The 286,314-nt window shown below is 38.5% G+C and overlaps 2 protein-coding genes and 1 long non-coding RNA gene across 3 annotated transcripts; 1 reads left to right on the top strand and 2 right to left on the bottom strand.

Moving 5' to 3' along the window:
* Window positions 1-64,884: 64,884 nt before the first annotated feature.
* LOC123601531 (ADP ribosylation factor like GTPase 14 effector protein) lies at window positions 64,885-81,976 on the bottom strand. Its single transcript, XM_045484840.1, has 4 exons — window positions 81,854-81,976; window positions 71,546-72,045; window positions 69,802-69,929; window positions 64,885-68,725 (listed from the first exon to the last, which is right to left on the bottom strand). Exons 2-4 carry the CDS (start codon window positions 71,966-71,968, stop codon window positions 68,497-68,499), a joined length of 780 nt encoding a protein of 259 aa, XP_045340796.1. The 5' UTR covers window positions 71,969-72,045; window positions 81,854-81,976; the 3' UTR covers window positions 64,885-68,496.
* A 6-nt stretch (window positions 81,977-81,982) lies between these two features.
* On the top strand, window positions 81,983-282,826 carry LOC123601533. The gene is made up of 5 exons (XR_006714151.1): window positions 81,983-82,090; window positions 83,935-83,979; window positions 271,041-271,184; window positions 279,375-279,511; window positions 280,204-282,826. It is a non-coding gene; the product is annotated as an uncharacterized LOC123601533 (long non-coding RNA).
* On the bottom strand, window positions 154,899-157,487 carry FSHB (follicle stimulating hormone subunit beta). The gene is made up of 2 exons (XM_045484841.1): window positions 157,055-157,487; window positions 154,899-155,129 (listed from the first exon to the last, which is right to left on the bottom strand). The coding sequence occupies exons 1-2, from the start codon at window positions 157,211-157,213 to the stop codon at window positions 154,899-154,901; spliced, it is 390 nt and encodes a 129-aa protein (XP_045340797.1). The 5' UTR covers window positions 157,214-157,487.
* Window positions 282,827-286,314: the final 3,488 nt, after the last annotated feature.

The following is a 286,314-nucleotide window of genomic DNA, read 5'->3' as shown; positions in this document are numbered from 1 at the left end:
TTTCTGCTTGAGGCACACAGCATGGTGCAGTGGATGGGAGCACAGAGCCCGGAGTCCGTGTGCCTGCCCAAGCCCCAACCCCTCCTCCAGCTGTCTCTGATGCCTTTGCCTGGGTACTTAGCATCACTGTAAAGTAGGGCTGATGATGAAGTTGTTGTAAGTTGTGATACGGAGATCACCGCCTGGCATCCAGTTTGTTAAATAAGGTCCCCCATGCTGCCTTGAGATTCTCCAGGTAGGACCTGTCTATTGCCTCCTCACCCTTGAGAGCCCCAGTAGCATTATTTCCAAGAGAGTGTATTTGTTTGCATTCCTTGGAAACTATAATGCACCTCTCTTTGTAAACTATGAAGAACCCCAAGGGCATTTGTGAGAGGCAGATAAGGGGGCCTGACTTTTCAGTTTGGGGATCATATTTTGCAAATCCCTTCTAATCTCAGGAGAGGAAGGGGTCTGTACTCTTCGGAGTTGCTTTAAATGCCACCCGTTGATCTTAGCATCTTTCTCCCTGTGGAGTCTTTACATTCCATGTCATCATCTCCTTCAAGCTCAATTACTGAATTTTTTCTCTACATTTTCTCCCAATCCCCTTTTGTCTTATATAGATGATGGGGGGTTGCTGAAATCCCCTTAAGAGGCAGGTCACTGTTATTCTGACAGGTGGCCAGCGTTAAGCCTGCCTTCATCTCCATCACTTAAGTAAATAAATACTGTGACCCAGGTCTTAAGTAGGGAGAAACAGAAGCTGGGAGGATTTGGGATTTGTCACTTGCAGATAAAACACTTGCTGTGCCCAGAATAATGCCCCCCTCCCCCAACCCTCTGCCAGCAAGGATGTGCTGCTCCAGTGGAGTGAACATCCATCTTTTATTTTGGTTTCCCAGTATCTTTTTGTGCCCTGTTCCCACTTTCCTAAAAGTTTTAAGTACATTTTGTTTAATTATTAAACCAAAGTGAATTAAGGTCTACTTTGTTTTGAGAATTTGGCTGTAAGCTGAGGCATTTGGAAACACTGCTGGGCATGGAACAGGAGGCAATGGGATGTGGGGAGGGTTCCAGGACTGGACATTCTTAATGGGTGGTTTTAGAGAAGGTATCCAACCCACTTCTGGATGTCAGCTTCCTAATGCAAAATGTTTTTTCTTTTACTTTGTGATAAAGTAGCAAGATTGCTGCCTGTGTCCACTCTGACAAGGCTCTTCCAGAAGTTTAGAGCTGTTTTCTCTTCCTTTTCAAGATGTCACCTCTACCATTTTGTTCCTATCCTGCCTTTCCATGGAAGAGATAACCATACTGATTCAAAAACCTCTCTGATAAATCTTCCTCTTCCCTGGTGCCCATTGTAAAGTCAGCCTCTACAACTCACAAGAAGTTCAGAGAGGGTCAGTAGCACCACCATGGTCACAGAAAATCAAGAGATAGCCCCACATTGGCATTTGGGCTCTTAACTTTGAGCATGAACTGCTTTTTCAGTTTGATATTCAGGAATAATCAAAGATGGAGAGATCGATTTGGCCAGACATAATGTGATTTTGTAGCAGAGAAAAACACGCCATCTGTGACTTATTATTATTAAACCAGATTATTTAAAAAACAAAACAAAACTTAAGAATCTGACCTCCAGGTGTTCCCAAGAAGATTCACTTTCTTTCCCCTCAACTAGTCCACATATAACAGTTCTGATGGGCACCCAATTCCTCCTCCCACAAGAGAGATGTTGCTCTTTGTCACATGTTTTGACACACATGTTTATGTCCAGTCTGGAAGACATTGGGTATCAGTAAGAACTCCTGACTTTGAAATTGGATGTGCTTGCCTTCAGATCTCACTGATGGCTATCTACCATCTGGGTAACCTTGGACATGCTACTCTACTTCCCTCAGGCTCAGACTCCACATCTGTATAATGGGGATAATTCCTACTTCATGATGGATTTGTCAGAGTTGATATGATAATATCACTAAGTTCCTGGGCCCAGGGAGCTATTTAATACACAGAAGATTTTATTATGCTGTCATTCATAGTTTCTTAAAGCAAAAGAAAAAAGCGGGGTGGGGGGGGGGCAAAAGGAAACATTTAGCTTCTTTTTCCAGGTTATTCAGAGCCCCTCACAAGAGAAAGTGAATTCCTTCAACTGAACCGAGTCAAGGTTGTAGAGCTACAAACTCAAGCCATACATAAAATTGAGCTTTTTAAATTCCTCCCTCTCTCTAAACTATAAGACAAAACATTTGTGGTAGGTTCTTCTTGACTCCTCCTCATTTCCTTCCTGAATTAAGGATGTCTTACGAGACAAAAATCTTGAGGTAAAAGGCCTTTCATATCTGAAAGCATCTCTATCTGGGTAATGGTGAGAGAGAGAAATGCATTTCCATTAGGAAGCATGGCCACAGTGGTACTAAAAGCACGAACAGACTAAACACGCGAAGGCAGAGAGCCTGCACCCATCAATCAGCTTTGATTTTTATGAAGCCACGGTTACCATGCGGTGCATCCGAGTGCTCTCAGAGCCCGCTTACCAGGGGAAGGGGCCTGTAATTTCATAGCCCATTTCTGTCCTGACCTTAGTGGCTGACCTTGAGAATAGGTTGAGTTTTTCAGTAGAAGCTTCTGAAATAGCAAATGACTTGGAACCCAAATGCTCCATGCTTGGGCTCACCAACATGCCCTTGCATACACTGGCTATAATGCTTAGGTACCAGCTACTTAATTCTTAGAAAGGACTCATATTTCCTGGAAGCCTTCCCTGAATCCCCCTACTCATACCCAGAACACTTCCTTTTGGTACTGCCATAGCCCCCACAAGCATTTCTACCTATACCATGTTCTAATTGTTGCTTGTCTGCCTGCAAGCTACATGAGGTCAGCGGCCAGGTCTTCTGTTACTGCATTCCCAGCATCTACGTCTGAAGAATGCTTTCTCAATGAATTAATCAATGTTTGGCAGACAATAGCCAGGTATGTGAGAAAGGTAGGAGAAACTAATCACAGATGAAATCCACAGACATCTGAACACTGTAGGGCCAGTGGTGTACTCGTAAGCTTCAGCTGCAAAACTCCATTCTTGTCACTAAAGGTCCTTGTACTTTGGTGAAGAAAACAAGATATTGCCACATGAAGCTAAATAGCAGTTAAGATTTAAATAATAGTTCAAAACAGCAATGAAAGGAAATCAGGGCCTGTGATAGTCAGGTTTGTCCAGTTCTGTGAGTAGCCATTGTTATGAGAAGTGCCAGCTGGGGATTTAAGTCTCAGACAAGGCACTGGCAGCTAACCCAGGAGAGGGAGTCTGAGTGATAATGATAATGTCAGTCCCACGCAGCTTCATTCCTGCAGGAGAAAAACCGGTCTGGCCAGTGGCAATTCCAAGTGTGTCACGTAGCTGGTTTGTTTTCTTAATTTACTCTATGAAATGGTTTTCTCTAATGGCATGCCATTGACGAAATGCACCATAATGTCTCCATCCATCACCTCCAAATGCTTTTGCATGCATCAGTTGTTGACTTGTTTTCTCCCGTTCAGCACATAAATGAGAGGAATGATTTATCCAAGGCCACCAGTTACTCTTATGTGGAATCTGAAATAGCTCTCTGGAGAAATACTGCACTAAGCACATGTTTCTTTATGCTGTTCTCAACTTGTGTTAGAGGGTGACTTTGGCCTGGGCTGTACTGCTGTCCTTCTGACCAGTGTTTCCCGGGTAGCTAGTCCAGGTGTCCTCTGTGGTCTGTGACTCTCAGATGTAAGAGCTTGTGTTCCTGTGGGTGTGACCACTAAGTTTGGATTATGGGATATGGCAGCCAACGCTTTGGCCTTTGAAGCTGTGTATGGGCATTTGAACAAGCAGTGATTCTTCCCCCCCACCCCCATGAGCTCTCTTGAAGTCACACTTACCAGGAAGAGAAAAGGTATTTCATGCATGAGTGCAGTTCCCCTTCCTTCTTTCAATTTGCCCCACTTCCTTGAACTCTCCATGCTGGAGACTTCTGGCCCCTAACCCCTCAGTTTTGCATAGATTGGGAGATCAGAAATAGAAGATAAACAGGAACATCAAGATAATTCTTATGTGCTGCAGGTTCCTTGAGTGGAGGCATAGTATGACATTCTCTAAATAAGGTCTTTAAGTACTAACTCGAACATGAGAAGGGGCACCTCCACAAAGTTTTTGTCTTATTAGATGATGGTGATAATGAAATTAACAGAAGTATCAAATAATACAGAGACCCTGAAATGTTAAACACAGTACTCCTATCTGTAGCATTAATAAATTGTGGCGAGATTTGAAATACTAGGTTTATCTTAATTCTTAACGTAAAAAGTTGAAAAATACAGCTTGGAGAGTTTCACCTGAGAAATTTGTTTAAATATATTTCGTAGAAATAAGAAATAAGAAAAATGATACTTTTCACTTCATATTAAAGTTTCTCTCCTGAAAGTGTGTGTGTGTGTGTGTGTGTGTGTGTGTGTCTACTTCAACAATATTATGCCCAATATATAACCAATTAACCTTTTTCCTTGACTGGCTATATTTCTGGTTACCAATGCAATTGAAATAAGATGTACAGAAGGGTAAGAACTTTCCTTATATTGTTTTCTAAAGGACTAAATAATGAAAATTAAAAATCTGGAGATAATCATAAGACCACTAGTTGCCATGGGAGTGATATGTTGGTTTCACATCATAAGAATGGAAGCTATGTGTTCTGCAAAGACTCAGAAACTAAGGTAGATGGGCGTGTATTTCTCCTGCATTTGCATTTAACAGGTCACCTTCCCGAGGAAAGGTGAGGTCTATGGGTTTCGCATCCAGGAATGGCAGTAAAATTATTTGAGTTTAGAGATTGCTCAGAGAAATTTACTCAATAAAAAAATAAAGTGCGGATGGAGGAGTGGGAGAAGGAAGGAGAGAAAGCAAGAGATCTGGATCCAAACCTGAATGAACCTTTTGACTTCCCAGGTTAAGAGGTGTGACCTGTGCATGTCGTTTGATCACTTTCTTTCTCTAAACTATGAATCGATAGATTTTTCCTCTCTGATGTTAGGACACCCTCGGACAAAGGGGGCAAGTGAGTTGCCTGGTGGTTTTATTAATAGGAGGTCTGCTGGCTTTTGTGGGGGAAAGGAGAGCCAGACCCCTCATCACAGTCTCTATGTGTTGGCTTTTTCCAACACAGTCAACACAATGGCACATGGGAACCTATTTGGTGAGGATGTTCCTCTTACAGAAGACTTTTCCTAAGAAATAAATTATGTATCTCTGGCGAAGTGACAATATGCAGGCTATTCCAGCTATACTTGTGGATTCAGCAGTATCCCATTTATTGATATGAATATTTATATCCACACCAGTAGTGCTGCGGTTGTTGGTAGTATTTGCAGTGAATGGCTTGGCTGGGATGCTGAAGACATCACCTACTGTTTGTAAAGCTCAGCATTCTCAAAGCTATTTAAAGAACCCCTTCATCCCTACCACTCTGGCCCAGTGTTAAAAGTAATTCAATAGAGGCATTCTCCTTTCATTACCACCCCACCCTCCCCCAAATAATTACTGCTGACCTATAGGCCTTCTGGAGGTAGATGTATGTTGGTCATTTTTGTTTTTTTATGCAGTTCCCTTTCGTCTGAAAATTTTGTAAAATTGTAATTGTCTTTCCCCAGTTGAATCTGTATACAGTTCTTCTGGTTTGCTACAAAAATGTTTCTACTACTTCCCTGAAGAGATTCTGTTTTAGTCCTTATTTTAATTTTTTTTAACGTTTATTTATTTTTGAGACAGAGAGAGACAGAGCGTGAATAGGGGAAGGGCAGAGAGAGAGGGAGACACAGAATCTGAAACAGGCTCCAGGCTCTGAGCTGTCAGCACAGAGCCCGACGCGGGGCTTGAACTCATGGACTGCGAGATCATGACCTGAGCCGAAGTCGGATGCTTAACCGACTGAGCCACCCAGGCGCCCCTAGTCCTTATTTTAGAAAGGAGGTTTGGAAGTGGGGTGGCACACCCAATAGATGTCTTTCAGGTGTTTTTAGTGGCCAGGAACATATAGCTGGGGGATATTAGATTGAGGCCAGGGAAGCAAATCTATATCTCTACATCCATGCACCAGATAACTAATATTTATCGTGTAGGCACTCTGTTTAGCATAAGTCCTCAGCCCAGAGTTGGGCCAAAGAGAGTCTGCAACCAAAGCTTTAACTACCTGGTCTAACCTGAATCAGAGCAAATGTACCTGTGTTCCTCCAAGTGACGTGTTTGAAAATCAGTGATGCTACTCCATTTTCTCCACCTGCTGTCCTGTAACACACAGGCTCAATCTCCTGTAGCGGCTTTTGCTGACCACAGCTTACATTTCATAACTTTCATTTTTGGGCCATGATGTGTGTAAACAGAAACTGTGTCAGTAAATTCATTTAAGAAGGTTTGATGACAAATATGTTTTATTGGAAAAAGAAATGAATACAAAGCAATTGGCCTTTGGATCATGTAGTTAGGAGTGCATGTCTATAAGCCAGAGAAGTCTGGCTAATGTTACATCTCAAAAGTTAAAGTTTTAGGCCTTTTGACGGTTTCAAAGTTTGGATGATATGTCTTAAAACAGATATGCACTCTCTATTCTTCAAGGATTTAGAACTTCACTGGCTAATACTAACATTGATATCAGCAAAGTATGTTGAAAGGGACACCCACATAATGAAGAATGGAATATAATTCCCATGGTTCTGGACCTTAACTACTTTAAAGCTTTGAGACAGTTGCTGAATTTTCCTAATGTTTTAGGATCCCTCCTTTTTCTCCCAAATAAATCAGTCACAAAACTCCTCTCCACAAATATGTCTCTCTAATTACAATTAAAGAATTAACTACAAACTCAAGACTTTACATATTTCTTCACAACAGTGCTAAATTTCAAGACTCTATTTGTGAGGCCGAGATATATATATTCTTTTTTTTTTCCAGAAATTTTCTCTCTTTTTTAAAAGTATCTTAAAGGTTAGAGATTATGGCCATAATTTGATTTCCACAATTTATAATCTTTAGCTGGTAGTTCAGCCTTTTTTTTTTTTTTTTTTTTTTTTTTTTGAGATTCTACTGAGGTCTTCATTGCAAATGAAGTCTCTCTAATCTTCACCATTGTCCATTTACACATGAGTAAATATGTTAAACTATTCGTAAAATGATAAAATAATTCTGAAGATAAATGCAAAATGACTTTTACGAAGACCCGAAACAGTACATTACATTCTACTCTGAGTAATGTCTGCCAACATTCCAGAGGCCGGGGATTTGATAAAACACCAATTTAAAGGATGGGGAGAAATGATTCTGTGAGTGAAGAATTCCAGTTCCTTGGGTTGGAAGTCTAATTCTAGAGGGAAGGCGAAACATACAATTTTTTCTTACCTTTGTAATTCAGCAATTCCTAAGCTAATAAATTAGAGTAAGTGGTTAGTCTGAGACATAGAGAAAATTGGATACAGCATGAAAAATTAACAGCAGTGTTAATGAGAAAATGGTTGGCTTATAAGTCCTATGCTTGAATTTAGTATGCAGAGTGATTAGGTCTTCATAAAGTTGTTTATTATTATTTAAAAAAAAAAAGTATTCGATCTCTTTTTAATGTTTCCAGATCCTACCAAGGTCAAAGAAGACAATCTCTGCTTTGTCACATTATGTTCTGGTATAAGGGTTGATAGTTTAATGAAATTGTTATAGAAGAGCCAGCAGCCAGTGTGCATCAGACTTGTGTGTGTCACTGGGAGAGCATCTTTCACAAACAATTAGCTCTTTATAAGACATATGATAGTCCTCACATTTATCATATATGTCCCATGCCTCCTGAATAAAAACACCATTTGCAACCAACCAAAATTAATCTGGGTCCAGTTGAAGAGAAGGAAGTCAACCCCTAGTTCCTTGTGGGGAGTTAACTCTTTCAAGTCTGATACATACCATTTTATGCTCTTTAGTTGGTAGATCTTTACCCATTTGTACTAGCAAAGGGCTATTTCTTATAGTAAAGGAAGTTTAATACATCTCTCTTGTCTAAGTGATACTGGATAGGAACCAAAATTCACTCTAATTCACTTTGAAAAAAGGTGGGGAGGGTCATTTAAAGGATACAGACATAATAAATGCAAGAAACAAGCAAGCCTAGCAAGAGAACAAACCAAGAATCTTGAGGCACTTCAGTAGTAGTTGTTCATGGATCTTTTATCTGATGCTTAATAAAAAATATTATCTGATCATCTTCTTCATAATCAAGGAATTGGTACCCCAGGTAATGTGTCCAGCCCTGATAGAATCAGCAGTAGAGTCACGTAAAACCTAGAGCCACCCCTTTGGGGAACGAGTGGAATAGGTTGGGTTTAGGTCAACAGTATACTAATGAGGACAAACATTACATATTCTTGTCCAAAGCCCCACACAATTTCATCCCTAGCACCTTCCCAATAACTCATTGGTGTGGCCATGAAGATTAGCTGAAAGAATATAAGTGATAGAGGTAAGTCTGTCTCTGCTACGGAAAGGGAAAAAGGCTACAATAATTCATAGCCCTTGATGTGGTCATAGGAATCATAGTACCCCATGTTTATTTATAAGGATAATGAGTTATTAAAAAATCCCCAGGCCAATTTTCCTTGTTTCCTACAAATTAGAGATAGATTAGTGAAACTCAAGGAATAAATCGTACCAGCCCAATCTATGAAGCATCTCTTGCAAGATGTTTTGCCCTGCCCATATTAAAGATCCATAATAGACAGATTTTTAGTCACATGGTTAAGCTAAGTCATACGGTATATGGTTGAAAAAATGAATCTGAGATGATAATGGTGGCGAATAGTTCACATTTTTAGTATCATGTTTGGAACACGGGATTTGGGGCCAGGAAAATTTGGTTCAGGACAGGATTCCATCACTCACTAGCTATGAGATTTTGATCAAGTTTTAATCTCTTTGAGCCTCAGTTCCCTCCTCGTTAAAATGAGTGATAACAATACTGATCTCATAAGATTATTGAAAGGAGTCAATGAGAAAATGGATGCAAAGAGCTTAGCATGGTGCCTGGCACATATGTGCTACCATTATCAAATCATTTATTAGACCTTTTTATATATTCCAATGGTTGATTTATGACTTATCTCCCTTGTCCTTTTCTACACTCTTTAAATTCACTCTGCATGTGCATGCATAACTTTTCTAAATAAGCAAACAAAAAAAAGAACATTTGATTAGTGATTGAGATGAAGATGATTGTGTATACTGGGCACTGAAATAGAAATGTGAACAAAGAAAGAATGGAAGCTGGTCAGATGTAGGAAGTTGTGACTCTGAGTTTGCAAGTAAACCTGAGATTTCCTTCAATAAATTTGGTTTCCTCCTCAGTCTCCTTGTTTTGTTAAGCTGAAATACAGAAAGAGAAGGCACTTGTTCAAGACCAGCTCTGAGAACCAAACCACCGGCCACTTGCAAAACTTAAATTTATAGCACCCATAAAATGTATAGTTATTATGTACAAGCATAAGGAATAAGCAGTCTCGAGGATAAGAAATTTAATAAAAATTGCAGATACAGCCAGCTGCTAAAGGCTGGAATGGGAATATTTTCAGCAGTGGATATGTGCCGCCATCAAATGCTTAAATCCATACGGAAGGGGCATTCAAAAGGCTGTTGAGGGGTCAAGTTGCTCCAAGTATTTTGCAAGGTTATATTGTCCATGAATGAATGATTTTACTCAGGGGAGTCAGAGGACAGAGTACTCTCTTAGTCCCCAAGGAGTCTTATCTGTTGTGACTAGCAAAAACCCCAAGTAGGAAGATGGGTCAGCGATCTGAAATCCAGGCCTTGCTGGAATGCGTTGATCCTTAGAAGTAAGCGTCTCAGTATGATAAATACGAACTCCTCAAGCCCGTTAGGGAATGGAAATTTAAGAACCGGTTAGGTCAAAGATCAGGAAATTTATGACGATTATCTGCGGTTACAGTGTAGAGTGTTTGAGGATGGTTTAAGCCAAAGAGTCCAGTGCCTGTAAATCTTGAGAGTGATATTAATACCTCTGTGAGCATGTGTGTACAACGTTTCTGAAAAGATTAATTGCAAAGGCCAGTTCCCAGGAAAGACAAGCAGGTAATTGGCATTTAATTAATGAGAATAAGTTATATTAAATTAAAGACTTAAAATCCTTGATTATTTATCTTCCTGTAGCCAGTGTGACAATCTACTCTTAGATTATTAACTCAGCACTGTTTTTCAAGAGGTCAAACTGAACCTTCTGTTCAGACTGTATAAATAAGAGTATGTTTGCATCTCAACCATGGGAACAAAATAACTTTTGGGGAAATCACAGAGGGCTTTTTTTTTTTAAATATAAATACTTTCTTGAAAATTAAATCTAGCTGAGGATTCAAGGTATTCCCAGGCATATCCCATACTTCTAGAATCAGAAGAGTTGACATGAACTATTGTGTAGTAGAAAGGTTGTGAGCTTGAGGGTCAGTCTGACCTGGGGGTAAGTCCTGGCTCAGCCTCATATTAATTACATAACCTTGGGCATATTATTAAAATTCTCTGAGGTTCACTTCTCTTATCTTGAGAAATGGGAAAATAATACCTACCTGAAATACATTGTTTGAAAAATTAAGTAGAATAAATTTCCATGGTCCAGTGTCTATATCACATAGATAGTTCTCAATAAAAGATTTTTCTCTTTACTTTCTCCTTCTTTTGTAGCACCAAATGACAGCAGTTAGAAAATTATTCCATAACAAAGTTGGAGAACTCATTCTATTTCAATTTAACAATTGTTATAATGATACATTACTCAAGACAGTGTGGTTTTGGTGAAGGGATAGATATATACTTGAATGGAATAGAATCGAAAGTCCAAAATAGTAGACCCATATAGTATGACCAATTCTTTTTTTTTTTTTTTTATAAAGGTGCAAAGGCAATTCAATGAAGAGAGGCAGGTCTTTTCAACAAATGATGTTAGAACAATTCAACTTGAAAAATAAATAAATGTGATTGTGCAAAAATAAGTAAACTTAGACCTAAACCTCATATCTTATACAAAAATTAACTCAAAATGAATCTTTGATTGAATTGTAAAGCATAAATCCATGAAACTTTTAGAAGAAAACATAAAAGGAAATATTCATAACTTGGAATTAGGCAGAGTTCTTAGAAATAACCCCAAAAGCATATTCTATAAAAGAAATAAAGGTAAGTTGTACTTCATTAAAATCAAAATCTTTTGCTCTGTCAGACACACTAGATATTGAAAAGACAAGCTACAGGCTAGGAAAAAGTATTTGCAAATCACATTACATCTTATAAGCTAGAATGTATTTTTAAAAGTCTAAAAAAATCACATTAAAAATGATAAAAGATTTAAATAGACACTTTACCAAGGAAGAGATATGGATGGCTGATAAGCCCAAGAAAAGATGTTAAACATCATTAGCCATTAAGAAAATGAGATGCCACTACTTGCAAATTAAAACCGTATGATACCACTGCATGCCTGTCAAATGGCTAAAAAAAAAAAAAAAAAAAAAAAAAAAAAAAAGTAAAAGAATGGGAGAAAAAAAAGAAAATTTGACAACACCAAGTGTTGATGAGAATACGGAACGACTAGAATTCTCATGCACTAATGATAGGAATGTAAAATGGTACAGAAACCTGAAAAATGACTTGTTTCTTATGAAATTAAATATACATCGATCATACGACCTAGCAAACCCACTCCTGGGTATTCACCTTAGAGAACTGATAACTTAGGTTTACACAAAATACCTGTACACAAATGTTTATACCAGCTCTTTTTTCAATCACCGGAAACTGGAAACAACTCAAATGTCTCAGTGGGTGAATGTTTAGACAAACTGTGTGACATCCATACAATGGAATACAACTTGGCAATGAAAAAGAATAGGCCATTAATACACACAACAACTTGAATGAATCTCAAGGAGATTATGCTGACTAAAGACCAAAAAGTTTATATTCTGTATGATTCCATTTATATGATAATGGCAAAATGGCAAAATTATAGCAATCAATGATTGCCAAGGATTAGAGTGGGGGTGATAAGTGACTTTAGTTGGGCAGCGTGGGGAAGTTTTGGGGTGTGGGGGGGGGGGCGGAAGGGTGATGGAACCATTTTGTACCCTGACTGTGATGGTAGAGGTTAACATAAATCTGTACATCTGTTAAAACTCAAAGAGCCACATTCTTCCCACCCTCAAAAAAGTCAAATTGACTATATATCAACTTTTTAATAAAGTAAAAGGAAAGAAAATTATTCCAGCAAGAAGTCATTTTGACTTCTGATAAATAAGACATAACACCCTAGAACTCTGGAACTCTTCTGTAAGTATAGTTTATTCATTTATTGGACAAATGTTTACTGAGCACTTTCTATATGTCCACATTATTTTAGGTGCAGGGGGTGAAGTACTAAATGAAAACCCATGGGACCATGAATCACCATAAATAATAACCATATAGTACATCAATATAAGTACTATGGTAAAAGTAATAGGATATTGGGGAAGGTAGGGTTGACATTTTATGTAACGTGGTTGTAGAGAACAATTGAACCATAGACACAAAGGAAGAGAAAGAACAAGTTATACAAATATCTTGGGATGAATGTGCAGGCACAAGGGGAAATCTTAGGGGCAACTCCTCCACTATGGTATACAACACTGATCAGAGTTAAACCACTCTAGTTGAAACGAAGTGAGAGATCCCTAGAGAATCCTTTGCAGAATTCTAGGGTTAGGATGAAGAATGCAATGCAAAACCACTAAACCAACCCAACCCTATAAAGAGTTTATTTGGTTTCAAGCAAAGAAGAAAGCTCTCCTAGGTAAGAAAAATCCCTGACCCAAGGACAAGATGAACTCTGAAAATCCTACCAGTTGGAGGCAGGCTTTAGGTCTAGGTGATAGAGCCAAAGTTACCTAAAGACCACAGAGACTATGTCCAGGGTGAGGTGGGGGCAGAAACCAGCTTATCCAATATCAAGGACATGGAGGGGAGGAGACTGGCCACTGGTATCTTTCAGTGATGCTATGGTTACCCACTAGGTGTGGTGGAGAAGCAAGACTAACCCAAATGATTCATAATGATTTGGGACAGGGGATCAACCGTGGATGGAAGGTGATCCCAGACTGGCTGCAAATTGTAGATTCCCAAATTCAAGGCATAGATTGTTAGAGAAGTAGTGGCTGGGAAAAACCCTAAGATTGACAGAGGCCAGCAGGAGGGACAATGGCTGATGAGAAACAAGTCGATGAAAGACTGGGACAATTGTAGAATGCAAAATATTGGATAATGTGACTGGAAAGAAGCTAGTGGACACATCAAAGCTGATTTGACTTGAGCCCTGACTGAGCACAGCTGAAAATATCCCCAGATACTGCTTCTTCCCTCCTCTAGCCTCAATGGCTGTTTCTTGAATTTGTCTTGAAGATGGACAGACCTTCAATGAAAAGCATGAAAACTCCCAACAGCTTGTCCATTACTATCCTACTCTCTTCTGAACTATAGCTCAGGAAAATCCAAAAGAACCCGTCCCCTTTAAGAACCAAGAGCTTGCAGGGACTGGCTCCCTGCCAGTGTGGAAATGTAGAACGGTAGACATTTAAAGCCCTGTTTGAAAACTGTCATTTTTCCAACAGCCTCAGATGGGGTGATTAATCAAGAAGCAATTCCAGAGAGAAGCCATCTTCTTTACCTACTTAAATCTCCCAGGTTAAGTTGTATTTTAAGCTCTGGCTTATTTTTAGACAAGTTTGTTGCTGTTGTCTAACCCTATGTTAAAGCAATTATTGTCTGTGAGGGTCATGCAGAGTTCAGTAGAACTGAAAAACTCACAGCCTTTAGCACTAATGGGGTGAGTAGCACATTCAGGGTCTTTTCCTTAAAGGGGCAGAGCAGAGAGAACTGTCAATAGGACAAAACATATTTAACATTTCAAGAGAGGAGAAGCTGCTTCTTTTTTGGCCTCTGGCAAAGACCCCAAAATCAAACAAAAAAAACTTCTGAAGTCAAGTCTGATCTTCTACATGCCAGCACTCAAAAAATATTGTTGAACTTGTTATTTGAACTCAAGTGGCAAATTAGAAATTCAAAAACTGGAGGGAAGAGAACTAGTATATTTTGAACACCTACTGTGTTCCAGTTGCTTTGCCTAAATTATCTGAACTCTCACATCTACTCCTTTGCTGTCATTGTATATTCTGTTATTAAGAGTACTTTGCAGGTGAGGAAATTGAGACTCAGAGAGGTAAGTATTTTGCTCAGGATTACACAGTGAGTAACTGGCAGAGGCAGCATTAGAACGCAGTTTGGTGGGGCGCCTGGGTGGCGCAGTCGGTTAAGCGTCCGACTTCAGCCAGGTCACGATCTCGCGGTCCGTGAGTTCGAGCCCCGCGTCGGGCTCTGGGCTGATGGCTCAGAGCCTGGAGCCTGATTCTGATTCTGTGTCTCCCTCTCTCTCTGCCCCTCCCCTGTTCATGCTCTGTCTCTCTCTGTCCCAAAAATAAATAAACGTTGAAAAAAAAAAATGAAAAAAAAAAAAGAACGCAGTTTGGTCCGACTATAATACGTGGACCCTTTTCACACTACTCCCTGGCCCACCTTCCAGCACAACAGTAGGGTTTTAAATGTCAGGGTAACTGGGGACGTTGAATTTTTCTTTGTTCTTTTAGATTCTGGAAATATATATTAAGATACTTATTTCAGACAACTCTCTGTAATTGGAATTCTGTCTCTTTGAGAAATAATGAGAAATAATACTTATGACTAAACAAATATCAGATATCGAAGCAAAATGACATTCCTCATTGAATCTACACAGAACACACATATACACATAATTAAAAATAAAAATAAAATATTCAATTATTGGGGCGCCTATGTGGCTCAGCCAGTTAAGCACCCTACTCTTGGATTCGGCTCCGGTTGTGAGCTCTTGGATTCATGAGTTTGAGCCCCACATCAAGCTCTGTGCTGGAAGCAGGGAGCCTGCTTGGGATTCTCTCTATCCTTCTCTCTCTGCCCCCCCCCCCATGCTGTCCCTGTCTCCCTCAAAATAAATAAATAAACTTAAAAAAAAAGATTCCGTTATCCCATTTTACAGAGAAAGAAGCTGAAGCCTAGAGAGTTTATGTCTCTTGTTTATATATGACAGCCAGTGCATGGTAGAGCCAGAATTCAAACCCAGCATTTTGATTGGAGAACCTACTCTTCTCTGCTGTTTCATTAGGTGCCATGGTACCTCCCCTGACAGATAAAGTGAAGCACCTATTCCACATTTCCTCGGTGAGGAACCTAAGGACTGATCTGCAGTCTTTCTGCAGGGTGCGGCAGCAGCTCAAGAAAAAGAATGGAATGCTTATTTGAGCAGGCTGTAGACATTCTCTCCCTAGCTTCTGGGACCTGCAGTCCTTGTGTGGCATGGCTGTGGTATGTTGCTTAATGGCTGCGAATTCCTTCCATTCCAGCGTCCGGGCCCCTTTGCCCTATAATTTTGCACCCTCCACTGTCCAGGAGGAGAGTCTATCTCTCCACCCCTTGATTCTGGACTGGGGTTGTGACTTACTGGGACCAATCCACTTCCACTGTCTTTGAATGCTGCCCAGAGGCCACCATACAGAGAAGCTGATCTAACCTACTGAAGATGAGGTGTCAAATGGGAGAGAAGTGAAGCATCCCAGCCAACAGCCAGCACCCACTGACACACATGCCAGGTGCACTACCGTCTTTATCTTTGAGCCCAGCTGGCCCTTTGGCCAAGTGCAGCTGCTTGAGTGAACCCAGGCAGAAACCTTGGAGCTAATTCACGGAATCATGAAAAATAATAAATCATTGTTTTAGCCACATTTTGGGGTGGTTTGTCACACAGCAAAGATTAACTGAAACAGTGTTCCTTTGAAGTTCAGAGCAATGGAAGGGTGCACCCTTGGTCAACACACTTCTCTGGAACGCTCCAAAGGTTGCCACTGTTCACTCAACGAAATGAAGCCCTCCAGAATCCTGCCTTCATTACCATAAGCTCCTCCAGGGAACAAAGGATGGTTTCAGGGCTCTTTTATCCTTTAGGCCACATAGGCACCCAGACTATTAGACTGACAGTGTTTGAGATCTGAAAAACATTGTTCATATATATATATATATATATATATATATATATATATGGTTTTGGTTTTTTTTTTTAGTGGAAATTCAGGGTGTCTGGATGGCTCAGTTGGCTGAGTGTCCAACTTTTGATATCTGCTCAGATCATGATCTCACAGTTCATGGGATCAAGCCCCAAGTTGGGCTCTGCACAGACAGCACAGAGCCTGCTCATGCTTTCTCTCTCTCTCTCAAAATAAATAAATAAACTTAAAAAATAATAATAATAATGTTTTTTAAGTGGAAAATTAAAACCAATAAATAGTTGAATATCTGAAAATGTAATAACATGCCAACTGGTTACTTGCATTTCAACACTCACAATGATACACAAAATATATTTAATGTGAACCATTGTACTTCAATAAATGACATAGGATGTTTCCCTAAAAGGTAGATGATCTGGGGCATAGGAAGATTTTTTAGTGGCTTGGGCATTTTGTGTGCTGATGGATCTGGGAGCTCTGTATATTTGGCCATTAAGGTTTACCCAATGCCCCAAACTTTCACTGGGCTATACTCTCCTACCTTTGGGAAGAAGATAATTTATGGAATTCCTAAAACTAAGGCACCCTATCTACCCATGTCAGTTACCAAAAAGCCAGCCACACCTGCCTTAGCCTCAGGTCACAGAAAAGCAGTATGTTTTTTTCTTTCTAGAGAAACAGAGGATTGTGGGGCAAAGTGCATCATGGGATACTTAAATGAAGCCATTAAAGATTCCTAAATTGTTCATTAGCTAATTGAGAATTATTTAAAATCTAAATCCCACCAGAGGAAAGGAAGCAAGGAATACCTGAATTTCTGTACATCATAACCACAGCCACACATTTGATGAGAACATAGAAGCAAAAGCTGGCATAGCAGTTTAGCAGGGGGACCAAAAGAACTCTACTGCCACATTAATCCACAAAGAATAGGTAATCTCCAGGATGCCATTTTCAAAGATGAGAATCTGCCATTTCCGCCTGAGTCGAGTTCTCAGTCTGGTTCTGCAAGTGACTACACATGCTATTTTTGTTCTGATATTCTATCTGTAGTATTTGGGAATATACCCATCCTTAATGAAGTTTCCTTAAATCCAGTCTATATAGCCCAGAGACTATGTTGCAAGGAGGGATCAGTATTATTAGAGGCCATTAGGATCATTAACTAAACTCATGAATCACTCCTACAAAGCAACTGCTTGGTGGAGAGGCCCTGTTAAAGGCCAAGATTGCTCTTAATTTAATCTAGTGCAGGCAGTCCCCTGGAGAGTTGCCAAAGGGCTGTTTATGGGGATGGGGAAGTAATCAATACACCATCAGAGATGGATTCAAATAACTTAGGTCATGTTCATCTGAGGGAGGGCAGACCTTCTAGAAAGGGCATCTGTAACTGTAGTTGAGGGACAGAGAGGAAGGGAGGTGGGAAGGAAAGGAGAAGCAAGAAAGAATATGTTCATCAGGGGAATTTGAACATTTTTGTCCTAATCAGAACAATTAGGAAAAGTTGACAGGTTTCTTTAAACATGTTTCCTGTCAGATCTATTATTTCTAAGAGGTTCCTCAAAGGCCAGTTTGGTTGTTTCCCATCCATAGTTGAACATTCTGGAGCAGGCATTGAGTTCCTGCATCAGGCCTTCCAAGCTTCTCATCCATAGCTTCCTAGCTCATTGATGGCAACTGACAATTCCTGTTCAGCCCAAAATGTTCATCTGCATTCAGGGAACTGAACAGGCTACACATGCCTTTGGGTAGACACATCCCACCGTTTAGATCATGTTTGGAAAATGAATAAGAGGAGTAACACAGACCTGAGCATGAACAGGTTGTTTGTGCATTCAGCAACTATCTTTCTACACGTGAGTCTATTTATTTTTGCTCTTTCAAAAAGGCAATATCCACATATGCTAAAAATTTCAGGTTTACAAGAGGGGCTAAAGGGTAAAATACGTCTCCCTTCTACTCATCTTGACCCTTTTCCATGTATACTTTCCAGAGACAACCATTATTATCATCATTATTATTTTTTAACATAAGATAACATTCTTGGCACTGTTTACATTTTGCATTATTTTCACTTGACAATGTGCTTTGAACCTCATTCCTTGTGAGTATGCTTAGATCTGCCTCATTATTTTCAGTGGCCATATAGGATTCACTTTATGTGCATTTAGGTTGCTTCTAGTCTTTTTTTTCCTTTTCTTTTTTCTTTTTCTTCATCTCTTTCCTCCCCCTCTCTTCTCCTTGTCCTCCTCGTCGTCCTCCTCCTCCTCCTCCTTCTTCTTTTTCCCTTTTTTTTTTGGATGCTTTCTGAACATCTCCAAAGATTCTGAGGACAAGATGAATCAGATATGATCCTTGCCTCCTTAAAGATGCCCTAGTGTAGTGGAAGAAACAGGAATAGAAGAAATTAATTGATTATTTGATTAATTGTTGTGTGGGATACAATGCTGAAGTGAATCAAGAATTAGAGAGACACATAGGGAGAAGACACACAATTCTCTTCGGTGGGGACACAGATGGCATCATGGAGGAGGAGACAGGGAAGCTCACCGCGTGGACATGTAGGGAAGGAGGCAGAAGATAACTCTGCCAGAAGAGGAAACAGCCTGTGCCAAGGTGGGCCTAAGGGGCAACTTCAAGAAGGAATTGCAGGAGGAAGAGAGAGACTGATCATCCACTGACCACAGAGGTTTGCAGACAGAGCTGGTTCCTTCTCTAAGCCTCAGCATCCCCAACAAAAAAATGCTCCTTCCTGCACCTTCTTTCTCAAGTGCCCAAACCGCTTAATACACAAGCCTCAGGGAGAACATTCTCAGGCCTAAGCCAGGCTTCCTGGGCACAGAGTATTTGCAGCCCTTCGTGGGAGCGCGACTGGCTCCCTCCACTGTCCCCCTTCCCTCCCTCCTGGAGCCCAGGCGGGAGCCGTGCACCTGCCCCTGAATTGTGTTCAAGGCAGTTGCCGCCCCCCCGGAGCTGAGTGACACAGCAGGTGTCTCCAGCCTGCAGACAATTCCATATTTCAATGGAGCGTCGCCACCAAAGCTTATTATCTAGGGCAATAAAGTTTGGGATTAGGGGGATTCGGAATGATTGTGTGATTCTCCACAAAGCTTATCTTCTAATAGACCAGCTGCTTTATTAGGCTGCCCCCGCCCGCACCAGGCCCTTCCTAAAGCATCCCGAGTCCCAGGCAGCCGAAGGGGGCCTTGAAGGCGGCAGTGGCAGACAGCTGGGGGTATCATATCACCCTCAGTCTCCATCTGTGAGTGTTAAATTACGGGCGGCTTCCAGCTGGGCACACCCCAGCTCCCACCTTCCTCCCACAAAGCCCTCCCCACCGTGTCAATGTCGGGCATCTGCCAAGGACACGACATGGCTGCCCCTCCCCCATTGGTCCCCAACTCTGAATTCTGAAGGGGCCAGATCTGGGCATTTGTTTGGAGTGAGGGCCATCACTGTCACAGAGTGAAGTGCAGTGGAGAGCTGGACAGGAGGGGGCACCGTGGAAATTTCGTTTGCAGATGGGGCTCTGCTAGAAGTGTTCACTATAAGAAAAAAGGGGATAGGGTTGTGCAGGCAGAATCTCAAAAAACCTGGCATGCTTATCATACTCTTGATTATTTCCCCCCAAACAGGAAATTAATTAACCCTTAGTTGTTATGGGGGTCACTCCCACACCCTGCTCCATCCCACTGCTCAGTTTCTTTTCTGGCTGGTACAGAGCATGAAGACAGTGCCTCTCCAGCCCCATGTGTGCCAGCAGCACTGAGGCCACCCTCATTTCCTATCCCTCCCCAAGACCCCAGTCCCTAACAGAATATCTGTTCAGAGTAGGAGTTTATTAATAAGCATTCCTGTGCATGTTGAGAGGAATGTGGGAGTCTGCAGATAGGTTTGAGACATAATGAATGCATACCCTTGCTTTCTATGCTGGAAAACATGGATTCTACACTTACTTTGTAGGGCTGTGGTGAGGATTAGAAATAATGTGAGGCAAGTGTTTCCAACATTTGGCATGAACTCAATGCATGTTGATAATAATAATAATAGTTATGATTATTATTGTTGCTTCTGTAGTCATTATATATGACGTGTAAACACATTTATTAATATGGACTCTATAATGATCCTACTGGTATGAGTGTGGGCAAGAATTATTGACTATAAATCTACCACAGTCAGAAGGGCTTGGCTGTTGTGAATGAGTTTGAGAGCGTAACATGCGCTTGAGCAGTGATGAGAGGTCCATGTTCATCTAATCTGTGAGCTCTTTATTCATTTACTCAACAACCGAATCCTGAGCTTCTATATGTGCTAGGCACTATCCTAGGCTTTTGGGGAAAACAACAGTAAATGAAAATCTAAAAGTCCTTGCCCCTGTGGAACTCCTATTCTTTGGGCAAAGAAAGAAAATAAAATGTAAATTTAAAAAATAATTTCAAATTGTGATAAATGCTATGAAGACAATAACCAAGTGATAGGATAGAAGATGACTGACAGGGTAGGGTGGATGGGTGACATTAAAGAGTCTCTGATGGGAAAACATTTGGGTGAAAACCTAAGCAATGAGAATGAGGCAGGCACGTGAAGATCTGGAAATGCTCAGGCAGAAGAAACAGCAAATGCAGAGCTTTGAGCTTCCAGTAAGAGAGAGGCAGAAAAAGAGGCCAGTGTGGCCGTAATTGGTGAGCAGAGGGCGAGGGACTGGGGCAAGAGCCAAATCACTCAAGTCCTTGCAGGCCCTGGTAAGAGTTCGAATTGTTTGTTTTTTTGTTTTTTGTTTTTTGTTTTTCAGCCTTATTGAGGTGTAACTGACAAATCAAACTGTAAGATATTTAAAGTGTATACTGCGGTGATTTAATACACATTTGCATTGTGAAAGGATTCCTCCCAACTAGTTAATTAAAACATCCATCATCACACATGTGCACACACGCACACACACACGTGCATGCGGGCGCACACACACACACACACACACACACACACATAGGTGAGAACATTTCAGTTCTACTCTCTTAGCAAATTTCAATTTAGGATTTCATTCTAATTGCTATAGGAAGACAGTGAAAGGTTTAAGTAGTCAAAGGACATGATTTCATTTATATGTCGGGAAGGTCCTTCTGGCTAGTACTAGTGCACTTGCATGAAGACCCTTCACAGCATCGTCAACACAAATGTCACCACTTATCATGAAAATTCAAACACCCAGGACAGTAGAAGGCCTGATCCACAAGTGACCTGGCTCTGGAAACTAATATAAGCAAGAAGCCCAAGAAAAGCCTGTGCTGAAGATTAGCTGTAAAGCTGTGTCGACATTGTGTTCTCTATGGGCTTGGTGCTTTGCTCCACCAAGCAAGTATCTAGAGCAACTATAAAAGCTTAAGATTTGAGAATAGCAAGAGATTATACCTGATTATCTTTTGAATTGGCTACTATGTCCTATTGCTGTTTTTTTTTTTTAATTTTTTTCAGTGGTTATTTATTTATTTTGAGAGAGAGAGGACATGAGTTGGGGGGCGGGGGTGGGCAAAGAGAGAGGAAAAAGAGAATCCCAAAGCAGGCTCAGTGCTAAAAGCTCGATCCCATGAACTATGAGATCATGACCTGAGCTGAAATTAAGAGTCAGACACTCAACCTACTGAGCCACCCAGGTGCCCCATTTAACAAATTCTTGTGAGTCTGTGGTCTGGTAGGAAGTCTATAGAATGAGTGATTAAGAAAGGTGAAGTTTGGTTCTGGCTCTGCTTCTAACAAGCAATAAAAGCTTAGACGAGATATTTATTCTTTCAGATTTCAGTTTCATTTCTGTTGTACGAGCATAGAGTAATACCTCTCTACAAAGAACCCAGGTCCCCTATACAAGATTGAAAATCAAATGCAATTAAAAAACAAAAACCCTTCCATAAGCATCAGGCTAGATCTTCTACAATCCACATACAAAATCTCCTAACAATACAAATTGGAGATACCTTATTTCTACCCTTGTTGTCTCATACTTTACACACATTGCTAATGCACTTGGTTTTCCGTTCCTAAATTTACCACATACATAGCATTACATAGCAGAAGCAAATACAAAATGAGAAGGATTCCTGTGTACTGACATCCAAGAACTATGATTACATGATATTGTGCCTTAGAACTGTATCTTTGTTTTTTTGTACTTATGATGAAATCTAGCATATTTTAGGTACTTGAGGTAGATGCTCGCTGAAATAAAATTGATATTATCAATTGTTACTGATTTTTTTAAAGTCAGAAAATTCATAAAGCCAAGCAGAATTAAATGAATGTCTAAGTCTCTTAGGGTAGAGGCAAAGGGCCCTAAAATCATGGTAGTATGATACATAACAAAGTAATTAACAATGATATAACAATGATCTGTACCTCTCCAAAATAGCTAAATTATGGACAATATGCTTCAGTTAAGAAGGTGAGAAAGCCTTTTATATATTTCAGCAATGAGTTCATTTACATTTTTAAAAACACAAACTCAATTATCCAGAAGATAGAGCTATTTCAAATAAATTATTTGTTGTTTATTTGTACACAAATATTTATTGACCACTTACTATATACCAGGGGGAAATAGTCCTGACATAGACAAACCAGGTCCCTTGCCCTCATGGAGCTTGCATTCTACTGAAAGAGCAAGAATATAATAAACACAGAGAAATACATAAGGAAGTTACCTCAGGAATCTTAGTGGCTGAGGGTCTTCTCTAATAAAATCTCATAGGTCCGTCTGAGGAAAAACTAAGAAATTAGATGTGAATGTGCTGTAAAAGTTAAATACACTCTAAAAATGGGAGAATTTAACAGTTATTAATGTTCATCTTATTACTATGTATTCAGATTTGAAATAAAGTAAGTGAAAAAAATTAAATTGCAGTATATATATAGTGTGATTCTACTCTTGATTATTCATTGAAAAGAAATTCTATTCTGGGATTTTCACTTTTTGAAAACACTTCTATAATGTTCGATTTTATTTTATAAGGGACTTATATGGTTGTTGTAATTTAAGGGTCTTTAATGCATAAATAGTCAATGGATGCTCATGGGCCTCTATAAATAGCCATGTGTGCATTCAAAAGAATCAGAATGTGTGTAAGATGGTTGCCATTAAACATGAAAAGTCTCTGCTGTATCTAGCTTGGGTAATGAGGTAGAGAATAAAATTCATCAAGATGAACTTGGAGATAATTCCTTTAGCACAGAAGGCAGAAACATTAATTGATGGATGTGATGCCCACACAGGACAACACATTTAGCTCCTGAACACGACAGCTTCAGTTGGCCAATGTAAAAATGAAATGAAATGAAATGAAATGAAATGAAATGAAATGAAATGAAATGAAATGAAAGACTCTTGACTTTGGGATGATAGGGGAGAAGAAGGATGACTTTAGTGGGCACCAAGTATCTACTTTTCACTGACACAAGGTCCAATTAGGAGAGCTCATCCTCATTATCCTTGGGTCAAAAAATCAGGACTGGACCTTTCTTCCTTTTTTCTTCCTTTCGTTTACCTGTCTTTCATTGTATCTTTTATTTTTTCCATTAAACAACTTCACTCAAGAGGAAATATAGAAATAAAGAAAAATGTTTTACTTTTCAAGAGAAACTATTCCCATTGGAAGACACCACACAAATCTATGCTGGTGTTTTCTTAGGTAGGTAGTTTGAGAAACACGGTCATAAGGATCATAATCAAGGTGAACCAAGATTACCTGAACTCACTCTGAACCTCATGTTACTACAGAAGAAAACAAATCTTCCTGATTCAGACAAATCTAAATTGAAGGCTGACTGCATAGACAAATCCCAGCTTATGGATCAGGCTGTTCCAGGGAAGCTAATTCCCAATGCCAGATCCCCTGTGCCCCAGCCTGCCTGGGATTCACTGCTCGCTCTTTTGCCTGACATTTCTTTCCTGCACATACATAGCTTGTTCAAATGGTGTAGCCATTGTAAACGAACAGACAACCCAAACAGTCAGAAAGAAAACAGGCAGAGGTGAGAAGGATGCCTCAAGTGTTTCTGAGCAAGATTCGAGATCCTCCCACTCTCAACAGACAATTTGCATTTACCTGAAGCAACACAGTAATCTCAGGGAAACAGAGGGAGGGAGAGGCTTGCATTTAGACAGAGCTGGGTTCAACTTTGGACTTGGCTATCTGCTAGCTGTGCAACCATGGGCAACTCACTTGATCTCTTGCACCTTCAGTGTTCTCTACTGTGCACTGGAGACAATGATACCTGCCTCAGGGGGTCACATGAGGATGAAATGAGAAAACACAAGTCGAGTGTTTGGCGTAGCCTATCACATAGTAAGCACTCTGTGTTTGAAAGTATTATTACGGAGAGAAAAGCAGTTAAATTGTGAGTTGAGGCTTAAGGGATTTGGTGTAATTGGCCAAGGACAATCCTTGAATATGGAACTCTTCCAGAATATCATGGGAAGGAATGCAAAAATGGGTAGTTTCGTCTGTGCTGCTAAATCACAGTTCCACAAATGTGTACTGAAAGCTTGGGGTGAATTATGTAATTTCTCTGAGTTCCAATATCCTTGTCTTTCAATGGGTAATATTTATACCCTAATGCAGATGAACTCACAGAGCATGTAGTTCTATCTCAGAGTAATGTCACATACTGATTTCAACAGCCCAAAAGTAGTTGAAAGGTTATTCCAGTGTTCGCTGGCTTTCCTCAGAAGATGTTATAGACAATTTAAATACTTGGTTCACAGCAGTATTTATTCATTTCTTATACTCTCCCACCCACTTAGTTTACTCCCACAGTTGCTCTAAGCCTCTCTCCTCATGTACTCCTGAAAATCTAACCCCACACCCCCCATCAGCAGCAAGGCATTCTTCTACCCTTCTATCAGTATTTTAATAATTATATCAGTATTTCGTCCCTTTACCAGCAAGAAAGAATCCTTCCTCTTTGGGAGGGAGGAATTGGGGGAAAATTGAGATGGAGATCACAGGTGTCTTTCTGTTAGGCTAGAAGTCTATGAACATTGAAAATGTGCCTTCGCTTACATCTGTCTCATAAGGTTGTTGTGAGAAGTAAATGACCTAATATACATAAAATATAAGCAAAGTGCCTGAACATAGCAAGTGTTCAATAAATTGTTATTTGCTATCACTATTACTTGTGGGCTGATGATGGTCCTTGCTCAGCAAATAGTATACCTTAGTATAAGAAACATCGCAAAATTAGAAGGCACAGACCAGAGTTCAACCTTGTTCACAGGCATAGATCTTACGACTCTTCTATTTGACATCTTGCCTGTTTAGACCTAGTGTACCTACTTGCCTCTCTTTAGCTGACTTCCTTGGAAATGACCCTCTGACCTTCCTAGGGAATCTACCAGGCATTTAATTTCCCTGGTCCTCCCTGCCAGAACGATTTAATTGTGACTGTCACCCTGGAATTCCACATTTTATACCACCATATGTTCAGCAGAGATCTCTCACCATGAGAGTTTTCTCATGGCATGGTAGTCTTTGGATTATCCAGCCACAAGAATAAGGAATATTTTCTACCCAGTCTTTTGGGGATACTTCTGTTGATCCAGACTTGTATTTTCTATTTTAAGCAAAGTGAGTAAATAGTGCAGAAAGGTCCAGGCTACCACAGTCTTTTTTTTTTTAAGTTTATTTTTATTTATTTTGAGATACAAAGAGCAAATGGAGGAAGGGCAAAGAGAGAAGGAGACAGAATTCCAAGCAGGCTCCACAGTATCATCCCAGAGCCCAGTGTGGGGCTTGAACTCATGAACCGTGAGATCATGACCTGAGCTGAAATCAAGAGTCTGAAGCCTAAGTGACTGAGCCACCCAGGCACCCCTCAGCTACTGCAGTCTTAAATGGCATGCCCAAGCAGTGATGTAGTCACATGCAAACAGACCTTAGAATAAATCAGTAGAATGTTTACTTATCTACCATGGTAATATTTTTAGGAATTGAGCATTTTCTGGTAATATTTTTAGGAATTGGTCACAAAGTAACAGATACAGTTGATTAGGGAACCTCCCTCCCCGTGCCTACACACATACTTTTAAAAATCAAGCTCTAGTTTTTGCAGAGGTTTATTAATATTTTCCAGCCCTGACAGCCCCAGTTCCACTACAGGACCTGTTAGGGGGTGAAATGGACTTAGTAATGCCTTTGACTTTCATTACTCAGCCAGATTGTGGAGTCTATCAATTATCCTAGCATTGACAGTCAGGTGAATTAATTGGTGCATTTGACAAGGACAGCTATTACCCTATGTTGTTCTGACAGCTGGTTTTGATATCAGGAATTTGTCAACCTCCCCTTCACAGGAGCGGTGGGAGGGATGGTTAAGTGAACCAAGAGAGGACATTTCAGAATTTTCTTCCTACTCTCAGCAGCTGCAGATTGTCCTCCTCCTAAATAGAATTGCTGACATTCTTAACCTGAGCATCCTGACATATGTCAGACTTTCACAGAACGACAATCGACACTGAATGGGGCTGACAAAATGAGAAAAAGACCCAGAAAAGTTGACGAAGTTATTAACACTGAACCGGGAACCCTTCGGTAATGATCTCGTGTGCCCTCGGAGAGCAGGTACACTCACTATGCTCCGCCCTCTGGGCTGCATTCATCTGACAGTAGTGGACTTCTATCCTGATCAGTAGATAAGGTGGCTTTGGCCACAGGTCATACATGCAGCAGGTTCTGTCACCTCTATTTGAGATGGAAAGATGCAAATAATAAATGACTTTTTAGGTCTTTTTCAAGTTCAAGATTCTGTGATTCTAAAGCTTTTGGTAGCTTCCACAACAAACTTTTGGAATTCTCCTAACCAAGTAACTTGGGCTAGTGGGGGAAAAGAAAGAACAGGAAAACCTACTGACTCTGTGTGATAACGCAGAAGTCACATCTTTCTCTGGAATCTTGCAACCTGCATGCAGGAACGGAAAAGTGGCCATCCTGCAGCTTTCAAATACGGTTTTCCAAGATAAGGCATCTAGTAAGATTGGGGTAAAAATCTGAACTCTTTGGAAGATAAGCACAGTTAACCCAAGCCATTGCTTGTACATTCCTCCTGGGTTTGTGCTGGGTGAAAAAGAAGAAGCAAAGTGCTGATTTCATTGGGATGCTCTAAGGCCAGGTGTTAATCACACTATGCTACGGTCATTTGGTATAACTAGTCTCAGACATTAATGCTGACCATGTGAGTTAACAACTCAGTAGGTCTGCGATTGTCCAGGGTTGAGCAAGAAGTGCTGAGCAGTAAATGTAATCCACAATCCATAAAATTAAGCCTGGTGGAGAAATGCAGTTCAAGGACATTTAAAACAGTTAAGCAAGAGGAAAAGCAAAACTGATGTTCAGTTACATTTTCTGGGTGGCATGTTGGGCTCATAGTGTGGAAGTGACCCTTTGAAAAGGTTAATGGCAAAGCAACTGCCTCCACCATTAGTGAGAAGCTGGGCCTTTCCCTTAGGACATGATTAGGTCTTCAGGGAGCTTGTAGAAGGTGTTTCTTGAAACTGTCTGCTGTGGATTCCCTCTCAACCGCTGAACATGCCACAGCATTAATCTCACTTCCGAGCCTTCCGATCCTCTTCATAAAAAGATTGTTGTGTTCCTTGTTTTCTGCCCTCATTACTCTCGCCTGTTTCACCACCTACCCTTCCCGAAGATTCTACTGTGAGAGCATTGTTGGGGATGCAAGGAGGGGGTCCAAAGGCATATCAAACAAGAAGAAGCAGAAGCTCTCAGCATCAAAGTATACCTAAAAGTTCATTATGCCCAAACAGCCTTCCAAGTGTGGGCCCACAGGACGATGGCCACTGCCAGATGATTGTGCAGCTTTTACTTAAATACATCTGCTGTCGTGAAACTCATTACTCCTCATAGCTTCCGTCTTCAGCTTTATAAGGCTCTGAATAATAAAATGCTTTTCTTAAATTGACCCGAAATCTTTCCTTCTGTAACTCCCACCATTAATTAAAGCTCTAGCTTTCTGGTACCGTATGAAATGAGCCATCTTTGCATATTAACACTTTGAAAATAGCTAACACAGGCCTCAGGAGCGGGGATGAGACCTGAAGCTTATACAATTTGAAAGGCCCTCTTTAAGGTAAATGATATAAAATTACTCATGAAAAGTTAGGTACAAAAATAAATATTTATTTTGAATAAGAAAATGAATTTCGACCAACTGTACATTAAAAAAAAGCTGACAATAATCCATGCTTCACAAATTCCAGAAAAAGAACATAACAATTTTATTACTAAATTGTCCAAAACACCACTGTGATATTGTGATTTATAATAAGAAAGGCATATTTGGTCTCATCCCCATTTCCTGCACAGAGGGCCTAAAATTCTTGGAATTCCTAAGTTAAGAGAACAATAAAGGTGTCTTGTTATATATTATGAGGTAATTTTTGGAATGCATCTAAGGAAGGGGGCTGGTTGCCAGAACCTATCTCGTGATTACAGGGTTAGAATATCAGTCTTACCTCCCTTGACTTCCAGGGAGGGGAGAAGGGCTGGAAGTTGAATTGAACCAATGGCCAATGATTTCATCAATCGTGTGTATAGAAAGAAGCCTCCATAAAACCCCAAAAGGATGAGTTTCAAAGAGCTTCCAGGTTGGTGGAAATTTGGAGGAAGTAGAGCCTGGAAAAGGCATGGAAGCCCCATATCCCATCCTCATACCTTGCCTTAGGCATCTCTTCCATCTGGCTGTTCCTGAGTTACATCCTTTCATAATAAATGAATAATCTAGTAGCTCAGGTCATAATCTCATGGTTCATGAGATTGAGCCCTGCATCAGGCTCTGTGCTGACAGCACGGAGCCTGTTTGGGATTCTCTCTCTCTCTCTCTCTCTCTCTCTCTCTCTGCCTCTTCCTTGAAATTGTACACTCTTATGCTCTCTCTCTCTCTCAAAATAAATAAATAAATAAATGTTCTTACAAAATCCGTATTTTGTTTGCTTATTTGAGAGAGAGCGCACACATGAGTGGAGGAGAGGGGCAGAGGGATAGAGAGAATCCCAAGCAGGCTCCATGCTCAGTGCAGACCCTGATGTGGGGCTCAATCCCACAACTCTAGGACCACAATCTGAGTTGAAATTAAGAGTCAGACCCTCAACCAACTGAGCCACCCAGGCACACCTTTGTATCAGTATTCTGAATAACTCTATTTGACAATTATTTTGTAATGTTATCTAAGGAAAAGAAGAGAAAGATAACTCAATCTTTCTTCTAATCTCAAAATGTGTCTTTTATTTTTGATAGAAGTATTTTTTTCAAACATGCTGGTTTCCAGTTGTGATGGGTAACATCAATAAATTTTTAGTATTGTCAAATTTGAGAAAGCCTATGTAATTTTCTTTTATATATGACCTCTAGGATTTGGAAGAATTTTCCACAGACCAACTTCTGGCTCTAAACATTTCATGCCTTGCTTCTCCACATTACCTATAAACATCTGATGCCAGGTACTGAGACTTTGGAAGTGCCATGAAACCCCAGCCTTTTATCTTTATGACATGCTCAGTGATGAAGGTTAGCCAGCATAATCAGTGAAAAGAATATTCTTGGAAGCCATTTTTGTCTCAGTACGGTTAGCCATACTTAACCATGTATAGAAATGAGTCATGTAACAATATATATTGAATCACTATGTTGTAAACCTGAAACTAATATGTTATATGTCAATAATAGATAGATAGATAGATAGATAGATAGATAGACAGATAATAGAGGAAAAGAAACACAATGATCTAGAAAAGAAAAGTAAATGTGAACCGCCAACATATATCCCACTACACCCAAACTAAATATATTCCCATCCCAAGTTCTTAGCTGGGACTGAAAATACACACTGTCACTCTAACACTGTCTTGACACAAAAGGGTGTGGGTGGGAGGGGTTGCCCTAATGGAAAGAAACAGTGGCTTTAACCAATTGTAGTTACAATATCTTACTTTAGTGAATGTTATTAAAGCTTGTGACCATGTGAAACATATTGGTGCCCCCTCCCAAATGAAGGTCCTGAATCTTAAGTTTCCTTAGCTTCACAGAAATCTGACTCTGCCTGTGAGTCTTCAAAGGTAAATAACTCCCATGGGGCCAAAGAGACAGCAGTTCCCTTAACACCGGTCCCAGAAAACCGATGGCAGCAGACAGGATCAGGAAGTGGGCCACTCATCTACCCTGTGGTTACTGTGGCTTTTGGATATGGCACCAAGCATGATACATTTACTGGCAACTTGACTGATCCTTGCTTTTTTGGGATGTGGTATTTTTTTTCCAGTAAAAGTCTGGATACCCCTAAGCATCAGCTATAGAAAAGTAAAACTGGCAGTAAGTTGTGTCTTATAAAGCCAGGATCAACCTCAGATACAGGAAAAAGCTTTACTTAGGAGGGAAAAAATTATCATCCCGCCACATGAAGTTTTCATTGAACATATAACCATTTAGCTTCTCATTCCTTGTCTATGGCATGAAAGGGCAAGGTTGTCTTGAAACTAGGCTGTGCATTTAGATGAATAAATCATGCTGCCCCTCTCCTTTTCCACTTAACGCATCCTCGACCATGTTGTTTGTTTATTTAAGTGAATGCATTCCTTCTTAACAACAAGTTTTTCATGCACTTAAAAATTATTTTTTGTATCCTCAGTATCTTTAGTATATATTATGTATAGCAGATTTCAAACAATATCAGTGAAAACCTCTTACATATATTTAGATTAGTCATCTGAGTTTAACAATTGAAATGAAAATTAGTTTTCATTTTTTTCTCCTCCATATTTTTGCCTCTCTCTTTTTTGCTTTCCCTATCTTCTTTCCTTAATTCATCCTTCTGTCCATTGTCCTTTTATTTCTGCTATATTTGGGCCTTTGGACCTAGAAAGAAACTGAATCCTGGCATGACTGACATTGGGCAAGAGACTTAGCTACTCTGATCTCCAATTCCTACATCTCTAAAATGGAGCTAATAAGCGATCTTCTCAAAATCATTGTAAGGAGTTGATAAAATAATACAGTGAGTCTCAACCCTCCTAGAACAAATGCGGTAGTTTTATTACAAATATTTTGCAATGCCTCCTTTACTATCCCGAAATAAAATTCATAAATAACATAATCTATATGCACACATAAAAAGTCCCAAATGCCCATATGTGATATAAAGAAGATATAAAAGGAAAGTAATTTATAATAAAATAACTTATAAATACTCAGGCACAATTCCACTAGACAATATGAAGCGGCCCAGTGTTTACACCTACATTTTTCACCATATATCTGTCAGGTACAAATGCAGACCAATACAAGTGTGTTATATTAGTAACTCAAGTACCATGGAGCACAAAATAAAATGCAGTCTTCCCTCAGTTTACGTAATAGTTGCAATTCTGGAAAGTTATATGTATATAAAAATATGCCAACATACTCTGTAAATCAAATGAAGTCAGGTTCTAGGCTCAGATAATTATAAACAGGTGTGCACTAGTGAGCCCCTTGAAGGCCATGTGGACTCTGGCACAATTCTTCCTTTTGCAGAACTGTTCCATGCACTGAAGGATGTCAAGCATGATTCATCTTTGGTCCCCACTTTTGTTGTTGTTTTCCAGTACCAACAACCAATTCTCCCAACACCAACTGGATATCCAGTTCTTTTCAATTGTGATGTTAACTATCTAGAGTCAGGGCAGATCCCACATTTAAGGGCTCATTCCCATAAGGCTTCCCCCACTTCAGACACTAGCTTCAAATGGAATGCCCAAGTCACCCACACTTTTGCCCTACCGACTACAGATGGGGAGTCACCACCATCTCCCCACCCCAGGTTCAATAATTTGGTGGAATGACTCACAGAACTCAGGAAAGTACTATACTTACCATTAAAAATTTGTTATAAAAGATACAATTTACGAATAGCCAAATGGAAGATATGCACATGGCAAGGTCTAGGGTAGAGGGAGGCACAGAGCTTCCCTGCCCTTTATGGTCATGCCACACTTTGGGGATGGAAATATGTTCACCAACTCGGAAGCTCTCTAAACCCCATTTGTTTAGGTGTTTTGTTTTTTTTTTTCTTTCTTTTCTTTGTGGAGGTTTTATTATGTAGACATAATTAGTTTAATCATTGGACTTTGGTGATTGACCTCATTATCCAGCCCCTCTCTCCTCCCCAGAGGTGGGGAGGGGAGGGGAGGGGCACAGAAAGTTTTAACCATATCATCGTGGCTGGTCTTTCTGGTGACCACCCCTCATCCTGAAGGTATCTAGGGCCCCCATAGCCTCCCCCATTCCTCATCTCTTTCCCTACTCCTTACCTAACAGCTATCTCATTAGAAGACAAGACACTCTTATCGCTCAGGAGATTCCAAGCATTTTAGGGGCTCTGTGCCAGAAAACTTGGGCAAGTGTTTATTTTTTTCATTCTACCACACTACTCCATAAATGTCAGTAGTATTCTTAAATTATTATGGCAACAAAAAATGGCTACACAAACTTTCCAAATGCCACTTGAAGGTTGTACCCCCTTGACTAAGGACCATTGAAATATATCTCTAAGTAGCTAATGTAGTGCCCATATTGTAGTAGATGTACAATCAAAGTTAGTTGCCTTTTATTTGTCTCTTCTATTCTCTTTTTCCTCTCTCAGTTGCATGAGTTCTGAGGCATTGAGGAATTATAAAAGGGTGGTGGAGGACTATGTCCAAATCACCCATTTGGGAATAAGACAATGGGAAAAACAAACATGACTGAAGTAGAAGAAAATCCATTCTCATCCATGGGGCCCTTTGACATTTTTTTCTTTTTCCTTCCGTCTCTGTCTCTTGCTCTCTCTTTCTCTCTTTTTGCCCTGCAAGACATCTGTACTCTATAAGGACACACGTCCACCTAATTAACTTATTGGTAGATGGGAACGTCATCATGTTCAAGTAATTTAGAGGCAGTTGCCAAAGGATTAGGGGAATAGTCTTGGTTGTGTTTGCTTTGAATGGTACTGAAAACAAAGGTGACATCAGACTTCCCTATGGGCATCTGTTTCATTTCACAGGGAAACTGAAAAGGAATTGCCTGTTAAGGCCAGAGCACATTTGGCAACAGGACTTCCAATGAGTACCTTTGTGGTGCTGACAATAAACAGTGTCAGCTGAAGATTCCTGGTTCTGCAGAACACGTGTCCTTTGGGAAAGCCCACAAAACTTTGAACTTGGATTGGGGGGCAGGAAAGAGCTTTGCAGAGATAAGGTGATAATAAATTGGGTTAATTAGGATCCTTTCTGGAACTCATTTTGATGCTCTTATCTGCCAGTTCAGTGTGTCCTATGGATATTAACTCTTTCATCCTCACTTTTTTTTTTCTGAATGCATTATAGAATAGAGACATGGTAGCATTTCAAAAAATAAAATATTTCAGAAAGTAAAGAGGAGAACAATTTTGATGAGCATGCAGGTAACTGGGTGAAAATCTCTTAGAGTCTTTGCTCTTATAGAAGTGATAGAGTCCTGGTCAGATAATGTTGGGAACAAAATATCAGATACATCTTTTGAGACTGTCATAAAATTATCACTTAGAATTAGTTGTAATATGAACAACAACAACAACAACAACAAATACTTCCTTAGTACAAAGCACTGAAATAAGCATTTCATATCCTTACAGCAGCGCCCTGTTGGTTTTACCATCCCATTTTATAGAAAAACTGAGCTCTGCAAGGTTAAATACTTTGCCAGAGTGCTTGCAGCTAAAAGACAAATGTGAACGAGGTGGGAAGAAAGTCCACCTGACTGCAGAGACCTTGAGTTTTCTACTTCCTTCCTCTCTCTCAGGTTTAAGATATCCCAGAATAAGCTCTTACTTTTCTTGGCACTGAAGTAGTGTCTAAGTCTTTCAGGTATAGAATAGGCACATGTTTAAAAATACGTAATAGGGGCGCCTGGGTGGCGCAGTCAGTTAAGCGTCCGACTTCAGCCAGGTCACCATCTCGCGGTCTGTGAGTTCGAGCCCCGCGTCGGGCTCTGGGCTGATGGCTCAGAGCCTGGAGGCTGCTTCCGATTCTGTGTCTCCCTCTCTCTCTGCCCCTCCCCCGTTCATGCTCTGTCTCTCTCTGTCCCAAAAATAAATAAACGTTGAAAAAAAAAATTTTAAAAAAATACGTAATAAAATTTAGAGGCAAAAAAGTTGATAAATTTGACTACATAAAATTAAGTAAAAATTTTGCAGGGCAGAAATACCTTTTTAAAAGGTCAAAAGTAATGAATGAACTGGGAAAAAATATTTATCATATATACCACAAAGGACTAATCCACTCAAGTTCTTTATGCTCTTAAAAATTGAGAGATAAATGACCAGAAGTATGATACAAAAATGAGAAAAAATGAACACAAAAAATATAAAATGGCTCTTAAACATATAAAAAAAATATTCGAACCCACCAGCCATTATCAGCAAAATGCAAATTGAACCAACAAACTATATGCTTTTTCTCACCAATTATATTGGTGAAAATTAACCAGTAGATAGCACATTCTGTTGTCAAGATGATGGAGGAACAAGTATTCCTTTTTTTCCAATGTGGGGCTCTAACTCACGACCCCAAAATCAAGAGTCACATGCTCTACAAACTGAACCAGGTAGGCTCCCTGAAACAAGCATTCTTATATATTGCTGATAAAAATGCAAATTTGCGTGACCATTTTTTAAATGTTTACTTTTGAGAGAGAGAGAGAGAAAGAAGGCGGAGGAGGGGCAGAAAGAGAGGGGGACAGAGGCTTTCATGCTCCATGATGAAAGCAGAGAGCCTGATGTGGGGCTTGAACTTGCAAACTGCAAGATCATGACCTGAGCCAAAGTCAGACGCTTAATCAACTGAGGCACCCAGGTGCCCCTGGCATGTCCGTTCTTGAGGATAATTTGGCAATGTCTAACAAAACTACAGATTCAATTACTTTTTGATGCAGCAGTTTCACTTCTAGGAATGTATATTGAAGATATATGTCCAGCAATATGTAAATACATTTGCACAAGTTTATTCATTTCAGCATTAGTTGTAATTGCAAAATATTAGAAAGAATTAAAATCCGCATACATAAGGAAGTGGCATAGTCACTCAATGAAGTGCTATGTAACTATAAAAAAAAAGAATTGGAGTGATTTTTGGGATATGCTGTTAAATGAAAAAAAAAAAAAAAAGAAAGCGAAGTGTAAAGGGTATTTGTAGCATGTTACCTCTTGTGTAAGAAAGAAGGAGATATAAGAAAATATATAGGTATCAGTCATTTGTGCAAAAGATATACAGACAGGAAACACTAGAAACTAATTGAATTATTTACTGAGAGGTGGTGGGTGAACAGGATGGAAAGAATGGGAGAACAGGACAGGGTAGTAGGGATCAGAGAGAGTGACACTTCTTTGAGTGTATTTTTAAAAAATATATAGCTCTCTTAGGTACATTTTGCACACTCCCAAAATAAATTTATGAAGTTTATAAAAAAAACAGGATACGAGGAGATCCCCAATGGAATACAAACAATAAAAATGAACCTAACTGTATGACAAATTAATTATATAACTACTCCAAAAGGAGAAAAGAAGAAAAGAACTAATATGAGTAACATTGAAGAGCAGTACTTGGATATGATTCAGCTAAAGACAAAAGTAATTATGTACAAAGACTATACTCCAGTTGGTAAGTTTATTTTTTTTTTCAGAGGGCATGTACTAGAAATTCTGAAACTCTTTATGTACATTCTAGGCTTGAACAAATAAATAAATGTACATAGTGAAAGGTCGCTCACTGTTGGAGAAAGGGGTTATAAATAAGAAAAGGGGGGATACTAAAATTAATGCTATAAAGTTTGACTAGAATCATAGGTATCGGCATGAAATCAGTGATAGATAGATGGGTAGATATAAAAATTAAGATATTTTTGCATGCATATGTGAGTACACTTTGTTTATTTCCAAGCTCTATCACTTGGGAGGGCTTAGAAACAATGATTCCCTGGTACCAATGGGAATATCTTGTGCCCATATCTTGGTTTCTCTTTGAGAAATGTTTGATGCCAGAGGTGAAGAGAGGAAAGCACAAGGTGATTCTAGAATATCTTGTATGCCAGAAAGTGAAGTACTGAAAAAAAGGACGGGGACATGTTAAAAGCACACAGGAATGAACTTAAAGGGGCTCTGATTGGCCAAATCTGGGGCAGTTTAAGAAACCAAAATCATTAATGATAACTCACGAATAAAATAAATAACTATTAGTTCACACGTACATAAAATTAGTTGAATAAATAAATAAATGGAAGCAAAGGGACAAGTCTTTCTTACAGTGGATTTCTAATAAATAAATGTGGAATAATATTAGGAAACAAAACAGTAATAATTTTGTTTTTATGTAGTTTGAAGAAGAGCAAATATGAAGGGGGGAGGGGCAGAGAGAGAGAATCCCAAGCCGGCTCCACTCTGAGTGTGGATTGAGCTCTGTTGCGGGGCTCAATCTCATGACTATGAGATCATGACCTTAGCCAAAATCAAGAGTTGGATGCTTAGCCGACTGACCCACCTAGGCACCCCAACAGTAATAACTTTTATAGATAAGAATCATTATGATACTAAAATTAGTAGGTGAAAGTATGATGATTTGCATAGTACAACATAGCTTTCCAAAAGATACTTATTAAGTGATCAAAATTAACAAAACCAGTAATAAAATATACTGACATCATGTAATTCCTCATATGATGCACTGAGAAGGGTACATCACAAATTCTGTGACCTTTTTGCAGAAATGTGAAAAATGCATGAAACTAGCCTGAGAACACCTCAGACAAATTCAAGTTGAAGAATATTCTACAAATAACTAGTTAGGACTCTTTAAAAGTATTGAGGTCATTAAAGATAAGAAAAAAAACCTGAGAAACTGTCACAGAATGTAGGAGACTAAGGAGACATGACATCTAAATACAATGTGGGAACCTGGATTGGATTTTGAACCTGCAAGAAGATATTAGTGGGGGCACTGGTGAGTTCAAATGAGTATTCCATCAGTGCTGATCTGATTTCAGCCTTATTTCTCATAGGTTCTGGAGGCTGAGAAAGCCAGGACAATTAGTAGATTTGGTAGCTGGTGAAAGCCCACTTCCTTGATTCATAGACAGCTATCTTTTTGCTATGTTCTCACATGGAAGAAGGGCTAATGATTTTCTTAGGGGTCTCTTCTATAAGGGCACTAATTTCATTTATAAGGGCTCTATTCTCATGACCCAATCACCATCCAAATATCATCACATTACATAACCAGCTTTTTCCCCCCAGTCAATGAGGCAGTGCTATGATGCAAGAATAACCACCCTGCAAATGCAGAAGCCAGGGTTTTCTTTGGTCTCTTTCACTAAGTTGACTTGTTAATTGGCTGTGTGATCTCAGGCAAATTCCTTAACTTCTCTGGGCCTCATATTATTCCATCTCAAACCAGGTCTTGGATTACTTCAATTGGCATATCCAGATTTTGACCAAAACTCAAAATTATTGCAGGGAAATATAGAACTTAATTTGAAATTACCACAAATGCTTTATGGAATATCCATGAGTCGGGCAGCAGTAGAGATCATTTAAGCTTTTCCAGGAGAGAACATATCAGATGCCACGTAGCTTTGTTTCTGACTTTCCAAACCACCAAGTTCTTTACAGCCTCAGGGCATTTGCACTTGCTACTGTAAAATGTTTCCTTTGACCCACAGCTAGTTCACATTTCTCTCATCTCAGATATAATCTCAGATAACATCTCCCCAAAGAGGCATTATCTGGCCACTTATCAATTACTCTGTATCCCATTATCATTCTATTTCAATTGCTTCATAACATTTGAAATGATCAGACTTGTAGATTTATTCAGATACCCATCATCTGTTTCCCTCCACAGATTGTAAGATCCACAAAAAAGAGTTATTGAGTCCTTGTTCAAACTGTGCCTAGAACATCACCCAGCATCAAAAATGCCTCAAGGCAGGAAAGAACTTAGTGGGCTGAAAATTAGAAAGGAGGCTGTGTAGCTGGAGCTTTTAGGGTGAGGAGAAAAGCTGTAAGAGGTGATTCAGAGAGGTAGGCAGGGCTTAGACCACATAGGTCTTATTGGCATAGTGAGAGGTGAGAATGATCCTGTCACAGGAGAGCCTTTGAAGCTCCTCAACCATACATACTTCCAAAAAATAAATCATTTGCAAATATCCACACTTTACCTATTGTTAGTGACCAACTACTTGAGACATGCTTCAGAGCTGATCATCATCATCCTGGGGTCATGACCTTATAGCTTTACATGATGAACTCAAAGGCAAGGGATCTTTCAGCCCTGGCTCTAGGGAGTTTGTGCGTCCTAGAAGTGGAATGAAGAATTTTGCTTATAAGTTTAAGCATGCCTGTGTGCTTCTGGGGAGAGTGTCCAGTGGCCTCAGCATATTCTCACTGGGGCTCTCTAAACCTCTAAATTTAAGAATTATTGATCCCCTCTCTTAGCTTTCTCTGAACACCTTGACTCTTAGAGTACCTTGTTCTAGGCTAGTTGAGTATGCTTGCTGTCTATTTAAAAAAAAAAAATCACAACTTAAATTTGTGAACTATACTTTTATCAATAAGGAAGCCGAGAAGTAAATATGGGAAACATTTACTTTTTACAAAGATCAATTAGCAAATGACAGCACATGAGAAATCAGTGCTCATGTATTAAGTAACCTGAGTGCAGGTGGCGAGGACTGATTTTCCTCCCAAATGACAGTGGTTGAAATATCCATATAAAATGATCTTTAAATATTTGACTGTTGCCTTAAAATAGCTATCCTGATTTTTTTTAAAAGAACATAATTTAAAAACCCTTAGCTTATTTTTAATTTATAGTCCTTGAAAAAAAAATAAGTGCCTGGCCCAATCATTTATATGCCTGGGCAAAAGCAATACATCTATATAAAAGTACAGTGATATATTTCTGTTGCTGGTTTAATGTGCTGCTCCTCGCCCTGTATGTTCTGATTCATTGGAGAGTAGCAATCATGTCGACAGGCTCTGTTCTTCAGTTCCCATCAGCGACAACTAAAGGCCAATTCAAGGTTGTGGTGGGGTCATGAATCTAACACAGTCGCTGATAGAACAATTTCCCTTCCGCACAGCATTGTCAATGGGACACACTGGGAATAGCCAGGGAGGCTGGCTGTGTGTATCTCTATCTTCTTGCTTTTCCTTTTGTTTCTGAGGCCATGTCTGTGGTGTGTACCAATCCAGTGCCATTAGGGAACAGAGGGCAAGTCCATGGAAAATTGATAAGGGAGAAAATTTCTAATGCCTCAAGAATTTGGGGGAAAAAAAATCCTGTGCAAACAAGTCATCTAACAATGCATTGCAGAAGGGCCAAGAGTGGAAAGAACAGGAGAGGTGGAAATAAAGACCTACTGGTTGGAAACAAGAGGAGGTCTCAGGGCTTTACAAAGAAAATGTTTTACCTTCCAGAGACTCTGTGGGTTAATTAAATAACTGAGTTGTCTGTTCTTTCTACCTCTGCAGTTGCTTTGTCTGTATTCCTTATTCATCCTAGGCTGCCACCTCGGGTGGACCAGAAAGCCAAGCCTTACCCTTGGCCATCCATGGGGTGAAGGTAGGTTTGAATTAAAGCAAAGTACGAAGGTAGTGCCTCTTTAATTAGGCTTTCATAGGTGGTGTCATGACTTTTGTGGGATAAGCCTAAAGTTTCCTTCCAATTAAAGACATCTGTAAAGTGGGGTGTAGGAAAAGGACGAGGCTGGTTGTGGCACAGGTTTTCTTCAGCAGATGGTCCCAAGTCACAGTATCCAAGGAGCATGGAGTGTATCAGACATTAACAGCATTTAGTGGAGGATTTAAACATAGGTTTGGAATCCAGAGAGGGCATAGAGGGGTTAAGAGCTGATTCAAAGACACATTGGTGAGTGTGAACCTGAATTTGAAGCAAGGCCTGTTGGAGTGCAGAGTCCACTCTTAGTCAGCAGACTCACGGCTCCTAGTTTTGGATGTCCATACAAAGGAGGTTAACCATGCACATGCCCTCCTTCTCGCATCCCTCAGGGTCCTGAACAGCAACTGTCTTGACAGCGGCCCTGATTCTAAGGGTGGGAATTCTTTGATCTAACCGGCTCAACTGTTTTTAAAACATTAAACAATTTAAGATGAGTAAGCAACGTGTTTTGGGGAGCTATCAATTGGCAAAGGTGGACCTAATTCCAGCTACCATGAAATAACTAACCATGCCTTTCTTCCTAGAACAAAGACAGCTACCTAGAAAGAATCATAATAAAAGCTAATAAACACAATAAATCCACATACAAGACAAATCCACCACAACAGGTCTGAAGTTCACATAAGGGACAGTTGTTCTATTTACCACTGTTTCTTCTTACAAAAGAAAAAAAGGCTTACTTTTTAAAAAATATTTTTCCATATTATAAAATGAATACGTTATTATTATAGAACATTTTGGAAGTACTGAAAGAGAAAAGAAGTAAATTAACCAGCCATTGTCCTACCACAATGTATTTATTATGTATTTATTTATGTATGTATACACAATGTATTAGTGTATTTCTGCTTCACCTCTTTTATATAATTTTATATAATATTTTTCAGATTTCAAATAGTCCTACTGAATACATAATTTTGAAAACTAATTTTTAAAATTTACCATTTCTATGTAAGCATTTTCCTATTTCCTTATAAACTGCTAATAAATATTTTAATGGCTGCTTAATGTTCCCACAAGTGGATATTCCAGAGTTTACTTAATGATTCCTTTACAAGACATTAGGTGATGTTTCAATTTTTTGCTATTACAAATAATGTCATGATAAATATTTGGGGACATTTGCTACATTTCAGATTACTTCCTGGGGCCAGATTTACAGAAGTATGATTTCAGGGTCAAAAGGTATGGAAACATGTGACACTCTTGAGAAACACTATCATCATATTGCTTTATGAAAGAGGTGATGCTGTTTTCACTGCCACTAGCAACTAATCGAGCAAAACTGCAAAGTGACTAAAAACAGTCTATGGGGTTAGACCAGGGTTTCTCAACCTCAGCACAATTGACCTTTTGGGCTGGATAATTCTTTACTGTAGAGGGCTGGTTTGTGTGGTGTGGGGTGTTTAGCAGCATCTCTCATATCCACCCACTAGATGCCAATAACAGCCTCCAGTTGTGACAATGACAAAGATCTCCAGACATTGCTAAATGTCCTGGGGAGGGAGTGTGCAAAAATCACCCTCGATTGAAACCTATGTGTTAGACAAACTTCAACTTCTAATTGATCTCAACCTCATACTAATATGCCAATGTGAGCAGGTTACTTGATCTCCTTGGCTCCTCATTTATTCATTGTAAACTAGAAACGATCACACTCAGCCCAAGGGTTGACAACACATGTAAGGCATTTCGCATAATGCTTGGCACATGGTAAGAGCTCATAGCCATTAATAATGAAGATTATCATGTTAATGCTTCTAGTATCCCATAAAAAGATCTGGCCTTTTTATGTCAATAAAGGAGAGATGTAAGTATCTCCCTTGGTAAATCATTGATATTCATTTATTCACTCAAAGTATTTATTGAGCCCTTACTACATACCAGGTATTGTTCTAGGCACTAAGGACACCACAGTGAATAAAAAAACTGTCCTTTCCACATGCAAGTTGGGACACAGACTAAATAAGATAGAAAAAGTGAATTGTATAGTATGTTTGGGAGATGGAGGAGGTTAAAGCTTTAGGTGCGATACCTCAGGAAAGCACTCTCGAGAAAGCAACATTCGAGTTAAGACCCAATTTCACCATGCATGCACTGTAGTAACAGCAACCCAGTCAGAGGGAACAGCAAGTGCAAAGGCCCTGAATCAGGAACATGCTGAGTGTGTAAGGACTAGCACACAGGCTAGTGTCCTGGAGGAGGCTGTAGAAGGAATGAAGATGGTGCGTGAGTGTTTGGTTGGTGGCTTGTTGATGAGGGACTTTGAGTGAGATGGGAAGCCATTAGATACAATTGTTTCATATCCTTTAAAATAACTTCTGATACAAAATCATGGAAGAAGAAATAGGCAATGGAAGAGTGTCCAAGGGATGTAGACCATATGCTAACAGTGGAAGAGTGGAAAAATCTGCTGCTGCTTGTTGACAGGGCTTATCCAGCCACCCTCCAGATCTTCCCAGTTTGGAAATTCCATCTTATCTCCACTGAAAGACCTAATTTGACTGAAGGTAACAGTTCAAGTTTAATGAAGATAGCTGATTGCAGGCATCTGGCATCATCATCATCCAAGGAGATGAGCTTGTTTTATTCTCGTGTGTGTGTGTGTGTGTGTGTGTGTGTGTGTGTGTGTGTGTGTTTGTGTGTGTGACTTCCATTGCCATGGACACAATTCTCTCCTAAGAATATGAAACTCAACCCTCTCTCTTCTCTCTGTACCAGCAACAAGTCTTCTAAAGCATCCATGGAGGGTATGTTTATTTCTCTTTCTTCTTGAAATGATTAGAAAATAAAGTATTGGAGTGAGAAACTGGGACAATAACTAAAAAGAACAAAGTCGTGTGGGGAGGGTTGAGGGCACTCCATTGTAGCTTGTTCTTATGGCTGTAGAGGGGGCAATCATTGAAACAAATTTCCGTCTCTTGGCAGATTTGGAATGTCGACTTTCTTGGTAAGACTGTATCAGTGATATGCTTTTCTCTATTATGACTCAGATTTAAGGTGTATCCTTTACCCGTGTCAACAAGTATAAACACATGTTTGAATGTCTTTTTTTTCCATAGTCCAAGTTGATATTAATCAGAATTCATTTCAGATAAAAATCTTAACAAGCACTTGAATTCAAAGGTGAGAGTGCATTCCATTCCATTCTCATTTTATGGAGTAACTTTCTTGCCAGCTCCAGGTTGGCACCTTGACTCTCTTGCAAAAGACAGTTCTCAGGAGTGCCTACAGAGTAGGGAACATCTCTGACCACCCCCCCACCACTTTGAAGGCAAGAGGGATTGATTCCTTGGTGTTGCCTAAGGTTTGCAGCATTGGAGGCAATTCTGTGAATTTTGAACTTTTAAAACATCTCTTTATATTTTGAAAAGTGAAATAGTTTAGTTCAATTCTCCCTTTTGCTATTCATTTCAAGATTGTCACAGCAGGGTTTGCTAAAGGACCAAAGACAACTGTGAACCCCTTAAAAGGCAGTTTTCCTCTATAAATGTTACATAGGCAGATTGCTTGGGACTGCATTTATTCATTTCCCAACATTCATTACCATACTTCATCTTAGATTAATTTCTTGACAATGCTGACTGATCACTTTGTGAGCACCATCCCAAAATGGGAATTGAATCACTTCCTCTGGCCCAGAGGGCAGCCTTCATCTACTTGGGATGACAAAGATCTACGGTCCCTTGATCCAGTCATCTGTTCCTTAGTCAGCGTCCCTTTAGCTGAGGCACCTGAGCTATTGGGTGCCCCCAGCCTGTCTGATGACTTTTAAGTCTTTTCGTCACTAATCAACCTGCCTTATCAAAATCTTTAACCTTGAATGTGAAGAAAACCTGGCTGTTTGTGTGGCCACAAGTGCCTCCTCACAACAGAACATTTCCCACCCTTGTATTAGGAAGGTATAAACTGGTACTCTTTGTTTCAGTGCTGTTCTGTGAAGTGGGACAGGAAAGCAGGTGATGTCAGTGGCTTCAGGAAGCATCCACAACAGTAGTGGATCATTCTTTGGTTTCATAGGGTAGGGTCTAGTTTGTGATCATCTGCAATGGCAGACACAGACCTCAGGACCAGGGAGAGCGCTGTGGCAAGTGGTGTAAAAGGATCTCTGTGACAGGAATATGCAGACATGGGTTTAGCTGGCTCTCGCCTCATTAGATAGATCCACCTTCTTGGTTGCAGAGAGACTTGAACCAACTAACAACTACCTATATTATCTGTATAATATTATGCAATTAGACAATCTCTGCTATTAATATAGAGCAAAAAAAAAATAATCTATTCTTATTTGCTGAATCCTGGGGAAAAATGGGATTGAAATATTTTCTACTGTTTTCTACTATTTTCTACTAATAATGACCCAATATTTCCTACTAATAATGACCCAAATCATTATCATCACTAAACCTACCCACACTGGCGAACACACACTCTGCGAAGGGAGAGAGGGTGCAGGAGGGTTGAATCAGTGAATGAATGAGGACCTGCTAGTAAAAATAAGGACCAAAGGATATAAAAGGAATATCAAATCATTCTGTGCAGTAAACCCAACTGAAGCAAAATGATATCAATCCTCCTTTTTCAATCAAAGACTAAGCATTCTGGTAAATAAAATGAAATGATTTGGGGAAATGTAATTTACTTTAGTAGAAATACAATATTCCAATTTAAGAGTAACTTACATACAATCAAGTACATGAGAGACAGTGGGGTTCAAAATGTCCTTTTAATCTGTAATAAGCCAAGCATTGTAATGAGAGTAGTATCTAAACGGCTTTCCCCTTCTTGTGGTCTACACCAAAGAAGATGATTAGCCTGGCTTAGCTACAGAGAAGCAGCCTCCTAAGCAGGGGGGTGAATGTGTCCTTCCTCTGGGAAAATGCTGGGAACCAAGAGGGCTTGTAAACATCAAGGGACAGGTGTATCCTTTTTTTGCTCTTCACAGTTGAGGATCTGGAACATTCCAGGCTGCCTCCAAAATTGGCAGCAAAAAAAGGTTAACCATCTGTAAAAGAATGGAAAAGGTATATCTAAAGGGGCAAACTCTTTCATGCCCTAGGGATGCTTTGGCCTCTTGTAAGAGATTCTGTCCACCTCAGTCTCTCCTTGCCTGAGGGAGGGCTGAAGCTAGCCAACCTGGGGCTTAGAAGTAGGTCCATAGCTGCTTCATGGCTTGTTTTCTAAACACGTCCAAATCAGAGACAGATCAAGACCAAGCTCAAATAGAGGATTTTTAGGCACGGGGTAAACTCGAATTTTTTGATTAGAGAAATGAGAGCTGAGGCAAGAGAGTGCTAATGAAAGATTCCAGGCAAAAACGTCAGGGCCAGCTGCCAGCTCACAGACTGAGCTTGGCAGACAGACAGTGGAGCTCTGACAGGGAGTTTCTCTGTGCATTTTAGAAGAAAGCAAAATGGATCTAAATGCAGCGGACCTATTGATTTATTCTCTTTGTACTGGACATGGCTTTTTATTAAAGAAAGCAGATATTCAATAGTGTTAACTAGTAATGGGGATTGACTTTTCACTAATTGCACAGACCTTGGCATTAATACACTTTAATGGAACCTGGGCTCTGCGTCCCTCAGATCAATCCTGAAGTTTTTCTCTAACTCTTTCTGGTCAAAGGACATGAATAGCATTGTAACTGAGGGAGACCTTTTTTAATCTTTCTTTCTTTCTTTTAATTCATGGAATGAATAGTCTGAGGAACTTTCTTTTATTCCACAGGACCAGAGAGAGGGATAGTTTGTACAGAAAGTCTGTGGTCTGAACTGACTGTGGAGTTTGGTGTCGGCTGTTTAGAATTCAGTAATGAATGCTGGAAAAGAGTTTGGCTCCCCATGCACCTGGCTGGGTCCTACCCGTGCTGGATTCTCTGAGGCGGAAGACTCATCACTCATTCATCACTCATTGTTGGATTTATTAAAAGTAAGTAGGATCCCTGACAGACGCTGAGCTCACACACAGACCTGGAACCAGCGATGTGAGAATACATATTGCTCTCACGAACCCCTAATAGAATCTGATCTCACCCAAAGGCAAAACACCATGGAATACCAGATCCTGCCAGGAAGGAGGACATTCCTGAAATTCCCAGGATGGCAAATGTTCCATCTCCTGTTCTCTAGATTCTTCCCCTGGCCCAGCAGGGCAAAGATGACCTTCTCAGACATAATGTTTCAAATCCAAACCATGAGACTGTGAGGTTTTCAAAAAGGATGTTTGTGTCTTATTCATCTTTGAATACAATGCCCAGAGTCAGAGTGGCAAACTGCATTTAATTCATGACTTTAACCTCTTTCTAGCTGTGTGGCACTGAGTGAGCCAGGCGCTTTGGGCTGCTATGTCTTTACCTAAAAGAAAATAAAAAGGGCACAAGAAACATACGCTTTGCAGAGTTGTTTGGGGATTAAGTTAAGATACTGCAAAGCTTTTACTCATTACACTCAAAGCTTTTTAGCTCATTGAGGGCACATAGTAAACTCCAGAGAAGGACAGTTAGGAGTTCATCATCTTGTAATCTTTTGAGCTTAGACATTGGGCATTTGGTAAATGGAGTTCAGTGAATGGGTTCATTCTTTGCTTCAGCTATTTTTATGCCTGCTATGTGCCAGCCATGGTTCTGCAGGGTACAGGCAGACACATCCCCTGACCTCATGGAGTTTACAGTTTGGTGAGGACATAGGCAATAAGTAAATGAGGAATGAATGACTAAACTATCTGAAATGTGATTTAGGATAGTGATAAGTGCTGTGAAAGAAATTAAACAAGATAAAGGAATAGGAAGTAACTGTGTCTGTGAGAGAAGAGAGCAGGGTGGGGGAGGCAGAGAGCGAGGGGCTGTCGGGGAGACAAGTGAATAAATAACTGGACAGAAATTCTTCAAGTACCCATCATGCACCTCCCCCAGCTTGTTTCAATTCCCCTGACCATGTGCTAACTCAGTAACTTCTCTTTTTACCTAAGGATTTTCGTGCTACAGAGTTTGTCACTATGTAGTGAGGTGACGTAACTCCCACTATCCAAACCTCCGTATGTCTTGCATCCTTTTTCCTAAAGTGTCCCCCACCCAAACCCAGGACTTCACCTCAAAAACGAACACTACAATCTGGGAATTTTTCAACAATATAATTTGCTCGAGGGAGTCAGGAAAATGCCTCTCCTTTTACATCTGACCTCTGTACCTCCAGCTTGCCTCTGGAAGGGGACAGCTATGGATTCAAGATGTCTTGGGCCTGGAAGGAGTCTTTGCTTTCTATCTGGCTCTGCAAAGTATAACAAAACTAGACTGCCATATTGAATTATTTTCAGCAGTAGAAATTCTTCGGTGCCCCATCTCAGACCAGGCTCTAATTTGAAAGTAATAACATTTGGGCAAAGCTCAGATGCACTAAGTTGCTGCCGAGGGCTTGGTGGGTTTTGAGGTAATTGGTTTTACTCAGTTGCTGATGCTTCACTTGGACAAATGAGAAATCAAACTACAGCTCAGTTTGCAGAAAAGCCCACGTCAGCAGTTTATTCTGACTACTATTTCAGAGCTTGTTATGTTATTGGCAATAAAATGCAACTAATATACTGTTAATTAATATTGCATCCTACAGCTAATTTATCACATTATTAATCAGAGTGATAAAACCAGGGAAAATGCGGCTCACCTTTACTGTCTTTTCATCTGTCTCAAACACTGGTATTTATGCACAAATACATGTTTTGGTCAACACTGCCAAGTGTTTGGTTGTTCCTGGATGAGTGTATTCTATTTTCAAACAGTAACTTGCCCCTCAGGAATATTTTATTTAGCAAGACAGGACTTCAAGTGAAAGGGTAACCATTTCTGATCGTAACCTTGGCTTTGTGCTTCTGGTAATTATCCTTTAATTGCATTACCCTATTTGAAATAGAGTTGTAATTGGAAAAAAACAATTTGACATTCCCTGATGCTTACTCTGACATGCACTATTTGCTTTTTATTCAAATGTAAATTCTCTCCATAATACTATCAAAGAAAGAAAAAAAATTAAGCAAAATTGAAATGTCAGTTGCAATTTCTGACGTGCAGGCAGTGTCATTCACTCGTGCTGTCTGGAAGGCAAGACTTTCGGTTCAGATGGAAAAAAAAATCAAGCTATGAAATTAGCATGCTCTGAGGAGAGGGAGAGATGGATGGCGGAATCACAGATCCATCCATACGTGTCCACTTTGCACAATGGCTCCAAAATATCAGACAAGCTGCCAGCTATAATTTTTGGATGAATAAGCCTTTCTGCGTTACTATAAAAAAAATGTTTTTGCTTAAAAAACCGAAGGATAATACACTTAACTCTAGAGTTATTTCACCTTAAGCTTCTTGAGGGTGTAATTTTAATTTGGAGCATGTGATATGTGATAGGCTCCAGCGATTTCAGCCTCCCGAGTCACACCCTTTTGTAATCTCTTCCCTTTGAGAGTGAGCTGGACCTTTTGACTTGCTTCTAATGAATAGAACATGGCAAAAGTAATGGGATGTCACTTCCAAGATTAGGTTACACAAAGTGCTGTGGCTTCTGCCTTGGGCTTCTCTGTTTTGCCCTCCCATGTGCTCACTCTGAGGGAAGCCAACTGCCATGTTGTGACCTGCCCTATGGAGAGGCCATGTAGTAACTGAGAGAGGTCTCTGGCTGACAGCCAGAAGGGAATGGAGGCCCTCATCCAAGAGCTCATGAGGAACCCAGTCCTGCCAACGGGATGGAAGTGAATCATTGCTCAGTTGAACTTTCAGATGAGCCTGCAGCCCCGGCCGACACCTGACTGCAACCTCCGGAGAGACTGTTAAGTCACAGGAACCCAGTTGAGTGGCACCTGGATTCTTGACTGATAGGAACTGTGAGGTAGTAAGTGTTCATTATTTTAAGCTGCTAAGTTTCAAGGTAATTTGTTATATGGCAATAGATAACTAATATATAGGGAAGGAGAAAATGGTTACTAAACAAGTAATTGTAGATGTTTGGTTTGCCATGGGATTTGATAGGGAAAAAAATGAACGGTGGTGGAGGAAAACAACAGCTATGCTACTCTCTCAGTAGGTTTCCTCAAATAAGTCACATAAACTTACTGTGCCTCAATTTTCTTATCTTTATCATAGGAATAATTTACTCACAAAATTTTTGAGTTGAAAATGAAATACCAAATGCAAAAGCACTTAGAAAATTTCTAAGTACCGTACATACATGAAATTATTGGTATTAAAAATTTCTAGTACTTTTTCGGCACTTGGGTGGCTCAGTCAGTTAAGTGTCCAACTCTTGGATTTGGCTCAGGTCATGATCTCATGGTTTGTGAGTTCAAGCCTTGCGTCAGGCTCTGCCCTGGCAGCACAAAGCCTGTTTGGGATTCTCTCTTTCTCTCTGCTCCCAACTCCTGCTCTTTCTCTCAAAAATAAATAAATACACACACACACACACACACACACACACACACACACAAATTTCTTGTACTTTGGACAATATCCCTCCAATGTAGGACCACAGTATGGTAGAATGAGCACTATGTCTCAGTAGACCTGGATTCGAATCTAGGCTTTTCCACTGCATGGCTGCATGACCTTAAAAAAGGACTTAGGCTCTATCACTTTCAATTTCCTGACACTGAGAAAAAGGGAAATAGGACAAGTAAGTTTTGATCAATAACAGCAGCCTAACAGCATGGGTATAGTAATTGGTCAAAAGTAATTGGTCACTCTGGTCAAAAGTCAGAGAAATCCAACCTGAAATAGATTATCTCTAGGATCTACTCTAGATTTTAAAATATGGATTTTTAGTATTTGTTTGGGTTTACTAGGTTCCCAAAGGAATGTGATTGTAATTTTCCTTCACCTAGGATATATGTGTGTCAGAACGAGTGAAAAAAATACATTTCTTGAGAGCATGGTTAGCTAAGTGAATCAATTATACATGCAAATCCTGAGCAAAGGTATTAGAGCAATGATGTCAAAATGCCAGGTATGACAGAGTTGACTACCGGTGACTGTTTCTGATCATCTGATTCTTCCACTCAACATACCTCCAAACACTTCCTTAGGTGTGGAAGTGGTGTTCTTATTCACATACCCCTGAAGTCTGAATTTTGCAGCTATGACCTTCATGATATCACAGGGCCAGGACAAGCCCTTGCATAACCATGAATATAGGTGTCTCCTACTGCCTCACCTGCTCACTTGCTACATCCTAGTCTTGGCCCAAGTATTATTTCTTTTGGTCCCCCCAAACACAAGCAATAGCACTACCCTTTTTCTTATAAGCAGAGTAGAAAGTTGCTTAACCAGAGAGTTCTGAAGATCCTATGAAGGTCCCCTTGACCACACCATCTTTCTCAATGGCTTTCATCAATATCCTTAAGTCTAAGCTTTAGGTCACTTCCTCAAGTTAGAAGGTATTTGGGAAAGTATACTAAATTTGGAAGCAGAAGATATGGGTTGAAATTCAGGTTCTGGCAGAATATAACTGGGGAAATTTAGGCAAAAATTGTGAGTCAGAAGTTAATTAATTAATCTGGGCCTGACTTTTCTCCTCTACAAAATGAGGAAGAGAATATCTGCCCTGTCTTTCTGCATGTTTTATGGATTAGGTGAAATAATGATTGAAGAATTATTTTGGAATTTAAAAAGTCCTGTGTGAGTGCTGTGATCCTTAAGGGCTAACACATTGTTCTTTATGTTAGCAGTGATGAGGTCATCTGTGCAATCCTTAAGACACTGAAAAGAAGGTGACAAGGCTGAGTAAGTTTTAATTGATGAGCACAGGGTGAGGGCATGGGTGCATGAATCAGGACCCTTAGATCAAAAGTGAAAGAAATCCAAGGCATCTGGATGGCTCAGTTGCTTAAGTGTTGGACTTCTGCTCAGGTCATGATTTCATGGCTCATGAGCTGGAGACGCGCATCAGGATCCTTGCTGCTTGGGATTCTCTCTCTCTCCCTCTCCCTCTCTCTCTGCCCTCCCACACTCTCTCTCTTTCTCTCAAAATAAACTTAAGTTGTTTTTTTTTTTTAATGTTTATTTATTTTTGAGAGAGAGAGAGACAGAGCAAGAGTGGGGGAGGGACAGAGATAAAGGGAGACACAGAATCCAAAGTGGGCTCCAGGCTCTGAGCTGTCAGCACAGAGCCTGACGCAGGACTTGAACCCATGAACCACGAGATCATGACCTGAGCCAAAGTCGGACACTCAGGTGCCTCCATCTCAAAATAAACTTTAAAAGTGAAAGAAGTCCAACTCAAAATAGTTTGGGAAAAAGAAGAAACTTTCTAAAAGAGCATTACACTTAACCTAGAGAAGAACAAGGGTGGAATTATTCCTCATGGAAAACTGGAAAAGGACTCAAATTCAACCTGGGAGAGGCCCCTTCTCTAGTATGTAGACTGTCTTTTTCCACGTATTGGGAACCTGGCTGATGGGTGCTCCCACCATTCAAATTCTGTTGCTCCCACCACCCAGAGGAGGTGAATCCTCTCCTTAGTTGAAGCTCTAAGTTTTCTAGGGAAGGATTTGGGTTGGCTTGGTAGAGGTGCCCACCAGTGAACCAACAGTGACCAGGAAGGCAGAATCCCCAGGGGAACACCTAGCAACTGCCTTTCCCAGAGGGGCGAAAATGCTTGGGAATGACCCTCCAAATGTCCTCCTCAATACGTGGCTGGGCTGCTACATACAGTCATCTAGGCTGCACAGCGCCCTGTACACAACAGCCCCATCTGCCCCGGGAGAAAACTAAATGCCAGGCAGCTGCATGAAAGCACTTCATTTCTTAAGGGAATATACCCCAAAAGGTGATAGCAAAAGAAATCATGTAAAATGTTTATCTTAATGAGAGGGGATGGGAAAAGTTTCCCCTGGGAGGAAGGATGTGCCCATGCCAGAGAAGCCTTCTCAATCCTCTGTCAGAGCCCACCAGTGCAAGGCCCTGGATGGAGATAGGTGATAATTCCATTCTGTTGTAGGGAGAACCCCTACACCTTTCATACTGATGGAATGGAAGGAGAAACTCCACTCAGCCTCTAATACGAATGGGAAAACTACAAAGTAGGAGTTCTCTCTTTTCACACATTAAAGAAATGATTGCTCTTCCCAATGTTGCTGGAGGCATATTCCAAATTGAGCTGTTAAGGTGGGAGGACTCCAGTCACCTTCGTTACCCTCTGCCAGGATTATTAAGTGGCACTGAACCCACTCCATCTCTCCTACTGAATGCAACCGGTTAATCTTCCTCAAGCCCACAGGCTCTAATCCTCTCCCCACTGCCTGCATTCCCTCACCCGGGCACCCAAAGCCCCCCGCACTATGGCTAAAATCTGCCTTTCCAGGCCCATTTCTCACTTTCTCTCTAGTCCATACATATAGACCTTATTCTCCAATATGTCCAACTGGGGCTCACCTCCAATTCTTCAGGTGAGCTCTTCCTCTGCCTGGAATGTGCTGCCTTTTGACATCTTCCCTGTTTGTCCTTTATGAAGCCTTTCCTGACTCCCCCAAGTAGACATGTCTTCTCTGACTCCCGGAACTGATGGTTTGTTCTTCCTTATGGCACTCACCACACTCTGTCTCAGGTAATATTTGTACTTGTTATATTTCATCCTTTCAGTGAAAAGATCCTTGAAAGAAAGTTAAAAAAAAAAATGGTGGTGGCAAATAGGTACATTTCCTATTATGTGCTGACACCACTACCCATTTTAAATTATTTAATCTTCAATACAGATGAAAAAAATTTACAGAGGAAAAACTGAGGCACGGAGAAGTTTAGTAACTTGCCCAGGCAGGGTCACATAGCTAAGTCGGGATTTGAACCCAGGTAGTGCTCCTCCCTGCACCTGTGCTTCTGACCATTATACCACTTCTCATGCAGGCAGAGGTGTGTTTACAGTGAAGCCCACAAAGTTCTTTCCAAGACAGTGTACTTAATTTTTACCTGTAATTTTGTATTCTTTCCTTAGAGAGGCCCTCAAGATTGTGTTAACTTCAGGTTGTATAAAACCGTCTTGCCCATCTTTGAATCCTCCTAAACCTTGATTAGTGACAATGATCATCAGAAGGGTGATGATGATGATTCCAAGCTTTACATAGAGCATTTACAAGGCATTCTCAGCCAGCATCTCACTGGATCCTTAAAACAACCTGGAAGTTAGGCCTGGTCATCGCCACATTTACAGATGGCAAGACTGACCTCAAAGACACTGATTGAGTTTGCCTAAGGCCGCCAAGCTAGTAAGTGATGGAGCTGGAGCTGAAATTCAGGGTTTCTGATCCCATACATCATGCTTCCTCTACTTAGGTATTTGCTGCCTGTGGGTTCTGAGAACCTTTCCAGCGCTTAGTGGATGGCACTCCTCGCCCCCGCCCTGTGCAGACCCATTTGAAGAGCACTCCATCACAGCCAACAATTATCTAAATTGAAGTTGTCCATCCTGCCTTTTAAGTTCTTCTCCAGATAATGAACCTTTTCAGCCAACACAGGGTGCTTGATGTTAATCACACAGAGAAATGCAAACTCAATCTATTCACCTTCGAAGGAGATAGAGCCTAAAAGGTATGGGAAGTGCATTTAACTTCCAAGCCCTAATCTTGATCATTTCTACGAGGGGGACTTCTTCATCTGCCCGTATTCCAGAGACTTTTCAAACACCTCACACAGTTGCTAAATGATAATAAAAATATGTTTGCCTGTATCTAGACATTTTTTGGTAAGTAGCCTACAATTTATCATTCTGCATTACAGAAAGCCTGGAGAATTATATTATATAGAAGGGTTCAGCTTTTACAGCTGATATGTAAATAGATTCCCAAAGCAGAGGAACCCTGGATCCTGTGAATAATGTCTAAACAATGACCCTGGAGAAATCACAGCGTCCAGTTATATCCAAGGACACGACAACTCTAAGTATCATGCAGGGAAGTGCCTCCACCAGCAGGCCCTTGTCTTCTTTCTCAGACTTAAGCGGTCAGTGGGAAAAAGGTAAACAGAGGCAGTAGTTAAGACCTCTGCCCATGGAGTTAGGCCAGCCCGGGTATGACTCCAGCTTCACCCCATAGCAGCAGTATGGCTTACGCGTACTGCTAAATACCATTAATTGATTCGACAAATATTTACTGAGGACTTATTAGAGGGCAGCCAGCGTGGTAGGTACTGAGACAAAGAAGAGAACAAAACAGAAACCACATCATCAAGTTTTCATTTGCAAAATGGAAATAATTGAAGCACCTGTCTTATATGGCTGTGTGAGGATTACAACATGGCAGGGAGCTAGCTCATACTTATCAGTACACAAAATAACAAAATAATCTTTTACTTGGATTTCAGATTTTAAAAACATCTCAGGATTGTTCATTTGTTTATATTTTGAGTCTCTCCAACCCCCGTTTTTCAGAAAATTTTTCAGGGGTTTCCCTTGATGGGGCCTGATATTAAGTTAAGTTTCTGGTGCTTCAGGCCACATGGGTGGGAACCATGGTAGGAGGTGGGACAGCAGGAGGGTGAGGTACATTCAGCAAATCCAGCCAAGGTCAGAATTTGCAAGGCAGCCTTGGCATAGATACTCCCGACAGAAGGGATTCTGCACATACTTTTTAACCTCTGGAGTTTCTGTCTGCCCAGAACACTATTAAAAGGTTTCAAATGAAGTGTTTAACCTAAATACCTGATGTTGTGGCTCACATTCGTTTCGTTTCCTCTTGCCCTCCAGGTCTCAGTGGTTGGGGGTTGAGTTGGATGGCCCAGCCAAGAGATGCTCACTTCTGCCGGGGTTTGGATACCTGTGCTCTCCCTTGGGCCTCTCTGTGATGCACCAGGACCCTAAGCCTGTGAGCCGACCCATCTCTCCCTGGTACACAGACACAAGCCCAGGACCACTCCATCTCTGATGGCCCAGCACCTGCTCTTCCCTCCCATTCCCAGAGAACCACACTTTTCTTCTTTCATCTTTTTATCACTAGGAATCAATTTCCCAGAAAGGCTTAGCATCCATCTCCTTGTCCCCCAGTTTTTGAGATGGGCTGAAACGAGAGGCAAAGTAAATATCTTACGAAATTGCCAATATAAACTATTTTTAACTGAGAGGAAGGAAAGAAGGAAGGCAGGCAAACTTGAAGAAACCAGGGTTGAATTTTGTAATGACTCCTCTGTTCTGCTCTTGAATAATAATTATTACAGTTGACTGAATGCTTCCTCTGTACCAAGCAATGAGCTGAGCAAAGTTTTACATATATCATCTCATTTAATGATCACAACTGAATGGAGTCCCTCTCCACTACCCCACCCCATTAAGTTATTCCCATTTTAAGGATGCAAAAACTGAGGGGCAGAGTTGTCAAGAGACTTGCCCAGCGTTCTTAAATATTTGACCACAAGAGCCATGCCTCATCTGCTATATGAGAAGGAGGGGATACAAACCATTAGCATCAACAACTTTCATCACCTTTTGGTAATGCTGTACTTTTGTGATTATTACAGTAATAGTATTCAGTACAGGAAATTTTTAAATTGTACAACATATGATAGAAAAAATATAAAAGGACTTCAGACCAAAGATAAATTCCCTTAACATTTTGGGGTCTCGCTGTTTTTCTGCTTTATTTTGTTTTTAAACAAATTTGGAGTTGTCCTGGTTCCCTCGTTTCATACTCCGTCATAAAAAAATAATTAACATCATGAGTATTGCCTCATGTCATTGAAATTTTTCCAAAAAACTTATTTGTTTGCATTATGTTGATACATAAATATTATATACCGTTAGTTATTCAACAGTTTTCCTCTTGTTGGAAAATTAGTTGGCAAATTTTGCTATTATAAGGGTGATGAGCATCATTGTACAAAATCTCTATTTTTAAGCCCTAGTGGCAACAATGTTTGTCATTTAGAGGCAATTTCCCCCCTACAAGAAGTCTCATCATTTACACCCTCTGGTTGTTTAGTCATGATGACCTTCGTGCCTGGATGGAGCTGATACATTGCACCTGCTGGGAACAGGCACAGCTGGGCCTGGGCTGTGAGTACCCAGACCAAAGGCCAACAACAGGCAAAGTGACAGCACCTGCAGCTACTCACCGCTTGCTGTTCTGGGCTCAGCTGGGTGAGGATCTCCCAGAAGAAGGAGGGATGAGCGGAGTGGAGAGAGCAACCAATGAGAGCCCGTATGTGACTGTGGACCTGCACATACCTCTCAGAGCTCACCACTGCCTGCCGCAGAGCCAGCTCACCTTCATGCCCACCTTTGGCACCTACAGCTGTTTCCTCCTGGGGCCCAGACTTGAGACACTGCACTTCCTGCAGCCCCCAAGCCTTTGCCTTCTCTGCATCAGATTCTTACCTACCAAAGATAAAACAGAGGACAGCAAGCAAAACACTTCCTTTTGTTTATTTTCCCCTTTATTTCCAAAACCTTATTCTTACTTGGTCAAACTCCCCTTCCTGACTCAAAGAAAGGAGGGGACTAACTTCTTTTACCGGGGGTAGGGAGAAGAAAGGAAAGGGAAGGAGGTAGAAATACACCTAGTAGACTACATTTCCAGTTTATTTCTGGCTTCCTGCTTTCCCTAAGGTGTAATGTTTTTATATTTGAAATATTTAGTCAACAAAATTTGTTGAACATGTAATATATGCCAAGAATTATGTTTAAAGCAACAGAGGATAGAAATGACCAAGGCTCATCTCAAAAGAAAATTTCACATAAGTTTGCTCTGATTAGCTGCTTTTCCAGATATGTAGAACATTGCCGTTTACTGAGCATCTGTATTAGGTTCTTAAGTTGGCCCATTTAATCCTCATAATATTGCTATCCTGTAGGTCCCACTGTTCACATTTTACATGTAAGGAAATCTCAGGCCTCTAGAAACCAAGTAACTTGTGTGAAGTCATAAAGCCAGGAATGAATAGCAACGATATTCAAATATTCAAATATTCAGGGTTTTCTAAAGCCCATGTTTATAAGAAACATTCCCCCACCAAAGCGTTTAAGCAAATGGTACTCAAGCAAATGGCACCCCCACTTAACCTTAAGAAATTTTGTTTCTAAATGTATATGCTTTGTCCAAAGCAGGTTGGAGAAAACTTCACTGGAAGTTTATAGTAAAACATCGCCCTCTTCTGGACATATGGGCATCGTACAATGGAGATGAATACAAAGGATTTAAACGGCAGAACAAAAGTACAGTTATGTGCCCAATGATACAATGGAAAGCTGTTGTTATCATTTATCAGGTGTATATCTTACTCTTCAAAGTAAGAAATGGAATGGAAGCAGAAAGACATTTTGGAACCAGCCAAGCAATAATTTTCCATCTATTTTTATGGAGGTGTCTCCTGGGGATAGAAGTAGGTAAAATCTTCAGCTATAGGACACACCTTAAGAAACCTATAATATTACCTAACTATATTAATAACTATAATAACAAGCCATAATAATACCAAGAACATCAGAATCAAATAGCTCCAATGAATCCTGAATAGGAAGAAGTTCACATTCATAACCTGGATGGAGAAAGGATACATATAGTGAATATAGGTCAGCCTTTGCACTTTAGAGTCAAATTACCTCACTTGATTCCTCTCTCTTTCATTTATAAGCTGTGACCTTATGCAAGTTATTAAATTATTTGAGCCTCAGTTTCTTCATTTGTTAAAACGTAATTATAAAAGTAGCTTCTTAAGTGATATAAGCCAGACAAAGACAAATATTGCATGTAACACTCACAGGTAGAATCAAACAAACAAACAAGAAGTCAAACTCTTAGGAACAGAGTGTGGAAAAGTGGTTTCTAGGGCCTGGCAGTGGGGGAGCAGTGTACAGGGGAAATATGGAGAGGTTGGTAAGAGGGTACAAACTTTCAGCTAGAAGATGAATAAGGTCTGAGAATCTAATATAAAACATGGTGACAGTAATTGTTAATATTGTAGTGTGTCACTGAAAAAGGAAAAGTAAGACAGGTGGGAAGAGGAAATGGGATAAAACCTAACAGAGGCAGTAACATTGTTAAGAGTTAGACTCAATATGTGTGAAATGGTACTTTATTATTAGGTCTGTCCCAATTATTAACTGTATAGAATCAGGTATTGCTTTTATAAAATTTTTTAAAGTTTATTTATTTATTTTGAGAGAGAGAGAGAGAGAGAGAGTGAGAGAGTATAAGCAGGGGAGGGCCAGAGAAAGAGGGAGAGAGAATCCCAAATAGGCCCCACAGTCAGTATGGAGCCCGGTGTGGGGCTTGAACTCACGAACTGTGAGATCATGACCTGAGCCAAAACCAAGAGTTGGACGCCACTGAGCCACCCAGGCGCCCTGGTTATATTAAATTTTGAACTACAAAAGCCAACAATGTAGAATTATAAAAACAGCATGTTTTCTTTTTTCCTGAAGTGTGTTTATTTTTTTTAATGTTTATTTCTTTTCAGAGTAGGGAAGGGGCAGAGAGAGAGAAGGTGAGAGAATTCCACGCAGGCTCCGTGCGGTCAGCACACAGCCTGATGCGGGGCTCAGACCCACGTGCAAGATCATGACCCGAGCTGAAATCAAGAGTTAGACGCTTTACTGATTGAGCCACAGTCATCCCTGAAGTGTGTTTATTTTTATCAATGTGTTGGCTAATATCAAAGGTTGAACAAACCAAATATTTCTCTAAATTATACAAGTTTTAGAGCTACGTACTTTTCCAAGGAAATCAATGATATCCCTACAAAGATGGTTTGGAACAAGAACCTCAGAAATCTGACAATCTGTGAAATTCACGGCAAAGATAATCTATAGTTTGTTTCATCTAATTTCAAAACTGAAACAAAGGTTTGAAAATGCATCAATATAGTGGAATATCAAAAAAGATGAATGTATCTAAATATCCCTATCATAAGTGATTTAGAATATCCAGCTTTCAGGGCACCTGGGTGGTCCAGTTGATTCAGAGTCCAACATCAGCTCAGGTCATGATCTTGGAGTTCATGGGTTTGATCCTCGTGTCGGGCTCTGTGCTGACAGCTCAGAGTCCGGAGCCTGCTTCAGATTCTGTGTTTTGCTCTCTATCTGCCCCTCCCCGACTCACACCCTGTCTCTCTCTGTCTCTCAAAAATGAATAAATGTTAAAAAAAATAAAAAAAAAATAATATCCAGCTTTCTAAAGTACCATCAAGTATCAGAGTCACTGTACTTCTAGTTTTTTTGGCACTATTGGCATCGGAAGTGACATACAGAAAATGTTGAACTGTGTGTGCCTGGTTCTCCTTTTCTGGTAGGAACCTTGTCTCACATTTTCTACTTCAACCATACAGAATTAAATGTCCTGTTAAGGGCAGAAGGGAAGAAGAACCAGAGCTGTTAATGCTTAAAATTCACTTTGCTAGCAATGTATTATAAATCACTAATTTAAGGCAATGATATACCTTTAATTGCCTGACAAGTTAATTAATTCAGATTCAGCTATTAAAAATTTCAGATCATTTAACCTAGGAATGAGTTCTATTAGATATAGGGTTACAGAGAAAATGCATTAGGTATTCAAACAAAAAATTTTAAAACATTCTAAGGCCTTTAAAAGCAAGTAATACGAACCAAAACACCAAACAGTGATATTTTAATTGTAAGTCTATTCTTTGTATTATAGAATTTCAAACCCTGGTGGCAAAGTACCACAGTCTGTGCTGCATTCATCCTTTAAAGTAGGTTGAGTTAAGGTCCATGAGAACTATAGAGAGGCTTCTGCAAGAATTTGGAGGAGGAAGAAATATGTGACTATAGGTCACAGCTGCTTGTGCTCCTTCTTTAAAATGTATACGTGTTCAGGGGCGCCCGGGTGGCTGTTGGTGAAGTGTCCCACTTTGGCTGAGGTCATAATCTCATGGTTCATTGGGCTCAAGCCCTGCATATTGGGCTCTGTGCTGACAGGTCAGAGCCTGGAGCCTCCTTTGTATTCTGTGTCTCCCTCTCTTTCTGCCCCTCCCCTGCTCATGCTCTGTCTCTCTAAAATAAATATTAAAAAAAAAAAAATGTTAAAAAATATATCTATGTTTCAAGGGCATGATTTTTAAACAGGCCATTTTACCTTTGAACTCTGGTGGTTTTTACCCTCGGATGAATAGAGTTAACTCTTCATCTGGTCAAGTCCTTGTATTCACTTAATAGTCAATCGTGGGGAAAAAGTGCAAATGACGGGCCCATGTTAACTGAAAAGTACAGGATTGACTTCAGATGTAACTGGATCCAGGTACCCAAATCCTGTCTGTCTGTCTTGGTCTGTGGCTTCTGCTTTTACCTATCCTGCTTTCATTCTAAGGCACATTCTTCTTGAGTGGTGTCCAGATTAACCACCAATAGGTCCAGTCCTAAATCTGTAAGATTAGAAACTGTCATTGAAAAATGAGTATCTCTTGTTCTCTAGTCCCAGCAAAGCTGATGTTTATTGGCTTTGATTGGCTCAGTTAGTCACTAACTGAAACAGTCACTAAATTTGGGGAGATGCTGCACTCTCAAAGGCCAGGACTTGGTGATGTGCCCACCCCTGGAACCACCAAGTGAGGTCAATGCCACCTAAACAACATGGGCTGAGAGTATAAAGGCGGTTATTCCAAGACAAATTTCAGTACTAACACCAAAAGGGGGAATTGATACTAAGCATGCAAAACACTATTGAGCTTTAACCAGGGTGGTGAAGACAAAATAAAAATGAACAGGGAAAAAAAAAAAAAAAATCAAAGCAGATTCAAGAATGTTCCAAGGAGGAACCAAATGGTTTTGACAATATGAATAGAAGAAAGGGGTAAAAAATGTGCCATATATTCATGGACTTACCTAAGGTAGGATACAGGAAAAAAAAAAAAAATCTAATGAAGGGATTATATTCTGATTTAGAGTCAGGGCCTTTCTGGGAAACAATTTGGAATAGACTTACTAGGTTATTGTATTAGCCAGGGTTCTCCAGAGAAATAAAAGAGGGTGTGTGTATAGAGACACACACACAAACACACGCACACACACAGATTTTTTAAGGAATTGGCTCACATGATTGCTGGGCTGGTAAACCCAAAATCTGTAGGTGATCTGGGCACCTAGAGAAGACATGATGATGCAGCTCAAGTCTGAAGGCAGTCCAGAGGCAGAATTTGTTCTTCTTTGAGGTTCATCAATCTTTTTAAGGCCTTCAATTGATTGGATGATGCCCACTCACATTATGGAAGGTCATCTGCTTAATTAAAAGTCTACTGATGTATATGTTAATCACATCTAAAAAACACCTTCTCAGTATCTAGAGTAATGTTTCACCAAAAACTGGATACCCTTGCCTGACCAAGTTGACACAGAAAATCAAACATCCCAGTCACCCACTTGAATTCTGAATGACCTCCATATTGAGCCAGAAGGGAGTTGGCCTCCCAATGGCTCAGGCCAAACCCCAGACCAATTAAATCAAATACTTGGGGCTGAGGCCAGGTAAGGTATTTTTTCTGATGTTCCACAGGTTGTTTCCATGTGCAACCAAGGTTCAGGACCATGCCCTGTAGAGCAGTGATTCTCCAAGCATGGCTTCCAGACTAGCCATTTCAACCTCATCTGCAAACTTGATAGAAATGCGAATTTGTTGTCCCTACTCCAGACCTACTAAATCATAAACTGTTGGTTCCACCCTGGGCCTGCAGACTGTGGTTTAACAAGCCCTCCAGGTGATCCTGATGCATGATCAAATTTGCACTGGTCTAGAGTTCCACAACACAATGCTAACAAGCACAGGACCCTAACACTATACCTTCACTCTCTTTTTTCTTAGTTAGCAGGGCAGGTCTGTTAGTAAGCCTCTTTGGGTGAAAGAACTCATTAAGGCTCATTAAGGTTTGCTTAAGTAATAGAGTATTTTTTGCAAGGATCTGTATGAATATAAAGGAATCAACTGTGTGGCCAGGTTTCATTGATAGTGGGTAATTTCAAGATACAACAGATGTACTAATCTGACAGCAGCTCTGGAGACTCAATGACAGCTTCAAGAGCTCTTGCCTCCCAAGTGTGTAGGTCTAGAACCCTAACGTGCCTTAGCTATTCTGCCATTTCAACTCTCTTTCTACAAACCTCTGAATTCTTTCTCCTGTATCTTGTCTAAATTTCTGAAATAGGAGCGCTGGGGTGGCTCAGTCAGTTAAGCGTCTGTTTTGGCTCAGGTCGTGATCTTGTAGTTTGTGGGTTTGAGCCCCGCGTCACGATCTGTGCTGACAGTTTAGAGCCTGGAGCCTGTTTCAGATTGTGTCTCCCTCTCCCTTTGCTCCTCCCCTGCTCACACTCTTTCTCTCAAAAGTAAATAAATATTAAAACAAATTTTATTTCTGAAATAATCTGATAGGCTCAGTTAATCTCTTTCATCGCTTGGTGATGTTTCCTTTAATATTTGCCCAACGCGTAAGCTTTGCTAGCCTAATTGGCTTTCCTTGGGTCAGGTCTCTTACGAAGCCCAACCAGTTGGGAACAGGGGAAAGCAAAATGCAGAGTAAGAATCTCCTAGGGCCATTTCTCTTAAAAGGTCTGAGGATCCTCCTAACATGAGTTTGTGGGTTATGTCACACAGTGGAAAGCTTGGTCTGTCAGGGATGTTTAGCTGTTCTCTCTTAAATCTATATGTAGTTCTTTGACAAAAAAAGGTATCAAGGACAAATTAAGCATTCAACTATAACTCTTTGGAGATGAGTTGGAAACTTTTACTGACAAACTTTGGGAATGTTTTCCTTTCAATATTTGCTATAGGGAAGTCTTTCTGTGACCAAATTTAGAAATGCCATGAGCCGTAGTATTTTGGAAAATAATCTTATTTGCACGCACCAGTTTGTAGGGCCTATATTTTATGCAGAAATGCTCTTTGCAGTCTCCTTCACTAAGGCATAAATGACTAAAGTTTATTGGTATTTTCTAAAACCTTATTTACCAAAAAGGAAAAAAAAAAAAAAAAAAAAAAAGCTCAAGTGATAGTTTTCTCCAGATCATCAGATTGGCCCTCCAGGTTCTCTTTTAATAACTGATCTGATTTCACTATACTAAGCTGAACTGAAATACAGGAAAGTCCAATCCAAAACGAAAGGCTTCCCCTTTGGGGTAGACATGAGTTTGTTATTTACAAACCTTAATGATGCCACAGTTCACTGAACGTCCCTGAATCATTTTACCTCTTAATGCCAAAATTAAATTTGTACTTCACCCAGATCTTTGTAGAACCCATTTACATGGTACTGGGATTGACACTATTACTTTAGCTTATGCCACCAAATAACAAATTGAATTAAAAAATTGTAATGTTTATTTTTTAAGAGAGCACGACAGAGCATGAGCAGGGGAGGAGCAGAGAGGGAGGGAAACACAGAATCTGAAGCAGGCTCCAGGCTCTGAGCTGTTAGCACAGAGCCTGACACAGGGATCAAACTCAATGAACCATGAGATCATGACCTGAGCCAAAGTCCGATGCTTAACCGACTGAGCCACCAGGCGTCCCACAAATTCAATTTTAAAAGTAACTGTAAGTAAATACTACTTTGAAGTCCAGATCATAAACTTGGGCTACCAGAATATAATTAAAACTAAAGTTTAATTTGGGTTGATCAAACTGATTGGTAACTGATTATTGGTAACAAAGGGATACTTAACAGAGATAGTATTTCTGTTTTGATTGTTTCAGGTCTCCTTTTATAGGCCATACTCTTCATGAAGTTCTCTCAAAAGGACAAAGATCCTGCAATTTGACCTGTGTCTAGTTTTTACACTATTTAAGAAAAATGTGCCCTCACCTCAAAATGTGTCTTTGAAAAGTATCATCCAAGTTTACAATGAAAATCATGAGCCAAACTTTTGTGTTTTCATGCATTATCTGTTGAAGTTGGGACTATTGGAAGGTTTTGGACATCCTAGCAATGTTTGTAAGCATTATACTTTTAGTATGCCCATTTATTTCAAAATTACAGATGGGGGAGCCTGGGTGGCTCAGTCGGTTAAGTGACCAACTTCAGCTCAGGTCATGATCTCATGGTTTGTGAGTTCGAGCCCCGCATCTGGCTCTGTGCTGACAGCTCAGAGCCTGGAGCCTGCTTCGGATTCTGTGTCTCCCTCTCTCTCTGCCCCTCTGCTGTTCACGCTCTATCTCCATCTCTCTCTCTCAAAAATAAACATTAAAAAAAAAACAAAAAAAAAACACAGATGAAGATTATGGCAACTCCTTAATAAAACATTTGTTTGCTTGTAGATTAATACGAAATGAGAAAATTGAAGTTTTTAAATCATTGTTTCACAAAGACATTTATCCCTCATGGTTTCAAGGGGAAAAAATTTAATATGGCTAGTTGTGCCACTGATAGGACTGTAATTAAATACTTTTAAATTGCACTTAAAGATGCAGTATTACTAACCCAACTCAGTTAATAATGTTTTACCAGGTAAATCTCCTTTATCTCCTAGAAGTTAGAGTATCTTGGTAAAACTAGTCAATCCTCACAACTGTGCCATTGCAAATAATCTATAAATTGGGGTATATATTCTACAGGAGTTTATTATGCTTTTCAAACTAAGTGTTCAGTGAAGCATTTGATGGTTTTTCAGTAAATAAAAACCATTATTTTCCCAAGTCTCTCCACTTTATAAAAATAAGTGAGGGGTGCCTGGCTGGCTCAGTCGGAAGAGCATTGTAACTCTTGATCTCAGGGTAGTGAGTTTGAGGCCCATACTGGGTGTAGAGATTACTTAAATAAACCTTAAATAAATAAATGAAACCCAGAAGTGCCTATGCATATTTTCATATCCTGACTCATATTCCTGAAAAAAGAAATCTGGTTGACTACTATTGGGTGAGACCTAAGAATGCTACAAAGAGAAACCATTCTACTCCCAGGGTTCTTTAAAATATTCCACTTTAGTGTAACTACCAGTGTTCACAGTTTAATTTAAAAGTGAAGAGATTAAGCATTTAGTAGCAGCAGAGTTTATTTACATCAAGATACCAGCAGATGTCAGCAAAAACTAAGGCAGTGCCATATGACTTTGTACAAGGGTATTCCTAATGTCGACAGAAAATCTCTAATTACCAAAGTGCAGTCCATTTAAGACCCCTTGGTTTCATACAGTGTTACGTGACCCAGGAGGGGTGGGGCTGAGAGGCCGCAGCAGAATCTGCCTTTTCAGGGCAGCAACAGCTCTTTCAAAGAACTGACTGCTCAGATTTTGTCCACCAAAACCCACCTATAACACTGTATAGCAAACTAAACCACGCTTCAGACAGCCATCCCCATTTAAAAAAAAAAAAAAAAAAAAAAGAAAACATGTTTTGGTTTACAGAACACTCATATTACCTAGGTTCTCTGATACAGATTCAGGGGTTCTGAACGTGGGAGTACTTGAGAGGACACAAATGCATTTCTCTGGAGAATTCTGTCAGATGGTAGAACAGCTTGTTATACAGACATAGATATAATATTAAAAAAATACAAGAATCTCATGAATAATATTTCAAAGGTAACTATTTTCTTATGCTTATAAAAGAAATAGAAAAAAGATTACATGGGATGCCATTTATTTCAAATATATAAATGCACTTTTTAACATTTGTGACCAACACTGTGTAAGACCAATGTTTATAGCCTTACATCAACTTCTTAAGCAGGACCCATATACAGCAGAAGTGTTCTTATCACTTTTATTTTTGCCTTTTAGACTAATAGTATTCTAAAATAATTTTAGCCACCATGAACCATACTTATGGAAAATATAAAAAGAATTCAGATTATTTCATTGTATTCTGTATTTCTGTAATTCTACAGTAAAAAATAGTAAGTGAACTCATGACGTAATTTTCCCAAAACACAGCTTTTATTGTAGCAGACTAAATTAGATATACCTCTCTCTGTAAACATTTTGCATGCTCACTAAAAGTCTGGTCTTCTACATAGGCATAATGAACAAATATAAGCAAAATTATTATAGAAATTTATCCCTGAAACAAGTTAAATATTAGCATCTTTGAAAAATAACACAGAAATAGTCTAAGGACGGTTGAAATATAAACAGTTTGAATTTTTAAGTCATTTATTCTGTTGAAAATATATTCCTGTTTTAAACAAAAAAAAAATCTAAGATTTATTTATTTATTAATGTTTGTTTATTTTTTGAGAGAGAGACAGAGCACAAGTAGGGGAGGAGCAGAGGGAAAAGGAAACAGAATCTGAAGCAGGCTCCAGGTGGGGCTGGAACCCACAAATGACCTGAGCTGAAGTCTGATGCTTAACCGACTGAGCCACCCAGGCGCCCCAGAAAAGCTTAAGCAATATAGTAAATCATACTTACTTAGAACCAAAAAAAAACCCAAACCAAAACAAAACAAAAAAAACCAACAAACAAAAAAACAAAACATTGGTAGCAATGCAATTAAGGTCTAATGAACCCAGAAGTTCAGATAAAATTAGAAGTCTCTGTATCCTCTATAACAAAATATTTCCTTAATTCAGAAAAACACCCAAAAAACTAGCATCTAATTTAAGTATATAAAGCCAAAATATTCTTTTTGCCAGTGCTCTGTTGAAATCTGAATTAAAGACTTGATACTGATTATACTTCTGATAACTAGGTCAGTGGACAATTATAACTTAATGACAATACCATGGTTCAAAATGGCATTCCATCAAAGTAAAACCTGTTAAACAGATACCAAAGTATACAGAAATAAAAAATAAACCTCCACTGGTCAATCCAATCAAATTGGCTGCATAAATTTCACTTAAATGACTTAAAATGTATCTGAAACTACTAAAAGCTTATCTAGTTAAACTAAAGTACTACAACTTAGGGAAAACAAAGCAAAAGCCTAGTTTAGTGGCAATGCCCTAGCTGATAAAGTATTTTAGACAGGGAGCTGCTTGAAAAAGGAGCAGAGAAGTTATCATCCACTCTCATTCTCCAAAGAGCACCCATACGAATTCCATACAGAACCAGTACATCAAGATTCAAGCAATTTCCAATTTAATTTATACTGTCTCTACCACTGTTTGTCCACTTTTTTTTCCTTTTCATTACTAACTGCCTTAAAGCCTTTTTTTTTTTTTTAGCCCTTTTGATCCTAATCACCACCTTATAAAACTTTAATAACATAGACACCATGTATCCCTGTTTCTGTATTGTATGAATATCCATGCTTTATACATAGTTAAGATCTTTGCCACCAGGAACAAATTTTCACCAAGAATGTACGGCTAAACAATGAAAGGTTTACAATGCTAAAACTTTTTTTTAAGGGTAAGTAGTGAGAAGACTTTTAGCACTTAGATATGTAGATTATTTCCAAAATAGTTTTAACACTCAACCACCTAGTTTTATTGAAATTAACTTTTCCTGAAGTAGGCACTGTTCTCAGCTACAGTCCTTGGCTTGCACAGTAGTGCTGGACCATAAAAATGACCATTCGTAGCAACCTTAATAATCAATGGGGAAAATGTTCTGTGACCTCCAAAAACCCATCAAAATATTAAAAACTCTTGTTAGAAATGTAAAGGAAAATGAAAACACTGTAAAAAAAAGGTATTTTAGTACACTGTAATTGAAAAACATTGGAAACACTGAGAATTAAAGCATTATTCCGTTGCAAAAAACTAATCAAGAGCGGTTTGAACAGTGCTTGCTTTTTTGCTAACTTAAGATACAAAGTAGGCTATACCATTGCAGATACTTAAGTTTGGATCTGCTTCTACCATTTTCTCATTTGTGCTTTCAATGTTGTAAAATTGCTGTAATTTCCTTTAACGTGAAGTTTTTTACTATCACTTCCTCTGGGATATATTCAAGCTTTTCATCACAGCCTATTTCCCTATTTACATTGCTCCCCCTAGCATCCCCCCCGCCCCCCGCAAGCTTCCTCTAGCTGCATACTGAGGCTCTAGAGAAACAGCAGCATCAACCTTCCCATAAGTGATTTCTTCTACAACTCCATCTACGTTCAATGCATATCTCACATCTAGCATGATCATTTTTCATTTCTTCACTGCTCTTTTATCTTTGGTGGCCAGTTATTTTGATGATCCACTTTTGGAAAATGTCACATGGGTGACAAGGAGACAGCACAACCACATGCTTTGCTGTCTAGGAGTGGACTGAATGACAGATGTGCGGTAACCAACCACTAGAGGGGTCTGAGTGAAGGTCACGGATGGACTGGTCACTGATGAGGAGGCACATCTGTTACATAATGACTTAGGGACAAAGAGCCAGCAGGGAAGTTTGTACTTCACATAACTACCCACGGTATATACCATGGAACTGAAATGTGAACTGTGCTAATGGAGGACTGCCTTTACCTACTTGTTGACATTGGCCTGGGCAGGCTTAAAGCTGACTGCTGAGTAAAAGCCCATATAAACTGACATCAAATAATAAATCTTAAAGCACCCTAACTGCAAAACTAATGCATAATGAGTGCATGCTGAGGTGGTTTTCAAATTGTCATCATTTGGCAGTCAACTTTAGAATGCATCTGAGAGTGACAGAGTTTTAGAAATAGAGATGGGATCTTTTCCCATAATTTGATACCACAAATTATCCAGCATGTTTGTTATGAATGATTTCCCCTCCTTCGATTTCGATTTGCTCATATAGCCACTTGCGGTCACAGCGGCATTCAGCTCCGCATTTGGTGGAACCACAGGCAGGACAAGCATAGAAACATCCTAAACAGTCTTCATCGAGGCAGTCACAGAGGTCCATTCCACTGAAAATCAGCAGGCCCTGGCTATCATAGACCTTACTCTTTGCTGGTATCACTTGTCTGTAAAAGAAAACACAAGATGAATGACACTTCACAAAGACATTATTTTTGAATAAATGAAAAAAAGGTAAAAAAAAAAAAAAAAAAAAAAAAGGAAGCAAGTAAAATATTTTGAATTAGGGATGAAGTCCTGCAAAACTGGTACATAACTTACCAGACTCAAGCCTACTCTATAATTACTAGTAATGAACTATGTGAGAAGAGACCTCATTCTAAAGTGTTGAGACAAATCCAAAGAGCCTGAAAATGCCTCTAGAAGTCCATTTAAAAGTCAACTCAGTAAAGGAATGGACCAGAACTATTTCCAAAAAAATATTATTTCTGTGAAAAATATTTTCCCCTTCCCTTAACAACAACAACAACAACAACAACAACAACAACAACAACAACAAAGAATGGCTGCTTAATAATGGTACATTTTGTTGGTTACCAATCTCTATTACCCTATTGGTTTTATACTGCAATTAATCTGTTTCTTGTTCTTTAACGGACTCGAGCAAATCTGGCCTAAAAACACTTAAATGACTCATTGGAAAATCTTAACAGATGGAATAAATGGCATAAGTAGAAAATAATTCTGAATGATTACACTAACATTTCTTTGTCAACCTGTGTTTTAGAAATGTTCAGTTTAAAAAGTCATATTCTAAACAATTTACTTTTTTCATTCGTTCTGTTGACTATACCATAACTGTTTCTATTTTAGACATGTAAAAAATAAAAAGCAACCTTGAATTTTCATAAGATTTACTTTTTAGCTGCCACCCATAGAAGGGTGATATACCAATTACATAATACCAATACTTTTCAAAAAACTGTTTTAAATATGTTTGAATTTTAGTTCTCATGCCAAAAATGTTAACCTGTTCACTTCATTGACACTTCCTTAGAAATAAATTTTTAGAGCTGAAAGAGACGCCTTCATTTTATATGCAGCCCTTGGAGATTCCTACTAATTGCAGATTATCCAGTTTAAAATATCTACCCCAAAAATTCAAAACTCCAGAGAAAGATGTGAAACAATAACAGACAGACGCAGCAAACTAACAAAGGTCTTCAGGGAACACACAGCCTACCTGTCAGAACCAGCGGTTGCATTTTTTGTGAGCCTTCTTTTTTCTCTTTTACCAGTTTCTGGAGCAAATTCAGTTTGTTTTCCTGGGTTTGCAAATTGCAATGACCTCAAAGCTTTAGCAGTTCTTCCCTGAATAAAGGTAAACAAATTATCAACTCAAATCTTGACAACAGACCATGAATACATTAATATTTAACTTAATGTTAACCCTGATTACTCCTTAACCTGAAGGACAGTCTGGAATTCACAAAAAAGAAGAAAAAGGTTTTAGAACCCAAGTGCAATGAAATTTACACAGCCCTAGACAATATTCAAAGTTTAACTTTGGTTAACTTATTTATAATATTTCCATTACCTAATTTTAGTCTCTGGCCTATTAGAAGGGGCGATAGGCCTGCTGAAAACTGCTATGGCTTCTGTCAATATGGGAGAAAAGGCAAAAAAAAAACCCCTGCTGTACAACCCAATGGGATAAAACTGAGTTTCCTGGGTGCCTGGCTGGCTTGGTTGGTGGAGCGAGCAACTATTGATTTCAGGTTGTGGGTTCAAGCCCACACTGGGTGTAGAGATTACTTTAAAAATGTAACAAAAAAGAAAAACAAAAACTGAGGCTCCTAATATCATCTTGAGTCCTTAAGAAAAGATTCTATTATTGTATACATAGTTAAAAGCAGAGAGATAATAATGGTTTCAAGTCCTGAAACAGTATTATCATCTTTTTAAAAAGCATTGGTAAAACAAAATTTTGATGGTTGAGGATTTAAGTTTGTTATCTGGGGAAAAAGCAATTTATGTGATATATTACACAGAGCAACAAATAAATGGAATGGAGAAGACATCTATAGTGACAGGTGCAAGTACCTAGTATGAACTGCAAGGTAACACTGGGTCCTGGAGATATGCCTTTGAGGGGAGAACAAAAGGGAAGTATTACATATAATTTAAAATTTTAATTATCTTTTAATTTGGTTTATTAATATAATGAAAAGAGGGAATTGAGAAAAATATCCCAGCAGCAAGAATTATAAATTGGTTATAAATAGAAATTTTGAGAAGTGCTCCTTTGATATACTTGTCTTTGTTCTACACCCAAAGATAGCTTTATGAAATCTCGGTTTTTTTTCTGATGTAGTTAAATAATCTGAATGTAGGCATATGAATAAGGGAGAGTTATAAATATTTAGTATTTACAATGTAAAAATGTATGCTTTTTGACCATAGGGAGCACTAAAATTAGCCTGATCATATCAAATAAGAATTCAGAGCTAAAAGCAAAAGAAATCCAAAGAACAGTATTAACGCCAAAGAAGAAAGAAAGGTTGAAGAAACAATTATTGGAAGTGATTTTTCTGGTGTTCGTTTTAAAGCAGTAATTTTCAAGGGGAATTCATTGTGCTATACAGATCCTCACTGGCTGGCATGTCCCATTGAGTTACTTTGGTATTAGAAAAGAAGCTAAGATAATAACTAGATTCTGGCTTTACCAGAATGTTCTAAAAGCCACTCCTGACATCTTAGCCCTAGGAGTTACAGCTTGAGTCTTGGGCATAGTATGTTATTCCTTTCTCAAGCCTGGTTTATCATCCAGTCTAGGTACATGGGAATATTTAGAAAATCATTTACTTTCACCTCCCCAACTTTAATTTACAATTAGTATCATAATAATATAAATGATTTCTTTATAGTTCAACAAAACCCCACACTGTAGAAGTAACACAGGAGACAAAAATGGCTGCCATACATACATCTGAATCAGGTTTTCTTCTCTGCCGATCTTCAGAATCAACATCCACACTTCCATTGATTATCTGTGTACATTTTGGACAAAGCTTCCACCCAGGTACAAGCTGTCTTCCAAATTTTGCACTCAGAAAAGTGGCATCATCTAAGTCAATTACATGCAAATTTTTTTTGGCTAGTTTTTTGTGTATGTTAAATGGGTCACAACATGACTTCTGCAAATCCTCAAATCTGTCAATGTAAATTTTCGCATGATGGAAGCAAATGGTATTGTTCCCAGAAAGTGTCATTCCAGTTCTAAGTTGAAGTAAAAGCATATCATTTGATGACAGTTCTTGCAAAGTCTTGAAACCCGTGTGACGAGTATAGTAGGTTTTATGGCACTCATTCGTGGTACGGAGTTGGACTCCAACTGAACATGGATCCATCACTCTTGATTCCAGCAAATTTCCCTTGTTAGATTTTGTCTACAGATCTCTCTCAAGTAGGTCATGTGCTGATTGCCCTAGAGAAAAAATTGAAGAGTCAGATTTGTGCTGCAAACTTTTTATCTGGGAAACTGAAAAAGCATTTGCTGAAATTCAACACCTATTTAAAAGAAAGAAACTCTTCATAAGTGAGGAATAGAATGGCATTTACCAAAAGCCTACAATAAACATCAGATATGCAGGACTTTTATGGAGAAAATTATGAAACAGACAAAAAAGTTATCCTAAATGAATGTAGAAATTAATCATGGGAACTCTGACCAAAGTATATAAATTCTCCAGGAATTTATCTATAAATTCAATACTATTCCAATAAAAATCCCAGTAGGTATTCCACTCATTCCACCTTGGAATTTAGCATTTGGTTTATTTGGAAGAGTAAAAATCCAAGACAGTCAAGATAGTCTTGAAGGAAAACAAAGTAATATATTTATTTGCTATAAAGCTATTATAATTAAATCTGTGGTAGCAGTACAGTATAGACAAATAGATCCAAGAAACGATAAGGGTTTGGTGTGACATATGACACATGATTTTATATAATCAGTGTTATAGGGTATTACACCTTAATGGGGAAAATATTAAAATATTAGGGATAACCAGATAACCACATGGAAATAGACTAAGATCTCTTTCTCACAAACAAAAATCAATTCCTGATGGATTAAATAATCAAACAAGAAAAGAAAAACTATACAAATGTTTAAAAGAAAACATAGACGGGGTGCCCGGATGGCTCAGTGGGTTAAGTGTCCAGCTCTCGGTTTTGGCTCAGGTAATGCTTTCATAATCTTGGGATTCTCCCTCTCCCTCTGTCTTTCCCCTCCCCTCCCCTCCTCACGTTCCCTGTCTCTCTCAAAAATAAATAAGTAAACATTTAAAGCAAGCAAGCAAGCATAGAAGACTTTGTGACATTGGGAGAAGAATTTCTCAAACAAGAAAGCACATACCAAAGGAAAAGATGGATATATCTGATTATACATCAAAATTAAACATTTCCTTATAACTCTAAAGGAGGAAAAACAGCCACACTTGAAAGGTATGGTTAGGATTATTATCCCAAATATACAAAAAAACAACAACATATCCTGACTTCTATAAATCAATTAGAAAATGACAAGGAACCCATTAGAAAACTAAAAAACATACAGATAGGCAATTCACAGAGGAAGAGAACAAAATAGCCAAGAAATGCATGCAAAGATGTACAGCCTTTACTGATGTCAAAAAAAAAAAAAAAAAAAAAAAAGCAAATTAAATACCATTTCTCAAACATTTGCATGGCAAAATTTTAAAATCTGATAACCTGGTGCTGGTTAAATTGTGGCCAACTCTTACATGCTCCTTATACACTGGTAGAAATGTAAATTGCAATGGCTTTAGAGCATTTTTGGCAATTTTTGGCAAAATTAAAGAAGTCCACATCCCAGGACCTTGCACTTTCAGCTCTAGATGTCCATGCCAGAAAAATCTATGTCCCACATGAGCACAAGGACTTTGTACATTACATATACAAGGACTTTGAGCATTTATTGTCTTTGACAGTGAAAAGTTGGAAAGAACCTAATTTTAGGAATGAGACACCGTGAGTTACTCAACAGGGACTCCTACAGGTCAGGTAAGATGACTAACCTACAGGAATTCTATGAATCAACATAGATAAATCTCAAGGACAATCTTAGGTGAAAAAGTTGTAAAAGGACACATACCATTTATTTAAAATTTTAAACACACAAAAAAGAGTGTACATGGTTTATGGATAAAAATATGAATCATGATAAAATATATATATCAGATTAAGAAATGCCAAATTTGGGGCACTTAGGTGGCTCAGTGGGTTAAACAACCTGCGACTCTTGATTTCAGCTCAGGTCTTGATCCAAAGTTCATGAGATGGAGCCCCACATTGGGCTCTGTGCTGATAGGGCAGAGCCTGCTTGGGATTCTCCCTCCTCCTCTCTCTCTCTGCCCTTCCCCTGGGCACACGTCCAAATGTGTGGGCTTTCTCTAAGTATAAAGAATTAAAAAAAAAAAAAAAAAAAGAAATACAAATTTGTGGTATACATACTTCTAAGGAGGAAGGAACCTTTTTAAAGATATTTATGGAATATAAAACTTGGTGGCATTTACACACGTTTCATTTTCTGTACTATTTGAAAATTTCATAAATATTTTTCAAAGCAAATACAAAACCTTAGTTGAATTCTTAAGAAAAATTTCAACAAATACAAGTCACTAGGAAAAATATATGTGAGGGGCGCCTGGGTGGCTTAGTCAATGGGGCATCTGACTTCAGCCTGGGTCATGATCTCAGAGTTGGTGAGTTGGAGTCCTGCATTGGGATCTGTGCTGACGGTGGAGACTGCTTCGGATCCTCTCTCTCCCTCTCTCTCTGCCCCTCTCCAGCTTGTGCACTCTTTTTCTCTCTCAAAAATAAATAATATTAAAAAAAGTAAAAACATTAAAAAATATATATGTGAATCACTGAAATCTGGATGGTGGCAGAGTGCTGAAAAATCTAGGATCCTGCAGTTTTGCAAGTGCTTTTATAAATTTTGCTCCAAAAAAAAAAATCGTTAGAAAGCTTACTTTGCCATGTTTTCTGTAGAGAAAAACCATATACAAAGAAACCATATGCAAAGAAAACACCATATACAAAGAGGACTCTGGTCTCATGTTAACAAAAAATGGTGACTATGCATCTGTTTTCAGTTAAAATACTAAATTTAAAAAGTTAAAAAATAGAATACAATTTAAAGTTCAAAATGTCACTGAACATTTTAACTTATGATGTTTTTAAAAGCTAGTTAATGGGGCGCCTGGGTGGCGCAGTCGGTTAAGCGTCTGACTTCAGCCAGGTCACGATCTCGCCGTCTGTGAGTTCGAGCCCCGCGTCAGGCTCTGGGCTGATGGCTCAGAGCCTGGAGCCTGTTTCCGATTCTGTATCTCCCTCTCTCTCTGCCCCTCCCCCATTCATGCTCTGTCTCTCTCTGTCCCAAAAAATAAAATAAACGTTGAAAAAAAAAAAAAAAAAAAGCTAGTTAAGGTGGAGCATATTTATATATTTTTTATCCTATTTTAACCAACTTTTAAAATTTAACTTCCAAGTAATGGTACCAATTATATCAGACAAAATGGCTTGTATTATACAAGCAGATTTCTTTTAACAGAAATGTGGATTAAAATAAATTAAGGAGTGGAAAAGAGGAAGCCAGAGATATGATTATAAAACTACAAACTAGGCTGTACTGTACTTTAAGAGATATGGGACACAAATCTGGCTCTGAACTTTCTTAACAGTCAACACAAAGAAAAAAACTTGACCCGCACATTATGGAAACTGCTATTGTTTAATGTCTTATTAATGCTCGATTCTTTATATCTGTAGGTACTATACCCAATCTGTAGCCACTAATCTGTGATTTTTCGAACATAAAATTATTTCTTAGCAAACACTTGCCTCACCCTAACCGTATTTGACAGGAAAAGCATCCTGTGACTTAGAAAATTCATTTTGGAAATTCTGTCTACAGAATTAATACATTTTTACCCACTAGGGAATTCTTTTCCTTGGCTACTGGGGCATCTGTTCCTTTACTTTCCTTTTATCTTGTCTAAATTACGACATGGTTCACTAGAGTTTATTAGCAAGACTGCTAGTTGTGCCAGCGTACTTATTTCTAAATGATCTCTCTCGGAAACTTGGAAATATGATTAACTCATATTAAACCACTTTTTAATGTTTATTATTCATTTTGAGAGAGAGACAGAGAGAGAGAATGCACAAGCAGGGCAGGAGCAGAGAGAGAGAGAGAGAGAGAGAGAGAGAGAAAGAAAGTGGGGGGGGAATCTGAAGCAGGCTCCATGCTGTCAGCGCAGAGCCTGACATGAGGCTCAAACTCACCAACCATGAGATCATGACCTGAGCCAAACAAAGAAGGATGCTTAATCCACCGAGTCACCCAGGCAGCCCCACCTTTTTCTAAGTATTTGCTTGGAAATTCCACAATACCATAAATTCTTTTATTAATCTTAAACTACTATGAACCTGAACTCTTAGTTGGAAAGCATAGACTTAAATGTGTTTTTAATTCAATGTAGCCATGACCCTCTCAGTCCTTGAAAACATCCTCTACTGGTAAACAGGTGCTTCCAACTATTTTGAGCTTTTGGCACACTTTTGAGTACTATAATTTTTGGAGGAACACTTGCAGGAATTACACTGCTGTGCAATACCATTTTCTAAGCAGCTATCCCTCTGGTGTCACTGTTAGGGTAGATTTACTATTAGACTGGCCAATTAAACATGAATTCTAGATAACATACATATATTTTAAGTATATCCCAAATATCGCTAAAAAGTAATTTGTTGTTTGTCTGAAATTCAAATTTAACTGGGCATGCTGTATTTTTATTTGTTAAATTTGGCAACCTCATTTTTTGCATCTTCCTGGAAGTAGAAATGTTTCTTTGGTACCAGCTTCACATTATGCACCACTTCTCACTTGTTGCTAAAAGAAAGATGAACTTCCCATGAACAAATTATAGGACATGCTCAGTTTAAAATTAAAACGTCCTATCAGATAGAAGATAAACTGCAACTCACGGTAAAAAAATAAATTTTACACACTGATTAAAACTCAATGGCACAACTGTACCACTCATTTAAAACTGTCATGGTAGGGGCACCTGGGTGACTCGGTTAGGTGTCCAACTTTGGCTCAGGTCATGATCTCATGGTTCATGAGTTTGAGCCCCACGTTGGGCTCTGTGCTGACAGCTCAGAGTCTGGAGGCTGCTTTGGATTCTGTGTCTCCCTCTCTCTCTGCCCCTCCCCTGCTCATGCTGTCTCTCTCTCTCTCTCAAAAAAATAAACATTAAAAAAAAAGTTAAAACTGTCAAGGTAAAAGTGTATATACCTGTGTCAGTAAAGTTTTACTGCTTGAAGTCTTACATAAGTTACCTTCCTGATCTACAATTAGGCAGTTTTTTCATGTGTTGCTAAAGAAAAGTCAGGCTAACTCAAGGAGCACAAAATTTCGGCCGTGACCTTAAGTGGTTATTGCCTGTCTTCTAAAAATTACAGCCTCTAGCTGGTCCTCCACTGTTGTAGTACCCGATGTCTTTATTTGTCTTTCCTCCCTAAGCTAAAATTCTGCTGTACAGCTCTTTGCATCTATTTCCCAGCAACTGTTTCTTTTGCTCGTTTTGGTCTATGTTGTGGCAATGTGGCCCACAAATCATATTTATTCTTTTCTTCCAGTGACAGTCCAGTAGTTCCATGTTGCTCCCTTTACCTACAGCATGATGTAATGTTCTCCAGTAACGATTAATCGAACACCTTCCTTAATTAACATAATCAGAAATGCACTACTATTTACTGTCTACGAACCGGTACTGGCATCAGCTGGGAATGAATTAGAAAAGAGGAATCTCAGTAAGGACCCTAGACCTACTGAATCAGAATCTATACTAAAACAAACAAACAAACAAACAAAACAACAAAAGACCCCCAGGTGACATGTAAGCATACTACTTTGAGATCCAGATCCACTGCTTCAGGTAATTCAATTAAGAGAATATTAACCAAGCATCTTCCATATTTATAAAGCATATTAAAAAAAAAAAAAAAAAAGGAAGATCCACACCCAAACATGAACTTATCTTTCAGGAAGTCTAACATTTAGGGAAGACTATGAGGGGAGTGGAGTCATAAATTTGATAAAACCGATATATATATGAGAAATATATGCATTATTGAAAGCACAGAGATCAGGGTTTTCACATTCTGTGTCTTCCACTGCCTTTCAGCTATTTTTCAACTGACAACTGTAGATAATGTATAATGGATAGCAATGCAAATCCAATTCTTGTCTATAGTCTTGTAAATTCTAATGGTGGCTCAATGGACTGCTTGGCCCACTGTGGAAGACCGTTTGCCTCCATTTGCTCATTTCAATAGTCCTGATCAATAAATATGTCTGTTCTTTTGTCATTTGAATTGGTTACAACATAGTTCCCTCATTAATAAGGTAAACAAAAATCATGTGTTTATAATTTTATAAATGTGTAACAGTCATGATTTTACTTCCACCCCCTTTTTTGGTGGAAAATTCTTTTAAACGTAGTGAGAGATTAATTACCTCCAATCATTTTAAACAGTATATCTACTATGCCTCTTGAAAGGAAAAAAAAAAGTCTTGCTTTTATTTTTCACTTTAATTTTTTTAAACTTTCTTTATTTTGAGAGAGAGAGAGAGAGAACACAACTGGGGGAGGGGCAGAGAGAGGGAGAGACAGAATTCCAAGTAGGCTCCTCACCATTAGCACAGAGCCCAGTGCGGGGCTCAAACCCATGAACGGTGAGATCATGACCTGAGCTGAAATCAAGAGTCCGATGCTTAACTGACTGAGCCACCTAGGTGCCCCAAAAAGTCCTGTTTTTAATCGGATAAGATGAAAGCCAAAAACAAACAAAAAACCCTAAATGTGTTCATTTAGGCCTGATTAATTCAGTTCTTTTCCCCTACCTTTTGGTAAGATTTCACTCTGATACAAACGAGATCCAGGTCTTCAAATACTTTTAAACTGTACTTTGTGATGTAGGTTTTACAAATACTAACAGTTAATTCCTGAAGGATCAATGGGTCTCCTAAGGCCTTCCTGTAGAGAGATTTGGATGAATTTTATTTGTACACTCATTTTCCATTTCAAATAGCCTTTTGAGAAGTTGAATTTTACCTGAGGCCTGTGTTTCTGGTTCTTCAAGAGTCATGGTTAAGGAAATCCTCCCACTACTCTCTTTATGGCTTCTATAAGACTCTGAGGATACACCCTTGTCTACCTGAGACTAGGACAAAGGTCGTCCAAACTCCTAATCTTTGCCTCATTTACAAATTTGTGAATCTTAACTGCATGTTAAAACTGACAGTTAGAACAAAAATGTTTGTTAGTCATATTTTAAGTTTCTCTTCTTCCCCCGGGTCCCTGAACTTTGGATCACGGAGATCTGTTGTAGCATCAGTTTACTCTTCCCTGGAGATGCTGGTAGATCTTTTGGTCGGAGAATTCTCTCTACTGCAATAGTTCCTTTCCCCTATTGTCATACCTTTCAAATAAAGTCTTTCCTTACTAACTCTGGATTTTTTTTATTTGAAAAATCCCCAAAAACTTTTTGCATTTTGGACTTTCTGTTGCTTTAGGGTTGCCAACACTTTATTCAGTGCCTAAATATAGTATGTTTTGTGATTCTAAAATTAACATTTAATATTCTTACAGCAATACTAGAAGAGTCAAGAAACAATGAAATAAGTGTAGAACAGATTAGACCCCTTCTACCACCTTAGGTAGTAAACAAAATTATTTTCTCCTTGTATGATCTTATGATTTGAACACTGCAAGCTCAAAAAACACGTTTTTTTTCTTAAATTGAGGTATAATTTACATATAACATTATTGGTTTCAGGTGTACAAGGTAAAGGTCTGATATTTTGCACATATTGTGAAAGATCACCACAGTAAGTCTAGTTAACATCTATCACCACACAGTTACACTTTTTTTCTTGTGAGAACTTTTAAGATTTACTTCCTAAGCAACTTTCCAATATGCAATACAGTGTTGTTAACTATAGGCACCATGCCGTACATCACATCCCCATTACTTATTTATTTATTTTATACCTGGAAGTTTGTACCTTTTGACCCCCTTCTCCCATTTTGCCGACCCCCTACCTCTGGCAACCACCAATCTATTGTTTATCTATGAGTTGATTTTTAAAAAAGATTTATTTAAAATTTATACATATATATATATTTAGATTCTATGGAACAAGCTTTTAAGCATTATCACTTGCTATCCATTACAAAACTCTACAATAGGCAGGTTAAACACAGCTGAGTGAGCTCACACAAGGAAATGACTCCAGCAAGCTTTCCTGAGTCTTAAGATTCAGGCCCAATAAAAAAAAAGATAAAGAGAAGTTAAAACCAAAATATAGTCAAAGTATCACTTAAAATATTTGGTGCCTGTAGTTACTAAGTGTGAGGTATAGCACCAAGCACAAACATCATCTTGTTTATCTTTACAACAGTGAGATAAATACTATCATCCCCATTTACAGGTGAAGAAACTGAGGCTTAGAGCTCCAGTTACCAAGCCTAGCACAGAGCCTGTAATAACATTCAAGTTCTTGCTAAATGAATAAAACCAAAAAAAACCCCACAAAAATTAATTTTACTTTTATATGAAGAATCTCTCTTAATTAGGTCCTAATGATTTATTCTAGGTTTATCTAACATCTTCCCCTCAGATTTTCTTATTGCTTTGTCTAGTATAGTTTCAGATCATTTTTGGAACAATTTAGCAAACCTTCAGGCTTCCAAACCCCATTCGCAATTTGTCTCTAGTCTTCTAGCCCTTAAAGGCCAAAGAAAACTGAAGTGGAATTTCAGCAATGGAGAGACTGCTTCTAGACCAAGAAGAGTAAATAAAGCTCTTGGTTCTACCTGATTCTGGATGTGGCCCAAATTGTCAAAAAATACTTAACACTCCAGTTGTTGAGTAGGTGATTGTGAAACCGAACTCTGAATCATTCTGTTGAAAATACTTTCATCTCTTCCTAGAAGATAAGAGTCTGGACTCTCTAGCATGGCATTACTTGTTCAAATGCCACATACTCCAGGCCAAACGACACTGCCTGCAAAGTTCTTTTACACTTTACGACTCCTGCGTGGAAAGCCAATGGCCCTTTCTGTGCCAGGCAATGCTAACTTATCCTTCAGGGCAGTACCAGTCTCTAAACCTATCTGGTGTGCCTTACCGAAGTACTATTATTATAGGTCCTTCTTCCTCTGTGTCTGCAGAGCAATCTCATGGTGCAATAAAACTTTTGCTCTATTCTCAGCTGTTGGAAGGCAGGAGCATTATGGTTTTATTTTCTGCATCACCCAAAGGCAAAAGAGGAACATCCGGGACTTCCCTTTTCATAGCACTCATCACAGGGTTTTTTTTTTTTTTTTTGGTTTTTTTTTTTGATGTTGTTGTTGTTAGTTTTTCAATAATATATTAAGCTCTGTGAGGACAAGGAATGAACCAGTTCCTGTTTACAGCTGTAGCTTCTTTAGCATAATACTGGCACTAAGTAATCACTTAACGTCTTTTGAATACATGTTCCCTGTTCAGAAACTGCCACATGTCACATCAAGAAGGATGGATCTCTCCAAATCAGGGTGACTAGGTCCCCAGGATGCTGCAATTATTCCCACTCCAACAGCATGATGGTCACATGCATAACGCCCCTAGGTGACAGTCACATCATGTGTCAAGCTACCAAATACATCCAATGAACACTTCCTATGTTCATGCTACTGGGATGGAAAAATGAATACTGATCGGCCTCCAGCCTCAATCAGCTAGGGCTGGGAGGATGCTCATTAAAAAATGAAAACGAACAGGCAGCGATACAGGATGTGGACGAGATTCAGGGCCATAATATCCCTCATGTACATAGTATAAGCCTAAATCATAGCTTTGAGGGCTCCAGGTCTCCCGAAAAGGGGCGACAACCCGCGGAGGAGACAGATGCACCGGAAACTATGCTGGGCCCTGACACAAGGGGCCGCAGAAGAACTGGGGGCGTCGGAGCCACAGCAGCGTAGCCGGCTGCAGGAGGCCCAAGCCGGAAGCTGAAATCCGTTTCATGTGCCGGGGTCTCCTCTCCCACCTCTCCTTAGGGACTTCCGTGAACCGGCCCGGGCCCCCCTCCCACCCAAGGACCCGTCTCCTCACTCCCGCCCTTCCCAGAGCCTCCCCCGGGCCCCTTCCACCTTAGCTCGAGCTCTCCCCGGCCGAGGTTGGGCTGGCACCCGCTTTCACGTAGAGCCGACTTGGCGGCCAGCTCTTCCTCTCTTCCCCGTCCTACCACTGAGAGGACGGCTGGCAAGGGCTAGAGAGGCTCAGCGCTACCATAAAGCGACGCCCGATAGAAGCCTAGAGCGGATCCGAGCCTGGCCCGCCTCCTGCGCGGAATGGGCTGGGCGGTGTTAATTGGCGGAATATGCAAGGTGAGGCAATGGTTGCTTCAGGAGTCCTCTCGGTTTTGCGTTTGTTTTGTGAGGTTAGGGAATTGGGAGCTCCCTGGGGCTATTTCTTGGGAGATACAGGTTCGGCTGACTTGGATTGTGTTCGCAAATTCCTATGCCTGTGCGTGAGGCCAAATTTTTGCACCCCATTCCTCTTAATCCCCGGAGAAGTGAATGAGTTACAAGAACGTTACGAACAGACCCTTTATTTATAGTCTCACGTTTTGTGTGATTTTTGTTCAAACGAAATATATTGCAAAATGCATCTTTTTAAATTACAAACAATAGAAATAGCTATGTTTATTACTTGGAGTAAAATGTAGTCTCCAGGAAGATGCTTGTAAATTTTCTGAGGGAAGAAAACAGTTTATTTCTTGTATCCCTATTGTCTGCCACAGTTTAGGCGCTCAGTTTTTGGAGTGGGTATTATTCATCTAGAATCTTTGAGAGATTGTGATCCCTTAGACTGAAGACTCAGCCTTCAACCATTTTCAGGTGGGGATAGGAGGGAGGAAAGCACCCAAACTATTGTTTTTTTGACCACCCAAGTGAAAAATGTGAGAACCGGGAAAGAAGATAAGGTCCACCAAGGCCCCAGCTTGTTTGTGATACAAAACACACCTGTAAATTGTTTTCTGCAGTGAGCCTATGGCCCTTCCTACCACTTTTTTTTTTTTTTTTTTTTTTTTTTTCCTGCTCTGCAACCAGGCTGGGTCAATCTTAGAACTAGGGAATGGGAGAAAGGCAAAAAGCAAGAGATAATCCCCTCAGCTGTGTCTGCAAGAGGTCGCATTCAATAGTTTTGTTACTTTGTGTTTGGTGCTTTGCTAAGGAATAATGAGACAAAAAGAATAAAATTTATCTCTACTTTGAAAGAACTCACAGCCTAGTGACAGAGGAGTAAACAGTTAATCACAGTGTGGTGTGATAAACACCATGATAGAAACACAAGGATATGAACAGGATATAATGAGATACATGAAAGCAGGGGCATTCAGTAGGGAGATTAATGCTTGAATTGAGCTGTTGTGTAGAAAACTAACTTGATGCACTCGTGACCTCCAAGTACACTACTAATTAAGCCATCCTAATGGTAATGAAACAGAAGGCTCACAGACCACATTAAGATACTTGAAAAATATGGTTTATTAAATCAACTTAAATACCCAGGCAGGGGAAAGAGTTGGAGTTGACACACTTAGGATGGGGTGTAAACATGTAGAAGGACGACATCACCTGAATCATGAGTTATGTGATGTTCGTATGTTCTATCTGCCACATCCGCCTTTTCCACTGATGATATGCTTATGAGGACTAGAGATGGGGTTATAGCAAGAAGGCCTACAGGCAGAAAGTGCTTTGGGCCAATGACACACGTCTACTCTGTTGGATAGATATAAGGAAACAGGCCTGGCCACAGCCAGAGCCTACTAATTAGCTTGATGAACAGGCGCTGGTTTTATTTGCATTTCTTGGATAGAGCACATATGAGACTATACTAGGTGTCACTTGTGGGTAGCTAATTTAGGGCTGACGAAGCTTTCGTCCCAGAGATGGCAGAGTTATTCACACCTTAGTTTTTCCATCCCTGTTTGACTATAAATGACCCTCTTCCATCATATTTTTTATTTAGCTTTGGCATGCCTTATAGTTTACTAACTTACTATGTATATTTAACACAATTCTGCCTGTGTTTCAGAAAGTACATAGTTACTCATATTCTATATATAAAACATCCTAGGAGGTTTGCATTTGTCTCATAAGCTACTAGTGTACTTAGCACTTCTTGTGACTAACACTTCTTATGACTTTCTTCCATCCTTAAGGAAACTGCAAGAAATTCAGTATAGTTGGAGTGAGAAGCTGGAGAGGTAAGTAGAGGACAGATAGTGCCCTTTTTATGACATATTAAAGATACTACATTTTATACTGAAGAAAAGTGTAAAACTATAAGGAGAGTGGAAAACAGGGAAGAGGTACAGGCCTGGGCAGGAGGGCCAGGTGGAATCTCTTGCCCTAATGCAGCTGATCAATAATGAGGGCCTCAATCAACCAAGGCAGTGGTTCTATGGAGTTAGAGGTGATCCCCCTGCCCCCAAATACATTTGGTAATATTTGGACACATTTTTCATTGTTCAAACTAGGGGTTTCTACTGATAAATACTGGGGTGAGGACAGGGAAACTTTTTTTTTTTTTTTTTTAATTTTTAAAAATATTTATTCTTAGAGCAAGCGAGAGCACAAGCAGGGGAGGGGCAGAGAGAGGGAGACACAGAATCCCAAGCAGGATCCAGGCTTTGAGCTGTCAGCACAGAGCCCAATGCGGGGCTCAAACTCATGCACCAGGAGATCATGACCTGAGCCGAAGTTGGAACCCTAACCAACTGAGCCACCCGGGTGCCCCAGGACAGGGAAACTTATAAACATCCTACAATGCACAAGACAATCTGTGCATCCTACAATGCACAAGACGGTCTGCGTTCCTTTCCCGAGAGCAAGGCGGGACGGCATCGCCTTTCCCGGCCAAGCCTCACAAACCACTTTTCTCCACCTTCTATTGGTTACAAGAAAATGTCAAGCTGGCAGAGATTTAAGGAGAGGCTACAGGCCCCGCCCAGGTGGGAGGGGCATCAAGGTCACACGGGAGAACGGGAGGCCGAGCAGGGGCTGCGGCTGCCTTTGGAAAATGTCCTCAGGCGCACCGCACTCTTTCCACTTCGCAGCAAATCTTAGACACCGTCTCCGTCAGTCACATCGGTTTATACTTCAGTACTTTGGGTGCAGCTCTTCGACTTCAGATGAAGGCCACTGTCGCTTGGCTGCCCCAAGCCAAGCGTTGTTTACAACAGAGAACTGTCTGGCTTAAAATATCAGTAGTCCCAAGACTGAGAAGTAAGGGATCCCCCTCAAGTAAGGGATTTAAGGAAGCATAGAGAGGATAGAGGTTAAGCAATTCAATTTAGTTGGATTTTATAACTGATTATATATAGATGTGAGGAAGAAAGAGAATGAGTAACTTGGTAACTAGGAGTAACTGAGCTTGGGTTACTGAGGAGGACAAAGGAGGACAAACTGAGGAGGACAAAGGGAAAAATAGGTTAGGGAAAATGGAGATAAAGAATTAAACATTGGCTATGTTAAGTTTGAGACATCCCCAAAATGTACAGTAAGCAGGTGGAAAAAGGAGAGGAGATGAGAAGAATTTGAGCTGGAAGATAAGAATTTCCCAATTTTTTAAATGTTTATTTTTGACAGAGAGAGAGAGGGAGAGAGAGAGAGAGAAAATGAATGAGTGGGGAGGTGCAGAGAGCGAGGGGAACAGAGGATCTGAAGTGGGTACTGTGCTGACAACAGGGAGCCTGATACAGGGCTCAAACTCATGAGATCATGACCTGAGCCAAAGTCAGACACTTAACCAACTGAGCCATCTGGGTGCCCCAGAATTTTCTTATCTTAATAAGAAATGTTTGTACCAGATTAAATTAGAGTCTGCAGGTGAACTCTAAGAATCTGCATTTCTGGCAAACAATTAGGTGATCTTGCAGCATGCCAGAATTTGAGAATGATAGTTTTTGGTCTCAGGAAAAGTAGGGAAGAGCAGAGTCCCAAAAACCATGGAAGGAGAGAATTGCAAGCAGGGGTGTTATTAGTACAAGAGGTTGCTATAAAGCAGTACTGGCCATTAGAAGTATAATGCAAGTCACGTAGATAATAATTTTTTGTTGTTGTTGCAGTAGTGAACAGGTAAAAAGAAATAGGTGAAATTAATTTTAGAAGTATATTTTGTTTAATCCATTATATCTAAAACATTTTAACATGTAATTAATATAAAATTAATGAGCCATGTTGCATCCTTTTTTTTCATGCAAAGTCCTAGAAATCTGGTATTCATTTTATACCTCCAGCACCTTTAATTTGAACTAGCCACAATTCCAGTACTCAGGAGCTACATGTGGCTAGTGGCTACCATATTGTATCTCACAGCTGTAGAAGGTCAAGTAAGAAAAGAACTAAATTATAAGCTTTAGCTATAGTAACAAGGGTGGTCATAGATCATGTGATGAGAGCTCTTTCAGTGAAGAAGCCAAAATATGCCTAGCTAAACAGTGGAAAGTTAGAGATAACAGCTACCACTGAGAACATTTTCAAAAATTTTTGCAATTAATAATATAGTATGAGGGGCTTTGTACTTTTGAGTATGAATTTAAGATCAGACAGCATAATTCAGCTTTTTATGTAAATTTTAAGTTATATTTGAATTTCTGCATTTGCAGAATTGTCCTCCCTGCAAAACAGTTAGAAAATTGGGCATAATATATGAAGTCACTGTTGTCAGACATTGGACAACAGGCAATACAGAATTGTGATACCTGAGAGAAGAGAAATAAGGGAAGTCCTACAATGACTCCAGCTTGCTGCCTGGAGGCAGTGTTCAGGACACAGAGCAGGGAGGAACCTAAACAGAAACCAGTGGTTTCATGAGTGAAAGAGACAGAGATGGAAATTGAAGGAAGCCAATGGGAAGATAGAAAAGTAAGAGACACAGAGAGAGAGTCTCCGAGGTCTGTCTGGTCAGGTGTGATTTCCCCTTGTTCTTTGGCTGAGTATTGATCTGCACAATGGAAGACTGAAACTTCATGAGACTTGGGAAAGGACCACCAAAAGCCACAGGCCCAACAATTTCTGATGCTTACACGGGGCTGGGAATAGTTTGTGTTCCATCAACCATAGTAGAGAAACCTTTTAACACCAATTGTAATACCAGTTGTTTCTACCAATTGAAATAAGACCAGGTGGAGCCTGGCCAGCTTGCTCGCTTTCTCTGTCTTTCAGGTCTCTCCATGTGGTCTCTGCTTAGGCTGGTTTGGTTTTCTTCACAGCATAGTAGCCATAGGGTGGCTGGATTTATTACATGGTGGTTCAGAGCTCCTGGTGCTTGTGTTCCAGCAAGCAAGGTGAAAATTGCTTTGCCTTTTATGACTTATCCCCTGGGGTCACACATATTGTCACTTCTACCTCATTCTGTTGGTTATGTGCAAGTCATTGAACTTGGTCCAGATTCAAGAGGTGGGAGCATGGCTTACACCTCTTGATGGGAGGAATATAAAAAAATTTGCAGATATGTTTAAAAAAATGCAAAAGATGGCATAGTCTAGGACCAAATCTAATAACTACCATAATTTCAAAGTAGTGATGAATATAAATGATATTTTGAGATATCTGTAACAACTTTAATTTGATACAAAAAATCTGTGATTTCTTTGGTGACTAAGTTTTAGGTAATGGAGACACAATTAATGCTGCAGCAGTACTAACAGATACACAAATTCTGTGACACCAGCTGGGAGATTGTGTGGGGTCCCACAGGTTAAGGGTTCGGTCCTAAAAGACCACCCCTTGCCTACTTCAGATGCTAATTATAAATCCAGCTTGTTAGCTGTGCTTCTAACCCACTGGCTATAAATCAGAGGTTCCCATCATTCTCTTCTTAGGTCAATTAATTTGCTAGAATAGCTCACAACTCAGGAAAACATTTTACTTAATAGATTATCAGTTTATCAGTTTATTAGAAAATGGTGTAGGGGTGCCTGGGGGGCTCAGTTGGTTAGGTGTCCAACTTTGGCTAAGGTCATGATCTAGCGGTTCATGAGTTTGAGCCCTGTGTTGGGCTCTGTGCTGACAGTTCAGAGCCTGGAGCCTCCTTCAGATTCTGTGTCTCCCTGTCCCTCTGCCCTTCCTCTGCTCATGCTCAGTCTCTCTCTCTCTCTCTCTCTCAAAAATAAGTATTAAAAAAAATTTTTTTTTTAAAGAAAATGGTGTAACAGGAACCACCAGTCTAAGAGATGCATAGGACAAATGTGGGAAGAGACACAGAGAACTTCTATGCCCTCTCTGGGGCACACCACTTTCTTAGAACCTTACAAGTGTTTACCAGCCCGGGAGATTTTCTGAACCTCATGCTTTCGGGCTTTTATGGAGGCATCATTAAGTAGGCATGATTGATTAAATCATTGGCCAGTGATGATTAAACTTAATCTCCAGTTCCATTTCCCTCCCAGAGGTAGAGAGAGTAACCACCCCCCCTCCCCAACCTTTGTGGCTTTTCAATAGTCCCTTTGTTAACATAAACTATGGTGTGGTTATAAGGGGCTTGTTATGAATCACAAAAGACACTTTAATCACACTTACCACTTAGGAAATTACAAGAGTTTTAAATTCCTGCCAGGAAAGGAGACCAAGACCAAATATAAATTTCTTGTTATGGATTACAATATCACAATACCCTTCACATACATATGTAATATCTCATTCATATATATATAGAAAGTGCCTAGCACACAGTAAGCTCTCAATAACTGGTAGCTATAATTATTCTTGTTACTATTTATGAACCTCCAAATGTATCTGGAAACACTGGAATGATCAGCTCACATATGTTCTGTCATTCATGGCATGCTATGTTCTAATCTTGAAAGATGGATATTAACCTGAGAAGTATTTGAACCTGTATCTCTTGACTTCCCTCTCACCACTTTGTACCCTCCTTCCTTACAACAATATTTAAGACTTGATTGATGTAAAGAAATGTGATATAGGGAATTTAATTACTGTCCAGTAGGACAGATTGAAGTTGCATTTTTAGCGTCTTCTGATTTTTCTCATTTGAAGCAAAGATTTCAGACTGTTGTGGGGGTGGCGTGGGGAAGGAAATGCAGATCTGTTCACAGCTGCTACTCAAAATACTAGCCATATAACCAGTAGAGAATTTGGCTCAAATTAAAATCCCTGGGCTCTTCATTGCCATCATAATCATTATTGTATCAATTAAGATTCGTTTGCATGTCCACAGTATTTGGCACTACATCAAGGAGGGAAGCTGATGATCACAGAATTGGTTTAGACCATTTTGCTTATGTCTGAAAATGACCCAACTGGTATAAAGAAAAAGCAGAAATAAATCATTGAAATTTTGTAATTCAACAGCACTTAGAATCATAAAATATTACAACTGGAAAAGGATCCAATAATTCTGTTGCACAGCTTCTTCATTTAGAGATTGATAAAACTCAGCTCCAGAAATAGTAGTATTATACAACCAATATATAAGTGACAATTAGTAAAGGTTACACAACCAGTAAGTAATAGGGGGAAAAAAGACTCATACCCATATCATCTAACTCAAAATTCACTGTTTTTTGTACTTTACCGGCCTACAACACAATCTATGAGTAAGGATCATATTCTTAGAAAACAAGAAAATATAATATTACATATAACTCTCCTTTGAATTACTCTCTTGGAAAATTAGGAGCCAAGTTATTAGAGTCTACATGTTTTGGCTTTTCTATATTAATCATTATTAGTGACGGGAGTAGGTACTGTTGGTTTTGATGGGGATGTTTTGGTGTGCCATAGGGCTTATTTAGGTGAACAATATGAACAGTTCTAAATATTTTCAGGGATTGCATGAGAGAACCCTCCTTAGGCCTTCGGGTGGATCTTTGTACAGCAATACTGCCTAGGAGCCAGCAGAGGGAGAGCAGAACATTGTTTTGCCAATTTTCACCAAGTTTCTCCTTACTGTTTTACCTCTTATTAATTTTTTTTACACATATTTGATCTATTCCTTGACAGTGCTGAGAAAAATATTACCTTTTCCTGCTTTTTGGGGCAGGATAGAGAATGCTTCTACCAATGAATTGGAATTCTACTGAACTTATTGGTCAATAGACTGTCAAATGAACTGGGTTTGGAAAGTCTTTAAGCATATTAGGAATTTGTGTGGCTTTCACATGCTTTTCCCCATAATATTGGGTAACTTAAGTGATTTTAAATATATGTAATCAAATATATATATTATCTTTTAATAACTACTTCAGAGAGAAACTAACAATGTAGTAAGATTTGGAATTATCTCATTAGTCACTTGATTTTGCTACGTAAGAGGATGAATAGATACTGAATCCAGAGAAAGTTTAAAATGATGACTTTTGATACAAAGAGTTTTAGAAATAAAATCCACATATCAGTTGAAGTAATCATCTCATTTTTCCAGAAATCTTTGGTGTTTAAACATTCATTATTGCTTTGTTTTTGTATCTTCAGAGTTTGGGGTATAATGTGATACACACTTATCCTCAAAGAGTTCATGAGAGATTGACACAGAAACAGATCACTGAAAAATCTAATGGCAGTATTAGACAATTAGGCATATGGGTTGGGGCAGTAAGAGTGCATGGAACACAAGCATTCAACCCAATAAGGGGATCTGGAGTGATTTCTGGAGGAGGGCCATCAGAGCTAAGTCATAAAGGAGTAGGAATGTATTCTATTCAATGTATTCTTTAATCTTCCCTCCCCTATTCACATGGTTATGTTGAGAGTGGCCATTCAGTACACTATTATACTGCATTCCTAAGCTACAAATTTTTGATCCACAAGTGGACATCTGAAATATGCTGGGTAGGGCACCTGGGCGGCTCAGTTGGTTAAGCGTCTGACTCTTGGTTTTGGCTCAGGTCATGATCTCACGGCTCGTGAGTTCAAGCCCAGCATGGGGCTGTGTGTTGACAGCATGGAGCCTTCTTGGGATTCTGTCTCCCTCTCTCTCTACCCCTACCCCCCCCCCCCCAAATAAATAAACATTTTTAAATAATATGAAAAAGGAAACATGCTGGGTCAATCAGTGTTCCTTACTAGGATTTTTCAATATGGGACCCAGTGAAACTGGAGAACTGTTAACTGCTTTGTTTTCTGCCTTTTGTCAGAGGAAAACAGCAATAATAACCTGAGTTACATTGACACACACAAATTGAAGCACAAACTGTAGAGAATGCATCCTCCCAGCATTCAAGCCTCTGGTTCTTTTGTCGCCCATGATATATGCGCAGCCACTTCCCTATTCTTTGGTTTCATGAGACAGCCCAGTATCTTTATAAGTCTCTTTTTTTCTCAAACTGGTATGAGTAGGCTTTCTTTCCTTTGCAGCCACAAGAATCCCAGCTGGTATAAAGAGTTACTGAGGCAGAGAGAGAGGGTGAAGCGCATTTTGGGGACTACAGGAGCAAAGACTTAGAAACATTAAAAAGCATGGCCTGTAGGAGAAATAGAAATAGTTTAATTTTGTTAAAACATAAAATAAGAGAGAGAAAGAGTGCTAACAAATGAGGTGAGAAATTTATCATTCTATGGAGTTTAACTTTACTCTGAAGGCAATGAAGAGCCATAGAATAGTTTGCACACTGACATAGATTTGTGGTTTAGATGGCTTACTCTGGCAGGAGTTTCTTCAACATTTCTTGCATCTCTGGGTTTATAATATGTTGTTCCATCACTTAGGACCCTGGAGTAAGGGAATGGGATATGGAAAATGTGTTCTGTCCCTAACCAAAACAAATCCTAGGGTCTTGACTTTTTATGACTTCATTTGATTACTGTCTAACAGCCTATCTTCCCCTTCATTCTGAAAGTGCCACTAGAACAGGGGCATGTCTACTTTGTTCATCGTGAATTTCCAAGGTAGTTAAATGAGGTAATTCCCATGCCTTCGTACCTGGAACACATGGTTATACAATAAAAATTTGCTATATCAATAAATGAGTGAGTAAATAAATAGTGATGAGATAGAGGGAATAAATTCATGATATATTTTGGAAATAGGGCTTGATGAGTTTGATAAAACTAGCTATATATATTGAGCACTTACATATTAAGCAGGAGAATGAATGTTTTGCATGCATTACCTTCTTTAATCTTCACAACAATTCTCTGTGTAATATGTATGATACTTCCCCCATTTTACAGATGGAGGAAAAAAAAGCTTAAAGAGACTGAGGACTAGATTGACCCATATAACATTGCCATCTAAAAACTTGCAATATAGGTAAGGCATTATGTGCAGAGACCTGTTTGGTGCTAGTTTCTAAATCACCAAGTTATACTGTACATGGATGTGCAGGGTGGAGGAGAGGGAGGAGTCAAGAATGATTCCCAGCTTTCTATCATAGGTGAATGATGGTGCCTCCAGTTGAAGCAGAGAATACAGAGCAGGGTACTTCTTCCAGTGGAGATGATGAATTTGATTTGGGATATATAGAGAATGAGGCCTGTGGGATGACCACAGGACAATGTCTGGCTGCAACTTAATATGAGTTTTAAAACTATTGTTGAATAATTGGATTCATGGGTCATTAAGTTTCAATTAAATGAAGGTAGTAACTGAGGTCTAACAAGGAAAGTATGCTGTTTGAGAGGAGTACTGGCTGGGTGCCAGCACCTTGGGAAATATTACATAGGAGAACTAGAGAGTACAGTGCAATGGGAGAAAAAGGAAATAGGGTATTTAAGAAGAAGGAAATAGTAAGGAAGGAATGATCTACAATGTGTTTTGCAGCAGAGAATTCCTTAAAATATATCCTGAAAACTGTCTGTTTTTTTTAATTTAAATAAAAACAGTATTAGTAAAATGGTTGCGTAGAAGCCAGACTGCAGGTGGTTGAAAAATGAAAGTACGATTGAATTGGAAAGTACAACCAAGAAGAATAAATGATACCTTCAGATGTTTTCAGTGAGGAGAAGAAAGAGGTCCAACATTAGTTAGATGAAGATTCTGGCAGAAAAGAGATTTTTTTTATTTTTAGGAAGAGAAAGATAATTGAGTATGTTTACCAGCTGTGGGAAAGAAGACAGTGGAAAGATTGAAGGTATCCAGGAGAGGATATTAGAGAAAATAACTCACAAAGGAGGGAGGGAATAAGATGAAGCTTACAGATTGAGGAGTTCACCTTCAGGAGTTGGGACACTGAAATTCTGAGCTTAAAAGAAAGTAAGAGATGTATGTGAATGTGTGTATGGAAGCAGAATATTGAGAGACATCATGTGATGAGCTTGATTCTCTTGATTTAACGGGAAGCTTTGAGTAGGAACTTTAGAAGAAAGTGTAGAGTAGTCATTATTGGATATGGGATTGTGGAGTGACTGAGGATGAGTAAAGGACTGAAACTCTAAATAAGAGTTCAGCCAAGGTGAGAGATCACATTTGATCAGGGTAACAATTAGTATGGTTTTGAGCTATTCTTCTCAGTGTTCAGCTTTCTAGTTGACTAAGGAGTGAAGACAGACCATCACATTGATCCAGTTTAAATTTTACTGGATCGATTGCAGTTGAGGAACAGTTGTACAAAAGAATGAAGAATGCTGATGTAACAACACTTTAAAGGATATTACTTCACAAGTTTGGATTAAAGTGTAAAGATATAGCTATTAGATATAGCTGTCAGATATAGCTATCTGATAACCATATTCAGATTCTCAAAAGAAAAACCAAAAATTAGTTTCATGGCTATTAATAAGAAAAGAAGAAACCCTCACTTACAGATATAAGAGGATCAAAATAAACTTGTGAGAATTAGTGAAGGAATTTTTTTGGATAAAGCTGCTTCTCTGCTCCCTTATATTTACAAGGTGGAGAGGTAGGTGATTCTTTGCTCTGCACTGGAAACCTATGTGGGTGAGTGTGCTCTCAAAAGATTATTTAGAGAGCTTAACAGAGTAAATAGTGAACTAATGCTTGACTTCTTCTTTGAAAATCTAGAAGGCATAAGAAGGCATGAGTCAAGCTGATAAGCTACTTTGGTGGCAGAGTACTTACCTTTTCTATTCATCACTGTATTGGAGGTTGTAACCACTGCAATAATGGAAAAAAATAAAAAGACATACAGATTGGAAAGGAGGAAGTTAAACTTTATTTTCAGGCCATATGTTTGTCTATGTAGAAAATCCTATAGATACTATAAAATCACTACAAGAATTAGTAAGTTGAACAAAGGTTCAAAGGGTCAATATAGAAAGTTAATTGCATTTCTATACTCTAGGAAAGAATTACTGGGAACCAAAACAAACAAAACCAAAAACAAAAAACTAGATAGGAATGCATACTATAATGAGGTTCTCTTTCTTCCTTAGGCAATTTATAAAAATGTAGATATGATTGGTATGAATAGAAATTTGTGTAAGCTAATGAAGCTTCTAGATCTGAGGGGGCACAGGAACAAGCTAACCTGAACAAATTTAGGAGTAGAAGCAGAGAGAGGAGAAAGCATAGTGTAGAAATCATGCAGGTAGTTCTGGGCTGAGTCAAAGCAGAGTTACTTATTTCCATTAACCAAGAAGAAATTGTGGATCAAAAAAAAACAAAACCAAAAAACCAAACTTTTTGTAATCTGATGTCACTGGGTTCAAGAAAAGGAAAGTTAAAGCTAGAGCAATAAACTAACCAAATGATGCTATGGTGTCTTAGGGGAGGGAGGCTGTTGACTGAATATAACACCCAGGAGCTAAAGGCTATAGTATCAAAGATTTCCTGGGGACAGAAAACAAAGCTTTGGCTTGTCTGAGGCAGAAAGTTAGAACTGAGGTCCCTTCATGAAAGGACCTTAGACCACTCTTTCTCAGTGAAAAGGGAATTAGAACAACTAAACACTAAAACTAAAAACTAACAAAAGTTCCCCTGATAAATCAAAGCTCCAAGATTTTTCCATATACAGATGTGAAGTCTCATTTGACATTCTTCCTAGGATTTTAATGTGAACACTCATCTTTCACACCACTAAACCCTAGGATGTCCAGCAGCAGTAAAGCTCTCTGTAGCAATACTTCCAACAGTCCAGGGCAATAAGAGACTCTCAAGAAGAGTTAGTGACTAAAACTTATAAATCATAGAAGAAAATAATTCACATGTGAGAATAGTTAGACATGGTGAAGAAGATTAGATCTTTAAGAACTTGAGAAAAAATACAAAAATCTGAAAGATCCTGTACAGTAACTATGCTTAACACTATTAAGTTGACAAAAGGAGGAGTAAAAATCAAAAGGAAAGAATAGGATATTGTGATATGAGAATGTGTGAATTGGAAAAATAATTGAAAAGAACTCTTAGACATGAAATCATTTAAATTAAGAATTTTATGGAAGGGTTAAACGATAGGTCATAGTAAAAATTAGAATTACTGACCTGGAAGAAAGAGTTGAGAAAACCAAAATGCAGCAAAGATAAATAAAATGAAAACTAGGGAAAAGACACAGAGGATAGAGGATTAAGACATAGAGGATAAACTGATGGGGTGAGCATATGTTTAGCAAAATGAGAATTCTAGAGGAAAAGAAGGAGTGGAGAGAGGTGGCATTTAAAGAACTTCCCGTAATTGAATGTGATTGTTGTAAAAGCGTATAGTAATCTTTTTCTGTGTGACAGTCTTTATTTTTCTATTAATGTATAGATACTTTTTGTAATAGTTATTGATATGCTGACTGCTATACTCTCTGTCTCATTTGTTCTATGTTGATTTTTTTCCTCCTTTGTTGGATTAATCAGATATTTTTATTATCCTTCTCTTTATCAACATTAGAATTATTGATTATATTAGTGGTTAAAGTTGTGCTGTCCAATAGAGTAATCATCAGATACATGTATCTGTTTAAATTTGAATGAGAATGTAGGGGTGCCTGGGTGACTCAGTCGGTTGAGCATCTGACTCTTGATTTCGGCTCAGGACGTGATCCCAGAGTCATGGGATCAAGCCCCATATTTGGCTCCATGCTGAGCATGGAGCCTGCTTGCGATTCTCTCTTTCACTCCATCTGCCCCTCTCCCCCCTGCTCACACTCTCTCTCTCTTTAAAAAAAAAGAATGAATATGAATATAAATAGGGAAAATAAAATTTTAAAATTTAAGTTCTTCAGGTAAGGCACCCAGTAGTTATATGTGTCCATCATTGCAGAAAGCTGTGTTGGATAGCACTGATCTAGATAATCCAAAGGTCTGTTTATATCATCTGGGTTTTCTGTTTATTTCTTGGTATGTCTTATCATCTTCCATTAAATGGTTTCCATTGTATATGAAAAATTGCAGAGGTTCCAGATGCTTTTATCTTCTCTTAGAAAGGTTTCACTCTCTTGTCTATTAGGAAGCTAGGGTGGGGGTCAGGTCATCTTAATTTGATCAACAACTGAGTTGCTATAAATCGTCTATATTGCAATTTTTATTAAGACTAATATACACTTGGGTTGTTACCACTCTTGGGGATATAGCCCTCAAAGGATTTTAACTGAGAGGTTGGGGTGTTCAATAGGACTCCTTCTTTTTGCTGAGTCATGTGGTCTTTTGTCTCCATGGCACTGTCAGACTATTGAAAATACCATACTTTTAAGTGGCATTCTACTTAGGTTCTGGACCTTTTGCTGTGTTTATCTTTAAAAAATTGACTGTGGGTCATGCTTGCTGTGTGCTTCCCCCTATTTTTGCTATGTCGGTGACTCTGGCCCTATTTTTTTGTCTTTTCTGTCCTGTGACACTACCAAAAATTTCTTCAGCTACTCTGCCTCTTAGCAACCGCTCCCTGACCAGATTCTTAGCCTTGCATCCAGCACTAAGAATTAGGAAATTCCCCAAGAGAAACTTACCCATTAACCTCTCTCTGCTTCACCTTTCTTTAGGATCTTGGCCTTTTAACTCCTGGCTGCCTCGGCAGTCCTCAGTGCTTTCAAACAGAGATTTATTTTTTCTTAGTTTTTCTTGATGTGGGAATACATTGCTTTGCTACAAGCTGCGCTACTATAGCTGGAAATAGAATCCCTCTCACTTTGCTTGCAGTCATGACTGATTCTGGTATAAGCTTTACTGATACTGACAGGAGAGTTACTTTATTATTACAATTTTTCCATATAGTTATGTCTCTTACTATGGTATCAAAATGACTGCTACTGTGCTTGTATCTGTAAGCTGCTAATGAAAATTTGGGGATGTATTGGAAAAACTCATATGATTTAATGAGGATTTAATTTTTTTGGCAAGCTTCTGAGAGCTATAACAAGTGCCATTTATCAACCCCTATCAAATGCCTTGTGTGTTAGATACATGTTTCTTCTACTTATTTTTTTAATGTTTATTTAGTTTTGAGAGATAGAGTGTGTGAGAGGGGAGGGGCAGAAAGAGAGGCAGACAGGGTCAGAAATGGGCTCTGTGCTGACAGCATAGAGTCTGATGTGGGGCTTGAACTCATGAATGGTGAGATCATGACCTGAGCTTAAGTCAGATGCTTAACCAACTGAGCCACCCAGGCGCCCCTGTTTCTTCTAATTATTAACAACAATTCTGCAACATATATATTATTGTTATACCTTTACTGATACGAGAACCAGGGCTTAGAATGGTTAAATAACTTCCTCTTGGCAAATCCAGGTCTGACTTTAAAGTCCCCAGTGTCATTTCCCACCTATTCTTGAGAATGTAGCAAAAACCTAGGAAGACTCTGTTCTTCACATTTCCTCACACTTTGCTACAGTCACTTGCTATTATTTAATTCAGCCTTTCTAGGTGATATCCCAAAGAAATAAAAATAGAATTAGTGACAACAGGTCATACTTATTGTACTGAGAGGCTCCAAAATCATTTTTAATGAGCTAAACCTACAAAGATTAGTAATAGTCTAGTAACCACCAGCCTGTTCTCTGTTTCAGGCAAAGTTTAGTTGGCTGGACATAGATGGGAAAGTCACAGATGAGGACTCTTTTTATCTAAATAAATTAGCAATGCCATGGCATTTATTATCTATTGTAGCTATTTTAAACTGGGAGTACCATGGAGAGCCAAGTAGAGGATGCTGGGGATTAACTTTTGTTTTACCTGCTGGCTTGGAGAAAGGTTCCATGACCCTGAAAAACAGGACCTGAAAACTCTTCTCCCCAGATCCTTGCTGAAGTGCAGATTCCATACTACTCATCACTTGTCTTCTTACTCCCTAGCCTCCTTCTACAGTACTCTTATTAATCCTATTCTTTGTAATGTTTTATTCTACTCTGAAATAGAATGATGGGAAATTAATTTATGGTCTATAGTTCCTAACTCAGATGTTAGCAATGTGATAGTTGAGGAATGATTCTAATTCATTGAGAACCAGAGGGCTTCTTTTAGACTGTAACTCTGTATTGGAAATGGATGAGTCTAGATATTACAAAAAAGAATCTAATCTTACAAATGGTTATTGCAAACATATTCATAGTTCAGAGAATGATGTAAAACATTTCTTTCCTGTTGCCATTGGGTTACCTTTTAATCTAAACAGAATAATCGTCAGATAAGCACGAAGAAATATCTTCTTTTTCAGTGTCTTGACCTCTGTCCTTTTATTACGTCTGTTCTCTCCCTTCTCCTTTATTATCTGCTGGGCTCTGGTGTATTTTGCTTCCCCAGGAAGGAAACCTATTTCAGACTCCATATTTGAATATCAGTGGTGAACTTTTATTTCCTTAAATGGACCACCTATAAAGCAAACAAAAATTTTTTTTGAATAATAAGTCAGTCATAGAGCATTAACGTTCATTTTTATGGGAGGGAGTCCTCCTCTGTGCATCAGGGATGAGAGTGGAAAGTGATGGGGTAAAGTTCACAGAGGCCCCTATGCTCCAGGATTATTAAAGAAAGTACATGTGGTATGACAAATGGGAGAAGATTTTAAGGAGTGTTCTTTTTTTAAATGTAACAAAGATGGATTGCTGTATAACTCTAGGGAAACGACACATCCATTTATTGTGTTTATTAATCATGTACTCTGTATGAGGGACTAGAGACAAAATGGTATGTATTTGGTAAATAAAAAATACGTGGTTCCTGCCTTGCTTAGCATACAACCTAGTTGAGAAGATAGAGAGCAAACATGTTAGAACAAACAAACAATGGGAAGTTCAAAGAAGAAAAAGTAGGAGATATGGTTATAGGGAATATGTTCAGTATAAGTGTGTGCATTTCCTAATTGGATATAGAAATAGAAGTCATCAGCATATAGATGGCATTTAAAGCTGTAGAAATCTAAGAGATAAACAAGGGAAAGAAGGTACAGGGATAAGGAAAATGATTCTTAGACTATGCCTTGGTGGACTTACTTTTTTGGGAGATGGGGGTCAAAATGAGGCTAACTCTGGTTCCATCTGTGAAGATTGCTTGAAAGTTCATTATCAGGCATTTTATTTCACAGATTTCTTTCCCTTGCTTGGCTTTTGCAAGAACGCTGGGGACTCACAAGGTCCTTAAAGGCCAGCATAACATTCTACTGAAGGTTAATGCTCCAGTGGGTGCTTCTTTTCCACGGCACCAAGTTTAACCAGAGAGACTCTCACTTAGACTCCCAGGAGTGTAACAATTCTTACCTAATCAGAGCCTTCTATTGTTCTTTTACTGTACAGGCATTTTAGGCAGATCAGTCCTGATACCCATCTATGGCAAATTTGCAATCCTAGAGAATCAACAACTATCAGCCTGCCAGATAATACTCCATAAAACCTCTATTCTGTTCTACTTTCCAAAGCTTCTTTCATTCTCTGAATGGACCCAGACCTTTGTAGCATAAAGCCCTTTTTAGGGGCTATCTTCTTGGTAGTGGATTCCTGTATGGTAACTCCTCGTTAGAGCTCTGACACACAATGTGATTGTTTATTCTTCTTTAGATCTGACCCAGTCCTGAGAAATCAAGGCCTGACCCCCTGACTGGATGTGGAAATGACATCCTTCCTTTCTTCCTAATGAGTGTAGCTGTAGAGTAGCCAGCAACAAAACAAAATTATTTCAATAGATTATTCTGCCACTTTAAATGGCAGAATACATTTTAAATAAGTTTAAGTTCAAAATACATGATTCACTGCTGGTTGGAATGGGCACTGGTTTAGTATTTCTGGAAATTAAATTAATAGTGTGGTTGTACCCTAAGAATCAGCAATCCCATTTCTGGGTATGTGTCACACAGAAATTTTTCTTTTTCTTTTTTCTTTTTTTTAATGTTTATTTATTGTGAGAGAGGGAGGGGGGAGGGGCAGAGAGAGAGTGAGGGAGAGGGAGAATACCAAGCAGGATCCACGCTGTCAGCACAGAACGCAACAGGAGGCACAATCTCGCAAACTGGGAGATCATGACTTGAGCTGAAACCAAGAGTTGGAGCCTTAGCCAACTGAGCCACCTAGGTGCCCCTATATCACACGGAAATTTTTCTACATGTGCATGTAAGGAAATTTATCACTGTTGTCATTCAGAGGCAACCGAAGTGGTCACCACTAGGGGAATGAAGAAGTAAAAGTGTGCAATTTTCTCTTTACATAATATTGTCATCTGTAACTAAAAACTATATATTTCTTTCATTGCAATTGTTTTCTTGATTAATTGTCCTGGCTAGAACATTTGTTGTTACAATGTTGACCTCATTTTTTTCTGATTTTAGTGGCATCATGTTTATTTATTCTCTATTAAGAATTATGTAGCAGTAGGGCTTTTTTTTTGGCGGGGGAGTAAATATGCTTTATCAGGATGGGTTTCTTTCTATTTCGAGTCTTCTGGGAGTTTTTATTATGAATGGATATTAATTTTTATTCAGTTCATCTAATTATTGAGTTCATTTAATTATTATATGCATTTATTGAGATGATCATATGAATATTCTAATTATGTTAATATGGTGAATTATATTGATTGATTTAAAAATGTTAAACCAACTTTCCATTCCGGGGGTAAACCTTATCTGTAACTTAACTTTTCCTATGTTGAGGTTATTCAATTTGTTAATATTTTGTTAACGACTTTTGCATCTATATTTTTGAGGGTTATTATCCTGTACTTTTCTTCTCTTGTAATATCTTCGGCAGGTTTTGGTTTTAGGGTTGTATTGGTCTCATGAGATGACTTGGGAAGTGTTCTGTCTTTTCCTATTTTCTAGGAGAGTTTGTAAGATTGGTGTTGCATCTTTCTTAAATGTTTAACGGAATTCTCCATCTGAGTGAAGCAGAAATGGACTTCCATTTTCTGTCTAGGAAGGTTTCTAATTACAATCGAAATTTTGTTAATTGATATCAGTCTATTTAAGATTTCTTTTCCTTTCTCTGTTGGTTTTGGAATTTGTTGCCATTCAAATAATTTATTCATGCTATCTAAGGGTAGATGAAACAATTTTGATGCTGAAGAAAGTTGCCTATTTCTCTGGGAGGAAAAAGTAAGACATGTCCTGCTATAATCAAGTTGGAAGGCTCTTTAGGGAACCTAAGAAAAATAGACTAAGGTGTGGCCTTTCTGGTGTCTCTATCGAATGTCTCAGGTGTTCATGAAGTTTCTACTGTGTTTGGTCATAACTCAGTGTTACTGGTAGACAAGTCAGTTTATAGCAACCTGATACTTGCTCTTTTCATTGTAGTTGCTCTTTGACCAGCTGTATGGGATCTTAGAATCAGCCAAGACTTGAGATCCTAATGCAGATTTCTGGCATTTTTTTCTCTGTTTAGTTCTATTCTCTTCTCTCTGGTTCTCTGCCTCACAAATTCTGCTTTTTGTCTCCCAGTTTTGTAGGCTAGCTTTCTTTGCATGGCTTATGCCTCCCTGCTTTGGCTTCCTAGGGAGCATTGTGCAAGGTGATGTTTTAACTATAGAATCACTAGCAAGCCAAAAAGAGATTGGAGTACTTCCTAGGCCAGAAGCCTTAAGAACTTTTCTCTTGTTTTCTTTCTTTTTCTTTCTTTTCTTTTCTTTTTCTTTCTTTTCTTTTCTTTTCTTTTCTTTTCTTTTCTTTTCTTTTCTTTCTTTCTTTCTTTCTTTCTTTCTTTCTTTCTCTTTCTTTCTTCTTTTTCCTGGTTAGTGTCATCTCTTAGGTAGCCAGGTCCTTTCTCTCTCAAACCCCACTTGAAGAGAAAGTGCTTTCATCTCTTTAGTGGAATGGCCATTTTCCTTATAGGAGACCATCCTTTTTAGCCTCTGTTAATAGCCTGCAGACTAAAACAACATAGTGCAGTGTCTTAGTTTATCTTCCTAGAGAAATAATCATTTCCTTAGTATCAGAAATGTCTTACCCTTTTTTTATTTGGGGCCATTGGTAAAAGAAGCCATTATAGCTTTGGACCTGTAGCAGACACTGTTTGTCTATAGAGCATCAATTCTTCTTTCTCCAAGTTTGAATTGTAGACTATGAATCGGCCCCAGTATCCACTATACTCTCATGCTACCTAGGAAATTTAGGGGAAGTTGACCTGATCTTCTTTCCATATAGTATGAGCTCAATAACTCTTTGTTGAATGAATTGCATTTATTCAGTTTTAACTTCTCATTTGATCTATTTCCTTTACTAGACTTAGGATTGTTTCCTTTACTAGGTGGTGATGGCATAATGTCTAAAGCCTGAAAGCTGGGCCTCGGAAAATGTAAAAGACCTGCAAAAAACAAAATGGGGCTTTGTACTAGTCAGCATTGGTTAGATTGCACTGTGTTAACAATTATTTCCCAGGTCTTAGTGTATTAATGCAGAGGACTTTATTTCTAGTTTATGCTACATGTTAATGACAAGAGAAAGGGCATTTTGGGGGCACCTGGGTGACTCAGTCAGGTAAGCATCTGACTCTTGATTTCAGCTCAGGTCATGATCTCATAGATTTGTGAGTTTGAGCCCTGTATTAGGCTCGGTGCTGGCAGTGCAGAGCCTTTGGGATTCTTTCTTTCTCTCCCTTTCTCTCTGCCCCTCCCCTGCTCGAGGTCTTTCTCTCTCTCTCAAATAAATAAACATTAAAAAAAAAAGGGAGAGAGAAAAAGGGCATTCTGGGCTTCCCAAAGTCCCTGAAGAACTGAGGCTGATAGAACTTCCACCATCTCTTAAATTGCATTATGTAGAAAACACAGCCTTCATGATTGTCAAGGTAGAATAAGAGAGCGCCTGAAGAGCTCAGCACAGGCTTTTCTCTGCCTCGTCACTCACCTTCCATTGGGCAGGACTAATTACGTGGCTTTGCTCAACTGTAGGGAATGAGAAGTATAGCTTTCTATTTATCCAGAAAAGAGGAGAGCCAGATATTGGTGAATACTATTCTTGTGTCTACCAAATTCAAAAATGGGAAAATAAAACTGAAAAATCTAAATTTATAAATTCAAATTAATAAAAAATCCAAAATTAAAAAAGAAAGAAAATCCAAATTAATAAATAATTAAATGTTGACTCCATTATTGAGTTGGCTATTCACAAACATTTCATTGCATTTGAGAAGTTTATTTCTTAATTTCAAAGTCCTCAAAGATATTTGCAAGTTTCATACTGGATAAAGGGTTAGTATTCAGAATATATAAAGAACTTACCGAGCTGAACACCCAAAAAACAAATAATCCAGTGAAGAAATGGGTAGAAGACATGAATAGACACTTTTCCAAAGAAGACATCCAGATGGCCAACAGACAACTAAAAAGATGCTCATTGCACCAAAAACCATAAAATACCTAGGAATAAATCTAACCAAGGAGGTGAAAAATCTACACACTGAAAACTATAGAAAGCTTATGAAAGAAATTGAAGAAACAAAAAAATGGAAAAAGATTCCATGCTCCTGGATAGGAAGAACAAATATTGTTAAAATGTCGATACTACCCAAAGAAATCTACATACTCAACGCAATCCCTATCAAAATAACACCAGCGTTCTTCACAGAGCTAGAACAAATAATCCTAAAATTTGTATGGAACCAGAAAAGACCCCAAATAGCCAAAGCAATCTTGAAAAAGAAAACCAAAGCAGGAGGCATCAGATTTCTGGACTTCAAGATGTATTACAAAGCTGTAATTATCAATACAGTATAGTACTGGCACAAGAACAGACACTCAGATCAATGGAACAGAATAGAGAACCCAGGAATGGACCCACAAACATATGGCCAACTAATCTTTGACAAAGCAGGAAAGAATATCCAACGGAATAAAGACAGTCTCTTCAGTAGGTGGTGCTGGGAAAACTGGACAGCAACATGCAGAAGAATGCACCTGGACCACTTTCTTACACCACACACAAAAATAAACTCAAAATGGATGAAAGACCTCAATATAAGACAGGAAGCCATCAAAATCCTCGAGGAGAAAGCAGGCGAAAACCTCTTTGATCTTGGCCACAGCAACTTCTTAGTCAACACATCTCCGGAGGCAAGGGAAACAAAAGCAAAAATGAACTATTGGGACCTCATCAAAATAAAAAGCTCCTGCACAGCAAAGGAAACAATCAGCAAAACTAAAAGGCAACTGACAGAATGGGAGAAGATATTTGCAAATGACATATCAGATAAAGGCTTAGTATTCAAAATCTATAAAGAACTTATCCAACTCAACACCCAAAAAACAAATAATCCAGTGAAGAAATTGGCAAAAGACATGAATAGACACTTCTCCAAAGAAGACATCCAGGTGGCCAACTGACACATAAAAAAATGCTCAACGTCACTCATCATCAGGAAAACACAAGTCAAAACCACCTCAAACCTGTCAGAAAGGCTAACATTAACAACTCAGGCAACAACAGATGTTGGCGAAGATGCGGAGAAAGAGAATCTCTTTTGCATTGTTGGTGGGAATGCAAGCCACTGGTGCAGCCACTCTGGAAAACAGTATGGAGGTTCCTCAAAAAACTAAAAATAGAACTACCCTTTGACCCAGCAATTGCACTACTAGGCATTTATCCAAGGGATACAGGTGTGCTGTTTCGAAGGGACACATGCACCCCCATGTTTATAGCAGCACTGTCATCAATAGCCAAAGTATGGAAAGAGCCCAAATGTCCATCGATGGATGAATGGATAAAGAACATATAGTATATATATATACAATGTATATATTACTTGGCAATCAAAAAGAATGAAATCTTGCCATTTGCAACTACGTGGATGGAACTGGAGGGTATTATGCTAAGTGAAATTAGTCAGTCAGAGAAAGACAAAAATCATATGACTTCACTCATATGAGGACTTTAAGAGACAAAACGGATGAACATAAGGGAAGGGAAAAAAATAATATAAAAACAGGGAGGGGGACAAAACAGAAGAGACTCATAAATATGGAGAACAAATTTAGGGTTACTGGAGGGGTTGTGGGAGGGGGGATGGGCTAAATGGGTAAGGGGCACTAAGGAATCTACTCCTGAAATCACTGTTGCACTATATGCTAACTAATTTTGATGTAAATTAAAAAAAAAATAAAATTAAAAAGAAGAAAGATGCTCAATGTCACTCATCATCAGGGAAATACAAATCAAAACCACACTGAGTTACCACCTCACACTGGTCAGTGTGGCTAAAATTAACAACTCAGGACACAACAGATGCTGACGAGGATGTGGAAAAACAGGAACCCTCTTGCATTGCTGGTAGGAATGCAAACTGGTGCAGCCGCTCTGGAAAACAGTGTGGAAGTTCCTCAAAAAATTAAAAATAGAACTACCCTATGACCCAGCAATAGCACTCCTAGGAATTTATCCAAAGGATACAGAAGTGGTGAGTCATAGGGGGTGCATGTACCCCAATGTTTATAGCAGAGCTTTCAATGATAGCCCAATTATGGAAAGAGCCTAAATGCCCATCAACTGATGAATGGATAAAGAAGATGTGGTTTATATATACAATGGGATACTACTTGGCAATGAGAAAGAATGAAATCATGCCATTTGCAGCAACGTGGATGGAACTGGAAGGTATTATGCTAAATGAAATAAGTCAGAGACAGAATATTATATGTTTCACTCATATGTGGAACTTGAGAAATTTAAGACCATGGGGGAAGAGAAGGGGGGGAAGTTACAGAGAGGGAGGGAGGCAAACCATAAGAGACTCTTAAATACAGAGAACAAACCGAGGCTGATAGGGGTGTGTGGGAGAAGGGAAAATGGGTGATGGGCATTGAGAAGGGCACTTGTTGGGATGAGCACTGGATGTTGTATATAAGCAATGGACCACAGGAATCTACTGCAAAAACCAAGGGCACACTTTACACACTGTATGTTAGCTAATTTGACAATAAATTATATTTTTAAAAAAGTCCTCAATAAGTATAATTGCCATAAAATCATAATAATTTATGAGTTACATGTACTACTTGTATCCAATAATGTTAACACAAATTTGTAAGACTACTTTCATAACTCTTACTGGCAGGTTTAAAAATGTTTGATATGATGTGTGATGTGGCCTTCCAAATTAAGAAATCCCAAGGAAGTCTTTTAATGACTGTTAGTAGACAGTAAATTCCATGAGGGCATGGCCTTTATTGCTTGTCATTTTATCCCTGGGGTCTAGCACAATCCCTGAAATAGTGGAGGAACTTGTAAATACTTGTTAAGCTACTGAACAAATAGATAAAATAATTGAGTCTTCACTTTTGAGGCAAGTGTAATCGTCATTAAAAAACTGACCTGTAAAAAAGCTGAACACATTTTTGTAAATGTAGTTAGAGTCCCAGTAGGAAGGAGTTGGAACACACAAAAATGGAATAATTTGAGAAAAATTTAATGAAGATATGGGCAGGTCTGAAGGTAAAAGGGAAGAAGCACTTGCTAGAGAGAGGGCCACCTACAGCAAAGGTGACTTTAGGTCAAGAGACTCAGCTAGCCTACAGGGACCTTTTCCAAGTTAAATGGAGAAGGTGAGTTGGAAAAGTCTATGCCAGGCAGAGAAAATAATATTTAACAAAGCAGAGAGGTGTGAAAAGGCCTAATGTGTAGAAATGAACATGGTGAGAGTGTGCAGCATGTCAGGAGTAGGCAGGACAGGAAAGGTCTGGGGTGGAGGTAGTTGAAACTAGAGAAGCTGATAGGAGTCACACTGTGAAGGGTCTCTGGAAATGGGATATTCCTTTGTTGACATGGCCCACTTGCTGATTAGGAAACCAAGCCCTACAGAACATTCTGAATAGAGATTATAAACTTCTCCCCAGGGGCTAATGCCAGAGAGATTTTATGGGTTAGCTTTTGTCATTGTCTTCAAAATACAACTCAAAAGCATTTTTTTTCAGGCAATTCCAAAAATCCCCTTTATATAAATTGAGAGATTAGGCCAAGAACATATTAGAACATGGCACCTGCTTTGTGGTAGCCAGAGAATATTTGGACTGAGGGTGGGTGACGAGGAATCTGGCCAGAGCAGTAAACAGGGGCGGAGGAGGAGGAAGTCTGAGAGCTAGATCTTGAGTCCCTGGACCCAACATTCTGGACCTAGAGCCATAGTTTCTCACATGTTCCAGCTGTTGCCAGAGCTGCCTTGGTATGAGGTGCTCTGGCTTGGTTTAAGGCTCTGAGTCAGCCACTGTACTTGTTCAGGATGGCCTTTCCGGAAATTGCTGCTGATTGGCTGTGGCCTCCACTCCAGCCAGGTGCAGACGATTTTGAGTTCCACCAGCAGGTGCAAGAAGCAATATAGGGAGTTTAAGAGTTTGCTGCACAGGATCCATCCAAAGGCCAGGAAGCAGGTTGCAGACATCCTAGATGTGGGTGGGTAACAGCAGGGTAGCTATGTAGATGAGCTTACTCACAGTTTCTCCTTTTAGTGCCTGCAGACTTCAGCTCCTGACCTTTTAGTCTTGCATTCCTGGACTGTCCACATGCCCATATATCTCTTTCAGGGCCTTTTTAGTTCTCCCGCATTCCTGTCTGCCTGCCTCATGGCTGATTTCCAGCCAGTTTACTCTTTAGCTCTGGGTATGATTACCACCTGGAAGTTTTCTTAGGTTCAGCTAAATTACCATAGGCCAGACTTAAAATAAGCTTCACTTATGGGGATAGTGGTCAGGAAAAATAGCATGCCAGCAAAGCAGTCAGATGTTTCTCTTCAGTGGGAGTAAGTAGTTCTGGAAACCATCTGCATTGTCATCCAGGAGCCAGTCTTTTTTGCACCTGCACCCAAGTTTTAGCTCAGGTGTGAGGAGAGGAGATTTAATTGGGTAAGTACATTATCCACTCAAGGCTTAGAAGCCTCATGTTCCAAATACGACCTGGTATCTCATAGTCTCGGAAATGGGAACATGTTCCTTCAAGGGACGTGTTTACTTACAAGAGTTAACACTTTCAGGGACATCCAACCTGAATTTATAGTTCATACACATAACTTTCAGTGCAGATGCTACTTAGCAATCAGGAGTTGTTTTTACAATAATCACAGTTCTTAGTACCATAGCTGTTCTTCCACCTTTATCAGATTTCTAGGGGACAGTGCTAAAATGTTAACCCAAGGGCAAATCTGTAGAAGAGGAGAAAGGGTATTGTTTCACTGAGAAGTTATCACTTGATCAAAGGATTGAAGGAGGTGAGGAAGTTAGCCATGTAGCTATCTGGTGAAAAGTTCTCCAGGCAGATGGAGCAGTCAGTACAGATACCCAAGTTGGAGGCATGTCTGGGACAAGTGAGGAACGTCAGGGATGTCAGTGCATCTGGAACAGAGTGGATGAGGATAAGGGTAGTAAGAACTGGCTGGAAGTGAATGATCAGGATGCAGCATTAGTGCCTCTTAGGCCATGTTAGAAGTCTGGATGTTTCTATGAGTAAAATAGGGAGTCAGAGAGTGATTAACTTGACTTTTATTTCAGAAAGTTCATTCTGGCTGTTGTTTTAGGAATAGACCGTAGGAAAGGGTGGAAGCACATGACTTGTTGGGAAGCTGTTGTAGTAATTCGGTGTGGATGGTAATTTGGGCTCCTGTAGTAGCAGTTGAAATGAGGGATACTAATCACATTCTTGATATAGACAGAGTATGCAGTTCATGTTTAGGTTTGCGTTCTCTATGAAGTATAACTTATTAAGCTTATTCAAATATCTATATACACGAATACAGAACATAAAGAACTATAGCAAGGTTTCCTGAGGAATTTGAAATATGGCTAGTAAATGTTTGGTCTTTGAGAATGAAGCAAAAAAAAAAAAAAAAAATTCGCATTGCTCAGACTGCTGTGTGAAAATCTCTGAAGGCTGCATTGCAGTATGAGAGGCCAATGCATGTTTCTAAGTGTCTGGGAAATTTAGTATCTTTCTATTCTGTAAATTATCAGGCATTTAATTTCCTGCTCCCCTTTGCTCAAATGCTACATTATTGGCCAGCCCTTCCTTGCCACCCTCTTTAAAACAGAAAACTACTTTCTCCTGGCTCCTCGTATCCCCAATCCCACTTCCCTACTTTATTTTTCTCCACAGCACTGATCACTGTCTGATATATAATTTTGTACTTATTTAGTATCTGTTTCCCACTAGAATGTAAGTTCCTTTATGGGCAAGTACTTTTGTCTGTTTTGTTCACTCTTCTATTCCCAGTCCTTGACAAATACTAGGCACACATATATTATTATTTTTTAATGAATAAATGATATATTTAATACAAGCCAGTTTGATTTCAACTAACCTATGTATTTTTTTCTCCTGATGTACTGCTGTTTTAATTGTTTGCTCCTGATATAAACCTGTTTTATCCCCCAGGCATGACTTCTCAATTATGGAAAATTGCAAGCATATCAAAGTAGAGAGAATGGTATTAAGCCCCAAATAACTATCACCCATCTTCAATGATTATCAAATTACCTGACTTATCATTTCCCCACCCTGGTTCACAAATTATTTTCAAGTGAATCCAAGGTATCTTATCATTTTAGTATGTCTTTAAGAGAGCAGGACTCTTAAGGTATACAGTTACATTACTATCATCATACTGCAAAAAAAGTGAATTACAACTCAGTGTCAGCATGGGAGAGAAAAAAGGGGAATATTTCCATAATGTCAGCAAATACTGTTAGGTTTCTCAGTTGACATATTTATTTTAACAGTTTGCTCAAATCAAAATGTAAGATCTCTATATTGCAATTTGGTGGATGTATCATTTATTCCTTCAGTAATGCTTTGTAACAAACCCCACAATACTTCTGAGGTAAAAACAAACAAGAAGTTATTGCTAATTGTTAAAAAAAAAATGCAACAGAGTAAATGTAAAGATCTTATTGGCTTTATTCGATTCATGAGTCAGGCAGCATCTCATCTAGCAAAAGAGAAGATCTGAGCGGTACAAAATTGAAGGATTTTACAGGCAAAAGGAGCATTGGAACAAGGAAGTTAGAAGAGTGGATTATTTCAGGCAAGGTTTCCTTTCCTAGGGGAAGTCAGGGGATCTTATCATGCATATTAACTCATTAGTGCTAATCAAGAAATACCAGACTGATTGGTTTAAAATTTCACTACTGGGGGAGGCTGAAACTGCAGTTAATTCAGGTATTAAATCTTGGTGGGCTTTAGCAAAAGTGTCTGTTTCTTTTTGGGATCTGTTTCTTTTTCTTTCTTTCTTTCTTTCTTTCTTTCTTTCTTTCTTTCTTTCTTTCTTTCTTTTTTTCTTTCTTTCTTTCTTTTTTCCTTCCTTCCTTCCTTCCTTCCTTCCTTCCTTCCTTCCTTCCTTCCTTCCTTCCTTCTTTCAAGTTTATTTATTTTGAGAGAGTGAGAGAGGGAACGAACAAACAAGTGGTGAAGGGGCAGAGAGAGAGGAGAGAGAATCCCAAGCACACTCCACTCTGTCAGAGCAGAGCCTATGTGGGGCTCAATCTTGTGAAGTGCGAGATCATGACCCGAGCAGAAATCAAGAGTTCGACTCTTAACTGACTGAGCCACTCAGGTGCCCCTTGGGTCTGTTTCTTTTTAACACAGTGTAGCTGGGTCAGTTTGGCAACTCTGTTGATCTTGGTTCATTTGAATATCTGGGTTTGGCTGGCTATTGGCTATGTGGATGGGCCATACCTGGGGTGATTTGCATGATTTGGCCCTAATCCATATGTCTGTCACCATGCAGTAAACTATTCCAGGCATGTTCTCATAGCAGTGGCAAAGGAGTGAGACAGTAATAGCATGCTAGTTTGGGCTTAGATGTGGCACAACATCACTTCTATCTCATTCTTTTGGCCAAAGCAAGTAACATTGCCAAGTTAGTGTCAGATTGGAAAGCACTACAAACTTAAATTGCATAGGGTAGACTGAAGAAGGGGACACCTTTTCTTAATCTGTTGCAGTGAATACATCATTTAAGTCTCTTTTGATCTATTGTTTTCCCCTCCATCTCTATTTTCCTTGTTGCAATTCATTTGTTAAAGAAAATGCCATTTTATTTATTTTTTTAATTTTTGCTCCACTTGACTTCAAGTACTTATTGTTCACTCTTCCTGTCTTGCAAGACTTTTCAGCCTAAACATAACTCACACAACTGCCTTTGTGCAGAGTTCTTTTTAGACTCTAGGGTTAGGACTTGCTTAGGTCTCAGTAGGATTTTTTGTTAAGGAAATTATCTAGGCAAACTCCTAGGTATATGATTATATTTTTCAGATATCCTAATTAGCAGAGGGTTAATTACTAGTTTCCTTATTAAGGAAAAAATCCTCTCTCTGTTCCTTTATTCCTCATGGTCAGAGGAACATAGGGACTGGAACATACGGTCGCATGTGTGACTAGATGGAGGTTTCCTAGCCTTATGTTGCTCAGTGGATGATTAATTGAGTTCCAAATAACTGATACAATATTTTAATATTAACTGAAATTGTTCATTTTTAAACATATGGTAAAATATATTTTAGGAAGTTGCCTGTATTGCTATGACATAAAAAATAAGGTTTGACCTGCTTATAGTAAACCCAGATAGTATAGAAAGATTCTAAATAACTTCTAGTCCTTCATCCACAGTCCTTCATCCATGCATTTACCAGCATATAGAAATTTTTCTGTGTTTTTACGCACAAAGGGATCATGCTTTATATACTATTCTGCACTTTCATAACTCAACAATATGGCTTAGCTATCTTTCCATTACCAGCTAATATAGATTTCTATCCTGTGTCATGGGCTGCATGGTGTTTCATAATCTGGGTATGTCATATTTTATTTAGTAAGAACTATAATGCTGAAACATGTGTTTCCGTTTTCAGCTTCAGTTAATAGTGTTTGTATATATATGTATATATCTTGTATATATATATGTGTGAGTGTATCTATATATACATATAAACATACATATATACATACATATATACACATATACATATATATATATATATATATATATATATATATATATATATATATATATATATATATCTTGGTTGGCTTTTGCAAGGGTGGCTGTAGATAAATTCCAATGGCTTGCTAGGTCCAAGAGTACATACACTTTAAATTTTAGAAGGTGTTGTCAAATTGCCTTCAAAATGTTGCATAAATTTACACTTCTACCAACAGTGTCAGTATTGGTCATGGTTAAACTTTAAAAATTTTTTGCTCATCTTATGGGTGGAAATAACATCTTGTTTTGGTTTGCATTTCTTGAATTATGAATTTTTTCCATGCCTATTGACCATTTGTTTTTATTTTTAAATTATATGTTCATATTCTTTGTTTATTTTTTATTAGATTACTTATCTTAATCTTGATTCCTATAACTTCTTTGTTAAGGAAATTATTCCTTTCATATATGTATTATAAAGATTTTCCCCAGTCTTGAGTATTATTTTTAAAATTTTTTGATGAATAATTTTTTAATGTAGTTGTATGACTTCTAAATTGTATCCTGTTTAGAAAGGCCTGCATTTATTGATTCCTTCTTCTAGAACACTCATGGGTTTGTTTATATTTTTTATTTTTATTCCAGTGTAGTTAACAATACAGTATTATATTAGTTTCAGATTTATAATATAGTGATTCAACAAGTCCTGGTATTACTCAGTGCTCATTAAGATAAGTGTACTTTTAATCCTCTTCACCTATTTCACCCATTCCCCCCACCCATCTCCCCTCTGGTAGCCATCTGTTTGTTCTGTATAGTTAAGTGTCTGTTATTTGGTTTGTCTCTCTCTCTCTCTCTCTCTTTTTTCCCTTTGTTTTTTTTCCTTAATTTCACATATAAGTGAAATCATATGATATTTGTCTTTCTTTGACTGGCTTATTTCGCTTAGCATAATACTCTCTAGATCCATCCATGTTGTTGCAAATGGCAAGATTTCATTCTTTTTTATGGCTGAATATGTATATACATACATACACATATATATGTATGTATATATACAACCCCTTCTTTATCCATTCATCTGTTGATGAATGAGCTGCTTCCATAATTTGGCTATGGTAAATAATGCTGCTATAAATATAGGGGTGTGTATATCCCTTCAAATTAATGTTTTTGTATTCTTTGGGTAAATATCCAGTAGTGCGATTACTGGATCATAGAGTAGTTCTATTCTTTTTAAGTTTATTTATTTATTGTGTGAGAGAGAGGGAGCACATGAGCGTGCAAGCAGGGAAGAACAGAGAGAGAGAGAGAGAGAGAGAGAGAGAGAGAGAGAGAGAGAATACCAAGCAGGTTCCATACTGTCAGCGCAGAGCCCAATGTGGGGCTTTAACTCATGGACCATGAGATCATGACCTGAGCCGAAATCAATAGTTGGATGCTCAACTGATTGAGCCACCCAGGTACCACAGGGTAATTCTCTTTTCAGTTTTTTTGAGGAACCTCCATACGGTTTTCCACAGGGGCTGCACCAGCTTAAGTTTCCACCAAAAGTGCACAAGTGTTCCTTTTACCCACATCCTTGCCATCACTTGTTGTTTCTTGTGTTTTTGATCTTCGCCATTCTGAGAGGCATGAGGTGATAGATATCTCAATGTAGTTTTGATTTGCATTTCCCAGATGATGAGTGACATTGAGCATCTTTTCATGGGTCTGTTCGCCATCTTGATAGCTTCTTTGGAGAAATATCTGTTCATGTGTTCTGCCCATTTTTAATTGCATTATTTGTTTTTTGGGTATTGAGCTGTATGAGTTCTTCATATATTTTGGATACTGAGCCTTTATCAGATATGTCATTTGCAGGTAACTTCTCCCATTCAGTAGGTTGTCTTTTAGTTTTGTTGGCTGTTTCCTTTGCTATGCAGAAGCTTTTATTTTGAAAAGGCTGTACTTTGAAAGACCTATACTCAGAAAACTATAAAACATTGATAAAATATATTGAAGACAACACAAACAAATGGAAAGACATTCTATGCTCATGAATTGGAAGAACAAATATTGTTAAAATGTCTATACTGCCCAAATTAATCTACAGATTCATTAATGGCAATCTCTATCAAAGTACCAAGATTGTTTTTCATAGAACTAGAACAAATAATACTAAAATTTGTATGGAACCACAAAAGACCCTGTAGACAAAGCAATATTGAAAAAGAAAAATGAAACTGGAGGTATCACAATTCCAGACTTAAGTTATATTACAAAGCTGTAGTAATCAAAACAGTATGGTACTGGCACAAAAATAGACACATAGATCAATAGAATAGAATAGAATAGAATAGGGAGCCCAGAAATAAACCAACAATTGTATGGCCAATTAATCTTCAATAGAGCAGGAAAGAATATGCAATGGGAAAAAGACACTCTCTTCAACAAAGGTGTTGGGAAACTGGACCACTTACTTACACCAAAATAAGTTCAAAATGGGTTAAAGATCTAAATGTGAGACCTGAAACCATAAAAATCCTAGAAGAGAGCATGCACAGTAATTTCTCTGACATCAGCCATGCCAACGTATTTCTAGATATATTCCTCAGGCAAGGGGAACAAAAGTAAAAATAAACTATTGGGGCTACATGGGTTTATTTTTAAGTGTTTAAATCTTATACCTTTCTGGAAATTATTTAATTGCTACAAACTAGATACAAATCTCTCCTTACTTTCTTAATTGGTTACCTAGTTGCCTCAACATGATGTATTGAATAATCTATTCTTTTTGACAATTTATTTGAAATACTCATTTATCAAATGGATTTACATCGATTTTGAATGATCTCTTCCATTCTATTGATCTATATGCTTTTTCTTCAGTACCAAACTAATTTAGCTTTTTACCATGTCTAATTATCAGGATGAGCTATCCTTTCTCATTTTCTTTTTCAGAATATTTCTGGCTTTTGGTATATGTTCCTTTTTCCAGTTGGATTTTAATTCATCTATACAGAGAGGAGGCTAAAGAAATCTTGTTCTCACCTGTGTTTCTTTACACATGAACATAGCTATATGTGTATTTATTTCAGCTGGGTACTAGATCATTGAGAATAACTGATTTGTAAACTCAAACATATGGTGGAAATCTGGACAATTCATTTTCCATATATTTGGCCCTAAATGAGAAATAACGAAATCTTCCAGGTAGAATTCTAGAGGCTTGGATGTTTGTGTGTAGGTTGTCAAAATCTTGTGATTCTTCTTTCTACAGTGATAAAACCAACCAATAAATATGAATAATAAGGAATCCAGTAAAAATATTTAAGAATAATCTTTGATTTATTGACTAGGCATTTTCCTACCTTCTTTCCCAACTCTCAAAGTTCACTTGGTGTAATCAAGTATCATTTTTAATTTTGTATGTTTTTTTTTTTTTTTTTTTGACATTTTACCAACCTTTTTTTGGTCTTTTCTGTGTTGGCACTAAACTTAGAACAATCTCCTTGGGAATCTGATGCCCTTTCAGTTCACTTCTTTCATGTTCTTAAATATTGACAACCATTAGTTAAACTCCTAAGATCCCATCTTTCCCCATGGATTTTATATTAGATTTGATTTCTTTTCTTATTTGCACTTGCCATTGTAGAGGAAGTGACAGCCAGCATGTTGCCCTAGATCCTTATACCCACCCCCTTTTTAATATAAGTTGATATTTTAGCAGCTGGATGCTCAGCCCAGGGAGATTTCCGAATCAATCAACAGTTTTTGGAATTTTATTAGAACTCTTAATCTTAGTAATGCTCTAAGGTATATATCATTATTCCCATTTAACAAAAGAGTAAACAAGCTAAAAGAAGCTAAGGGGAATGGAAAACAATAGTTATATTTACTGTGAACTTGTATGCTAAGAGCTGTTGGGTGTTTTACTCCATGAGGGCAGTGACCAAGTTTGTTTTGTTGATCAGTCCATCCTTAGTATCTAGCACACTGTCTAGGACTTAATGCCTGCTGAATATTAATTTTTGGAAGCTTGAATGAACATTCATTATGTAAGTCTGGATAAAAATGACTGATGAATAGGTGGCTGTTCTCCCTATGTTGATGAGTGTGTATGTGGGTATAGCCCTGTTTGTATACCCGTAAAAGAAAAAACTTTAATAAGCCTGGATTACTTTCATCTGTTTTTTCAGACCCATCTATCCTCAGTGGCTTTTGGAAACTCCAGCAGAATTTTAATTTTCCAACAGTTTCACCTTTACAATTTTTAGTCCATCTGTGTTAAGGTTGAGGAATATAGGAATGGGGGCTGTCCATAGAAACCTGTGCTTATTCTAGAAAGGGGTGTATCTGGAATGTATTTCTCTTTGTCAGATGTTGTCACTCTAACTCCTTTAACACTGCAAAGCATTATTCTTTTGAAGATAATGTTTGTGTTAAATTTTAGACCTATCCCCATGGGTAATAGTTCCATGGGAGGAAAATGTGTTTCAACATTATATCTTTGGGACAAAGTCAGGCTGGTTGTCATTTGGCATTTAATGATGTTTGTGTTATCCGTAACACTTCTTTCCATTAGCAGAATTAATTGAGGGTTGATTATACCTCCTCCACAAAGCCTCTTGGCTTTTCAGTGTTTCCATCTTCGTCACTTTATGTGCTTAAGACAGAGCTCATGATTAATCACTCATTTTAGATATTTTGAACAACAGGACTGCTGCCTTTCTCAACCCTGGAAAGCCTGGGGAAGGCTACCATCACTTACAGCACACATGAAGGGGTACATCACAATAGCCTCAGGGTCTCCTACAACTCAGAGGTAATTTTTCACAGAAATACATTTTAAAATTCAAGAGCAGTTGTATGCCTTTTCTTCTAAATTGCTGAGCGATTTAATGTCTTTTTAATGTGAGAACCTATTTGCATTGTCCTGAAGTGTTACAGCTTTTAAACCAATCACAAAATTGTACTAGGCTCCATTTGCTCCCAGATTTCAAGTGCTATAGTAACAGTGAAGGAAATATCAGACTCATTTCTCAAACGTTGTTGGCTGTTTCTGTTGCTACTAATGCAAAGGTTTGGTCTTTAATTTGTTGGTTTCTGCAAAACACAAATCACATTATTGGTTTTAAATGATGATAGATGCTGTTATTTTAGATATGTGAGAAAACAAAACAAGATTGTGGTGTGAAAATTCAATTTTAAATTGCTTGATTAATTTATTTTAGTGGCATATAGCAAAGAGTATTCTTTATTATGCTGAAATAAACCAATTTACTGTAAATCAGTCTAACAAATGAAATGCCTGGAGGTACCATATAAATTGCAGTACTGTTTTTGTTGTAGTGAATATAAATGAATCAAATGCAAATTCCTGAGACAGTTTGAAAATGTTTCTAGCAACATATGTATATAAATCATTAACCCAGCTTTCATAGTTGATTACATTCAGCTAAGATTTTGTTTGTTTACATCTTCTCGATTCTGACAGAAATATGAAATTGCCAACCATTTTGTTTTTTAATTTTTTTAAGTTTATTTATTTATTTTGACAGAGAGAGAGAGAGAGAACACATGTGTCAGTGGGGAGGGGCAGAGAGAGAGGGAGAGAGAATCCCAAGCAAGCTCTGTGCTGTCAGCCTAAAGCCTGATGCATGTAGGGCTTGATCTCAGGAACCATGAAATCATGACCTGAGCTGAAATCAAGAGTTGGATGCTTAACCAACTGAGCCACTCAAGTGCTCTGCCAAACATTTTGAGCTATAGGTTTTCTTTTATTTGGTTGGCAAGGAAGGTTCTAATGCTTTATTCTCACTGGCCATGCTATAGAGTGAATGTTTGTGACTCCCCAAATTCATAGTTGAAACCTGATCACCAATGTGCCAGTATTTGGAGTGGGGACTTTGGAAAGTGATTAGGTCAAGTGGGCAAAGCCATCATGAATGGATTAGTGCTTTGATAAAAGAGACTCCAGAGAAACCTTCCCCTTCCCTTTCACCTTCTGAAGACAGCAAAAAGACTGTTGTCAATGAAACAAGAAGGGGTTCTCACCAGAAAACAAAGCTACTGATGCGTTGATAGCCCCCAGAATTGTGAGAAATAAATTTCTGTGGTTTATAAGCCACCCAGGCTATGATATTCTTTTATCAGCCCGAACTAAGGCCAGAAGATAATGCAGAGCTTTCATAAAAATCTAAGTATACAATGGATTATTATGCAGCCAATGCAACATGAATTAATATACTTAGAAGACTTTCCATAGATTCCACTGAATGAGAAAAGCAAGATGTAGAATAGAGGATTGTTGTGCATATAGATGCGTTGAGTGTGTATATCTACATATCTCAATACTTAAAGATATACATGCAAACATACTGGTTGTTAACAAGGGTTTCCCAGGAAGTGAGGTAGGTGGGAATTAAGCCAATAAAAAAATTGAAAGAAAGTAAATAGTCACCAAAATGCAGGTATTGCGTTTATTAAAATGGGCATGTGCATACCAGTTGATTTTGTTTTCTTGGAGGGGATAGAAGTAAGGTACAGTGGAAAGCTTGTCTTCATTTACAGAGGAGTGAGCATATTAGATTTCTCTATACTTAACCAAGTTAAATATTGAATATTATATAAGGAAAACTGGAAATCTGACTGTTTAAAAGTGGAATATAATTTTTGTAATGTGGAATAATCAACCACCTTAATTATTAGTAAGCAAAAGCCCTAAAATGGATGACTAGTCATTATAGGGCTGTAGTCCTTTAGTCAACAATTATTTAGCACCTAATAGTGGGCCACATAGAAGTAAGATAGTGCAAACTTCAAGGAATCTATAGTGTAGCTGGAGAGACCAACAAGCAATTAATTTGTAATGTGTTTGCCAAGTGGAAAAGGGAAAGAAGGGAAAGCTTTCCAGGCAGAGAGAACCGTATGTCCAAAGCCCCAGATCTGAGAAAGAACATGGCATTGCAGGCACTGTGGAAGGAATGTGTTTAAGCAATATAGGGGAGGAAAGCTAATTGGAAAGAGGAGGGTTGGGAAATACCACGAGACAAAAGGTGAGTTTGGATGAGATTATATAGTGGCTTAGTGGGCATACTATGAAGAGCAGGGGTGCCCTGCCACAAGTAATGAGGGGATCTAGAAAGTATTAGTGTAGAAGTGACATGATGAGATATATATTTTTAGAAAGGTAACTCTAGCAGCAAGGTGGAAGATATAGTTGAGAAGTAAGAGATTTGAAGCAGTGAAACCATTTAGGAAACTTTTGCCAAAGGCAAATAGGAGAAGATAAGGGTAGTTCAGAAGAGGAAGGAGATGTTGTGGTAGATACTATAAAGTGGTTAATATTGTGAATTAATAGAGTGTAGTGATTATTGTGAAAGGTTGGCCAAGAAAGTCTGGAGTTAAATATGCCTCCAAAGTGTCTGAGAATAAAGTCAGTATAATAACTAATTCTCTCTCACTAATTTGATGAGAAGTGGAAGAGCTTACATTTAGAACATGCTTATAAACAGACCAGCTAGTAAACACAATATTAATTTTTACTGAATATTTATCATATATCAGGCTAAACATATTACATGCACTATTTCTTCACCAATATTCATTAAATAAATGTATATTGAGTGCCAACTATATGCCTGATAATGTTTTAGATAAAATAATAAAAATATTTATTTAATAGAACTATTATTATTATTTTTATTTTATGAATGAGGAAGCTTCAACTTCCCATGCCCATGATATCACAGCCAATAGATGGTGGAGTCAGGACTAGAATCCAGGTGTGTTCAATTCTCAAATATGCCTTTCAGAATCATGCTGTGTTGCCTTTTTGATATTATATGGATTTAGTAGGCCCAGTATTTCCCAGCAAAGCAAGACATACAACCTAGCTGGTTCCACATTTATTCTAGTGTCTCTAAATAACATTGTTTCATTGATACTTTTTCATTTTTCCAAGCTGTTGATTTCTCTCTTTGAAAAATAATCATATAATCCTTTCCTCTCTTTGCCCCACTAAATACATGTGACCTTTTTATTTCATTCTCAATACAGTGATGATCTAATTTTGGTTTAATATATTCACTATTCTTATATTAGGACTGTATTCCGTAATCACAGCTGAGCCCTGTATAGACATATCATTACCTTTTCTCTACTACACAATTTTAATATTTGTCCCCTTTTGTTTATTTGCTTAATTTTTAAGTACCTGTTATTAGTCTAGCCTCAGCCTCTTCTACAACTGTCTGGAATGCCTCTGAATGCATTCATTCACATTCAGGTTTCTATTTTGTCTTCCTGAAGAAGTCTCTCTTGTACTGCTCTTAGCTGTACCTGTCTGAATTGACTCCCTCTCTGATATATATTTGATCACCTTCTTGGGACCTTCTTTCATAATCATCCTGAGGTATTCTTTACCTCTTCTTTCTGTTTTGTAGCCTATTTCTGATTTTTCTTGTCTTTCTTATTTAATTCTTATAGAAAATAATTGTTTTGAAATTTTTTCATGTTTGAAAATATATTTTTTCCTTTATTTTTAAGTGGTAGTTTGGCTTGGTAATGAATTCTAAGTTGAAAATAATTTTTCATCAGAATTTTGAAAGAATTCACCATTGTCATCTCACTTACAGTATTAAGGTTAAGCCACTTTGAATCCCATTTTTCCTTTCTAGTAGGTTGACGGATATTCTCTTTGTTCCCAGTGATCAAAAAATGCCCAGTAGTTTTTCTTTTCTTTGTTTGTTTTGGTAAGGAGTGGGGTGATTCTTCTGCTACATAGTCTCTCTCTTTCATTCCTTCCTCTCCCTTTCTCCCCTCCTCCTGCATCTTTAGTTTAGAAGTATGGTATAAGAAATACATTTGTTCTTTTTTCCGATTTCTGGTACAAGAAATATATTTGGTCTTTTTCCCAGATTCTGATTCAAAGCTCCTCAAACCCTTGGAATTTCCTGAATGATAGGAGTGTCATTTGTCATTCATAAGGAGCCCCTTTTGAGCACATCTGAGCTTTAATGAGGTGACTTAGGATGGTGCCACTAGTCAGTCTCAGGATGGGCTGGTCACCAGAAAGACTAAGTAAGTAGAGGGTTGGAACTCTCAGCCCCACCCACCGACCTCTAGGCCGAGGGTTGAGGAAGGCTACAGATTAAACTGTATAAAACCTTTCCAACAGTAAGATTTTTTTTTTTTTTAATTTTTTTTTTTCAACGTTTATTTATTTTTGGGACAGAGAGAGACAGAGCATGAACGGGGGAGGGGCAGAGAGAGAGGGAGACACAGAATCGGAAACAGGCTCCAGGCTCTGAGCCATCAGCCCAGAGCCTGATGCGGGGCTCGAACTCACAGACAGCGAGATCGTGACCTGGCTGAAGTCGGACGCTTAACCGACTGCGCCACCCAGGCGCCCCTCCAACAGTAAGATTTGATAAGCTTCTAAATTGATAAACTTTCTATATACTGGGAGGGTGGTACACTCCAGTTCCACTGGGACAGAAACTCTTGCTCTAGGCACTCTTCTGGACCTCACCCTATGTACTTCTTCATCTGGCTGTTCATCTATATCCTTTATAATATCCTTTATATTATAGCTGGTAAACATGGGGTGCCAGGGTGGTTCAGTGAGTTAAGCATCTGACTCTTGATTTCAGCTCAGGTCATGATCTCGTGGTTTGTAGGTTTGAGCCCCATGTCTGGCTCTGCATTGAAGGCACAGAGCCTCCTTGGGATTCTCTCTCTCCCCCTCTGTCTCTGCCCTTTCCCTGTTTATGTTCTCTCTCTCTCTCTCTCTCTCAAAATAAATAAACTTAAAAAAAAAAAAAAAGCCAGTAAACATAAGCAAATGTTTCTCCGAGTTCTGTGAGCAGTTTTTGCAAATTAATTGAATCCAACCAGGGAGTTGTGGGAACCTCTGATTTATAGCCAGTTGGTTAAAAGCATAGCCTGGACTTGGGATTGGAGTAGAGCAGGGTAAGTCTTCTAGGACTGAATCCTTAACTTGTGGGATCTGATGCTATCTCCAGGTAGAAATTATCAAAATTGAGTTAAATTGTAGGATACCCAGTGACTGTTTCATAAGAACTGGAGAATTGCTTGGTGGTGTTAGAAAAAAACCACACCATTGGAAGAAGCTTTCCTTACATGCGTGTTGGTCTGTGGCTTTCTGTGTAGTTTTAAGAGGGAACTAAGAAGCTAACTGAAAATATGAAAACATGAATATGGCTTGTTGACTGAGCTCCCTTGCAGGCTGTTCTGTCAAGGTCTCTGAATGGGAACCTCTGACATTTATATCCTCCAGGGCTGGTGAGATTTTGCAGAGAATCTTCAGTCCCTTCCTGGGTGGTGAAGGCTAGCTGACAGCATGATGTGAGCCCAGTGGGGTAGAGATCTCCTCTGTTTTTAATAAGGTGTCTCTTAAGGTCAGCTGATGTCACAGTTGTCAGTGACATCAGTCCAGAAGGGAGGTGCCTCTATCTTACTTTTTTTTTTTTTTTATTTGTATCTTACATTAAAGCCAGGTCCTCCAATCTTTGCTGGAACAGAGCATTGCTAGTTTCCTGACTATTCATAGTAGGTTGGGGATTTGAGGCCTACTAGACTTTTAGATAATTTCCCTTTTTAAAGCCTTTATTCCTTTATTCACAGTTTCAGAAATGCCTGATACTGACAATTTCTGAGTCTTTTGCTACCAGCTGAGGATTCAGTTTTCTTAGGGCAGCTAAGTTCTTTCTTTCTTTTTCTTTTTCTTTGTATTCTCCTCCAATTTGTTTTTGTTTTTTCTCATGTTATCCATGTTTTTGTGGATTTGTACCTTTAAAAAAATCCCTTTACTATTTTAGTGGATATTTGATAGGTAGTGGAAGTTGGTATGTGTATTCAGTCTTCCAACTTTACCCAGAAGTCCAGAAAATGTCAAGATACTCTTTCTGGAGTCTGTTGTGATGTTGTGCTTCTGATTTTATTTATTAAAATGAATCTCCCTTGTGGCATCCTTTATGGAGATGAAGAATGAGTAGCCAAAATACTCTTGTGGAATGAACTGAACTGTTTTGTTGTTGTTGTTTGATTATTTGGTTTTGTCTCTGTAATCAACTGGCTCTGTGATTTGAGCCAAATCCCTTAAATTCTGCTCCTTAGTCTATGTCTCTACAAATAGAAATAAGATCCTGCACTCACAGGTTATTACGAAGATAACATCAGATAATCTAGCAGTGTTTTGTGAAAGGGTTTTAAAGTGTTGCATAAATGCAATCTAATCTACATGTGAAGTCACTTTAGTAGTTTTTCATAGTATAAACAACGTCAATTCATAAACCTTTTTCCCCACGGATTCTTTTTTTTTTTTTTTCATTGCCTGAATATTTTTGTTGCTTTCCCCTGAAACTTCTCTCTATTTTCTTAGAGAAGCCAACTGCTCTACCCTTTGCCAAGAGGAGCGAAATGATTATACTCCACTCTTTTATGTCAAACTTCTGCCAACACCTCCCATGGCATTTCTTCCCTAAGACAGAAACAATGAGGGAATAAATCCATCTTTCGTTCATTATGTCTTCTCTGTTTCTCCCGCCTTTGGGTATTCCATCTGGTTACCCTGGATGAGGCATTTTTCCCTTGCGCCATCACCAAAGTTGCAAACCAAATGACAGTACCTGTCAGCAGCTTATCCAACTGCCAAACTATGGAATATACTTGTTCCACTAGCTGAAGAAAGAGTTCTGACAAAAAAGGGCCTGAATTCAGTGACCTAAGCCAAAAATAGTTACAGGCAGGAAAAAAAAAAAAATCATTTGTGATTCTCTGCTGGCAGCAAAGAACTCCAAAATAGCTACTCTTCTCCTGAACTTTCTGTGAAAAATTAATTGTCTCCTGAATTCAGTTCAGGAGTATAGTGTGTCAGTTCCTGAAATTCATGTGCTAGAGATACAATTCACGTACACCTTTTGTAAGAAGTTTTCTTTGAGGCTGTTGATGGTTGGAAGCTCTACTTTTTGCAGTATAAAAAGAAAATGAGTTGGCTTTTGACGTCTGGGCTTGATGGAGAAGTTGGGACCAGCTGAGCCTTCTAACTTTAAACAAATAGAAAACTGGACAAAATATATAGAATGACATCTTTTAAGAACACTAGATAACAGGCATCCCACAACTCTGATCCCTGAGAAGGGAAACAAATAAGGTGAGTCCTAAAATCACTTTGGTTTCCTGCCAGAGGAACAGGGATGGGAGTCCCAGGATGAGCAGAATGAGCTCCTTGATTTCAGGAGAGAGATTCCAGTGTGGAAAAGAGATGAGATAGCTGGGATTTGCAGGCCAGAGTACAGGAGAGGTGAGAAAGCTATGCAGAAAGAGAGCTCCAGAAATCTGCACATGAGTCCCTGGGGTCTGATGCCAAATACAAATCTAGAGATTTGTAGATAGAAAACAGTGACGCCAGGGAAAGATATTAGCTGAGAATTCCCATAGTTCACACAGGGCTCGGAGATGTTAAAATTCTGACCAGATAGAGTGGAGAGTCCTCATTTAAAACCTAGGACATTTCCATAGAAACCCCAGAAAGGTCATAGTTTAGAAGTATGGCAAAACTGGCCCTAACATAAGCTACTCTAGACTTTTCATAACAAAGCCGAAAAGGAAACTTTGAAAAGATCAACATTATTGCAAGTAAATTAACTGCCTGGCAGAACAATGTGCAACACTATTTAAAAGCTGAAACAAATCTAGTGTTCGAGAATATAAAATTAACAATGACTGACATCCGATAAAAGATATTAAAGCAGTAAAGAACTTTAAAACAGCTATCATTCATATCTTTAAAGGTACTGGAAACATGAAAATAATGATAAGAGAATCATAAACTATAAAAAAGAACCAAATGGAACTTTTGGAGCAGAATAATACAATACCTAATACATTAACTGGATGAGATTAATAGCAGATTAGATAGTATAAAATAAAAACATCAGTGAACTTTAATATATATGAAATAGAGTCTATCCAAACTGAAACTCAGAGAAGAAAGTCTGAAAAAAATCAACAGAGCCTCAGTAACCTGTAGAAAATATCAATTTATTTGGAGTCCCCAGAAAAAAGATTATAGGACAGGAAAATACATGAAGAGATAGTGGCTGGAAAATATTCAAATTCAAACTTGATGAAAATTCTAAAACCCAGTCCCAAGAAGTTCAGTGAACCCCAAGTAGGTTAGACTCAAAACCATATGGAAGTTGTCCACCAAGAAAGAATTCACTGAAAATTTAAGCAAACAGGCATTTATTTGGGCAATTAGAGTAGCAATTTGGGAGACATAGATTCAGGTAGAAACTTGACCTGTGCTCTGAGGAAGACAAAGAGGGGGCAGAGTTATGAAGACAAAAGTTCATGAGTGCAGTTCTCTTTAAGGTACTTTATGCAAAACAGGGATTGAAACTAGGTTAGCTGAGATTGATTGCGTTAATATGCAAATGAGAGATTAAGATTTGTTAAACTGCATAGACTCCTTTGGAAGTGAAGAAAGCCAATGATTCAGGTGTCATGGTGAGGAGGTAGTTAAGTCCAGGCTGAGGATCTGTTCCTGGCAAAATGTTTGTATTTCTTCCTAGTAGTACATGCATACATTTCTCTTCCCTTCTGGCCCCTCAACCCTATTTTAAAAGGGACTCTCTTATCTAGGCTAGCTTGCTTCATTTTGAAATCTCCTTTTACAAGATACATCGTAATCAAATTGCTAAGATTAAGGTTCACTTAGGTAGGGAAAGATTAATTTGAAAATATATACGCACCCCTGTGTTTATTGCAACATTATTTCCAATAGCCAAGATATGGAAGCAAACTAAATGTCCATCAATAGACAAATGGATTAGAAATATGTGGGGGTACACACACACACACACACACACACACACACAATGCAATATTATGAGGCCATTAAAAAGGATGAGACTTTGCCATTGGAGGCAAGATGGATGGACTTAGAGGGTATTATGCTAAGTTAGTCAAACTGAGAAAGACAAATACCATATGATTTCACTCATGTGTGAGCCTAAGAATCAAAACAAATGAATAAACAAAAATCAGAAACTGACCCATAATACAGAGAACAAATTGATGGTTGCCAGAGGGGAGGGAGGTGTTGGGATGGGCAAAATGAGTAAAGGAAAGTGGGATATACAGGCCTCCAGCTATGGAATGAATAAGTCACAGGAATAAAAGGTAACAGCATATGGACTATGGTCAGTGGTATTGTACTAGTGTTGTATGGTGACAGATGGTAGCCATGCTTGGGTAGCAGGAACTATAGACTTGTGGAATCACTATGTTGTATGCTTGAAACTAGTGTAACATTGTGTATCAACTGTACTTCAATAAAAAAAGAATCTGACTTTAATCCAATGCTTTTCCATTTTCATCACATTATATTTACCTTCAAAAAGGAACAGACATAAAGGATTATTTTATTTAGGCAATTACTGATGGATTTATTTATTTTTCAAATGTGAGGTATTCTCCTCTCTCTCTCTCTCAGTACTAGTGAGAGCACCAAAAATCAAATGCTTTTTTTTCAACCTTGCTGCAATGCAAGGTTTAACTATATCTGTGGAGAGAAGATTGTTCAAGATTCTTAGGACAATCTACAGAAGCAGCAGCTTAAGGGGGAAGGAAGCAGGGCAGCATGGAAATGAAAGGTCTATATTATATAATTTTTTTAAACTCAGGATAAATAAAAACAATACTGAATAAAAGTGAAATAAAGTTGAATTAACTCAGATACTTTATGATGATGAAAGAGAAGAAATTACTAAGATGTCCTGTGTTTCAGGACTGAATAAATAAGTAACAGTGTATAATGACAATAGAATTTTGTGCATCTAATGACATGAGCTTACTCATGAGTTTTTAATATGAGAGAATATTTTTGACATAGTGATGACTGGAACACAGAAATATTCAGAATTATAAACTCTCAACTATATTTGAAAAGTATACGGAAAAAAGGTCAAAGGAAATTTTCTAAAATTATGCTACTATTTGCTTGAGGTGGAAGGATTGTAGGAAACCTTTTTTTTTTTTCATTTTATCTTGTTTAAACTTCCCAAATTTCCTTTATTTAAAAAAATTTTTTTATTCATTTTTGAGAGACAGAGACAGAGCATGAGTGGGGAAGGGGCAGAGAGAGGGAGATACAGAATCCGAATGAGGCTCCAGGCTCTGAGCTCTCAGCACAGAGTCCGACATGGGGCTTGAACTCACAAACTGTGAGATCATTACCTGAGCCGAAGTTGGACACTCAACTGACTGAGCCACCAGGCGCCCTTCCCAAATTTTCTTTAATGACCCTATTATGTTTATCATCAGAATTAAAATTGAAGAGAAAAAATTCTTGGTTTTAAGAAGTGATCTATAAATAGAATAGCTAAATAAAGACAAGGTGAAGTGTTTTTTTTTTTTTTCCCTAAAGAACATTTCAGCTACATCTTTTTCTCTTCATGAACTGCTTGCTGTTTTATAGTAGAATATTTGCAATAAAGCCTTAATGCCTGACTGACTTGGTGACTGGCAATTTTTAGGAGGTTCTTTTGTATAGAGAAGTAATTTTTTTTTCCTATGTGATATGCAGCAAATGAGGATGGAGTAAATATTTTCTTAAATGATTCTGGAATAGGTTTATCTCTTAAGATTTTTTTAATAATCGAGTTTCAAATGTTAATGCATACCACAAGAAGTCTCTTGGGTCTTAAGCAGATTCACAAAAAATGGCTGAATAAAACATTCCCTTCCTTAGAAGAAAACATGCTCCATACTTTCACAAATTCTCTCTCTCTTTTTTTTTTTTTTTTTTTTAAATTTTTTTTTCAACGTTTATTTATTTTTGGGGGACAGAGAGAGACAGAGCATGAACGGGGGAGGGGCAGAGAGAGAGGGAGACACAGAATCCGAAACAGGCTCCAGGCTCTGAGCCATCAGCCCAGAGCCCGACGCGGGGCTCGAACTCACGGACCGCGAGATCGTGACCTGGCTGAAGTCGGACGCTTAACCGACTGCGCCACCCAGGCACCCCATCTCTCTCTCTTTTTTTAATGTTTGTTTATTTTTGAGAGAGAGAGACAGAGAGAGAGACAGAACACAAGCAGGAGAGGGGCAGAGAGAGAGGGAGGCACAGAATCCAAAGCAGGTTCCAGGCTCTGAGTTGTCAGCACAGAACCTGACACGGGGCTTGAACTCATGAACCATGAGATCATGACCTGAGCCAAAGTCGGACGCTCAACCAATTGAGCCACCCAGGTGCCCCTCACATATTCTCTTTTAATTTTACAAATGGTCATGACCACTATGGAAGCATCTCTTTGCAGAATTATCCAGACATCTTTTTGTAGGTTAATAAACCTCTAGTCTTGATATTTGATTTTGATTCATTTTGTAGATATTGCTCAAAAGGTTGGAGCCAATGACTCCCATGTTTCATATTATGTGGCTTGTTGACATTTGAATTTTCAAAATATCAAGGATTTCTCTGACGTGACTCATTTGAGTCAAGTGCTTTTTTCTCTCCCTCTGAATGACGGGCTACTGATTCATAAATACATGATAAAATTTGAAATGCTAGCATTTCATTCAGTCTACTTTTAAAAATATGTTCTTTCACTTTTGGCTTATTAACTGCAACTAATTTGATTATTCAATTTGGTGCCGAGCTTTTATTTGTATTTTAATTTTATTTTTATGAACAAAATAACCTGAGGCTTACTGATAAAATTTGTATTGGAAAGGGCACCAGTCTGGGACTGTCGCTATCCAGGTGATAGTATTATCTCTATCACTAACTTCCTAGGTACCTGGGCTCTAGCCCCTTGGCTCTTAGTTTTATTAGCTAGGAGCTAATAAAAGAGACGTGTTGGACTGTGTATCAGGCAAGGTATGCTAAGTTATGCCACAGTAATAAAGAGCACCCACATCACAGGGCTTGAAACAATCAGAATTTATATCTTGCTCCCACTATATATAACCATCATGAGTCGACTGGGATCTCTGCTCCCAAGTCATCATCATCCTCACTTGGGGGCTCAGGCTGACAGAGCAGCCACTGCCTGAAACACTGGTATGGCCATGACAGAGGGAAAAAAAAAACATGGCAAATTTGGGCATGTATTGGCTCTTAAAACTTCTGCCCACAAGTGACACGTGTCACTTTTTTACATATTATGTTGACTAAAGCTAGCTTTTTTTTTTTTAAGTTTATTTATTTTGAGAGAGAGAGAAAGAGAGCAGGAGCAGGGGAGGGGCAGAGAAATAGGGAGAGGATCCAGCAGGTTCCACGCTGTCAGCGCAGAGCCCAACACGGGGCTCACACTTATGAACAGTGACCTGAGCCGAGATCAAGAATCAGATGCTTACCTGACTGAGCCACTCAGGTGCTCCTAGATCAAATCTAGGGCTAAGGCCAAATGTGACTTCAAGAAGGGGAATTAGATATTGGTAAAACTGAATGCAATCTATAAAGGCCCTGTAATTTCTGGGAGTTTAGTTTTCTAAAGTGCATTGAGAATGGTTATGACAAGCACTTGCCTGGAGAACAAACTTGTGCTTTGCAGCAATGACTGATAATATCTTTGGGGGAATTCTTATTGAGATAATTGTAGAATCACATGCAGGTATAAGAAATAATACAGAGCGCTCTTGGGTGCACTTTACCCAGATTCCCTGAATGCTAACATTTTACAAAACTATGGTATAATATCACAACCAGGATACTGACATTGAATACAATTTGCCTATTTTATTCAGATTTCCCATTTTCACTTGAATTCATATATTTGTGAATGTGTATTTAATTCTCTGCAGTTTTATTAAATGCATAGGTTTAGGTATTCTCACCCAGAGGTTTGGTAAATATTCTCTCTTCCTCCGTTTCTGGAATATATTGTGTAAAATTGGTGTTAATCCTTTAAATTTTTGCTAGAATTATCCAGTGAAATCATCTGGGCCTGGAGATTTGTTTTCTTGGGAGCTTTTAAATTACAAATTTAGTTTTTTATGGTTATAAGGTATTCATGATGCGTATTCCATCTTGGTTGAGTTTTGGTAGTTTGTGGCTTTCAAGGAATTGGTCAGTATCTTTTAATTTGTTGAATGTCTGAGCATAAAGCTGTTGTATTACCTTATCTTTTTAATCTCTGCTGAATGTATAGTGATAACCTCTGTTTAATTCCTAATATTGGTTATTTGTGTCTTTTTTTTAGACTTGGTAGAAGTTAATTTACTGAAAATTTCTTAAGAACTAGTTTTTTGTTTCATTGATTTTCTCTATTTTCCTATTTTTTAATGTATTGATTTTTACTCTGATATTTATTATTTCCTTTCTTGTCTTTAATTTCAGATTATTTGCTATCCTCTTCTTTTGAGATAAAAAATTTAGATTAGCGATTTAAGAATTTTGCCATTTCTAATGTAAGCATTAGTGATAAAAATAGCACTGCCTTAGTTGTATTCCACAAGTTTTGATATGTTCTACTTTTTCATTTTCATTCAGTCCAATGAATTTTTAACTTTTCTTGGGACTTCTCCTTTGATCCATTGATTATTTGGAAGTTTTCTGTTTAAGTTTCATATAAGAGATTTTCTTGTATTTAAAAAAAAATGATTTCTGGTTTTATTCCTTTATGTTTAGAGAACACACTCTGTGTGATTTCAATTATTTTAAATTTGCTGAGGTTTTCTTTATGGCTCAGGATATAGTCTTTCTTGGTGAATGTTCCACAAGCATTTGAGAAAAAAGGTGTATTCTGTTATTGGTGATGGAATGATTGTGTTGTTCAGACTTCTTAAATCCTTGATGCTTTTCTCTCTAGTACTTCTGTCAGATGCTGAGACGAGTTATTGAAGTATTCAGCTCTAATTGTGGATTTGTCATTATGCCACCGTCCTCTTTGTCTCTAAGTAATTTTCTTTGCTCTAAATCTATTTTATTACATATTAACATAGACACTCCTGCTTTAAAAAAATTAATTGACGTTTCCATGGCATACTATTTAGCATCCTTATACTTTAAAACTACCTATGTTGAATTTAAAATGAGTTTCTTGTGAGTAGGATGTAGTTGGGTCTTTTTAAACACATTCTTGAAGAGGGTGTGAGGGGTTGGTAGAAAGTAGAGATAAGTGCTTTTCTGGCCCCTTTTTGTTGTCAGACCTTCTGGTCAACCCGGTGGTTGGGTTGGGTTTGCCTGTTGTTGTCTAAGGGGCCCTAGCTGGATCATGGAGAGGAATGAGGCTGGGGGTTAGTAAATAGATCTGGGTTGCCTTCTTCTCTTAGTTGGAAGGATATAAGATGCCCTGCTGCAGTTGTCCCTCTAAATGAGATCCTACATAAGTTCACTTTCTTCTGAATACCTTTCAGAATTCTCCTTTGTTTGTGTTTTATGTTATTTCCAGGATTCATAGTTATGCTTAGCAGGAAGGAGGAGCAGGGAGAAATAGGTCTACACCATCTTGTCCCCACCAAGTCATTATATTTCGTATGTTACCTTACTAGATTATATAGAGTTACTGAGTGAAAGATCTGCCTTATACTTGGTGTCTTTCATAGTCCCTACTACAGTTTCTAGTATATTATATCTTTTCAATAAATATTTGCAATTTTTAGTGGGAATGTTTACAATTATGAACTTTTAGCTATTTCTAGACCAAATAACTATGGATTTAAATGCCCATTTATAATTGTTTTCAGATTGAATAGTAATCTTATTATTAAATGGATACTTTTACATCATTTTGGCAAAGTTTGAAGTGGTTGCCACCATCATTGTAACATTGCTTGTCCTGCACTTCTTTCAAGATTTCTCTATGTTGGTTGTAGGACCTTCAACTTGAAAGGATTTTTTAGGTTACTTACAGATCTTGTAACCCAGAATCTGTAAAAATTAAAGATCATAAAAGTAAACTATTAATATGAGAAAGGGACCCTGATAAACTAAATTTTACATTCTGAAATAGACAAAATATTTATTTAAAAGTCAGCTGCAAGAAGATAGAGGGAAAGATCTAGAGATTTTGTAAGTAGAACATGAGAGATTGGTTTTTAAAAACACTGTTTTCAACTAAAAGTAGATTAGCCATGTGGCTTGCTTTAACATTGTTGAATTCACTTGACTTGATCTCTGCTAGAGTTGAGATATACTGGTTTGTTTTTCTGGTCTTACCGTACACATTATATAGTGTTACATATAATTATCTTTCCCATAACAATTTCAGTTGTTTATTTGTCTGTCATGTTTCAGAGAACTTTGAGCCTTCAATTTATTTTTAAAAAAAATTTTTTTTTTTCAACGTTTATTTATTTTTGGGACAGAGAGAGACAGAGCATGAATGGGGGAGGGGCAGAGAGAGAGGGAGACACAGAATCGGAAACAGGCTCCAGGCTCTGAGCCATCAGCCCAGAGCCTGACGCGGGGCTCGAACTCACGGACCGCGAGATCGTGACCTGGCTGAAGCCGGACGCTTAACCGACTGCGCCACCCAGGCGCCCCTTCAATTTATTTTTTAAGTGGGCTAAAATTCTCCTCCACAATGCCATCCTGGTAGCTATTATATAATACATGATCAGTGGCTATGTATTCCAGTTAGCACATTTCTTTCACAAATATATTTCCTCTAAAAGGTTTAATTTTTTGATCTGCTGAAGTCATTGAGAGGCTGGCTCTGTTCCAAGTGAGTAGGATAAAAGGTTTATTCTCATGGGCTGTCATTTGGAAAGGGGACTAGGGGCTAGGTTTTTGCTTAATAAAAATCCCAGTTACTAAGCTGAGATAAGCGACTGTGAAGAGAGAAAATACATACAATCACTTGAAATTCAAGAAGTGAATGCAAAATATCTGAAGTGGATAGCTATTTCTCTTTTCTTCTGTAGCTTTCATCTTCTGTATTATGTATCCTAGCACTTTGACTGTATTTTGTTTTCTAGTGTTTGTTTTTTCCTCTGGTTTACATTATTTTACTTTTCCACTATATATAAGCTGCTTATGGATCAGAATGAAGTCTCATAATTTATCTGCTTTCTCCTGGGTCCTTTCAACTTTTTCTTTTGATTAGATGATCTTCTATTTAAGACTTTGTGACCAGTCTTAATTTAAAGTCGTTTACCTTGGCTCAGGCCATGATCTCAAAATCTTTACAAAATGGGATAAACCATCAACATTAGCCACAATTCTATGACTACAATGTATAAATCAGAGCCAACAAACTAGGTCTCATAATTGAAGTAATACCGTAATTCTTTGGCAAGATGAACTCTCTTAATATTTGCAAGGATATGTGATTTCTGCTCTAATTCCAGAGCTAGCAATAGATGGTCATATTTATATTGAAGGCAATGGCTAGAGGGATGTGTTTCAGACCAATTTTTGGTTCAGAAAATAAATTCATCTTATCTATAGTGCTAGTTTAGTCCCTGGTTAGATTATAATATATTAGAGGACAGAATATCAGATTATATTTATCACAGTTTCCATTGTTGCTAAAACTAAAACCTAGGGGAGAGAGAAGAAGAGAGATAATTTCACTCATAAAATATTTAAATCTATATTATAATGATTTATCTTAAAAAATAATGGTCATATCTGCTGACTTTAGGTGTGGGAAATGAATATCTCTAAAAGTGGATATGATAAAATCTGTTTTGTTCATGTTTATTTGAGAGCTATTTCAGATATATAACTGCAAATACATTTTAATCCTGTTTTTTCTTGGGTAAGCAAGTGACATTCTCTTATGAAACAATAAGCTGTCAGAAAAGAAAGGAATCATCGGGTTATTTAGTTTAATGATCTATATTTTTAATTTTTCAATTTTAGTAATGGAATAAGTTTTCAAACAACAGAGAGGATCCTGAGGACTTAGTGTGAGAACTACCCTGGACTTAGCACTACATGAAACTGGAACTATGGTGGCTATTCTTAATCATATTATTACAAACTCCCTCATTTGCTTGGGTTTCTAGTTCTTATAAACTAAGTGAAAAAAAATCCCTGACAAATATAATATATTTATTTACAATAAAATTGAGAATGAAAAATCATAAAGTATCTTTTTTTTAATGTTTATTTGAGAGAGAGAGAGAGAGAGAGAGCAAGAGATGGGGGGAGGGGTAGAGAGATAGAGATAGAAAATCCCAAGCAGCTTCCATGCTGCCAGCGCTGAGCCCAACGTGGGGCTCAATCCTATGACCATGAGATCAGGATCTGAGCCCAAATCAAGAGCCAGATGCTCAATCGACTGAGCCACCAGGCACTTCATAAAGTATCTTCAGGCTTCACCTTTCTCCTAAAATTTCAATCAGAGTCTGTGATGGTTACTTTAATAGTCAACAAATAATTATTCAGTGCCTATCATATGTCAAACACTGAGGTTCTAGGTTCTGAAGACTGAATTGAGAGGAAGAGGTAGTTCCTACCCTCAAGGAGTGCTTATAATCTAGAGGATTTAGCATCAGAAATAGACATTAAGTTATCTCCTCAAAGGATCCTGACTTTAGTCTTTACCTCCACCAGCCTGTTTGCTTTATAAGCTATTATGAAATTGTGTAGACATCTGATAAACTGTTCTGGTTGAGGCCCCATGTGTCTAGCCAATCCACCCAGAGTGTAGCTGGAGGCACATTGCACCTGTAACAGATTTCGGCTATGGATCTTGACTGGAAGAGCTTGACTCACTTTTTTGGGAGGTGGATGAGAGCTTTTTACAGCTATAGTAGTTTTCTATTGCTGCCATAACAAATAATCACGAACTTGGTGGCTTAAAATAACACAAATATATTACTTTATAGTTGTGTAGATTATAGGTCCAACATAGGTCTCACTGGGCTAAACTCAAGGTGTCAGCTAGACTGTGCTTTTCTTGAAGCTTTAAAGGAGAATCTGTTTCCTTGCCTTTTCCAGATTCTTGAGGCCATCTCACATTCCTTAGTTTATGGTCTCCTTCTTCCACCTCCAAAGCCAGCAATGGCAGGTCAAGTCCTTACATTGCATCATTCTGACCTTCCATAGTTACGTTTCTCCATGACTTTCCTCTTCTGCCTTCCTCTTCCATTTTTAAGAACCCTTGTAATGACATTGAAGTCACTTGGATAATCCAGGGTAATCACTCCATCTCAAGTTTCTTAATCACATGTGTAAAGTCCCTTTTCCTGTGTAACATAATATTTTCAGGTTCAAATATTTAAGGCACATGGACATTTGGCCTACCACAGTAGGTTTTATAAGCTTAGAGCATTCTAATGTGGCCTATGATTCACTAAAAGAAATTCATCACCTTGTAGCCTTTATATTTAGCCATTCCAACTGTAGAGGTTGCTGGTCTCTTTACAGCATGGGGCAAAATAATGTTAAATTGGCTGAAGATATAATCATTTTGTTTTGGACTGAATATTTGTGTTTCTGCCACATTCATATGTTGAAGTCCCAACCCTCAATGTGCCTGTATTTGGAAATGGGTAATTAAATTAGGCCACAAGGGTGGGGTCCTGATCAATAGGATTAGTGTCCTTTTGAGAAGAGATATGAGAACTTGCATGTTCTTTCTCTCTTTCTCTCTCTCTCTCCACCCCTCTCTCCCTCTCTCTCCCTCTCTGTATTCTACATGAGGATACAGCAAGAAGATAGCCATTAACAAGCCAGGAAGGGGAAACCGGGTGGCTTAACTGGTTAAGCATCTGATTCTCGATCTTGGCTCATATCATGATCTCATTGTTATTGAGTTGGAGCCCCATAACAAGCTCTGCACTACTGATAGTGCAGAACCTTCTTGGGATTCTCTCTCCCTCTCTCTGCCCCTCCTGTACTCTCTCTCTTGCTCTCTCTCTCTTTCTCTCAAAAAAGAAAGAGAGAAAGAAAGAAAGAAAGAAAGAAAGAAAGAAAGAAAGAAAGAAAGAAAAGAAAGAGTCAGGAAGAGAGTCCTTGCCAGGAACTGAATTGGCTGGTACCTTGATCTGGGATTTCTGGCTTTCAGAACTGGGAGAAAATAAACTTCTGTTGTTTAAGCTACCCACTCTGTGGTTTTGTGTTATGGTAGCCTGAGTGACTAAGACAGATTTTGGTACCAAGAAGTGGAGTCCTGCTTTAATAAATAACTAAAAATGTGGAAATAACTTTGGAACTGAGTGATATGTAGAGGCTGAAGGAGTTTTGAGGTACATGCTAGAAAAAGTCAAGTTGTCATGAAGTGACTGTTGGTAGGATTATGGATGTTAAAGGTGATTCTGGTGAGAGCTCAGAAAGAAAGGAGTGCTGGAGAGAAAGCTTCCATTTTATTAGAGAATATGTAAATAATCATCAGCAGAATGATGGATATAAAGGCCATTTTGGTGAGGTATCAGATGGAAATGAAGAACAGTTTGTTGGAAACTGAAGGAAATGTGGCTAAGAACTTGGCTGAATTGTCTTGTAGTGTTTTGTGAAACATAGAATCTGCAAACTGTGTAACTGAATATTTAGCAGAGGAGATTTATAAGCAAAGTATTGAAGGTACAGATTGGGTCCTCTTTACTGCTTATAGTAAAATGCTAGAGGAAAGAGATGAATTGAAGAAAGAATTGTGAAGCAAAAAGGAACTGGAACTTGAAGATTTGGACAATTCTCAGCCTATTCATAATGCAAAAATGAGAAGGCTTGTTCTTAAGAGAATATTAAATGTGTGGCTGAACAAACATTTGATAAAGAGATTATGGATACAATTCATAGATTTAATCAACCCTCTCAGCAGAAAACAGGAATAAAGATGAGATAATACCATCAAAGGCACTGCCAGTTTGAAATAAACTGGCAGATGATTACAGCTTTGTAGTAGAGGCTAAAGTCTGGGATTGTAATGCGTCCTGCTTTGGTTTTCTTCTTCAATATTACTTTGGCTGTTTGAGGTCTTTTGTGGTTCCATACAAATTTTAGAATTGCTTGTTCTAGCTTTGAGAAGAATGCTGGTGCAATTTTGATTGGTATTGCACTGAATGTGTAGACTGCTTTGGGCAGTGTTGATGTTTTAACAATATTTATTCTTCCAATCCATGAGCATGGAATGTTTTTCCATTTCTTTGTATCTTCTTCAATTTCCTTCATAAGCTTTCTATAGTTTTCAGCAGACAGATCATTTACATCTTTGGTTAGATTTATTCCTAGGTATTTTATGGTTCTTGGTACAATTGTGAATCGGATAAGTTTCATTATTTCTCTTTATGTTGCTTCATTATTGGTGTATAAAAATGCCACTGATTTCTGTTCATTAATTTGTATCCTGCAACTTTCATGAATTCATGTATCAGTTCTAGTAGACTTTATGGTATTGGCACAAAAACAGACACATAGACCAATGGAATAGAATAGAGACTCCAGAATTGGACCCACAAATGTATGACTAACTAATCTTTGACAAAGCAGGAAAGAATATCCAATGATACCAAAAAAAGACAGTCTGTAACAAATGCTGCTGGGAGAGCAACATGCAGAAGAATGAAACTAGACCACCTTCTTATACCATTCACAAAAATAAACTCAAAATGGATGAAAGACTTGAATGTGAGACAGGAAACCATCAAAACCCTAGAGGAGAAAGCAGGAAAAAAACCTCTCTGTCCCCAGCTGCAGCAGTTTCTTGCTTGACACATCTCCAAAGGCAAGGGAATGAAAAGCAAAAATGAACTATTGGGACCTCATCAAGATAAAAAGCTTCTGCACTGCAAAGGAAACAATCAACAAAACTAAAAGGCAAGCGATAGAATGGGAAAAGATATTTGCAAATGACATATCAGATAAAGGGCTAGTATCCAAAATCTATAAAGAACTCACCAAACTCCACATCCAAAAATCAAATAATCCAGTGAAGAAATGGTCAGAAGACGTGAATAGACAATTTTCTAAAGAAGACATCCAGATGGCCAACAGACACATGAAAAGATGCTCAACGTCACTCCTAATCAGGGAAATACAAATCAAAACCACACTGAGATACCACCTCATGCTGGTCAGAGTGGCTAAAATGGATAAATCAGGAGACTATAGATGCTGGCAAGGATGTGGAGAAACGGGAACCCTCTTGCACTGTTGGTGGGAATGCAAACTGGTGCAGCCGCTCTGGAAAACAGTGTGGAGGTTCCTCAAAAAATTAAAAATAGATCTACCCTATGATCCAGCAATAGCACTGCTAGGAATTTACCCATGGGATACGGGAGTGCTGATGCATAGGGGCACTTGTACCCCAATGTTATAGCAGCACTTTCAACAATAGCCAAATTAAGGAAAGAGCCTAAATGTCCATCAACTGACAACTGGATAAAGAAGATGTGGTTTATATATACAATGAAATACTACTTGGCAATGAGGAAGAATTAAATCTGGCCATTTGTAGCAATGTGGATGGAACTGGAGAGTATTATGCTATGGATGGAACTGGATAGTATTATGCTAAGTGAAATAAGTTAGGCAGAGAAAGACAGATACCATATGTTTTCACTCATATGTCGATCCTGAGAAACTTAACAGAAGACCATGGGGGAGGGAAAGGGGGCAAAAGTTACAGAGAGGGAAGGAGGCAAACCATAAGAGACTCTCAAATACTGAGAACAAACTGAGGGTTGATGGGGGGTGGGGGAGAGGGAAAGTGGGTGATGGGCGTTGAGGAGGGCACCTGTTGGGATGAGCACTGCGTGTTGTATGGAAACCAATTTGACAATAAATTATAAAAAAAAAGAAAAAAATAAAAAAAAAAAGAAATAAACTGGCAGAGAAAGTGGGTGGAATGAATTAAGGCTGTCTGACTTGTTGGATTCTGTAGGACCAGAGCACAGAGCTGTTTGCCTGTGAACATGTGCTATTCTTCAGGGAAGGGCAACAATGACCCAGAGGCTATTCAGAGATCATCGGGGCTGCCACTTTCACCAGGGGCCCAGGTAGCCAGGCTATTTTCTCCTCCCTGGTTTCAGAGTGCAGAGCCTCTGCAGACAGCCATGTGAGCAAGGGCTAGAGGGGCAAGGAGCTTAATGGGGAGGGGGAGAAGGTCACTACAGAGCTGTGGGGGGTGATGCTGCCACCCCAGTGACTTGGAAGACAGGATATAGAGGCAAAGGAGAGTAGTTTCAAGCCTTAAGACCTACTGGAATTTATCTTGCTAGGTTTGGGACTTGTCTGCGACTCATCACTACTTTTTTCTTTCCTATTTCTCCCTTTTGGATGGGAATGTTTATTCTCTGCCTGCCTTACTGTCTTATTTTGGAAGCACATAACTAGTTTTACAGGATCACAGCTGGAGAGGAATTTTGACTCAAGATGAATCACACCTTGAGTCTCACCCATATCTGACTTAGATGATATTTGGATGAGATTTTAGTCTTTAGAGTTGATGCTAGAATGAGTTAACACTTTGAGCGCTATTGGGTGGAATGAATGTGTTTTGCATATAAGAAGGGCATGAATTTTGGTCTGCCAGATATGGAATAATATTATAGACTCGTCTTCCCAAAATCCATATATTGAACCTCAAACCACGGTGTGACTATATTTGGAGATAGGGCCTTTATGCATGTAATTAAGATTAAATGAAATCATAAGGTCTGAGCCCTAATGTAATAGTGATAGAAATAGTGTTTGTATAAGAACATCCAGGACATATATAAAACAGAGGGGTGAGAAAGAAAAGAAAGGGAGGGAGGGAAAATGGGAGGAAGGGAAGAAAGAAGAAAAGAAAGAAGAGAAAGGAAAAAAATAAAAGAAAGTTTCCCTCTCCATTTTTAGTAGAATGTGTTTGAACTTAAATGTCTACCAAATTAATATAGACTCCTAATTACTTGTATATATTATGAATATATCAACTTCATGGTAACTACAAACTTCAAACCTATAACAGATACACAAATAATAAAGAGAAAGAAAGCCAAACATAACACTACAGTGATTTGTCAATCACAAAGAGAACAAGAGAGGGGCGCCTGGGTGGCTCAGTCGGTTAAGCGTCCGACTTCAGCTCAGGTCATGATCTCACGGTCCGTGAGTTCGAGCCCCGCATCGGGCTCTGTGCCGACTGCTCGGAGCCTGGAGCCTGCTTCAGATTCTGTGTCTCCCTCTCTCTCTGCCCCTCCCCTGCTCATGCTCTGTCTCTCTCTGTCTCAAAAAAAAATAAACATTTAAACAAACAAACAAACAAAAACAAAGAGAACAAGAGAAGAAAAGAATAGAGAACTACAGAAATAATCAGAAAACAAATAACAAAATGGCAATAAGTACATATCTATCAATAATTCTTGGAATTTAAATGGCCTAAATGCTCCAATCAAAACATAAAGTGGCAGAATGGATAAAAAAATTAAGACCCATCAATATGCTGCCTATAAGAGGCTCACCTCAGACCTAAAGATATATGCAGACTGAAGTGAAGGGATGGAAAAACATTTACTATGTAAATGGAAGAAAAAAAAAGTCAGGATAGTAATACTTATATCAGGAAAAATAGACTTTATTTATTTATTTAGGCTTCATGCCCAGCATGATGCCCAATATGGGGCTTGAACTCACAACCCTGAGATTGAGATCATAACCTGAGCTGAGATCAAGAGTTGGACACCTAACTGACTGAGCCACACAGGAGCCCCAGACAAAATGGACTTTAAAACAAAGACTGTAACAAGAGACAAATAAGGATATTATATAATGGTAAAGGGAACAATTCAGCATGAGGATATAACAATTGTAAATATATATGCACCCATTGTTAAGCACCTAAATATATAAAGCAAATATATAAAGCAAAGAGAGAAATTGATGGCAATACAATAATAGGGGACTTTAATCCCCCACTTACATCAATGAGGAAATAGTATCTATGAATGACATATTGGACCAGATGGATATAACAGATATATATAGAGCAGTCCATCCCAAACTAACATAATACACATTCTTTTCAAGTACATGTGAAACATTATCCAGAATAGATTATATATTAGGCCACAAGAAAAGCCTTGATAAATTTAAGATGACTGAAATCGTACTATGTATCTTTTCTGACCACAGTGTTATGAAACTAGGAATAAATGACAAGAAAACAGCTGGAATAAACACAAACGTGGAGGCTAAACAGCATGATACTAAATAACCAATGGGTGAATGAAGTAGTCACAGAAGAAATAAAAAAAATACGTGAAGACAAGTGAAAATAAAAACACAATGGACTAAAATCATTGGGATTTAGCAAAAGCAGTTCTACAAGAGAAATATATAGCAATATAGGCCACATCAGGAAACAAGGGAAAGCTCAAATAAACAATCTAACCTTACACTTAAGGAACTAGAAAAAGAAGAAAGCCCAAGGTGAGTCGAAGGAAGGAAATAATAAAGATCAGAGCATAAGTACATGACACAGAGATCATACACACACACACACACACACACACACACACACACACACACACACACAAATATATATAAATTAAACCGAGACCTGGTTGTAGATTCATCAAGAAAAAAAGAGAAAGTACCCAAATAAAATCAGAAACAAGGGAGAACTAACAACTGGAACCATAGAAATACAAAGGATTAGGGGTACCTGGATGGCTCAGTTTGTTAATCATTCAGCTCTTGATCTTGGTTCAGGTCATGATCTCGTGGTTCATGAGATCAAATCCCGTGTCATGCTCTGAGCTGTTAATGCAGAGCCTGCTTGGGATTTTCTCTTTTCCTCTCTCTCTGCTGCTCCCTGGCTTGCGTGCTCTCTCTTTATCTCTCAAAAATAAATAAAAATAAACTAAAAAAAAAAAAAAAAGAAATACAAAGGATTATAAGAAAATACTGTGAAAAATTATATGCCAACAAATTGGACAATCCAGAAGAAATGGGTAAATATCTAGAAACATACAGTCTTCCAAATGTGAACCAAGAAGAACTAGAAGATTGAACAGAATTATTATAACTAACAAAAATTGAATTGGTAATCAAAAAGTACCAAAAAGTAAAACTACCAGATGGATTCACAGGTGAATTCTACCAAACATTTAAAGAAGAGTTAATACTATTCTCCTCAAACTATTCCAAAAAACAGAAGAGGAAGGAAAGCTTACAGATACATCTTATGAGGCCTGATACCGTAACCAAAGAGACCCCCAAAAATCTACAGACCAATATCCTTATTAACATCGGTGCAAAAATTCTCAACAAAATAATAGCAAATAGCATACAATAGTACATTAAAAGATCATTCACCATGATTGGGGATTTATTCTCGTGATGCAAAGATGGCTCAATAGTTGTAAATCAATCAAATTGATATACCACATCAACAAAATGAAAGTTAAAAATCATATTATCACCTCAATAGATGCAGAACAAGCATTTGACAAAGTACAATATCCAGTCATGTTAAAAACTCTCATCAAAGTGGGCTTAGCCTTATATGAAAAGCCCACAACTGACATCATACTCAATGGTAAAAAACTGAAAGTGAAAGTTTTTCCTCTAAGGTCAGAAATAAGACAAGGACGTGCACTCTCACCACTTGTATTCAGTATAGTACTGGAAGTCCTAGCCATAGAAGTCAGACAGGAAAAAGGAATAAGAGGCAAGGCGCCTGGGTGGCTCAGTTGGTTGAGCTCTGGTCATGATCTCACAGTTTGTGGGTTCGCAGTTCGCGTTGGGCTCTGTGCTGACAGCTCAGAGCCTGGAGCCTGTTTTGGATCCTGTGTCTCCCTCTCTCTCTGCCCTCCCTGGTTGTTCCTTGTCTCTCAAAAATAAACATTAAATAAAAAAGAAATAGGAGACATCTATATTGGTAAAGAAAAGTTAAACTTTTCACTATTTGCATATGACATACATAGAACGTCTTAAAGACTCCATTAGAAAACTAGTGGAAATAATAAATTGTTTCACTAAAGTTGCAGGATACAAAATTAATACATAGAAATCATTAGTATTCCTACACAATAATAATTAAGTATTAGAAAGAAAAATTAAGGAAACAACTCCATTTACAACTGCTCTAAAGCGAAGAAGATACATAGGAATAAACTTAACCAAAGAGGTGTAAGGCTTGTAATCTGAAACCTATGAAACATTAATGAAAGAAGTTGTTGATGACATAAATAAATGGAAGGATACTCCTTGCTCATGGGTTAGAAGAATTAATATTATTAAAGTGTACATATTGGGGCGCCTGGGTGGCGCAGTCGGTTAAGCGTCCGACTTCAGCCAGGTCACGATCTCGCGGTCCGTGAGTTCGAGCCCCGCGTCGGGCTCTGTGCTGACTGCTCAGAGCCTGGAGCCTGTTTCCGATTCTGTGTCTCCCTCTCTCTCTGCCCCTCCCCCATTCATGCTCTGTCTCTCTCTGTCCCAAAAATAAATAAACGTTGAAAAAAAAATAAATAAAGTGTACATATTACCCAAAGCAACTTACAGATTCATAGCAATCCCTGTCAAAATACCAATAGCATTTTTCACATAACTGGAACAAATAATACTAAAATTTGTATGAAATCACAAAAGACCCTGAATTGCCAAAGATTGCCAAAGCAATCTTGAGAAAGAAAAACAAACCTGGAGTTATCACAATTCCAGATTTCAAGTTATATAGAAAGTTGTAGTAACCAAAACAGTATGGTACTGGCACAAAAATAGAAACATAGATCAATAGAACAGAATAGAGAGCCCAGAAATAAACCCACACTTATATGGTTATTTAATCTATGACAAAGGAGGCAAAAATACATAATGGGGAAAAGGTAATCTCTTCAATAAATGGTATTGGGAAAACTGGACAGCAACAAGTAAAAAAGAGTGAAACTGGACCACTTTCTAACACCATATACAAAAATAAGCTCAAAATGGAATCAAGACCTAATGTGAGACCTGAAACATGAACATCCCAGAAGAGAAAATAAGCAGTAATTTTACTGACTTTGGCCACAGAAACATTTTTCTAGACATGTCTCCTCAGGCAAGGGAAACAAAAGCAAAAATAAATTATTGGGACTGCATCAAAAGAAAAAACTTTCTCATGGCAAAGGAAACCATCAACAAAACAAAAAGATAACCTAGTAAATGGGAGAAGATATTTACAAATGATATATCCAATAAGGGGTTACCTATCCAAAATATATAAAGAACTTCTACAACTCAACACTGAAAAACAAACAACAATATGATTAAAAAATGGGAAAGGAACTAAATAGCCATTTTCCAAGAAGACATAAGATGACCAAAAGACACATGAAAAGATGCTCGGCATCACTAATCATCAGGGAAATGCAAATCCAAACCACAAGGAGATACCATCTTAGACCTCTCAGAATGGCTATAATCAAAAAGACAAGAAATAACAAGTGTTAGTAAAGATATGGGGGAAACGGAACTTGGTGGAAATGTAAATTGGTGCAGTTACTGTAGAAAAAACACTATGGAGGTTCCTAAAAATATTAAAAATAGCAATACCATATGAATCAGTAACTTCACTATTGGGCATTTTACCCCCCAAAAATGAAAACATGAATTTGAAATGATATATGAACCCCTATATGTATTGCAGCATTATTTATAATAGCCAAGATATGGAAGCAACCTAAGTGTCCCTCAGTAGACAAATGGGTAAGAAATATGTGGTACACACACACACACACACACACAGGAATACTGTGCAGCCATAAAAAGTATATCTTGCTATTTGAGACAACATGGATGGACCTAGAGGGTATTATGCTAAAGGAAGTAAGACCAAGAAAGATAAATACCATATGATTTTATTCATATGTGAATCTAAAAAATAAATGAGTAAATTTTAAAAAAGCAAATCAGGCTGGCCATTACAGAGAATAAACTTGTGGTTGCCAGAAGGGGGGGGAGTGGGAGAATGAGAAAAATGGGTGATGGGGGGTGAGAGATACACACCTCCAGTTATGAAATGAATAAACCATCGGAATAAAAGGCACAGCATAAGAATAGTCATTGATATTGTAATAGAGATGTATGGTGGCAGACGATAGCTACAGTTGTGAACATAACATATAGACTCATTATGAAATCACTGTGTTGCACACCTGAAACTAATGTAAGATTATGTGGCAGCCATACTCAAATAACTTAAAAAACAGAAGAAGAGACACAAAAATGCTCTCTTCCTCTTGCCTGTCTCCTCCCCTCCTCCCTCTCTCCCCAGCTCCTCCCCTCCTCTCCTCCTCTGTCTTCCCCCTTGCCCACTTCTCTCTTTTTCCTCCTTTCCTCACTTTCCTCCTTTCTTCACTTGTTCCCTTTCCTCCCCTTTCCTCCACCAAGTGAGGATGCAGTGAGAAGGTGGCCTTCCATAAGCCAGAAAGAATGCTCTTACTAGGAACTGAATTGTCTGGCACCTTGATATAGGATTTCTAACCTCCAGAATTTCTGTCATTTAAGTCATCCAGTCTGTGGTATTTTGTTATGGCAGCCTGAACTAAGACAATTCCTGAGACTGCTTTTTCCCCTCTTTCTTTTTCTTTCATTGGCCCATGTGTCCCCTTCCAACTTCTGCCCATTTGTCTTTGTTACAACTTTTATTTAAGAAAGTACAGAAGGACATAAAACATGTTCAAGGCTGGATGAGAATTTTACCCAGAAGAAAATTAAATTTTGAGACAGCATTCTGCAGGTGCATATTAACTGAACTTGAGGGGAAAATGGAATTTAGGAGATGGTAAAATTGCATTTGAGTGGAGATGTAGTTATCTCACAGTGCCTGTGTCTATCTAGAGATCATTTCCATTTCCGTTTCCTCCATGTATCAGTACTAGTACTCCCTACTGCATTTCTTTTGGTATCATCAAGAATAAATTACTTAAGAATGATTTGAAGGTAAGTGCATAGCTAAGGGTGGGTTCCTGCATCAGACTGAAGATAGGGAAAAATAAAAACTATGAGCATAATGTTTCTTTTTGATCAATTGATTTCTCACAATGTATTAGGCAGTATAACAGGATGTTAAAATGAAGGTTTCAAGACATTGAGATATAATAGGTTTCAGATATTAAAATAAACTGACCATCCCCTAGGAATTTCAGAGCAGACATCCAAAAAATTTTTAGAGAGCATCACTATCATTAAGGAATTAACTAAATGTTGATGGTTGGAAATAAGAGGGTCTTATGAAGATGAGTGCTTTGGAGGAGCTTGTATGAAATTCCCACTCTATTCCCTGTTGCAAAGTACAAAGGTACTCTCTCCTCATTTCTACTTCAAGGATGGGAGGCTTCAATGTGACCCCTTAGACAGCTTAATATACATTCTCTAGACTTGATGCATATACTGTATGACTGACACCTGAGTCATGCCTGAGAAAGCTAAACATTAAGAAACTGGCTAAAGCTTCCTGTGACTTCAGAGTAGAAGGTCAGGATCTGGAAAGTAACTTCTCTCCTCTCCGATATCGGACTAGTGACTCAAAAATTCTGGGTCTGTATGGGAAGGCCACTTTAGGAATGTCTGTCTAATCAAGGATACTGCTCAAGAGGTTGTGTCAGAGGCTGGAGATACAGTGTTGGATAAAGACGGTAAGGGCTCAGGACAGGCATGCCTATGGTGATGCACTACCCATGTCAGGGAATTGCAGTTGGAGAGTCCCAGCAGAGTCGCCTCTGGAGAACACAGACATATGCTCGGAGAGAGTCGGCTTCAAACAGTTGTCAGGTCCTAAAAGCATGCAGTTATCTTTTTTGTCCTTCTTTTCCCTACTCTGTAGTCCCATCCAGGGGTGCCAGCAACCTGCAGGAAATCTATATGGAGAGGGAGAGTTAAGGATCAACCACCCACTCCAGCAAGGATGGAAAAAGTTTAATAACAGCTCCTGTTTGAAGTTTTTGTTGTTAGCTGGGACTGGAGGTTTGGGGTTGCTATTGTGTTTGTGAAATGATAATGAAGATTTTTTATTACCCAAGAGTGACCTGTGATGCCATGTAACCTGATAAATTTTTATGCAGTGGCAGGGAAGGGACAGCTGCCTCTGAACAAATTCAAAGGGACAGTGGGAGAACAAATAAAATTGCTTTTAGGATCACACTCCACGAACCCTACTTTTTCAGTGTACTGATGACAATAGCCTATAATATTTATATGTTGGGGCCAATGTATAGAAAGTAGCCTGAAATCAGATCAATATGCCTATCTTGAACTCGATTAATTAATTCTTTTTTCAAGTGCAGAACAATTACTTAGGCTTTTCAAGTCCATTAAAATTGTTGGGTATGATTTCAGCAATATCTATTTGAGATCTGGCAGTCAATCTACCTGCCATGTTCAACTTCCCTTTTGAGATTATACTGGCTTTTTACCTCTGCCTTGCTCAAGAAAACAACATCAGGCTGCTCTTTGCTTATGGGAAGATACTGAAGGGACAAAGGTTATATTTTGCTTTCAAAGGCAGCCTGCTTTTAGGTAACTCAGAAGCCCACTGTTGGGGCATCTAGTGACCTTCATCATGGCCTGTGTGAAGAACTCTGCCCAAGTAGAGATGATACCATTTGAGTCAATCAAATCTTCTCTCTTGGGGATTTAAACTAAGAGACTTAAAGAGAAGTTGTGATGGATTTTGGGTGCTGTGCTGAAAGGGGTCTCTAATTAACAGCCACATCCATACTGAAGATATTGGAGCTATTGTGCAGAGAAAGAGATATGTTAGAAATGAACCTTGGGGACCTCTAAACAAGGATGCTGTCTTGATCCTTTTAAGTGTTTTAGTTCCAATTCCATGAGCATTCTTTTTTTTTTTTTTTCAACGTTTATTTATTTTTGGGACAGAGAGAGACAGAGCATGAACGGGGGAGGGGCAGAGAGAGAGGGAGACACAGAATCGGAAACAGGCTCCAGGCTCTGAGCCATCAGCCCAGAGCCCGACGCGGGGCTCGAACTCACGGACCGCGAGATCGTGACCTGGCTGAAGTCGGACGCCTAACCGACTGCGCCACCCAGGCGCCCCAGCATTCTTAAAGTAAAGTCATTCTTTACTATAAAGAAACGTGATGGGTGTCTGTCCTTTGACACCAAAAAAGGCCCTGTCTGGAGGAATGTGGTAAACTGGCACCAATTTCATTGCACACTTAACATAGCCACATCTTCAGGGCTCACCTGTCTGAGCTGCTATATGATGGACTTTTGTTTTCCTGCTTATTTTAAGGACAGCTGACTTCCTGAATGTAACATCTATTATTTCAGTTGGTTCTGAGTGGATATTTATTATTTTCATTGTTTAGTGTGAGCTGATTGTCTGTATATCCATGTCATCACATGGGCCAACAGACCATATTCTATGTATGGACTTTTAATATGATCATTATGTATATTGGTTCAAAGTGGCTCAGATTGTTTTGTTATTATTGATGTTATTTGGTGATCTTTTCAGGATCTGTATTGGAGCTTGAGAAAAAATGCTAAAGGAATAGACTATCTTGCTCTAGATGGAAATAAATGTATTCCACATATGGGAGCCTTTGAGGACTTATTGCTTAATAACTGAAATTCTTTGCCTAGTTCCTCTGTACTTTATCACTCTCACTGGACTTAATCTCTAGCATTTGGTCTAATCATTATTACCTCTCCCTCAGGGTCACCCTCTCTTTTCCCAGGTGAGGTGAGGCTTTGAAATAATTATATTCAATAGACAGCATCATATCTTAGTGTGATATGAATTCCTGGCTTCATTAAAATTTATCAGTGACCTGAGGTTGAATTTTAAGGCCTACTCAAATGTTGCCAGGTGGTCTACCTCTAAGTGGACCCTCAAATTACCCTCACAATGAAGCCTGTGGAGAAACAGTGGAGCATTACTGTGTACACACAGGCATGGAAATCATGGGAACTTCCTGACTCTTGGATTCCCCACTTAATATCTCTATGATCATAATGCCTTAGGAAAGAGACTTTACCAGGGAAACAGGAAGGAGGCACTAGCTTGCCTTTTTTGGGGAGGTCTTTTTACTGGTCATCAGGGCTCTTCAGTGTCATTCCCTGAATCTACTTTCAGACTGAAAGACAAAGGAAGTTTCATTTAGGGAAATTGTGCATGCGTGTGTACACACACACACACACACATCCAGGCTCAAAGTTAAAATACTAATTGACAAATTTTTCATTAGAAGCTAGTAATCTATGGGCATATATGTGAACAATATTAGATAACTGACTTTGTATTTGGTTCATGTGGATTGGTATTAAACATTAAGTTTCTTGAGAACTGTGGATCCCTAGATTAGTTAAGGTAACATTACCTGTTGTAAACCCTCAAGTTTCAGTGACTTAACACAAGAGAAGTTTATTCTTGATACTAAGTCCTCTCAGAGGGAACAGGTGTGTAGGGTTATGTGGATCCTCTGGTCATTCAGAGATAGGCTGATGGATGTTCTGCCATCTTCTATACATGACTTCCAAGATTGCTTTAAGCATAAAACTCAGCCAGAAAAGAGAGGAAGTATTATTCATTTATGGGAAGGATTTGTGAGCCAGACCTAGAATTAGCACACATCATTTATGATAACCTTCCATTGGTAGAACTTAGTCACATTATCAGACCTTTCTACAGGTAAGACTGAGAAAGGTAGACTAGTTATGGTCCCAAGAAGAAAAGAAAAAGGGTTCTGGTGAGCATATAACAATCTCTGTCACAGTCCAAATATCTAAGAACAATACAAGTTCATCCTTCTCCCTCATGTCAAACTACCTCCTTGCCTCTCCAAAGAGCTCATCCATACTTGAGTCCAGTTCCAGGTCACTACTTTCCAGATGATAAAGTTCTCACCATCATTCCACAAGTGGCTTCTTATGTGCTAGCAACCCATGAACTAAAAAGACAAGTTATCTTCCTTTTCCCTCTCCACCTAGTATTCAGTGATGAAGTAGTGGCACTTCTACACCATAATACTAATCACAATAACATTCCCATTCATAAAAGGGAAGACTAGGAGACACAGCTCATGGAATCAAGGATCAAATCCTACTGGACAAGCTTTATGAAATCCTTCTGCCTTGGCAGTTGACGAAATTCCTTAATTAGATGCTGATTCTTCTCTCTAGAGGAACATTTTTTTTTTTTCCATGTCCTTGTTCTCCATAGCTTCTGGCTCTATCATCACACTTGAAGTAGGGTATGGAAAGTGGCCCTCCTTGGAGTTGTACAAGTTTAGTAGAGTACTTTCTGCTCACCAACTTTTAGGACTCAAGGGTTGTTTGAATAATCAAAGGCATTTTTAGTCTAATCTTTTGGTTTTGTTGACAACTCTCTTAACTACTTTCATGTTGTTCCTGGCACCTATAAAAATATCTAAAGTTCTTTTCCTAAACATGATCCTAAATCCTGATTTATTTATTTTTTTTTGCTTCCTTACAACTTAGTGGTTCTATTGTGGATACTATCTGAGATAAAAGACCTAGGTGATAAGGCCACACCTTAAATCTGCCTACCTCAGGACTGAATCCTAATAGATCTTTGTTCCTCAAATCCATTTTATCTCTTACTATTTAGGGTCTAGAAGCAATAACCTTTTATTATAAACCTCAAGTCTTCAAATTCCTAGACTTTTTCCATTCCCTTTTATGTCTATTTGAAAACAAACCATAGCTTTAATAACTAGAGGGTAAAAGCCAATTCTGTTAACATTTGAACTCTTTGTAAACCTTTTGGCAAACTTTTTCTGTAAAGGTCTAAATTGTAAATTATTTTAGACTTTGTGGACCATAAACAGTTTTTGTCACAACTATTGAATTCTGTTGTAGTGCAAAAACAGCCATAGATAACTGGCTATGTACCAATAAACTTTTTTTTTTTTTTTTAAAAGTTGATGGGCCAGATTTGGGCCATAGGCCATAAATTTGCTAAAAGCTCAGTAAACATGTGATTGGCCTTTACGTTTTTACAGCGGAAAGTTTTACTCTGATTATCACTTTTTTTTTATCCTATTGTACAACCACTAAGCTAATGCCACATCTGCTAATTTTTTTGTTAATGCAGCACTCTACTTCCAGTGCCAATTTATATATTACTTAAAATAATGCAATTTTTCTTAATTGATAAACCCACAAATGCTAGTAGTTTAACCCAGTAGAAAATTTCTTCATTGATCTAAAGTCCATCCAGTCTGCTGTAAGGATTGTTGATGTTGGGGCATACTACTCCATGCAAGCATGCAGGAATCCAGGATGGCAGTGGCTCTGTTATCATCAACACAAAGCTTTCAAGGTCATCCTGGGTGTTGACATCTAGCTGATATAGGAAGAGAATGGGTGTTGACATCTAGCTTATGAGAGGATTTCAGGGGACAGATATGGAATATCTCCTAGTGCTTCCACTCACATTCTATTGACTGGAACACGGATATAACATGATTGCAAGGAAGGCTAGGAAATGGAGTTCAGCTTTATAGCCAGGAAGAAGTAAGCACAGATCTTGGTGAACATCCTAAATTCTGCCTCAATTCCTAAATGAATATTAATGACTGAGCCTTGCACACTAGCTGTGTGACTTTAGGCTCAGGGCCCATCTCAACTTTCTTATAATGGGCATAAATTCAGGATTAAATGTATAAAGCATATAAAGATGCTTTGTCACTTGTTAACTAGCAAACACTTTGTATGTATGAAAGAATATAATGAGTACCTGGATAGCTCTTCCCCAGATTATATATACGTTAACATTATACCATATTTGTGACTTTGATTTATGTTAAGATATAAACATTGTAAATCTAGTTTGAGGTTCCTTAAGTACTTTCCTCCAGTTCCATTCATCTTTATCCTTCCTCGCTATTGTGAACTTAGTATTTATTAATCTTGTATAATGATACCACATTTTTAATCACTTAAACTGGTCAGTAAGTCAGCACTACTGAATTCTACGATAGACGGCAAAATCTCTCATGGGAGGAAAGGCATGGTATTCTGGTTAAAGCATTCCACGGTGGAAGATACAAAATCATCCCTCAACCCTCGTAGATGGTCTCAGGTATAGCAGCCTCTTGGGAATGAGGGAATGGGGAGATAGGAAGTTGAGAGGTAGTCATAGGTCAGGCCATGATGAGCCTCATGTGTCAGCTAAATATTAAGATTTTATTTTGAAAAGAAAGAGGAATCCCATTCATTATTAGACATGATCAAAGTTGTGATTTGTGAGGAGTTGAGCCATGAGGACTTCTCAGATGTAGAAAGACCCTTGCTATAATGCTAAGGAGAGATAATATGGCTTCAACTAAAATAGTGGTCCATGGGGTTAGGCTCTCAAGCACTTGGAGAGCTCACAAATGTTCTTTCTTGCTGCTTCATAAAGGATTGTACTTCAGTTTGGCATGGGGGTGTCTCAGGTGGAAAATATTGCTCCTTCCTAGCATTTTCACCTTGATGTTCTAAGCTAAGTTGTAGAGATCTCTCTACATCAAGATTATAGTCCTTCTGCAGGACTCCTAAAGCACCTCACATTCATTATCTTTTTTAATCTTTACAGCAACCCTGTGGCATAGTTAACATCTTTACTCCATTTTAAAAGTGAGGAAAGTGATGCCCGGAGTAGTTAAATAGCTTGCCTAATATTACTAGAAAGAACCTAAGCTATATTATTGCTTTACTTAGGTCTGACTTACCATCTTGACACATCATCTCTTTTAAAGCATAACATCTGGTATTTATTGAGGAATGCTGTGTGCCAGGCACTGTTCTAAGCCCTTTACATGTGTTTTCCCATTTAATCATCTGTATAACCCTCTGAGGTAAATATTATTATCCTCATTTTACAGCTGAGGAAAAAGAGATCCAGAGAATTTAAGTAACTTGTTTAAGATGCTACATCTGGACAAGGTGATTAAGACAAGTTAACTCTGGAGCCATTGCCCTGTACTGTCTCTAACAAGAAGGCAATTATTTTGATTTCTAAAAGTATAGCGAGAAGGAAAATGTTGTTATAATTTAAAGCTTTTATTCAACTTTGCTTAATAAGCCCTAATTTCAGTGTGTCACAATATTGTAGAGAGTATAAATAAGACACGATCAGTACCAGATTTGAATGGGCATAGCTTGATTATCAATACATACAATTTTGCTTCAATCTTTGTCAAAATGACTTCTTAATATGGTAGAGTAGTCATAGGAGAGCTGGCTAAGAGCTAGGAGGCCAGGGTTCCTTTTATTTTCTTTTTAATTTTCGTTTTAGAGACATAGAGACAGTGTCTGTGCATGTGCAAGGCGGGGAGGTGTGTGTGGGGGGGGAGAGAGAGAGAGAGGGAGAGAATCTCAGGCAGGATCCATGCTCAGTGTCGAGCCTGATGTGGAGCTTGATCCTGCAACCCTGAGATCATGACCTGAGCCAAAATTAAGAATTGGATGTTCAACCAGCAGAGCCACCCAGGCCCCTACGATGCCAGAGTTCTAATCCTGGTTCTGCCATGAACTGTCTTTGTGATCTTGGGTGGGTCAATTAATATCCTTAGACTTCAGTTTTTCCATTTCAAAAATTCAAAAATGAACTAGAAAATCTCTAATGTCCCCACCCACTCTGTGATTCTTTGTCTCCCACTGCCCCCCCCCCCACTCCATCAGAAACTGAGTTCAAAAAATGATAGGAAATTTAAGTAAACACTTCTAGAAATGCAACAAAATTAATTTTAATGTTTTCAAAGGTGAGGACAATTAAATATTACAGAAGAACTAGGAATTATTTTTTAATATTCTTTCTCTTAATATTATAAAGATAAGACATATTTTAGTAATTTGCTTATACATGGAAAAATCTAAATCTAAGACTCTGTGGCTAGCATCTTTATTAAAAAAATAAGATTTAAATAAATTAAACAATATAAGTATGAAATAACTCCATGACTAAGAGAGGTAACACCTTGAAAAGAAATCAACTCATGAAATAGTTTTAATATTTATCCTCTTGAAAGAAGCAGATATGGGAGAACATGGATAGACAAAAGAAAAGATTGACATACAGAGGATTCTAGAAAACAGGTAGTTTTTCTTTTTCCTCCTAGCTCTTTCTAAAAAAGATATTTTTTTACACAAATGTGGTTGTAGATAGGATAAATGTACTTACTAAGTTGACAAAATTGCTTTCCAATCTACTTTCAAATCCACCTCTCTTCAAAGGAGTGGATCCTAGCCTGGAGCGCAGGGTGATGTAGTTTTTTTTTCTACTTCTCAAAGGGAATTTTGCAGGAGCCTGACAATATTTGTTCAATTTGTTTAAATGATGAAATAGATACGGGCTAATTTTCCCAGGCCCTCATTAACATTTCTTGCTTTTGCCCTTTAGCTGAAGGGTTTGGTAGTAATAGTTAGAAATCCTGAGCTCTGGTAACCCCCATATACACTAAGCAATTCATGCAAGATGCATCGTATCTCAGTACTTCATGTGACAGAGAAGGAGAGGTGAGGTGGGGTTAATGCCCCCACTTTCATGGACTGATTGGCATTGCTGAAGGCAATCTCATCAGCCAGAGTCAAACATGCTCTTAGAGTGTTTCCTATCCCTGCCTTTCAGATCTTACTTTCCTTAAGGAAGCCATTGTTGAATTTCTTACTAAATTTCAGGCATGGTGCTAGGCATTGAGACTATAATCATGAAGATGCTGGCCCTGCTTTTGAGGGCTCAAATGTCTAGAAGGCCACCTTTAGTACTCTGATCCATTCCCATCTTATTTCTGCCCTTTGGGCCTAAAATCCCTTCCTTTTAAGGAAAGGGGTTGCCTGAGAGGATTTCTAAGGCTATTAAATAGGAAAGCACCCACATGTCTATAAGTTAAGTAAGTCTGAATAAAATTTATGGAACCAGATATACAGGGTTGAGTGGTGACAGGCTCCTGGCCCCAGCATTCTTAATTCCTGGACCTCCTCTGCCTGGAGAACAGGGATCAGGGGTCTAATGATCCCCTGGTCCACAGTGGTTTGCAGCCTGGGCATATGGACACACACAGACTTCTTGGATATTTTGGTCCTTTAGGACAAGGATAGGTCACCTGAAATATCCATTGCTCTTTATTCTTTCATTTCACTGAAGGAGCAGTAGCTGGGCCCCAGGCCTTGTACGGTGCAGTCAGTACTGTCACTATCACACTTGCCACAGTGACATTCAGTGGCTACTGGATATGTATACAGGGAATCTGCCTGGTGAGCACAGCCGGGCACTTTCACTGTCTCGTACACCAGCTCTTTGAAGGTACATGTTTTCTGGTTGTTGGGCCTGGCTGGGTCCTTGTACACTAGATCCTGAGGAGTTTAGAAAGGAGAGGATTAGGTTAAAATATGCTGGAAGTTTCTATGTAGCATAATCAAAATGAGATGGAAACTTAATATTGCTTGTTCTAACTTTTACCCATTAAAGCTCACTTAAGGAATTCCTAACCAAGGAAATATGATCTTATAAATATCCTATTTCCTGGTTCTGGAAATCATACAGAAAAGATAAGTCATTCCTTTTCCTACTCCTTATGTCAATATCAAATCTTAAATATTTCTCAAACTGTAGAGAAATTTTAAATTTCAATATAGAAAAAGATGAAAAGTGAAATATAACAGAAATTTTAAGTTGATTTTTGTACTTAGTCAAAAGCTGTATTAATGACAACTTGAACCATAAAATACTGAAGTTTAATTTCTCAGAAAATGTTTCCAAATACATTGTCCCTTGGTGTTTATAAAAGGCCAAAAAAGACATAATAGGAAATGTTAATGCTTAGCTTAACATGACTATGAAAGCTCATGGAAAATTTTAAATATTTTACTGTTTTGTAGACATTTCCCTCCCTTAAGTGTTGTATATTTTGCAGGGCTTTCAGTTTCAAAACATACACGGTTTGTATATGAAAACATTTTTTTAAAGTTTATTTATTAATTTGAGAGAGAGAGAGAGAGATTGACTATGAAATGGGAGAGAGGTAGAGAGAGAATCCCAAGCAGGTTTCGCCCTGTCAGCACAGAGCCCAGCCCGAGGTGGGGCTTGATCCCAAAGTGAGATCATGACCTGAGCCAAGATCATGAGTCAGATGCTCAGCCGACTGAACCACCCAGTTGCCCCTGCATATGAGAACTTTTAATCCAGGCAGAATACGTTTGTTCTAATAGTTTCTAGAAAAATTGTTTGCATCACGAGAGGAAATTTGCAGTGCTGCTTAATTTGTTTCAGTATCATGCTACCAGGTCTATTGATCAAACTCATTTACTGCCCAATAAATATATTTCATTAAAAAGTTATTTTCAGTTTCAGTCTATAGAATGAAATTTTGCATAGATAACCAGGTATTATAGGAGAACAAAGTAAACAAAGTAGAAACTCTTTACTTGAGTTAATGCAAAGAAGCTGAGTGAATACAAACTAGTGCTTTAATGCTTCTGTGCTTTGTTTTTCTCAAAGACATGAAGAAGTGAGTAGGATTGCTGATTCATTTTGGTTCTAATAGTCTGTATGCATTGACTGTGTTCTCAGGCTACTTGTTGCCATTTCTAATCAGGTGGACCAATAAGGCAGTTTTTATAATATGGCTGTTTGTGGGGCACCTGGGTGCCTCAGTCTGTTCTTGATCAGGTCATAATCTCATGGTTCACCAGTTCAAGCCCCATGTTGGGCTCCATGCTGACAGTGCAGAGCCTGCTTGGCATTCTCTCTCCCTCTTGTCTGTCCCTCCCCCAGTCATGCTGTATCTCTTTCTCTCTTTCTTTCTCAAATAAATAAATAACTGTAAAAAATATGGCTGTTTATGTTTTTTATGTGGTGTAGAAACATATTTTGATACTATCTCTTGCAAAGATATGGCTTCAATTACAGAAAATGGCTTTTTGGGAATATTTTAGATCTATTATTAAATATATGCATGTTTACGTGTTTATCTCTCTATATGTAAAATCTACCATAGCACTACTTTTTTTTTCTTTTTTTTTTGGAAATGAAGAATTGGCATATTTCCAAGTTGATCAGATCAAATCTGAGGCTTCCCTAGATTTATCCTAATCAAATCCAATCCCAAACATCTAACTGATATCATGGCAATTAACCGCAATCGTAACACAGGCAGTATTGGCTAAAGGACTCATGGCTATTATTTTGAAAAGTTAAAATATTCATAAAGTGAGAATTAATGAAGCCAGCCTTGTATAGACCCTTACCACCCTCACTTCCAGCAAAGCAAAGTTCCTACCCGGGTGTAGCAGTAGCCTGCACACCAAGTGGCATTGATGCTTATGCAGAAGCGACATTCCTCTTTCTCCACTGTGATGGTGATGTTTGTCAGCTCACAGCTCTTGCAGCAGATTACTCTCCAGCAACAGAAAAGGAAGCAAAACTGGACTGACTTCATCCTGGTCTGTAAAGCAAACAATTAAGACTATGAGAAACAAACAAACAAAAAAACAAATAATTATAATCATTATGTAAGTTGGCCAAACCAAAAATAATTGATCTTCCCATCCTCCCCAGTCACATTTTGCTTCAGCAATTTTTTCCTTCCTTTTTCTTTCCTTCTTTGTTTCTTGAACAAACATTTCCTCTTATACTCCTTCTTGTTTTTTTTTTCTTTTTTTTTGTCAAAGTAAACCCATATTGCAGGTCAAAACTCCATTATAATGATTTAAGCAGAGCAATAATATAAAGATTAGAGTATTTAAGTGATTATTCTGAGGATGGTAATTTGTGATTGTCATATTTGTCCATTCATTACCATTTTAAAGACTATTTTTGTTTAAAAAGAAGAAATTTTATACTATAAAATTACCTCATCATTTTTAGCATCTCATAAATATCATCATTTGCTTTTGCTCACCTTTGTTTAAAATAAGACTATTTTAAGAAGCCAGGTGAATTGGTCTATGTAAAGTTCAATTGCTTGCTAAGAGTGACTACAGCATATTAACCATATTTAAGAATCAAGTTGACAAGCACAAATTGTCTACACAACATTAGTTGAAAAGGTCTTGATTTGTTCTCCAGATCCTGGAAAACCTATAATTTTAAAAGTAACCATCACCACTTGATAACTATAGATGTCAAGACTCACCTTTGGTTGGCTACCTAGTCTGGTGAAAGCTGTAGACTGAGTCATCTGAGTTCACCTTTTATACAAAATCATGTGCAACTAACACCTTGTGGATTTGTTGGGTATTAATAAGACCAATGTTACCCTGAAGCTTGCTGTAAGTGAATCAGTGTTTAGGTAGACAGGGAGATCAAGCCTTACTAAAGTAGTCTAAACGCAGTAGATCAGGAAAAATAATGTTACCAGAGATTATGATTTTGTACAAATTAAATTTGATATAGTAGCACACCCACTCCTTTACCTTGTCAAATTAAATGTGACTCTAGGTTTTTCTTTTGTATCTTTAACTCAGGGAAATCAGAATCCTTTCCAAGTATTATTGTTTTAGCCCTGTTGAGAGGGTGCATCAAAAAGATATGATTAATAAATTACTCTGAGAGCAGCTTGAAAGCTGTAAGGGAGGAAACAAACAAATGGAAAGTCTTTCATGATCTGACTCCTATCTAAAGTAAATTGTATTTGTCTTTACCTCCCACGTCCAGATCCTCTAATCTCAAATGTTATTCTTTAATTTATGCTTTACTTGTAATTCTCTAAATGTTCTGCTGATTCATTTCTCCAGATCTTTACATGTGTCGTGTTTGTCCTGCCTGAAATGTCTTTGCTTCCTACCTGTGTTCTCCAACATCATTCCCATCCCTGGTAAATTTCTCAACCTTCCACACTCACCTGCCAGAATTTAGGATGGGAAATGGAGGAGAGCTTTAATCACCACCTTCTGTTTTGGAATCATTAATATCTCTCTGTTTCTCCCAGTAGAGTATGAGCTCCTTGGAGACTGGGATTTATTTGTTTAACAAATATCTATTATTTAAGCAGTGTGGCTGGAACAAAAGAACAATGGTAGAAATATTAGGATATGATTTCAAAGATATAACAGAAGTCAAATCATGTAGAACCTTGGTTTTTACTGTCTGTGAGAGGGGATCAATTGTAGGATTTTGAGTAGAGGAGTGACATGTTCTGATTTGGTTCTAAAAGGATCCCTTGCTAAGGTAGGGGAAGAAAGGTAGAAACAGGAAGGCCTATTAGATGCTATTGCAGCAACCCAGGTGAGAAATATTTGTTCACAGTAGTGTGGTGGCAATGAAGGTAATGGGACATAATCTGATTCTGGATATATGTTGAAAGTAGAACCAACAGAATTTTCTGACAGATGAATGTTGAGTGTGAGAGAAAGAAAAGAGTCAAGGATGACTAGAGATTCTGGCCTGAGCAACTTTAAGGATAAACTTGCTATCAACTGAAATGGGAAGGCTGTCAATGTAGTAAGTTTTTAGCAAAGGTATAGAGTTCCATATGGACATGTTAAGCTTGAGATGTCTTTAAAACATCTAAATAGAATGCTGAATCTAGATTTTGGGAGACATATATTGGCTGAAGGTATACATTTGGGAGTTGTTGACGTGAGCCTAGAAAGAGATTACCAAGGGAGTGGGTACAATAGAGAAAAAAGAAAGACCAATAGTTGAGCCTGGTATACTCCAACGTTAAGAGGTCAGGGATAAGATGAAGGGTTTTTTTTTTCCTGCCCTTTTCTTTTTTTTTTTTTTTAATGTTTATTTCATTTTGAGAGAGAGAGAGAGAGCTAGTGGGGAAGGTACAGAGAGAGAGGGAGACACAGAATCCAAAGCAGGCTCCAGGCTCTGAGCCATCAGCACAGAGCCTGACATGGGACTTGAACTCACAGACCGTGAGATCATGACCTTAGCCGAAGTCAGACGCTTAGCTGACTGAGCCGCCCAGGTGCCCCTTTGCTGCTTTTTTTCTAAAGGAAACTCAGAAGGCCTGTTGAGGAAAGACAGGAATGGAGAGAATGTGGTGTCCCAGAAGCTAAGGAAGTGTATCAAGGAATGAGTGACAGCTGTGATAAATGGTATTGTCAGGTTAAGATGAGGACTGTGAATTGTACAGTACATGTGGCAATGTTAAGGTCACTAGTGTCCTTGGCTAGATAACTTTCTCTGGAGTGAGGGGGATAAAACCCTGATTGATGTGTATTTTAGTTATTGACAAGAGAAAAAAAAAGGTGAATATAGACAACTTTTTCCAGGAGTTTTGATACAATGATGACCAAAGAAGTAGGTGATTTGGTAAAGTGGAAATAGTGTAAAGATAATTTTCTTTTGATATCTTTGTTTTAAGATGGAAGGAATAACTGTGTGTTTGCATCATGATACAAATGATTGAGTAGAAAGAGAGAAATGACTATATTGGAAGAAGAGAGGAGAATTTCTGGAGTGTTCTTGAGTAGGTAAGAAGAAACTGACTTTAAAGCCTAAGTGGAGGGACTGGCTTTAGACAGGAGGATGGAGAGATTATTCCAGTATCAGGCAGGAGGCAGAGCTTGTGAGGGCAGGTGCTGGTGGGTGTGGAGATGTGGTGGGTGCAGAAGATGGGGAGTGGTAGGTGTGGTGAACGCCTCTGTGCAAGCTCTCCTGTGATTAATTCATTTTCTTAGTAAAGTATGAAGTAAGATCATCATCTGAGAATAAGGATGGTAGAGGAATTGCTGAGGGTTATGTAGAGAGAGGAAAATATTTGGGGAAGACCTCTGCAGGCTGTCTTTCCAAGCTCCATTGTCAGCAGGATTCACCTCTGTGGAGGGAGACTGGAGAGTGAAAAGAAAGAAGTCAGAGTATTTCTCTCCTTTACATTCTTCTTTTCTTGGCAGTAGCTGCATTTTCTCTCTGGGTCCAGGTCATATCAGACAGCTCCTCCCTCAGTGTTTCCGGCTTCTGTGAGGAAACTCCTCTTATGGCTTGAGCTTCTGCTGGGTGGTCTTACATTTTGGCTATGGAAACCCCACTTGTGTCTTCCAGTCCTGAGGGTAAGCGGATTTCTTGTGCTGTGCTGATTTTTGGGTTGCCTCATTTTCCCTGCCTGGGTTCTTAGCAATTCTAACACTTGGTAGTCAACTCTCTGGATTAAATTCCTGTTTAAAATTTCTGTTTTTTGTATTAGGGGTCATTGCTCTTTTCCTGGTTGGAAGCTGATAACACCCGCCTTTATTTCTAGCTCTATATTGTTTTTATTAATTCCATATTTGATGAAATATTGAACATTATTCAGGGAGACCCTATGTCAAATTCTTACTTTATTGAAGCACCTCCCCACTTCCCAATATACCATGTATTTTTTCCCTCTTCCTTGAAGGACAAAAGGTTCTGTTCCTTAGGCTAGATCTCCTTTTCATCTAAGCTACTCCTACAAGCACTACTATAAGACTTCATTTAGATGTAGCTTCTTTAGTGTGCATTCACTCCACCTTACACAGTAGTCATTATTCTCAGTCCAGTGCTTTCTGTTTTGTTTCATTAGTTCCCAGGACTTATCTCAATGTTAACACTCATCATATTCTATGTGTATGTGTTTATTTGTGTGTATGTATGTGTGTGTATATATATAGTTATTTTAAATATATATATTTTAGATATATATTTAAAATAAATATGTATATTTACATAATTAAATATGTGGGGGAGACTAGTGCAGAGCCCAATACAGGACTCGATCCCACAACCCTAGGATCGTGATCTGAGCCAAAATCAAGAGTTGGACACTCAACGACTGAGCCACCCCTTATCACATTATAATTTAAATGTGAAACAGACTTATCTTGTGAATTCTGGTGAACCAATGACCTCAACTGTCTAATATTCCTAGAATTTCTACCTGTACATATGCTCAATGACTCACATTCTTCTTTCATTTATAAAGAATTTTTAGAGGTACCTGGGTGGCTCAGTTGCTTAAGTGTCTGACTTCAGCTCAGGTCATGATCTTATAGTTCATGGGTTTAAGCCCCTCATTAGGCTATGTGCTGACAGCTCAGAGACTGGAGCCTGCTTTGGATTCTGTGTCTCCCTGTCTCTCTGCTCCTCCCCCACTTGCACTCTCTCTCTCTCTCTCTCAAAAATAACTTTTTTTTAATTATAAAAAAAGAATTTGTAAAGTCATTTTTAAATGTTTGAGTTTAAAAAACAGGAAATTAAGTACTCATGCTTGTATTTTGATAAACTACTTTTTCCTTCTATGGTATCCTTTTTCTCCTTTTCTTTGCCTATGTGAATTATGTTTCATTATGTAGATTTTTAAAAATGCTTAATGTATTTTAAATAATTTCTAATTCAAACGTGTCATTTTTAGTTATTCAAATTAGTCTTAGTTATTTAAATTTATTTCCTTTAGGGGTGCCTGGGTGGCTCAGTTAAGTATCCGACTTTGGCTCAGGTCATGATCTCATGGTTCATGGGTTCATGCTCCATGTCAGGCTCCGTGCTAACAGTTCAGAGACTGGAGTCTGCTTCAGATTCTCTTTCTCCCCGCTTTCACCCTCTGTCTCTCTCTTTGTTCAAAAAAATGTTAACAAAATAAAAAAAAATTCCTTTATTTAAATTACACAGTAATATATAATATATATTATGGGATATTTCCATGTTAAGTACTAAATTTTTATATTTTACCCTACCGAATTACCCAACAATAGTATGGAGCTGTTGTACTGTCCAGTATGGTAGGCACCACCCACTTGTGGCTATTAAACACTTGAAACACAGCTAGTCCAAACTAAGATGTACTATAAGTATAAAATACCCACTGGATTTCAAAGAAAGCATATAAATTATCTCAATGATTTTTCTATTGGTTACATTGAAATGACATTATTTTGGATATATTAGGCTAAATAAAATACTACTAAGTCAATCTCACTTATTCCTTTTACTCTAAAATTACTTTAAAATGTGGTTACTAGAATATTTTAAATCACATAAGTCGCTCATGCTATATTTTTATTGGACAGCACAAGTATAGAACATGTTGGCTAATGAGTAAATTTTCAGAAGTTATAAGACCTGTTTACTGGTCTAATGTCTGGCTCTGTGTATTACACATTGCCAGTCTAGGTCAACTGATAGAACTAAAAAATAATAAAGTGAAAATTCTATTGGTTGACATGTTTATTAACATGAAGATACAATAATGCACTTTATATTTTTCAGTGATGGGGTCAGGAGGGTCAGTCTTCATGTTAGCAGGTAAACTACTTGTTCTTATCCACTGGGGCAGTCAGATGGAACTTTAATTTATTTCATTCTTTGAGACAGTAGCATACTGTGAACAACGAAATGAAATCTAATGTTCATCTTTATTGCATTTTCTTTTCCTCAGAGCAAGATGGAATATAGTAGCATAGAGCTCTCCTGATAGAAAGTCTTTTAAAAGCAGTAATGGCACTCAGAATATTCCATGATAGTGTTCCAGTAAGAAGGCAGTACATTTGGTATCAGTCAACTGATAATGCATGAAGCTAAAAATATTTCCTAAGCTTTATAGCAATTGTGTTTTGCATAGAGTAAGCATTCAGTAAATACTTATGGATTTGATTTTTGTTTTGATGCTAGTTGGCAAATTTCTAGAAACTAAAGAATGAAGCACTAAGAATAGAATGGACATCTAAGTGCTAACAATATATCGATTCTTGATGTGGCCTATACTGAAAATAATGTGAAAAGATAATAATCAAATGTTGGAGTGGCAGTTACCCCATCATGAAATGCAGATTCCAGTTGTTTGTACATCTTTTGTTTTCGGAGGGAGCATCTCATATATATGTATACACACACATACACATGTAGACATACATAGAAAATGCTGACATAACCATTTATGGTGCTTTCACAGCTTCCTTAAGTTCATGTGTATCTTTTGAGAGTAGTATTATGGTCCTCATCTTACAGAATACAAATGTTTACTGAACACTTACTCTGTACTAGTCACTGTGGTAAATACTTACATACATGGAACCATTGAATGTTCCCAAAAGCCTTCTGAAGTACATATTACTAATATCTGTACGTTGTAAATAAAGAAATGAGGGTCGGAGCAGTGCATTAGGATGCCCAATGTCACAGTAAGTAAGTGGCAGAGCTTCAACACCAGACCATGCAAGAAGACTCCAGAGTCCCTGCTATTCTTTTGGGCTGAGCCAGTAGAAATCTCTTGCATGACTTCTGATGCTCTCTTCTTTCTGTGGGTACTGCAGAGTCTTCATCTTCCAGGCGGTGCAGCTGTAAGTTAGGAGAGACTCTGACAGCCTGTGTCCTTGGGTGAATGTGTAGAGCACAGTCGCCTGTGACTCATGTTAGATATGTAGTATAGGAAAGCAGTTAACCTTTATTGTGTTAAGTCATTGCGAATTTGAGGTTCTTTTGTTACTGCACCATTACCCAGCCTATTCTGACTAAGAGGCCTCTACCAGGTTCCCTGGAGGGCGTGTTAGTAGTCTGCTGGACACTATAGGATTCCAAACCACAAGGAGAGGAAGAAAAATACATTCAAAGCCTGGAATCTGTTCTAATATGATTTTCAGAATCACCCTCTGCGTTTCCAAAGCTTTCAATCATCACCACACCTTTTGCTCACTCTGTGTTCTCTTTCTTCCTCCAGCAGAGCATGGCAAAACATAGCATCAATACAAGTTACCTTTACCAAGACTCCCTTTGATTCATTCCCTCCCTTAAAGCAGTTTAGAATCACTAGGTGATTTCCAATCATTCCATCTTTCTAGTGCTTTTCAACAAACCACAGAAGAAGCAATAATAGTGGTAGCAAAACTAAACACTCCAGAAAGTTATAAAAGCTTGTTTTTTAGCTGTTCTGCTTGCCCTAAATGGCCAGGATAGCTTTCTCTGCAAAACACAGTTGCTAGAACTGTAATTATTAGAATTTTGCTTGAAAAACAATAACTTCTGTTATGAAGATCTAATCCTATATCTAATAATAATTAAATATAGGAAGTAGGTTGGAGAGACCATGTTGATAGTGTGATACTTCATAAATCTTGGCAATTTCTAGAGAATTTCCTTTTCTTTCTCTGATAGACCAGTGACCCTATCCGAATCACCTAGTATCAGACCACATACCTTTGTTTCTGGTCTTTTGCTGTATGCAAATAAATCTGCCACATTTTATTAAGAGACCTAAAAGGATAATGGAGATAATTTGAATGAGAGACATATGTTTAAAGGAGACAAAAGAGAATTTATTGCTCTAATTCTATTTTTCTTCAAGAGTTATTTATGTCATATTTCAAAAATTTCTTTCACCTTTATCATCTCAGTGTATTCCCAATCGAGTAAGGCAGAGTGTTAAACCACTGAGTGACTTCCCGACAGTTACATCAAATGCCAGAATTTTGACTTCTACTTCAACTTTTTCTAAGAATATGGAATTTAAAGCATTCTATTTTAGGTGACTCCAGAATTTATTATTAGCCCAGAAAAAGATAGTGAGTTGAGGAGCCCGAGTGACAGACATTGCTAGTTGTTTCCTGATATCCATTCTTTCTCCATTCTCCCATAGCAGTAGATTTTTTAGGTGGGCATATGGTTGCCTGGAAGAAAGAGTAAAATGTACCCACCTCCCTTGCAGCCAGGAATGGTTATGTTTGAAAAGATGTGATTAAAATGTTGTGTGACAGCTTTCAGGAACTTCAGGAGACAGGTGGCAAGCAACTTTATGCCCCTTTTTCTTCTTTTTCATTCTTCCTTCATCCTGTTCCTTGTAATATGGATATGTCATTTTGGGCTAGGAGGGTGAAGGCTGCACTGTAGAGCTGGTGTTACAGTGACCTGGGGAGCACATGAGGTGCGGAGGACTTTTCAGAGTAGAGCTTCCAGTCCAGACTCAATCTGCATAATTTTAGAATTTTGCATGAAGAGGAAAACAATTTCTATGTTGTTTAGGTCACTATTATTTTGGGTCTCTATTACTTGAAGCTGAATGAATTGAACTAATATGTATAGTCTCACAGCCATTATCTCAGGGTAGAGCTCCAATTCTTAGGTCAAATACATAGGATAACTAGGTTTTATAGAGTCTGGAGAGTAGGGAAAGCCTACGATACCTTGAGATGACCCCAAGAATGATTCTTGGCTCTAATACCTTGGAACATCAAAATGGGGAAATTGCCATTTAAAAAACTGCTTGTTTTTGTCTTCTAAAATATGAAGATTTTAATCATCTTTGGTGGAGAAACTTTTAGTTAGACAAAAATGCATGTGATGTGACGGATTTGTGTTTCCTTTACTCTGTTTTTTTCATTTTCTGCACTGGTAGTAAGGGGGATATTTTGATACAGTGCATTGACGTGATGTTACTAGAGATGAGGAAGGGATTTTTGACTACAGATGGTCAGCTGTGAAATATTTGAAAAACCAAGCTACAACTATAGAGGAGTGAGAAAGAAAGGTGTGCATGGCCTTGATCTAGGAGAGAACATGGACACCAGCAGGCCAGGAGCAAGAGGGTAGAAAAGAGAAGCTAGAGGGAGATCAGGAGAGAGATGTCCAGGTGTCCATCTGAGGCTGATTCAGTATGGATGAAAGTGATCAGGAAAAGTGGAGAGATACTTAGGTGTCTCTCTGTGGTGGGTATTCCTAAGAGACTAATAAGATGTTTTCTTTTTTTAATTTTTTTTAACATTTATTTATTTTTGAGACAGAGAGAGACAGAGCATGAACGGGGGAGGGGCAGAGAGAGAGGGAGACACAGAATCGGAAGCAGGCTCCAGGCTCTGAGCCATCAGCCCAGAGCCCAACGCAGGGCTCGAACTCACGGACCGCGAGATTGTGACCTGAGCTGAAGTCGGACCCTCAACCGACTGAGCCACCCAGGCGCCCCAAGATGTTTTCTAATATATTTACTCACCTTTATGTCTGCCCAGTGCTGTAGGTGATAGGAGAAGGGGTTATATAAATCTAAACATCTCTAATAAAATGGACATGTTTGTGGAGGCATTACTGGGGCACTGATTGGAAGGAAAATGCCCTGTTGGTTAAATGTGAACTTGGGGGAAATATATTTTCAATTGACTAGATTTAGACTAACCTGAGGAAGAACTGTTGCATGTTGTCAGAGAAAGATGTATGGATTCTTCTTTGGGGACTTGCTCCGGGAAGATGAAAGAAATGTTTTCTTTGGAGCCCAAGTGACAAAGTATGGCATAGGGTTAGAGAAGAAGAACATTCTCCTACCTCAACAGGAAAGCCAGTATCCCTCTTTCCCATTTTAGCACTTTCAGCAACATCCATGGCATGAACTTTGGGATCATGTGACTGGCATTCATCTGCAGTGGGGACTACTCTCAAATTCTAGACAGGGAAAGCCACAGCATGAGAGGAAACAGGGCAGACCCTGGGTAAAGAATGGGGTTGGATAACTGGTTTATGGGCACGGAAGCATCTTCTTGCAAACCTCCTAAAGAATTAGGGACGCTTGTGGGAGTTAGGGTTCTCCTTGAGATGGTTGGAAGGGGAAGGGGCTAATGGCCATCAAAATCTGAGCGTATGGTGAATCATAAGTGGTTGAATGAGGATTCCTCAAAACAGAGGACTTAACATTTTTCAAAAGGATGAGTGTGCAAAGCCCAGAGAAAATTGAGAGCTCGGTGCCTACTAAGAGCTCTGGTGTGAGTAGCTCCACCGGGTCATGTGGAGGCTTGACATAGTTGACAACTGTTTAGCAGAGACTGTGACTTCCTCTGGAGACCAGTGGATGTGCCAGCCTACCAGCCTAATGGATTAGCCCTAAGCTTCGTTTATACATCAGAATTCTGGGGAGACTAGGAAAGGGTTATTATTAAAAAAAAAAAAAAAAAAAAAAACAACTAGCTACGGTCCATAGCGAATCTTCTTATTTAGATTTTAAAATATAAGGTGAGTTTTTTATAGAAAAAAAATCTCCCTTTTTGGCAACATTGTGTTTTTATTCAGCATCAGTCCTTCTTTCCTTTCTCAGACCAGCAAATTTCCTCCAATATACTAATAAAAGCAGTTTCAGTTAAGTACTTCTTCCTCTGAGCAATTTCTTTTGATGTGACATTTCTGCAGACACTACTGTTTTAAAAGGCACAACCTGAAAGAGTAGTTTAAAAAAAAAGACAGTGCTTTTGTGTGGGTTGGCATATTTAAGGATAAAAAAAAATGGGTCATAGGGCTTTTGAAGTGGGTGGAGAGAATATATTATAGTCTTGTGTACCATTCTGGAAGATGACAGGCAGCTTAGTTTTAATAAAATAAGTTGACCCTAGCATGATGAAAGTCAGAAAAGCCCATTTGGATTTGTAACATAAGCAGAAAGGTCATAAGGTCATTAAGAGTGTTCATAGCATTGGAAACTGCCTGCTTTTTGTTCCCTTCTGCCTCTGTAATCAGGTATGCTAACACAACCCAGCTTTCACACACGAAGTTCTTTGAAAATCTTTATTGCTTCCCCAGAATATTTCCAGTTCCATACTGGAGAGATTTGTGCTTGATAACAAGTGGCTCTTACTAGGGACATAATAGTAATAGTAAATACCAGTTCTCAAAGAATTTTCTTGTGGTTGTTGCCAAAGTGGAAAAGGGCATAGTGGAAATAGAGAATAATCAATGAATATCCTCAAGCAGGGTATTCTGTATTCTCTATTCAGTGTTTTGTAGGGTATTATAAGGAAAACTTTATTGTAGTCTCTATCAGGGGTTGGCACATTTTTTTTGTAAATAGCCAGATAGTAAATACTTTCGGTTTCGTGTATATCTTAGTACATTTGTGCTGCTGTAACAAACTATGACAGACTAAGTAGCTTATAAACAACAGAAATTTATTTCTCAAAGTTCCGCAGGCTAAAAGCCTATGACCAAGGCTTTGGAAGATTCAGTCGTTGTTGGGATGCCTGGGAGACTCAGTCAGTTAAGCAACTGGCTCTTGGCTTCTGCTCAGGTCATGATCTCACAGTTTGTGAGTGGGAGCCTCGAGTCAGGCTCTGTGCTGACAGTGCAGAGCCTGCTTGGGATTCTTGTTCTCTGCTCCTCCCCCTGCTTGATCCCTCCCTCCCTCTCTCTTTCTCTCTCTCTCTCTCACACACAATAAATAAATTAACTTTATACCTTCAGTTTCTGTTGAGAACTTGCTTCTTGGTTCATGGATGGCCATCTTCTCGCTGCATCTTCACATGGCAGACAAGGTAAGGGAGCTCTTTGGGGTCCCTTTTGTAAAAGCGCTAATAACATTCATAATCCCACCCTCATGATCTGAGCATTAAGCAAATGCTCTGCCTCCTAATATCATCATTTTGGGGTTTCACCAAATGAATTTATATAGGGACTAATATGTGCCAGCTCACCAATCTAGTAGGTAAGCCCTAAACTAATCCACAAACATTCAGTCCATAGCAGCAGGGCATATCTTCTGCAGTGATTCAACTCTGCCTTTGTAGTGAGGAAGCAGCCACAGATGGTACATAAATAAATAGGTGTAGTTAGGTTCCCAAGTTCCAATAAAACTTTATGTGTGAAAACCGGCAGTGGGTCAGATTTGGCTTGTTGCCTATAGTGTGCAGACTCCTGGTCTATGTTTTCTGAATTGAGCTGTATAGTGATAGAGAGCAACTAACAGTGAAATTGTAAACCAACAGTTCTCAAAATGTGGTCTCAGGGCCAGCAGCATCAGTCTCATCTGGGAACTTGTTAGGAAGACAAATTGTTGTGCCTCACCCTTGAGCTACTAAATCAGGACCTGTAGGAGATGAAGCCAAGCAGTATTTTCAGAAGTCCTCCAGGTGATCCTGATGCACACTTGCTTGAGAATCGCCATTGTGGGCAAAGCTTTTTTGATCAAGAGAAACGGGAATCTGCACAAGCTAACTCAGATAAATGTCTTACTGAAAACCAGAGTAATTAACAGTAGCTGCTACAACAAGCAATTTCCAAAGTCTTGGTGCCTTGACTCAGAAGTTTATTTTTTGCTTGTGTCACAGTCTCTTGTGGGTTGGGTGGCCTCTGTGTTGTGGCCTTGCTGCCTGGAGTTCTTGGTCCCTGAGGTCACTGCAGTAGAGGAAGAGACAGCTGGAGGATTGGGTGTTGCACATTTCTAAGTGCTAGGGGTTGGAAGTGGTCTGATGAGTTCTTCCTGAACTTTAATGTGCAGTAGAATCATCCAGGATCTTGCTAACAGGAGGATTCTGACTCAGGAGGTTGCAGGTGGAGCCTGGAGTTCTGCATTTCTAACAAGCTTCAGTGTGATGCTGCTGCTGCTGTCTTGCAGACCACACGTTGAGAAAATAGTGCTTACTTCCCTTCTAAATACACCCTGTTAGTCTGAGTCCTTCTCTTGACCCCAACCCAACTGCAAAGAGATTGAGAAACTATGTGCCCAGGAAGAGGCATTATTTTTGTCCCATGAAACTGCAGTAAGCAGCAGTATGAAGTCAGGGTTGGAAATGATCTCTAAGGCTGAATGGTTCACCATGGTAGGCTAACAGGCCACCCCACCCACCCCAATTGTCCACATCCTAATTCTCTTAGCCAGCTACATTCCCTTACAGGAGAAAGGACTCTGGACGTTTGATTGAGGATCTTGAGATGGGAAGACTATCCTGTATGATCTGGATAGGTCCAATGTAATCATCTGGGCCCTTACAAAAGGGAGATGCATGAGGGTCATAATAGAGACATAATAGGGGAGACCATGTGACAACAGAAGAAGAGAAATTATGGTGATGGAAGCAGAGGTTGGAGTGATCCTATACCTGGAAGGGGGCCACAAGCCAAGGAATGCAGGTGGCCTCAAAGAATCTGGAAAAGGAAGCTTCCAGCTTCCAGAAGGAATGCAGCTCTACCAACACCATGATTTCAACACAGTGAGACCCATTTTGGACTTCTGACCTCTAGAATGATAAGATACTAAATAGTATTGTAAGATAAATCAATCTGTGTTGCTTTAAGTCACTGAACTTACAATAGTTTTTTTTTTTTTTTTTTTAATTTTTTTTTTTTTTCAACGTTTATTTATTTTTGGGACAGAGAGAGACAGAGCATGAACAGGGGAGGGGCAGAGAGAGAGGGAGACACAGAATCGGAAACAGGCTCCAGGCTCTGAGCCATCAGCCCAGAGCCTGACGCAGGGCTCGAACTCACGGACCGCGAGATCGTGACCTGGCTGAAGTCGGACGCCCAACCGACTGCGCCACCCAGGCACCCCTAATAGTTTTTTTGATAAGGTTGAATTTGCCTTTATTGGTGGCAAGTGCCACAGAGACCGTACTTATGGTCAAGTTGGAGTTCTGCCTTCACAGAGCCAGGGCAGCCAGAGGCTATTGTCTCTACCCACTGTCTGCCTGGATTGGTGGATAATGCAAAGCTCAGTTAGAGAGTGGATGCAGGGGCAGAAGTTACCAAGGCCAGTGGCTGAATGGAGAAGGAGAGTGGGGTGGCACCTGATTGGGATGCCTGTGTCAGCAAGGACGGCCTAGCCAGCATCCCCAGGACAAAAGAAAGGGTTGAGTCTTCCTGGGAGAGATTGGCAAGCGTACCCCAGGGTGGGGGTTCTACAGGCTTGAGGGGCCAGTGGGCCCACAGGGGAGGATAGCTCTACAGAAGCCCCTAGGTTCTGGGTTGATGCACCTGAGAAGCTTGTGGTAATTTGTTACAGCAGCTACAACAAACAGATACAATTAGTCTATTGATTCCTTTCTTTTCAATCTTTTTCCTCTTCTCTTTTAATGGGCTTTTGTTATTTATTCTATATATGACTGTGTAGCTATCAGTTTAACTCTATATGCTGATCTTTTAGCTCCACCTTCTTTCTTTTACTGGAATTTTGCCCTCTTATTATTTAGATTTTCAGGTAATAGATGTTTGAATTGAATTAAATCAGTTTATGGATGCGCCTCCTTTAAGGTCAGTTGACCTGGCCCCATCAACTATGTTCAAGGATTAGATTGATTTGGTTAATGTCTAATTAGCAGGAGCTGAGAGTGGGACAGGTAATTATAAATATATTTAATCCTATATGCAAGAAAAGGAAAAAAAATTAACATTTGTATTTACTAGTTACTGTATTAGACTCTTTACAACTATTATGCTAATTTTATAGTGAGAAAAATGAGGCTCAAAGCTGAAGTAATATCTCAAAAGTCTCATAGGTAATGTGTTTTGGAATTAAGACTTAAACCCATACCCTACTGGAGTACTTTCCTCTGCATCTAGCTCTCAGAGAACCCAGAAGTTGGTTAAACACTCAGAAAAGCAAATGGCTGTTTTTGAAGGTATAGACAAAGAAAAACTACATTTTTCTTGTTTTTTAACACTTTATTTTTGCTGTGGGAAAAACTCATAACATAAAATTTACCATCTTACCCATTTTTAGGCTTACAGTTCAGTAGTGTGCAACAGGTCTCCAGAACTTTTTCATCTTGTAAAACTGAAACTTTGTACCAAATACCCATTAACTCCCCATGTCTCCTCCCTTCAGCCCCCCAGAAACCACCATTCTATTTTCTCTCTGTGAATTTTATTGTTTTAGATATTTCCTATTAGAAGTATCATAAGGTATTTGTCTTTTTGTGACTGGCTTATTTCATTTTGTATAATGTCCTCAACGTTCATGTTGTAGCATGTGACAGGATAGGCTTCCTTTTTTTTTTTTAAGAGAATAACTGGATAATATCTATTCTATTTATTTTTAATTTTTTAGTTTTTATTTAAATTCCAGTTAGTTAACATACAGTGTTTATTAGTTTTAGGTGTACAATATAGTGATTCAGCACTTTTGTACACCATCTGGTGCTCATCACAACAAGTACATTCCTTAATTCCCATCACCTATTTAACCCATCCCCCCACCCACCACCCTTCTGGTAACCATCAGTTTGTTGTCTATAATTAAGAGTCTGTTTTTGGTTTCTCTCTCTCTCTCTCTTTTCCCCCTTTGCTCCTTTGTTTTGTTTCTTAAATTCCACATTTAGTGAAACCATATGGTATCTGTCTTTCCCTGACTTATTTTGCTTAACATCCATAATGCTAAGCATCCATGTTTTTGTAAATGGAAAGATTTCATTCTTTTTAATGGCTGAATAATATTCCAGTGTGTATGTGTGTATCACTTCCTCTTTATCCATTCATCGATCTATGGACACTGAGCTGCTTCTATATCTTGGCCATTCTAAATGATGCTGCTATAAACAGGGGTGCAAGTATCCCTTTGAATTAGTGGGGGGTTTTTTGTTTTTGTTTTTGTTTTTGTTTTTTTTTTTTTTTTTGTATTCTTTGGGTGAATACCCAGTAGTCTGATTGCTGGATCATAAGGTAATTCTATTTTTGACTTTTTAAGGAAACTCCATACTGTTTTCCACAGTGGCTGCACCAGTTTGCATTCCCACCAACAATGCAAGAGGGTTACTTTTTCTCTGCATCTTCACCAACATTTGTTATTAATTAGGTTGTTGATTTTAGCCATTCTTACAGGTTTGAGATGATATCACATTGTATTTCCCTGAAGATGAGTGATAATGAGCATCTTTTCATGTGTCTGTTGACCATGTGTATGTGTTTGGAGAAATATCTGTTCATGTCTTTTGCCCATTTTTTAATTGGACTATTTGGTTTTGGGCATTGAGTTTTAAAAGTTCTTTATTTATTTTGGATTCTAATCCTTTATCAGATATGTCATTTGCAAATATCTTCTCTCATTCCATAGATTGCCTTTCAAGTTTATTTTTATTGTTTCCCTCGCTGTGCAGGTTTTATTTTGATGTAGTCCCAGTAGTTTATTTTTGCTTTTGTTTCCCTTGCATCAGGGGATGTATCTAGAAAAAGTTGCTATGGCCAATGTCAGAGAAATTACTGCTGCCTGTGCTCTTTTCTAGGATTTTTATGTTTTCAGATTTCACATTTAGGTCTTTAATCCATTTTGAGTTTAATTTTGTGTATGGTATAAGGAAGTGTCCAGTTTTCTCCTTCCCTGCTCCCTTCCTCCCTTTTTTTCCTTCCTTCTTTTCTTCCTTCCTTCCTCTCTCTCTCTCTCTCTCTCTCTTTCATTCCATGTTGCTGACCAGTTTTCCCAATACCATTTGTTGAAGAGACTTTTTCCCATTGCATATTCTTTCCTGCTCTGTTGAAGATTAATTGAACATATAATTAAGGGTTTATTCTGGATTTTCTATTCTGTTTCATTGATCTGTGTGTCTTGTTTTTGCGCCAGTGCCATCCTGTTTTGATTACTTCAGCTTTGTAATATAACTTGAAGTCTGGAATTGTGATGCCTCCAGCTTTTCTTTTCTGTTTAAAAATTTTTTTTAATGTTTAATTTTGAGAGAGAGCGAGAGAGAGAGAGTGCACGCGTGTGTGAGCACACAAGAGGGGGAGGGGCAGACAGGAGGGAGACACAGAATCTGAAGCAGGCTCCAGGCTCTGAGCTGTCAGCACAGAGCCCGACGTGGGGCTCAAACCCACGAACTGTGAGATCATTACCTGAGCTGAAGTCCAACACTTAACCGACTGCACCATCCAGGCGGCCCCCAAGCTTTGCTTTTCTTTTTGAAGATTGCTTTGGCTATTCAGAATATTTTGTTGTTCCATACAAATTTTAGGATTCTTGTTCTAGTTTTGTGAAAAATGCTGTTGGTATTTTGATAGGGATTATATTGAATCTGTAGATTTCTTTGGGTAGTATGGACCTCTTTGGTTAGGTTTATTCCCAGTTATCTTATTATTTTTGGTGCCATCGTAAATTGGATTGTTTTCTTAATTTCTCTTTTTGCTGCTTCATTGTTGGTGTATAGAAATGCAACAGATTTCTGTACATTGATTTTGTATCCTGCAAATTTACTAAGTTCATTTATCAGTTCTAGCAATTTTTTGGTGGAGTCTTTAAGGTTTCATATATAAAGTATCATGTCCTCTGCAAATAGTGAATTTTACTTCTTCCTTACAATTTGGATGCCTTCTATTTCTTTTTGTTGTCTGATTGCTGTGGCTAGGACTTTCAGTACTATGTTGAATAAAAGTGGTGAGAGTGGACATCCTTGTCCTGTTCCTGACCTTAAGGGAAACTTTCTCAGTTTTTCTCCATTATGTATGATGTTAGCTGTGTTTTTTCATAAGTGGCCTTTATTATGTTGAGGTGTTTTCCTTCTAAACCTACTTTGTTGAGGGTTTTTCTCATGAATGGATGTTATACTTTGTCAAATACTTTTTCTGTATCTATTGAAATGATCATATAGTTCTTATCCTTTCTCTTACTGATGTGATATATCATGCTGATTGATTAGAGAATATTGACCTACCCTTGCAACTTAGAAATAAATCTCCTGTGATAGTAGTGAATGATTTTTAAAAAAAATTGTTGGATTTGGTTTGCTAGTACTTTGTTGAGGATTTTTGCATCTATGTTCATCAGGGACACTGGCCTGTAGTTCTCTTTTTTGTGTGATGTCTTTATCTGGTTTTGGTATCAGGGTAATGCTGGCCTCATAGAATGAATTTAGAAGTTTTCCTTCCTTTTCTGTTTTGTTTTTTGTTTTTGTTTTTTTTTTGGAATAGTTTGAGAAGAATAGGTACTGATTCTTCTTTAAATATTTGGTAGAATTTGCCTGTGAAGACATCTAGTCCTGGACTTTTGTGTGTTGGGAAGTTTTTAATTACTCATTCAATTTCTTTGCTGGTTATCAGTCTGTTCAAGTGTTCTCTTTGTTCCTGATTTAGTTTTGGTAGTTTATGTTTCTAGGAATTTATCCATTTCTTCTAGGTTGTCCAATTTGTTGGCATATAGTTTTTCATGATATTCTCTTAAAATTGTATTTCTATGGTGTTGGCTGTTATTTATCCTCTGTCATTTGTGATTTTATTTATTTTATTCCTTCCTCTTTTTTTTTTTATATATGTCTGGTTAGAGGTTTATCAGTTTTATTGATTTCTTTTTCAAAAAATGAGCTCCTTGGGGCACCTGGGTGGCTCAGTTGGTTGAGTGTCAGACTTTGGCTCAGGTTGTGCTCTCCCAGTTTGTGAGTTCTAGCCCCACATTGGGCTTGCCACTGTCAGCGTAGAGCCTACTTGGGATCATCTGTCTCCCTCTCTCTCCACCCCTCCCCTACTCACACTCTCTCTCTCAAAGATAAATAAACCTTAACAAAAATAGATTGAGTTCCTGTTTTCATTGATATGTTTTATTATTTCATGAGTTTCTATATCATTTATTTATGCTCTAATCTTATTATTTCCTTTCTTCTTCTGGTTTTAGGCTTCATTTATTGTTTTGTTGTTGTTGTTGTTGTTGTTTGTTTGTTTTTTAGCTCTGTTAGGTGTAAGGTTAAGTCATTTATTTGAGATTTTTTTTCTTTCCTTCTTGAGGTAGGCCTCTATTACTATAAACTTCTCTCTCAGAACCACTTTTGATGCATCCCAGAGGTTTTGGACTCTTGTGTTTTCATTTTCATTTGTTTCCATGTACTTTTTTATTTTGTCTTTGATTTGCTGTTGACCCATTCATTGTTTAGCATGTAATTTAACCTCCATGTATTTGTGGTCTTTCCAGATTTTTTTCTTGTGGTTGACTTCTAGTTTTATAGTGTTGTGGTCAGAAAAGATATATGGCATGAATACAATCTTTTTGAATTGGCTAAGCCTTGTTTTGTGGCCTAATATGTGATCTATTCTGGATAATGTTCCATGTGCACTTGAAAAGAATGTGTATTTTGCTGTTTTAGAATGGAATGTTCTGAATATATTGTTAAATCCATCTGGTCCAATGTATGGTTCAAAGCCATTGTTTCCTTGTTGATTTCCTGGTTAGATCTGTCTATTGATGTAAGTGAGGTGTTAAAGTCCCCTACCATTATTGTATTATTGTGGACAGTTCCTTTATGTTTATTATTAACTGTTTTATGTATTTGGGTACTCCCATGTTGGTTGGGTGCATAAATATTCACAATTGCTATATCTTCTTGTTGGATTGTCCCCTTTCTTATTATGTTGTTTCCTTCTTTGTCTCTTGTTACAGTCTTTGTTTTAAAGTCTATTTTGTCTGATATAAATTTTGCTGCTTCAGCTTTGGACATTCATTTGCCTGATAAATATTTTCCATCCCCTCACTTTCAATCTGCAGGTGTCTTTAGGTCTAAAATGAACCTCTTGTAGCAGCAATTAGCTAGGTCTAGTTGTTGTTGTTGTTTAATCCATTCTGTCTTCCTTTGCCTTTTGATTGGACTATTTAGTCCATTTACATTCAGAGTGATTATTGACATGTATTTATTGCCATTTTATTAATTTTGTGGCTGTTTCTGAAGATTTTCTCTGATTTTTTTCTTGCCTTTCTCTGTTTCATGATTTGCTGGGTTTTTTTGGTGATAATTTTGGATTTCTTTCTCTTTATTCTTTACATATTTATTAGTGGTTTTTGATTTGTGGTTACCATTAGGTTTGTATATAACATCTTCTGTACATAGCAGTCTATTTTGATTTGATGGTTGTTTATATTTTAACCCATCACTTAACTCCTTTCCTCTCCATGTTTTAGGTATATTATCATATTTTACATCCTTTTTATTTTGTGAGTTCCCTGACTGATATTTTACAAAAATATTCATTTTTATTGCTTTTATATTTCCTACATTCATACTGTCACTTTGGTCTTTCCTTCCCATTCAAAGAGTCCCCTATAATATTTCTTGCAGATCTGCTTTAGTGGTCATTAACTCCTCTAGTTTTTGTTTGTTTGGGAAACTCTCTCTCCTTCTATTCTGAATGATAGCCTTGCTGGGTTTGGGAAACTTTCTCCTCCTATTCTGAATGATAGCTTTGCTGGATAGAATATTCTTGGCTGCAAATTTTTCCTATTTAGTACTTTGAATATATCATTCCACTCTCTTCTGGCTTAGAAAATTTCTGTTGAAAAATCCCCTGATAACTTTATGGGATTTCCTCTTGTATGTAACTGTCTTCTTTGTCTTCCTTTGCCTTGATGCTTAAAATTATTTTCTTTATCGCTATAGTTTGCCATTGTCATTATAGTATGTCTTGGTGTGGATCTGCTTTTGTTGATTTTACTGGGGGTTCTCTGTGCCTCCAGAATCTGGATATCTGTTTCCTTCCCTAGATTAGGGAAGGTTTCAGTTATTTTCTCTTCAAATAGATTCTCTGCCCCCTTTTATCTCTCCTCTTCTGGGACTCCTATAATGGGAATGTTCTTAAATTTAGTGGAGTCACTGAGTTCCCTAAGTCTATTATCATTTTACATAATTCTTTTTTCTCTCTTTTGTTCTTCTTGATTACTTTCCATTACTCTGTCTTCTAGGTCATTAATTCATTCCTCTGCTTCATAGCATCAGGCATGTTTTTAATCTCATTTATTGTATTCTTTATCTGCGATTGGTTCTTTTTTATGTCTGTGCTCTATGTCTGTGTCAGTAATGTCTTTCACTCTTTTCTCAAGTCCAGTGAGTATCTTTATGATCACTGTTTTAAATACTACATCAGGCATGTTACTTATGTCTATTTTGCTTAGATCTCTGGCTGTTACTTTTCCAGCCGCTTCATTTGGGAAAATTTTCTCTGTCTTCTCACTTTGTCTAAGTGTTTTGCCTGTTTCTCTGTGTTAGGAAAATCAGCTACATCTTCTGTTCTTGAGGGTAATGGCCTTATGAAGAAGAGGTTCTGTAGTGCCCTGCAGTGTAGTGTCCCCTGTTCCCAGGGCCTGGTGCTTCCGAGAATGTCTCCATTGTGTTCTGCATGTGCTCTGGTGTTGTGTCCTGGCCACTTTATCCTTCAGGTCAGTCGTCTACAGAGGCTCTTTCTGCCTGTTGTGGCAGTGTTTGGTCCCTGGCTTGAATGTGATATGTTTTGACTAGGTGTTCTTTGATGTGCTTGTGAAATAAGGCCTGTTGCCTCTGCTGCTGGAACCAAGGCTCCACAGACTCCTGAGTCAGTAGATGTGGTGTTGACAGGGATTTAGGCTATTCTTCTGGGGTATAGGGCCCTCTGCACTGGGACTGAGGCAAGCATGACTAGGAAGGGTGATTCCACTGGAGCACAAGGTTGTAGGGGGCGGTGTAACAAATTAGGGAGCATTTGTCAGTCCTGTGCTGGTTCCCACAGGTGGTCCTGTGTTTATGCTGAGGGACAGGTGAGGGAAATGGTATCTTCCAGTTCTTTTGTTCCCAGAGGGGTCTCTCCAAGAATGCTGTCTCTCTGGAATGCATGAATAACCTCCCTTCTGTGTGTCCCAGGTGCTCTTTAGATTGCCATTTGTCCTTCCTTCTTGCCAAGAGCAGCCCTAATGCCTTTGGGCTCTCCCTGAGCCAAGCCTGCTGATCTTTAGAACACCAGGCTTTAAGCCCCATTGATTGCAAGAACTCATGAAATTTGGTCCCTCTTGCTTTCCAAGCCAATTGCTATGGGGATTTGTTTTCCCCATGCACTCCCAATGTGTCTGTCTCTTACCCTTCTCCATGACCATGGCTCCCTTCCCACCACAATGGCCACCATTCATTTCTCTCCCAAAGCACATCTTTGAACTACCTACCTTCTTCAATGTGGCCACTTCTATACCGTTAGTTGTTGAGTTTATGCTGCCATACTTCAGGTTGATTTCTGGGGTATTTAGGACATTTAATAGTTATCTAGTTGTATTTGTGGGATGAGTGAGCCTAGAGCTCTCCTCTGCTCCCACTCCCCCACTCAAGAGAAAATACTTTTGTGAGGGTAAGTTTGACTTCCTAAACTGCCAAATTGATACGCTATTCCCTTTTTAAACTTTGTCTTACATGACTTTTGTATAGCGTTTTTACTATTTTCCTCTTTAAAAAAATATTGGTATTTTTCCACTTAACATTTTTATCATGAGCTTTCATTCACGTCACTAAATATTCTTATAAAACTCATATTCAGTTGAATGAACTTTGGTTAATCTAACCACTTCCCAATGGTTAGACAAGCTGTTTTCACCACCCCCCCCCCAACTACTGCAAAGAACATTGCAAGCATATTATTTGTAATTCTGAATGTCTGATTTTTCCTTAGGTCAGATTCTTAGATGCAGGATTATTATTGTATCTCTACCTCTCTGTCTCTCTCATGCTCTCTGTCTCTCTCCCTTTCTCTATTTCTCTCTACGTGTGTGTGTGTGTGTGTGTGTTGGGGTTGTGGTGAGGGAGGCTTTCTGTGGACTGGCTCAGATTGACTTGAAATTCTAAATTCCATTGCTGTAAGCACATGGCTTGAAGAGACAGTTCTGTTCTTTCCTGCATTATGGCCCTTAGGGAGGGCCTGCATTATCACTCCTTAGGGAGTGAGGCCTTGATTCTTCTTCTGCAGAACACAGGTTTGGGTGCAGATGAGCTATAGTGGAAACCAGCCCCATGTTATTAGTACAGTGGGGAAATGGCTGATGTCACCTCTGTGGTACTGCCAATTATGTCTGTGATTAATTATTGGGATTCCTTGGAGCATGGTTAAATGCATCCATCTTGTCATAAAAACTGTTGGGCTTCCTATCTTTGTTTCCAACTTTCATCCAGGCCTGAGGCTGCTGACACTTGACTTAGAGGCCATTTATTTAGTGCAGAGTGCTCATCTGTATCTTAAGTGAAGCAGCAAGGTCTGAGGGTGTATCAGGGGGAAGGAATGGACACCAATACTGAGTGCCTGCAGCATCTACTATGACTTCCCTATTGAGACCTTGTAACCAAAATATTTAAAGAAACTGATTTTAAATGAAAATTAAAGGGCCAATATTCTCACACATGGGCAAAATACACACACACACACACACACACACACACACACACACACACACACTCTATGGTAACAAGGCCTCTCCTTACTCTCCTTAAACTGCTGGCAGTACATTGAAATTCTTAAAAAAGGGTATATGTATGTATGTGCGTGCGTGTGTTTCGCAGTAACTCAAAAAATTATAACTGTATTTTCTTAACTACTGGTAAGGTTGAATATTTTTATTTGTTTATTTGCATTTGGTGAATTGTTGGTTTCATCTAATTTGCTCATTTGTTAAATGAGTAAAAGGATATCTTTATTTTTATAAATCTTTAAATTTAGTATAGCCAAACATACCAATATTTTCCTTCATAATTTCCTTCTAATGCTTCAGTGCAAATCAGTTACATTTCAGCTAGTTTACTATGTGCTATGTTAAGATGGGTAGTACTTGGTCCCTGCATTTAGGGATCTTACAGTCTATCAAGGTGGACAAATATATGGATAACCAGCAATAATGCAATATAAGTTGGGCTACAGTATGTTCCAATAACATTACATAGAGGGGAACAACTAGTCCCCATTGGGGTCAGAGAAACCTTCTCAGATGTTCATAGATATTTTCTGATATGGGAGTATATGTCAGTGGAGAGTTGGAGTAATACTCAGAAGCATCATAGAGTAAAAAGGATGTCAAAAAATGAAGTTGGAAAGCCTTAAAAGCCCAATGTCCTGAGATCAAAATTTGCCCAAAGCTAACCTTGTGTATCTTTAGAAGGTTAAGAGCCGTGACTACAATTTTCATTTCTCCTAGTACTTGCCTATTTAGAAAACTCTGTCAGATAAATGAGAGAAGACAACCCCCACCTGTTTAGCCTGTGGAGCTCAGGTGCCCTCAAACCAGCTGCTGAGGATGAGTCACAGAGTATTCCCTGGTGCTTTTTGCCTGGAAGTGGGAAAGGTGCCCAAGCTATGGCTGTGGCATTTTGAAAGAATCCCATTAGAAGTCTAGTTGGAGCTCTCCCAAGGTTCACCTCTTGATCCTTTACATTCTTGACCTTAAGAATGAGTTGCAGTCTAAATTTCTGAGGTAAGCTGTGGGAAGCTCAAACCAGGGATTTTGATGGGTGTCCTTGTTGAGCTCAGCTGTTTTTATAAGGTGTTGGGAACAAAGGTCAGGGGCAAGTGTCCTAAAGGGCTCAAGAAGCAACGAGACGTTGATGACATGTAGGGAATTGAGGGTGGGGAGTAAGTGGGAGAAGAGTGATGATTCCATGATTTGGAACCCTAGAGAAGACGTTAGGGTGAACAGATAGTGGATAAGAGGTGTTGGTTTTTTTAAAAAAATTTTTCTTAATGTTTTTATTTATTTTTGAGACAGAGAAAGACAGAGCATGAGCAGGGAAGGGGCAGAGAGAGAGGGAGACACAGAATCGGAAGCAGGCTCCACGCTCTGAGCCATCAGCACCAGAGCCCGATGCGGGGCTCGAACTCACAAACTGTGAGATCATGACCTGAGTCGAAGTCGGACGCTCAACCAACTGAGCCACCGAGGCATCCCGAGAGGTGTTGGTTTTAAACTTAGTAAATCTGCATCATGAACTTCAAGGATAGAGGACAACTTTATCTTGTTATTTCTTGCAGAGTCAGCAAGCAGTTATGAAACTGAGAAGCCAGCTCCATTCTAGCACTGTTCATGACCACCAAAATGCTTCATAAAGACATATTTTTTAAAAATTTAAACATATTTGGAACTTTAAATTCAGGTATTAACATTAGGGGTTGTTTTAGTTCCTTTGTACAGTTGGAGTTTGGAGGTTTAAGACTTTAAAATTGCAATTGAGACTTCTAGTTTCTTCCTAGGAGATTTACCTCACTGCAGGTGGTTGCCACCAGGTGAGACCTGGAACTAGATTTTGCCATCAGCTGTTCAGCCTTCCTGCTCTCTGGCAGGTGCAGCTGAACACACACCCGCCATAGCCCGGATTCTCACTGTGCTTACCTATAAATGAAATACGGTGGACAGCAAAAATGAGCCCTATTACTAAATCACAGATCCCTCCTGCTGAAAGCACAGTTGCAAAACAACAAGAAAATACTTGAGTGCTAAATGATCCATTACCTGTTTGAGCTGATAACTCTGATTTTGTTCCCTGATAGCATTTTCCTCTTATCCAAAGTCTCTTTTCTGCAGAAACCTTCCCTGCAGTTGTACTCTGTCTATATTTTGTTAGTTTCTTGCACTAGCACATCATTAATTTAGATAAAAGTCTTTGTAAGATGAACTAGCCTAGTTATACTGTTTTTGAAGTTACACTGTTTTGAATACTTATATTTTGAAATAAGGTTGGGTGTAAATAATTAGTGGTGCTCTAACTCAAGCTGTCATTCTTCCAGAGCTGGCCTGACAGTCTGAATGCAACTGAAAAACTCTGGGCCTTAGATGAGGTTCTAAGAAGGACTCACAGTACCAAAGCTGGTGGTCAGGCCTTGAGCAATGATCAATGATTCTATAAATCTGGAGTTCTGGAGAGTTGGCAGCTTACCCCTTTCTTAGAAGAGCATGGTATAGGAGGGAGGAGGGAAGATGGCGGCATAGGAGGACGCTGGGCTCACCGCGCGTCCTGCTGATCACTTAGATTCCACCTGCACCTGCCTAAATAACCCAGAAAACCGCCAGAGGATTAGCAGAACGGAGTCGCCGGAGCCAAGCGCAGACAAGAGGCCCACGGAAGAGGGTAGGAAGGGCGGCGAGGCGGTGCGCGCTCCACGGACTGGCGGGAGGGAGCCGGGGCGGAGGGGCGGCTCGCCGGCCAAGCAGAGTCCCCGAGTCTGGCGGGCAAAAGCGGAGGGGCCTGACGGACTGTGTTCCCACAGCAAGCGCGACTTAGCGTCTGGGAGGTCATAAGTTAACAACTCTGCTCGGAAAGCGGGAAGGCTGGAGGACAAAGGGAGGGAGAGCTGCTGAGCCCCCGGACGACAGAGCTCAGTTTGGTGGGGAACAAAGGCGCTCACCAGCGCCATCTCCCCCGCCCATCCCCCAGCCAAAATCCCAAAGAGAACCAGTTCCTGCCAGGGAACTTCCTCGCTCCGCGCAAACACCCAACTCTGTGCTTCTGCAGAGGAGCCAAACCTCCGGCAGCGGATCTGACTCCCTCCCGCTGCCACAGGGCCCCTCCTGAAGTGGATCACCTAAGGAGAAGGGAGCTAAGCCTGCCCCTCCTGCCCCCGTGCACCTTGCCTACCCACCCCAGCTAATACGCCAGATCCCCAGCATCACAAGCCTGGCAGTGTGCAAGTAGCCCAGACGGGCCACGCCACCCCACAGTGAATCCCGCCCCTAGGAGAGGGGAAGAGAAGGCACACACCAGTCTGACTGTGGCCCCAGCGGTGGGCCGGGGGCAGACATCAGGTCTGACTGTGACTCCGCCCACCAACTCCAGTTATACACCACAGCACAGGGGAAGTGCCCTGCAGGTCCTCACCACGCCAGGGACTATCCAAAATGACCAAGCGGAAGAATTCCCCTCAGAAGAATCTCCAGGAAATAACAACAGCTAATGAGCTGATCAAAAAGGATTTAAATAATATAACAGAAAGTGAATTTAGAATAATAGTCATAAAATTAATCGCTGGGCTTGAAAACAGTATAGAGGACAGCAGAGAATCTCTTGCTACAGAGATCAAGGGACTAAGGAACAGTCACGAGGAGCTGAAAAACGCTTTAAATGAAATGCAAAACAAAATGGAAACCACCACGGCTCGGATTGAAGAGGCAGAGGAGAGAATAGGTGAACTAGAAGATAAAGTTATGGAAAAAGAGGAAGCTGAGAAAAAGAGAGATAAAAAAATCCAGGAGTATGAGGGGAAAATTAGAGAACTAAGTGATACACTAAAAAGAAATAATATACGCATAATTGGTATCCCAGAGGAGGAAGAGAGAGGGAAAGGTGCTGAAGGGGTACTTGAAGAAATAATAGCTGAGAACTTCCCTGAACTGGGGAAGGAAAAAGGCATTGAAATCCAAGAGGCACAGAGAACTCCCTTCAGACGTAACTTGAATCGATCTTCTGCACGACATATCATAGTGAAACTGGCAAAATACAAGGATAAAGAGAAAATTCTGAAAGCAGCAAGGGGTAAACGTGCCCTCACATATAAAGGGAGACCTATAAGATTCGTGACTGATCTCTCTTTTGAAACTTGGCAGGCCAGAAAGAATTGGCACGAGATTTTCAGTGTGCTAGACAGAAAAAATATGCAGCCGAGAATCCTTTATCCAGCAAGTCTGTCATTTAGAATAGAAGGAGAGATAAAGGTCTTCCCAAACAAACAAAAACTGAAGGAATTTGTCACCACTAAACCAGCCCTACAAGAGATCCTAAGGGGGACCCTGTGAGACAAAGTACCAGAGACAACACTACAAGCATAAAACATACAAACATCACAATGACTCTAAACCCATATCTTTCTATAATAACACTGAATGTAAATGGATTAAATGCGCCAACCAAAAGACACAGGGTATCAGAATGGATAAAAAAACAAGACCCATCTATTTGCTGTCTACAAGAGACTCATTTTAGACCTGAGGACACCTTTAGATTGAGAGTGAGGGGATGGAGAACTATTTATCATGCTACTGGAAGCCAAAAGAAAGCTGGAGTAGCCATACTTATATCAGACAAACTAGACTTTAAATTAAAGGCTGTAACAAGAGATGAAGAAGGACATTATATAATAGTTACAGGGTCTATTCATCAGGAAGAGCTAACAATTATAAATGTCTATGCGCCGAATACCGGAGCCCCCAAATATATAAAACAACTATTCATAAACATAAGCAACCTTATTGATAAGAATGTGGTAATTGCAGGGGACTTTAACACCCCACTTACAGAAATGGACAGATCATCTAGACACATGGTCAGTAAAGAAACAAGGGCCCTGAATGAGACATTGGATCAGATGGACTTGACAGACATATTTAGAACTCTGCATCCCAAAGCAACAGAATATACTTTCTTCTCGAGTGCACATTGAACATTCTCCAAGATAGATCATATACTGGGTCACAAAACAGCCCTTCATAAGTTTACCAGAATTGAAATTATACCATGCATACTTTCAGACCACAATGCTATGAAGCTTGAAATCAACCACAGAAAAAAGTCTGGAAAACCTCCAAAAGCATGGAGGTTAAGGAACACCCTACTAACGAATGAGTGGGTCAACCAGGCAATTAGAGAAGAAATTAAAAAATATATGGAAACAAACGAAAATGAAAATACAACAATCCAAACGCTTTGGGATGCAGCGAAGGCAGTCCTGAGAGGAAAATACATTGCAATCCAGGCCTATCTCAAGAAACAAGAAAAATCCCAAATACAAAATCTAACAGCACACCTAAAGGAAATAGAAGCAGAACATCAAAGACACCCCAAACCCAGCAGAAGAAGAGAAATAATAAAGATCAGAGCAGAAATAAACAATATAGAGTCTAAAAAAACTGTAGAGCAGATCAACGAAACCAAGAGTTGGTTTTTTGAAAAAATAAACAAAATCGACAAACCTCTAGCCAGGCTTCTCAAAAAGAAAAGGGAGATGACCCAAATAGATAAAATCATGAATGAAAATGGAATTATTACAACCAATCCCTCAGAGATACAAACAATTATCAGGGAATACTATGAAAAATTATATGCCAACAAATTGGACAACCTGGAAGAAATGGACAAATTCCTGAACACCCACACTCTTCCAAAACTCAATCAGGAGGAAATAGAAAGCTTGAACAGACCCATAACCAGCGAAGAAATTGAATCGGTTATCAAAAATCTCCCAACAAATAAGAGTCCAGGACCAGATGGCTTCCCAGGGGAGTTCTACCAGACGTTTAAAGCAGAGATAATACCTATCCTTCTCAAGCTATTCCAAGAAATAGAAAGGGAAGGAAAACTTCCAGACTCATTCTATGAAGCCAGTATTACTTTGATTCCTAAACCAGACAGAGACCCAGTAAAAAAAGAGAACTACCGGCCAATATCCCTGATGAATATGGATGCAAAAATTCTCAATAAGATACTAGCAAATCGAATTCAACGGCATATAAAAAGAATTATTCACCATGATCAAGTGGGATTCATTCCTGGGATGCAGGGCTGGTTCAACATTCGCAAATCAATCAACGTGATACATCACATTAACAAAAAAAGAGAGAAGAACCATATGATCCTGTCAATCGATGCAGAAAAGGCCTTTGACAAAATCCAGCACCCTTTCTTAATAAAAACCCTTGAGAAAGTCGGGATAGAAGGAACATACTTAAAGATCATAAAAGCCATTTATGAAAAGCCCACAGCTAACATCATCCTCAACGGGGAAAAACTGAGAGCTTTTTCCCTGAGATCAGGAACACGACAGGGATGCCCACTCTCACCGCTGTTGTTTAACATAGTGCTGGAAGTTCTAGCATCAGCAATCAGACAACAAAAGGAAATCAAAGGCATCAAAATTGGCAAAGATGAAATCAAGCTTTCGCTTTTTGCAGATGACATGATATTATACATGGAAAATCCGATAGACTCCACCAGAAGTCTGCTAGAATTGATACATGAATTCAGCAAAGTTGCAGGATACAAAATCAATGTACAGAAATCAGTTGCATTCTTATACACTAACAATGAAGCAACAGAAAGACAAAGAAACTGATCCCATTCACAATTGCACCAAGAAGCATAAAATACCTAGGAATATATCTAACCAAAGATGTAAAGGATCTGTATGCTGAAAACTATAGAAAGCTTATGAAGGAAATTGAAGAAGATTTAAAGAAATGGAAAGACATTCCTTGCTCATGGATTGGAAAAATAAATATTGTCAAAATGTCAATACTACCCAAAGCTATCTACACATTCAATGCAATCCCAATCAAAATTGCACCAGCATTCTTCTCGAAACTAGAACAAGCAATCCTAAAATTCATATGGAACCACAAAAGGCCCCGAATAGCCAAAGGAATTTTGAAGAAGAAGACCAAAGCAGGAGGCATCACAATCCCAGACTTTAGCCTCTACTACAAAGCTGTCATCATCAAGACAGCATGATATTGGCACAAAAACAGACACATAGACCAATGGAATAGAATAGAAACCCCAGAACTAGACCCACAAACGTATGGCCAACTCATCTTTGACAAAGCAGGAAAGAACATCCAATGGAAAAAAGACAGCCTCTTTAACAAATGGTGCTGGGAGAACTGGACAGCAACATGCAGAAGGTTGAAAGTAGACCACTTTCTCACACCATTCACCAAAATAAACTCAAAATGGATAAAGGACCTGAATGTGAGACAGGAAACCATCAAAACCTTAGAGGAGAAAGCAGGAAAAGACCTCTCTGACCTCAGCCATAGCAATCTCTTACTCGACACATCACCAAAGGCAAGGGAATTAAAAGCAAAAGTGAATTACTGGGACCTTATGAAGATAAAAAGCTTCTGCACAGCAAAGGAAACAACCAACAAAACTAAAAGGCAACCAACGGAATGGGAAAAGATATTTGCAAATGACATATCGGACAAAGGGCTAGTAACCAAAATCTATAAAGAGCTCACCAAACTCCACACCCGAAAAACAAATAACCCAGTGAAGAAATGGGCAGAAAACATGAATAGACACTTCTCTAAAGAAGACATCCGGATGGCCAACAGGCACATGAAAAGATGTTCAGCGTCGCTCCTTATCAGGGAAATACAAATCAAAACCACACTCAGGTATCACCTCACGCCAGTCAGAGTGGCCAAAATGAACAAATCAGGAGACTCTAGATGCTGGAGAGGATGTGGAGAAACGGGAACCCTCTTGCACTGTTGGTGGGAATGCAAATTGGTGCAGCCGCTCTGGAAAGCAGTGTGGAGGTTCCTCAGAAAATTAAAAATAGACCTACCCTATGATCCAGCAATAGCACTGCTAGGAATTTATCCAAGGGATACAGGAGTACTGATGCATAGGGGCACTTGTACCCCAATGTTCATAGCAGCACTCTCAACAATAGCCAAATTATGGAAAGAGCCTAAATGTCCATCAATTGATGAATGGATAAAGAAATTGTGGGTTATATACACAATGGAATACTACGTGGCAATGAGAAAAAATGAAATATGGCCTTTTGTAGCAACGTGGATGGAACTGGAGAGTGTGATGCTAAGTGAAATAAGCCATACAGAGAAAGACAGATACCATATGGTTTCACTCTTATGTGGATCCTGAGAAACTTAACAGGAACCCATGGGGGAGGGGGAGGAAAAAAAAGTTGGAGAGGGAGGGAGCCAAACCATAAGAGACTGTTAAAAACTGAGAACAAACTGAGGGTTGATGGGGGGGGTGGAAGGGAGGTGAGGGTGGGTGATGGGTATTGAGGAGGGCACCTTTCGGGATGAGCACTGGGTGTTGTATGGAAACCAATTTGACAATAAATTTCATATAATAAAAAAAAAAAAAAAGAAGAGCATGGTATATACTGCAGTATTTGGGGGGCAGTGGTGTTCTGGCATTATTTCCTGCCAGTCTTGGGGTCTCAGAGAAACTACTGCAGAAGGAATAAAGAACTGAGTTTTTCAGAGGTGGAGGAGCCTTTTGAAACAGTCTACTTGAGTAGGGCATATTTTTGGCAGGTGGGGACTCTCTTTGTTCAAGAACCATGGTTTACATCTTAATCTTGATGTCTCCATTTGCCTTTGCTCATTGAGTTCCAGCACTTCCTCATAATCCTTCTGAGCCAGAACCCCATACAGGCTGTTATGACCAACATGGAGATGTCTGCTCAAGTCTATTATTTTTAAATATTTTTAAAAAGTTTATTTTGAGAGAGAGAGAGAGAGAGAGAGAGAGAGCGAGAAGGGGAGGGCAGAGAGAGAGGAAGAGAGAGAATCCCAAGCAGGTTCAGCACAGAGCCCGATGCGGGGCTCTAACCCACAAACTGTGGGATCATGAACTGAGCTGAAATCAAAAGTCTGATGCTTAACTGACTGAGCCACCTACATGCTCCTCACATTTCCTTTTAGGAAAAGAATTGCTGCCCAGCTGCCAAGAGTATGATACTTCGGGGTCTCTCTGCTTTTGAGCTTAGATTGTACTCTTCTCTGGGTGGCTGCTTTTCAAGCCCTGAGCAGAGTTGTGGGCATAAGGGCCTGGCCATTTCTGCCCAATCTGAGACGACTTTAAGGGTCAGTCTGTGTTCCAGAGCTGTTAGATGGCCGCTATAGCTACCATGGCTAGCTGGCAAAGATAGCTCCTTTTGTTCAATCCTACTTCTCTATTTCCTTTCACAGATATTACTTCTTAATAAACCTTTTGCATCCCTGTATCACATCTGCATCCAAATAATCCCAGCCAGCATAACTACTAGCCAGCTTTGCAGGAAAAGACACACACTAACACTTATTGAGCACGTATCATGTGTCAGGAATTGTTCTAGATAATCAATATGTACTCTCTTTTTAAACATTCACATCCTCTCTTTTTAAATCTTCACATCATCTTATGTGCTAGAAGCTATTATTATCTTTATTTTTAAGATGGAGAAACTGTGGCACCGAAGACATAAATTACTTGCCCAAGGTCAAATAACCAGGCCATCTCGAGGATTTGAGTATCAACAGGCTGACACTAGTGCACCTAATTGTTCTCCTTGTTCTCCATATTTGACAGTCCTGGGCTAGTTGAAGCACTTTAGCCATCTTTTACTACCACCATGTAAGCAGGAAGATTTGCTCAGGTGGTAGACTGTTAGTTGGTATGTATGTGGGAGGAGACAGGTCCCGTCATTCTGATATTTCCAGCCCATAGTATGTTGCCTGACACATAAAAGAATCACAGTGAAGTTTTGATGATGAGTGAACAAAGGGGAACTGAACACCCTAACATCCTGGTTAGGTAAAGGAACACGGCACAAAAGATAGTGATTACTATGGGGAGGAGATAACGACAGTGTATGGAAAAGCTGTGTCATGGAAGGAGAGAATTTGTGGATTGTGAAAACTATGTGTGAGCTTTTATAATTTTGAGCTCACTCTAGTTTCAACATAGCTTTAGCCCCCATTAGTCTGGCTGGTGTGCTAATGTGGGAGAGAGCATAAAGCAGTTAACTCTGATCTACTTGCCCTTATCATGTGAATCTGTACTTTCCTTTAACCAAAACAGAACAGTGTCCTTTAAATTTTAATTGAGATATTGAAAGGTAAAAAGTATTTCTTTCTCTCTTTTTTTTAATTTTTTAACGTTTTATTTATACTTGAGAGAGAGAGAGAGCATGAGCGGGGAAGGGGCAGAGAAAGATGGAAACAGAATCGGAAGCAGTCTCCAGGATCCGAGCTGTCAGCACAGAGCTCGATGTGGGGCTTAAACTCACAAACCATGAGATCATAACCTGAGCTGAAGTTGGACGTTTAACGGACTGAGCTACCCAGGCGCCCCTCTCTTTTCTTTTTTGAAAGCTAACAAGTATTTCTGAAGGGAAGTTGATTTTGTGCTTCAATATGTTGTGTGGAGTCATCTACCTTCTTTCTCATTATTCTTCTCATCCTCAGCCTGAAAGTTCATACTAGATTAGGAACTCAGGAAGGACTGGTTAAGATTCAGGAACATCCCTAGAGATCAACTCTGGATGTATGCTTAGGGATTGGATCACTGGGGCCCTGCTAGTGAAGTTAAACGATGATGTGCTCATAGTTTGCATGCTTATAAATCTGCATGGTGTCATTGGTGCATCTTTGAAATTCAACCCCCTTTAAGAGTCTCTGCACCATTTTAGGTTGATAAGGAATAATACTTTTTTGTTATAAAGTTGTAGAAAGAGTAATTGATAGGATATACTTATATACTTGCCTCATAATAGGGATTTAATATTCATCTCTTTAATCTTTGATAGAAAATATTACCTTAAAACTTTTCTTTAATTGCATTCTTAATAACCAAAGAAGTGGTTTTCCCTTTTACAGAGCACACAAGAAATCCATTCTGTCTTTTGCTGTTGTGTTTTCATTTCCATTGGGTTGTCAGTTTCCATCAATGATATTGAAGCTTTTGTGTAAATGCTCTTCTCCTTACAATGCAAATAACAGAAAATGCTGCAACCAAATATAATGGGGGTTAACTAAAAAGGAGACTTTCTAATTTGAGACTTGACAGCAGTTTCACCTTAGCATAAGGTTTGGTAAATATTTAAATGGATTATATTTTTTGAAAGGACTTGTATTGAATTTTATAAAGAAAGATCAAAGCCTTGAGGTTTAAGTTCTGATTCTGCATACTTCCCTCTTAAAATATACTGAAATCCACTGAATATTTTTCTCGTGCAAGAAAGTTTTAATAAATCCTTGGTAAACCATTTCCACTAGAGATTTTGTCTTTATTACAGTGAGCAGACTAGATATTTTAATTCATGGTTGAATTCCTATTCCAGAGCATATAAATGCTCTGTCTTCTACAGCATGAATGGTCAATTGGCTAACTATATTTCATGACCCTGGTTTATATAAAATTCATATAGGGAAGACATTTAACTAGTTTATTTTTAATACTCATAGAACATAGTTCTAAAAGTACAAATATATCCTAGAATGTAATAACAATGATAACAGTAGCACAGCAACATTCATTATAGCGTCTAATTTTTATTGAGTGCTTAATATGCCCTAGGTACTTTGGTAAGAACTTTATATATACGTATTTATTACTATTACTATTATTATCCCCAAATTACAGATGAAAAAACTGAAATTCAGTAAAATTATATAACTTGCCTAAAGCTATATTATAATTGACCTACTTAGAATACTGTGATTCTGATTCACTTCAGATCACAGCTTCTTAACCATTAAGCGCTACAGCTAATAAAAAAATAGAGGTTGATATAGAAGGTCTATTGTAAAGAATATAATTGCCTGTGGACTCCTAGCTCTCAGAATTAGAAGACATATTAAAGGTCATTTAATCCAGTCACTAATTATTTGTGGAATGAGATTTATTTAGTTAAGGTCTTTGCAAGTTTGCCACATTAGGGAAAGAAGACCTGTTCCTGTTGCAGATCTGACAACTTGTTATATATCTTCTTAAATAATCTCTTTGTGTTTGAGTTTTTTAATGCATAAAATGGTCATAATAACATTAGCTAAACTATCCTAAAGCTCTGTTACATGAGTTTATACATATGGAAAAGTTTTGAAAAGCATCATGTTATATTACTATATTACAGTAATGAATGCTTTTACATCCTTACTTCACAGTAAAATTTCAATTTGACTTTGGTGAAGGTCTTGAAGGAAGCAGTACCCTACACTATCTGTACATTTATTTACAATAAAACACTGTAGAAAAATTTTTGTATACTGTACACACCTATAACCTAACATATATTATCTATATTATACTCAGAGGCTAATAACATGTTAAGATTCAAGTACTAACTAATAATTATCACATATTAATACACTTGGAAAGTATTTATAGCAGCAAAATTTTTTAAATTCATTCCTGAAGCTTCAAAAACCAGTGTGTGCTCAGTGTAACCCTCCTGCTAAGTGATTAGATTGAACACAAATAGAGAGGATGGTTATGTTTCTACTGACCCTGAAATAAATATCAAAGGACAGAGCAATATTAAATTCCAGACATAATAATCCGACTGTATGAAAATACCTGAATCCTGAGTAACTGTCTCTCCTTGTAAAAAGTGACCACATTAAAGAAGGATAAGGCATATCGGACAGATGTGAAAGTCACTGTTGTTAAAACTCATCCCTTCCCCCAAACAGGTGAGACAGTAGCATCGACATTTTCAAATGCCAGCTGCTAAATTCTTATTTTAATCTTCTTGGTACAAAACAACATTAGTTCATTTATTCAAAAAGCCATTTTTCGAGTACCTGCTATATACTAGGCACCATGGCAGGCTTCAAAGGGTGCCAGACATAAAAAATAGAGATTTTTCCTAAGGAGTCCACAGCCCAGTTCAACAGACAGACACAGAAATCAACTTCATACAGAGAAATTGTTAAGGATGGCATTGCCCTAGAAAGATGGTAGGTTCGGAATAAGGACAGTGAATGGAAAGGGCATTCCTGTGTAAGGAGGTAACATGTACCAAGGGACAGAGGTCACAGAACTTTGGGCAAGCATGTAAGAACAGTTCTGTGCTGCTAATTCTGAAGGATTTTGAAGGGCACGAAAGGGACATTGTTGACCACTCACATATCCTCATTCTCTTCTAATTGTCCTACTTCTTGGGTCACGCCTTCTTTCTGCCTCCCTTTGTCGTTGACTCCTGATGTTACTGGTTCTCCTAGGGTGAGCTCATTTATAGTTATACGTGAAAGATTCCCAAGTCTTTACCTCCAGGCCAGTGTGCTATGCTCAGCTGCAGAGCCATGTTTCTAGCATCCTCTGAAAATCTTCCCCTGGATGGATATATAATGGGCTAAATTGTGTCACTTCCTCAATATCCCCCCAAATTCAGATGTTGGAGTCATAACCTCCAGTACCTCTGAATGTGACTATATGTTTGGAGACACAGTCTTTAAAGAGGTAATTAAGTTAAAATGGGTTTACTAAGGTGGTCTTAATTCAAGATGTCTGGTGTTTTTGTAAGAAGAGATTAGGGTAGAGTATTGACAACAGAGGGAATACCTTGTGAAGATACAAGAGAAGATGGTGATTTACAAGCCAAGAAGCGAGGCCTAGAAGGATCTAACCCTGCTGACATCTTGATTTTGGGCTTTTAGCCTCCAAAATTGTGAGAAAATTAATTTTTGTTGCTTAAGCCACTCAGTCTGTGGTACTTTGCTATGGCTGTCCTAACTAATATAGATATCTCACACTTGACATATTTAAAATGAGAACTTACCTGGGGTGCCTGAGTGGGTCAGTTGGTTAAATGTCCAACTTCAGCTTGACTCAGGTCATGATCTCTTGGTTCATGAGTTTGAGCCCTGCATCATGCTCTGGGCTGACAGCTCAGAGCCTGGAGCCTGCTGTGGATTCCATGTCTCCCTCTCTGCCTCTACCCTCTCATGCTCTGTCTCTCTCTGTCTCTCTCTCAAAAATGAATAAACATTTTAAAAAATGAAAATAAACAAACAAACAAACCCATACCATTCTTTCCCTCCCAGGCGTTGAAAACCAGACACTTACAGGGGATGAAATCCAAAGTTAGTCTGAGAGCCAGTGGAACTCTTCCTAAAACATTTACTGGGACAGCCAGATATAGGAAGGGCATTTATGATTCCCTGGAAATAGTACTGGATTGGAAGTCAGGATTAATGTCTGGGCAATGAAAGAAAAATGAGAATATATAGATAAGCAACTAGAAAAAATAGTTACCACATAAAATCCCACCATATTCATATAAATGTTCCCCAACTTTCTGCCTGTGAATAATATGCATTTTTTGGGTAAACTGGGATATGTTGTTATCATGTTGTTTTTAAATATTTTTTTACTTAATTTTTTTTGATATATAGGATTTATCTCCAAGCCAATATTCTTGCTTGAATTATTTCTGTAGGCTATTAGCAAAATTTTCTATTTTTTTCTTGCTTTCTTGCATCATTGCCCATTTAGCAATCAGAGTACTATTTTTAAATGATAATAATATAATAATGTACTAGATCATCTTGCTTCCTTCCCTCAACCCTCTCCCTCAACCTTCCATCCATTGGCTGCCCATTGCACTTTAATAAAATGTATACTTCTTGCCATGACTGTAGTGCCCTCATGCCCACCATTTTGACCACATCTCCCACAGCATGGCTTGCTGTGCCTTAACAACACTGGGCTGCTCTTGGTTTTCAGAGTGTTGTAAGGCTTCAGAGCCTTTGCTTTGGGCGGGGTGGGGGAAATGAGGGGTGTTTTGCATTTTCTGATTGCTCTTTGTGGAGCACTCTTCTCCTTATTCTTTCATTGACTTTTTATAATTCATTTCTCAGACTGAAAGTCACCTCCTCACTGATGTTCCTCTTCCTGTCTACCCGAATGAGAAACAACATCTTCTGGGCCACTGTTTATCACATTCCTCCGTTTTATTCCTTCAGTACACTTAACACTCTCTGAAATGGCCTTGTCTGATTGTTGTCTGCTTTGTCTAAAATTTCACCTCCCTGAGGGCAGTGACTTTGTGGGTCTTGCTTATAGTGTCTGTAAGAGTGTATACCTGTTTTAATCCCTTTCCCTTTCCTTTTCAGAGGTAACCACTATTATGAAATTAGTCTTTGGTGACAGGTCAAGGGAATGCTTTTTCTTTTTTAGTAAGTAAGACTTATAAGTAGCCCTCAATTTCTGAAGAGTTCGAAATTATGTGAAATTTAATTTCTTGTAGCAGAAGAAATAATAGAGTTTCAGAGGTGAGTAGGCAAAAACTCCTATGCCTGTTTCCATGTGTTCCTTCCTTGTTCCTCAAAACTGGCCTTATCAGGTGACCTCATAGTAACAATAGCTTGGCTATCCTTTCAGATGGCCCTCTAGATAGATCTGGGAAGTTCCTAATGACCAGCATCTAACTAACACCAGTCACTCCTCTTTTACTCTTTTAATCAGGGAAAAGCAGAATGAGAATCTGAACTGGGACCTTTGTTCACCAAGTGAGTTTAGGCACACCACTTAACCTCTTTTAGCCCAAGAGATAGTTTCCTTACTCTTAAGTGAGAATAATGACTTTCACCCTGTATGCCCCCTTGAGAGTATTAATTCTTATGCATAATTTGTGTACTCTCGTGTCCTCCCTTTGCACATTTTTTTATGCCTCGATTAGGTGTATCTGGTTATAAGTGCCTTATTTGAGTTCTTAGGGCTTATAGAAATCAGTAGTTGTCCCAACACCCTGTGAATTGTAAGCTTTTACAATTCCTGCATCCTGGCCAGCTTGTTTCAGGACATCAATATGCCCAGCCCCAAGCATTGAATCACGACTTGGTTGATCTAGTCTGACAGTGCTCTTATTCTTTTCCAGATACTAGATTTTACACTTTTCCTAGCAACTAGGTATAGTTATATAATCCAGTTTAGGCTGATAAGACATACAGTAAAGACTGGTTGATAGAGGGGTGCCTCTGATAAGAGGGAAACTGATTCCTTCATGATCTCACGGAGCAAATGAACCACGCTGGCCCTGCTAACTCCAAACTTATTGTTATTGAGAACTACAAGCCCATATTTATTGAATCCATTCTTTTAATTTGTAGCTAAAAGTATTCTTACCCGAAATAAAGGTTTAGAGTAGAGATTGTTCCCCACAGTGCCCATATCAGTTTTCTATTGTTGCTGTAACAAAATACCACGATCTTAGAGGCTTATGCAACACAAACATATTATCTTACTGTTGTGGAAGTCAGTCTCTGGACTAAAAACAACGTGTTGGCAGGGTTGTGTTCCTTTCTGGATCTAGGGAAAAATACTTCCTTGTTTTCTCTTGCTTCCAGAAGCCACTCACATCCCTTGACTAGTGGTGCCCTTCCTCCATCTTCAATAAGTCAGCAACATTTCATCTCTCTGTGCCTTTCTTTTGTGGTGACATCTTCCTATGACTGACTCTCTTCTACTTTTAATGATTCTGTGATTACATTTGACTCACTTGGATAATCTAGGATAATCCTCCACCTCAAGGTCAATTGATTTGCAATTCTAATTCCAACTGCAACCTTAATTCCCCTTTGATGTAGAACATAACTTATTCAGTTTCCAGAGATTAAAATATGAAAATCTTTGGGGGAGAGGAGTATTATTCTGCCGGCCACAGTGTCCGACATGGTACTCTGTTTTTCAACAATGACAGCAGCAGCAGCAGCAGCAACAATGCACCTGCTGCCTTCTGTGGTGTTGCAGGGTAGTGGAAGAAGAGAAGGTCTGAGTTGAGTCCTGTTCCTGCTTGCACCACTAGCCTGAGCCACCTGCTTTCTGGGTTTCATTTTCTTCATCTCTTAAAGGAAAAAAAATTGTCCTAGACCAGCAATTTTTTATCTCTATTTTTTAGTAGCAACTTCCTTTTAAATAAAACAAAAAATACAAATTTTCATGACTTCAGTGATAGTGCAATTTATGCAGAAAGGGCCCGATTCCTCATCCTTCCCTGTATCCACATTCTTTCCCGTTGCACTGGGTTGAATAGTGTCTCCCCAAAATTCATGTCTACCTGAAGCTCTGTAGGTAACCTTATTTGGAAATAGCATCTTTGCCAATGTAGTTAGTTAAAATGAGGTCATAATGGATTAGAGTGGACCCTAAACCAATGACTGGTATCCTTACAAGAAGAGAAAGCAGAATAGACACACACAGGGAGAATACCATGTGGCAATGGAGACAGGAATTGGAGTAGTATCTCCACAAGCTGAGGAACATCAAGGATTGCCGAAACCACCGTAAGCTAGGAGAGAGACATGGAACAGGTTCTCCTTCAGAGTACCCAGAAAGAACCAACCTTGCTGATACCTTAGTATCAAGGCGTAATCTCCAGAACTGTGATAGAATAAATTTGTGTTGTTTTAAGCTATTCAGTTTATGGTACTTGTTACAGCAACCCTAGGAATCTAATACAACCATGAAACTTTGCAGTGCTCTACTCTGACACTGGACTGAGCCATGTGATTTGCTTCGGCCAATCAAATGTTGGCAGATGTGATGCAAGCAGAGTCTTGGAAAAAGTACTTGTGTGTAATTGGACTTTGCCTTTGCATTTGTGCTGCTTTTCTTGCTTAAACATGTGCCCGGGCTAGCCTGCTGGAGAATAAGGGAGCATGGAGTAGAATGCAGTTGCCTGGTCATCCTAGATGGCAGTCATACCTTTTTCAAACATGTGACTGAGCCCAGCCAAGATCAGTAGACTTCCTAGCCAAAAGCCAGTTTATTTGAGACACATGATCAACAAATGCTTACTTCTTATTCTAGTAGTGCTTTGTGATTATTTGTTACTCAGCATTATTGTGGTAGTAAATAATTGATACAGACAATGACAGCAGTAAGATGACAAGAACAAGTGAATCTCCTTTATGGAACCCATACTGCAAATCCCTGTGCTAGCAGGGTTTTGAATTCTCACCAGTTTTGACCTTCTTTTACTGCCCAGGATACTACAATGCAGTTTATATGGCATCCTCTTTTGAAGGTTGTGTTTTCAGGAGCCAGCTTTTGAATCCAAACAAATTTAGAATCATCCATCATTTACTGACTATAAATCGTGCACAAGAATCAGTGAGCTTTGATTCCCTTGTCCCTAAAATGGGGAGAAATATTATCTAAGTCATAGATCTATAGCAGGAACTAAAGAAGGTGGTGAATTAATACTTAGCCCAGTTCTTCATTACCCATGGTCCACACAGTAGACTGAAAAGCACATATTTTTTAAAAAAGGTGGTTTTTTCCCCCCTTGTCCTTGATACATTATAGATATGCTGCAAATCTCCATTTATTTATTGGCTGTGAAAGTGACAATAAAATGTATGTGTGTTTCACATATATATTTTATACATATGTTTATATATATACACAATATATGTTACCAATATTTATAATATACCTATAGTAAATAATATCTCCTAAATTTTAAATGAATAAATAGAGCCTCTGAGAGATACGGTGATTTACTCATAATCACTTCCTTTAAACTGCCGATCTAGTTCTGTTTAGATAAAGTCCAGATTTCTGCTATATGGTTGTTTCTTCTTGATTTCCAAATGGGAGATAATCTCAGTGTGCTAACTGATGGATATCTTTGAAATAAAGATGAAGATAAGATATTTTACTTTGTCTTTCTTGACCTAGAGAATTTCATTAATAGTTACAGCTATCTGGACTCCACTAAAATGTTGAGGAAGGAGAGTGTGCTTTAGGTGGGTAGCCACTAGGTGGCAGTGGCGCACACCCACAGCTCAAGTAATCGTGCTGAGAGCCAGCCACTTGGTTGGAGGTGATGGATAACCTTGTGGTCCACCTTGCCTCTCTCTCATCAGCATCAAATCACACCGAAAGAGCAAGGCTCTGGTATTTTGATGCAGAACATTAATAACATAAGTGGATGGAAAACCCGCGGACTGAAAATGCCACCTTAAGCCTCAAGCCCCAGGTATGAGACAGACTCACTGATTACAAGGCTCTTACCACATATGAACAACTAAGATTAACTGTTCTGGGCTGAGGGTCAGTTTTCCACTCTGGCTTGTGAATCTTTTTTATTTTGGAATAGAAAGAAGCCGTGCAGAAAAACAAGGGTTTTTTGCCGTTTGGGAACATAGTCTACCTTTGAGCAGGTGTCTCCCTCTTTTCCCATCTTTGAATGCATTCAGACCTGTCATTCTTTGCCAGGGACAGCTGTGTTCATGTTCATACAGCAGAAGCAAGGGCCTGCATGCTCTATACAGACTATACATGTATGGAGTCTTGTCAAATGCCTTCCCCTCCCCTCTCTCTGGAACTAATTTCCTATAGAAACTCCAAGGGAAGGTACAGTGTGCTAGCTGAACCTTCCAAATGCAACCGGACTATTTCTATTTCTTGCCTAAGGCCACACCTCCTGAATATAAAACTTTAACAAAATAAGACTCTCTTCCAACTGGCCAGTATTTGGGATTGCTTAATTTGGTGAGTTTAAATTAATGCAACCCCGTGTTTCAGACTCTTCTACAAATAGTAGTTGGGGGGGGGGAGGATGTTTTGGGTGTAATGACAAAAGGAGCCCAATGTCAAATATATTTGAGGAATGTTCTATTGACAATAGTAGGTGGTTTGTGTTGTTGCTTCTGGACTTATTAAAATCATTAGTTTTCTTGTATGCAATGGGAATCTTTAAGAAGGAGATATAGTATGAGCGACCACAGAACTACCATTTCCTCTCCCACCTTAATTTTTTTCTCAGAAAACTTAGTGATACCTCCAAGGTATTAGGATCTCTGTTAGAGTGGTATGAGAAATATTTGCCCAGCTGTTGTTTACTGTATCATTCTTTTATTGCTACATAATAAAACCACCCAAACTTAGTGGAATAAAGAACAATTAATTATATTACACTCAAGATTCTGTGGATCAGGAACTTGTAAAAGGCACAGTAGGGATAGGAGGGATGTCTGAATGGTCAGCTGGGAAGACCACAATGCTCAGGGTAACTTGAAGGCTGGAATCATTTGCAGCCTCTTTTAACATGTCTTGAGGGACTGGGACTTCTGCTACAGCTACTGGCAGGAACACTTGTACATGGCTCCGTGTGGTTGCTGGGTTTCCTCACAGCATGGTGGCCATGTTCCACGACTGAGCATCCCAAAAGTCCCAGGAAGAAGTTGTATCACCTTCTATGGTCTTGTTTTGGAAATCATATAGTGGCACTTTCTTCAAAGTCACAAGCCCACCCATATTCAAGAGGAAGGAACATGTCTCACTTCCAGTGGACAAAGAGTCAATGTCTCACTGCAAGAAGACTGTGGGGGATAGGAGATAATGTTGTGACAATTTTTGGAATATATGGCCAGACACAGAACAACACTTTATCTTCAGAAAGCCATTGATGACTGGGATTCATATCTCCATAATATCAAACATTCTCTATATGTAGTTATTTCTTGAAGGATATTATCTTATAGAATATTAGAACTAGAAGGGAGGTTATATAGTCCCACTCTCCATGGAGTAGAACCTTAATTTTTGAAAGGAGGCTGTGCAATAAGGACCTGAGGATATCAAAATATATAAAGTTTTAAACTTGTTTTTAAGGAGCTCACAGTCTATCAGGGAAAGCAGATTTGTAAAGAAAATAAATACAGGTACAGAAATAATACTTTGTAGTTGGGCAAAGAAGATTTCAAAGACATTGTGAAGTATGAACTGGGATTTGAAAAATAAAAGTAGTTCAAGAGGCAGCAGGAGCAGGAAAAGGCATTCCAGTCTGCAGAGACTGTGTGAAGGCAGGGGGCAGAGAGGGAATCGGCATGCTGTATTTCAGAAAATCGAAGTGATTTATATATAAAGAAAGTCTGAGGCACAGAGTAAAAGGAATAACTGAAGTGTGCTCATCCATTATCCCACTAAGGAATTTGAATTTTATCCTTAGCCCACAGAAAACCACGCAAATATTTTGAACAGAGAAGTGACAAGATCAGGTTTCTGTATTAGAAAGGTCCTTTATGTGGAGGATGGACCAGAAGCCTTGGGTGGCCAGAGCGAGAGACTCTTGATGAGGAGGGAGCGGTGATCCAGAGGAGAAATGAGCCCCTTCATTAGGAATCTGGCAGCAAAAATGGAGTTGAAGGAAAGAATTTAAATAATATTTAAGACCATGTATAATTTAATGTATATAAAGCACTCACGGTGAGGGCTAGTACATAGAAGCACTCAAAAAGCACAAGCTGCTATTATTAGTGTTTTTGTAAGAACTGGATTTTCTGAGGCGCCAATTGTAGGGATGAGGAAAAGAAAGTGTCTAAGATGACACCACTACATTCCTGATTTGCTAACCAGGAACAGTTGGAGCCATTTCTCAGCATAGGCAAACAAAGGAGAAGTCAGTTTGAGGAGATCAATAATGCATCTAGTTTTGGACATGTGAATTTTTAGGTGTTTCTGTAATCCTGCAGAGATAAGTTTTAATAGTTTGTTGGGAATATGAGTCTGGAGCACAGGAGCAAGGTCTTGGCTTGATTAAGGATTGGTGATGATTATTGAATGCCAGAAGAGTTGTAATGAAGCATATCTAATTAATTAAATGTTTTAAGACACTTGTCTAACTGCCCCCCCCCGGCCAATTCCTCATGTACTGCAAAGGCACTTTATTTTCTCAATATTCTTTTAAAAACATACTTTTAATATAGCTCTTAAAATATGATAATATTATTTAGAAGGTACCTTGGCATAATCTTAACCTTAATAGACTTGAACGTGAACCTTAACTTATTTTATAGAACCCTATTGTCCTCTGAAAAAGCAAAGCAGAACAAAACACCTATATTTCCTGTTGTGATTATTTATTTTGATTCTAGGTTCTGACGACTTTGATTACATTGCTTTGGTTTTAAAACAAATTTATTAAACTATTGCCTTTTCTTTGTTAACATAATTTGTGCTTTGTTAAAGAAATTTCTATCCTAACTGACCAATGAAATACCACAGGGCTAATGCTATGAATGAGTTGATTAGGTGGCAGCAAACCTAAGAGATTACAAAATTATTTTTGGCTCCAAATGTCTGCAAGGTTTGCCTCTGGATCAGGTGGAAAAGAATTTGTCTCTGTTTTGGGATGAGGTTGGATTGGCAAGTATGTGACATAATTACAACTCTTCCCTTCCTATTCCATGGCAGATATCATTTGGATCTCAGAGGGGGCTCCAAATCTTTCTTAAAGTATGCCCCTTGCAGCTACTAATAGACATTATGTACTTACAATAAAACCAGTTTTCCATCCCATCAAAGGTAATGTCTTCACAGGCTTCTATCAAAATACTTGGAAGAATATTTTATTTTAATATTTGTTTCCACCAACACATTAGTGAGAATTATTTTCAGCATTGATAGATATCACTAACAAATAGAAAACAATTCATATAAAACTTGTCCTATCCCTGAACCTATTTTCCTTGATATTTTTGCCAAATACTTAGTGAAAGACAATAAAATCAAGCTAATAAATTTTCTGGGAAACAACCTTGGAATGCATACTTGATCATAATATCCTCTCCAGATCTTGTTAAGCTAGAATAAAAGACTAAGCTAACAAGATAAGATAAAACTGATTAGAAAAAATGTAAAGTTCTGCCAAAAGTTTCAACAAATCAATACAAGCACAAGACAGGGGTGGGGGGATGAGGCTTAATAGATGCTTCTGAGGAAAAGTGCAGGTAATGGCTCATTTCACAAACTGATGTGAAATGAGTGTCTTTAAAGACTGTTCTGATAGGAGCACAGCATTGCCCAAAGTCTGTTCTACAGGAAGGACTATTCAGTGAAAAATGCCTGTATCAAATAATTTTGAAAAATGTTTGGTTAAAGTCAACAGGTTTCTCTATTGCAAGACTTCTCAGGAACTTAGGTGTGCTAATGAGTTTTCTAACTCTAAAATAGCAGCATGGGGATGAGGAATCCCTCAGGGGTGGGGACGTTACAACCCTGGTCACTGTAGGGCTAAGGGCAGTGGGGAACACACATTCTCTGCATATGGGCCACCTCCCAAGTAAAGGAAGAGACAAGGGGCAACGGTACAAATGTACAAATAGATACCTCTCTCTTCTTCTCTGGGGGACAAGTGATGGGGCAAAAGGAGTTCAGAGATGTTAAACTAGTGGAAATGCACAGAAATATCAGGAGTGGGAAGAATATTCTGTCCCCCCCCAAAAAAAAAGGAAATATCAAGAAGATTTAGGGTGGAGGGTGTGAGAAAGTTTCAAGATGTATTTCACAGAATGAATGAGGCCATGACCAAGGAACAACACAGTTTTAGCCAAATACAATTATTGAAAAATTAGTAGATTCCCTTCTTTCCCAAAGATTATCTATTATTTGTTTGAATTATATATTTTAACCTGCTCCTTAAAATAAGCAGAGATAGGGGAGCCTGAGTGGCTCAGTTCAGTCGGTTAAGCATCTGACTTCAGCTCAGGTCATGATCTCACAGTTCATGGGTTCGAACCCCACATCGGACTCTGTGCTGACAGCTCAGAGTCTGGAGCCTACTTCGGATTCTGTGTCTCCCCCTCTCTTTGCCTCTCCCCTGCTTTCACTCTGTCTCTCTTTCTGTCTCTCTCTCTAAAAAATAAATACACATTAAAAAAATTTTTTTTAAATAAGAGATAACCCCAAAATGTGAACTGGCAGTACATAAAACTCTGCCAAAGAAGTGGATAAGAGACCCAAATATAATAGCTATAACTATGAAATTTCTAGAAGAAAGTATAGAGGAAAACTTTTGTGACCTTGAGTTAAGCAAAGATAGGGCACAGAAGCAAGCCAGTTTAAAAAAGGTTAGGAAATTAGATTTCATCAAAATTAAATATGTTGTGGGTGCCTGGGTGGCTCAGTCGGTTAAGCATCTGGTTCTTGGTTTCAGCTCAGGACACGATCTCATGGCTCATGGGTTCGAGCCCCACACTGGGCTCTGCACTAATGGCGAGGAGCCTGTTTGGGATTCTCTCTCTGCCCCTCCCCTGCTACTGTGCACATTCTCTCTCTTTCTCTCTCTCTTGTTAATAAATAAACACTTAAAAAAATGTTTGTTCTTCAAAGGATTCCCTTAAGAAAATTAAAAAAAAAAGGCAAGCCACAGACTGGTAGAAAATATTTTCAAAACATTATTTGATAATGAACAAATTGAATTCTTATAACTTCATAATAATAAAAAATGGGCAAAAGATTTGAATAACTGCTTCTTCCAAGAAGCACATTAAAGCAAATTAGGATCTACATCATTAGTAAATAGGAAATGCAATTTATAGCCACAATGAAATACCACTGCATGCCTACTTGGAATGGCTAAAATGAAAAAACAGACAATACTAAGTGTTGGTGAGAGTGTAGAGAAGCTGGAGGTCTCATTTACTGCTGTAAAAATGTATAGTCACTTTGGGAAACAGGCTGATAGTTTCTTAAAAAGTTAAAAACAGAAGCCCTTTGGTGGCTCAGTCAGTTGAGCGTCTGACTCTTGAGTTCGGCTCTGGTCATGATCTCATGATTCATGGGTTCGAGCCCTGCATCAGGCGCTATACTGGCAGTGTGGAGCATGCTTGGGATTCTTTCTCTCTCTCCCTCTCTCTGCCCCTCCCACACTTGCTCTCTTTCTCTCTTTCAAAAACAAATAAACTTTAAAAAAAAAGGTTAAAAGCATACACAAACATAAGTATATGCTCATGTGGATATTTACCAAGGAGAAATCAAAATATATATCCACACAATGGCTTGTATGCAGATATTTGTTGCAGGATTACCAGGATTAACACCAAGCTGGAAACACTCCAAATGCCCGTCAACTGGTGAATGGATAAACAAAACGGGACTACACATATAATGGAACACTATCTAGGTATCAAAGGAATAAACTAGTAGTACACACAATAGTATGCATGAATCTCAAAAACATCATGCTTAAGTGAAGGAAGCCAGAGAAAAGACTGCACTGTGTATGACTGCTTTTATGTGAAATTGCTAGGAAAGGCAAAGCTATAGTTACATGAACTTTCATGGAAACAAGAGTTGCAATGATTGCTTTGGGCTGGGAGTGGAAGTGGAGTTTGACTGAAAATGGGAATTAGATAATGAACTTTATGGAGTGATATGAGTATGCTACAATTCTATTGTGGTATGGGTTGTGTGACTACATAAACTTACCAAACAGAAACCACTCAACTGTTCATCTAAAATGGGTGGGTTTTATGGTATCCTCAATAATGTTTTTGTTTTTGTTTTTAATGGTATTTTGGTGTTCCCTGTCCAGAATGCTAGGATTCGTTTACCCAGTTGTACTCTTGCGCTACTCTGGTCTGTCCTTTACACAGCATACACAGCAACCAGAATGGTATTTTTTTTTTTTTTAATATAGATTGGTTTGTATCAGTCCTTTGCTTAAAAAACTCTAGTGGTTTGTCATTGACTTAAGAGTCAGTCTAAACTCCTTACATGGTTTAGGAATCCCTCCAGGATCTAGCTTCTCTCTTCCTCTCTGACTCATTTTATCTCATTACATTGTAGCCATATCAGGCTTCTCATGGTTTCTCAACCCCACCAAGCTTATTCCTGTCTCAGGGATTTGCAGTTGCTATTTCTTCTGCCTGGAATGCTCTGCCGCCAGAGTCCCATGGCTAGTTCTGTCTTTTCACTCATTGCAAACACCTTCTCCTAAGACTTTCCCTGAACATCAGTTTAAATGATCTCTCCCACAAAATCTGTCTCTGTTTTAGCCATCTACTTCTGTGTAACCACTCACACTAAAATGTAATAGTCTAAAACAACACTTTATTATATGTGTTACTGGACTCAGCTGAGTGGTGCTTCTCTTCATTGTGTAGGCAGCTGCATTCAGTGAGAACTGCTCGGAGCATGGATGTCTCAGATGACCTCTTGTTTAGCAGGGCCTCCCTCCATGTGGCATCTCTCACTCTGGAATTTGGTCTGAGTTTCTTAACAGCCTGGCAGCTGGATTCCAAGAGAGAGACATGATTCTGTTAAGACCTGGCTGGAAAATCTTAGAATGCCATGTCTGCTGCATTCTGTTGGCCAAATTTAAGTCCTGTCCAGATTCAAGGGAGAAGAAAATAGATTCACTTCTTGTTCAGAGGAGCAATATGCATATACTTGGATGTGAGGGATTATTAGCCACTACATTTTCAATCAACCCAGTATAGTCTTTTTATCAAGCCTTTTTCCCCCATAATATCTGATATTATGTTGCATGTTTATGTGTTTAATGCTTTCTTGACATCTTCCACTGCATCTGGTAGCCACATATAAATCGCCTTATCACTCATAAATTTTAATGATCACCCATGTGAGCATTTAATTGTGTAGTATGACAATCCACAGTCTCTTGGTGAAAAACTCAATGTATTTTCTTTTCTTTTTTTTTTTTTCTTTCTATTCCTTGGCTTAACTCCTATAATACTGTATAAAAGCCAAAAGTTTAAAGATAAACCAACATACTATTCTCCTGTAAGTTCAGAACTTGGGCAGCTTGGCTCATTAAGGCTGGCTGACTTATTATTGCCCTGTTAGTCTCACAAAGATTGCTAAAGCTTCTTTATATGACTCATAAGGCTCTAGTGTTATAACCATGAAAATCAGTTACTTTTAATTCAGAAGGATATTTTGAAAACTGATTCACTCATCAATTTATTTAATCTTTGTAAAGTATTTCTCCACAAAAAGGAAAATAAAATAAGTTATGACTTTCTGGTTGGTTGGATACTGGGTGAATGGGAGTTTACAGTAGCTTTTTATTCTATTATTGCCATTTTATTTTTATTGTATATTTATTGCATTCCTATCTTATATTTACTATATTTATTATATTTTATTATATATTTATTATATTTTTCTTTTACCCTTCAGTGAATTCATTACCTCAGGCACACGTACTTTGAGTCCTTAATTCATATTAGAACTTCTTCTTTTCTAAATGCCAATCTATGAATATCAGAATAAGTATACACCTGCCTGCTTTATCTTATAATCTTGAGTGATGGCAAGGTGCATTTTAATCTGGTCAGCAAAGCACAAAGTTGGGAAACTTTATTCTATGGAGAAGAAAAGATGGGATTGCACTTATCTTTTTGGAGCTACTCTGAACTTTTTTGGTTTGGTTTAGGAATTTAGGAATGGGTTTGGCCAGAATTCTATAAAGGAACAGATAGTAAATATTTTCGTCTTTGTGGACAACCTGGTCTCTGTTGCAAGTATTTTCTTCTGTCATTTTTGCACAGAAGCATGTGTAGACAATACATAAACAAGTGAGCATAACTGTATTCCAGTAAGACTTTATTTACAAAGACAGACAGCAGGCCAGATTTGGTCTTTGGGCTATAGTTTTCTGACTCCTGGTTTTAGGATATTAGAGGTGTGATGGGAGATGCTTTCTGGTGTAATGGAAAGTACATGAGCAAACAGAGCCAAGTGACTTGGTTTTCAGTCCTGGCTCTGCCGGTTTTATTTAACTCAGTGAACATTACAGAGCATTTGTTGTAGGCATGGAAATACTGAGAATTGCACTGCTACTCTCCTCTCTCTTACCTATCAGTCAGCAGGCAACACTATTCAATCACAACATTTCTTCGTACAGAGTTCGGATGTACTCTTGAATCCTTCTAAACACAGTGTCGTAGGTAGCCACTGTCAGTGGATTAGAATTGCTGTGTGAGATGAAATAATTTGTCACTCCTGAAACACTGTGTGTCAGTTACTGTGCAAGGTGATAAGCATATTATGATTAGACTTAGTGCTTACCACTTACCCTTCAGGGGCCCAAAATCCTGAGCCATTTTCCTAACCTAAGTCAAATTATTCAACACCTTTGAAATCCATAAAATGGAATGCAGGATCCTACCCTGTCTTTTCCCACCACACAATTGTGAGGATTGAATGAGGCACTGTGAATGAAAACATTTTGTCATTGGCAAAATATTGAGTAACATGTCTTTACGTGCTTTCAATACTTATTTAAAAAGTGAAAGCACCAAACAGTTGTCTCTCAAGCCACACTTCGTTGCATAAAATTTGGGCAGCCTCTGAGATGAGGATTAAATCCCTACAGACTTTTAGGTTTACATGAAACCATTCTGCAACTGGGACATGAGAAATTTAACCATCCATAAAAATGACTTTATTTTGAGAAATTAGGCCAAACATTTCACTTTTGCAAAACTGATGTGTGAATTGTGTTGCCTAAGGTGTCCTCTGTTCCCAAGTCTTGTAGATGCCAGGTGCCAAATTCTTCTGAAATGGTTCCTAAAAGACAGGAATCCAAACACAGTAATAGTAGAAAACATTTTTAGTAGAGACAGCAGTGGGTGGGAGCCTTCAGGGGAAGCTCTTTGAGAGATCTCAGGGGACTATAATGCTTTTTCAATTTCAAGTAACAGAAACCAACTTGGTTGCACCTAAGGAAAGACAGGGAATTTACTTTAAAGAAACAGGGTTTTCTCTTGGAACTCAAAGGCAAAAATGCAGCCAAACCTCAGGAAGCGACTAGAGGCAGAAGTGTAAAAGCCATGAGGCTTCTCTGAATGTCACTTTGGTCTGTGTGTGACTGTTTCATGCCTAGCCTGTTCTCTCTTTGTGTAGTGCGATTTTCTCTACATCTCCAGATGTAAGAAAGAGTAAGATGGTCATGCTTTATTTTCCAAATTTCTACATTAGAGGCCTCAACTAACTACAATTTTTAATTATTTTAATTCCAAATGTCCAGGATGGAACTTTAGCTATCAAATGCCTACTGGCTCAGTTAAATGAAGTCAACGATTATGAAGATACTCCAAGAAGGCACTTCAGTGAGTTAGAAGGGGACTCATTTCCCAGAGAAAGGGAGTAGGGTCATTGCCTTAATGTGTAAGACAGACACTCCAAAAGATGTCTACTTCAGGGTTCCAATGAAAGGATGCCCTTCCTGCCTAATAGTTTATGGGCAAATAGTATTTGAGTATAAAGCTTGGTTTAGGAGAATAAAGTGGTCCTGGCCATGTCACCTCCAAGAATTTCATCTCAGAAATGTGTCCTTCTTCATATTCTTCATCCTAGGCCTGTGTTTTCAATTTTCCCCTAGATCTAATGAAAATCTTTCTAATGAAATGAGTTCTCAGAGTATTACACCTTCTATAAATTCTTGTCCTTTTCCAAATATATCATAAATCTTTGATACAGAAGAGAATATTTGTTCTTGTATATTTATTCCTCCCCTCTGTTCCTAGCACATGGCTGGGTACATGATAGCTGCCCCACAAATATCTGCTAAAGTGGCTTCTCTGATAGGAGGCCAAGATGATGGAATCATATGAAAGTGATCAGAGAGAGAATCCTTAAATACAAAAACTGGAACAGAAATTCATTTCTAAACTAATGTAGCAGGCTGGTTATTGATCCCACATAGGTCCACATCTTAATCTTGTGGCACTGTGAGTGTTACCTTTGTATGGCAAAAGGGAATTTTCAGATGTGATTAAGTTAAGGGTTTTGAGATAGATTATCCTGGATTAGCTGTGTGGGCTGAGGTAATCATAATAGTTCTTATAAGAGGGAGAAATACAGGAGCAGTCAGAGGCAGAAGAGAAGGCCATGTGGTGACAGAAGCAGAGTTGGAGAGGTGCAGTTTGGAGCTGGAACAAGGGTCCACAAGCCAAGGAAAGCAAGTGGCCACTGGACACTGAAAGAGGAGAGGAAATGCACTCTCTTCTCAGGGCCTCCAGAGGGAACCAGGCCTGCCGACACCTTGACTTTGCCCGGTGGAACTAATATAACTAGGGATCCCAAACTGAAAGACACAGGCCAACTCCAGTTAGGATATCTGTTTTATTTGGCCAGAGTAATATTTTAAGAAAGGAAAAGAAACAAGGCAGTATTTAAAAATTGGTGTGTTTTATGTAAAAATCTGGATTTCTAGTTTATCTGAAATGCAAAGACAAAAACAAAAACAAAACCCAGAGGTTTAGAAATACAGGTTCTGTATCCCTGTATAGCAGCTGTCCCCCTGAATCTGCCCTGCAGCTCCTGCCTGGGATTTGTACATGTTAACTCTAGTCTCCTCCATCCCTACTGTATCTCTTACTGAGGCAGAATTATCAAGATAAGATTGCATTTTGTTCTTCTTTAGTAGAGAAATATTTCTATGTACTCATTTCTGTAGATAGGCTGAGAGGGCTGTGTGTTTAGAAAAAGTAGTTGTGATAAATGTATGATACTAATATGAGATGCTAACAAAAAGGGAAACTGAGTATGGAATATATCGGGACTCTACTGTCTATAAATTTTTCTATAAATCTTAAACAATTCTAAAATTAAAAGTTTCCTAAATGGAATTGGCATATTTCTTTAGAAAAGTGGAGAATATTATGCATTACACATACAGGTGAAGAGTTTCTCTGTTGTGAGATGAATCCTTCGTCTGTTTCATCATTGCCTTATGCTCGGGGACTTTCTGAGCTTGCATTTGTGATATGCAGACATTTCCATTTTATAGATTAGAATCTGAGGCCCAGAGAAATAAAGTAACTTAAGTAATTTGCCCAGGGTCACAGAGCTAGTGTAGGAGGAGCTGTGGTTGGAACTCAGGCCTCCTGACTATCTTCTAGTCCAGTGTTCTCGGTTTTTGTTTTTGTTTTTTTTTACTTACTATTGTGGGGAGTAACATTAACATTCTAGCATACAGTGGGAATCTCACTTACCTATCTAGAATCCTCTGTTGGAGCAAAGAAGCAGCCTCATACTCAGAACAGCCTACTTGCTTGTCTCTTGCCTTTTTTTTTAACTTCCCGCATTTATATTTTATATGTGGTGCATAGGGAAAACATTTGACATTTGTCCAAATACCAAATGTACTTCGGATTTCATCACTTACGTATTAGCAAACTCCAGCTATGCATGAGAATGTTTCCTCTGAAAGAAGGAAACTCAGGGTTTGAGAAGGTCGGAGCAGAGGCCTCTTGATCAGAGCAGAGTGAGCTCAGGTCTTTGCTGATGTTGTTGGGTAGAGGCTGAGACAGGCATTCTGTGTGGGGTCCAGCTCTGTTAGGAGGTGGGGATTAAGGGATTAAGTGGATTTGGGAAGTTATGACTACTGCTAGAGCACCATGTGTTCACAACCTTGGTTCTAAAGAGCCTTTGGTGTGACTGATTCAGAGCTAGCCAGAAGGTCAAGGTCAGCTACTTGAAGACTAAACAGGCTTGGAAATGGGAAAGTCCCTGGCCTTCCTGGGGCCTTATCTCTGCAAGGCTATTTCCATGCTAGTAACTTTCTCTGGGATCTGAAGTGGTTGGGGTAACTGAGACATGTAGCTTTCCTACCCTTTAACTAAGGTTAAAGACTCTGGAGGTGTAAGGACAGAAGCAGAAAGGGAGAGTAAGTGATAATGATATCTGCAGTAGTATTGAGTGCTTTCTGTGCGCTCATGTAATTTATATATGCAAGCAAAGTGTCCCTCTAGGGAAAAGTATCATTCACTGAGTTACTCTTTGGGCATCTCTAAGCATGAATTCATGACTCCTGACATTTTTATATTACCAATGAGGATTCTGAGGCCCAGAGAGAGAGAGAGAGAGAGAGAGAGAGAGAGAGAGAGACTTGCACAGGGTCACAGAACTACTCAGGGAGGAGCTGTGAGTAAAACCCAGTCCTCCTGGCATCTAGCCTAATGTTCTTTTCTTTCACACTGCTAAGGGAAATGGTGGCCATAGGAAGAGAATATTCTGGAGTTCATACTTATGATACTATAAGCAGTATGGTACAATGGCTGTAAGCAGACACTCTGAAGCTGATTGCCTGGGTTTAAATTCCAAGTCCACCACCTAATAGTTGTGTGACTTGTTTAAAATTTTTAATCTTTCTGAACCTGTTCCTTCTTCTGTAAAATGCTGCTGGTAATAGTTCCCACCTCAAAGGACTATATGAGGATTAGATGAGTTAATAAATAGTACCTGGCTCATAGTAGCTGCCATATAAATGTTAGCTCTTATTGTGACATGGTTATAAATATTACCCTTATTTTGAAATTGAGGACACAAGCTCAGTGAGGTTACATAGCTTAACCAGCAGCACACAGAAAGGAGGCTAGCTGGGGTTTGGACTCACATCTTTTCTCTCAATCATCTATTATATTACCTTTTAGCAAATAGGTTTTTTTTTTTTTTCACACCAGTATTCCTTGGCCACTTCTCTGGGCAGCCCTTGGTATGTAAACAAAGTTGCGGTGTTCGTGTTGATAAAATGTCAGTATTTGTATAGATCTTAGATCTTACACGAATTCCTTTCAAGTTCTTGCCTTGAATATTTTTCCTGTTGTTCTTTGTTAAAAGAAATAGAAAGAATAAATGATGTAAAATCCAAACTGAATAAGTGGACTGAATGACATTTGTAGTAGTAACACTGAGTGTAAAAAAGAATACTTATCTTTGAAGTGGGAAAAAGCTTTGTCTTAATGGTTTCAGACTTCACTAAGTAAAAATAATTGAAATTGAAAAGAAATGGGATTTGACCACAGGCTTAACACATAGGTCAGTGGTGCTGAGAGAGCAGGAAGACAATGCTCTGATCAAGTCATTTAGACATTGCCACTAGAGCCTGGTGTGTGTAAGGCACTAAGCTGGGTGCTCTGAACATAATTATAATGCATTCATTGTCGTCAAAGACCTTTTGTGTGAATCTGATGTCTGCAGTTATTTAAAGCCCTCAGTCTGGGTCCATTCTGCCCTTTTTGAATCTCCGTACTTTCTATGAGCCCTTAACACACAGAGGAATATTGATCAGGATTGTGGGAAGGCATGTTTGAGCTCTGGATTATTCAAAGAATAGCTAAATGAACTGATCATCTTCAGGCTGGAAGTGAGAACCTAATTATTCTCCCTACTTGAGTGTGTTCAAGCAGAAAATAGATTAATCTTGTTTTGGATGGTTCCAGAAGACAAAACTAGATGGAAATTGCAGAAAAAGAAATTCTCAGTTCAGTTTGAATCAATCCAATTAAACCACTAATGGTACCTACTAAGTGCTAAGGGTTTACTCAGAAGTGAGTGAGGCAGGCAGAATCCCTGCATCAGCAGAGTCACTAAATTATTGTTATTTTGGTCACCAGAGTTTCAGTCTACTTAGGGCATTAAAAATATGGTAGAAAATATTGAAGTATGTGGTGGTCTACACTTTACAGATAGCCATATTTGAATGAGCTAGTTTGGTTGGCAAAGTGTTTTCATGGCATAGTGGAGATACTCCAAAGAGACACTAAAAATAAGGAATTGGGGTTCTAATTCTGATCCTATCATGGCCTATGTGGTCTCAGGCCTCAGTGTTAACATCCAGTAAATGGCAACATTGAACTAGATGGCCTTCAATCCTCTGTCCATTCCACAATTCTATTCAACTTTCATTTTGTCCTTATATCTTTGTACAGTCAAAAAATATTATCACATCTATTCTCGAAGTAGGCAGATAATTATTATGAGAGGCGCACAGATTTAATATGTATTCCGTATGAGAATTTCGAACTGGAAGAAAAAAGTCGTTTGGAAAAAATCATTCATTTTTTTCTTTAGGAATTTAATTTTAATGTTTTCTAGCTTTATTAAAGGTATAATTGACATACAGCATTTTTAAGGTATAAAATGTGATTATTTGATATATATGTATATTATGAAATGGTTATTGCAATAAGGTTAGTCAACATGTCCACTACTTCACATAGTTACCTTTTTATTTATTTTTTTGTGGTGACAACTCTTAAGATTTCTCTTAGCAACTTTCAAGTATGTGATACAGTATTGTTAGCTGTAGTAACCATGATGTACATTAGATCCCAGAACTTATTCATCTTGAAACTGAAAGTTTGTACCTTTTGACCAGCTTCACTCATTTCCCCCCCTCACCCCTGACCTTTGGCAACAGCCAAACTGTTCTCTGTTTCTATGAGTTCATTTTTGTTTTTATGTTTGTTTGTTATTTTTAGATTCCACAAATAGGATCATACAGTATTTGCCTTTCACTGTCTGACTCATTTTGGTTGATCAAGATTGATCTGTGTTGTCATAAACGGCAGGATTTCCTTTATTTTAAATGGCTGAATATTTCATTGTATAAATATACCACATTTTCTTTATCCATTAGTGCATTAACAGACAGACACATTGTTTCTGTATCTTGGCTATTGTAAGTAATGCTACAATGAACATTGAACACATCATGAACATAAACACATCTTCAAGATGTTGATTTTATTTCCTTCCCATATATACTCAGAAGTGAGATTGCTAGATCACATGGTAGTTCAATTTTATATTCTTGAGGAATTTTTATACTATTTTCTGTAGTGGTTGCACTAGTTTGTATTCCTACCAGCAGAACACAAGGGTTCCCTTTTCCATACATCCTTGCTGGCACTTACCTGTTATCTTTTTGATACTAGCCATTCTAAAAGGTGTGAGGAGATATCTCACTGTAGTTTTGATTTGCATTTCTCTGATGATTAGTGAGTTTCATCTTTTTATGCCAGTTAGACATTTGTATGTCTTGTTTGGAAAAATGTCTATGTAGGTCCTTTGCCCATTTTCAATCAGATAATTTGGGAGGGTTTGTTTTTTTTTTTTTTTGGTTTTGCTGTTGAGTTGTTGTGAGTATATTTTGGATATTAAGCCCTTATCAGATATTGGTTGGCAAATATCTTCTCTTCTCCCATAGGTTACCTCTGTTGATCATTCTTTTGCTGTGCAGAAGCTTTTTTGCTTGGTGTAGCCCTACTTATTTATTTATTTTTTTTAATTTTGTTCCTTGTACTTTAGGTGTTACATTAAAAAAATAATTGTCAAGACCAGTGTCAAGGACCAGACCTCATATTTTTTCTTCTAGGAATTTTAGGATTCAGGTCTTACATTTAAGCCTTTAACTCATTTTGTGTTAATTCTTATGAGTGGTGCAAAATACAAGTCCATTTTCATTCTTCTGCATGCGAATATCCCCATTAATATTCTTGTCTCCCTTGTTCTTTACTATATATGCATAGGTTTATTTCTGGGCTCTTGATTCTCTATCTGTTTTTATGCTAGTATCATACTATTTTAATTACTATAGCTTTTGTGGTATAGTTGAAATCAGGAAGTATGATGTGTCTAGCTTTATTTTTCTTTCCCTAGATTTCTTTGGCTGTTCGGGATCTTTTGTTGTTCCATATGAATTTCAGAGTTTTTTCCTTATTTTTATAAAAAAGTGCCATTGAATTTTGATAGGAGTTACATTGAATCTGTATATGACTTTGAATAGCATGGACATTTTAACATTAATTTTTCTGATCCATGAACATTGGGTATCTTTCCATTTATTTGTGTCATTAATTTCTTTCATCAATATCTTATAGTTTTCATTGTACAGGTGTTTCATTTCCTTGGTTAAATTTATTCATAAGTACTTTATCATTTTTGATGCTATTGTGAATGAGATTGTTTTCTTTGTTTCTTTTTCAGATAGTTTGTTTTTAGCATATAGAAATGCAACTGATTTTTGTATATTGATTTTGTATTATGAAATTTTACTAAATTTGTTTATTATTTCTAACAGTTTTAGGATGGAGTCTTTAGGACTTTCTATATAAAAGATCATGACATCTGCAAAGAGAGACAATTTTACTTCTTTATTCTGATTTATATGTTTTTTTTTTTTAATTTTAGATACAGTGTAATTAGCATTTGATTTGGATGATTTAAAATTTTTTTTCTTGCCTGATTTTTCTGGCCAGCACTTCTAGTACTATGTTTAATGGAAGTCATGAAAGTATGCATCCTTGCCTTGTTCCTGATATTAGAAAAAGAGCTTTAAGTCTTTCTCACTGAATATGATGTAAACTGTGGACTTGTCATATGACCCTTATTATGTTAATGTAAATTCCTTCTATACCCAATTCATTGAGAGTTTTTATCATGAAAGGTTGTTGAGTTTTGTCAATGTTTTTTCTGCATCTACTGTGAAAAATAATCCTTGATATCCATGTGCTGAAAAATATATTAGCTCTAGTACTTTATTATTATTATTATTATTATTATTATTATTATTATTTTAAATTGAAGTATAGTTGATACACAGTGTTATATTAGCTCCAGGTTATGAGTGCTAGTACTTAACTAGATTCCAAAGGTTATAAGGAAGACTTCCACTGAGCCTGAGCTGCAGAAAAATAAGTTAAGGGCTTTCTGAGAATAAGTCAGTTTTAATGTAGACAGGGGGTGGGAAGCAACAGAGATATTTTAAGAAAATGATGACTTATTTCTTAAAAAAGTTTCATTGAAGCAATTTTGGTAGATATATTTTAGGGAAAAAAGACCACAAAAATCCAGCAAAATTGTTATTGATATTTCCAAGGGAGCAATGAGTTCAGATTATATTTATAGACACATTTGATTCCTAATAATATTCCCATTAGTATTATGAAACTCTACATGAATGTGTCATGAATAAGTGGCTCAAGAATGTCAAAAAATCTAAAGTTGTACCTTTGGTAGATAACATTTAAAAATTTTTTCTGTATGCTTTAACATTCAGCTAATAAAAGTTAATATTTTTTAAAGTAATTTAAGTCATGAAGCATTTTCAGTGTGTACCCTTTTGAAAGATCATAGATTTGGGAGAACAGGTAGTCAAGTGATAAAGCAAATGTAGAGAGCCCAGAAAATATAGCTAATCTCTGTGGACTCCCAACTCTTTTGAAGGGAACTATTTCTCTGAACAGATAATTGGCAACTAAGTTACTAGCCTGTCAGCAATCTCTTTGACCTTGACCATAGCAACTTCTTACTAGACATGTCTCTGGAGGCAAGGGAAACAAAAGCTAAAATGAACTATTGGGACTTCATCAAAATAAAAACCTTCTGCACAGCAAAGGAAATAATCAACAAAACCAAATGGTAAACTTTTGGGATGGGAGAAGATATTTGCAAATGATGTATCTGATAAAGGGTTAGTATCCAAAATTTATAAAGAACTTAACAAACTCACCACCTAAAAAACAAATAATTCAGTTAAGAAATGGGCAGAAGACATGAATAGACATTTTCCAAAGAAGACATCCAGATGGCCAACAGATACATGAAAAGATGCTCAACATCACTCATCACCAAGGAAATACAAATCAAAACCACAATGAGATACCACCTCACACCTGTCAGAATGGCTAAAATTAACAACACAGGAAACAGCAGATGTTGGCAAAGATGTGGAGAAAGGAGAACCCTTTTACACTCTTGGTGTAAATGCAAACTAGTGCAGCCACTCTGGAAGACAGTATGGAGGTTCCTCAAAAAGTTAAAAATAGAACTATCCTATGATACAGCATTTGCACTTCTAGGTATTTACCCAAAGGATATAAAAATACTGATTCAAAGGGGCATATGTACCCTGTTGTTTATAGCTTCATTATCATTAATACCCAAATTATGGAAAGAGCACAAATGTCCATCTACCGATGAATGGAAAAAGAAGTGGTGTGTATACATACATACACATATATACATACATATGTATATATATGTATATACACATGTATATATACACATGTATATATACACATACACACACACACACACACATACACACACAATGGAATATTAGTCACCAAAAAGAATGAAATCTTGCCATTTGCAATGACATGTATAGAACTAGAGTGTATTGTGCTAAGTGAAATAAGTCAGTCAGAGAAAGACAAATGGCACATTTCACTCAAATGTGGAATTTAATAAATAAAATAGATGAACATAGTGGAGAAAAAAGAGAGAGGCAAACCATGAAACAGACTCTTAATGGTAGAGAACAAACTGAGGTTTGATAGAGGGAGGTGGGTGGGGGATGGGCTAAATGGATGATGGGTATTAAGGAGGGCACTTGTTGGGATGAGAACTGGGTATTGTATGTAAGTGATGAATCACTAATTTCTACTCCTGAAACTAATGTTACACTATATGTTAGCTAACTGGAATTTAAATAAAAAATTTGAAACAAACAAAAACTGTCAAGTTGCCTAAAGTGCTATCACATGTACTTCAGGGTTCCCATCCCACCAAGGAGGAGGATTCTGATCCAGATGACACAGCAACAAGCAACAGGTATGCGTCTTATTGCCCGAGAGGCAGTTTTGCAGGAGGCTGGAAGTTCTCAATCAAATTTTTTTTTTAAGTGGTAAAACACGTTTAGGGGAACAACTCAGGAAAATATATTCATTGGTTTTGTAATTGAATTTCTACAGATCCAAACTAATAGTTCTTGGTCTGGGTTAGTAATTCAAATTGGAAATAAAGATTTTTGGGGTGCCTGGGTGGCTCAGTTAAGTGTCCGACTGTTGGTTTAGGCTCAAGTCATAATCTCATGGTTCATGGGTTTGAGCCCCACATCGGGCTCTGTGCTGACAGTGCAGAGCCTGCTTTTGATTCTCCCTCCTCTCTCTGCCCTCCCCACTTTGCTCTGTCTTTGTGTCTCTCAAAATAAATAAATAAACTTAAAAAAAATTGTTAAGATGTGGTTTTTTAGGCTTCACATTCTGAATGCGTGGCCTGTTTCCCAGCACTACCTCCCTCTACTCTTCTCCTACCCTCACAGATCAGCAAAAACTTCTTTGCCAGAAAAACGCAGGCAAAGTGGAACTGATGTTACCACCTCCAAGGACCAGCGATGAAGTGGGCAGTCTTGGCTCAGTCTCCCTGTCTTCCTGACTCTCCCCTTAATATTTAAATGGTTAGGTACTGGCTTTAGGACACTGAAACAATACTGGCCCTGCCCTTGCACACTGTACATCTCATACGAGATTTAGTTTTCCTACCCAGTTATCTTGAGAGCTCTTTCTTCCAAGTCTAGGTTTTCTCATTTATAAAATCATAGAGTTTCTCTAGGGACCTCTAAATCCGTTGAATATGGGAAACAACTTAAAGCCCCGGAATTCAAGTGGAATGAAACTGACTGAACCCACACCTAAGAATACAGGGATGAGTGGTGCCAGGTACTCTCCAATCCTGGAGCTCCTCCTCTGCCTGGACAACAGGGATCAGGGGCCTGATGATCCCTTAGCCTGCAGTGGTTTTTTAGCCTGGGCACATGGACGTACACAGAGTTTGGGATATCTTGGTCCTTTAGGACAAGGGTAGGCTGTCCCAAATGTCTACTGCTCTTTATTCTTTCATTTCACTGAAGGAGCAGTAGTTGGGCCCCAGGTTTCACACGGTGTAGTCAGTGTTGGTGTCTCACTTGCCACAGTGATATGCAGTGGCTACTGGGTACATACACAGGGCGTCTACATGGCAAGCACAGCTAGGCACTCTAACCATGTCATACATCAGCTCCTTGGAGGTACATACTTTCTGAATGTTGGGCCTGCCTGGGTTCTTGTACACTAGAGCCTGAGGAGTTTAGGAAGGAGAGAGTTAGATTATAATTCTGGAAGTTTCCTTTTGGCTTAGTCAAAATGAGACAGGGATTTTGGGGTGCCTGGGTAACTCAGTCAGTTGAGCATTTAACTCTTGATTTTGGCTCAGGTCATGATCCCAGGGTCATGGGACTAAGCCCTGCATCTGCCTCCACACTGAGCTGAGTGTGGAGCCTGCTTGGGATTCTCTCTCTCTCTCTCTCTCTCTCTCTCTCTCTCTCTCAAAAAAAGAGGATTTAATACTGCTTATTCTAATATTTGTCCTCTGAAGACCAGGTTGTAGGATCCTTAAGCACAGGAAACATGACCTTATTTTAAAAAATGCATGTTATACCACTTTTCTAAACTGTCCTGGAAATGTTATAGAAAATATGACTGTTTCCTTCCTCCCTACTATGATAATACCCACATGTTTAATATTTGTAAAGTTCTATAAAACTTTAAATTTGTATGGCATAAAAGCATGTAGAGATAAAGGAATAAAGAAATACGACCTTGGAATATAAAGATTTTTCTTTTTGTACTTAGTAATCTGAAGCTATGTTAATGACAGATAAAAACATATAACACTTCAGTTTAATTGCTTATAAAGATATTTCCATCACTCTTTTCTATGTATATTTAAAAGAGGAATAAGAGTCATATGCTGAATTATTCATGCTTGCCTGAAATATGAGTGAAGTCTCATATTGGATTTTGGACCTTCTATTACTTTTTAAGTTTTTCCTTGCCACTGCCTTAAATTCTTTGTATTTGCATGGTTCTTAATCCAAAAGTAAATGACATAGTTTCAATATCAATACATTTAACTCAAGCCAAGTATGTTTCACTCTTCTACTTGCCCAATGAGAAAATAATTGGCTTTAAGGGAGAGAAGAGGTTGCTGGTTAATTTCTTTCCCAGGCTGGCCACAAGGTCTCTATCCCACCCAAAGTGCAGTGAGTTAAATTTCATTGATCAAATTTTTACTATCACATAAAGTATATTCATTAAAATTCAGCCACCTTGAATTTCAGTTTATTGAACCCCTGCACAGCCAGATGCAACAGAAAAATGGCAAAGAAGAAACATGTTCACTGAAAACTGGCCAATTGTGAAGAAGCTGTAGAGAATGTAGACAAATGGTCTAATGCCCTTATGCCTTGATTTCCTCACCAGCATAAAGGGAGTAGGTTTGCTGATTCCTTTTGGTTCTAATCTACAGGGATTGATTGTTTTCAGGCTGCTTGCTGGCATTTGTGTTAAAGGTAGACCAATAAAATGAATCTTCTAATTGGCTGCTTGTGTTTTTATTTGGCTTTAAAGGCATTTTGGTACTATACCTGTTACAAAGGTATGCCTTTTTTTATTGCATTTGGCTGTTTGAGAGTATTGATCATATTCCATGATCAAATATAGATATGTATTCATGCCCATGTTTATCTCTCAATAGGTAAAGCTAGCAGAAAAATACTCTTTTAAAATGCAGAATTGGTGCATTACTGAAGCATTCATTTACATCAATATGAGCTGTCCCAAATTTGTTTTACCCAAATAAATCCAAACCTAGACATTGAAATGATATCATGGTAATTAACCTTAATCACAATGCAGAGAAGTTGGCTAAGCGATTCATGGCTATTGTTGAGGAGAGACAAAATATTGATAAATTGGGAATTAATGAAGCCTGCCTTGTACAGATCCTCAGTACCCTCACTTCCAGCAGGAGTGAGTTCCTGCCCAGGTGTAGCAGTAGCCCACACACCAAGTGGCATTGGTGCTTATGCAGAAGGGGTATTCCTTTCTCCACTGTGATGGTGATATTCGTCAGCTCATAGCTCATGCAGCAGATTGCTCTCCAGCAATAGAAGAGAAAGCAAAACTGGACTGACTTCATCCTGGACTAGGAAGCAAACAATTAGAAACTCAAGGTATTTTCACCGTCATGAACTTTGACCCAGTCAGACTGAATGGAAATAAACCTGCTCCCCAAACTCCACAGTCACATTCAGTTTTAACAAGCATATTTTGACAAAAGAGAAACATGTTACAGATGAGAACTCCTCATAAAATTCTTTAAGTGGAGGTGTATTTTTTTTTTTTTTAGGGATTAAAATGCTTCAGGGGATTATCTTAAAATGAAAATGATTGCCTGGAACCAGGCAATTGTCATTGTTAAATGGCCCCTTCAGTCTCAGTTTTAATGACCATTTTGATTTTAATAAAGAAAATTTTGTGCCTGAGAATTCATTTTTTGATTTTTGAATTAACTAAATAAGGGCATATAATTTTGTTCACATTTGATTAGTAGGAAAATATTTCAAAGGTCAAGTTAATAGGTCTATAAAATTAGTTGCTATCCCTGTTTGTAATAGATACATAAATTTTGAGAAATTAAACTGGCATGTCTGGACTTCCTACATGACAGTAATAAAAACTTCTTTCCTGAGTGTCTCAATTTGTTTTTTAGATCCTGAGAATCAATAATTTAAAAAATAACTATCCCCAATTGATAACTACAGGAGCAGAAATCTGTAGTCTGTTGTCTTGGATGAGGAATGCCATAGACAGAGGCAAATCTCAAGTCTACCATTTATACAATAGCATATGTACCTACTTATGTGGTCAATTTCTTGGGTATTAAAATGTTCCAGGGCTTGACTAGCGCTTAAATTGAAGAAGTATTTCAATAGATAGAATGATCAAATATTGTTAAAACTGTCTAAACAATATATTAGGGAAAAGAATGCTAAAATAGATTACTTTTTCAGAACTAAATTCAATATAATAGCATATCTACTCCTTTATTTTGTTGGTTTATACATGACTATAGATTTTTCTTTGGCATCTTTAATTTCATGAATTCAGAATCTCCAAGTTTTGGTTTTGGCTATGATGAGAATGGTGGGTCAGAGAAATAAATAATACATTTCTGAAAAGTATATTGAAATTATATGACCTCCATCACTGGCCAGTGATGCGGTACGTGGGGCTCGAACTCACGGACCGCGAGATCGTGACCTGGCTGAAGTTGGACGCTTAACCGACTGCGCCACCCAGGCGCCCCTGTTTTATTTTATTTTTGAGAGAGAGACTGGTGCGAGTGGGGGAGGGGCAGAGAGAGAGGGAGACACAGGCTCTGAATCAGGCTCCAGGCTCTGAGCTGTTGGCACAGAGCCTGACACAGGGCTCGAACTCACAGACTGTGAGATAATGACCTGAGCCAAAGTCGGATGCTTAACCAGCTGAGTCACCCAGGCGCCCCTGGTGCCAAATCTAATGAGAAGGAACAGTGTGCAGAGATTCTTCATTCTTTATGACCCATATCAGGTGCTGTTCCACCTGTAACTCTAACTGAAGCAAAGGAATGAGGTAAAGGAGAACTTTTATCATCCTCTTCTCTGACTGCCTTGGCATCTAGCCATACTCCTGTTGTGAATTGTTTCCTTGTCTGTCTCTGTGGAGTGTGTGCGTGTCTTCAAATAATGTATTTAAAGGCAGGGGTTGATACTTATTCATGCATATTTTCTTAGCCTTTGGCAAAGGCTGTGCATATCATTTTTTTTTCTTTTATTTTTTATTTTTTTATTATATGAAATTTATTGTCAAATTGGTTTCCATAGAACACCCAGTGCTCATCCCAAAAGGTGCCCTCCTCAATACCCATCACCCACCCTCTCCTCCCTCCCACCCCCCATCAACCCTCAGTTTGTTCTCAGTGTTTAACAGTCTCTTAAGCTTTGGCTCTCTCCCACTCTAACCTCTTTTTTTTCTTTTTTCCTCCCCCTCCCCCATGGGTTCCTGCCAAGTTTCTCAGGATCCACATAAGAGTGAAACCATATGGTATCTGTCTTTCTCTGTACGGCTTATTTCACTTAGCATCACACTCTCCAGTTCCATCCACGTTGCTACAAAAGGCCATATTTCATTTTTTCTCATTGCCACGTAGTATTCCATTGTGTATATAAACCACAATTTCTTTATCCATTCATCAGTTGATGGACATTTAGGCTCTTTCCATAATTTGGCTATTGTTGAGAGTGCTGCTATGAACATTGGGGTACAAGTGCCCCTATGCATCAGTACTCCTGTATCCCTTGGATAAATTCCTAGCAGTGCTATTGCTGGGTCATAGGGTAGGTCTATTTTTAATTTTCTGAGGAACCTCCACACTGCTTTCCAGAGCGGCTGCACCAATTTGCATTCCCACCAACAGTGCAAGAGGGTTCCCGTTTCTCCACATCCTCTCCAGCATCTATAGTCTCCTGATTTGTTCATTTTGGCCACTCTGACTGGCGTGAGGTGATACCTGAGTGTGGTTTTGATTTGTATTTCCCTGATAAGGAGCGACGCTGAACATCTTTTCATGTGCCTGTTGGCCATCCGGATGTCTTCTTTAGAGAAGTGTCTATTCATGTTTTCTGCCCATTTCTTCACTGGGTTATTTGTTTTTCGGGTGTGGAGTTTGGTGAGCTCTTTATAGATTCTGGATACTAGCCCTTTGTCCGATATGTCATTTGCAAATATCTTTTCCCATTCCGTTGGTTGCCTTTTAGTTTTGTTGGTTGTTTCCTTTGCTGTGCAGAAGCTTTTTATCTTCATAAGGTCCCAGTAATTCACTTTTGCTTTTAATTCCCTTGCCTTTGGGGATGTGTCGAGTAAGAGATTGCTACGGCTGAGGTCAGAGAGGTCTTTTCCTGCTTTCTTCTCTAAGGTTTTGATGGTTTCCTGTCTCACATTCAGGTCCTTTATCCATTTCGAGTTTATTTTTGTGAATGGTGTGAGGAAGTGGTCTAGTTTCAACCTTCTGCATGTTGCTGTCCAGTTCTCCCAGCACCATTTGTTAAAGAGGCTGTCTTTTTTCCATTGGATGTTCTTTCCTGCTTTGTCAAAGATGAGTTGGCCATACGTTTGTGGGTCTAGTTCTGGGGTTTCTATTCTATTCCATTGGTCTATGTGTCTGTTTTTGTGCCAATACCATGCTGTCTTGATGATGACAGCTTTGTAGTACAGGCTAAAGTCTGGGATTGTGATGCCTCCTGCTTTGGTCTTCTTTTTCAAAATTCCTTTGGCTATTCGGGGCCTTTTGTGGTTCCATATGAATTTTGGGATTGCTTGTTCTAGTTTCGAGAAGAATGCTGGTGCAATTTTGATTGGGATTGCATTGAATGTGTAGATCGCTTTGGGTAGTATTGACATTTTGACAATATTTATTTTTCCAATCCATGAGCAGGGAATGTCTTTCCATTTCTTTAAATCTTCTTCCATTTCCTTCATAAGCTTTCTATAGTTTTCAGCATACAGATCCTTTACATCTTTGGTTAGATTTATTCCTAGGTATTTTATGCTTCTTGGTGCAATTGTGAATGGGATCAGTTTCTTTAGTTGTCTTTCTGTTGCTTCATTGTTAGTGTATAAGAATGCAACTGATTTCTGTACATTGATTTTGTATCCTGCGACTTTGCTGAATTCATGTATCAATTCTAGCAGACTTTTGGTGGAGTCTATCGGATTTTCCATGTATAATATCATGTCATCTGCAAAAAGCGAAAGCTTGACTTCATCTTTGCCAATTTTGATGCCTTTGATTTCCTTTTGTTGTCTGATTGCTGATGCTAGAACTTCCAGCACTATGTTAAACAACAGCGGTGAGAGTGGGCATCCCTGTCGTGTTCCTGATCTCAGGGAAAAAGCTCTCAGTTTTTCCCCATTGAGGATGATGCTAGCTGTGGGCTTCTCATAAATGGCTTTTATGATCTTTAAGTATGTTCCTTCTATCCCGCTGTGCATATCATTTAATACATGATAAATGTTAGTTAAATGAAAGTGAAACTGCAAGTATTTAATATACCACTAGAAGTGAACATATATGGACATATATTACTAAATACACTATTATAATTTTATACCTTTTTAATTTTTTTTTCAACGTTTATTTATTTTTGGGACAGAGAGAGACAGAGCATGAACGGGGGAGGGGCAGAGAGAGAGGGAGACACAGAATCGGAAACAGGCTCCAGGCTCTGAGCCATCAGCCCAGAGCCTGACGCGGGGCTCGAACTCACGGACCGCGAGATCGTGACCTGGCTGAAGTCGGACGCTTAACCGACTGCGCCACCCAGGGGCCCCTTTTATACCTTTTTAAAATTCAATTATACTGGGTTTAATTTACTCTTCTTTTTTCCAGGTTCTTAAGGTGGAAGCTTAGATAATTTCTTTTACACCTACTTACTTTGATAACATAAGCATTTAAAACTACAAAATTCCCTTTAAGTGTTGCTTTAGATTCATCTCCAAATCTTAATTCATGTTGAGTTGTCATTATCATTCAGTTAAAAGTATTTTATAATTCTCCTCTCTTGTTTTATCCTTTGATCCATGGGTCATTTAAAATCATGTTGCTGAATTTCTAAATTTAGGTGATTTTTTAAGATTTTTTTCTGATTATTTATTGATTAATTCATTGTGTTTAGAAAACATACTTTATATAATTTCTATTATTTAAAATTTTTTGAGATATATTTTATAGCCCAGCCTATGAATTATTTTGAAAACATTTGTATGTATTTGTAAAGAATGTGCATGCTGCAGTTTTGGGGTGGAGCGTTCTACAGATGTTTATTGACTTGATAGTGTTATTTGACTCTTCATATATGTTCTTATTTTTTGTCCACTTGTTCTATTGATTATTGAGAGGAATGTTGAAATTTCCTACTATAGTTTTATCTATTTAGCTTTTAAATTGATCAGTTTTTGTTCCTGTATTTTGAAACTCTGTTATTAAGTGCATGGCACATTTTAGATTTTTCCTTTTTTTTTTAATGTTTACTTATTTTTGAGACAGAGAGAGACAGCACATGAACAGGGAAGGGGCAGAGAAAGAGGGAGACACAGAATCCAAAGCAGACTCCAGGCTCTGAGCTGTCAGCATAGATCCCAGTGTGGGACTTGAACTCACCAGCTGTGAGATCATGACCTGAGCTGAAGTCAGACTCTTAATTGACTGAGCCACCCAGGTGCCCCAGATTTTTCCATATTTTTTATGAATTGACCATTTTATTTTATGAAAAGTTCCTCCTTATGCCTGGTAGTGTTCCTTCTCCTGAGCTCTACTTCCTCTGGTATTAATATGGTCACTCCAACTATGTGATTAGTGTTTGCAAGATATATCATTTTCCATCCTGTGCTTTAATATTGAAAGGGCATTTCATTTGGGTAGCATATAGTTGACTCTTCCTTTTTAAAAAATAATCTGATCAGGTGATCTTTGCCTTTTCATTGTGGTGCTTGTAATCTTAACATTCAACATAATTTGTATACTCGGGTTTATTTTAATCGTATTGTTATTTGTCTCTATTCTTCATTTTCCTATTTTTCTTGTCTTCTTTTGAATTAATTTTTAGTATTTATTTTATCTCCACTATTGGCTTATCAGCTTTATTTATTTACTTATTTACTCACTCTCAAGTTTAAAATGCATATCTTTACCTCAACTAATATTATTCCACTTCACACATAATGAAAGTATCTTACAACATTACACTTCAATTTTTTTCCACCTTCATCCTTTGTGCAATTGTCCTTTATTTTCCTTTGACATCTTCCTAATCCCTCAATGTGTTCTTAAATAGTCAATTATATTTTTTAAAAACTTAGAAAATGAGAAAAAGTCTTTTATACTTACCCATATTACCTCTTCAACAGATCTCATATATTTTCCTTCTGTCTAATGAACATCCTTTAAAATTCTTTGTCATGCACATTTTCTGACAGTACATTCTACCAATCTTAACTTTACTAAAAATATCCTAATCCAGTTTAATGTTTGAAGGATATCTTTGCTGGTTATAGAATCCTATGTAAGTTTGTTGGTTGGCTGTTTTGTTTTAGCACTTCATATTCTTTGTTTGCATTGTTTCTGATGAGAATTCTTCCCCCTCTCTGTAATGTGTTTTGTGTCCTCTGACTGCTTTTAAGATTTTATTTTTATCACTGATTTCCACGTGAGTTTCTTGGATGTACAAGTATATAGTTTTCATTAAATTTGAGAAAAATGTACAGATAATTCCAAATATTACTTATCATTGCCTTGAGTACAAAGTAAACAATTCAATTATTCTTTGTCTTCTGTCTCTTGGTGTTCTAAAATATGTTATTATTTATTTTAAAAAGAATCAAAGTAAGGCTTAGAACAGAGATCAATCTCAATTTTAGTAGGGTCTAAGATGAGCATTTGTAATATATTGTCATAATTCTAGATGTAATAATTTTCTTAATGTCATGCTCCTCTGCTATACTGTGAACTCCTTGAGAAGCCAGTAGGAACAAAGAAGACACTCAGTACATTTTGGTTGTTTTTGTTTAGTGAATGAATGAATAACACAAGGCTTTTCACTCAAAGAGTGAGACAATATGAATTTCTCAGAAACACTAAAATGGATGGGGAGGTAGTCATGCCAGAGGAAGGTGAGATTTCAGGGAAACAAGCCACTAGACATATGTTCAGAGATATCTCTGTATCTCAGTCCAAACTCCAGTAAAGATGTCTAACTAGATGTGTGGCATAAGAGCAGCAAGAAACTGCCCACCTGGGCTGCATGACCCAACAGAAAGGCACAGATTTTTGGAACCCAACTATATTAGTTTGCTAGGGCTGCCGTAACAAAATACCACAAACTGAACAACTTAAACAACAGAAATGTATTGTCTGACAGTTCTGGAGGCTAGAAGTCCAAAATCAAGGTGTCAATGAGTTGGTTCCTTCTGAGAACTATGAGCAAGAATCTATCCCATGCTTTCCCCCGTAGTTTCTGGCAGTTTTCTGGCAATCTTTGGAGTTCCTTGGTTTGTAGACTATCACCATGATCCCTGCTTTCACCGTCATGTAGCATTCTTCCTGTGTGCATGTCTGTGTCCAAATCCTCCTTTTTATAAGGATATTAGTCATATCTGATTAGGGATGCCCCCTACTCCACTATGCTGTCATCTTAACTTCACTAATTATATCTCCAATGACTCCATTACCAAATAAGGTCACATTTTGATGCACAAGGGGTCAGACTTCAATATATGAATTTTGGGGGGACACAATTCAACCCACAGCACTTATAGACCTGAATTTGAATTCTGTCTTTTTCTCTTACTGATGTAACATGTTTTCACATGTGAAAATGGGGATAATGGTGATTTACTTGCAGGGAAATTGTAAAGATTAAATGATAAAGCGTTGGCAATGCACTTAGCTCGAACTTGACATGTAGTAAGCACTTTATACGTGGTGTGTCTTACTGTTTTATGCTGTTTATTGATTGATTGAATATGTTGTGCTCCTGAATATAATTGAGAAATGGGTTTATTTTTCATTTGATTCTCTTGTCCATTAGAAATAGATCTGGCCTCTGTGAAATTTTTGCCAGTTTCTCTCTCAGGTTGTTTTCTAGAGGGGCAGGAAGATAACTACCGAATTCCAAGTGCTTAAATAATTAAGCCAAAGAAAGAGAAAGTTGATAATAAACACTTTTTTGTGCATTATAATTGTAGAGAAATATCATGTAGATAGTTAACCTTGAAGGCTTTATCGATTTGACTGAAAACTAATCAACTAATAACTCAGAAATACTGTTGGAAGCACTTCTCCAGAGAGCCATTGTAATTAGCAGCTGGTACCCTTCTGGGCAGTGGAACTATCACCCTGCTTGCATTTGGTCAAGTAATTTTTCAGCTGAGTGATCATCCCAGAGGACATCATTTCCCTTAATACAACTCCCTCCATTTCACTGGCCATAGCAAATTAGTCCCATCTTGGCTTCTGAAAATGGTCAGACTTTAACCTGAGCGTCTCTTCTCTTAGGATGTAAAGGGGATACATTTAGAAATTCAGAGAGTTTGAAAGAGAGATCTGATTATCTTGACTACTTCTGTGTGGTCAGGTTAGAGTTTCAGTTGCCTGGACCTGCTTCTCATTAGTGTAACTGAAACTGGTTTTTAGTTTGTTCATTTATTTTTTCCACAATTTTCTGGATAGACTGTCTTTCATGAATGTGAAGAATGCCACTCCCCCCTGCCTTTTCATTCCTGGTTTTTGGATGGAGGGATAGTCCTTAGGAAGCTATCCTAGCATATCTCAAAGTCTTTACTGCTCCACCCTTACAGTGATGGAGGGTTTTACCTGATTGTAAACGTGGAAAGAAATGAGGGTTTGCTTAGCCTTTCTCTGCCTTTCTTTCTCTGAGACAGACTTACCTACAGAGAACATGTCTCACATCTTCCTTTTCTTTTTGAGAAGAAGGTCAGCCTCTGTCTCAGTAGGTGTTCACCTTATTTTGGGGTGGAGTTAGTAGGCCAACATTGCTTTTCACAACACTCTATGTCCAGTTTAATTTCTATCAGGAATAAGGGGGATATGTGGGATTCCTTCTGATATACTCTTGGTTCTATTTCTCAACATTTTGAGGGCTCAGGCAGGGATGTAGAGCACTATTTATTTGGGTCTTGTAGGAGATAAAGTTGGCCAGCCTCTGAGACTCATCAACAGAGTTGCCTTGTGAGAAGTTTGCTGAAATTCTCCAATGGTGTAATCATTCCTTAGGTGCTCTGCCTTTGGTATATTTAAGGAAATTCTCTTTAACTGAATTGAGATAATCTGATCCGGAACAATTTCCGTGTATCTCCAGTTATAATTTCAATCAGGGATTAGAGAATTTCTATTTAGAATAAGTCCAACAAAAAAATTGAATATTAGACGCCCAAGATCCTTTGAGAAAGCAGGAAGAAGTAATATTTATGTTTAGCCATTTATTAAATCCCTGATGCCTGTGGTGCGCATGTTAGTCACATAATTTCATTTAATATTTAAAAGGATGTGGAGCCTAGTAAAAAATCAGAAAAGATGTCACTTTGCCTTGGCAAGTCTTTTATGGCTTGTGAGAAAAGTATGGAAAGCTAATCCTTTTTCATTAAACATAGTCTCATAAAGAGTATGATAACCTTGAGTGGACCATCTCAGGCACAGAACTGAGAGTTTTTTTCTAGTTTCTTTCTTAGGTGAATGGCTGTTCTAATACTAATGCTGAATTTGACCTGGTGAGTCGCTCATGGTTTGGTGATGGAAAGAATGTCAAAGTTGATGAAATCCTGGTACTGAATTCTTTTTTACAGAGGAGGAACAGATCCAGAGGTTATGGAACTTGCCCAAGATCACACTGCTTTGAAACAGGAGAGCTAGGAAGAGAAGTGAGGTCTCTGAGAAGGGAGACTTCTGCTGGTGCTCATTCTGCTCTGTCCTGTTGTCTCCTTACCAGGCACTTATAGACAGCAATCAACCACTTTCACCACTTACACTGTTTTTAGGGCTGTCCTCTGGCAGTGGATAGGAAAAAGTCTGAATCCAAGAATAGCACTATAAGGTGAGCCCTTCACTTAGTAACTTTATTTCTCAGTAGCTTATAACATTTGTATTGTTGCAAATAATTAGCATATACTCCCTTTCTTTTAGGATGCCAGGTCAGGTAGCACACTGCTGCTACCTTATGGCAGCTACAACTTGTCTTTTTGACAAGACAGATAGTATTCCAGCAGAATAATATTCTGTAGCATCGATCACTGTGACAGTATATATAATAATAATTGGGACACTTACCATGCACCCCACTACACTTTTAAGTTGTTCACTGAGATTTTCATTTTTCCTGTTACCCTGTCTTGTTGGCAATTTGTTGAAATTCTCCAGTGGTATAACCATTTCTTAGGTGCTTTGCCTTTGGTATATTTAAGGAAATTGGTGTGTGTGTGTAGTTGCTGATAGTTATTTTGGAATGATTTGAGAATCATTTGGAAGTAAGTCCCAGCATAAATGCCACTTTCTTTGGATGTATTGAGAAGCTGTTCTTGATATCCCCAGACTGGACCAGGGCTCACCTTTGGGTTCCTATGTACCTTGCATTTCCCTCTATCAGAGCCTTTATTGCTTTGCACTGTTACTGTTTATGAGTTTTTCCTCTTTGTTAGAGAGTGGGTTCCTTTTTTTTAATGTTTATTTATCTTTGAGAGAGAGAGAGAGAGAGAGAGAGAGACTGGACAAGGGGCAGAGAGAGACAGAATGTGAAGCAGGCTTCAGACTCTGAGCTGTCAGCACAGAGCCTAACACAGGGCTCGAACTCATGAACCACGAGATCATGACCTGAGCTGAAGTCAGAAGCTTAACTAACTGAGCCACCCAGGAGCCCCAAAAGTAGGTTCCTTTAAGGTAAGGTTTTTAGAGTCATATGGATTCCAGTCCTGATTCTGCCACTTATCAGCAGTGCATTTTGGGGGCAAGTTAGTTAAACTGTCTAAAATCTCAGCTAGCTAATCTGTAAAATGGGTATAATAATATCCTTCACAGAGAATTTTTGAATATTAAGTAAAGACCCATGTGTCAAATGCACAGCATTGAATTGTAGAAAAGAAGCACTCAGTGAATGCAAGCTCTCATTTACTTTATTGTTCTTGTTGTTGTCATCCTGGCATAATTAATAAAAGTTTCCCTTTCACTCTCCAGACTGTCCTCATTTGAATCGTAAGTTATGTGGTTTCCCTTTTTGACATAATCTGTTAAAGAAATAGACATCGTGGGGCACCTGGGTGGCTCAGTCAGTTAAGCATCTGGCTTCAGCTCAGGTCATGATCTAGTGATTCGTGAGTTGGAGCCTGCCTTGGGCTCTGTGCTGACAGCTCAGAGCCTGGAGCCTCCTTTAGATTCTGTGTCTCCCTCTCTCTCTGCCTTTCCTCTGCTTGTGCTCTGTCTCTCTCTTTCTCAAAGAATAAAGAAACATTAAAAAATAGAAGAAATAGACATTGTTACTGTCCAAGAAAAGCATATGTCTAAATGTACAGACAATAAATAAACATTTTAATACCTACTCAGATAAATAATTTCTTTGGCTGACTGAATTTTTGTCCATACATGTTTTATTCCTAATTTGAGGTGAAGACTTATATGGTGGCTTGTTTTGGTGGCCAGACTCCCAGTAAATACCTTCCATACCCAGAAAATTGTACCTATGTACAAATCTAGAGTGTGGCAAGCTAAGTATAAAAAACAGGTAGAAGGCTTTACTCATTTAAGTACTTTGCCATGGAATTCTCATTCTTATACAGAGAACAAGTCAGATTCAACATCACAGTAATCAAAGGGAATTAATTTTGTCTGTCTTCCTGCTCCTAGGAAAGATTATACTTATATAACTGCAGATAGATGACTATCATGTCTCCTCTTTCTATTGCCAAGCAAGGCAATATAAAGTACTTCCCAAAGAAAATGAATATGGTTCACTTTGGAATCTTATAAAGTATTTGGTTTTATATACATTATATATATATATGTGTGTGTGTGTGTGTGTGTTTATATATATATATATATATATATATATATATATACTAAAACATATTTTTATAATCAACATTTTGAATATGATTAAAAATGTCTATGTCTATTTTATAACTATTTTTTAAGTAAGATATTTTTAATTATTATTAACCCAGGGCAAAGCACATTGCCTGTAACATAGTAAGTGCTGAAAGGGAATGTATGTGGAATAAACAAATAACCTTCAGTACTGTTTGAACCCTTCTGTTCTGATGTTATTTCCCATATTTACCTATATATTACCGTTGTGTTTACTTATCTCGATCTCTTTCTTCCTGGAGCTTCCAGTCTAGGAGACATTGATTTCGTCCTCACCAAATGGAGAAGGTGTGAGAGAAGTGATACAGGTGTGATGTGTGCTTGGTCTGGCCCCTAGCTTCACCCCTAGCTCCAGCAGATACTAGATGCTTGTCACAAAGTTAGCTCAGCCATCTTCCACAGATGTTTAATAGTTAGGAGGACCAGGCTACAACCAGCAGGGGTGAGAATAAGTGCCAGAGCCTATTCCTGACCCTTGTGGGCACATTGTTCCTTCTGAGAACTGACTGAGGGAGGCCTGGTCTTCTCTGGTTCACAGTGAAACAGCCATACTAGGTCTTAAAATACTGAAACACTTTTTCTCCAGGGCAAATACTTCTGCCCTTAGCTCCCTGAATAACCCCCTCCCCCACAGGTACCCTGGCCACCGTGGACCCTCTCTAGGACCTCCTGGACCTCCCATGGCCCAGCAGCTGAAGAGTTAATGCCTGGCTTGGCAAAGGGCCTCCAGGACTACACCCGTTTTGCTTGCTCCCATGTTTGCTTGCCAGCTCCTAAATATTTTGAGCACCACCCCTTTGCAGGGAGTAACCAAGCTGCTCCCTGAACTCCTTTTTGGTCTTACAGATTTTCCTTCTTTCCCAGCCTGCCAGTGTTCTGTTTTTACCCTGCCACCTCCACGTCTGAAACCTGGTACCACTCTCTGTAGTCACCATCCTCCAGTCCTTTGTCCAGCCTGCTCCTGGTGACCGCCACATATGGCTTATCTGCCAATGGTTGAAATCTCCTCCCTTGATCCAAGCTTTTCTCAAGCCTCATGTTAATTGTCTTGGCCTTATTAATAGAACTTGGCTTTTAATCATGAGCCCTTTCCCTTAGGATTGGCTTGCCAGGCATCCTGTATAGATAGCACATATTCTGTATTTAGTGATTTTAACTTGCATTCCGTGTTGACTTTGTCAGAACATTCTAAGTACCTGATCTCAACTTTTTTCAAAAAAATTGCAGAAATACGATGGGCTGTTTTTCAAATCACACTAGATATCCTGATTCCACCCCTCCCCCTTAAAATCTAGCAACTCTACCTTCCTACCCTGAGGACAACAATTTTACCTTCATTTCTTTGTATTCCTATTAGTGCATGCTATTCTTTTTCTCTGTCTGGGACAAGGTCTTTTCCCTTTGTCTATAGTGCTGTGTAGACTGCAGGCTGGGTGGTCAACACCAGTTTCCCGCTAATTAGGACACAACAATATTTACTGAGTGAATGAATGAATGGATGAGTGGATGAATAAAAGAAAAGAGTTTGTTCCATAGGATTCTCCTTCTCTTTAAGATCCCACTCAGAATACAGTGGGGACTTTGAGTCTGAAAAACAAGTAACTATATATTCTGGAGAAGTCAAACTGACTTATTGTTGCTTCTCTCTAGATTTAATTATTTTTTTTTGTTAGTTTTTCCTTAGCAATTAGTAAAGTGCCAGTCTGTCTCAGATGTGCTAAGCAGAACCAAGAGAAGATGTTTTTTGTCCACACTTGAGTCAAAGTGTTAAAGGAACAGTGGCACACTTGGGGTGGGGGCTGCGAGAGAGTGGAGATGGAAAGTAATTAATATTTATTGAGCAACCATCATGTACTTTTTTAGGTATGATCTCATTTTATCCTCACAGTAACCTTGCAGAGTATATTCTAGGTAATCATGGCCAGCCAGGCTAGGTAGCTTGCTCAAATCCTTGAGTTATTAAATAGCTGAACTTGAATGTAAACCTAGGTCTTGCCACAGAATACCATTCTGTCTCCCATTGGTAAGAGCACCATAGTGGTGGAAACAGTAGGGATCAAAGCCAGAGAACTCGAGGGGAGGGTAATAGCCTAAGACAGAGCCAGGCCCACTCATTTTCTATCTCTTCTACACTCTTTCTCTCCTTCCTGCCTTCCACTCATTCTAGACCATTCCTGGCATAGTTCTAGATTCTCAGGGGGCTGATGAGCTGGTGAACAAGATGAACACAGTCCCTGACCTCCTACAGCTATATACTAGGGTAGATTATAGAGATTGAAGAAAGTAATTTCAAGCTTGATATAATTATTAAAGTTATTTTGGAAGCATCCAAGGAGATACTGGAAGATGGCAGTTGTTGGAGGGGTGGAGATCAGCAAAGGCCTTGTGAAGATAGTAATATGTGGGTTGAAATGTGAAGGATGAGAATAATTTAGCTATGCCAAAAGTTGGGGGAACAGTTGTTTCAGGCAGAAGAAACTGCCAGAGGACGAAGATGGGATGCATTCAAGAGTGTAATAAGAATGGCTTATCTTTCCAAAGTGAAAGCCAGAGCCTCCCAGTTTTATTTCATTAAGGGAGGTAGCCTGTTACAGTAGGGAGAGGTCATGAGTCCTGAGTGCTTAGGAAAAGCTATCACATGGAGAAATATTAAGACAGAAAATGGGGCAGTCACACAGGCTGGTTTGATTACAAGCAGTTGAAGGAGGCAGAGGCAGAAAGTAAGGGTAATGGCACAAGCAAATGAAGGACTCAGAGGGACATTTAAGGTTAAGTAATTTGATAAAGAAAATCTCCAACTGCAGTGGCAGCTCTGACTTTGCTGGTTTTGAAATTTCATTTGGAACGAGGATACAGTAAAATTGTAAGAAAGCCACTCTGCACTGGCAAAGAATATACTGAGTGGCAGTTGGGAATGTGATCAAATCTAATCTCCCCACTTCTCCAATTATAAACTGTTTTCCAAAAGTGTAGGTAGGCTGATTAAAGTACATACTCTGAAAGAGCCAAATGCTTCCTCCAATGTTTAAAATCCAAGCAGGCCCTTTATCACAGAACACTCTCTGTATTAAATATTGATCAAATTAATTTCATTTTGCAGATTCAATACTTAAAATATCAATTTGATGATGGATCATAGTCTTTAAAGCTGGAAAAAATAGTAAATGCATCATTCCCTCCACTCCTTGCATTTACAGATGAGGGAACTGGAATCCAAAAAGGATAAGTGAGTGCCTAGCATCACAAAACTAAGTTATAGTAGTTAAACCAAAATACTCCATTGTTCTTGATAAAAGCAAAGAACAAGTAGGTTGATACTGAGCTTCAGCTTTAACTGCACTGTCCACTGATAGTATATAGAACTTTTCCCGATATTTTGTCCCTTGACAAATATTTATTTTTCTTGCTTTTACCTCTAATTAAATCTTCATACTAAAGTGATTGTTGCTGTTAGAAATCTGGATGGCATCTCATTAAAAGTGAGGAGAGGAGAGTGTTTGTAAATGTGGCAAGTGGAACTAACTGTGGATCATGGAATATCCTAGCATCACTGTGCTCTCCTTTGTGTCATGCCAACATGCTCCATAAGCTTCAAAATCATAAGATAGTAGCATGCTTCCCCTCTTTTTCATTCAACCCAGACTAAGCTCCTGCTTTGACCTCAGTTCCATACTGGGTACAAAGTGTTGGAGGCAGAGCTTAGAGATGCACTCTAGTCTTAGGAAATATACCATTTAGATAATTTTGGTAATGAGTAGACAAAAATGAACATTTGTGGGGTATCTGGGTGGCTCAGTCGGTTGAACTTCTGACTCCTGGTTTTGGCTCAGGTCATGATTTCACAGTTTGTGAGTTCGAGCCCTGTGTCAGGCTCTGCACTAACAGTGTAGAGCCTGCTTGAGAGTCTCTCTTTCCCTCTCTCTCTCTGCCCCTCCCCCATGCTCACTAGCTCTCTCTCAAAATAAATAAACTAAAAAAATTAAAAAATAAATTAAAAAGTGGACATTTTTAATGGGCAAGATAAAAAGGGCAATTAAAATTGCTAAGAGAGTTGGAAGCAGGATTTCTGCAGTGCAGCCTTGACGATAAAGAAAAATGAGACAACCAGCACCTGGTACCTAGATCTGTTTCTCTCTTCGTCAGGGGGTAGAGAGCTGAAAAGCAGCTGGATAAAGCCAGGTCAGAAGGTTCTGCTGGGATCTGACTTGAAGTTAGGAGGGGGGCTGAAGGAGCTAATCAGAGCTTTTTCTATCTTCAAGTTACTCCATATTTCTTTACTAAGACAGGAGTGAGTGATAGAAATGGCATATATGAGCCACACACAGAGGTTATATGGAACCGATGGCCAGAAACCCATTAGTAAGTTCTACATAACTTCTACTTCCTGGGTCTGCTGCCAGGTACTCAATCATGGCACTCGTTTCCCCTCTGAGGCTCAGAATCTTTCTCAACACCACTTTTCAGCTAAACCCTAACAAATGATTGGAGTTAGTGCATGAGATGAAACTGAGTTCCAATCCTCGTGCCAAGGTGTATGGCACAGAGTGAAGGGACATTAGTAATGCTTGGAGTACCCTATGTGGCCCAACGTAAGAGATGCCATGAGCCGGGTTTTAAAGGGTGAGTACATTTTGGGTAAGAGGAGGGTAACCTTGGGGAAGAGTATGTTAGGAACTAAAGTGTATACACAGCAATGAGAATAGCTGTTTCAGGGAGATTGAAGGTGCTGACCTGAATAGAGGAACAGGTATGTGTGAGGAGTAGGAGGAAATGTAGTTGGACAAGAAGAGTGAGTCAGATTGTGCCAAACATTCTGAATTTGTTGTGATAGGAAATAGGGAACTATTACAGGCGGGTGTAGAATTGCAAGTCTCTTTAATGCCAGGCTTCATAGAAGGTGGCTGGATTCTTCTGTCCTATGCATTCAGTTGGTATATTCATGAGAAAACAAGTGTGAAAAAGGCAAACAACATCTTACTGCTATTATGAAAATAGTTTTGACCTCATGAATTCACCTGAAATGGTGTTCGGGGCAGCCGGAGAACTGCTGTTCTTGACCCGGTAAGGAGTAGGAGGAGTTAAAACAAGAGTGGAGACAGAATTGGACATACATTTTAAAAAATTAGTTTGGCTGGTGTGCTGTGAAAAGATTGTGGGCAAGTAGTCACACAAGTAGAAGCAACAGACTTAGTAGGTGGCTTTATCCTAGTCTAGGGGCTGGCATAATGGAATGGGAACGAATGTGTGCCTGGTTGAATGCGTAAGAGATATTTTATTTTACTTTTATTTTATTGTATTTTATTGTATTTTATTGTATTTTATTTTATTTTATTTTATTTTATTTTATTTTATTTTATTTTATTTTATTTTATTTAGTTTAGTTTAGTTTTTATTTATTTTTAAACTGTTTATTCATTTTTGAGAGAGACACAGAGCGTGAGTTGGGGAGGAGCAGAGAGAGAAGGAGACGCAGAATCCGAAGCAGGCTTCGGGCATTGAATTGTCAGCACAGAGCCTGATGTGGGGCTTGAACCCACAAGCCATGAGATCATGACCTGAGCCGAAGTTGCAGGTTTAACAAACTGAGCCACCCAGGTGCCCCAAGAGACATTTTAAAGAAAGAATCAGTGGTTCCTGAGTCAAACACTTCCTCTTTCTGTTGTTATTGAAAAGAATAAAACAAGAATTGACAGCATTTTTTTTCTAAAAATTAGGTAACACACCAATCTACCATATTAACACAGTGAATATTTTGCTTTTTTATATTAGTTATCATGCATAGATGTTTTTATAAGACTGAAATTAATATATATTTTACTCTGTAATATGCTATTTTAACCTATCAAATATATGTGTATATACACATGCATACACACACACATATATAATTGTCCATATTTCTATATAATTTTAGTTTTGAAGCCCTGCTTTCTTTTTTTTGTTACTATGCCCTGATTTATAAACTCTTTCCAAGGGTTAACCTTTCCATCATTTACATTTTCTCCTCTTATAGATAATGCTGTTGGTATTCTCACAAATGTATGTTTCACTTGTATTAAACCATTCTGTGTTTAAGATAAATTCTTAGGTGTGGAACAAGGGAATCAAAAAGTATTGCTTGCTTTTTTTATGTGAACTTTAAAACTTGGGAAGACTTTTCTCTAGGTATTAAGGACTATCCACTTCAGCAAGAGAAATAGATTTCTTACTTCCAAGTACTCAGGCCCCAAACCTTGGAGCCATTCTCGGGGAAAAAGGGTGAAGGATTTATAGATGCTCTTTGTACTAACCTTGCAATTTTTCTATAAATTTGAAAATACTTGAATACCAAAAATCGAACAAATCTGTTTCCTGAGGCAAAGAGGCCAGACATAAGCACCAAAAACATAGAGACACTCAGAACATAGTTGAGTTTCTCTCATTATTTCATATCCTACATGTAGTCCATCAGCAAATCCTATCAGTTCACTTGGCAAAATAAAATATAACCAGAATGTGCTATTCCTTACTGTCTTTACCACTAACACCCTGCTTCAAGCCATCTCCTCTCTTTCCAGGGTATTTCAATAGCTCCCCACCCCCACCTGCTCTCCTTGCTTTACTCTTGTATCTATCCTTGTGCGATTCTATTAAAGGTACATTAGGTCACGTTATACCTCTGCTTAAAGTCTTTTATGGTCTTCCCATTTTAATAAGAGTCAAATCCGAAGCTCTTAAAGTCTATAAGTAGGGTGATACTATAATTTATTATCCAAAGTGGAACTATTTGGGGGCAAAAGAAGGTGCTATTAGTAATTCTGTCCAGACAACAACCATGAATATAAACTTCCAGGTATCTAGTCACCCTGCTTTTGTGATCCTACCTGTGCCTTCCTGTTACCTCTCGATCTTAACTTTATCATTTTCTCCATCTCCACCCATCCCCTTGGGTCGCAAGGAGCCTCCTAACTGATTCCTTAACACCAGTATGATGCTTTTCTTCCATACAGCCTCACAGTTCATTCCCTTTCTTCCATCAGGTGTTCTTGCAAACATGACCTTATTAGACGTGCCTTTTCTGAGCATTCAATATAAAATGGTGTTCCCTCTTCCTCCCACTCCCACATGTCCTCGCCTCCTTAACCTGCTTTATTTTCTTCATAGCACTTGTCATCTTCTGATATACTTGCTTCTCTGAATATTGTTTTGTCTCTTTCCACTAGAATGAGTGCTCTATGAAGCAAGGAGATCGTTCTGTTCACTGTATTCCCAGCATTTAAACAGGGCCTGGCTCATGGTGGGAGCTCAATGAATATTTATTGAACTAATGAAAGAATGTGAGATGTTCAGCTGCTTGGTTGGACCTGTAGCCAGCAATTGCAAACTCAAGGTTCAGTTTCTGTTCCTAACCCTGTAGAGTCATGTTCATATCACAGGGTGGTAGCATCTTCAGTTCCTTCTATTCTTCATACTCTCTTGCCCAAATATATCCTTACTCCTGTGTTTCAAGAACATCTGAGGCTGGCCTCTCTCTTAAGCACATCTAATTGAGTAATCTGTGTTTCTACATGAACCTTTTCAATATATAGTCTTCCTGAAAAGTATGTTATAGTAGCAAGCAAACCTCTTTTTAGTTCTTTAATTAATTTTTTCAAGTAAGGTTAAGTGTTTCCTGGGAGACTTATGGAAGCCAGCATCACTCTTTTAACCTCTTTGTCACATTCCCTAGCATCCTACTTCATGTCTCTTATAGATGAAAGAAATGCCCTGATTTTTCATGCTATGGTATCTTTGTAATATTGTTCTTGTCTTGAATATTCTTAGAAACTTCTGGTGGTCCTTTGATTCTTTAAAGCTCAACTCAAGTAACTCTATCAAATGCCTTTTTTGACTCACTTAAGCAGAGTTGAATACTCCCTCCTTTGTGTCATCAGTGTTCTTTATTATATATCTGATATACTGGCCCTATTCTACTGCAAATGTTCCTAAAATATCTCCCCTGTTAGTGTACTCTTTAAGGACAAGGACTACACAGCATCCCCTTTGCTTGACTGTATCTGGAATGTAGTAGACAATACGAAGTCAGAGAAAGTAGAAATGAAGTGTCAAGATGGCTCCAAGGTCTAGGAATAGTAGAGATGTTTTAGCAAGCCATGAGTTTTAAGTCTGATGCACCTGAAATATGCTATGTCACTTTGATACTCTCTGATGCTGAGGAGGTGGCATAGAACAAAGAAGAGCTCACTTTTTATATAGTCCTTGATTTCATTAACATGTACAACCCTTGCCCTTCTTGATCAGACATTTTTGTTAGATGGCTTTATTCTCCAAAAATTTTTTATTTGCTGCAGTTTCTCCTTCATGGTTCAACAGATGATACTTCATTTTCCTGGTTGACAAAGTATTTTTACTCTCTAACCTTTGCAGAATGGGATACTATATCTATCCCTGAGAAACAAAAAGCCTTAGCATATAATATGGTCTGTAACATCCAATGTGAAAGACAGAGGGGCATTGTGGTGAAGCAAGGGATTCATGGCCAGACAGAGTTAGCATCAAGTTCTGGCCTTATAATTTTCTTGATGTGTAAATTAGGGAACCTCTGAGCATTAGTTTCTTCACCTAAAAAACAGAATAATTTAAGTTACATAAAGTAGTTATAAGAACTTGGTATAGTGCTTGTCATATAAGCCATTGAGTATGTGGCTATCCCATTTTTTTCAGGGAGCTTGGGTTTTAATGGGAAGGCAAAGATCATGAAATATTTGGAAAATAGTCATTGTACTGTGAAACTGAGAAAGTTTGTGGGATGCAATTGTCAAGAAAACTTCCCCAAACAAAAGGACTAATTTACTTTTAGAAGGAGGAGGAGGACGAGGACGAGGAGGTTGAGGAGGAGGAGGATGAGGAGGAGGACGAGGACCTCAAGGGGTGAGTAGGAAGGGACTAGGGGATAGAGAATTTAGGGGAGCCCATGAATAGTTTATGGGGGTTGGGTGAATAGTCATATACCCAGATGTAATAGTAAGACATTTAAGCCATGTCTAGTATATGGAAAACACAGTCTGTTGCTGCTATTTTTGCTATTTCCCTTGGTGAGGACATCTAAGGCCAGCAGTGCAGAGTACTGGATCAAAGACAGAACAAGTGTAGAGAGTACCAGATTCACAGCCTTTCCTGGATCCCTCAAGGCTGCCCTTGGAGCTTCCTGGTCCCAGTGCATCAGAGCTGTACACTGTTCCAGCTGTCAGGCCAGATAGGGAATATCGGTGCTAAGGATCTGTGGGACTTCCCTTCAGGCTGGCCTGGTTAACATACAGAGCCAGGCTGTGCAAATGCTCTTTATGATCAGCTACAGGAAGCCTTAGGGTAAAGATGAAGATTGGAGAGCATCCTTCATTTCCTACTCGAAAGAGGCAGAGATAAACTCATACATGCGTGTGGTAAAATACAGCATTTAGCTGTTCTCTACAGGGTTGAAAAGAATAATGTATGAAAGCATTTTTCAGCACAAGGCAGTGTTTTGCTCATGAAGTTTATTGAGAGCTCTGAGATCTCTGGGACCAAATTCTAAACTTAGGTTTGACTGGAGGTGCATGTTCTCAGGTATAACCACTTATATATTAATGCTTTGTGATCTACATCCACAGCGATCTGCTCTCTCCAAGAATCACTAGTAAGATCATCTCCAGGTTTGAAATGCAGGGACTTTTTCTCTGTTCTCAGCTTCCTTGCTTGAGGTGCCTTGGTTTTTCTATCCTTTGAATTCTTCTTTTGGAAGTTGATCATGTACCTAGTCTTAAAGCTTTTGGTCGCTTTTCTTATAGTTATTTGAAAATAGGGAATATATCTTATTCTTCTTCGTAACCTGCCCATCACAGTAACTTCCATGTACAAATATTTGAACTGATAGGTGGCTTGACTCTTCACAAATGAGTCAAGGAGTTCTACAGTGACCTATGTTGCTTTTGTCTTTCTAATTTGCACTTACCACAAATTTCTGATGGGCCTCTTTTCTAACTCATCCCTTTAATTATCGTCACTATCAACATAGACTGCTTATGACCACAGGTCATCCACAATTTTGGAAGAGAAATACTCTTGCTTGTTTGTTATTTCTTATAGAAACACTGAGCCATCAGGAATGACAGAGTTGAAGGAGAGTTTTCAAGAATCTGTGTCTCAGGAGCCAATAGAATTGCAATCTCACATCAGTCGATGACTTTGGGCGAGTCATTTGTCTTTACCCTTTTTGAGATTAGCAAACAAAGCACAGGGAAATATTTGCCTGGAAGGTTTGTCACAAGGGTTAAATGAAGAAATATTTGTGAAAATACTATGTAATATGTGAAGTGCTGTATAAGTTGGTTTGATGATAAATTGCTCAGGTCCTACACTAGACTATGTCTTAAGATGGAGAAAGTTCAATAGAGAATATACAGAAACAAAAAGCTGTTCAAAGTATATTTTGACATAAAATGTATATTATTTTCATTAATATGACTTGATTTGGGGGATTATGGGGGGAAACTATATTGTTAGTTTTAATCAACAATATCTAAAGCATTTTCTTTAGATATGTGAATTGAGATTACAGAAGAAAGTATTCTTTGGTTGTATAAACTTGGAAAATATTGAATTGAAATTCACCAAGTTTCTATTCTGATATATCTTAGACCTTTGAATATGCCAATTTTATTGAGAAATTTCAAAAAAAATTGTGTGTGTGTGTGTGTGTGTGTGTAGTACATCTTGCTGTATTTCCTAAAAATATATGAATATGGATTGCCCTCCCCTTTCTTTTTTTCCAAAGAGCATTTTGGGTTAGAATTCCATAAAATGTGTTTCAGAAAATGCTGCTCCAGAGAATAGCTGGAACATTTTTGTGACCCACATATTTAGCTGAAATATGGACCTGGAAGAATGGTTTGATAACCACAGGTATAAACTATTAAAGATACTGTATGTTCTTAAGATGTGACCAAGAAGCTTGGTCAAGCTTCCATTTAATTTGGCAAATGAAGTCATCACCAAGGTATTCACTACCCTCAAGCAAATGAAAAGGCTGAAAAGGAGATCCAGATGGTCGTGATACAATGTGGATTAGACTGGTTGGAAAGAATTCTAAGCCTTTCAATGATGACTCCAATGTAACCATAGAAGTCAGTCCTGCTGACTACCCCTGGCATTTACTTCTCAACACTTGACCTTCCCTACTAGACCTAAGAGAAAACTTAAAAGAATATAATTTTATACATTTTTGGGAGGGGGGCAATGTTTTTGCTCTAAACATCTACAAGTTATATAGACCAATACAAGCCACAGTCTTGGGCTCTAAAAGGCCATGAGTAATATTTGGGTTATTAGGGTGGCTTTTGCTGTGTATCTGATAGGAAGACTTCCCTGCCAAGACAAGCTGAGAGTAGTAAAAAATTTGAAGAACGACCACAAACTGGCAGTTCACTGGCTACATGTAGTTTTCAGATATTTCCTGCTTGGGCCACATGGTGTTTTTAAAATGAGGCAATTATACTACAATTGAGATTTATACTTTCTCTTGAAAATGTAAGAGATTTAGTAGTGCAGGGCTACATTGCTGCATGAAAACAATCGGTGAGAGCTGAATAGCACTTGCCCAATTTAGATGGGCTGTATGCTTCCAGTTTTCCATATTCCCTCCCTCTTTTGTTTTGGGGAATGAGCTACTTAACTCAAATTTTGTTTTTTAACCTGCCTGGCCCTGTAGCCCTTTATAATTGATGGCCACTGCACAAGAAGTATTCTTCTTTAGAGCCATTTAGCACTGATCCTTTTTCTATCTATTCTGTTTAGGAATACAAAGAGACATAAAGTGAAGGAAATGTTTATTTAATTCATCAATATGCAGTGAGCCCCACCTGCTAGATTACAAGCTTGGAAAGGGCAGGGCTGTTACCCTCTTGTTTTCTCTTATAGCTAGTGTTAAGCATAGTGCCTGCCATATAGTAGACACTCAGATGTTTGTTGAATGACAAAAGAAGGGAAAGATAAAAAGAAAGAAAAAAGAAGGACAACACAAGGATAGAATGAAGGAACAGGATAATGAGAGACAGAAAGAGAAAAGGAGAGGAAAGAAGGAAAAGAGAAAGAAGCGAGGAAAGGAATGAGAAGAAGGGAAGGGCAGAGAAAGAAAACAGGAACTGTGTGTTAGGGTATAATCTGGGCTGCATATTCAAATATACATAAATTTGTGTTCTCTATTCTTGAGTTCATGGTGATTTTTTTCTCTTTCATATAGCTACTGAGATAGAGATTTCCTGATATCAATTCACTTGCTACAATAATATGAAGATAGCCTGGCAAAAGAACTGTTTTTGCTGTTGAGAAAATATTATTAGCTGATATGGGAGTAGAGTCAGGGGAGGTCAGAATGAGGAGTGTTCTGAAAGTCAGGTGCAGTTGTGGTTCATTTTGGGTTTTTTTGTGTTCTTTTGCATTCTTATTAGCATTTGTGACTCCTTGTGAACTCCTGTTATTTTCACAAGGCTTAGAGTTTTTAATAATAACATAATATGCAAATAATAAAAGATGTTGTTAAAGACTTCTTTTGGTCCCTTTCCTGGCTATCTAACATCTACCCATGTAACTGTCACTTCTGGGCAATTATGAGTTATCATACAAAAATGTTTAAACTCAAACTTATTGAAATATGTATTCAGGGACCTAGATTGGCCCATGGACTATGCCTACTTTTTCTCTAGAATGGGGTGGTGGTAGTGGTAATCAATTCTCAGCCCCATGTGCCTGGCTGTGGCTTAAGAATACAGCTACAACAAGCCTCTCTGTAAACCACCTTGAACTTAAGGGAGCCTATAAATTAAAAGAAGTATCAACATAAAAGACTGTTCCATTCATGCTGTTTGACTAAGAAAAAATGTGTTGGTAGGAAAGCCAGAGGCAAGCATGATAGTCTCCTATTAACACAGACATTTGATTATCTCTCAGACCCCTGCATAACTACCTGTCTTGCTTCATATTCCAGAGTATGTGCTTCCTGATAATTGATAAAACAGGTGTCTGTAGTGGACCTTTTGGGAAGCAAAACTGTGGATGCTTCATTAAAGAGCCCACTGATGGGAATCTGGCTGCCTTTGTGGTCCTTTCTGGGTGTTGGAACCTACAGTTCCTTGACAAGCAGTATTCATTCTATGTGTGACAACTTAGACTGCCTTGCTGATAGAAGATGTTAAGAGTAAAGATCTCAACAATAATCACAGAACCGCCTTAATAACATTAACAATAACAAAATTATAATAATAGTTTTCTGTCCTCTAAGTGTAGAATATGAAAACTAGGCCCTAGAATTAGGCCAGATTTGAATTTCATTTTATTTTTATTAATGTTTATTTATTTAGTTTGAGAGAGACAGAGAGCATAAGCAAGGGGGGGGGGGGCGGGCAGAGAGAGAAGGGGAGAGAGAATCCCAAGGAGGCTCCACACTGTCAGTGTAGAGCCTCACATGGTGCTAGAGATGCCACAAACTTTGAGATCGTGACCTGAGGTGAGAGTCACAGGCTTAACTGACTGAGCCACCCAGGTGCCCCTAGGCCAGATTTGAATTTTAAATTCTTCATTTACTAGCTTTTGATATACAACCTCTCTTAGCACTGTTTACCTCATATTTGAAATGGGAGTCCTTTTTTTGTTTTAATCCATATTCAAGGTAATTGAGTTTTTGTTTTTTTGTTTTTGAAATATAGTTGATATCCAATACTACATTTGTTTCAGGTGCACAGCACATAGTGATTCAACATTATATGTGTTACAAAGTGATCACCACAATAAATCTTCCTACCGTCTGTCACCATACAAAATTGGTACAATGTTACTAACTGTATTTCCTGTGCTGTACATTGCATTGCCATGTGTTAGTTATTCTATTCTGTCCCTTCTGGCAACCACCTGATTGTTCCCTGTCTCTGTGAGTCTGTTTCTGTTTTGTTTTATTTGTTTCCTTTTTTAGATTTCACATTTAAGTGAAATCATGTGGTATTTGTCTTTCTCCAACTTATTTCACATAGCATAATACCCCCTAGGTCCAACCATGTTGTTGAAAATGGCAAGATTTTATTCTTTTTATGGCTGAGTAATATTCCATTGTATGTATAAGTACTATATCTGTATCCATTCATCTATTGATGGGCATTTAGGTTGCTTCCATATTGTGACTACTGCAAATAATGCTGAAATAAAGGTAGGGGTTCATATATCTTTTCAGTTAGTGTTTTCATTTTCATTTTTTACTGGGTCATATGGTAATTCTATTTTTTATTTATTTTTAATGTTTATTTATTTTTGAGAGAGAGACAGTGTGTGCCAGGGAGGGGCAGAGAGAGAGAGAGAGAGAGAGAGAGAGAGAGAGAGACACACAGAATCTGAAACAGGCTCCAGGCTCTGAGCTGTCAGCACAGAGGCACAGAGCCTGATGTGGGGCTTGAACTCATGAACTGTGAGATCATGGCCTGAGCTGAAGTCGGACACCCAACCGACTGAGCTACCCAGGTGCCCCATGGTAATTCTATTTTTAATTTTTTGAGTAACCCCCATACTGTTATCCACAGTGGCCTCACCAGGTTGCATTCCCACCAACAGTGCATGATGGCTTCTTTTTCTCCACATCCTTGCAAACACCTGTTATCCCTTCTGTTTTTGATTTTTGCCATTCTAAGAGGTCTAAGGTGATACCTCACTACAGTTTTCATTTGCATTTCCCTGATGATTGGTGATGTTGAGCATCTTTTCATGTGTCTGTTGGCCATCTGTATGTCTTCATTGGAAAAATGTCTGTTCATGGTTTCTGCCCATTTTAATTGGATTATTATTATTATTATTATTATTATTATTTTGGTGTTGAGTTGTGTAAGTTCTTTATATATTTTGGATACTAGCTCTTTATTGCATGTGTCATTTGCAGATATCTTCTCCCATTCAGTAAGTTGGCTTTAATGTTGTTTATTTTTTCCTTTGCTGTGCAAAGACTTTTAATTTGATACAGTCCCAGTAGTTTATTTTTGCTTTTGCTTTCCTTGCCTGAAGAGATGCATATCTAGAAAAATGTTGCTGCATCTGATGTCAGAGAAATCATTTCCTGTGCTCTCTTCTAGGTTTTTTTTTTTTTTTAATGGTTTCTATTTTCACATTTAGGTCTTTAATCCATTTTGAGTTTATTTTTATGTATGAAAAAAGTGATCCAGTTTCATTCTTTTGTGTATAGCTGTCCAATTTTCCTAACACCATTTGTTGGAGAGACTGTTTTTCCCATTGCATATTCTTGCCTCCTTTGTTTAAGATAAATTGAACATACACTTGTGGGTTTATATCTGGGTTCTCTATTTGGTTCTATTGATATATATGTCTATTTTTGTTCCAGTACACCATACTATTTTGATTACTACAGCTTTGTAGTATACCTTGAAATCTGGAATTGTGATGCCTCCAGTTCTTTTATTCTTTTTCAAGATTTCTTTGTATATTCAGGGTCTTTTGTGGTTCCATACAAATTATTGGATTATTTGTTTTAGTTATGTGAAAAATGCTGTTGGTATTTTTACAGGGATTGAATTAAATCTATAGATTGCTTTCGGCAGTGTTGGCATTTTAATAATATTTGTTCTCCCAATGCATGGGTATGGAATACATTTTCATTTGGTTGCATCATCTTCAGTTTATTTTAAGGTGTGTTTTCAGAGTACAAGTCCTTCATCTCCTTGGTTAATTTATTCCAAGGTATTTTATTATTTTTAGTGCAATTATAAATGCAGTTTCTCAATTTCTCATTCTGCTACCTTATTATTAGGGTAGAGGAATGCAATAAATTTCTGTATATTGATTTTTTATCTTGCAACCTTACTGAATTCATTTATCAGTTCTAGTAGTTTTTTGGCAGAGGCTTTAGAGTTTTCTATATACAGTATCATGTTATCTTCAAATATTGAAAGTTTTACTCCTTTCTTCCCAATTTGGGTGCCTTTTATTTCTATTTTTTTGTCTGATTGCTATGGCTAAGACTTCCAGTATTATGTTGAATAAAAGCAGCGAGAGCGGACATCCTTGTCTTGTTCCTGATCTTAAGGGAAAAGCTCTCAGGATTTCACCATTAAGTGTAAGGTTAGCTGTAGGTTTTTCTTATAAGGCCTTGATTATGTTGAGGTACTTTGTTGAGGTTTTTGTTTTTGTTTTTTTTATCGTGCATTGACGTACTTTGTCAAATGCTTTTTCTGCATCTATTGAAATGATGATATGGTTTTCATCCTTTCTTTTGTTGGTGTGATGCATTATATTGATTGAATTGTGACTATTGAACCACCTTTGCATTCAAGGAATAAATCCCACTTGATGATGGTGAGTGATTTTTTAAAACATATTGTTAGATTTAGTTTGCTAATATTTAGGGGTTTTGCATCTATATTCATTAGAGATAATGGACTGTACCTTTTTTGGTAGTGTCTTTATCACTATCTTTATCACTATCTTTATTACTATTATCATTGCTGGTAATTGGTCTGTTCAAATTTTCTCTTTTTTTCCTGATTCAGTTTTGGTAGGTTACATGTTTCTAGGAATTTATTCATTTCTTCAGGTTTTCCAAGTTGTTGGCATATAATTTCTCATAATATTCTCTTACAATCCTTTGTATTTCTGTGCTGTCAGTTGTTGTTTCTCCTCATTATTTTCTGATTTTGTTTATTTGAGTCATCTCTCTCTCTCTCTGTCTCTCTCTCTGAATCTGGCTAAGGGTTTATCAATTTTGTTGATCATTTCAAAGAATCAGTTACTGGTTTCATTGATCTGTTCTATGGTTTAGTTTCTATTTCATTTACTTCTGCTGTAATCTTTATTATTTCTATTATTTCCTTCCTTTTACTTGTTTGGAGTTTTGCTTGTTCTTTTTCTAGTTCCTTGATGTGAGTTTAGGTTGTGTATTTGAAATTTTTCTTACTTTTTAAAAAAAATTTTTTTTAACATTTATTTATTTTTGAGACAGGGAGAGACAGCATGAACAGGGGAGGGTCAGAGAGAGAGGGAGACACAGAATCTGAAACAGGCTCCAGGCTCTGAGCTGTCAGCACAGAGCCTGACACGAGGCTCACGGACCGCGAGATCATGACCTGAGCCGAAGTTGGATGCCCAACTGACTGAGCCACCCAGGCGCCCCTTTTTCTTACTTTTTGATGTAGGCCTATATTGCCATAAACTTCCCTCTTAGAACAGATTTTGCTGTAACCCAAGGATTTTGGACTGCTGTATTTTTTTTTTTTAATTTCCTCTTTGATTTATTGGTTGACCCATTCATTCTTCAGTTGCCTTTTATTTAGCCTCCATATATTTGTGTTCTTTCCAGACTTTGTCTTGTAGTCGATTTCTAGTTTCATAGTGTTATGGTTAGAAAAGATGCATAGTATACTTCATTCTGCTTGAATTTGCTAAGACTTGTTTTGTGGCCTGACATGTGATCTATTCTATGGAATGTTTCATATGCACTTGAAAAGAATGTGTATTCTGCTGTTTCAGGATGGAATGTTCTGAATATATGTTAGATATATCTGGTCCAATGTGTCATTCAAAGCCACTGTTTCCTTATTGTTTTTCTGTTTTGATGATCTATCCACTGATGTAAGTAGGGTGTTAAAGTCTCCTACTATTATTGTCTTACTATCAGTTACTTCATGTTTGTTATTAGCTGCTCTCTGTATATGAGTGCTTCTGTATTAAGTACATATTTACAATTGTTATATATTGTTGTTAGATTGTTCCCTTTATGATTATGTAGTGACCTTTGTCTTTCGTTACAGTCTGTCTAAAAGTCTATTTTGTGTGATACAACTTTTGCTTCCTCCACTTTCTACTTACTTTTATTTGCATAATAAGTGCTTTTTCATCCCTTCAATTTCAATCTGCATGTGCCTTAGGTCTGAAATGAGTCTCCTGTAGGCAATACATAGATGGGTCTTGCTTTTTTATCCATTCTGTATCATGCTATATCTTTTGATTGAGCATTTAGTCCATTTGCATTCAAAGTAACTTGATAGATATGTACTTACTGCCATTTTGTTACTTGTTTTATGATTGTTTTTATAGTTTTTCTATGTTCCTTTCTTCTCTTGCTCTCTTCCCTCATGATTTGCCAACTTTCTTTAGTGATATACTTGGATTTTTTTCCCTTTATTTTTTGTGTATCTGTTACTAGTTTTTGATGTCCGGTTACCATTAGGTTTTTATATAACATATTATGCATATAGCAGTCTATGTTAAGTTGATAACATAGGTAGGGAAATGGTGCCTGCTAGCACTTTTGCTTTCAGGGAATTCTCCCAACGATCCCTCCCCTCAAGCACACACTATGAGATTAACAAATAAATCTCCTTTCCATATACCCCAAGTGTTTTTCAAACTGCTGCTTTTGTGCTGTATCTCAATAGGGTTGTTTGTTGTGTTGCCTCTTTAAGGGTCAGGACTCAGTTTCCTATTGCCTTGCAGCTCTTCCAGAGCTGAGCCTGCTGATTTTTAAGGTTCCAGGTGCTAAGCCCCACTGACTGTAAGAGCTCACGAAGCCAGGCTCCTCTGGGTTTTGAAGCCAAATGTTAGGGGATTCATCTTCCTGGTGTGGGTCTCCAAGGCCTGGAGCGTGGGATCTGCTCCTCTCCTCTGTCTGCACCTGAGACATCCCTTCCTCCTCTAGATAGTATTGCAGATCTGTTTGGCTCCCCAGCTTGCCTCTGTCCTTCCTAACCCCCTCAATGTGGCCTCTTCTCTACATTTAGCTGTGGAGAGTGTTCTGCTAGGCTCTGGGTTGTTTTCTGGGTTATTTATACTGATGTGGGTGTTATCTAGTTGTATCTGTGGGATGAGATGAGCCCAGGATCCTCCTACTCTGCCATCTACCCAGGAAGTCTGTCTTCTGTCTTCATTCCTTCTTAAAAATCTGAGATTCCAACTGGTATCATTTCCTTTTCACCTGAAGAACTTTTTTTAACATTCCTTATACCGCTAATTCTATTAGTTATTAATTGTTTGAAGATGGTAGGTCTGTTTTTTTGTTTTTTTTTTTTTTTTTTGACGCTTTAAAGGCTTACTCCACTCTCTTCAGGCCTTAATGTTTGTTTGTTTGTTTTTAAATTAGAACTTGAGGGGCGCCTGGGTGGCGCAGTCGGTTAAGCGTCCGACTTCAGCCAGGTCACGATCTCACGGTCCGTGAGTTCGAGCCCCACGTCGGGCTCTGGGCTGATGGCTCAGAGCCTGGAGCCTGTTTCCGATTCTGTGTCTCCCTCTCTCTCTGCCCCTCCCCCGTTCATGCTCTGTCTCTCTCTGTCTCAAAAATAAGCGTTAAAAAATTTTTTTTTTAAAAAATAAATTAGAACTTGAATCGTAAATTGAACTTTAATAGTTCCCCTGAATATGAGGTGATCTTTTTTGTCTTACTGCTGTAAATATTTTCTCTTTACCTTTTGTTTCCAGCATTTGTGCTTCTCCAAACTTCCTCTTCTTGTTCTTCAAGTCAGATGGAGTGAGGGTTTTGACTCCTCTATATAATCTCCTCTACAGAATATATTCTACCGACCCTTTATTCTCTTTTGTTGTTGTTACTTTGTTGAAAGTTTATAGTCATTGCCTACAGGAAGACCAGTCTGATAGGAGCTTTGTTAACTGAATCAGAAGTGGAAGTTTCCGCTGTATATTTTCATTCCCAATAAGTCGTAATAGTGACTGAATCAGTAATATACCTTGCTTCTGGTATAGGGCAGATGGACTTTAAAATATAAGAACTATTGAGCTACAAATTAGGCTTTGTTTAGTTCATAGCAAGTCAATGGTCTTGAAAGACTGGTGTTATTAAGAGAATAATGAATTTACAAAATTCCAAAAGCTTCCCTTTACATATCAAGAACTAAGCTGGAGATCAGAACACAGAATTTTCCAAAAAGCCATAATGTAGAGGTGCAGTATGATGACAACAGCTTTCCTGACTGTGAAAAGGAAATAAAATAAAAGAAGACAGGAATAGAAAAAAAAAAAAATCAGAGGAGATTAGATTAAGTTCCTATACAACCTGAGACTCTGAGAATGGTCATAGAATTTCTATGGCTACTTACTCTGCCTATCTTTGCCCTAAGGAAACCAAAGACAGGTGGAGGGAGGATCTATATTTATGCAGGTTGGTGCTCTGCATCCCAGCCATATGCAGAATAGTACCAGAACTGTAAGGCAGCCTTAGAGGAGGATGGTGTTGAAATATGAGCCTGAGATGATGTTCCCAGTTGTCCCTCGCCTGGGCATGGCACTTGGGAAATGCAGAAAATACTTTGTGCCTAATCAAGAGGCATGGGATTGCTTTAGAGGATAGATGGTCTGAATACATTTGGGGTTAAGAAAAGAAGGCTGTAAGAGTATAGGGAGTTCATGACCGGAGGCAATGGTAAAATTCATGTTTATCAGCTGTGGATCTGCACAATGCTGAAGACTTGGTATAGGCCAGTCACACCTTATCAGGTGTCAGTGAAGAATGTCCAGAGCTAAAAACAAAACAAAACAAAAAACAAAACAAAACAAAACAAAACAAAACCCAAAGAGGTTTTTTTTTTTTTTAAGTGGAAAAGAATTTAAAAATGGCAACATCATGTGATTATATGCTACCCTGTACTGACTTTTATTTTCATCAGTCTCCTACACAGATCAGGCTAGATATATTAAGGACTCAGTATCTACTTGTCAGTTTGACTTGCAAACATATGAAATGGAAAGCTCTGTACCCTCTTTCCTGCTTCTCTCACACCTTTGACCTAACAATTGCATTGCTCAAATATATCATGCAGTTTCACTCATCCAAAAATACAAAGATATATCTTTTTTTCTATTTTTTAAAATTTTATTTAAATCCAAGTTAGTTAACATATAGTGTAATGGTTTCAGGAGTAGAATTTAGTGATCCATCACTTATATATAACACCCAATGCTCACCCCGGCAAATGCCCTCCTTAATGCCCATCACCCATTTAGCCCATCCTCCCACCCAGTACCCCTCCAGCAGCCCTCAGTTTGTTTTCTGTCTTTAAGAGTCTCTTATAGTTTGCCTCCCTGTCTATTTTATTTTTCCTTTACTTCCTCCAGGTTCATCTGTTTTGTTTCTTAAATTCCACATATGAGTGAAATCATATGATATTTATCGTAAAGGATGTTTTTTTAAAAAAAAATTTTTTTAACGTTTATTTATTTTTGAGACAGAGAGAGACAGAGCATGAACGGGGGAGGAGCAGAGAGAGAGGGAGACACAGAATCGGAACCAGGCTCCAGGCTCTGGGCCATCAGCCCAGAGCCCGACACGGGGCTCGAACTCACAGACCGTGAGATCGTGACCTGAGCTGAAGTCGGACGCTTAACCGACTGAGCCACCCAGGCGCCCCATAAAGGATGTTTTTTGAAGCATGGTTTGTAATTGCTGTTTGCTGCCATTTCTGGAAAAAAAAGTCAATCAAGGTCTGGGTACATAAATTTTGATCTGTCCATAATATTCATGATATGTGGCCACTTAAAAGTGAGGCATATTTGTAAGTGTTGGCATAAAAAGATCTCCAAAGTATATTATATGGAAGAAACAGGGTTTTATTTATGTTTATATTTTAAAATAGTTATACACCTAAAACTACATAGAGTGTGTCTGAGAATAAAGGTAGGGGAAGACTTACTTTCATCTTAAATTTTTCTATACTTTTATGTTTCTTTTTTAACTGTATATACATTGATTTTACAATGAAAAGGTAAAATTCATGCCTCTTTCTCAGTATTCTAATGGGAAGAAACATAAATGTGAAAAAATTGAGTCTTCAATATAGCTTTTTTTTATAGTGTACCCCTCTCATTTTTACTAAATTTTACCTATAAAATTGTTATTGTAGAGCTACTGGAGAAAATTAGACAGTTAAAAAAAAATGATAAAGTACTTAATTCCTACTTTTATATGGATGCCATCGTATATTCCGTATCTAGAGTTTTGTGTTTCAATGGCATGGGTGAGGGATGCTTTCAGCAAAGACAGCAGATAGAATTTATTTTTCATTTATTTTTAAGTATGAAGGCCTACAATATTCTCTTTTAAAGAAGTCCATAGCAAAGAGATGACAAAATGATTTGGTGAAGGTGATCATCCTGAGAAGATAAATTGACTCTAAAATTGTTTTGTTTTGTCCTGAAAAATCAATTCCATTTCCTACAGGCTTCATGGGAGGAAAATCACCTTTACTGAGGAAAATGTTGTTTTTGCTTCTGAGAGGAACAAACCAGCATCAGAGGAGGGAAGACTTTTTAAAGTGGTGATACATCCCTCCAAGTAAGAATGAGCCTTTATAGAGAAATAGGGGACACATACTTATCTTTTTCAGCATTGGATTAAAACCATGTCATGCTTAGGGCACCTGGGTGGCTCAGTCAGTTAAGCGTCCAACTTTGGCTCAGGTCATGATCTCTTGGTTTGTGAGTTTGAGCCCCATGTCAGGCTCTGTGCTGACATCTTGGAGCCTGGAGCCTGCTTTGGATTCTGTGTCTCTCTTTCTCTTTACCCTTCCCCTGCTCATGCTCTGTCTCTTTTTGTCTCTCAAAAATAAATAAATATTAAAAAAAATTAAAAAAAAAACAAACAAACCGTGTCATCTTTTATTGTTCTCCCAGCTCCAGGGCAGTACTCGCTTAGATATACAGGATAGAGCAGCAGAAAACTATTTCAAACTGTGAGGATAACAGACTAATATCCTGATGAATAAAAACAAAAAACCTTGAAGGTGAGACCATAGGAGAGAAATGTGCAGAAAAAGTATGAGTTGAGCAGATTATCTCGAGTAGAGAGTCAGTATAGCATGCTGTAGCTTTCTTCTCCATGTTGGGTGACCCGTGGGAGGAACAATAACTATAGATTTTCTGTAAGGACCAGACAGAAGCATGAACAATCTTCCGGCAACTTGTGGGAAAAGACTAGCCAGAGATATCTGACTTGTGATGAATAAAGGAACCAGTTCTTGCTTCCTTGGGGAGAAATATCAGAAAAGGAAGTTGGGGGGAAGGGATTAAGAGGACTTTGAAGATCTAAAACCCTCCTTCAAGTGATCCAGGAAAAAAGAATGAACTGTTTGAGCCCTAAAACCACCCGAGGGTTTGATGGAAAAGATGGGAAGAGAACTGACATGCAAACACATTTTCTATTTGCAAGTATTGCCTTTGTTTTCCCATTTAATCTTAATAATATCAATGTGAGGTTGGCATGGCTATCACCTTTTTATAGATGAGGGAACAGATTCAGAGAGGGTAAGCCTCTTTCCTGTTGCCACACCACTATGAACTAGTGGAGCCAGCTTCTGACCCACCTTTATTCTGGAGCCTGGGGTTTCTCTTCTATACCAGTCCATCTCTCAGTTACACTGGGGAAAACTTAGGAAGCTCATCACCAGCACATCTTTCCCATTTACCATCTTTATTTTTTACCATCTCAAGAATCTCTCTCCTTTTCTGCCTTTATTCTCCATTAACCATCTACTCCAACTCCAGCATTTAAAAATACTGTTTTCTACATAACATCCCTGAGAGGTAGCTGTTGTTTCTCTTCATGTTATATAGATAACATATATATAAGATAGAGGAGACTTACTGGTCACTGTAATGGCAAAAAAAAAATAATGTTTGGTGTCACTGAACACAAGTGTTCTGGAACTTTAGAGATAGAATCAGCTTGTTGGCTTGAGCTAGTGTTAGAGCGAGGACTAGAACCCAGTGGTTGGAACTGTTGTGCAGTAATTCTAATCTCCACTAGATGGCACTGTAAAAAAATGCTTTGAGAAGTGCCTTGGCTTCCTCTGAGAGAGCTGTATTTCCTATTGAGAAAATGTGTTACCCACCAGGGAATCCTGGGGCCCAATTCTCCTTTTACTGGCATCCCACCTTTTACTCAGAGCTCTCTGTTCTGATGCATCCCTTTAACCATCATTATTGGGAAGGGGATCATGAATGAGTTATTACTAATGAGTCATCATTAATGAAAATTACCAATGATTAATCTTTAAAATCTCTCCTTCTTGGGAGGTTTGCTTCCTTCGTGGAGTTTATCCCCCATGAAAAGTAGCCATCTGTCCTGCATAACCCTTCTTAATCAATGGGGAATCCCCCTGACCTAGATTCATTTTGGAAATTTGGGAAATTGTCCCCAAGTCAGTAACTGGATATCCACTCTGCTTTTAGTAAGAAAGGGTGATTCATGGGCTTGACTCTCCAAAGATATGCCCTTTGTCAAGGAGTCAGGTTAACTCTGGAACCAAATTGCCAAGTCTGACAGACCCAGGCATCAGTTAAAACTGTTGCCACAAATGCATATAATCAATGATAACTGTTTTGCTAGTTCCCAATCATGTATAAAGATGGTTTATATTGTTTGTTTATTTTCTATATTCTGTGATTTGATCTTACCAATAAAATCAGCTGTCTCACCTTGGAGACCTGGAATGCTCTTGTTTTTCTATTGCCTAAATGAGGGAACAGAATATGCAAATTTCTGTGCCCTGTTCAGATCTCAGCCTAATTATCACTTGTTTCTATACTGTTGTGTTAGGTTAGAAACCCATGTTATATTCTTCGATAACACTGTATTCTATCTTCAAAGCATTTTGCACACTAATTAGCTCTCTGAAACGGGAACCCTCTTACACTGTTGGTGGGAATGCAAATTGGTGCAGCCACTCTGGAAAACAGTGTGGAGGTTCCTCAAAAAATTAAAAATAGACCTACCCTATGACCCAGCAATAGCACTGCTAGGAACTAATTAGCTCTCTGTATGTTTAAAACATGTCTGTTTTACTTAGTAGATTTGAAGGACTATTAGTGCAATAATCTTTTTGTCTTACATATATATAGTTGGTGATAAATAAATGTTTACTGAAACTGAAATGAATGTGTATTTTAGCTCTTCCTAGTCAGCTGCCTGGAGAATAAGTATCCCTTGATGAAGTCTATAATATAGATTTATAAGGTACATTTAGTTTTGAAGGATATGAGAGCTTCACAGGGTTAAGAGGAGACATACATTCTCTTGCTGATAGCATAGGGGAATTGCCTCCTGGACTGTATGGATGAGATCCAAAAGGAAATGCTAATCTTTGTGTTATTTGAAGAAAGCATCAAATAGATGCTTGTTGGAACTATTATATTTTATCTCTTGGGTTCTTGATTATATACATGACTTCCAAATTCTATTTGAATTAGAGTTGTGGTCTGATAAACTCATAAGTCCTTATTCTACCACTACTTTTTGTTCTTTTGCTTTTAATTGATGTGTTGTTTGTGATGTCTGCAATAGGGGTAATGGAGAGAATTTCATAGTGTATAAAAGAAAAAGCACTAGGGTTCTACTTGGGGATGTAGACTGGCTACATGATCTTTTATTATTATTATTATTATTATAATTTATTGTCTAATTGGTTTCCATACAACACCCTATGCTCATTCCAACAGGTGCCCTCCTCAATGCCCATCACCTACTTTCCCCTCTCCCCCACCCCCCATCAACCCTCAGTTTGTTCTCAGTATTTAAGAGTCTCTTATGGTTTACCTCCTTCCCTCTCTGTAACTTTTTTCCTCCTTCCCCTCCCCCATGGTCTTCTGTTAAGTTTCTCAAGATCCACCTATGAGTGAAAACATATGGTATCTGTCTTTCTCTGCCTAACTTATTTCACTTAGCATAATACTCTCCAGTTCCATCCACGTTGCTACAAATGGCCATATTTAATTATTTCTCATTGCCAACTAGTATTCCATTGTATATATAAACCACATCTTCTTTATCCATTCGTCAGTTGATGGACATTTAGGCTTTTTCATAATTTGGCTATTGTTGAGAGTGCTGCTATAAACATTGGGGTACAAGTGCCCCTATGCATCAGCACTCCTGTATCCCTTGGGTAAATTCCTAGCAGTGCTATTTTTGGGTCATAGGGTAGATCTATTTTTAATTTTTTGAGGAACCTCCACACTGTTTTCCAGAGAGGCTGCACTAGTTTGCATTCCCATGAACAGTGCAAGAGGGTTCCCATTTCTCCACATCCTCTCCAGCATCTATAGTCTCCTGATTTGTTCATTTTAGCCACTCTCACTGGTGTGAGGTGGTATCTGAGTGTGATTTTGATTTGTATTTCCCTGATGAGGAGTGACATTGAGCATCTTTTCATGTGTCTGTTGGCCATCTGGATATCTTCTTTAGAGAAGTGTCTATTCATGTTTTCTGCCCATTTCTTCACTGGATAATTTGTTTTTTGGATGTGGAGTTTGGTGAGTTCTTCATAGATTTTGGGTACTAGCCCTTTATCCGATATGTCATTTGCAAATATCTTTTCCTATTCTGTCACTTGCCTTTTAGTTTTGTTGATTGTTTCCTTTGCAGTGCAGAAGATTTTTATCTTGATGAGGTCCCAAAAGTTCACTTTTGATTTCAATTCCCTTGCCTTTGGATATGTGTCAAGTAATAAATTGCTGCGGCTGAGGTCAGAGAGGTTTTTTCCTGCTTTCTCCTCTAGGGTTTTGATGGTTTCCTGTCTCACATTCAGGTCCTTTATCCATTTTGAGTTTGTTTTTGTGAATGGTGTAAGAAAGTGGTCTAGTTTCATCCTTCTGCATGTTGCTATCCAGTTCTCCCAGCACCATTTGTTAAAGAGACTTGTCTTTTTTCCATTGGATATTCTTTCCTGCTTTGTCAAAGATTAGTTGGCCATACTTTTGTGGGTCTAGTTCTGGGCTTTCTATTCTATTCCATTGGTCTATGTGTCTGTTTTTGTGCCAATACTGTACTATCTTGATGATTACAGCTTTGTAGTAGAGGCTAAAGTCTGGGATTGTGATGCCTCTTGCTTTGGTCTACGTGTTCAATATTACTTTGGCTATTCGGGGTCTTTTGTGGGTCCGTACTAATTTTAGGATTGCTTGTTTTAGCTTCAAGACGAATGCTGTTGCAATTTTAATTGGGATTGCATTGAATGTGTAGATTGCTTTGGGTAGTATTGACATTTTAACAATATTCTTCCAATCCATGAGCACGGAATGTTTTTCCATTTCTTTGTATCTTCTTCAATTTCCTTCATATGCTTTCTATAGTTTTCAGCATACAGATCTTTTACATCTTTGGTTAGGTTTATTCCTAGGTATTTTATAATTCTTGTTGCAATTGTGAATGGCATCAGTTTCTTTATTTGTCTTTCTGTCGCTTCATTTTTTGGTGTATAAAAATGCAACTGATTTTTGTTCATTAATTTTGTATCCTGCGATTTTGCTGAATTCATGTATCAGTTCTAGCAGACTTTTGGTGGAGTCTGTTGGGTGTTCCATGTATAGTGTCATGTCATCTACAAAAAGTGAAAGCCTGACTTCATGTTTGCCAATTTTGATGCCTTTGATTTCCTTTTGTTGTCTGATTGCTGATGGTAGCACTTCCAACACTATGCTAAACAACAGCGGTGAGAGTGGACATCCCTGTGGTGTTCCTGATCTCAGGGGGAAAGCTCTCAGTTTTTCCCCATTGAGGATGATATTAGCTGTGAGCTTTTCATAAATGGCTTTTATGATGTTTAAGTATGTTCCTTCTATTCCAACTTTCTCGAGCGTTTTTATTAAGAAAAGATGCTGAATTTTGTTAAATGCTTTTTCTGCATCGATTGACAGGATCATATGGTTCTTCTCTCTTTTTTTGTTAATGTGATGTATCACACTGATTGATTTGTGAATATTGAACCAGCCCTGCAACCCAGGAATGAATCCCACTTGATCATGGTGAATAATTCTTTTTATATGCTGTTGAATTTGATTTGCTAGTATCTTGTTGAGAATTTTTGTATCCATATTCATCAGGGATATTGGCCTGTAGTTCTCTTTTTTTGCTGGGTATCTATCTGGTTTGGGAATCAAAGTAATGCTGGCTTCATAGAATGTGTCTGGAAGTTTTCCTTCCCTTTCTATTTTTTGGAACAGCTTAAGAAGGATAGGTATTATCTCTGCTTTAAATGTAGAATTCCCCAGGGAAGCCATCTGGTCCTTGACTCTAATTTGTTGAGAGATTTTTGATAACTGATTCAATTTCTTCACTGGTTATGGATCTGTTCAAATTTTCTATTTCTTCCTGTTTGAGTTTTGGAAGTGTGTGGGTGTTTAGGAATTTGTCCATTTCTTCCAGGTTGTCCAGTTTGTTGGCATATTATTTTTCATAGTATTCCCTGATAATTGCTTGTATTTCTGAAGGATTGGTTATAATAATTCCATTTTAATTCATGATTTTATCTATTTGGGTCATCTCCCTTTTCTTTTTGAGAAGCCTGGCTAGAGGTTTATAAATTTTGTTTATTTTTTCAAAAAACCAACTGTTGGTTTCATTGATCTGCTCTACTGTTTTGTTTTGTTCTGTTTAGATTCTATATTGTTTATTTCTGCTTTGATCTTTATTATTTCTTTTCTTCTTCTGGGTTTGGGGTGTCTTTGCTCTTCTGCTTCTATTTCCTTTAGGTGCGCTATTAGATTTTGTATTTGGGATTTTTCTTGTTTCTTGAGATAGGCCTGATTGCAATGTATTTTCCTCTCAGGACTGCCTTCGCTGCATCCCAAAGCTTTTGGATTGTTGTATTTTCATTTTCATTTGTTTCCATATATTTTTTAATTTCTTCTCTAATTGTCTGGTTGACCCATTCATTCTTTAAAAGGATGTTCTTTAACCTCCATGCTTTTGGAGGTTTTCTAGAATTTTTCCTGTGGTTGATTTCAAGTTTCATAGCATTGTGATCTGAAAGTGTACATGGTATGATTTCAATTCTTTTATACTTATTAAGGGCTGTTTTGTGACCCAGTATGTGATCTATCTTGGAGAATGTTCCATGTGCCCTCGAGAAGAAAGTATATTCCGTTGCTTTGGGATGCAGAGTTCTAAATATATCTGTCAAGTCCATCTGATCCAATGTATCATTCAGGGCCTTTGTTTCACATGATCTTTTTTAAGCCACCTGTAGTGTCTGAGCATCATCTGTGAAATGAGGAATTTGGTTTACCTGAGTGGTGTGGCAGGTAGCTTTGGACATGGCCCTTAATTATCTCCACTGCTGGTATTCATACCCTTGTGTAATTCACTTGCCTTGAAAGTGGGCTGAATACACAGAGTTGCTTATAACCAATAGAATAGGGCAAAAGTGATGGGATGTCACCTTCATAATCACTTCTGCAACGATTATGACTTCTGTCTGATCAACACACTCTGTCTACCTCTATCTCCCTGGCTTTGATGAAGCAAGCTAAACTATTTGAGAGGCCCACATGGCAAAAAACTGAAGAAGGTCTCTGGCCAAGAGGTAGTGAGGAACTGAAGCCCTTACTCCCAAATCCCGGGTAAATAAATCTTACTGAAAACCATGTAATCAGATCCTTGAAATCAGATCCTTGCCTAGGCAAGTCTTCAGATGAGACCTCAGCCTTATGCACCACCTCAGATGGGACCACTGTAGCATTATGAGAGACGTTGAAGAAAACTATCTAGGTAAGCCATGCCCGAATTCCTGATGCACAGAAACTGAGATAATAAATGTTTAGTGTTTGAGCTCATAGGTTCAAGACTTGTCCATCCCACAGCCCAGGCCTTCTTCCTTTTGGGGGAGTATGACTTAAAAATTAAAAAAAAAAATGTGTGCAGGGAGTAGAACTAGTTACCCAGCAACAGGTAACTAATACAAGTGGTATTCAAACTTACCTGTATAGCTCCCTGTGCACAGTTATCTCCCCTCCTCTCACCCATTCATGCACAAACATATATGACACCTGTAGAACCTATAATACTGCTTTCTTTAAGGCTAATAAAATGAAAACCTCTGATAAGGTATGTATGCAGTTATCAGAGAGGGGCAACAGAGTAATGACAGGTGGGGTCAGAAGAGCTAATTATTGATGAGTGTTTGGTCTAATCAGTTAACTCTTTTAATGCTTCATTCCTCGTTTGTAAAATGAGGAGGCTGGAATACAGCTGGGTTCTCAAAGTGTGACCCCAGATCAGCAGTATTATCATCTGAGAATTTGTTAGAAATGCAAATTCTCAAGACTCACCACAGATCTACTGAATCAGAAACTCTGGAGGTGGGGCCCAGCATTTGAGGTTTTTTCCAGCCCTCCAGTAATTCTGATGCATGCAAAAGTTTGAGAACCACTTGGGCTCAAAGTTCTCTAAACCCTTACAGCTCTATTAATACTGATGACAGTAATTACAAGAAATATTTATTGATTATGTGCCAGGAATTGTGAAATGACTTTATATTCATTATCTCATTTAATCGTCACAATATCCTATAAGGCAGAAACACTTATTATCTTTCCAGTAATATTTCTAATATCTTTGCTTCTTAAGGGCAGGGGCATCTTTTTTTTTCATCTCTAAACTTCTTTAAGCCTTGTACAGGAGTCACAGTTATTTTGTACCTGTGTGTGTGTTTGTGTTTGTGTGTGTGCGTGTACATGTGTGTTTTAGTTGGTACTCAGTGTTTAAAATGAATAAGTGAATGAATGAAAAATTGAATTTATGAATAAAATTAGTAGGAAGGCACAACTGAGATTTTAAGTAGAAAGTAGGAAGGTAGTGAGATGGAAGCCTGGGACAAGTTGGATATTCTCAGATAGTTTTAAATCAGTATTAGGGAGCACCAATCTGCTTACCTATGAGGCTGGTCTTGATCAGAAGGTAACCAACCTCTTGGGGCACCTGGGTGGCTCAGTTGGTTGGGTGACCGACTTCAGCTCAGGTCATGATCGCACAGTTTGTGAGTTCGAGCCCTGCGTCGGGCTCTGTGCTGACAGCTCAGAGTCTGGAGCCTGCTTCAGATTCTGTGTCTCCCCCTCTCTCTACCCCTCCCCTGATCACACTTTGTGTCTCTCTGTCTCTCTATAATAAATAAACATTAAAAAAAAAAAGGTAACCAACCTCTTGATTCCTATTGACTTCAATTTGCAGGCTGTAGCTATTGAAGAATCTAATATGATATTTATTTATTTTCTCCCAGTGACTCTGGGAGAGAAATCATTTTACAGAAATAAGTTGATATCTCAAGGGGATAAACAAGGATTTAAAATGGTATTTCAGACATATTAATCAGAGTAAGTCCTGTGCCCTCCAGAAACTAGAGAGGGGACCCTGAAACAGTTAATAGGTACTGCTCCTCATTTCTTGAATCTTTTAGTTGAGTTATCAAGTTATTTGGGTTTTTCTCCACATCCTTTCCAGATCTGGTCTCCTTGTCAATTAAAGGAACAGCAGGATATCTGGTACTGTCAAACATCTCAATAACCAAGCATACATTCAGAGCTGACTCTGAATTTGGCAACATGTTGCACATTGCTTAGAACTATTGCAATGTGGACCCTTGGTGTGTGTGTGTGTGTGGGGGCATGTGTACATTTCTTTCCTTCTTCTCCTCTTCTATCCTCCATAACAGTGGTAAACACTGTTCAAATCTCACTGCAGATCTTTTCTCAAAATTATCCTGTAAGGAAGGTACAGTTGCTGTTGTGATTTTGCAGATGAGAAAACTGTAGTACAGTGAAGTTAAAATATCTTGCTTTAGGTCAGAGTGGTTAGCTGGGGTTCAAACCCATACAGTCTGACTCTAAATCCAAGGCTTTTAACTATTATTTTAAATACTAATCTGATTCGATCAGAATTTAGGATTCTGATTGGGCTTTATTTAATAATGGGTGCTGTCACTGCCTCATTATAGGTTAAAAATCCATGAACTTGTAAGTGTGACTCTCTCATTCTCTTGATTTACATGTAGCAGAAGTTAAAGTTAAGTCTGTGTGATAGGATGCTTGGTATTCTCTCTCTCTTTCTCTCTCTCTGCCTTCTCTTATATGCATGTGAAACTCTCATTGACTCAGTCTTGGAAAGCTATTAGTAAATTTGGCTTTAGAAGAGCTTCTTCTTCAGAAGCCTTCCTCTTAGGTTTGAGTTTCATGCCAAGGCCCAATTACTAGATGGGTTTACGTTTGGTATAAGGAACCAAGCCCAGCTATAAATAAGATGTGTATCTATTTGTTATCATCCTTGTTAGCAATATATCTTTTAGAGTCCTGAGGAAGAGGAACAAATGTCTGGACCAAGAGTAAAATGGGAACATCTTCTATGTCCCCTAATCATGATATCTTTTAAAACCCCAGCATTAACACTAAGCAATATATTTAATGCGAATATACTTAAAGCAGTTAGAAAATGACATGAGATAATGTGTGTTTAATGGTTATGTTGTATAGAAAAGGCTAAACTTCTCATGTGAGTTCATAGGAAGAATTAACTATTGATTAAATTTAGAAGGAAAGGATTAATTGGAAAAGTAGGATATGACCTAACAGGGCTTGGTTATAGGAAGAAGGAAGATGATATGGCATATCAGGCAAGGGAACAGCTTGGAGGTAGAAACAAGCATGGTAAGTAGAAGAATCACTGAGAAGATTGCTCTCTCTCACCCTTATCTTCAGGACAGTTGAAATTGGCTGTGAATATTATGGGCAACATTAAAGCCTGTGCCATGGAATTTATATTTTAAGTAATATGTAATAAAGAGTCATGGTGGAAATATTCTACAGGAAAGGTCAATCTGGTAGAGGTGGGAAAAATGGACATGAAAGGGCAGAGGTTCTTATAATTGGATTGGGATGGTGGGTCAGGGATGAAGACAAATGGGATGGAGGCAAGAATGCAGAATGGAATGCAGATACAAATGGCATTTTGAAACAAAGGGCATGTGATAGAGTGAACACTGGTGATGAAGAATCGGCATGAGTAAAAATCGATGTCAAGTATTTTGTATTGATTATAGGTTGGGTTGGAATTTTATGCTAGTATAATAAGAAGTCCATAAATTCCGCCTTAATCCATCCAAGTCTCCTGCTTCTGAGGCCAGAGATACGAGATACGAGATACGAGATTCTGAGATACTAGAAAAGCAAGTAAGAGCAAGCAGAGTAATACTGCTATTAGCAGAGACTTCAGCTTGGAATTCCAGTGCAAAATAAGCTAGGAGGAACCACATGAAAACTTTGTAAGGCACAGAAGCAGCCTATGTATAGCTTAGATCCAAAGCAGACCAAACAGCTTCTATGTGTATTAAGTTCAGCATGAATAGGAGGTCTTACACCGATGGTATGGAAAGACCAATTCAGAGCATACCCAGTGCCAGGGAAAAAGTGCTGGTGGCTCTAGGCATGAATGAAAAAATATTCACAAAGGAGAGAAAAAAGGGTTACACAGAACAGCTCTGAGCCTTCACCCTTTTGGCCTGGTTAAATAAAGAAAAGAAACTGCAGCCTCAAAAGCAGTTAATGTTATTTCATTAGAAACTCCAGTCCTAGAAAATGTGGCCAACTCATCCTTGAATGTAACCAATTCCACTAGTTTTTGTTGAGTGTCATTTCTTGCCTTTTTTTCCTGGCACATCCATAGGGATAAATAAAGTATAGGGGTGCCATGAGAGGAGCATCATCTTAAGGCTGGTTAATTGGCAAGATAGTGGCAATGTTGATTGAGAAAGGGGACAAAGGAGGGAATTCTGTTTGGAGTGGGAGGTTGGCATATTAGACAACATCTATGAATAAGATGACATAGTACACTCAAATTGAATGACTTTGAGTGGACAGAGTTTAAAGAACATGAGATCTATTAACCACTTCTTGTCTTGAAAGGTCAGCAGGAGAAAATAGTAGATTGCAAGAATGGTGGTGGGCAGTATGGAGAGAGCAGGCTGAAGAGAACTATGGCTTCAGGCCATAGTCACCCCTGATGATTCAACAGGTAGGGCGCTGGGGGATTATGCACTCCAACCTCACTCTCCTCCAACCCTTGAATCTTTTGTTGATGTCTCCATTGGCCACTGACCATAAAATGCCTGTTCATGAAGTTCACATAGGTCAGCCTATGTGGGCACAGTAAAACATGGAGGAAGGTTCCAGAGGGGGAACCAGAAGTTTCTAATGTAGGATAGATTGTGAACTAAATGATGAAGGTGCTAATAGTTGGAAATACCTCTCAGCTAATAAGAAGAGCAGGCTTAGTGGGGTGCCTGGATGGCTCAGTTGGTTAAGCATCCGACTCTTGGTTTCAACTTAGGTCATGATCTTATGGTTTCATGAGTTTGAGTCCCACATCAGGCTCCACACTGAGAGTGCAGAGCCTTCTTAGGATTCTCTGTCTTCCTCTCTCTGCCCTCCCCAACTTGCACTGTCTTTGTGTCTCTCAAAATAAATGAATAAACTTAAAAAAAAAGAACAGGCTTAGTGATAGAAATTTGAGGTACAACTTATGGAATGTTTAATCAGGAAGAAAATAAAGAATTTTTACTAAATACTTATTATGTACTGGGCATAGTACTAGGCATTTTCATATGTTACCTCACTTATTCTTCACAATAACTCTATAAAAGAAGAATTAACATTCTGAGAGATTTATTGGTTCATGGGTCTCAAACTGGCAGCTCACGGGCTGAGCATCTGTGTTTTATTAGGCCTGCATGTTGCTTTAAAAGTCAGAAGATTTCACATAAAAATACAGGTTTCTGGCTTCTCTGGAAAAATCAGAAGATTTGGCAACAGCAAACTTACATTCCTGCAACCTAGAATTGTGTGGTAACTTTCCTCTTTAGATTGGACATGAACTTTGGCACATTACCCACCACTCCTTATTTGTGTTGAAACTTCCAGATTAATTAATTGAAATTATCTGCCAAGTATTTTAATTTGCAGCTCTGATCTACGACCTCTTATTTTATAGATGAATAAATTAAGTCATGGAGAAATCAGATGACTTGTACAAAATTTCATAGCTAGATAATGCCAAAGTCAGCCTTAGGACTTAAGTCCTAGGCTTCTGCATCATGATATCTATGAAATGTGAAAGTTGATTACTATAAATTTTATGATAATCAAAGCAGGGTGGTGCTGGCTTAAAAACTGAAAAATACATCAGAACAAAATAGAATCCAGAAATTAAACTGCACATATACGGTCAACTGATTTTCAACAAATGTGCCAAGGCAATACAATGGGGAGAGGAAAATCTTTTCAACAAGTGGTGCTTGAACAACTGGGCTAAACACATGGAAAAAAGTAACATCAACCCTACCTCTCACTCTACACACAAATTAATTCAAGATGGATCATGAAATGTAAAAGCTAAAATTATAAAGCTTCTCGAAGCAAACATAGGAGCCTGCCTTTGTGACTTGGAAAAAGCAAAAATTTATTGGAGAGGAAACAATATGCAACAACCATAACATAAAATGAGTATTTAGAAGAATGGATGCACTTCTTGTCTGAGAGAAGAGGGTCAGGAGTGCTTAGTATGGGGATATGAGAAACCTGAGGCATTGAAGAAGCAGCAAGAGGTAAATAAAAATTGTTGGCAGAACTACGGTGAGAGGTTAGGATGTTCTGAATCTTTCCCAAGGCTCCAATAACAGCCTATTTAATTTGGGTCTATAAAATTTATTTGGAAACTTACTAAAAGCCTCTTCTCTTAGGCTTCAGGAAACTAATGATTCAGATTACTGAAGCTATTTCTTTTTAAAATTTTGAACCTCTCAGAGTCTGTCTTTAATTCTCTGTCTATGTTCTGAATCTTTTTTTCCTCCCCAGTCTTTGTCACACCAGGGTTTCTGGCCTTGGCCACCAAACTCCGTTAAGGCAATAGCTCCACACAGCGTTGGTTTAAAACAACCCTGTGTGTATAATGCAGTGGAAACTGCACTCAGAAACACCCATAGTCTTTTTTTCCTGATTGGATCAGTTTGTGACATACAAAAAAAGGTGAGTACAAAGTCGAATGAGGTTGTTTTTCATTTCCCCCTTGCCATTTGGATACCCCTTTTCAGCTGTGTAAGCAGACATTGGGTTTCCTAATGGTGCAAGTTTCCTCTTTTCCCTCCTGAAATGTTCACTTTAGTGAATTATTGTATTCTTGATTCCTTTGTGGCAGCTGTTCGTTTTTCTGTGTCATATAAGAGATTAAAAGTAGAGTTCTTCCAAACTAACATGAAAAAAAGCAGACAAATACAGAGAACAAACTGGTGGTTGCCTGAAGGGAGGTAGGTGAGGGGATGGGTGAAATAAAGGGAATAGGTACAAAATTCCCATAATAAAATGACTAAATCACATAGATTTAATTGTAAATAAATATTGTAATAAGGCTGTGTGGTGACAGATGGTAACTACACTTATGGTAAGCATTGAGTAATATATAGAATTGTCAAATCAAATGTTGTACACCTGAAACTAGCATCACATTGTATGTTAATTATACTTCAATTAAAAAAATAAATTAAAAAAGGGTAGAGTTCTTTTTGGATTTGGTGCTCTGCTTCTGAAAAAGTATATTAACAAAAACTTATTTTTAAAATTTTTTTGTTCTCCTATTGCTTCGAAAATATACTAGTTTTTTTTTTTTTTAGTAGAACAAATCTACCATTTCCATTTATAAGCCACCTTCTGTTTTCTTAATATAATTTCTTGTTCTGATCCTAAATTTGCTCTCTTTATTGTCTATTCCTTAGATGTTATCATTTCTGTGTTTATTATGCCTTGAAGATTTTTTCCCTGTCTTTTATGCCCTGAAGGTTAGTGAATATTTGAATTTGGGCAGCAAGATGATGACCACCATATAATCTTCTTTTCAACTTCATTTCCTTTTTTAATTACTTTTTTGAAGATGGAAACTTACCTTAGTTCCTTGGAGGAACTAGAACAGCCAAATGGGAGTTCAGCTCCTAGGGGAAAAAGAATGTAAGAACACAGAATAGCACACTTGGCATGTGTATGTTCCCGAAACAGCCTTGTGCACAGCTCACCTGCTATCTTCACAAAACGGCTCTTAGCTGTGGTCATGTAAAATATGTCTTCTGATGAACAACTTAGAAGATACAAAACCAGCTGTGTACTGTCAGCCTTTTCTCATTGTAGAACAGGTTGAAGAAAACATGAACTGTATAAGCAAGGACTATGGATCTAACACAGTGACATTTAAATGCTGGAACTTTCTGTAGGGAGGGTTTCTGTGTCTGTTGATGCTTGAGTCTTCTATTTGAGCTCTTCTATAGAGCTACTATTACTGTTGTCATTTGAAGTCACAGAACAGCTTAGGATGTCAAGGAAAATGCAGATGACACTTAGGAGGAACTTGTGAATTTGCAAACAGAAGCAGACCAAGCAGCAAATATAGCTGCTACCCTCCCTCAAAATTTCTCCAGGTTCTGTTCTCCCTCATCATCTAAGACATTGTTCCCTAGTTTTGATAAGGTGATATACTATACTTCTTTCTTTATTATATATTTTTAAATATTAAGATAATATCACAGAAAATTTGGAAAACAGGAAATGATTAATAAGCAAAAAGTATTACCTATGAATTTGCAGTGGGTTGCAGGCTCTGTAATACTGAGTACTTTAGACACAGTTTGCCATTTTGTCATGACAACTGCTATGAGGTTTGGTATTATCCTTGTGTTACAGATGGGGCTGAGAAAATCAAATAACATGAATGACTTCTGCCACTGGTCAAGCACAGGAACTGACATCAAAAGCGAGTCTGTTGGGCACTGAAGCACATGTCCTTTCTTCTCTTGCTGGGCTTCCTCATGGCTTGTTGGTCCAAGAGTAAGTGAATATGCTGACTTCTATGGTTACGAGTGAGGACAGTTAGATACATGAAGCGGACTTTCTGGGAGTTGCAGCAAAGATGCCTTGACCTTTTTCTGAGCAGGGGATGATAACATGATGGAAGGAAAGTTCTGGGAAGATGAATGTCTCATGCCATTATGCAAGATGGACTGGGAAAGAGTGACTAGATGCAAGAACGCTAGGTGGGGAGGCTGTGGCTGTGATCCAGGTATGACTCCATAAGGGTCTCAGCTAAGCGTTTTATTACTTTACACAGTTTTCACTTTCTCTTTAGAGGTCACTGCAGTTTTCACAAGGATAATATTTCTCTGAGACATACCATTTTGGATCTACTTTGGTTCCAATTTTTTTTTTTTTCTAATATGTTCTCTGGCCTTAGGGTGACCGCAAGTGAAATACAGTCTCTTAGCCACTCTTTTTTTTTTTTTTTTAATTCCTTGATCCCACTCATTCTTTAAGCCTGTTCAGGTCACTAATTAGAACACAAGAGACTCCTTTTTAGCATAGGCTGAGCCCCTCGTCCTCAGCCTAATAAGCCCTTTGTAGTTGGAGGTGGAAGTGTTTGGAGACTACCAAAGGAAGTTATTTTCTATTATGACTGAGACCCAGTGTCTATGCTGCCTTGGAAATTGTGTAACAGAGCTCGGTTCCTTTCACTGGGGGTCTGGGTCCTGGGCATCCTCTCTGCCATCCCCAACCACTCTTCCTAGCATTGCTGTATAGTATCAACTGGATGCCTCTGGGAGCTCAGGGCTGCAGCAGGCTAGCAGAATCCCCTCCTATTTCTCTCCTTTCCAGACTCTAATTCAGAAGCCCCATTTACCTGCAGAGAATGGCAGGTTGTCTGTCCGCTGGCAGCCTGAAGCTATACTTTTTCTGTCTGGTTGTATCAGTGCTCATTATTTGCTGTTCTGTTTAGCTGAGTATTATGCGGAAACTTTGAGATGTTGTGGGGAATCAGCCAAGTCTTAACATATCTAGGAGTTGCCGATTCCACACAGCTGTTTCCCAGCTTCACATTGGTTAGAGCCCACAAGCCCAAGTGCCTGCATCTCATCGGAAACATGAACGTTAGGTTGAAAATATCTTATACATTTGGTAAAGTATGAAGTTCCAGTCAGACTACATCTCTTCGTTGCTCTTCATACAGTCTCTCTTTTCTGCCACCATTGACTGCTAATGTTTTATCAAGGTGGAATCAGATATATTAAAGTAAGAATCACAGAAATTTGGGGAGGAAAACAGTATCCCTTTGAAATGCCTTTTAGGAACTTATAAATCTCTATTCTTTGCAAGTAGCCTTCTCTTCTTCCTCCTCCTTTTCCTCCTTCTCTTTCTCCTTCTCCTTCATGGATTCTATGCCTTTCCACATGACTGCCCTCTGGCATAATTATAGGGTCCCCTGAAAGTCTTCAAATTCTGGAGACACTGAAAAAATCCCATATTTTACAATTCCTTGCCCATTATATTATAAATGAGGCCAGTAAAGTTAGCTCCCTCTAGAGGTGTCCACTTGCAAATGTTGATCTACCAGGTGAGCTGGGGATTAGAAGCTACCAGAATTGATGCTACTGAAGGCAGAATCCTCATCTCCAACAACTTTGGGGAATCCCATAATGGTGTCTGATGGGCATGGATTCAAATGAGTTAGCAGGAGATATAGCAGATGTAGGGCTGAAAGTAAGCAAGACTGGTATGCCCATTTCAACATGTAAGGAAAAAATACTGCTCATTCCCTGTCCAATTCTAAGGTCTGGTTCCCCCTCCAGTGTCAATGGCTCCATATACAAAATTTACCGCAGACATAGGAATTAAGTTAAGGTTTTGGAAAAGAGTTTCATTAAGTCTTCAGGAAGATGGACTTTTGCCCTTGGGTCTAGGGCTTAGTTACAGTATGTGTTTTTTCTCTCATGATGGTCTAGATGTAGGAGACATACACACACAAACACTTTAATACATAAAACTGTCCAACTTGGAAAAAGGAATCTTGATTCCTTCATTCCTGAAAAAAGAGGTTCAGTTACCAGTGCTCCCAGCTTAGTCTGCTCAAGTAATTACAATGAACATCAGTATCATTCTCTGACTAATGCCAGTCTCAGTCACCATTCTGGGTCCGTTTCTTTCCAAATACACACTTCTGAGAGGACCAAATATGAGCTTAGTGAGGAGAAGTAAAATTGTTGAAAGGAAAACACTGAGGGTATGGCCCAAGCATATCAAAATGAACAAAGTAAGCAAGTGACTTAGCCTATGAGACACTTTCTCTGTTTCTTCTTTTCACATACATGTGAATAGGCACTTGGGTCTTGGTCTCACTGTCATGTTGTCATTATGGAAGTTTCTTTTGTTATTTGCTCTGAAATATGATTTGACTTCTCATCAGTAGAAGGAACTTCAGTGGGGTTAGGTTATAGACAGAAAGGCCCCTCCACCAGGTGGTTCATTTGGTCTGTACCGGTCCTCCAAGAGACCCAGCCCAAATTCATATCATGGCCACCTTCCTGGTGACTAACTTTATACTGGGCCTCTAATAGGGCTAGCAAATAGGCTTCACCTTATTTTCTGGCTGTAATTGACTAGGAGTGACTGTGTGGTATGATATTCGGAGAAAAATTCTGAAACTACGTCCAGGCTCAGAGCAAATGAATTCATGGTTGATATGAAATTCCTGTCATAAGCACAGGTCAAGGGTAGTGTTAGCTTAGATGTCAAGTATTCACCATCCTAGAACATCTTGTCCCTCTTTGAAATGACCTCTAGTACATGCTACATCTAGTTTCATATCCAGATTTTTCATTCAGTTGTTCTGTAAACTTACTAGGAACCTCCCAGAGTAATCGTGACAGCTACCACCTATATAGTGCTTATTATGTATTATTATGATCTAAACATTTTACATAAATTTACTCTTCACTACAACCCTGTTTCACTATCACCTCTGTTTTAAAGGTTAGGAAACTGAGGCACAGAAAGTTTAAGAAAATTGTCGAGGTCATAATTGGTATGTGGCAGACTCAGAATTTAAACCCAGGCAGTATGGTCCCACATGTAAACACTACTCTGTGCTATTTCTCTTACTAGTGCAATAGTATTCTGATCTCTCCAAGGGACCTATCCCCTCACACACATCAAGGAGCCAACTTTAATAACTCTCTCTCTCTCCCTCCATTCCTCTCCTCTTTCTCCCTCTCCTCCTCTGTCTCCTTTTCTTTTCTCCATCCCTCTTCCCTCTCCTCCTTTCCTCCCTCCCTCCCTTTTCTTTTTAGAGAGAAGCAAAGAGATACATACAAACTACAAGACATCTCAACAATTGATTTCATTTTTTCCTGTTGGACTTCCATTAACACTACTTTCTAAGGCTCATGTTGTTCTAATGTTAAAGTGCATATAATAAGTTTATAAATTATATGAGAGTGAAAGGGGAAATGGTCTAATAAGGATAGATTCAGAATCCTGGGTAGAGAGAGGAGAGGAAAAGGGGAGTAAAATAAAAGAGCAGAGTCAAGGCAAAGTAATTGGGTAAGTAGTAGAATATTGCCATTTCTGGAATTAGACAATTTAGGTTATAAAATTAATTAAGTGATCAATCAAGTATTTTGTGTCTACTATGTATCAGGCATAGAGCAGAGCACTGGAGATAAAAAGGTGGTTAAGACATAGTTCCTTTATCTAAGAGCTGTATGTTTATCACAAGGAAATAAATATGTGGAAACAAACTAAACTTTATGAGTTAGCCTCCTGGTCCTGGCTTCTCTCTGCTCCCTGCCCATTCTTACCCTGGGAGGATGGGTGACTTTTTGGTCTGGAATTGCTTGTGTGTGGCTGAGTCCCTACTGGGATCTTCTTGGTGTCTGTCTGCCTGGAAAGAGCATGCATTCTTGTATGCTGTCTGGGCCAGGTTTAGTGGGATAGATCCTGCCCCTGAGAACTAGGCATGCCATTTCCCATCTCTGTCTGTGACTAGCTGCATAAGGTGACTTTTTAGGTACAGTATTAATAAGACCATTTTTGCCACACATAAGCCATGTGTTCCTATCCAATTTTAAATAGCAATGAAGCTAACATTTTAGTTACCATCTGTACCCCTATTCCTAACTTTCAATTACATCTGAACTCACAGGGGCCTATTTTTTGGACATCCTCAAGCCTCAACAGCTTACATAATGCTCCTAGGATTTTAGTGAACCCCAGAAGTCCCTCATCTCCACCATTATAAGAATGGGCTGAGGAGATTGATTCAACCCCGGCCTAGCAATATCCTCACTGCCAAGGAGAAGCAAGTAATAGTTTATGATTCATGGACTGATTGGCAATCACTATCAGGATTACCAGAAACTCATCTGGAATGTTTTGTAAAGCTTAAAAAAAACATTTAGCATGTGTTTCACTGTTTTTAGTAGCTTGTCAACACCCTAGAAACTGAGTTTCTAGTTGACAAAACCCTGAGTATGAGTGTGCACTGAATTAGGGTAACACCCAGAGAGTGCATACTTGGTACATTGTAGAGGAGGGAAGGGCTGTCATAGCTTTTCTCACTGACCTGTCTTCTCTTTGTAAGCTCATTTGTCACTCAAGAAACATTTGGGGCATCATAATCATGGAGAAGTCCTCCCTGCTCCCCTATTCCACAACACTCTGCGAGTGTTATTCCACAACACTCTGCGATATAATGCTATGGCATAGGGTCCTGATTGTGTGTTATCTTGTCTACATTACCAGAGGGTAAACTCTCATAGGGCAGAAATTGTGGCATGTCCACCTTTGTGTTGGCCCTCAAGATGTAATTATAGAAAGGAAGAAGCATGCTAATTTAGTTTGAAGCATCTTCAACCGGGATGGAAGTAGGTATCCAAAGGAGATAGGAGCAGAAGAGATAACCAGAACTTTGGAAAATGGACATCAAATGACACAGGATAAAATGTATGGGTATGTGTGGGGGACAGAATCAGAATTTAATTCATTTTCTTCACCAGTTCAGGTCTGGCATTTGCTGAGTACAATATGTAGAATGAGAACACTGTGGCCAGTATGAATAAGTTAATTCCAGTAACAGTAGTGTTAGTTGTGATGAATCCACATGACTAAATGTACCAAACAAGAACCTCCAAGAACAGTAGGTATAGGTTTGGGTATGGGTATATGGCTATGGGATGTAAGAACTTGAAAAAGCTTTGGAGTGGAGGATGGTGTTAAAAAAGAAAGAAAGAAAGAAAGAAAGAAAGAAAGAAAGAAAGAAAGAAAGAAAGAAAGAAAGAAAGAAAGAAAGAAAGAAAGAAAGAGAAAGAAAGAAAGAAAACAAAAAACCCAGCTCAAGATGGAGTCATTTGCCTCTCAAGACAGCAAACCAAGATTTAATTACAATTTCAACCTACCCCAGTAATGTGGCCTTTTAAAAGTCACTCTGAAATTTCCTGATCTGTGATAGTGAGGTCATCTGTGTGATAAATAAACAAACAAATCAACCAACAAACAAAAACCTCTGTCATGTCCTTCCCCTCCAAAAGGAGATGTCCTGGCCTGAACAACCCTTTTCTTTTCTCTTGCTAATTAATAGCTTCCTTGCCCCGCTGTCCTGCCTATAAAAACTTTCCATTTTGTACAACTCCTCAAAACACCTCTGTAAGCTCATTCATTATTTTTGCTGAATGGGATGCTACCTGATCATGATTGCTTAAAAAAGCCAATTAGATCTTCAAATTTATTGGATTGAATTTTGTTTTTTTTAAACAATGGATACCAGACCTATAAAGAGGGATGAAAAACTTAGGCTTTCTTAGCATGAAGAAAAACAGGAGTGGGTGGTAACAATGTCTCTAAAATACATGAAGATTTATTCTGTGGGCTGTAGAATCCACAAGGTATATGTGGCTTGATATGTTACTCTACAAACACTCTCAACATTTACCCTTGAGAGGGTTTAAGTGAAGTATTTTCACATCTATTTTGTAATACACATTATTGACTGAGTTAAAGAAGGGAATGGAAACTTGTGGTATATGGAACTTGATTTCATGTGGAACAGTTGAAATGACTGGCTGACTTAGTTGATTACAAAAGGGCATAATTTAGCTTGGGTGCTGAGCTACTGTGACCCAGGTAGATAGTAAATGGTTGATGCAGGTGATATGAAGGATTGAGTGACTATGAGAACTTTAAGGAAAAAAACAATCACCCAGTGTAGAAAGAGAAAAATAAATGGAAAATGAAAAATAAAAAACAGTGAAAACAAAAAATTAAATACCACCCACAAGGTAGTATTGTTAACATGCAAAGGACAACATAGTCTAGAAACTAAATTTTTAATGATTATCAATGACTTCTTATGAGGTCATAGAAACTATAGGCTTATAAAACCTTCACATCTTAAGAATTATTTCCCTCAAACAAATCGATAATGTCAGCAACTCCAAAATCCAATTATCAGAAAGTTGAGCCAATTTTATTCCCTTTGGCCTTGAGCAGTCACTGTTTCTTTGAGTGTATATTGTTGAGGCCTTTCTTCATCCCTCTGACAATGCTCCCTCATCATTGTCTCAGCCTGTTCCTTAACAATGGTCATTTATTGAGTGTACAACATATAGGCCTATGCTAAGTACTTGTGCTCATCAGTTTGTTAGTCTCCATATTGTGCTATTGTTCGTGCATTTTAACAGATTAGGAAAGTGAAGCTCAGAGAAGCTAAGAATTCATCCAACGAGAAGAAATTATCAAGGAGCTAAGCTGGATTCAAGCCTAAATCTATTTGACTCAGGATCTGTATTTCTAAAACATAAAATTATGCCACTCCCATACTTGGTCTCATGCCAGCACTTACAGGACTGCTTTCACTCTACCACAGCTAGATTCTGGAGGAAGCCAAAGGAGATGGACAGCCACTGATAGTGTCTGTTGCACTAAGCATCCGGGCAAGCACTTGGCATTATCTGAGTTTTAATGTCTTGCCAATCTGTTGGCTATAAAACAATATCTTATGGTGGTTTTATTCTCATTTCTCTGATTACTAATGAAACTGACCCCTCTGGATACATCTGTTGCCCATTATTTGTGTTTCATGTGAAATGCCCATTTTTATCTTTGGCCCATGTTTTATTAGATGTTTTAAAATTTTTTCCTACTTATTTTTAGGACTTCTTTGTTCATTCTTAATATGTGGCAGAAAAAAACAAGCTGTTGATCAAACCTATTTTTCTTCCACAATGGGCATACAGCTACAGCTATATGGGCATACAGCTATTCCCATCCTCCTTCTCAGTTAGATGAGGTTGTGCCTGACTTGTGATGAATAGAATGTAGGAAGAAGCAAGGCATATCAGTCGTCAAGCCTGTCCCAGAAAAGCCTTCCTTGTGATCTGCTATTCTTTGTCTTCCTCTGTCTTCCAGTTAGGCACTGATGACCAGGTAGATCTTAGAAGCCAAGTATTGAAGATAGCAGAGCCTTCCACAGCCTGGGGTTCCTGAATGACTGAGTTAAAGGAAACCTTCCCAAGCACAGACAAGAGTTTACATGAGCAAGAAATTAACTGCTTTTCTGTGATTCTGCCTTGATTTCAAGATTTACCAGTTAAAGTAATAGCTGATCTTCATAGAGGATGCTGACCTTTTTCAAATTACATAAGGTGCAGATATCCTGGATTGGAACATATGGTTTATGCATATGGCAAAAATGGTCTCATTAATATTGCAACTAAAAAGTCACTTTATCTACTTAGTCATGGACAGAGCTGGAAGACTATAGGCCTGGTTCATAGGAGCAAGACATACCCCAATACATCTATTCATGGCCCAGAGTGCAGATCAAAATACAGTTGACTTTTGATCAGTTTGGGGGTTAGGGGACTCAACCCTCCACACAGTAGAAAATCCACATGTAACTTTTGACTCTTCAAAAACTTATATAGCCTAATGTTGACTGGAAGCTTTACCAATAACATAAACAGCTAACACATATTTTGTATGTTATATGTACAATAAACATAAGATATTGTAAGATATAGTAATATCTTACAATAAAATAAGCTAGGTAAAAGAAAATGTTAAGAAAATCATAAGGAAGATAAAATACATTTACAGTAGTGTACTGTATCTATTGAAAAGAATTTGTGTGTAAGTGCACTTTGCTGTTCAAACTCATGTTGTTCAAGGGTCAACTATATGTATTTTTTCTAGGCAGACAATACCAAGAAGATCCTAGAAGAGGCTAAGCCACATAGGATGCAATTCCAAACTGAAAAGTCACTCTTTCCAGGAGAAGAGTGGGCAGTGGGCAGAGAGAAGCCAGGACCAGGAGACTAATTCTGATAGAGGTACGTCTAAAAACATTTAAAGATCAATACAGATAGAAAAGTAAAAACATTTTTTTTTTTTAGAACAGGGCATTATTAAGCTAAGATCATTAATGACAATAGTAGTTAGGAGTGTGGTCTTTGAAGTCACACATAACTGGATTCAAATCTGAATTTTGTCAGTTACTATTTGTGTGACCTTGGAAAGATTACTTGCTTTATTTCAGCCTCCGTTTCCACATCTGTAAAGTGAGAGTGACGTGGTATGTACATTGTTACAATTGTTTCAAGACTCAAATGAGGTTTAAAAAGTACAGGACACTTAGCACAGTATCTATACATGGTAGGAACTTCATGAATGGTGGCTATTATTATTTTCAGTTGTAGGTCAGTTTAAATGAGATAATATATGTGAAAAATATTTTGTAAATGAAAATACTCTGGCTATATGCTCTTGGAACACTTTTTCCTGCCTCCATAAAAAGCACTTTTGACTCTTTCACAATCTAGTTGTTAGATTAGTCTTGCCTTACCAGCTGGTGGGCCTAGGACTCTGATGCAGACTGTGGTTCAAGAGGAGGGAGCAGGTATAAGTTGGACTCTGCTACATGTCAGGGCCCAAAGGACCATTGAGGACATCCAGGAGATAGTAGAAGAGAGGGGCAAAAATAGGTACTAGAACTAATAAGACTATATAATTGGTTACATTCCAGAATGTGTTGGTGTTGCCTTTGGAATAGGCCAATGAAAGCATGTGAAGATTTTTGAGGCATCAATGAAAAGAGCTTGGATCCCTAATTTTGGGCATGGACAGAAAGGGAACTCTACCACACACCTTTGTCTACTTGTTTTCCTCTAACACCACACATTCAAATATAGATGTCTAGTGTCCAGCCAGGACCTGAATGGGGACCATCATTATAAATATTCTTTATTCTAACCCTAGCATCTAGCCCAGTACCAAGAAATGGTGAATCAATAGTATATGATAAATCAGTACATTAATTTAAACATCAAAGACATTATGTGTTCACTTTGGTTGGACTCCTGTTTCTTAGATATTCCTAGGGCAATCCTGAATGGCAAGAGCAGAGGCAATAGAGGAAAGCAAAGGACCACAGGGTTTTGTCACTTCAACCATTAAAATGAGAGAGATGCAAGCCATAGTGAGAAAAAGAGCTATTCTAAAATACAACTGGCTCTCATACAAGAGAGTGAGCTGTGGGCAGGGTAGAAGGGAAGTGGAGGTGGAGGCAGGGTGGCATCAAGCAGAAGCTGCATGACCATGAGTTGCATTGAGGACAGTGCAGTACAGGGATGCCTGCACAGAGTCAGAGCTGGACTGTATCACCATCCCCACCCCTGGCTGAAGCAGAATTAACTGTGGATGAGATTTTCTAAAAAAAAAAAAAAAAAAAAAAAAAAAAAAAACTCATTCCTAGGCCCTCTACTTAGAAATTTTGATTTTTTTTTGAAGAAAAAAAATAGTTTTTTCTTATTATTTTGAGAGAGAGAAAGTGTGAGTCAGGGAGGGACAAAGAGAGAGGGAGGGAGGGAGAATCCCAAGCAGGCTCTGTGCTGTCAGCGCTCTATCTCACCAACCCTGAGATCATGACCCGAGCTAAAGTCCAACGCTTAACCAACTGAGCCACCCAGATGCCCCAGAAACTTTGATTTAATACATTTGAATTGTATCTAAACATCTTTGAGTTTTAATTAACATACAAAAAATGCACCCATTAAAGTGCAAAGGTTGATAAGTTTTAACATACATGCATGCACATACCTATCATAATCAAGACAGAACATTTTCATAACTACCAAAATTTCCCTTAGATTCTTTGTGGTCAGTTGTTCCCTTCCCAGTTCCAGGCCTCCAGTGATCTGCTTTTTGTCACTACAAATGAGTTTGCCTGGTCTAGATTTGATATGTGGCATCTATAGGCTGAACTGTTTTTTTTTTTTTTTTTAAATGTTTATTTTTTCGAAAGAAAGAGGGAGAGACAGAGTGCAAGTGGGGCAGGGGCAGAGAGAGAGAGAGAGGGAGTCACAGAATCTGAAGCAGGCTCCAGGCTCTGAGCTGTCAGCACAGAGCCTGACACAGGGCTCGAACCCACGAGAGATCATGCCCTGAGCCGAAGTCAGATGCTCAACCGACTGAGCTACCCAAGTGCCTCTATAGTATGAACTCTTATGTGTCTGGCGTCTTTCCTTCAGCACAATGTTTTTGAGGTTCATTCATATTTCCAGGTGTATCAGTAGTTTGTTCTTTTTTTTGCTGTGTAATATTCTATTACATAGATATTCCACAATTTATTTATGCATTAATTCATTGATAGGTATATGTGTTGTTTTGAATTTTTGCCTGTGATGAATAATATTGCCATTAACATTTCTATGCATGTCTTTGTGTGGACCTTTTCATTTCACTTGGTGAAAAACCTGGGAGTAGAATTATTACATTGTATAGTAATATCTATATAGCTTTAAAAAACTATAAGATTGTTTCCCAAAGTAGTTGTATCAGTTACAATTCCTGCCAATAATATGTGGCAATTCCAGTTGCTCTACATTCTTGCCAATACATAGCCTTGTCATTCTTTCTAATTTTATCTATTTAATTAAGTATGTAGTAGAATCTTATTGTGGTTTTAATTTTTGTTTTTCTTATGACTAATTATGTTGAACATCTTTTTGTGTGCCTGTTAGCCATTTGCATATCCATTTTTCTGATGTGTCTTTCAATCTTTTGCCCATTTTTTATTGAATTGTCTTCTTGTTAAGTTTTAAAAGTCCTTCGTATGTTCTGGGTACAAATCCTTTGTCAGATGTAAGTATTAGAAAATTTTATCCCTGCCACTGTCTTCCCTTTAAAATTTTCTTAATAGTGTTTATTATAGGCTGAATCAAATACACCGAAAATTTATATGTTGAAGTGTACTCCAAGTGCCTCAGAATGTGACAATATTTAGAGATAGGGTCTTTAAAGAAGCGATTAAATTAAAATGCAACAATTAGGGTAGATCCTATTCCAATTTGACTGGTGTCTGTACAAAAAGAGGAAATTTGGACATACATGGAGACACCTAGAAGGCACGGATACAGAGGGAAGACCATGTGAGGACACAGCAAGAAGGCAGCCATCTGCAAGCCAAGGAGAGAGGTCTCAGAAGAAATCAAAACTACTGACACCTTGATCTTGGCCTTCTAGCCTCGAGAACTGTGGGAAATAAACTTCTGTTTTTTAAGCCACCCGGTCTGTGGTATTTTGTTATGGCAGTCATAGCAAACTAACATAATATCTTTCAAAGAATAAATGTTTTCAATTTTGATGAAGTCCAGTTTATTACTTTCTTTTTATATGGTTTGTGTTTGTTGTGCTCTACCTGTGAAATCTTTTTAAACCTCAAATTTGTAAAGATTTTCTCTTGTGTTATTTTCTAAAACTTTTAGTTTTAGCTTCCACCTTTTAGTTTCATAATCTATTGAGAATTAATTTTTGCATATGGCGTGAGGTAAAGGTGGAGTTTATTTTCTGTTTCAAGTGGATATTCAGTTGTTCTAGCACCATTTGTTGCAAAGACTACCTTTTCCCTATCCAATTACTTTGGAAATCAAGAGACCATACATGTGTGGGACTTCTTGGCTCTCTATTATGTTCCATTGGTCTTTAACCAAGGGAGTGTTTTTTAATAAGTTTCATAAGTGATCCTAATGCACAGCCGAATTTTGAAACCTCTAGGATGGATGATCTCTAAGAAACCTAACTCTTTAATTCTATGAGAGCTCAGTCAACAAGTAACTACCTCTGAGTCAACACTAAAAAGGCAGGAACTGATAAAATAGATGATCTCCAAGAATCTTAAAGTATTTGTCCTCTCCCTTGGCACTTGAAGTGACTCTGGACTCAAAGCAGGTATTGATTAAAAGAGATTCTCATGTAGGCATTGAGGAGGACACTTGGGATAAGCACTCGCTGTTGTATGGAAACCAATTTATCAATAAATTATATTAAAAACAAAGAGAGAGATTCTCATGTTAAGAACTGTTGTCCAATGGTGAAAACCAAATTGGGAGCACTCTTTTTTTTTTTTTTTTTTTTAATGTCTATTTAGTTTTGAGGGAGAGAGAAAGACAGAGTGTGGGTGGGGGAGGGGCAGAGAGAGAGGGAGACACAGAAGCCAAAGCAGGCTTCAGGCTCTGAGCTGTCAGCACAGAACCTGACACAGGGCTCAAACCCATGAACTCGTGAGATCATGACCTGAGCCGAAGTGGGTTGCTGAGCCACCCAGGCACCCCAAGGGAGCACTCTTTTTTAGAAGCATCTGCTAAATGGCATTAGCGTTCATTCACAAGCATCTGTTAATTGTGGTATGTTGATACAAGCTAAAAATGGATATTATTTAGACACAGAAAGATTTTATTTCACTTAATGTAAGAGGAGGAGCAAAACAAGTCCTGGAGATAGAGGCAGATAAACAGAGGAAGTAGGAGAAATCCTAGCTCAATGTCTACCATAGACTATAGTTTTAATGGATCCAGTATCCCCAGTATGTAGAATAGTATCCAACACATATTTGATGCTGGCTGGTTAATTGAATGTGCTAAGAAAACAAAAGAAAGGGGGTTAGAAAATTTATAACAGGATCAGAGTAATAGGGTATCCAGTCAATAATACAAATATGTAAAGAAAGGGTAACAATTTAATGATGTAGTTAAGAGCAGAATCATTAGAGTCTGAAGATTCTAGGTTCAAATCCTGACCATTTAACAACACTGACCTTGAAAAAGGTATTTAATTTCTCTAAGCATTACTTTCTTCAGTGAACATTAGGATAATGGGCATTTTTTGTTGTGAACACCAAATGAGCTAAGAATTATTTCTTTGTTTTTATTTGTAGCTATAAATTCCACCCGTTAAGGATAAGGATTGTGTTCATGACCTTATTTTAGAGCATCAAAAAATGCTGGGCACTTATTTCATAAATATTTGATAAATGAGTTACAAGATATGAAATACTTAATACTGTGTTTTGCGTGTAATAAGCCCATAGTTAATAATAGCCCATGGTTATTTTTCTTTTCATTGCATTGCAGGAAGGCCAATATTACAGTCAGCTAATTCCCCATTGGTGACAGAAGCTATCTGTTATAAAAACAAACAATCCAATTAGGACTGTGGCAGTTAATGTAGGTACAATTCGTTAATGGTCCACCTCTTGATGGATATTTATAGGGTCACCAGCTTGAACTGTGTCATATGCAATTTTCATGCTGATATTTGAAATGGTCAATTATTGGTTCAAATGACATTTCTTTCAACAGGACATATTTCCATGGATGGCTGAACACTGATGAACACATTCCAAATAGAATTAGCACCACATCTTGTTTGTCTCCATTGTGGAATGTACATGAAGAGAGATATCAAAGTCTCTTCCCTAATGTATGTGTGGGCTCTAGTTTCCACAGTCATTAACAAAATTTAGAGCAAGCAGCTCATTCTGAAAGGCTAAATGGGAAGAAGCCTGCCTGTGAATAATAGCTGATGGATTCTGAAGCCTCAACTGCTTTGCAATCTCGGCTCTCACTTTGTAATTATTTATTAGCCCTTAAATAATCAGATCGGAGATAGAGGGCTCAGAGGCTTTGTAAATTCACATTACTCTTACCTAAAGGCACAAAACAGAATGTTTTCAGTGTGAATGTTTTCTTTGACAAGGTTGCACAAACATATTTTCAGTGAAATCAAAATATTTACATTCCATTCATTTTTTGTAAGTTAAACATTTGAGGATCTGCAATCCAAGGAGGGCCAAATGTTAAGCTCCATTATTCTAACAATTTATGGTGCATAGCATTTGCTGACACATACAATGGTTTTAAAGGAGTGGGCCTGCCTCACTGGTTAAGTGGGGTTAGGTAAAACAGACCCTGAATGCTGGTTGAATAGACCCAAATGCTATGATTTGAGGGCTAGCAGAACTTGGTAAAAATCTCAACCTGTTCTCTTCCCTTTCCCTTCTATACTCTTCTCAGTTTGGCTCAAGCACAAGAAATTCCTACCTTTATGTACACTTTGGCTTCAAACCTTTGAAATCTCCTACTGAAATACAGATATATTTTCTTAAAGAAGCTGGTATTTTTAAAATCACCAATTAATTATCCAATCGCAGATAACACAATTTAGTTTTTTTTTTTAAAGGCATAGGCTTTGCGGTGCCTGGGTGGCTCAGTCGGTTGGGTGTCCGAGTTCGGCTCAGGTCATGATTTTGTGGTTTGTGAGTTCAAGCCCTGTGTGGGGCTCTGTGCTGACAGCTCAGAGCCTGGAGCCTGCTTAGATTCTGTGTCTCATTCTCTCTCTGCCCCTCCCCAACTTGTGCTCTGTCTTTGTCTCTCAAAAATAAATAAATGTAAAAAAAAATTCTTGTTTTGAAATTTATTGTCAAATCGGTTTCCATACAACACCCAGTGCTCATCCCAAAAGGTGCCCTCCTCAATACCCATCACCCACCCTCCCCTCCCTCCCACCCCCCATCAACCCTCAGTTTGTTCTCAGTTTTTAAGAGTCTCTTATGCTTTGGCTCTCACCCACTCTAACCTCTTTTTTTTTTTTCCCTTCCCCTCCCCCATGGGTTTCTGTTAAGTTTCTCAGGATCCACATAAGAGTGAAAACATATGGTATCTGTCTTTCTCTGTATGGCTTATTTCACTTAGCATAACACTCTCCAGTTCCATCCACATTGCTACAAAGGGCCATATTTCATTCTTTCTCATTGCCACGTAGTACTCCATTGTGTATATAAAGCACAATTTTTTTGTCC

This window comes from Leopardus geoffroyi, chromosome D1 (assembly GCF_018350155.1).
Source record: "Leopardus geoffroyi isolate Oge1 chromosome D1, O.geoffroyi_Oge1_pat1.0, whole genome shotgun sequence".
Classification (NCBI taxonomy): domain Eukaryota; kingdom Metazoa; phylum Chordata; class Mammalia; order Carnivora; family Felidae; genus Leopardus; species Leopardus geoffroyi.
This window is presented reverse-complemented; position numbering and strand designations above follow the sequence as displayed.

Bases quoted from the DNA above. Each gene is read 5' to 3' on its own strand.
- LOC123601531 (XM_045484840.1), bottom strand. From the start codon at position 71,968: ATGGATCCATGTTCAGTTGGAGTCCAACTCCGTACCACGAATGAGTGC. The intron at 69,930-71,545 runs GTATGTATGGCA...ACCTTTATTCAG, and splicing joins GAAGAAAACCTGATTCAGAT to GGAAGAACTGCTAAAGCTTT. The intron at 68,726-69,801 runs GTAGGCTGTGTG...TTTCTTTTACAG, and splicing joins GCAACCGCTGGTTCTGACAG to ACAAGTGATACCAGCAAAGA.
- FSHB (XM_045484841.1), bottom strand. From the start codon at position 157,213: ATGAAGTCAGTCCAGTTTTGCTTCCTTTTCTGTTGCTGGAGAGTAATC. The intron at 155,130-157,054 runs GTAGGAACTTTG...TAAACTCCTCAG, and splicing joins CAGGCTACTGCTACACCCGG to GATCTAGTGTACAAGGACCC.